The following is a 250,882-nucleotide window of genomic DNA, read 5'->3' on the forward strand; positions in this document are numbered from 1 at the left end:
AACCTGACTCCCTGTGTGCTGGACAAAATGCATGTTTAAACAGATAGCGAGAACTCAAAATATGACCATTTAAGTAAAGCACATACTTGATACCAGAACAGTCTAACAGTCGCAATGGCAATTAAATGTTTAATGATCATCATGTTGAACTTGTGGGAATTTGAAATACCAAACCATAACCAAGCCTGGTGAAGTAAGAAGCAGCTTCAGACACCAGGACGATATTCTGCGTGACTGTTGTGTCGAGCTTAAGGGGAAGTTAAATCAGTGGGATGTGATTGTGTTGCAAGATATGCATTTATTATTTGTTACTTAGTTTGTTCATTCTGGTTTATAATAATTGGATGCATTTTTTAACAATAGCTGCATTAGTTAGAGCACAACTGGAAAAATGGCTGGCTGTAAATCTCTTCAAAATAAGGCAAATAATAATAATAATAACGCTCCACCAGCACTGTCCCACATGCAACTATATGTGGTAGGGAGAACTGGATGAGGCAGTTCTCTTTGCAGCACAAAAACAAAACCAAAGTATAGGCTGATATAAATAACTGACTTCAAAGACCTTGACAAGGCAACTTTGTTTAGTGGAAAATACAAGAGAGGAAATTATAGGCATTTTGTTGTCTCCTTTAGTTAGAGTGAATTAAGAGGAAATGGGCAGCATGCTACCCTAAATGCAGGAGGCACAAAAGCACTGGCAGAACAAATGCTCCATACATTTTAGAAAAGAAAAAAAAAAAAAAAAAAGGTGCAGACACACACAGGTAGATAAACAGCTGTTCCAATTGGTGGTTAGTTTTTGTCTGCATGCCATTTTAAAATCATTCTGAGCCCTGCAGACTGGCATAATCTCATCTAATCTGTTAACCCATCTCTGCTCTAGGCTGGGATTAAATTATCTAATAATACAACCACCCATGCAGTAATTCCTCCCATCATTTACATGTCGTTCAATAGCAACAACTAATTCTGCAATTTCTGCTAGAATTTTGTAGTACACCACCCCGGCCTCTCCCTCCAGGTTTGTGGGGCCCACCTGTCTCCCTTTTGCTCCTCTGCTGCGCCTGCCGCTCCGGGGTCTCATCCTGGACCTTCCCTGGTTCGGGGACCTCCGGGCGAGGTGGCCCATCCATCTGTGGCTCCCTGGCCCCCTGTTGGTTTGCTCCTCCCTGGCCTCCGGTGCTCCTCCGGGGCTGCCCGCCTCCCCCTGTCCCGTGGTTTCCCTGGCACCTCCACCGGATCTGGGGTTGGGCTGGGGGCCCGGCCTCCTCCCCTTGCCGCGCCTCTCCCTCCACCTGCTGCTTGGGGTTGGGCCTCACGTGTCACACCCTTTTAATGCACTTCACCAGGTTAGCACCTGCATGCACATCGTATTGGGTTGTAAATAGCACATTGTAGGATTCACATGATTTGCGATAGGGTGTTGGGGATGGGTTTGCAGGGCAGTCTGTGGCGCAGCTGTGTGCTGCAGCCTTCCACTGCGATCTCCATCTGCCACCCCTGCCTTGCAATTTTAATGCACACCTTACTTCTAGACGTTTAGTAAACGCCTTCACCAATTTAGAGTCGGGGTCACTAGGCGGTGGTGGGTTTGCAGGGCTGGCTGTGGCACAGTGGTGTGCCATGGCCACCCACGGCAGTCTACCACCTGCCGTCTCTTGCCCTGCTTTTAATGCAACACTTTATCTTTGCACACTTAGGGGGTCGTACACAGCAAGGGAGATTAATTTGGCACTGGGGGGTCGGCACCTGCAGGGGGGGATGGGGGGGTCGTGGTCTCCACGGGATGGATCTCGCTCGGGCGGTCTCCTGGTCATGGGCTTTGGTGGCTGGGGTGGGTTCCGGGGTGGGGGATAGGTTGAGTGGTGGGGGGCTTGGGGGCCTGGCTGTCGGGGGGCCTTGTGCTTTTCCTGGCCCCAGGGTTGGGCATCACCTCTTGTCTGGGGGCTGGGCCAGGCCCTCATGTGGCTCCGTGGTCCCTACCTTGTGCTTTGGATTCGGTTACGGTGGCTCCTTTGCTCTCCGTGCTTGCCCCCCGCTTGCTCCCGCCCTCGGTGTCTCACGTCACAGTTATTGTCTTCACTTGTCTCTCGTTCTTGTCTGTCTTTGTCTTGTTTTGGTGGTCAGCCCTTCCTGATAGAAGCTGTCGGTTGGCTTTGAGTAGGATGTTGTAGGCTGATCGGGAAGGGCGGATGGGGGTCACACACACACACCACATTCACTCATGCACTACATACCTTCTATCTTGCAAGAATAAATTGCATATATGCGTATTAATGTTCATAAATGGTTCTGCCAGTGTGGCACTTACCATTACTATATATGCAGACGGGGGGGAGTTTTGTAGTACACCTGACCTTATTTACTGTGTAATTACTTAGACTCAATCCTATCCCACATTTTTTTGATGCATATATGTGTACCTTTTTTCTGGCCAATCATTTTCAGGACGCATTTTGTGCCAAGACTGAGAAATACAACACAAATCCAGAGAGGAGATTAGAGTTTGAGCCCTGTATCTGCTGTCTGAGCTCAGGAGCCATTTATAACTGTTCACTTTCACAGTGGAAAATATTCTTCCCTGCTGAACCAGACAGACTGACGAAGTGGGAGACAGATCTGCTCAGGCCAAGCAACCGTCCATCCTGAATGATAAACAGATATCTGACTTCAGAAACACGGGAAAATGAACACTCAGGTACACAAACATTCACACAACTGCATGTTTGGGTCAGCCTGAGAGAGGTATTTTGTAAGTGGGACATTTGTTACACAAATGTCAGAGGTTGGCATTTGTGAGTGCCATAATTGGGTCCTTTGGAGGGAAATTGTTAACACACAACTCCTTGATCTTTCTTTTGTTGTGATGATAAACTTAAAATGTGATAGCCACTGGTGTGACACATCTCCAACAAAAATTAAAGGACATGTCTCACGTGTTTTAACGTCCCAGTTAGTAAGACATCATAAAAGTACTGATGATTCTAAGTGTCTCTGCACACATGTGCTAATAATTAGTGATCTCTGATGTATTTTTGTATTTTTTTCCTCTCATTCTGAGTGTTAGCAGGTGCATTTTCGGAAAACATTTCACTCTGCAATCCTCTGCATTTTACAGTGTATGATGGCCTAATTAGCAAAACAGAAATCTCTCAATGACTGATAGAGGGAAAAGAACCTTCACTGACCAAAAACAAAAGTTTCTGAGCTGCCGTTTGAAAGTGATGGCTCGGATTTACAAAGGGGAGATGACCTGCTTCACCCTGAAACTCTTAACTTTTTCAGTCGGATTTTGGAACCTAAAGTGTGGTGACGTGCTGTTTGCGTAAATGCTGGTTTACTGAAGTTGTGTACATGGAGGTCAGGACATCTGACACTATTTTTAACAGACTGCCTGGACACAGATGGATTTGTACATTGGAAAAAGTAAGAATACATTATTTCCAGGAATTAATGGACATTATTATCACTTACCGAGGCGTTGCTGGGCCGGTAGCATAGATTTACATTTACGCTACCTAGCTATGCCTGCCCGCAGTAACGGGCGGGTATCCCAATACCCGCTGTACATAAACTGATGACGTCATAGGGTGCACACATGACCAATGATAACATGAGAAGGCGAGAAGTGTGTTGGTCCCAATATGGATATTACAGATGATTTTCTCACGGATAGTCTGACAATGAAGAGCAGCCAAAGCAGCCAGCTTGATGAGTACGCATTGGCAAATTTGGAGAGCAGTGCGGTACCAGCCAACATGACAAAAGTTAAGGTGAGCCAACTTTTTATGTATGCGTTTGCTGGGTGTCGTGCATTTTGAAATGACATTAAATATTGTTAATGTGATTCCACGTGTTGTGTATCTCAGTAAGTGATAATGCAAACAACATGCAGTTGTCGTGCGGTATGCATTTTCTGAGGCCCGACGTCCATGCCCAGTCGCCCAAAATGACTGATATTCGCCCGAGTTAGATGGGGGTGAATATCTGTTAGCATGTTATTACCTTTGCCAGGGAGGTTATGTTTTCGGTCGCGTTCGTTTGTTTGTTGGTTGGTTGGTTTGTTAGCAGGATTACTCAAAAAATCCTCAACGGATTTCAATGAAGTTTTTACTAGGGGTGTATCTTGGCCTAACTTAGACGTCATCAAATTTTGGAAATGATCCGGATCCAGTAGGTTTTTTTTAAGGATTCTTTATCATTGCAGGATAGGGCCAATTTCAACATTTTTGCATTTAACTTCATGAAGACGGGTCACAAAGGCTGAACAAAAATTGAGTTACAACACAACAATAATTTAGTATTTGTTTCTCCTCACTAAATAAACTTATTAGAAAATAAAAAAAAAAAAAACGTGTAGTTTATGCAGTTTCTCTTTATAAATATATTTGCTGAAGATCTAAGGGTTTAACCCTCTGGGGCCGACGCAGTTATATACGACGGCTGAGACCAAGCTTTACTAAATTATAAATAACCTATTAATGATATGAGATAGAAACTTACTTTTTTTGCTGAAAGTTAACTCTGCAGACTTTCGAGGCACTGTCCACCATCTTTGTAATCCTCATAGAAGCTGTGTGATGACGTGAGCAATGTGAGTGTCCATTCAGAATTGGTTCACCGTCACATGGTTTTCAAAAATCCAATCTTAGGGCAGATTCACCTTACTTGACACACCAAAGATCGTTTTTAGGAATGAAGTGTTACGAGTTGAGTGTGAGTGCTGCTGTTGCTCGTTGCTCCTCAGCTCACTGCGAAAAGGAATGTCTCCAAGACAGTTTTTCCACCGGCAGAAGATATACTTTAAGATTTTATTGGTAGCAACACTCAGTCATGCACAAGGCTGAACCTGGAGCAGAGATGGTTATTGACAGGCTGCATTTCTTTTTCTTTTGCCCCTGTCTGCATATATAGTAATAATACAATAACATGCTTTTACAAGGCAGTATGCATTTTCAGAGGCCCGACGTTCATGACCAGTCACATGAGATATTCGCCCGAGTTAGATGCGGGCGAATATCTGTCATTTTGGGCGACTGGTCATGAACGTCGGACCTCTGAAAATGCATACAGCACGACAACAGCATGTTATTTGCATTATTATCACTTTTTACTGAGATACACAACACTTAACACGTACATAAAACGTTGGCTCACTTTAACTTTTGTCGTGTCGGCTGGCGTGCGCTGCTGTCCAAATTCGGCAGTGCATCCTCATCAAGCTGGCTGCTTTGGCTGCTATTCATTGTCGTACTATCCATGAGAAAATCATCTGGAATATCCATATTGGGACCAAAACACACTTCTCGCCTTTTCATCTTTTCCTCTGCGGACAGTTTTTTTTTTTCCCCCCTCTGCGGACAGTTCTTGGGCTGCGTGCTATGATGTCATTTGTTTACGCACTGGTAGAAATCTGATACCGATACTGGCCTAGCAATGCCTTGGTAAAGTGATAATAATGGTAAACGCCACACTGGCAGAACCATTTCTGAACATTAATACTCATATATGCAGTTTATTCTTGTAAGACAGAAGGTATGAGTGAATGTGGTGTGTGTGTGTGAGACCCGCATCTGCCCTTTTCCGATCAGCCTACAACATCCTACTCAAAGCCAACTGACAACTTCTGTCAGGAAGGGCCAACCACCATGACAACACAAAGACAGACAAGAACGAGAAACGAGTGGTGAAGACAATAACTGTGATGTGAGACACAGAGGAGACGGGGTCCCAACCATACAACATACCATGACAAACAACCACACATGAACAGTGACAGCAACAGTCTGTTGTCTAATTAGTGAGCATCCATACCCTAATCGAGAACACCGTAGTGTTAATCCCCTTAAGAGCACCCAAAAACCAAATTGTGGTGACGGCCATAAACACGCGACCATCCACACACAGAGACCCAGATCACAACTAAATATCTGATCACTACTGTGGCTGGTGTGTTGGGCCAAGACAAGAGTACAGAACCTTACCATATGACATGGACCACTCCGGCACGTCAGAAGCCACGCAACCGGCCGCGAGCGACGATGGAAATGGGTCCAGGACGCAGGGCCACTGTGACTGCATCAAAATTAACAGTTTTCACTTAAAAATGAGTCATCATAACAACACACTTATGTAAGCTCTGGAATTAATCTGTGCCTCAGTTCTTAACATGATCAGATACATTCCATTGAAGCGCACGCTGGGACACTTCTAGTTGCGGCGTCAATTGTCAGAAACATTTAAGTATTTTGTTTTCGGATGCCTCCGTAGCTGTTTGCCATGAATACCGTATACTTTGAAACCAGTCACGGGAATTGCACAAAGTAATCCCGGTGGATCGTCGGATGGCCGCTAACAGCCTAAATCTAAATTGTTATGATTTTGGTGCGACATGTCCTTTAAATGACACATGACGGACAATCATGTCAACAAGACTAAAATGGCATGAAATTAAAAAATAAAGCCCTTGAGGCTGGTTCCAGAAAAGATCAGGTTTTCATAGAAGCCCATTTTAACATGTCTGACTTTTAATGCAGAAATAAACATGTTTACATCCATTACAAAAAAAACAAAAAAAAACACCATCTCCATAACTAGTTTCCCCCTCATAAATATACAGTGGGGAGACTGATTTGTTCTAACTACTTAGTTTAAGCCATAAAGTTATGCATAATTAGGAAATTGTCGTTTTGAGTGACAGCTCATTCTCAGAGCATCAGTCGCTCAGACGCGTCTGGTAGCTGCCACGGAGGACTGCGTCTTTCATTTTAAGCATTTTATTACAAATATCTGATAATATTGCTTGTTGTATGGTGAAATATCCTAAGAGATCATCTAAGACATCTGTGCTACAGTATTTGCACCAAATTAAATGATGTATACTCTTTTTTACCTCTGCTAGCGAAGTTGGATGGAAGTCGTGATTGCCTGCGTTTGTTTGTTGGTTAGTTCACAGTCTCACAGGCACAGTTCTGTATCTGTTCTCAAAATCTGGACATATAATCCTAGAATCAATCAATTTTTTTATATAGCACCAAATCACAACAAACAGTTGCCCCAAGGCGCTTTATATTATAAGGCAAGGCCATACAATAATTATGTAAAACCCCAACGGTCAAAACGACCCCCTGTGAGCAAGCACTTGGCTACAGTGGGAAGGAAAAACTCCCTTTTAACAGGAAGAAACCTCCAGCAGAACCAGGCTCAGGGAGGGGCAGTCTTCTGCTGGGACTGGTTGGGGCTGAGGGAGAGAACCAGGAAAAAGACATGCTGTGGAGGGGAGCAGAGATCGATCACTAATGATTAAATGCAGAGTGGTGCATACAGAGCAAAAAGAGAAAGAAACAGTGCATCATGGGAACCCCCCAGCAGTCTACGTCTATAGCAAAAAGGAAAGTTTTAAGCCTAATCTTAAAAGTAGAGAGGGTGTCTGTCTCCCTGATCTGAATTGGGAGCTGGTTCCACAGGAGAGGAGCCTGAAAGCTGAAGGCTCTGCCTCCCATTCTACTCTTACAAACCCTAGGAACTACCAGTAAGCCTGCAGTCTGAGAGCGAAGCGCTCTATTGGGGTGATATGGTACTACGAGGTCCCTAAGATAAGATGGGACCTGATTATTCAAAACCTTATAAGTAAGAAGAAGAATTTTAAATTCTATTCTACAATTAACAGGAAGCCAATGAAGAGAGGCCAATATGGGTGAGATATGCTCTCTCCTTCTAGTCCCCGTCAGTACTCTAGCTGCAGCATTTTGAATTAACTGAAGGCTTTTTAGGGAACTTTTAGGACAACCTGATAATAATGAATTACAATAGCCCAGCCTAGAGGAAATAAATGCATGAATTAGTTTTTCAGCATCACTCTGAGACAAGACCTTTCTGATTTTAGAGATATTGCGTAAATGCAAAAAAGCAGTCCTACATATTTGTTTAATATGCGCTTTGAATGACATATCCTGACCAAAAATTACTCCAAGATTTCTCACAGTATTACTAGAGGTCAGGGTAATGCCATCCAGAGTAAGGATCTGGTTAGACACCATGTTTCTAAGATTTGTCAATGACAATGTAAAACTATTGACGAGATACTCTATCTCACTTACAGAGTTTAGGTAGCTACTCTGCACTGTGTTGGTATATGGCATTAGAGAACATAAAGAAGGAATCATATCCTTAAACCTAGTTACAGCGCTTTCTGAAAGACTTCTAGTGTAATGAAACTTATTCCCCACTGCTGGGTAGTCCATCAGAGTAAATGTAAATGTTATTAAGAAATGATCAGACAGAAGGGAGTTTTCAGGGAATACTGTTAAGTCTTCTATTTCCATACCATAAGTCAGAACAAGATCTAAGATATGATTAAAGTGGTGGGTGGACTCATTTACTTTTTGAGCAAAGCCAATAGAGTCTAATAATAGATTAAATGCAGTGTTGAGGCTGTCATTCTCAGCATCTGTGTGGATGTTAAAATCGCCCACTATAATTATCTTATCTGAGCTAAGCACTAAGTCAGACAAAAGGTCTGAAAATTCACAGAGAAACTCACAGTAACGATCAGGTGGACGATAGATAATAAATAAAACTGGTTTTTGGGACTTCCAATTTGGATGGACAAGACTAAGAGTCAAGCTTTCAAATGAATTAAAGCTCTGTCTGGGTTTTTGATTCATTAATAAGCTGGAATGGAAGATTGCTGCTAATCCTCCGCCCCGGCCCGTGCTACGAGCATTCTGACAGTTAGTGTGACTCGGGGGTGTTGACTCATTTAAACTAACATATTCATCCTGCTGTAACCAGGTTTCTGTAAGGCAGAATAAATCAATATGTTGATCAATTATTATATCATTTACCAACAGGGACTTAGAAGAGAGAGACCTAATGTTTAATAGACCACATTTAACTGTTTTAGTCTGTGGTGCAGTTGAAGGTGCTATATTATTTTTTCTTTTTGAATTTTTATGCTTAAATAGATTTTTGCTGGTTATTGGTGGTCTGGGAGCAGGCACCGTCTCTACGGGGATGGGGTAATGAGGGGATGGCAGGGGGAGAGAAGCTGCAGAGAGGTGTGTAAGACTACAACTCTGCTTCCTGGTCCCAACCCTGGATAGTCACGGTTTGGAGGATTTAAGAAAATTGGCCAGATTTCTAGAAATGAGAGCTGCTCCATCCAAAGTGGGATGGATGCCGTCTCTCCTAACAAGACCAGGTTTTCCCCAGAAGCTTTGCCAATTATCTATGAAGCCCACCTCATTTTTTGGACACCACTCAGACAGCCAGCAATTCAAGGAGAACATGCGGCTAAACATGTCACTCCCGGTCTGATTGGGGAGGGGCCCAGAGAAAACTACAGAGTCCGACAGGCTGCCTTTCTCTGGCGTTCAGCTGAGAGGCGCCTGTTTAGGCCTCTACTGGTGGTTGGCTCTCACTGCGGTATTGTATCACTTCCTGTTCCGGAGCACAGCGGTGTTTTTCTGTATCTGTTAGCTGTTTACTCTGCGCAGTTAGATTGATCTAGTTATCTAGATTACGATTTGTTTCCCAGTGTAATCTTTACGTGCCTTAACTAAAGCACTCCTTCTGCTGAATCACCTATAAATTATTTACACATTATTCACTTTGCGTGTTTTTAGGAATCCGCTAGCTTAGCGTAGCTACTAGCTCTTAGCCGATTTAGCATGGCGGCTTCTCCTGTCTCTCCCGCACTTTTCTGCTCTGGGTGTGAAATGTTTAGTTATTCCTCGGCCTCCTTTAGCAGTAACGGTACTTGTAATAAGTGTAGCTTATTCGTAGCTTTGGAGGCCAGGCTGGGCGAATTGGAGACTCGGCTCCGCACCGTGGAAAATTCTACAGTTAGCCAGGCCCCTGTAGTCGGTGCAGACCAAGGTAGCTTAACCGCCGTTAGTTCCCCCCTGGCAGATCCCGAGCAGTCGGGAAAGCAGGCTGACTGGGTGACTGTGAGGAGGAAGCGTAGCCCTAAACAGAAGCCCCGTGTACACCGTCAACCCGTTCACATCTCTAACCGTTTTTCCCCACTCGGCGACACACCCGCCGAGGATCAAACTCTGGTTATTGGCGACTCTGTTTTGAGAAATGTGAAGTTAGCGACACCAGCAACCATAGTCAATTGTCTTCCGGGGGCCAGAGCAGGCGACATTGAAGGAAATTTGAAACTGCTGGCTAAGGCTAAGCGTAAATTTGGTAAGATTGTAATTCACGTCGGCAGTAATGACACCCGGTTACGCCAATCGGAGGTCACTAAAATTAACATTAAATCGGTGTGTAACTTTGCAAAAACAATGTCGGACTCTGTAGTTTTCTCTGGGCCCCTCCCCAATCGGACCGGGAGTGACATGTTTAGCCGCATGTTCTCCTTGAATTGCTGGCTGTCTGAGTGGTGTCCAAAAAATGAGGTGGGCTTCATAGATAATTGGCAAAGCTTCTGGGGAAAACCTGGTCTTGTTAGGAGAGACGGCATCCATCCCACTTTGGATGGAGCAGCTCTCATTTCTAGAAATCTGGCCAATTTTCTTAAATCCTCCAAACCGTGACTATCCAGGGTTGGGACCAGGAAGCAGAGTTGTAGTCTTACACACCTCTCTGCAGCTTCTCTCCCCCTGCCATCCCCTCATTACCCCATCCCCGTAGAGACGGTGCCTGCTCCCAGACCACCAATAACCAGCAAAAATCTATTTAATCATAAAAATTCCAAAAAAAAAAAGTAATATAGCACCTTCAACTGCACCACAGACTAAAACAGTTAAATGTGGTCTATTAAACATTAGGTCTCTCTCTTCTAAGTCCCTGTTGGTAAATGATATAATAATTGATCAACATATTGATTTATTCTGCCTAACAGAAACCTGGTTACAGCAGGATGAATATGTTAGTTTAAATGAGTCAACACCCCCGAGTCACACTAACTGTCAGAATGCTCGTAGCACGGGCCGGGGCGGAGGATTAGCAGCAATCTTCCATTCCAGCTTATTAATTAATCAAAAACCCAGACAGAGCTTTAATTCATTTGAAAGCTTGTCTCTTAGTCTTGTCCATCCAAATTGGAAGTCCCAAAAACCAGTTTTATTTGTTATTATCTATCGTCCACCTGGTCGTTACTGTGAGTTTCTCTGTGAATTTTCAGACCTTTTGTCTGACTTAGTGCTTAGCTCAGATAAGATAATTATAGTGGGCGATTTTAACATCCACACAGATGCTGAGAATGACAGCCTCAACACTGCATTTAATCTATTATTAGACTCTATTGGCTTTGCTCAAAAAGTAAATGAGTCCACCCACCACTTGAATCATATCTTAGATCTTGTTCTGACTTATGGTATGGAAATAGAAGACTTAACAGTATTCCCTGAAAACTCCCTTCTGTCTGATCATTTCTTAATAACATTTACATTTACTCTGATGGACTACCCAGCAGTAGGGAATAAGTTTCATTACACTAGAAGTCTTTCAGAAAGCGCTGTAACTAGGTTTAAGGATATGATTCCTTCTTTATGTTCTCTAATGCCATATAACAACACAGTGCAGAGTAGCTACCTAAACTCTGTAAGGGAGATAGAGTATCTCGTCAATAGTTTTACATCCTCATTGAAGACAACTTTGGATGCTGTAGCTCCTCTGAAAAAGAGAGCTTTAAATCAGAAGTGTCTGACTCCGTGGTATAACTCACAAACTCGTAGCTTAAAGCAGATAACCCGTAAGTTGGAGAGGAAATGGCGTCTCACTAATTTAGAAGATCTTCACTTAGCCTGGAAAAAGAGTCTGTTGCTCTATAAAAAAGCCCTCCGTAAAGCTAGGACATCTTTCTACTCATCACTAATTGAAGAAAATAAGAACAACCCCAGGTTTCTTTTCAGCACTGTAGCCAGGCTGACAAAGAGTCAGAGCTCTATTGAGCTGAGTATTCCATTAACTTTAACTAGTAATGACTTCATGACTTTCTTTGCTAACAAAATTTTAACTATTAGAGAAAAAATTACTCATAACCATCCCAAAGACGTATCGTTATCTTTGGCTGCTTTCAGTGATGCCGGTATTTGGTTAGACTCTTTCTCTCCGATTGTTCTGTCTGAGTTATTTTCATTAGTTACTTCATCCAAACCATCAACATGTTTATTAGACCCCATTCCTACCAGGCTGCTCAAGGAAGCCCTACCATTATTTAATGCTTCGATCTTAAATATGATCAATCTATCTTTGTTAGTTGGCTATGTACCACAGGCTTTTAAGGTGGCAGTAATTAAACCATTACTTAAAAAGCCATCACTTGACCCAGCTATCTTAGCTAATTATAGGCCAATCTCCAACCTTCCTTTTCTCTCAAAAATTCTTGAAAGGGTAGTTGTAAAACAGCTAACTGATCATCTGCAGAGGAATGGTCTATTTGAAGAGTTTCAGTCAGGTTTTAGAATTCATCATAGTACAGAAACAGCATTAGTGAAGGTTACAAATGATCTTCTTATGGCCTTGGACAGTGGACTCATCTCTGTGCTTGTTCTGTTAGACCTCAGTGCTGCTTTTGATACTGTTGACCATAAAATTTTATTACAGAGATTAGAGCATGCCATAGGTATTAAAGGCACTGCGCTGCGGTGGTTTGAATCATATTTGTCTAATAGATTACAATTTGTTCATGTAAATGGGGAATCTTCTTCACAGACTAAAGTTAATTATGGAGTTCCACAAGGTTCTGTGCTAGGACCAATTTTATTCACTTTATATATGCTTCCCTTAGGCAGTATTATTAGACGGTATTGCTTAAATTTTCATTGTTACGCAGATGATACCCAGCTTTATCTATCCATGAAGCCAGAGGACACACACCAATTAGCTAAACTGCAGGATTGTCTTACAGACATAAAGACATGGATGACCTCTAATTTCCTGCTTTTAAACTCAGATAAAACTGAAGTTATTGTACTTGGCCCCACAAATCTTAGAAACATGGTGTCTAACCAGATCCTTACTCTGGATGGCATTACCCTGACCTCTAGTAATACTGTGAGAAATCTTGGAGTCATTTTTGATCAGGATATGTCATTCAAAGCGCATATTAAACAAATATGTAGGACTGCTTTTTTGCATTTACGCAATATCTCTAAAATCAGAAAGGTCTTGTCTCAGAGTGATGCTGAAAAACTAATTCATGCATTTATTTCCTCTAGGCTGGACTATTGTAATTCATTATTATCAGGTTGTCCTAAAAGTTCCCTAAAAAGCCTTCAGTTAATTCAAAATGCTGCAGCTAGAGTACTGACGGGGACTAGAAGGAGAGAGCATATCTCACCTATATTGGCCTCTCTTCATTGGCTTCCTGTTAATTCTAGAATAGAATTTAAAATTCTTCTTCTTACTTATAAGGTTTTGAATAATCAGGTCCCATCTTATCTTAGGGACCTCGTAGTACCATATCACCCCAATAGAGCGCTTCGCTCTCAGACTGCAGGCTTACTTGTAGTTCCTAGGGTTTGTAAGAGTAGAATGGGAGGCAGAGCCTTCAGCTTTCAGGCTCCTCTCCTGTGGAACCAGCTCCCAATTCAGATCAGGGAGACAGACACCCTCTCTACTTTTAAGATTAGGCTTAAAACTTTCCTTTTTGCTAAAGCTTATAGTTAGGGCTGGATCAGGTGACCCTGAACCATCCCTTAGTTATGCTGCTATAGACGTAGACTGCTGGGGGGTTCCCATGATGCACTGTTTCTTTCTCTTTTTGCTCTGTATGCACCACTCTGCATTTAATCATTAGTGATCGATCTCTGCTCCCCTCCACAGCATGTCTTTTTCCTGGTTCTCTCCCTCAGCCCCAACCAGTCCCAGCAGAAGACTGCCCCTCCCTGAGCCTGGTTCTGCTGGAGGTTTCTTCCTGTTAAAAGGGAGTTTTTCCTTCCCACTGTAGCCAAGTGCTTGCTCACAGGGGGTCGTTTTGACCGTTGGGGTTTTACATAATTATTGTATGGCCTTGCCTTACAATATAAAGCGCCTTGGGGCAACTGTTTGTTGTGATTTGGCGCTATATAAAAAAAATTGATTGATTGATTGATTGATTTCATGTTAATTTTAGTGACCTCCGATTGGCGTAACCGGGTGTCATTACTGCCGACGTGAATTACAATCTTACCAAATTTACGCTTAGCCTTAGCCAGCAGTTTCAAATTTCCTTCAATGTTGCCTGCTCTGGCCCCCGGAAGACAATTGACAATGGTTGCTGGTGTCGCTAACTTCACATTTCTCAAAACAGAGTCGCCAATAACCAGAGTTTGATCCTCGGCGGGTGTGTCGTCGAGTGGGGAAAAACGGTTAGAAATGTGAACGGGTTGGCGGTGTACACGGGGCTTCTGTTTAGAACTACGCTTCCTCCTCACAGTCACCCAGTCGGCCTGCTTTCCCGGCTGCTCGGGATCTGCCAGGGGGTAACTAACGGCGGCTAAGCTACCTTGGTCCGCACCAACTACAGGGGCCTGGCTAGCTGTAGAATTTTCCACGTTGCGTAGCCGAGTCTCCAATTCGCCCAGCCTGGCCTCCAAAGCTATGAATAAGCTACACTTATTACAATTACCGTTACTGCTAAAGGAGGCCGAGGAATAACTAAACATTTCACACCCAGAGCAGAAAAGTGCGGGAGAGACAGGAGAAGCCGCCATGCTAAATCGGCTAAGAGCTAGTAGCTACGCTAAGCTAGCGGATTCCTAAAAACACGCAAAGTGAATAATGTGTAAATAAATTAGAGGTGATTCAGCAGAAGGAGTGCTTTAGTTAAGGCATGTAAAGATTACACTGGGAAACAAATCGTAATCTAGATAACTAGATCAATCTAACTGCGCAGATTAAACAGCTAACAGATACAGAAAAACACCGCTGTGCTCCGGAACAGGAAGTGATACAATACCGCAGAATGGAGTGAGTTAATTTTTCAAGGTCCATAGCTCAAGTTCAAGATCACGCAAAAAGTGAAAAATCGCTTAATCAGCCATAACTTCGGAACCACTCACCTTAGAAACTTCCCATTTAGTTCATATTGTTCCTTTTAGAGCAACGCTTTCTGATCGACCTTGACCTTCAAAAGTTTGCTGAAGGTTGACCTGGAAAATTAATATTTTATTGTGTGGAAGTGGTGTATTGGGTTCTAGAATACAGCAGTTTCACTTTTCAAGATCACAATTCAAATTTCAAGGTCATACATAAGACGAAAAATGCATAATTAATTTAGATTTCACCATTCTGAAGTGTTATGTTGGTAAATGTTTAGTTGGAATGTTCAAGTGGAATCGGTTGCAGGAGATTGTTGGTGTCATGCCAAAACTGTTCAGAAAATGTTTGATCCAACATGAATTTTACCATTTTGAAGTTCAAGTTCGGTCAACGTTTATTTCAGTGTGACATCAAAAGTAACTACTGTTTGTGTAGGTACTTGCACTCTTTGAGCACAGCTCTAGTTTTCGATGTTAATTCCTTTAGCACTTTTGGCAGCTATCAGTAGCTTGACGATGTCAAGTCCAACTAATTTATGATTACTGAGAAAACAAGCGGGTCAGAATTTTTAATGCCCACACTAAAGCAAAGCCTGATGAGAACCACCACATATTCCCCAAAAATAGGATTTAATAAACACATGGAACTGAGGTTAGCCTATTACCTAACACCCTTCTTCCACAGAAGGGTGTTCTATTACTATCTCAGATGATCCAGAAAAAAAAAGTGCAAAAACTGGATGAAATGGCTTACTCTGGCATGCCTCCTGTTGGGCTGCTTAGTTTATGATTGTTGTGTGGGCCGCTGAAGAGGAGGTACTGCTGGCCCACCACCACCAGATGGCGCCCTGCTTGGAGTGCGGGCTTCAAGCACGAGAGGGCACCGGAGCCACTGGGAGTGACAGCTGTCACTCTTCATCAGCACCAGCTGTCACTCAGCCAACTCATCACCATCTCCATAAAGGCCGGACTGCGACTCCACCTCCTCGCCGAGAAATCAGCTACCATTCAGGTAATCTTCTCTGCTGTAATCATTGTTGTCCAAAATATTGTTCTGTGTGCAGCCGTGTTCCTGCGGGCTCTGTCGGAGGCTGGATTGGCGGACAGTGAGAGGACGACGTTCTTCGCCTCTCACTCCATCCAGGAAAGAGACCAACAGGAGCTGCATGGGTGAAATTGTTGCTGGAGGTGGAGGTTCTCCCTCTTAATTGTGTACAGACTGTGGGATTACTGAGTGTGCGACCTCACACTCATCAGGACTGTCTCTGTTCTCTGCCAGCAGTACCGGGTCTGACTGCTGAAGACAACGGCCACCTGGGGCGCAGGGCTTGGCGGCTCCGGTGTTCTTCAGCTCCGTTGGCAGTGGAAGCTGGGTGGGATCCGGCTCTTCTCTCGCCAGGCGTCTTCTATCGTCGAGCCTGCCCACACGTCACCTGGTGTATGATTGACAGTCACCATATTGTTATTGTCTGTACGTCGTTGTGCAATTCACAACACTAAATTGTTACTTTTGGCTTATCCATTGTCCGTTCATTAACGCCCCCTGTTGTGGGTCCGTGTCACGACACTTTCACAACATATGACCTCTTAACCCATAAAGTTAGGCATAATTAGGGGGTGGCCTCATTGAGTGACAACTCATGTGTTGTCGCCGAGTCAAGCCTCAGTGCGTCACTCATTCAGAGGCATCTGTCTTGCATCTAGTCTGTGTTTTTTGGGCACTTTACTTCAAATTTCTGTAATAATATGGCTTGCTGTGTGGTTAAGTCCTCCTAATGGGTCATCTAAGTCATCCTTGTGCCACTATTTCTGTCAAGCGAAATTGTGTGATTTAATTTTGAGCTGTGGCCAGAAGGTTGTTTGTGATTTCCATGGCGGCAACCCAAGAACCAGTTCCCATCAGGCAAAGGCCTCCTTCAGGCTGATGGCTTCCCTTACATGTCTGGTTGACACAGATGTCTCCAGAATCAGTGGACAGATACCAGCAGGCCAGAATGACTGCAGTCTCTGTGCTGGCTGAGATAAAAACTCAGGCATGAGAGACGTTTGGAGAGGCCATGGAAAATGACTTTGGTCAGCCTCAAAGCAGATCTGGTACATTGTAAGGGACCTCCAGAAAGGGAGGCAGTTCTTGGCCCAATCTGTTCAGCAGGGGAGAGCTGCTAAACTAGACTGAGGATATCATCAGGCAGTGGAAAGAACACCATGAGGATCTCCTCAACCCTACCAACATGCCCTCCATCGAGGAGGCAGAGATTGAAGACAGACAGATCTAGTGCTATCACTCTAGAGGATGTCACAGAGGTAGTCAAAAAAACTCCTCAGTGGCAAAGTCGCTGGTGCGGACGAGAGTCGTACTAAATGCTGAAGTCTCTGGATGTTTTTTGGCTGCCATTCCTATACAATGTCGCATGGAAGTCGGGATACCTTTGGATTGCCAAATTGGGGTGGTGGTCCCCATCTTTAAAAATGGGGACAGAGTGTTCCAGTTATAGAGGAATCACACTTCTCAGCCTCCCTGGGAAAGCCTATGCCAGGATACTGGAGAGAGCCTCAGACTGTTAGTCGAACCTCAGGTTCAAGAGGAGCAATGCGGGTTCCACCCTGATCATGGAGCAGCTCTTTACCCTTCCAAGGATATTAGAAGGGTCGGAAATATGATCAACCAGTCGACATTTGTTTTGTGGACTGAGAAAAGGTCCCTCTGAGTATCCTCAGGAGGGGGGGGGTATGGAGTACCAGATTTGCTGCAACATGCGAACCGGTGTCAATATGACTAAAGTAGGATCTGTGTCCACATTCTCATTTCATCGTACCAGTTTGTGCTCGGTGTTGGACTCCGCCAGGGCTGCCCATTGTCACCACTCCTGTTTGTGTCATTATTTAATGCCGGTGTGATGTTTCTGCCATAATGAATTTAAGGATCTGATAATTATGCTGTTGCACTGAAATTAATACTGATGTGTTTCTAAAGTGCACATAATTGCTTTCCAGTTGTGTGAATATCCGACTGTGATTGTGCATGAGCTGAACATGTCCTGTGAGGCTTCATCATGGCGTTTCTTTTCGCCATGAAGCTCCGCTGCGACGCGCGGAATTCCTCCGCCTTTGTTCCTCTTTCCACGACAAAAACTCCTGTAACAGTGAAATGTGCCGTTCATTTCTAAACTGGACGCTGTCTTGATCCGGTATGTCCTCTGACTAGCACAGGAATTGTGAAAAGACGTGGACATCAGCACTTTTTCCGGCACATTAAGACAGACGTGCGGAGGAGTTCAGCGTGTCGTGGTGCAGCCGCTCGGCGCAAAGAAACACCGTGATGAAGCCTCACAGGACATGTTGGGGCTTGTCCAGCTCAAGCTCAATTTCTCGGATATTCACACGAAAGAAAAGAAACCAGAATCCGTCTGAAAGCCATCCTGAGAGACCAACACCGAGGTGGTTTTGTGCCGCCTCAAGAGCGGTACGGTGGCGCGTCCCTCTGCTTCTTTTTCCATGAAAAAAAAAAAAACTCCTGTAACGGTGGAATGTGCCGGAAAAAGTGCTGACGTCCACATCTTCTGCCTTTTTGTGAAAGTCAGACGAGGTCCCGGATCAACAAAGCTTTCACGTTGGAAATGATCTGGTTGTTTGTGCGGGGTGTCAGCCTGTCCATCGGCGCTGGGAGCGCGCTGCACTCTCAGCAGTTGTGGGCTGTCCTTAAAGGGGCAGTAACACCCCGTAATCTGTTTAATCCCCATAAAATTGTCCCTGAAAGCCATATTAATTTTTTGAACGGTGTCCACCTGGAGGTCTCTTACAGTTTCGGGAAAAAAATTGATGCAGCAAAGATCCAAATCGTTCAGACATTTATTCGCAATAAAAAAATAGACGAGAGGGGTAGACCACACCTCACTCAAAGCCTGCTCACAGGCGAATGAAGCAACCGACAGGCATGAAAAAAAACTCATGCAGGCGCACTAGGGTTCAAGCTTGGCTGACGCAATCACACGTGATTCAAATCCATATGGTTTTTGAAAAAAATAATAAGGTCGGATACTTTTCTAACAGACCTCGTATATGGACAGTCAAACAGGTTCAAACTGGTTTTAGGGAGCAGATGTGCTGAAGACATCTGACTGAGCGTGATGTGCTGGAAACCTCTCCGCTTAGATTCCAGAACCAGTTAACCACATAACCGGATGGTTTGAAGAGGACCAATCAACTTGCCCCAAACACCAACATTACACCATTTCCCCGAAGTCCATGCCGCCAAAACTCCCTGTCATGCCCACGCCCCCAACTTGAACTGTATAAAGACTGTGTTTCCGGCATTCAAGGTTCCTTGCTGAACACACTTGCTGACCCGGTTTGTGTCTGAATAAAAGTGTGTGCAACGAACCCACTGGCGCTGGGTGTTTTGTTGTTCTACTGATTTGTTTTTGCTGATTAAACCAGATGAGGTCTGTATAACTTTAACTTTGTGTTGTGTCATCTGTGCCCCTCAGCATCAACGAATACGCAGAGGGGAACAAACGGTGTAAAGGTTGAGTTTATGGGTCCGTGATCACACAGTGGCATATGGTAAAAAAAAGTTCCGCCTCAACAAAACGGATAAACTGCCAAAAAATTTATCGGAAGCTACAGTAACTTTCAGTATTACCTCCAGTACACTCTCAGCTACTAACAAGCCAATTTTGAGTTTAAACACCGCCAACGCTTCTGATAGAAGCGAAGGCGACCACAAACCCAAACACAGCCAGTGATTCAGTGCTTCTGTCTTTGTGCGCCCTGCTCACTGCTGTAGAGAAGCGTCATTTACCTTGACAGCATACAGCAGTCCAGCTGTCGTCGTCGTTGGGTGCTAGCCTGCGCTCCCTTCAGCTCCTCCCTTGCGGGGTGTGGGTGCGCCTCTGTGCCTGAGGGGGGCTGGGCTGTCATAGTCTTGAAAAGTAAAGCCGGTTTTACTCGTGGTTTTGATTTATAAATCAAATTAATCTGGATAGAATAATTACATTAATGTCAACTCTTAAAACATACAAAGTGAAAATATAACATCTGTTAATTTTAAAATACTGCACTAATTCTGAAGATTTGAACATTAAACACACAGATGCCCAAAGGGATTATGGGCAAACTTAGCCTCTGCTCATGCTGATTGGTTGACTAATTCATTCTATGTAAAAACCAACACAAGTGAATGTCACGTGTGTTTGTGATGCCAAAATACATGTGCTTTTGTAAAATGTCATTTTTTTTCCCATTTCTAAAAAAAAATAATAATAATAATAAAAAAAGGCATTTGCAAAACCGAAAACTCAAATTGCGATTCAGGTCGACAACAGTGTGATATAACCGGGCGCCAGTAGATGGCAGTGTTCTATGTATTTTGACCCCAATAATGTAGTTATTCTATTTGGATTAATTTGATTTATAAATCAAATCATAAGTAAAACCTGCTTTCCTTTTCAAGACATCTGTCTCAGGGCTGGACCGCTGTATGTTGTCAAGGGTAATGACCTGTCTTTTTGTGGCAGTCTGGTGGCCAGGCCCCTTCTGCTGAGGTAGAGTTGAGCTCAGCTACCTCACTGCTGCAAAATACATAGCTGACAGGAGCCAACAGGGTTTATTAATGTTTTTCACCATTACTAACTATGTAGAAAAATGTTAGTGGTCTAAAAGTTATCAGAACTAAATTTATCAGAAGCTAATTGGTTCGCTGATGGTTTTTGAAGTTAGCTGAAAAGATAATCTAACAAAAAAGTTAGGTTTGCTAGTTAGCAGTACTGTGCCCACCACTGTATATATATCCACACACACACCAAATTATTAACCTTGCTTGCTCAGTCTGTACATGGAAGTATCAGACCGAGGTGTGAGTATGCTGGCACTCAGTCCGTACTTACACCTTGGTCTGATATTTCCCCGTACAGACCTCGCAGTCTGTTAATAATCCTTTAACACACTGAATTTGTTACGCAACTCTATTTTTTATTTTAGGTTTATTTGAATAGGGACAAGTATGTTCCATGAGTCATGTTACATACTACAACATTTTAGCAAGCGCTAATTCGCAATGTCTGTCCCTAGATGGGTCTTGCATAAAACAAAACTCTAGACACTGCAATGGTTGGATTTTCACATGGGATTTAATTTTTATTTTGGGTGAGAGGATTTTAACCACAGGCTGCTGGTTTTGGCTCCACGTCCACACTGTGAAACACTCCTGCAGGTGAGATTCATGTTTATTAATGGTGTAATGGCCTGGCACTACAGTTCGACGTCATATCTCCTAGAGTTAGAAGGTGATCATATATTACAGCGTGAGATCCGTTCAGCTCCAAGCCTGATGCATTACTGCCTCAGCCTGTTCAGATTTGCGGTGGCGTGCGTGCAGTAGTGCACGGAGCTTTTGGTTTGATAGCTGCTGTTCACATTCACTGTAAATGATCATTCATAGTTACTACCTGATGAAGTGTGCCACATACATTTTAACAGTTACTTTGCGCTCCAGGGGTGGACATTATGTGGCATGTGCAGGTCATACCAGCAGGCATACCATGCCAGATCCATCTCAAGGTTCCCTCGTATGCAGTCAAATCGGTTTGGATCCCGTTTTTCCGCCATCATAATATGTAAATTGCAGTTAGATGGTCCTCTGTTTACACATGGACCGCCGTCAGATAGGTGTCCCATTTCAACAGTGTCTGGAAGGTTCTGAACATGTGCATCACACTCTGGGCTGCTGGCCGATTTTGACCCACTGTGTGGGCTTCTGCAGATGGCTGTCAATGTTTTGGAACTAAAATCCACCACTTTTCGAATGTGCGCCGATTCATAATTCTGACTCCACTCTGAGATTCCAGCTATGTGCGACGGGGTATAAGTTTTGTCTCCAGTACCTTGGCATAGGCTTTCCCAGGGAGGCTGAGAAGTGTGATTCCTCTACAATTGTAACCCACTCTCCAGCCCCCTTTTTTAAAGATGGAAACCACCTCCACAGTTTACCAAGCCAGAGGTACTGTCCACAACCTCCGTGCAACATGGTATGGACATGTCACTTACGATAGCCCAACAACATCCAGAGAATTCAGCATCTCAGACCAAATCTCATTTGTATCCAGTGACTAGCCACTGACTCGTCTGACTACCTCATTGACTTCTGCTATGAGAAGGCACAAAAACCTAAGTCTAAGGAGGGCATGCCATTAGGGTTGAGGAGATCCTGCTTTGAGGCTGAACAAAAGTCATTCTACATGCATCTCCAAACTCCAACACCCGAGTTTTTGCTTCAGCAACCACAGAAACTGTAGTCCTTCTGGATTGCTGGAACCCGCCCACTGGATTCTAGAGACCTCTGTGCCAGCCAGATATGGAAAGGCCTCTTTCTTCAACCTGTTGGCTTCCCTCACAGCAAGTGTCCACAAGTAGTTTTTTTTTTTTTTTTTTTTTTTTTAATCGCTGACGTGATGAGTGAGCAATAACAACAATCTGGCCAGAGCTCAAAGCAGACCCCCTCAATAACAGAGGCCTACCTGGATGTAGGAGAAGTTCTTTTAGAGGTGTGAGTTGAAGGCTGTCTGGACAGGGTCCACCACCAAATGTTTTCAGAAAACCATCAAAACCCGATTAGGTCTTCCAGATTGACTTGATGGCTTACTCCGTCATCTGACCCTCCTCATCACCAGTGATGAGCAGTTGACAACTTTGCTCCTCTCATCAACCAAATGTCCAAGACACATGGTTGCAGGTCTGATGACAATTACAAAGTTGACCATCAGCCTTTGACCTAGGGTGCTCTGGTACCAAATATACTCATGAAAACCCTTGTACTTGAACAAGGTGTTATGGACAATCCATGGCCAACACAAGTCCAACAACACACCAGTCAGATTCAGATTAGTGGAGGCATTCCTCTCAATCATTCCTCAAAGTATCTCCATCATTGCCCATGTGTTATTGAAGTCCCCTAGTATAACTAAGGAGTCCGTAGGAGAAACCTTTTCCAGGATCCCACTAAGAGTTTGCAAGATGCCTAGGTACTATGCGTCCAGGAGGCATCCGGAAAAGATGCCCGAGCCACCTCAGCTGGCTCCTTTCAACGTGGAGGAGCAGTGGCTCAACTCCAAGCTCCTCACCCTATCTCTAAGGGAGTGCCCAGCCACCCTGCAGAGGAAACTCATCTCGGCCGCTTGTACTCGCGATCTCTTTCAGTCATGAGCCAAATCTCATGACCATAGGTGAGGGTCGGAACATAGATCGGTAAATCGAGAGCTGTCATGAGACCACTTTTTCCAGAATTTCAGAGCAAAATGATAGATTTGATATGGGCCTATAGATTACCAGCAGTTATTGGCATATACAACTGAGTATCATGAGCATAGCAATGAAAGACAATCCCAAAACACTGACTGCAGTATATGACCAAGGGAACTATACAGAGGGGAAAAAGCAGGGGGCCCAAGACAGATCCCTGTGGAACCTCAAATTTCATATCGCTAAGGTTAGAAGTAGTGTTATTGTATAAAACACAAAGAGAGCAACTGGATAGATATGACGTTAACCATGCAAGGGCACTTCCAGTAATCTCAAAGTAATGCTCCTACCTATCAAGTAAAACACGATGATCCACGGTATCGAATGCAGCACTAAGATCCAACTGCACCAAAATCAAAGTCGTGTCCGTATCCATTGTGAGCAGAAGATGGTTCACCACTTTAGTAAGAGATGTCTCTGTGAAGTGGGATTTTCTGAAATCAGACTGCAGTGGCTCAAAAAGATTATTCTTGGTAAGATGGTCCACAAGCTGCCATGAGACAACTTTTTCCAGAATTTCAGAGGAAAATGATAGATTTGATATGGGCCTATAATTTTTCAGTTCACTAGGGTCAAGATTAGGTATTTTTAAGTAATGGTTTAATCACTGCAGATTTAAAACATTTAGAAACAGATCCAGAAGTTAATGAAAGATTAACAATTTCCAGCACTGTCGGCCCAAGAATAGGCCAGAGGTCCTTAAACAGATTTGTTGGGATGGGGTCAAGTAAACAGGTTGTGCTTTTTGTAGACATTACAAGTTTCGCCAGCACATCTAGTGAGATACCATCAAACTCTAAATCTAGGTGGCACCACGGCCATAGTACCCACCTCAATAGCAGGGTGCAGTGGGTGAACTGGTGCATGCTGGGATATGTTTAACCTAATATTTTCAATTTTCTTCTCAAAGTAATCCAAGAAGTCCTGTGCTGAAAATGGAGAATGACTTACAGGTGGCTGTCCATGAAGACGTATTGCCACAGTGTCAAACAAGAACTTTGATTTATACTTGTTTTTTTATTGATCAACTCAGAGTAATAGGCCCACTTTGTAGTCAATAGTACATGCTTATAATCTAAAAGGGCATCGCACCACGCAAGATGGAATACTTTTAGTTTTTGGAACTATGCCATTTCCGTTCTAAAGCTCTAGCCTTCTGCCTAAGGTCGCGCAAGGTGACCAATAAACCAAGGCAACTGTGCTTTGGGACAGCATGGTTTTAATAAAGGTGGTGCAATCATATCAAGTGTAGTTTTAAGCAGTGAATTCAAACCATCCACAATACTAGCTACTGACTGGGCATCCTCTAAGATTGAGACTAAGATGTTAGGCAATCTAGCCTCAAGTTCAGTCACAGTTGACTGCCACTCTAAAGGACTTTGGTTCCAGAGCCCATGCAGCGCGTGGAGGTGAGCCCAACCATTTGTAGTTGGATTCACTAAGCCTCCCACAGAAGCTCAAGCTCCTTCCCCACTAGAAAATATTCCAAGACTCAAGTACTGTTGTAACACCCGCAGTTCAATCTGACCAACCAGATTTGAAGAGATGGACAAATGTACAGACCCAGAAAGTTGCAAGTCACAAGTTTTTGAATGAATGAATGATTTATTCAGCACGCACGAACAAAATCTCTCATTTACAAAACAAGTCAAGAGAAAACAAAAATTAAAAAACATATAGAACAAAACTCAAACAATTTACCAATTTAGTGCAGCTGAAACACCCACCCCGTACATCAGTTTCTGTGTACAAAAGAAAAATAAACACCAGTCAGCAATGAAACATAAAAAGTAATATAACAAAAACAAAAAATAGCCACACAGGCAATTTAATTAATTACGCAAAACTATAACATCATATTATTTTTATACAGACTTTTAAAACAAGCCAATGTACTAGATACTTTAATACAATCTAAATCATTCCACACTCTAACACCCTTTATGGAAATGCAATGACTTTTAGCAGTAGTTCAAACCTTTCTTCCTGGACATGTTGAGGCAAGAGTCCATTTTTAACGTTATACATTATCTGTATTGTAAAATAATCAACGAAGTCATAAAATTTCAAAAACTGAAGACGAACAAACAGTGAATTTCTTGGTTCACGATATGGTTTTTTACTTATCACTCATAGCTTTTTTTGGTAACAAAAATATTGGATTAGTATTTGGTTTATATGTATTTCCCCAAACTTCAATGCAGTAAGTCATATAAGGGACAAGTAATGAGTGATATAATGAAACCAACTGATTTTGGGGGAGAAAGTATTGTACTTTGTACAAGATAGCAATACCTTTTGATATTTTGGACTCAATATGTTTTATATGAGTATTCCAACTGAGCTTGTCATCAACAAAAACTCCAAGAAATTTAGTTTGAGATACAATTTCAATACCATTCAACAATAATTTACTGCTTAAATTTCTAGGCTTATTTCCAAATATAATGCACTTAATTTATTAGAGTCAAACCAGTATTTAACTTTTTGCAGTTCCCTCTCCACCAAGTCCAAGAGCTGTCTCAAATCATCTCCACTACCAATCACAGTTGTATCATCAGCAAACAAAATACAACTCAAAGACTTAGAAACCAAACCTATATCATTAATATACAGCAAAAACAATAATGGCCCGAGAACTGACCCCTGGGGCACTCCACATGTAATCCTCAAAAATTCTGATTTTATCCCACCAAGGTGAACACACTGATATCTGTTACATAAATCATTAGCTATCCAGTTAAAGGCCAGTCCTCTAATACATCTGTAATTTTTCCAATAATACGGTATGATCAGTAGTATCAAATGCTTTCTGTAAGTCAAAAAACCCAAGTGTATTGCTTCTTCTCTATTGCATTTGTAACTTGTTCCACAAAGTCTATTAAAGCCAAATAAGTTGTTCGATCTTTTCTGAAACCATACTGCTGTTCGTTAAGTATATGATGTTTTTCTATAAAATTGTTCAACCTCTTTACAAATATTTTTTCCAGAATTTTAGAAAACTGTGGTAAAGAGATTGGCCTATAATTTCAAAAAATGTGTTTATCACCAGATTTAAACAATGGTATCACCTTAGCAATTTTCATTCTGGAGGGAAATTTCCCAGTCATGAGTGACAGGTTACAAATATATGTTAAGGGTTTGATAATACAGTCAATAATGTTCTTAATCAAAACCATATCAAAGCTATCTATGTCAGTGGACTTATTTCCCCTTAATTTTATGAACTATGTTAAAAGTTTATTTGTCATTCATTTCTCTAATAAACATTGAATCCTGAATTTTATTAATTAATTTACAGTTGTCCATAGAACACGTTGCTGTAGGTACAATTGAGTTTGATAAATTTTTACAAACATTAACAAAATAATCATTAAAATAATCAGCAATAATTTTATTTATTTTACAATTTTATCAGAGTCTATATAAAAGTAAGATGGATAATCTTTAACAACTTTTTAAAAAACTGCTTATACAATAAATTTTTCTTTTTACATGCATTCAGAAGTCCCTTTGTTACCCAAGGTTTATCAGTCCTTTGTGTATCTCCACTTTATTTCCAAAGTTAAAAAATGTTCATCCACAAGTCCAAATGGAAGAGGTAGGGTCTGCCTTTTATTTGGCAGGGCTGTGCAGCAGGTAACCACAGCCCAGTGTCCCAGGGTTTTCCTCCTCCTGGGCGATGCCGGAAGCTCTGTTCAGCACCTGGCCTAACCTCAGGTGAACACCGCAAAATGGGGCGTTTCCATTAAAACACAAGCACATATGTCTAAAATTAAAAATCAGTAAAAAGGGGTTTGAGTAAAGGGAAAACCAGTGACTGAAAGTGCATACCTGACCTCAGGTGAACACAGCACAACAGAGTGAGGTGCTGCTTCCTGCTCCATAAAGAGTGTGTTCTCAAGACTAATTGTGCTCACCTGTGTCACTCCACAAACACACCCACTGCAAACCCCACAAACACTGCAAAAATCACAAAAAGTCTACCAGGTTACACTGTCATGATCCTGCCCTTGTTGGGCCGCCTGTCACAAGTTTTGTACTGATTTATGTTTTCTTGTTCCGTACGTCTGTATTTGTATTCTTGTCATGCTCATGTTATCATTGGATTGGTTTTCTGTTCATCATTCATTTATTTGTGGTCTTCTATCAGTGATGGTGTATTTTTGTCTTAGTAACTGTTTTGTCATATTTTAATTTATTGTTCCCTTTTATTTTTTTCACTCTTGTTCCTTAGTTCCTTCAGTCTTAGTTTGGCTCCGTTTCTCTCATTTCTTGTATTATGCATTAGTCACTGATTGCATTGTTTGTTATGCTTTAGTCAGGTCTTTTCTGTGAAGTATACTTTTGTCTCTGGTTTTGTTTTCAGTTTCACTTATTTTTCTGTTCTGTTATTCTGTAATCTGGGATTGTTTTATATTTAGTCTATAGGTTGTTTTGCCATTTTGTTAGTGTTAGTTTTTATACTTGAGCCATGGTCAGTTCCCTTCTAGTTTAGTCTTAGCCTTTTATGCTCTGGCTGGTCTGTTCACCTTAACATTTATTGGTTTTTGGTCATTTCTTTCTGTTGGCATTTTATGTTGTTCACTGTTGGTTTTTCTCTCTGTATTTTGTCCTGTTTTTCTTTCTTTATCAGAATTTTTTTTTTCATTTTGCTGTTCAGTCTTTTTGCACTTAGTCACGCCCACCTGAACTTTCCTATTTCTTCTGTTTGCCATGCCCCCTTCCTGATTCATCCAACACACCTGTTCTCACTTTCATTTCCACCCTTGATATTTAAGCCCTCCGTTTCCACTCAAGCCTCGCCAGTTTGCAGATTTTCACAGTCCTCGTACCAGCCTTTTCATAGTTCTGCCTTGTCTTGCCATGTACTGACCCTGTTCAGTTTTGTGACCTCATCTTGCGCTGCCTGTGTTAAAGATCTGAGCTTACCTTTGACGACACCTTTGACTGCCAACTACCTGTACCTCTGCATCGTTGACCATCTAACTGTGTACTAAATCACAGCTCATTTTGACCCATAAAGCCTTTCTATTTCAACACCACTATCTCAGTTCTTGCATTTGGGTCCCACAACCTTCTGTGCCACATCACCTCAAGTTCATGACAAGTACCATAACAGAGTCTCAGTCCATATGAGCAATTTGTCCCCGTCCACTGCCTGTGAAACAGTACACCACACCCTCTATTTGCAGGTGGTGAGCCGAGATGGAGGTAACACCATTTAATTTTTTTCAGGTTTAGCCCAACTGAGCCTCGTAGCTGCAGACCTGAGCATCAGGTCACCTACTACAAGCTCCCACCCAGGCTTGGCTCCAGGAGAAGGCCCTGGTTTCCCTATTCCAGGCAAAGTGACTCCATCCTTATAAGTGTACATTATAGAGGGCCTTTCCGAATTGCCCCTTGTAAAGGTCAATGCACAAACCCCTCCATGATAACATGGTGAACCAGGGAGGGGATGACAAAAAATCAATACATATTAAAAAGATTTAAAATTGCTTTCTTGTTATGTATATAACCATTTAATTTTTGAGAATAATAAACATTTCTGAATAAGTATTCTATAGCCTCTAATATAGTGTGGTGATAGTTGCAACACTTGCTCACCTTTTTTTCCTCCTAGCATCTCTACATTTGTTGATGCTAATAATGCATGTGCGATGTCTGATCCCTGTTGCAGAGAACAAGGTCGAAATGAAATATAGAAACTTTTGTGCCATTTAAATACTGTGTGTAGCCTTTTTGGATGCATTGTTGTTGGTTTAGTGGAACACTCCACTACTGCATCCCCAATTCAAATCCTCTTCCTACAGCCATGCCAACATGTACACATGGGTTTGATTTCTGGTCATCCTAACTGTCCGTGTCCTTGGATAACACATCTGCATTGTCCCAGTCTACCCCTCTCCAAATGGGTAATAGCCTCAGCTGGGGAAGTAACTTGTGATGGGCTGGGATCCCATCCAGAGAGAGTTGTAGACTCTTGTCCACTTCACGCTACAAAATCTGGGAATAAGCATGGGCACCAAAGGGCCTATACTCTATATTATGTCTTTTCTACATATTGTGTCAATCATAATCAGGAAACTACTTTTCCACACAAAAGTTACAATGCATGACATAACATACATTACTATTACAGATAAAACTATATTTTCACATATCCACTTTGTCAGAGCGAGACACTGGTATTAGCCAAGTAAATAAATGTGCTTAGGCTATTTCCAGTTCAGAAGGTTCCTGGTTTGAGGCCACCCCTGCCCATTCTCCATATAACAGGGAGTTTTGTCAAAGAGGGCTTCAAACTAATGCCAACATGCAGAGCCACTTTGGATCTGCTGTGAAACAAGAGAGAAGCTGAAAAGACTTACACTTTGGCAGAATGAACCAGCACCAGCTATTTTTAAATGGTGTATCTGCAGGAAAATGCTGCGATACCTTACAATGATGTCAACACAATTCTGAGAAAGACAAGAGAACAGGTGGTATTTTTACCACAGTGTAAGAGTAACATAGCTTCTCTGTGCTGTAATAGGTCACCCATTAAGTTCATCAACCAGCATCAGTCCAACTTGCTGTAAAATTAATTCCTAGTGATTGCAAGCATGTACGTCGTATATCACATAAACACAGTTTTAGAACAGGTATTAATAGATTATGAAGTGATGCAGACTCATCTGCAAGGTTCTAGTGCAGATAAGTTCCAGAAGACGAACAGAACTAGGGGCACTCAGAGAGCACATACCCCATACTAAAGGCAAATATGTTCTGGAACGTATGTTCCTGATCAAATCCATCATTTTCTAGAACATTATCCATCTGCTTGCCAAGTTTCATCAACATGCTTTCAACTTTGAGTTAAATCTTGCTACACATTTCCTCTGGATCTGATCACCCTGCAATTCAATTTCAGTTTCAATAGATACTGTCTAATGTTCCATTAAAATAATTTTAATGGAACATTAGACAGTATCTGCTCACCAAATTTCATTACTGAAATCCATTCATTACCTTCAGCAAACTGTTAAATGCTGGTGAAACCATTACCTCTTCGGCAGGTTTAAAAAAAAAAACACACCCCACACACGCAAAACCTTTGAATGTAAGAATGAGTTTTTCAGTAATTTATGAATGCCAGCTGAGAGGTGATTACATAAAAGTTAAGCATGTGTGCTCATGTTGCCAGATATGCATTACATCAGCAGAGAGTTATGCTTGTTAACTGCCTTATTACGATTGTCCAGTTTCAGTTGTTGCTTTGGTTTCACAGTGCAGGCCTGTTGCAGTGTAAGCTGATGTCATTTCTATTTCTCTCCCCCTCTCTGACACACATACAAAAATGTGTCTGCCCCTATGGCTGTCCTTCCATTGTAGGTACAAAATTGTAAATATGGTTTGATTTCTGGCCATAGTGTATTTACAGCCTATCCCAGCAGTCACAGGGCATAAGGCAGGGTACAGGTCCCCAGTCTGTTGCAGCAGGGGCACATATAGACAAACACATTCACTTATGGTCAATTTAAAGTTTCCAATTCACCTAACCTGCATGTCTTTGGATTTGGGAGAAAGCTTGTGCACAAAAAAAAAAGTTACACTTAAGCTCAAGTTAGATTTGAGAAGTGTGAGCCACTACATCCCTCTAGTGTCTGAGGACTGTTACTACAACCAGCATTTCATAACCTTTTGGCATTGATTTTCATGATTGTTCACCATCATCTTACTTATATGGGTAAGAATACAGGTTTGGTTTAAGGGCCACATGTAGAGGGTTATGGCAGAGAATCAGTGCTCTGACAGTTCACAGAAGGTCTCCTGGTTAACTGTGTACCATAAGAACCAACAGTCTGCAGGTTTTTATTCTAACCATCGCTTCAGCAGGTTAATGAGAGGTGAATGTTCATGTGAAAACCTGTAGACTGTGGGCCTTCAAAGCTAGAATGGAGTCCAGTGTTTACTGTGATGGCATATTTAGTCATACAATAGTCTTGACTAAATTTTAATTGTTCATAATTTAATCATCTGAATTTTTCAAATTTTAATGTGATAGTCAAATACAATAAGATTTTAGGCAACTAAACTGTAGATTTAGTTGACTAAGGCCTTGTGATATTCATTCCAATAAAACTAGACAAACTAAAACGTCAGAAGACAAAATTTTAAGAGACGGCATTACGTGAATTTGGTTTTAGCTTATAAAGTCTATTTAGATATTTTATTTTATTAAAAACACCCCCCCCCCCCCCCAACCCCAATACAACTGTCAGTAGTAGTTAGTACAACAGAGAATTGAAGACTAAAATTTGTTGTAATATTGGAGAATTTAGTAGGCCAAATTTGAAGTATTGCTGTCACATTTGTTAACTATTGACATACTGCAGTCGGAGCATGGACTGACAAACACCCAGCGAATGCTCCACTCTGAGCCTCATAATACAGTCACTGACAGGGTAACGTGACACAAATGGAACAACCCGGTCTGCCACAACAACTGTCACTCCCTCAGTGGGTCGACTGCTGGACCCAGTCCAGCACTGGTTAACATAGGGCCCCTAACGTTTGTATGTGAATGTGGTAAGACATAATTTGAAAGTGCTAATTATAAAAAAGTGTTATAGTCTAGTTAAGCAGACAATTATGTCTTCAGTAAAGAAATCCCTGATCAATATGAAAGTATTTTTAAAAACTGCAAAAGAATGAACCTTTCAAACAAGAAAAAAAAACAAAAACAAAGTCTGCATGTCTAATTGATAGTCACATGTATAATACGAGGTCTATTAGAAAAGTATCCAACCTTATTTTTTTCAAAAACCATATGGATTTGAATCACGTATGATTACATCAGACATGATTGAACCCTCGTGGGCATGCAAGAGTTTTTTCACGCCTGTCGGTTACGTCATTCGCCTGTGGGCAGTCTTTGAGTGAGGAGTCGCCCACCCTCTCGTCGTTTTTTCATTGTTTAGGAATGGCTCAGAGACTGCTGCTTTGTTTGATCAAATTTTTTTCAAAACTGTAAGGCACAACTGAGTCGACACCATTTGATAAATTCAGCTGGTTTTCGGTAAAAAATTTTAACGGCTGATGAGAGATTTTGATCTAGTAGTGTCGCCGTAAGGACGGCCCACGGCGCCTGACGGCGATCTGCGCTTCGAGGCGGCAGCGTCTCACCGTTTCAAGTTGAAAGCTTCCACATTTCAGGCTCTGTTGACCCAGTAAGTCGTCAGAGAACTGAGAACTTTCAGAAGAAGTCGGCATGAGGAGTTTATTTGGACATTCCATTGTTAACGGACATTTTGTAATGAAAGAACGTGCAGGCAGAGTCGCATATCGGGCCGGATCCGACCGCGGGGGATTGCGACAGGAAAAACACCTCCGTTGGAAACCTTAACGGGCAAGTTTGAACATGCCCCAGCTGTTAAACAATTTCTCAGTTACTCACTTGTTGAAAGCCATCAAAAGCCACCTGAATTTTACAAATGGTTTTCAACACGGAGGTGTTTTTCCTGTCGCGGCGCACACAGATTTGCCGAGTCGTCACGGAAACGACTCGGCGAATTTGCGTGCACGTCTTTCATTAAAAAATGTCCTTAAACAGTGGAATGTCCGCATAAAGTCCTCATGCCGGCCTCTTCTGAATCTTCTCTGTTCTCTCACGACGTCCTGGGTCAACAGAGCCTTAAATTAGAATGATTTCAGCTCGAAACAGCCAGATGACGGCGCCTGGAAGCGCTGCACGACGTCCCGCTCCGTGGGAAGTCCTTACACTGACAGAAACACCCCATAATCTCTCATCAGCCGTTAAACTTTTCACCAAAAACCATCTTAATTTCTTGAATAGTGTCCACTCGGATATTCCTCACAGGTCCAGAAAACATTCTGATAAAGCAACGCCGTCATCTCAAGCAGCGTGTGAAAAAGGAATTCAGCCGAGAGGGCGGGACCACATCTCACTCAAGGCCTGCCCACAGGGAAATGATGTCACCGACACGAAAAACTCACGCATGCGCACGAGGGTTCAAGCATGATTGGTGTAATCGCACGTCATTCAAATCCATATAGTTAAAAAAAAAAAATAAAAGGGTCGGTTTATTATCTAATAGACCTCGTACTTTAAAATGTCCACAGTGAAAGTTAAAAATGTTAGTTGTTTTTGTATCAGTGGCACATAAGCATCCATCCACACAATAAATAAGACCAAGTCACAATAAAACAAAAATGAATGACTGTGACTGATAAGTGGTATACAATAGAAGATACAGTGCATTCAGGAAGTGATGACATTTTTTCCTCAAAAATTCTACACACAGTACACCATAATGATTGTTGCAAGTTTATTAAAAATAAAACGTGCACATAAGTATTCACAGCCTTTGGCATGAAGGTCAAAATTGAGCTCAGGTGCATCCTATTTCTACTGATCATCCGTGAGATGTTTCTACAGATTAATTGGAGTCCACCTGGGGTAAATTCAGTTGACTGGACATGATTTGGAAAGACACACACCTGTCTACATATAAGGTCCCACAGTTGACAGTGCATGTCAGAGCACAAAGCAAGCATGAAGTCAAAGGAATTGTCTGTAGAACTCCGAGACAGGATTGCCGAGGCGCAAATCTGGGGAAGAATACAGAAACATTTCTGCTGCTTTGAAGGTCCCAGTGAGCACAGTGGCTGACATCACAAATGTAATAAGTTTGGACCCACCAGGACTCTTCCTAGAACTGGCTGTCATCTAAACTGAGCGATCGGGGGAGAAGGGCCTTAGTCAGGGAGGTGACAAGTCTCAGGTTTGATGAGACAGATTGCACTTGCTGGTGTGAATACCAGGTGTCGTGTTTACATGCTGTGGGGATGTTTTTCAGTGGCAGGAACTGGGAGACTAGTCAAGACTGAGGGAAAGATGAATGCAGCAATGTACAGCGACATCATGGATAAAAACCTGCTCTAAAGCACTCGACTTCAGACTGGGGCAGCTATTCATCTCTCAGCAGGACAATGACACAAAGCACACAATATATCAAAGGAGTAGTTATGTTTGTGTGTTCAAAAATACAATACAGCCCCCAAAAATACAAGCAGCCAGACACAAAAGGTAGGTGCAAAAGTCAAGGTGGTTTATTTTCCCCCCAATACCAAAGCCCACAGTGTAACAAGAGTTCCAAAGAAAGTAAGACAGGGCTGGAGGAGCAGAGTCCAAAAAAACAGAAAGAAAAAAAAAAAAAGATACAACCCCCAGCAACCACAGAAACAGACAGTTTGGAAAATCACAAAATACTCACAGAAGGAACAGCTGGAACACAGTGAATCTACAGACAACTGACCTGAGGACAGGTGAGGACTTGAATACAAACCCACTAATGAGCAACAGATGTGTCTAATTAGGGGAAGGAGGAGGAGCAAGAGCATAAAGAGGAACTGACCGAACAAAATGGAGGACAGATGTGTGAAAGGTCAAAGGTCAAGTAACAACTAACAATAAAAGGATGAACAGAAACTAAACAGACATCTGCAGGTGAGTGGAACATAAACATAATGATTACAAACTAGAGTAGGAGAAGTAACAAAACCAAAAGAGTACATAAAGTGCCAGAGTGAGAGAACTAACACAATGACAGCAGGAGGTGGTCAATTCAATTTTCAATTTATTTCAATTTATTTTCATTTATATAGCGCCAAATCACAACAGAGTTGCCTCAAAGCACTTCACACAGGTAAGGTCTAACCTTACCAACCCCCAGAGCAACAGTGGTAAGGAAAAACTCCCTCTGAGGAAGAAACCTCAAGCAGACCAGACTCAAAGGGGTGACCCTCTGCTTACAGAACAGTTCACAGAACAATTCACGCACAAATATACAAGAAATGCTATTGGCGCACAGGACAGGAGGATCGCCAACACGAACACAACTCCCATCTCTGGATGGAGCTGCACCTTAAACAGAGAAAAACAGAATCAGGCATCAGAAAGACAAAAATTACTGTATAATTTGTCAGCATTAAACAACAAGAAAAACAGAGAAATACTAAGGTGATCACCGGCCACTAGTCCTAAACTTCACTAAAAGACCCAGAATTTCGGTAAAGTTGAGGCTGCGGCACGCTCCAATTACTAATAAAATGAATTAAAAGAGTAAAAAGCGTAAAACAAAACTGTACCAGTATGCTAGCCATATGAAAGGGAAAATAAGTGCATCTTAAGTCTGTACTTGAAAGTCTCCACAGAATCTGACTGTTTTATTGACGCAGGGAGATCATTCCACAGAACAGGGGCATGATAAGAGAAAGCTCTGTGACCCGCAGACTTCTTATTCACCTTAGGGACACAAAGTAGTCCTGCACCCTGAGAACGTAAAGCCCGGGCCGGTACGTAAGGTTTAATTAGGTCATCTAGGTAGGAGGGTGCTAGTCCATGAATCATTTTATAGGTTAGTAGCAGAACCTTAAAATCTGATCTCACTGGGACAGGAAGACAGTGAAGGGATGCCAAAATGGGTGTAATGTGGTCGAACTTTCTGCTTCGTGTCAAAAGTCTGGCTGCAGCATTTTGAACCAACTGGAGACCCCTAATGCTAGACTGCGGTAAACCAGAAAATAGAACATTGCAGTAGTCCAATCTAGAAGAGATAAATGCATGGTCAGAATATAAAGACTATAAGAACGAATAAGGACTAAACCTAAAATCCAGAACTAAAGCAGAAAAGCAAAGTAGGACTCAAACACGAGAAGGAGTGCAACAGGAAGACATAACAAGACACACAGGTGAGGATGGAGGGATGGAACACAGGAGACCCAGACCACACACAGGGATCAGACAGGTATTAATGAACCTACAAAGAAAATAACACTAACAAATGAACACGTACCGAAAGTAATACTATTAACAGAGTACATACAGCACAAAATAATACGTAGTGCACAGACAAGCATACCCACAACAGGAGTGGTTTCAGGACAACTCTGTGAATGTCCTTGAGTGGCCCAGCCAGAGACCAGACCGGAATCTGATTGAACATCTCTATAGTGATCTGTAAATGGCTGTGCATCTATGCTCCCATCCAACCTGACTGAGCTTGAGAGGTGCTGCAAAGAGGAATGAGCAAAACTGCACAAAGATAGGTGCGCCAAGCTTGTGGCATCATATTCAAGAAGACCTGAGGCTGTAATTGCTGTCAAAGATGCATCAACAAAGTATTAAGTAAAGGATGTGAATTATGTACATGTGATTTCTTAGTTTTTAATTTTTAATGAATTTGCAAAAATAACAATAAAAAACTTATTAATGTTATGATGGGGTGTTGTGAGCAGAATTTTGAAGGGGAAAATGAAGTTACTGCATTTTAGAATAAGGCTGTAACATAAAATGTGGAAACAGTGAAGCGCTGTGAATACTTTCTGGATGCGCCATATATTTCTGCTTCCAGTGATTGCTTTGAACTTGCTTTTTACAACTCAGCTGTATTCGATGCGTTTGCCAAAGTACCCTTGAGCGAGACACTAAATCTATAACCTGGAATGCTCCAGCTGTGTCTCTGTGCTGCCTTTGTAGATGCTAAATATTACATGTGGGCTTCAGTTCTTTCACCAGCATGGATCACTTTGGAATTTACACCTGTCTCCCAGTCAGAAACAATGTGAGTTCCATGTTCAAGTAACTACTAAATGAAGGCAACACTGAGGCTTTTTTTTTAAAGTTATCAGCTAAATAGATAAATTTGGCTCTGACACTGAAAGTCTTACAGTCTTTTTTATGGTGTTTGATATGACATCAGGAGTTTTTCTTTCATTATTAGACTCAACGCTTGAGTTTTTCCCAGTGAAGACTGGCATTCCTCAGGGATGTGTTCTGGCTCCTGCACTGTTCAGTGCTTGCACGGACTGGGTGGAAGGTGGACGACGTGGTAGGGTTGTGGAAACCAATGACTTTGGTGTGTTTTTTTGGCAAGGAAAGCTTTACTGACCTTGACATGTTCAATGCTGTGATATTTGCAGAATCAGTGGAGTCCTGATTCCAGCACTTGAATAGCTGAGTGAGGACTTGGAGTGTCTAGGTTTGCAAATGCCCTTGATCAAGACTAAGAGCTGTTTTGAAACAAGGTTCGGTCAGATCGGCACACAGAAATGATCACACAGACTGCACTTTGCTAGAACAAACAGGCGTATATTTATTCCCCACAAAAGCAGTTACATCAAGCACAAGTGGTTGCAGCGCATGAAACATCTCTTTCTCTCTTACCGTGACGCCTTTAAGGTGGAGAGCCAACACCTTCGGCAGAGTACGCTTGTCAACCGGCTGGGCGTTCATACGAAACCCGCAGCAGACTCTATCGAAGCATGGCTTTACCCCCTCTTTTCTAGTGTGTGCACGAAGGGAGGGTGAGTGGCCATCTCAAACTCCTTGGCGCACATAATTCCTTTAATCAACAGGCATCTGAAAGTTCTTTCCTCTTGCAAAAACATAATGATCTCAGCTTTCCTCTTGCAAAAACATAATGACCCCAGCTCTTCACTCCCAGTTCAGAATGACCCCAGCATGCTTCACTCCCAGTCGTTAGTGGCTACAAAAACAAATTTGTGCAATTAGTGTAATAATAACAAGTACATCATTAGGGTTACTTTAAGACAGGGGCAAAACAACATAATCTTTTCTCCACACAAGAGCCAAGCTTTCAATGACTTCCTGGACCTGGCCATCAGAAGTGTATGTGTATGACCAGAATGTGTTGAACTTGTTGGGACATTCACTTCAGTCATGTCTATGCTTCCTCAGCCTTTGAGAGGATCCTCCTCCTTGATGTGACAAGACAGGTTTTAATCCATTTTTTTTATGTTAAACTGTTACTACAGTGACAGACTCTGACCCTTGGGTGAGGCGATAATAGCAGCACTCCTTATTTTTCCTGATCACTGACTTCAGCATGTCCCACTTTTTACTGAGTTACCAGTTACAGACAATTAATTTGTCCTTCTCTGACAGCATGACACCAATCACTAATTATGTAAAGTTCCTCCTCTGTGTCTCCAATCTCAGTTTCATTATTGGATGTCTCTGCCATGTACGCAGGGCATGTAGCCTTATTTGGTACTTTTTGGAGTGTTACTCATGCTTATTCACTCTTTTCATGAATGTCCACTGAATTACACAGAGCAGGTACCATTCACCATGAACACACAGGTTATTTACACAATTATCTAGTCTCAAAAGCATTTCCTGAATCGAGGCACACTCATACCAAAAAAGGGAAGACAAAGTTAACAGAAGTTTACAAAAGTGTTTTTTGCATGAGGCACATTCTTTTAATCAATCAATCAATCAATCAATCAATTTTTTTATATAGCGCCAAATCACAACAAACAGTTGCCCCAAGGCGCTTTATATTGTAAGGCAAGGCCATACAATAATTATGTAAAACCCCAACGGTCAAAACGACCCCCTGTGAGCAAGCACTTGGCTACAGTGGGAAGGAAAAACTCCCTTTTAACAGGAAGAAACCTCCAGCAGAACCAGGCTCAGGGAGGGGCAGTCTTCTGCTGGGACTGGTTGGGGCTGAGGGAGAGAACCAGGAAAAAGACATGCTGTGGAGGGGAGCAGAGATCGATCACTAATGATTAAATGCAGAGTGGTGCATACAGAGCAAAAAGAGAAAGAAACAGTGCATCATGGGAACCCCCCAGCAGTCTACGTCTATAGCAGCATAACTAAGGGATGGTTCAGGGTCACCTGATCCAGCCCTAACTATAAGCTTTAGCAAAAAGGAAAGTTTTAAGCCTAATCTTAAAAGTAGAGAGGGTGTCTGTCTCCCTGATCTGAATTGGGAGCTGGTTCCACAGGAGAGGAGCCTGAAAGCTGAAGGCTCTGCCTCCCATTCTACTCTTACAAACCCTAGGAACTACAAGTAAGCCTGCAGTCTGAAAGCGAAGTGCTCTATTGGGGTGATATGGTACTACGAGGTCCCTAAGATAAGAAGGGACCTGATTATTCAAAACCTTATAAGTAAGAAGAAGAATTTTAAATTCTATTCTAGAATTAACAGGAAGCCAATGAAGAGAGGCCAATATGGGTGAGATATGCTCTCTCCTTCTAGTCCCCGTCAGTACTCTAGCTGCAGCATTTTGAATTAACTGAAGGCTTTTTAGGGAACTTTTAGGACAACCTGATAATAATGAATTACAATAGTCCAGCCTAGAGGAAATAAATGCATGAATTAGTTTTTCAGCATCACTCTGAGACAAGACCTTTCTGATTTTAGAGATATTGCGTAAATGCAAAAAAGCAGTCCTACATATTTGTTTAATATGCGCTTTGAATGACATATCCTGATCAAAAATGACTCCAAGATTTCTCACAGTATTACTAGAGGTCAGGGTAATGCCATCCAGAGTAAGGATCTGGTTAGACACCATGTTTCTAAGATTTGTGGGGCCAAGTACAATAACTTCAGTTTTATCTGAGTTTAAAAGCAGGAAATTAGAGGTCATCCATGTCTTTATGTCTGTAAGACAATCCTGCAGTTTAGCTAATTGGTGTGTGTCCTCTGGCTTCATGGATAGATAAAGCTGGGTATCATCTGCGTAACAATGAAAATTTAAGCAATACCGTCTAATAATACTGCCTAAGGGAAGCATGTATAAAGTGAATAAAATTGGTCCTAGCACAGAACCTTGTGGAACTCCATAATTAACTTTAGTCTGTGAAGAAGATTCCCCATTTACATCAACAAATTGTAATCTATTAGACAAATATGATTCAAACCACCGCAGCACAGTGCCTTTAATACCTATGGCATGCTCTAATCTCTGTAATAAAATTTTATGGTCAACAGTATCAAAAGCAGCACTGAGGTCTAACAGAACAAGCACAGAGATGAGTCCACTGTCCGAGGCCATAAGAAGATCATTTGTAACCTTCACTAATGCTGTTTCTGTACTATGATGAATTCTAAAACCTGACTGAAACTCTTCAAATAGACCATTCCTCTGCAGATGATCAGTTAGCTGTTTTACAACTACCCTTTCAAGAATTTTTGAGAGAAAAGGAAGGTTGGAGATTGGCCTATAATTAGCTAAGATAGCTGGGTCAAGTGATGGCTTTTTAAGTAATGGTTTAATTACTGCCACCTTAAAAGCCTGTGGTACATAGCCAACTAACAAAGATAGATTGATCATATTTAAGATCGAAGCATTAAATAATGGTAGGGCTTCCTTGAGCAGCCTGGTAGGAATGGGGTCTAATAAACATGTTGATGGTTTGGATGAAGTAACTAATGAAAATAACTCAGACAGAACAATCGGAGAGAAAGAGTCTAACCAAATACCGGCATCACTGAAAGCAGCCAAAGATAACGATACGTCTTTGGGATGGTTATGAGTAATTTTTTCTCTAATAGTTAAAATTTTCTTAGGAAAGAAAGTCATGAAGTCATTACTAGTTAAAGTTAATGGAATACTCAGCTCAATAGAGCTCTGACTCTTTGTCAGCCTGGCTACAGTGCTGAAAAGAAACCTGGGGTTGTTCTTATTTTCTTCAATTAGTGATGAGTAGAAAGATGTCCTAGCTTTACGGAGGGCTTTTTTATAGAGCAACAGACTCTTTTTCCAGGCTAAGTGAAGATCTTCTAAATTAGTGAGACGCCATTTCCTCTCCAACTTACGGGTTATCTGCTTTAAGCTACGAGTTTGTGAGTTATACCACGGAGTCAGACACTTCTGATTTAAAGCTCTCTTTTTCAGAGGAGCTACAGCATCCAAAGTTGTCTTCAATGAGGATGTAAAACTATTGACGAGATACTCTATCTCCCTTACAGAGTTTAGGTAGCTACTCTGCACTGTGTTGGTATATGGCATTAGAGAACATAAAGAAGGAATCATATCCTTAAACCTAGTTACAGCGCTTTCTGAAAGACTTCTAGTGTAATGAAACTTATTCCCCACTGCTGGGTAGTCCATCAGAGTAAATGTAAATGTTATTAAGAAATGATCAGACAGAAGGGAGTTTTCAGGGAATACTGTTAAGTCTTCTATTTCCATACCATAAGTCAGAACAAGATCTAAGATATGATTAAAGTGGTGGGTGGACTCATTTACTTTTTGAGCAAAGCCAATAGAGTCTAATAATAGATTAAATGCAGTGTTGAGGCTGTCATTCTCAGCATCTGTGTGGATGTTAAAATCGCCCACTATAATTATCTTATCTGAGCTAAGCACTAAGTCAGACAAAAGGTCTGAAAATTCACAGAGAAACTCACAGTAACGACCAGGTGGACGATAGATAATAACAAATAAAACTGGTTTTTGGGACTTCCAATTTGGATGGACAAGACTAAGAGACAAGCTTTCAAATGAATTAAAGCTCTGTCTGGGTTTTTGATTAATTAATAAGCTGGAATGGAAGATTGCTGCTAATCCTCCGCCCCGGCCCGTGCTACGAGCATTCTGACAGTTAGTGTGACTCGGGGGTGTTGACTCATTTAAACTAACATATTCATCCTGCTGTAACCAGGTTTCTGTTAGGCAGAATAAATCAATACGTTGATCAATTATTATATCATTTACTAACAGGGACTTAGAAGAGAGAGACCTAATGTTTAACAGACCACATTTAACTGTTTTAGTCTGTGGTGCAGTTGAAGGTGCTATATTATTTTTTCTTTTTGAATTTTTATGCTTAAATAGATTTTTGCTGGTTATTGGTAGTCTGGGAGCAGGCACCGTCTCTACGGGGATGGGGTAATGAGGGGATGGCAGGGGGAGAGAAGCTGCAGAGAGGTGTGTAAGACTACAACTCTGCTTCCTGGTCCCAACCCTGGATAGTCACAGTTTGGAGGATTTAAGAAAATTGGCCAGATTTCTAGAAATGAGAGCTGCTCCATCCAAAGTGGGATGGATGCCGTCTCTCCTAACAAGACCAGGTTTTCCCCAGAAGCTTTGCCAATTATCTATGAAGCCCACCTCATTTTTTGGACACCACTCAGACAGCCAGCAATTCAAGGAGAACATGCGGCTAAACATGTCACTCCCGGTCCGATTGGGGAGGGGCCCAGAGAAAACTACAGAGTCCGACATTGTTTTTGCAAAGTTACACACCGATTTAATGTTAATTTTAGTGACCTCCGATTGGCGTAACCGGGTGTCATTACTGCCGACGTGAATTACAATCTTACCAAATTTACGCTTAGCCTTAGCCAGCAGTTTCAAATTTCCTTCAATGTCGCCTGCTCTGGCCCCCGGAAGACAATTGACTATGGTTGCTGGTGTCGCTAACTTCACATTTCTCAAAACAGAGTCGCCAATAACCAGAGTTTGATCCTCGGCGGGTGTGTCGTCGAGTGGGGAAAAACGGTTAGAGATGTGAACGGGTTGGCGGTGTACACAGGGCTTCTGTTTAGGGCTACGCTTCCTCCTCACAGTCACCCAGTCGGCCTGCTTTCCCGGCTGTTCGGGATCTGCCAGGGGGGAAGTAACGGCGGCTAAGCTACCTTGGTCCGCACCGACTACAGGGGCCTGGCTAGCTGTAGAATTTTCCACGGTGCGGAGCCGAGTCTCCAATTCGCCCAGCCTGGCCTCCAAAGCTACGAATAAGCTACACTTATTACAAGTACCATTACTGCTAAAGGAGGCCGAGGAATAACTAAACATTTCACACCCAGAGCAGAAAAGTGCGGGAGAGACAGGAGAAGCCGCCATGCTAAATCGGCTAAGAGCTAGTAGCTACGCTAAGCTAGCGGATTCCTAAAAACACGCAAAGTGAATAATGTGTAAATAAATTAGAGGTGATTCAGCAGAAGGAGTGCTTTAGTTAAGGCACGTAAAGATTACACTGGGAAACAAATCGTAATCTAGATAACTAGATCAATCTAACTGCGCAGATTAAACAGCTAACAGATACAGAAAAACACCGCTGTGCTCCGGAACAGGAAGTGATACAATACCGCAGTGAGAGCCAACCACCAGTAGAGGCAGAGTTTATATGGCGAGGGATGAAAATGTGACATACTTTAAGTAAAGTATGTGATAAAGTCCAATGGGTGTTTGAAAGGTTTTGAGCCTGGCCAAGCAGAAACCACTATTACATGAATGTAATGCTTTTTTTTCCCCCAACATAATCTCCATGTAAGTCCACACACTTTTTCCAGCGGCACTGCAGTGCCTTAATACCTTTCTCAAGGAAGTCATCTGCTGCAGATATAACATCATTATCAGTATTATAATGAGTTCCAGAAAGATGCCTTTTCATGTTTGGAAACAGATGGAAGTCAGAAGGTTCCAAAGCAGGGGAATAACGTGAGTTCAAAGCCACATTCATGAATGGCAGCCATTGGGATGACCGACGTGTGATACAGAATCACAACACGCCCACCAGCTTTGGTCATTTTCCCAATCTGACACACCCCTACTCACGTCATTAAAATATTGTGTCTGCAACATTGCACCCAGTCATTCAAAATTTCACACATTCTCAAGAGAAATGTTGGTTTATCAGAATGCAAAAGATGGAGAACCACACCATAAAGCACCAAATTTGGCACATTTGTGAATTTATATACCAGGAAGAAATCTGGATATTGTGCCATTGCACATTTGTCTTGACCATCGATGTTTATATAACGGCTGAGTGGATCCTTGTCATTTGATTGGTGCTTTGTATGTCAAATGACATGGATTAATTCATCCCATTTGTGTTGCATTGCATTCAGAGTGTGGCTTCGTTCCATTTAGAGTGCAAATTTGGTTCCATACGTTTGGTACCATTGCACTATCACGTGCACGCGCACGCGATCACGCATACACAAGCACGTGCATGCGCATGCTTGTGCACGTGCTCATGCACGTATTCTCGCGCGCACACACGCATACTCGCACACGCGCGCGTCGCAAAAACACGCGCACCCACACGTGTGCGCGCGCCCACGCACACACAAAACCAATCCACTGTGCTGCCTGGAGGTTGTTAGCAGGGAGAGAGAACAAAAGCTGGACTCATTTTTGACGTGATTTTTTTATTTATTTTTTTTGCTGCACTGAGGACCTATACAGTCTTATTTTTGTTGTTCACGCACGCACAAGCGCCAACCAGGTTGCGTGTGTGTGTGTGCGCGCGTGCGGGGAACACGACACTCCTGAGACATAATTTGAGCTACTGCTAATTCTTGTAAGATATGCACACACACACAAAACAAATCCACTGTGCTGCCTGTTAGCAGGAAGGGAAAGAAAACCTGGACTCATTTCTGACATGACTTCTTTTTTTTTTGCTGGACTGAAGAGGTACAGCTGGACCGAGCCAGTTGCATGGGCGGGCGCGCATGGGACAGCGACATGATGATTTGATTGAGTTAACTGACGCTGCTACACACACACACACACAAAATCCAGTCCCCTGTAAGCCGTCTGGATGCATGAAGAGCTGCTAACATGAAACGCTGATGTGATTTTTGGCTGAATTGAGGAACTACACAAAGTCTTTTTTTTTTGTCCTTTTTTTTTTATGGAAGTCCGAAGTCAGTGCACAGCATCACTGGACTACACGTCACAGTGGAACACCAAAATGTAAGTCCCTTTTCTGTTGTTTATAAATTAATAAAATATCAAATGACAATGATCTATTTTAGCCGTTATATAAAACAAATAATGAATGTTTTTACATTCTTTCAATGGTATGAATATTTCATGAGGTGAAAGCTGGAACGTTCCAATGAACTCATAAACATTCATTATTTGTATACTATTTACTCACTAGATGGAGGACCGGGCGATTCACTCATTTGCTGGCTGTTGCTAGAGCGCCGCTATCTTGGTTAGCGCCAGACACCCAAACATAAATAGAAATCAATGTGGGCTTGATCAATGTTTTCAAGAGAGTTTCACCATAAATCTGCATTTTCTGTGCTATTACTGTGCTGTTACATTTATTCAAACTCAGTCCCACATTTGTACAGCCAATATTTATCAAAACAAATACAGAAGAGGATCAGACGTTGTTATAATAGACTTAATAGACTGGGACATGTTTGTCTCCGAGTCCAGTTAGAAAATAATACCATCAGTTTGTCAAACACACTATGCCTGCCACGACACCAGATACTAGTCTGATCCTTAATTAATTTCATTATGAAGTTAAGTTAAAGATGGGAAATCAGGGGTCAAAATAAGAGCTGTGCACACTTTTGGCTTTGTCAAATCAGGACCTTCAGCGTGCACTGGGGCGGTTTGCAGCCGAGTGTGAAGCATCCGGGATGAAAATCAGCACCTCCAAATCAGAGGCCATGGTTCTCGACCGGAAAAGGGTGCCTTGTCCTCTTCAGGTCGGTGGAGTGTCCTTGCCTTAAGTGGAGGAGTTTAAGTATCTCTGGGTCTTGTTCACGAGCGAGGGATGGCTGGAGTGTCAGATCGACAGACGGATCGGTGCAGCATCTGCAGTGATGCGATAGCTGTATCAGACTGTCAGGGTGAAGAGAGAGCTGAGCAGGGGGGCAAAGCTCTCAATTTACCAATCGATATACGTTCCGATCCTCACCTATGGTCATGAGATTTGGCTCATGACCAAAAGAACGAGATCACGAGCACAAGTGGCCGAGATGAGTTTCCTCCGCAGGGTGCCTGGGCGCTCCCTTAGAGATAGGGTGAGGAGCTTGGTCACTCAAGAGGAGCTTGGAGTCGAGCCGCTGCTCCTCCACGTCGAAAGGAGCCAGCTGAGGTGGCTCTGGCATCTTTTCCGGATGCCCCCAGGACGCCTCGCTGGAGAAGTGTTCCGGGCACATCCCATTGGGAGGAGGCCCCGGGGAAGACCCAGGACACACTGGAGGTACTACATCTCTCGGCTGGCTTGAGAATGCCTCAGGGTTCTGGGTGGCTTTGCTTGAGCTGCTGCCCCCGTGACCCGAATACGGATCCAATGGAGAAAGAAAATGGATGGATGGATGGATATTAAAGACTGATCTTAACCCACGGCGCCCCTTTTACAGAGCAATTCTCCATGAAAATATCAAATAATATAAATAAAATGAAACCCAACTGGGCTGAAAGTAAGGTCATTCAATGATTTCTGGACCAAGTTGAAAGAAATCTGCACTGCACTGTTTACACAGAGTATATCATAGAGAAATTAATCTCATTCATGTATATTCTTATATTAGCAGAATATACAATGTCAAAGCGACTGTCATGTGACCCACCAAATTGAGAGAAAAAAGCATTTCCAGTCTACAAATTTTCTCTGACAGAGTGTCTCAGGATGGAAAACCTGATGTGAATTAAAAACCTGAGGCTAATTAAAGGGATAAACTGAGATTTATGAAAGTGAGAATTCTAATTTAATCACTAAACGAATGGTGGGATATTTATCACAACAAAGCATTCAGGCAGTAAAACTGAAGTCACTACTTTACAGAATACAAATAGACACAAAAAATAAATCGTTTTCTAACCTTATTCAGCAATTTTAGTAATTTCCCCACATGATTAATATTACATATAATACACACTTATGAAACCTCACTCCACAATTCATTTTTATTTATTTAACCTTCATTTAACCAGCTGATACTCCTTTGTCAGCTTGTCGTAGCACCTGAATGCTGCACAAAACAGCATTCAGATCACTTTAACCCAAATTTAAGTCAACAAATAATCTATTTCTAGTTACTCTAATGACTGACGAAGCATAATAACGCTAAGCAAGATGACCGCTGCAACAGCTCACAGGCTACATCTGTCATCTAGTGGATTAAATAGAAATCGATGGTCTTGACACAGCTGTCGTGGCCATCTTAAAAAATGCATGTGTGCATGATTTTGGCGGAACATTTTCAAACATCTTATCTTATGAGACAAGAATACAGTTTAAAGATTGTAAGAATGTAATTGAAGGCAAGTTCCATTGCTGTGCCCCCGCCCTAGCTGGTGTACAAAAGAGCACCTTCAGAACTGCTCTGTGCGCACACTTATTCAAAATCCTGCTGTATTGATTTTGACTTTGCATGTGTCTTCAAGGCCTCAAATTAAAAGCCTCTATTTATCAACAACCTGTCAATTCTCTGATTTTTTTTTTTTATTATTTTTCCACAGACAGCCTCAGACAGTCAAAGTCCTTTTTTGCCTCCATACTCCACTGCCATCGTTCCTAAACATTTCCATTCCTTCACTGGAATGTCATCTGGACCAGCTGCCTTTCAACTCTTATCCTCTTTCATAGACATCCTCAATTTTTACTAATCCCTTGCACTTCCTGATTTACTCTCTCCTCCATCACCCAGCCTTCTCTCTCTGTCATTTTCTCCATCCATCAACTTCTCAAAATATTCCCTCCACATTCTCAACACTCATTTGTCAGCAATGCCATCTCCATCCTTTATCATCCTAACATGCTGCACATCCTTTCCAGCTTGGTCCCTTTGTCTGGCCAGTTGGTAGATGTCATTTTCTCCTTCCTTAATGTTTTTCTTCTATAGCTTGCTTTATGCCTTTTTCCTTAGCCTTTGCCACTTCTCTTTTCACCTTACACCATAGCTCTTTGTACTCTTGTCTACTTTCTTCATTTCTCTGACTATCCCAATTCTTTTTTACAGACCTCTTTCTCCTTATACTTTCCTGAACATCTTCATTCCACCATCAAGTCTCGTCATCCTTCCATTGCCCAGATGTCACACCTCACACGTTCCTAGCTGTCTCCCACACCACATCTGCAGTAGTTTGACAATTGACCAAAATCGCTTCACCTCCATCCAGTGCCTGTCTCATCTCCTCTTTGAATTGCACAAAAGTCCTTCAGCTTCCACCTTCTGATCCTTTTTTAAAACTCTGTCTCTTCCTCTTTTTCACCTCTAAAGTCATTCTACAAACCACCATGCGATGCCGTCTAGCTACACTCTCCCCTGCCACCACCTTACAATTGCCAATTAATTTTAGGCTGCATCACCTACAAATAATGTAGTCCACCTGTGTGCACCTTCCTCCACTCTTATACAATACCCTGTGCTCCTTCTTTTTCTTAAATAACTATTCAACACAGATATTTCCATCCTTTTTGCAAAATCTACCACCATCTGCCTTCCCACATTCCTCTCCTTGATACTGTATCTCCCCATTACTTCCTCATCACCTCTGTTCCCTTCAAAAACATGTATTTGATCATGTGACCGTTATAAACTATGGTGATGGCTGACTGACAAAAGTGAGTACTAAGTGACTGTGTAAGTGATGTCATTCATAAAAATCATAACAGACCTCAGTGCCTGCTAAATAAATAGCATTTAATATGATTAATGGAAAATTAAGCAATGTATCTGAAGATTGCATGGGAACCTATATCCACTGACTCCACCTGGTACTATGATTCCTGAGTCCCATGTGCACCCCAAACCCAATGCTAATTTTTGGTTTCCTCTTTGGTTTCCTAGGCTAGTAAGTGGGTGGTAGTAGAAGAAGTCTATTAAAAAATTATAGGCCGACATCAAATGAGGTGGGCTTCATAGATAATTGGCCAAGCTTCTGGGGAAAACCTGGTCTTGTTAGGAGAGACAGCATCCATCCCACTTTGGATGGAGCAGCTCTCATTTCTAGAAATCTGGCCAATTTTCTTAAATCCTCCAAACCGTGACTATCCAGGGTTGGGACCAGGAAGCAGAGTTGTAGTCTTACACACCTCTCTGCAGCTTCTCTCCCCCTGCCATCCCCCCAATACCCCATCCCCGTAGAGACGGTGCCTGCTCCCAGACCACCAACAACCAGCAAAAATCTATTTAAGCATAAAAATTAAAAAAGAAAAAATAATATAGCACCTTCAACTGAACCACAGACTAAAACAGTTAAATGTGGTCTATTAAACATTAGGTCTCTCTCTTCTAAGTCCCTGTTAGTAAATGATATAATAATTGATCAACATATTGATTTATTCTGCCTTACAGAAACCTGGTTACAGCAGGATGAATATGTTAGTTTAAATGAGTCAACACCCCCGAGTCACACTAACTGTCAGAATGACCGTAGCACGGGCCTAGAGGGAGGATTAGCAGCAATCTTCCACTCCAGCTTATTAATTAATCAAAAACCCAGACAGAGCTTTAATTCATTTGAAAGCTTGACTCTTAGTCTTGTCCATCCAAATTGGACGTCCCAAAAACCAGTTTTATTTGTTGTTATCTATCGTCCACCTGGTCGTTACTGTGAGTTTCTCTGTGAATTTTCAGACCTTTTGTCTGACTTAGTGCTTGGCTCAGATAAGATAATTATAGTGGGCGATTTTAACATCCACATAGATGCTGAGAATGACAGCCTCAACACTGCATTTAATCTATTATTAGACTCAATTGGCTTCACTCAAAATGTAAATGAGTCCACCCACCACTACTTTGTTCTGACTTATGGTATGGAAATTGAAGACTTAATAGTATTCCCTGAAAACCCCCTTTTGTCTGATCATTTCTTAATAACATTTACATTTACTTTAATGGACTATCCAGCAGTAGAGGTCTTTCGGAAAGTGCTGTAACTAGGTTTAAGAATATGATTCCTTCTTTGTTATGTTCTCCAATGCCATATACCAACACAGTGCAGAGTAGCTACCTAAACTCTGTGAGTGAGATAGATTATCTCGTCAATAGTTTACATCCTCATTGAGCACAACTTTGGATGCTGTAGCTCCTCTGAAAAAGAGAGCCTTAAATCAGAAGTGCCTGACTCCTGACTCACAAACTCGCAGCTTAAAGCAGATAACCCGTACGTTTGAGAGGAAATGGTGTCTCACTAATTTAGAAGATCTTCACTTAGCCTGGAAAAAGAGTCTGTTGCTCTATAAAAAAAACCTCCGTAAAGCTAGGACATCTTACTACTCATCACTAATTGAAGAAAATAAGAACAACCCCAGGTTTCTTTTCAGCACTGTAGCCAGGCTGACAAAGAGTCAGAGCTCTATTGAGCCGAGTATTCCTTTAACTTTAACTAGTAATGACTTCATGACTTTCTTTGCTAATAAAATTTTAACTATTAGAGAAAAAATTACTCATAACCATCCCAAAGACATATCGTTATCTTTGGCTGCTTTCAGTAATGCTGGTATTTGGTTAGACTCTTTCTCTCCGATTGTTCTGTTATTTTCATTAGTCACTTCCTCCAAACCATCAACATGTCTATTAGACCCCATTCCTACCACGCTGCTCAAGGAAGCCCTACCGTTAATTAATGCTTCAATCTTAAATATGATCAATCTATCTTTATTAGTTGGCTATATACCACAGGCTTTTAAGGTGGCAGTAATTAAACCATTACTTAAAAAGCCATCACTTGACCCAGCTATCTTAGCTAATTATAGGCCAATCTCTAACCTTCCTTTTCTCTCAAAAATTCTTGAAAGGGTAGTTGTAAAACAGCTAACTGATCATCTGCAGAGGAATGGTCTATTTGAAGAGTTTCAGTCAGGTTTTAGAATTCATCATAGTACAGAAACAGCATTAGTGAAGGTTACAAATGATCTTCTAATGGCCTCAGACAGTGGATTCATCTCTGTGCTTGTCCTGTTAGAGCTCAGTGCTACTTTTGATACTGTTGACCATAAAATTTTATTACAGAGATTAGAGCATGCCATAGGTATTAAAGGCTCTGCTCTGCAGTGGTTTGAATCATATTTATCTAATAGATTACAATTTGTTCATGTAAATGGGGAGTCTTCTTCACAGACTAAGGTTAATTATGGAGTTCCACAAGGTTCTGTGCTAGGACCAATTTTATTCACTTTATACATGCTTCCCTTAGGCAGTATTATTAGAAAGCATTGCTTAAATTTTCATTGTTACGCAGATGATACCCAGCTTTATCTATCCATGAAGCCAGAGGACACACACCAATTAGTTAAACTGCAAGAATGTCTTACAGACATAAAGACATGGATGACCTCTAATTTCCTGCTTTTAAATTCAGATAAAACTGAAGTTATTGTACTTGGCCCCACAAATCTTAGAAACATGGTGTCTAACCAGATCCTTACTCTGGATGGCATTACCCTGACCTCTAGTAATACTGTGAGAAATCTTAGAGTCATTTTTTATCAGGATATGTCCTTCAATGCGCATATTAAGCAAATATGTAGGACTGCTTTTTTGCATTTGCGCAATATCTCTAAAATTAGAAAGGTCTTGTCTCAGAGTGATGCTGAAAAACTAATTCATGCATTTATTTCCTCTAGGCTGGACTATTGTAATTCATTATTATCAGGTTGTCCTAAAAGTTCCCTGAAAAGCCTTCAGTTAATTCAAAATGCTGCAGCTAGAGTACTGACGGGGACTAGAAGGAGAGAGCATATTTCACCTATATTGGCCTCTCTTCCTTGGCTTCCTGTTAATTCTAGAATAGAATTTAAAATTCTTCTTCTTACTTAAGGTTTTGAATAATCAGGTCCCATCTTATCTTAGGGACCTCGTAGTACCATATCACCCCAATAGAGCACTTCACTCTCAGACTGCAGGCTTACTTGTAGTTCCTAGGGTTTTTAAGAGTAGAATGGGAGGCAGAGCCTTCAGCTTTCAGGCTCCTCTCCTGTGGAATCAGCTCCCAAGTCGGATCAGGGAGACAGACAGCCTCTCTACTTTTAAGATTAGGCTTAAAACTTTCCTTTTTGCTAAAGCTTATAGTTAGGGCTTGCGTGGTTGCCGTCATACCTGTCCAGGCGTTCTCACTGTGTTTTGTATGATGACACTACTTCTAACCTTAGTGACATGAAATTCGGGGTCCCACAGGGATCCGTTTTAGGCCCCCTGTTTTTCTACCTTTATGAAGCACCCCTTGGGCATATACTGCAGCATTTTGGGATTGACTTTCATTGTTATGCTGATGATACTCAATTGTACATGCAGATAACTGCTGGTAATCTTACTCACATAAAATCTTTAGAAGACTGCCTTGCAGCAGTGAGAAGCTGGATGTCTAGTAACTTCCTACTTTTAAACTCTGATAAGACTGAAATGATGGTTCTTGGTCCAGAGAGGCATCAGCATCAATTTGACCAGTTAGCACTTAGTTTAGGTTTGTATGTTACACATCATACAGACAAAGTGAGGAACCTTGTACTTATTGTACTTTGACCTCCACATTAGAGACATTAAGAGGACTGCTTTCTTCCACCTGTGAAATATAGCGAAGATTCGTCCCATCCTGTCTATGGCTGATGCTGAGACTCTGATACATACATTTATCTCTTCTAGACTGGACTATTGCAATGCTGTATTTTCTGGTTTACCACAGTCCAGCCTTAGGGGTCTTCATTTGGTTTAAAATGCTGCTGCCAGACTTTTGGCACGAGGCTGAAGGTTTGACCACATTACACCCCTTTTGGCATCCCTTCATTGGCTTCCTGTCTCTCTGAGATCGGATTTTAAGTTCTTGTTACTGGCCTTTAAAACTGTTCACGGACTGGCACCTCCCTAACCTGGCTGACCTGATTGAGCACTACGTGCCGGCTCAGGCCTTGAGTTCACAGGGTGCAGGACTGCTGTGTGTTCCTAGGGTGAATAAAAAGTCTGCGGGTCACAGAGCCTTTTCTTATTGTGCCCCAGCTCTGTGGAATGATCTCCCGGTGCAAATACAGCAGTCAGACTCGGTGGAGATTTTTAAATCTAGATTGAAGACCCATTTTTCCCCCATTTTATCATTAGTATTTTATGTTATTGTGTGTTTTTTTATTCCTTTTACTTTTGTATGTCTTTATTTTTTTATTGTGCTTTTTAATCTTTTAATTCATTTTGTTCTGTTTTTCAAGTTGTGTTGTGTGAAGTGCCTTGAGGCGACCCCGCCGTGAATTGGCGCTACATGAATTAATAAATTACATTTGATTTTAAGAAGAAGACAAGTACATAATAAACAAATATGTGAATTCAGTGCAATTGATTTCTGTGCATTGGGTTGTGTGCAGAACCTTATAACTTCACTTGCCATACAAGACTTACAAGATTTTAATTTATCAAATTTGATACCTTCACCTCAGATTGTGCTGGAATGGATATTGTGAAGGATGGAAACAACGTCAGTTAAAAATACAGAATGCCAATATTTCATAACAGTAAATCACATCGTCTCAAAGCTCTAATTTAGGTATAAATGCAAACTGCTCACTTTCCCAAATGCATTATAATAAAGAAGAATTACAAACAGCCATAGTGTCTTTCAGTGTGTCCTACTGTGTACAAGGAATAAAGAACAGAACTCTTTTATTTTAAGTGTTGTTCACTTATTTTTTGGTTTATCAGGTCATTATCCAAATAACAAACATCAAACACATACATACTAATAGAACATGTTCCATCATGACATTTGCTGAGCACATTCTTTGTTATATATAAATTTTATGGCATTGGTTTACAAAGCCAAAAAATGGAACATTTCTTTTGCCAGTGCAAATAAAATGATGTAAATGCTGTTTCTGTTGTAACAATGATTTTTAAGCTAACACATTTCTTTTATTTACAAATAGTCAAAACATTATATTGTACCTAGTTTCATTTAGGTCAGTGTCTTCACGGAAACATTTATAATTATTGTTACAATATAAGAATAGTTAGTAAGGGTCCATATCACTCATGTTAATGTTCCAAAATTACAGAATTTACTTCATTTGATATAGTGCCACTGATTTCAAAGGTGGTTAAACCACCTTGTGAAAAAATTGCATCACAAGTCTTTCAGTCTGCTGCAATAATTCTGAAAAGTAAATCTGAATGCAGCTATAACAGATTTGGTATGAATTTGCATTTAAATCAAAATTCAAGCCAAATCAAGATAGGATTACATTAATACTGTTTTGTGTTATGCAGTTAAACCAAAGCAGTTCAATGTATTGCACATTTGCAACAAAAAAAGAATAAACTAACAAAAAAATACATTTAAAAAAACCTTTAAGAAGTTTAAATTTTGGAAAGAAAATCACTGAATTTTCCATTGTGGTTCAATAATAGAAAACATTTTATTTTACTAATTTGAAATGAAAAGCCTATAATGAAACTTGACTGAGCTTTTTGACTAATTTACTGTATCAGTGTCACATTTTTATATGACTAAAGTTTGAAACATCCAAATAATACCAGGTAATAACAAAAATAAGAGATTGTGGGCAACTGATATCTCAACCATCTACAACTAACAATATTTAAAGAAATTACATAAACTGAATGTTTAAAAATACATAGCCCACTGACAGATGATCACGTCACACATGAATACAAACAAAAAATTAAATTTTTAGGATCAAATGTACCAAAATTCCCTACAATGTGTTATCTCTGCTAGCTGCTCTAATTTCAAGAAAACCTACGATGATACTTGATCCCTTGGATCATTTTGTTCTTCCAGCAATAGAATAAGGATTACAGTGGAAACATAATCATTCCATGAAATAAAGACCTTCAAACATTTCTTCTAAGCCATTTCTCACTATGCTAAGCATTTTTTTTTTCGCATGTTGTAGAGTACCTGTGCTTTGTAATATCCTTTGGTCATTTATGATGTCATGTGGCAAACTCTTGAAGCTGTGAAAAGCATTAATGTTTTGTTTTCGCAAACTGTTGTGTTTGACACAGAAGAAAAAAATGTTCTTGGAACACAATGACAACACTGGTGGTCATCTTCCAGTTTGAGCCATGAATTGGCTGCTGTTTCACTGAAAATGTGTGTGTGTTTTTTTTATTTATTTAATGATATGTAGGTGCTCCCCGAGCAACTTAATGATGACGTAGAAGGCACCTGTTGGAAAGAGTGCTGAAAACAGGAGTTGGTCCAGTGGATGAGGTTTTTAATTGGAGCAAGTGTTGATGTTCTTGCCATCAGCAGCGTCCTCCACAAGTGCTAAGTGATAATCAGTAGACAGTGTGAAGTGGGACACGCAGCCCACCAGGCCTCCAATGTACTGTCTGTTTGTGTGCAGTGCAATCTCCTTCATGCCACCTACACAGCAAGAGCAAGAAAACAAACAAATGTTAACATTGTGGGAGACGAGGCATGATCATGAGCTATGACCTTTAACCTACCAACATATAAAGGCCCGTTGATATTGAGTTGTCTCATCTTCCCCGCTGACCTGCCTGTCTTTGCTCCGTAGTCATCAACAGTCAGCTTTCCTGACGGGCCATCCCTGGACACATGAGCCATAACCAAAAAATATCAATATAATTAAGCTTTTTAAACAATTTTGGGCTTGGTCTAAGCATTTGTCGCAAAGCAGATGAGTATCTTTTAATCATTAAGACAATTAGAAATCATGAATAAACATGATCGGTCGGACATCTGACACTACCCTTGGAGTTTCACCCAGGGAACTCTCTCCAATCAAATCATCAAGGCACACAGGTTGATTGCAAATGAGGCAGAGTAGGAGGTTCACTTACAACGTAAAACAACGTACTGAAACTAACTTATTATTAAAACCCCACAAATTGTCCATGCGTTAACATAAATCAGCATTCCCCATCTGCAGGTGTCCACTCTGAACACCAGAGGGCACCATTGCACCACCAACTCCAGTAGGCAGGCATCAGCCTAATCTCCAGGTTGACAACACATCCAGGCAGGTAGCATCGGACATCAGGGCAGAGCAACGGACTCAACTCCAGGCAAAGCAGCAGTGGCGTCTGCAGAGCTCACTCCTTTCCATCATGAACCTGTTACTTCAACAGTATAAACACAAGTGACGCACGAATGTGTAGAGGAGGAAGCCGAGCCACCAATACATACCACTCCATCAGTGCGAGCCAGTAGAGCACAAGCTGAGAAATCAACACCACACCGAAGTGTCCAACAGCCAGCAACCACCCGGCACCACCCATACCAAGCAGCGCACAACCAGTGACAACTCTCACAAAGGTCTCTATTAACGAAACCATTTGCATAAGCACTTTAACAGTGCAGACACTTCAACACACACACAGCCGTGGCCTGCACCTACCTCCCTTCACAGGAACACGGAAGTGGAAACGCCAGACAAACATCTGCAGCAAACCTCCACAAGTCAGAGAGAGAAGAGCACTGTCCGCCCACTTTTATGAGAACACTCTCCTACACTGATTGGCTGAAATCCAACCACCAGCTGAAGACCATTAAGCTCATTCATACTGCTACACACTCTACAGTAAACCATATTTTCAAGACTATAATTCATGTTTTTTTTTTTTGTTGGGGGGGGGGGGGGGGTCCTGGTACTTATATTCTGAAGTGATTTTTCTATGAAAAAATACAGAAATGCCATCTATGGTCACAAGATGACAATTCATGTAATTCATTCTCTGGAGAGGAAGGCGGCAGTAATGCACCATTAAGCTGGACACTAACCACCACAAAACAAGGAGAAGAAATAGAAAATCTGAGTAAATCATTCTTTGAAAGAATGAGTAAATTTAAGAAAACAGGTTCTCAAACTTAAAACTTTCTATAACTGAAATATAATTTCCATACTACTCAGAAGAACACTTGTTTGGACTTTGTTAGATAACAAGAACGTCAGTGGTAGGCTAGAAAGTCAAATCTAAGGTATATTTACCTCATATAATAATCAGTTCAGTGGTAACCAGAAGCACATTACTTGTGTTTTGTGCCTCAAACATTAATTAATTTTTAATTAAAGTTTTCAAACATCTATTTATATTGCACATGTACCTCACCTATGACATGTTTTTTTCCCTCTAGTCTAGTGTTTAAGGTGGTCTAGTGGTTAAGGTGTTGGGCTTGAGACCAGAAGATCCTCGGTTCAAATACCTGCCTGACTGGAAAATCACTAAGGGCCCTTGAGCAAGGTCTTTAATCCCCTATTGCTCCCAGTGTGTAGTGAGCACCTTGTATGGCAGCACCCTCACATCGGGGTGAATGTGAGGCATAATTGGAGAGTGCTTTGAGTGTCTGATGCAGATGGAAAAGCGCTATATAAATGCAGTCCATTTACCTTTTACCATTTTCCCTCTTCATTATGCTTTTTTTTGTACAGATATGACAAATACTTCAATGTGACATATTGTCTGGAAAATACGGTAAGTATGAGTTGTACAGTGCATTAGCTGTAAAGTCATGACAACAGCACTAGAAAACATTACTGTTGGTTAGTTTGACTAAAAACAGGGCATGCTTGAGTTCTTACCTGACAGCTTTGACTCTGTGCCATTTTCCATCACTAAAGGAGCCATTGATGACAATGTTAGCCACACCGCTGCCCAGATTGTAACTACAATATGGAAGTGGACAAACAACAGCAACAGAAAAGTTTGATTAACTGTAAGTCACTAAAGTGGCGAATCCTGGTACTGAAATGAACACCTATTGCATCCATACTGATTGCCCTCCACCATGAAATAACTGAAATAGACTCTGTGTGCATCTGTCCATCCATGTGTGTGTTGCATTTTGAGAGCTCGAGATTTCCCTGTTGCCCTTTTCGGAGACATTACTTACCTGCACAATATTCTAAATTGACACAAATGTGATGTCTGTGTATGTGACCTTGACCCAGATTTCCAAGGTAATGTCTGAGAAAGACACCCACTGTGTCCCCCCAAAATACATATGTCAATTCTAGAGCTTACATTTGTATTGAACACCCATAGCAAATCATGTATCCTGCCTCCCTTTATCACACAACATTTGACCTTGAACCTCAGGTTGGACCTTGGACCTTAGGGTCAAAATGTACTCTTTCCTGTATTATTTGCAGGGTGACCGGATGTCCCACTTTGTGCTCCAAATTGAGATGGTTTCTGGTGTTGTTATATCAGTTTTGAAATGCGTGTTTTAAACACATATTTCAAAACTATAGCCTGGCGGTCAATAACAAACCATCTCAATTTAGGGCACAAAGTGGGACATCTGGTCACCCTGATTATTTGGCCTTTTCCCTCCCATTTTTACTGTCCCCTACCGTGAAATGTGGGGCCAGAATTTTCAGTTTTCAAATTGCCTTTTTTTAACAAATGAAAAAAAATAACATATTTCCAGATACAGCTTTATTTGTAAATCCAACACACAGTAACAGTAACGTGTGTTGGTTTTTACACACACACACACACATATATATATATATATATATATATATATATATATATATATATATATAACTTGTCTTTGGTAACTTTGATAACTTGTCCGGAATTAGTTTGTTTAAAATTTTAACCAGAAGTCAAAACTGCCTTGCTGTGCATCTCTCCTGGAACACGTCTGCAAGAGTTTATGGCTGCGAAAAGAAATGATCTTTTTTTTCTCTCCCCTTTTTATCCTCTCTGGTCACCAAGTCTCTTTTGCTGAGAGAAGGCTGATCTTAGACAGAAGCACTGACTCGTTGTTGTTTGTGATTACCTTTGAATTTACTCAGAAGTCTCAGTAACTGCCAGTGTACTGGAGTCAATACTAAAAGTTATCTGTTTAACTTTTAGCTGTAACTTCCGCTAAAATTTTTTTTTTTTTTTTTTTTTTTTTTTTTTTTTTTTTTTTTTTTTTAGAGGTTTATCGGTTTAGCTTCATAAAAGTTAATTTTCAGTTAGCGGATTAACGGTTATCAAAGCTAACTTTTTGGTTAGTTGTGACCACATCGTGGATTTACGATATTATTTTTCCAATAGTTATGTTTCATATGATACAATACCTGAAAATGAGCGCACCATCCTGAAGCCCCATAGAGAGAAAATCACTGTTGGGTCTCATTGGACTGTCTCCTCGCCACAGCAACAAACCATCTTTAGCTGTGCTTTTAAAACGAATGAAAAGATTGTTCCTGGAGCCAGACATCCTGAAAAGAAAAAAAATTACACATTGACATGACAAAGGATGAAAACCAAGGTCATAATAATACATAATTTCCTGTCTGTCTCTGCACACACAATAGGTACTTCCTACATCTATGTGCGCATGCATGACCCGGAATTTAGTACTTAGAGGCAAAGAGGTGCAACTTGTGGGGTGATGGAAAGGGTAACAGCTTTTAAAGGCATTAAAATCCCTTTGCACTCGTCACACTGACCTTTTAAGAATATCTCTGTTGTCATAGATCAGATAACTTCGGCCAATGAACTGTGGAATCTCGATTGCTTCTGTCACAGCTGTGCAGCAAATAAACAGTGCAATTACTTTATGTCGTCAAAAGGTGGCGACATCAGCAAATCGCTCCTCACCATATGTGCGTTATCAACATTAACCAAGGTTGGGTAGGATTACTTTGAAAGAATACATGTGGATTACATGTATGTATATACATACATTTGGATTACTTGTAATCTGATTACTTTTGGATTACATTTCAAAGTAATCCTACCCAACCCTGACATTAACATACATCTATGTAGTTATTATTTTAATCCATGCAAGAAAACTTACTGTTCAAACAATAATTTCCACATTCTTCACAGGGAAAGCATTCAAACACAGAGACAGCAAAAATAAGATAAAGGATTAACTTTTCCAGTGTTATCTTCCATTACACTACATGATAGCAAAGGGGGTACCCATGGAATCCAACAAAAAGAAAAAAATATATACACTGTGACAACTATAACATATGTTATTGCTATATTGAATTTCTTCATTTTTAAATAAGGACTAACACTTTAGTTGCTTGGTTTGCTCTTTTTTTCAGTATATACACAGACCAAACCACGACAACAGGATAAATAAAGTTTACACACACACACACGTATTTTTTTATATATATATATATATATATATATATATATATATATATATACACACACACACACACACACACACACACACAGAGTGTGTCCAGGAAGCATTCACAGCACTTTATCCACATTTTTTGTATGTTACAGTCAGTGGTAGGCACAGCTAACCAAAAAGTTAGCTTTCATAACTGGTAATCAGCTAACTGAAAAGTTATTCTTTCTAACGCTAAACCGATAAACTGTCTAAAAACTTATCAGAAGCTCCAGATAACCAATAACATTCAATTTTGCCTCCCATATGTTCTCAGCTCCTAAGAAGCTGATTTTGAGTTTAAATGCCACCAAAGCTTCTAACAGAACAAACAGCAAACAGAAACCCAAACAGCCAATGAGCCAGCGCTTCTATTTTGTGCACTCTGCTCCCTGCTGTAGGAACGCATCATTTACCTTGACAGGATACAGTGGTCCAGCGATGAGGCAGAGGTCTTGAAATGGAAAGCAGGTTTGAATTATGGTTTTGCTTTATAAATAAAATTATTACAGATAGAATAACTACATTAATGTAAACTCTTAAAATGTACAAAGTGATATATAACACATCTGTTAATTTTAAAATAATGTACTAATTCTGAAGATTTGAACATTAACACACCAACGGGATTATGGGTAAACTAAGCCTCCACTCATACTGATTGGTTGACTCATTCATTCTATGTAAAAATCAACCCAAGTGAATTAATGGAACGTGTTGGTGTTTACAAATAAATGAGCTTTTGTAAAATATGTCATTTTCTCATTTGTATAAAAAAAAAAGAAAGACATTTTCAAGATCCCACTAGATAGCAGACTTAAGCACACACATGATGACATCACACTCTATCTGGTTAGGGAGACAAGGTTTCTTTCAATAACAAGAACTGTCAAAAAACTTTCTCGTGTGTGGTTGCTGGAGTTGTGTGGTGATAGGAATCGCCGTTTGAATGCATTAATAACAATGTCAGTCGCACAAAGAAATCAAATAATAGTGAAAACATGTTTGGTTCAGTGTCATAACACATCAATCAGTCGCTCCGTGAGGCATCATAACATCTGATCAGTTAGCGGCTCGGTGCTGTGTTATGACAGATCAGTCGCTCCGTGAGGTGTCATAACATCAACCCTGGTTCACATGGCAAGATAATTAGGTCGATATTGGACCCGATCTTCCCCTTCTGACAATCTTAAGGATGCCCCTACAATCGTGATGACACTAAATATAATCTTATCAGATATTCCTGCTGTGTGTGGTGTGTTAAGAAGGACGTGAGGAGCAAAATGTGACATGCAGCCAATCAGAAAGCGAGGTGTCTGACCTGGGAATGTTCGTGTGTGAAATCTGTTCGTGTGTGGTGTTTTTACCGTGTGGCTGACACGGTAAAAACCACTGTACAACTGTACAACTAAACCTGTCAGATCTATGATTTTTTTTATCTCCACGTGTGTGGTCTCTCAGGTTTTGGAAACCTACAGATCATTTTAAAATCCTGCTATCGACAACACTGTGATATAACCGGTCACCAGTAGATGGCAGTGTTCTATGCATTTTGACACCGGTTATATCACACGGCCTGAATCGCAATTTAACAGAATTTTCGGCTTTGAGAAGCAACCTGGGCTTCTTCTGGCATTTTTACATAAAACAAACACAATAACAATGTCTATAAACCCAGAGAATATATTCACGAGAGTTTTAGGCACAATATACAAAGAGTTTAATGCTGTTGTCCCTGTGGAGCCTGATCAGAGCATTTCAAATGCATTTCTTCTGTCGTGAATACCCATAATGCACTGCGCACACACCATGTCCACACTAAAACCTTCAAAATTAGTGCATTACTTTAAAACTAAAACATATATCTGATATTTTCACTTTAGAAAACTTCAGACGTGACGTTAATTTAAATAACTTGTCCGAAATGAGTTTGGTTAAAATTTTAACCATAAGTTAAAACTGTATGCCTCTGGATGACTTGGGTGCTATTGCCAGTGTATCAGTATAGGGTCAAAACAAATGAGCTTTTCTTTCTTTCTCTTTCTTTCTTTCTTTCTTTCTTTCTTTCTTTCTTTCTTTCTTTCTCTCTCTCTCTCTCTCCTATGAGCTTTTTTTTATGACCAGTTGTACTTTGTCTGCAGAGGATAGAGTGGCTTCTTCTAGAACCAACTCTTTGTTTGTAGAGTATAGAACTGTGCATCTACTACAAAAAGCTACATCTGCAAAAATATTAGCGGTCTAAAAATTATCGGACTAAAACTTATCTGAAGATAATTGGTCCGATGATGGTTTTCAAAGTTATCTGAAAAGCTAATCCAATAAAGAAAACATTATCTTCGATAATTAGCGGTTAGCGGATTAGCGGAAATGTGCCCACCACTGGTTACAGCCTTATTCAAAAACAGAGTAAATTCATTTTTCCCCTCAAGATTCTACTCACAACAACCCATAATGACAACATTTTGGTAAAAAAAAACTAAGGAAGCACATGTACATTAGTATTCACACCCTTTGCTCAATACTTTGTCGATACACCTTTAGCAGCAATTACTGCCTCAAGTGTTCTTGAATATGATGCCACAAGCTTGGTGCACCTATCTTTGGGCAGTTTGCCCATTCCTCTTTACAGCACCTCTCAAGATCCATCAGGTTGGAGGGGGAGCATTGGTGCACAGCCATTTTCAGATCTCTAAAGTGATGTTCAATCGGATTTAGGTCTGGGCTCTGGCTGTGGCACTCAAAGACATTCACAGAGTTGTCCTGAAGCCACTCCTTTGATATCTTGGCTGTGTTTGATTGTGTGGGTTGCCATGTGCCTTTTACTAAGGAGTGGCTTCCATCTGGCCACACTACCATACAGGCCTGATTGGTGGATTGCTGCAGAGATTGTTCTTCTAGAAGGTTCTCCTCTCTCCACAGAGGAATGCTGGAGTTCTAAGTGACCACTGAGTTCTTGGTCACCTCCCTGACTAATGCTACGTTTACACATAACGACGACAAGTCACGAATGCCACGAAGTACACATTCTTGGCCGCTGATCACGAATGTGATTATTCGGGGCAGAGGCGTCAGGTGTCCTCAGGAACTGCTGCAACCTGTTACCACACGTTACGATTAATGGCACATGTTGCCGGAGAATTATCGGGAACCATTACGCACGGTCAAGAATAGTGTTCCGCGTTGTTACGTGCTATTGCGCGCTACTGCGCGTAACAGCGCATCGTTAAGTTCTGTCACGTTGTGAACGAGGTGAATTGTCTCCACAAACACACCCATATTCATCCAACTGAATTCAGATCGCTCCAGTTTTTCAGAAGAACTTTGTGACTGCATGCGTAGTTGGGCTCTGTGCCAGAGGAGGAAAAGGACAGCGCCAGATGTGTGGCTTCATGCGGCTCTCGTCTGGCGCATTTTCCCAAACATCAGGCACATGCAGCAGGTGGAACACCTGCAGGAGCGCGCTGAAGAGCACTGAAATTTGACTTTTAGCCGACTTGGTGTCAGCAATCAAGCAATGTTGTGCAGCACAGGGTTTAATTGTGCACGCACTTCTTCCTCCACCGAACTGGGGGAGGTACAGAGATGTCTGGCTGCACGTGAATTTCCTCTCGCTCCTCTGGTTCAGACTCGTTCTCCCGCTCATCGGTTACAGCAGGTGGAACACCTGCAGGAGCTTCCTGAGGAGCTTCAGCAGGAACTGTGGACCGACATTTGAAGCCGAGTTTAATTGTGCGCACATGACAGAAAACTGATCCGTCGTGGCGTGCAGTGAAATGTGACGCCGCGTTACAAGTCGTGTCAAAACTTGACAGTTTCCGTGCCACTTCGTAATAACGCGTGACAGTTTGGGCTCCAAGAACCATCACAGGAACCACTACGAACGTTGTCACGTTCTATTAAGGATCAATACTCATCAAGATGGATCAATGCGCTCAGTTGCGACCTCCACGACATGAGACGAAATGAGGGTGGTGTGTGACATTCGTGGAAGAAAAACATGCTCCACGAATATCAAGAATATCACGCACCAACACGCACTATTAAGAAACCTATTCAGATGCGTTAAGTCACATTAAGAATGTCAGGAATGTGTCACGAATGACAGAAAAATGACATTCGTAACGCGTCTTGCTTATGTGTAAACGCACCTTAAGGTCCTTCTCCCCTGATTGCTCAGTTTAGACGGGCGGCCAGCTCTAGGAAGAGTCCTGGTGGAGCCAAACTTCTTCCATTTATGGATAATGGAGATCACTGTGCTCACTGGGACCTTCAGAGCAGCAGAAATGTTTCTGTACCCTTCCCCAAATTTGCGACTCAAGACAATCCTGTCTTGGAGGTCTATAGACCTTTAACTTCATGATTAGTTTGTGGTCTGACATGCGCTGTCAACTGTGGGACCTTATATGTGGGCAGGTGTGTGCCTTTCCAGAATCAACTGAACTGTCCAATCAACTGAATTTACCCCAGGTGGACTCTAATTAAGCTGCAGAAATATCTCAGGGATGATCGGTGGAAACAGGATGCACCTGAGCTCAATTTTGAGCTTCATATCAAAGGTTGTGAATACTTACGTACATGTGATTTATTAGATTTTATATTAATAAATTTGCAAAAATCAAAAAAAAAAAATTCACATTGTCATTATATGACATCATGTGTAGAACTGTGAGGAAAAAAATGAATTTCATCCATTTTGGAATAAGGCTGTAACATAAAATGTGGAATAAGTGAAGTGCTGTGAATACTTTCCATATTTTATATATATATATACACACACACACACACACACACACACACACACCACACATATGAATGTAATAGTAATGAATACAATTAGGCTCTTCTAAGATTCCTCTGTGGATTCAAATACAAATGTTTTATTTACAGACAGACAGACAGACAGACAGACAGACAGACAGACAGACAGACAGACATAGATAGATAGATAGATAGATAGATAGATAGATAGATAGATAGATAGATAGATAGATAGATAGATAGATAGATAGATAGATAGATAGATAGATAGATAGATAGATAGATAGAGCTCAAAAGTTTACATACTCTGGCAGAATTTTTTATTGTTTTGGCCATTTTTTTTTTAGAGACTATGATTGATAACACAAAAAATATTTTTTCACTCACGGTTAGTGGTTGTGTGAAGCCATTTATTGTGAAAGAACTGTGTTTACTCTTTTAAATCATAGCAACAGAAAGAAATAACATATATCGTAACACCCAAACACACCAAGTAAGCCTCAAATCTTTTTTTTTTAATCTCAATCCAAGTTTTTTTTTCCAAAACCACCCACACGTCATAACATTATTTCTAGGCCAGGTTCAATTTATTCACCAAATTGCATGAAAACTGGTTTGTTACCTTCTAATTAAGCACAAGCAAAGGCACAGATGTGGGTGAAAGTATCAACTTTTTGGTAATAAATGTGATTCCTGATCATCTATAATCAATCCCCTATTATTATTGCTGTTTTTGTTTGTTTTTCTTTTTTAACACAACTGTTTCTACAGTATTTGTTACTGAATGGTCAGCCTCTTCACAACAACAGTTTTATATCTGCATTACCATCTGACAAACATGGTGCACAGGCTAACTCACCTTTCTGGCAGTGCTTTCCATCATACCCTAGGGGGCAGTCACACTCATATCCATCCCACTTTGGCCTACAGGTGCTTCCGTTGGCACAGGGGCTGTTCACACATGGGTGTGCTGCATTTGCCACATTAACACCACCAGCAGAGTCACTTGTTATTGAGATTGGACGGTCATTGAGTACAAGCTAATGAAGGACAAAGAACAGATGAGATATGTGTCACCAATACGGCATCATTATTGTTTGTACTTAGAAGCAGATTAAAAGTGGAGATATTTCTGTTGTTGATCATTTGTGACAGATTCTGTACTAGATTATGAACTCTGGTACTGGTCTCCATATTCAGTTTAGAAAGTTTTTCAGAGATTACCAAATTGCCAAATTGGCTGCCTACTGCAATATGACACAAATTTTACTGCAATTGTCACATTTGACATTGCACATTTCAGTAATAGCATATAGTCTTAAAACAAATAGTAAACACAGTTACCAGTACCTTATTTCATAGATATGCCTACTGTGGCCGCATCATCTATGATTAGTATGACCATATACTAATGCAAACCACAATTAAGCTTTTCTTAACGATAGCGCATCATTATTCAAATGTATGAAGTTGGTGTAGCAGTGTCTACATTATCCTCACTGCATATTCATCACATCACAATAAATGTATCACTAAATAGAACATTGATTATACGGTTTAACTATAGCTATTGGTTAAAAACACTCATAATGTTGTTTGTACCTTTTGAATAGTTCCAGTGAAGGGTTTTAATACAGCAGCTGTCCTCTTGGTTTTATCATATTCTGGAACTCCACCAATATAAAGAGGTGAACTGCATTTAATCTGAGTGAATGCTCCCTGAAAAGTAAATGATATGAAGAACAGATGATTTCATTTCACTTTAATGACACAATTTTTCCCCATTGAGCTACACTTTGAAAAATATATCAATGAAAAATGTCACCTTTTGTCTTTTTAGCCAAATGGGTTAGTCCAAAACAAGTACATTCTTAATACCCCGTCACATAGAGGCCGAATGAGCCGAATGAACACCGTCCAAATGACAATTCGGCCTACATTCTGGCACAGTCGAGGTGCATTCAAAAACCACTGACAGCTTTATCATGTGCTCCATCGAATGAGAGGCCGAATGAGGCCGAATGCTGCATGAATGGACATTTGACCTACATTCGGCCACATTTGCGGCAAACTCGAAATCCTCTTACAGCATTCTTGAGTGCATCCCACACACACGGGCACATTCACGTGGCCAGGCCGAATGTAGAGCACACGCTCACCACTGTCAAGTTGCGATCAAGGTGAGGAAAGCTCGTATGGCAGCCACAGTGCAGTCTGACTGCATTCTAAATGCTCTGGTGGCGTCAAGACAGCACTCGAGACAGTCTCATTGCGTACGAGGGTAAATTGCCATGGTCAAGCACGGCAAATCCTGCCGGCATGTCCCGATTGTGGCATGGATGAGCTGTATGTGCACTTCCACTAGATCCAGTTCAGGGAGCGCAAACAAAATATTGTTATGTGCAATGTCTGTGGCACACATTCATCTTGTGAACCAGACGTGAACATTATGCAATCAAACCAAAGGAACCGTGTGTCACTGCGGGGTCAGCTCATAACGTAATATCCTGGAGAGGGGACAGGCGAGGTGGGGGTGGGGGACCTCTCTCATATGCTCGAACCATTGTGCGTGCATGACCTCCAATCACCTGACCACACTGCAGGTCCTGCGTGAGGCTCCCTCATCTGAACAAACCGCGGCTCGTGCATGAGGCTGGCTGAAATGATCACTCAGCTGCGTGTGTGTGTACTCATAAACAGCTGATCGCTTTGCTGCACATGCGTGAGCCCATCTGGACAGCCGCCACACAGCTGATTCCCTGGTAGGTAAGGGAGAGAGGGCACGTATGCAACAGTGGGTGGGAGGGAGAGTGTGACCGCTGATGCGTTATTTTTAGGACCTGCCTTACTTCTCCTCTGGTATCCGTATTTTATCCAATATATAGACTGATGCGTGTCATACATGGTCCCCTGTTCATGGGTTTACTGCACTGCGGACTGGTGGCTATTACCGGTAAAAACGACTGTGGGTGTGCACATCGGTGATCAGATGTCCAGAATATTGTGATCACACACATCACATGCACTTCAGTGATGCAATAGTCAGGGGACCCTGGATTGGATGCAATGCGAAACCCAGCAGTGAGACACGGCAGGTCTTTGAAAGAGCAGACCACAGCACTTGCTTTGCCACATCCCTCCCCTTGCTTGCCTTCCACCCAGACATCGGGTGGCAATTGGACCACACACGTACAGGTGCATTCTTTATATTCCTGCAGCATTCTGCTGGTATTGTGGAGTTTCATGCTGTGTTGTGGCCGCATCCTGCTTGCACTCTGGGCATCTGTACTGTGTTCCGGCCACAACGACGACATTGAGAGCTGCTGCACTCAGAATGTGAGCGAGTCATTCAAGGTGGCTTCGACACACATTCTGGGTATCCATACAGCATTCATACACGGCTGTCCGAATCTCAGTCCCTCCCAAATTCGGCTCCAACTGTGGCTGTTTGTCCCATTCGGGTTGATTTGGCCTCATTCGCGTGCATTCATGCTAGGTGTGACGGACTCTTTAAGGATGTTAAGGCACATTGTCCAGATGAACAGTTAGTGTAGAAACATCTATTTCTGATAGCCCTGTAGACAGTGTGATTATTGCAATGTTCAAACGTACTGTATCACAAAACCATACACAAGTTTTGTCTGGAATTTGCACTTGCGACCCAATCCTGAGTCATTACCACAACACAACTGCATTTGAAACTAGAAAACAACTGTCTTTGCTTTGACGAAGTGGTGCATCGCTGCCACTAAAATGCACAACTCAGTGCACCATTGTCACCATCACTAATGCACCAACCTTGGTCCTGGTTTTTACCACACGGGCAGACAACCAATCCATCCCCATTTTCCAAAGGTAGCCACCTATCTGTCTCAGTCAGGTGATACATGGCCATCCTGTTGGGTTTTTTTGAGTTTCTGTGGTCATCAACAAAGGCAACCATGTGCTAGACCATCCTCAGAAAAGCATGATACTAAGTAACAGTTTGTCATTCTAAAAGTATCCAAGGATTCTCCAGAGACCTGGTACCAGCGACGTGTGGTCATCTTAAGTTGCTGGTTAGCGTACAAGTCTCACAACCATACAGTTAGACAGGAAGCACTGGGACCCTTAAGACTTGGATCTTTGTTGTTCAGCAATCACCTCTGTCGAGCAAACTCATGACGCCAAAAGCTCTTGCCAGGTATCTCTTAAAATCAAAGGCTAAGGACATAGAGACATGAATGTCACTGCTAAGACAAGTGAATATCTCTACAAGTTTCAAACTTTAACTGCACCTCTGATGACCACATCTAGGAAGTCACTGAAAGCCTGACTCTGAGTCTTGATCCAGAATAACTGCAACCCAAACACTTCAATTCCTCCTCAGTCAGCTTCTCAAGTGCTGAAATAAGAGTATCCACTGATTCTGCAAATTTTATGCATTATCCATTATCTTTAAATCTTTTTTGTTAAATATGTGTGTTACATCTGTTCAAAATGTCAAATGTTAAAAAAATCTTTTGGGCCACTGTTCTTGTTCCACTAATAAAATAAAAGATCTGTCCCAAATTTTATTGTAATCAAACACTGTTTAGGGGTCCCCCACAAGGCAACAATTTTCCCCAAACAACTAATGTAGTAATCCAGTAATTCCAGTAATGTTCTCCTCTGGGTGACCAATCAACCACCACTTTTTGCAATTAGAAGCCATCACATGTACCTGTAAAATAAAAATAATGACATAAGTCTTCTCCTGTTAGAGTGGCGCTGCCTTGCCAGTGGAGGGAGAGGAAGATGTGTCACTCTGTGAGACCTCTAAATCTTATTTGCTTGAGTTCAAATTTGGTCTGCACCTATAAAACCCCAAGTGGAACAAAAGCAACATGTCTCTCACAGCTTTTATTTTTTCACTATATAACATCAACAGCCCTAATGTGTGTGTGCCAAATAAATTAATTAATTCATCCATCCATAAAGTCAAGGCCAGTAAATGTTTCTTTGCCAACAAAGTTGCTGGACTCCACAACCTTACCCAACACCCAGTCCATGCAAACTCTGAACAGTGTAGGAGCTAGAAAACACACACACACCAGAATTCACTGGGAGAAAGTCTCTGAATCCACTCCACACAGTACTCGCAATACCTGTGTACAAGCTGGCATCAATGACTAGCAAATTATTCGGGATCTTGTGAAAAAGCAAAGTACCTCAGCAATTCCCTCCACTGGCCTCTGGCTGTCTACTTGCAGGAGGCCGCTCTTAGCTGTCCGGGACACTTTCAGCTCGTGCCATGTGTTTAGACTGATCTGTTCATCACTCCTACAAGACAAATCAGTTACAAAATGTGAAAGGAATGGGAACAGTGGCGGCGCCAGGAAACTTTTGTTGGGGGGGGCTGAGGGGGAGCTAGGGTAAAATTTGGAGGGGCTCCACAAAATGTCTTCGAAATGAACAATATATAGTAAATTGCTTTATAAATACCAAGGTATATGTTTTAGTCACCCGTGCGCCTCTAAAATTTGGTATCAGTGCACACACACATCACTTATAATGATTGAAAGTTCAGTAAACTTGCACATAGGTATAAATAAAGATAAGTGAAGTTGTAAGGGTGGCCGTAATAAATATTTAGGAAACCTAAATTTTTGGAGTATGGAGTTAAATTCGTCTCATTAATACTTGAAAATGCACAGAGGGTGATTTACAAATATCCTTTGATTTGTACATGTGCTTTGTGATCCACAAACACAAATTTCTGATTTGTAACTTGTGTGTGGGTTTTTACAAATAAATGTTTATTTGCAAAACTGAAAATTCTGTTTGTGAAGAGTGATTCAGCATTGGTGGATCACCGAACACACACATTCATCACTTTGCTCAGTTATGCAATATTGAGACTTTCTTAGTGCAAAACTGCAGTTGAGATCCACAAATATGTCAGTCGCTATTCACATTATTGGCAGAATTATTGGGGGGGGCTGAGGGGGGCCTTGGCTCATTATTGGGTGGGCTTAAGCCCCCCCAAGCCCCCCCTTGGCGCCGCCACTGAATGGGAAAACAAAGGACACACAAAATGAAAAACAACAAACAAAGACAACTCAACATACTTTATTACAGCTCCTCCAGAGCCACAGTCAAATCTGAACTCAACATATCCGTCTACCAGGTTGATAGCAATAAAATCCGTGCTGGCTGCGTCGTCACTGTACAGCAGCGTCCCCTCAGGCTTTGAAGGCCGGAACCTGAGTTCAAACTCCATGAAGGACAGATAACTTTGAAAGGACTGAGGCCACGGGACAGTAGCGTATGAAAACACAGTCTCATTGAAGAGCGGTATGGACAGTAAGAATTCTGGAAAGTTTTAGAAAAGACAGAGAAAAAAAACAAAAGTAAAAATGGGTAGAGAGACAGAGACATTGCAGAAAGTATGAACCCAAGATATTTCATGTCTTGTGTGGTCAACTTCATTTTCTCCGTTTATATTCATCCATTCCTGCATTTCCGGCTTGCGATACATTCCAAAAAAGTTAGGATGGAGGCAATTTATTCTTAACATAAGGATTAAGTCTTTACTTTTACAATCAGTCTTCCTGAAATGAGTCAGGGGACTGATAGATGAACATTTCCAAGTCAATGAACATGTCTTGGACTTCATTTACATCAATCATTAAGAGACACAAACAGTACAATACTGGCTGTAAATCTGTGTCAAGTAGGCAGTTCTCAAAAACAAAAACAAAAACTGAGTGTCCATGTTGAAAGGAGACAAGTGAGGGAAGACACCAAGACACCCAGACAACTCTGATGGAGTTAGAGGCCTCTGTGGTTGTGGTTGGAGAAACTGTGTAATGCAACTTTTGTCTGTTGTATCACTAGTTTCACCTTCATGATGAAGAGGTATACAGGAAGATTTTCTTAAAAATAACATGCAAAATTTCATCTCCAGTTTGGAAGCCTGAGCCTAGATTTGATCATTTTTTTCTGTACTCAAATATGAAGCTGTGAATGGGGATGCAACAGGTAAATGTTGCGCTATTCCCAGTTTTTCCACTCACATCCACAGAAGTACTGTATATAAATCTGGAGATAAGCAACAGCATCAATGAGCCTACTTCAAACAGATTGACCTTACAGCCCTGTACGGTTTGTATTTCTTAGTGATTGATAGTAGAGAAGCTTGAATCTTCGACTGGACTGGGTTGCTTGATGCAAGGACATTTCGCATCTAATTGCAGAAGCTTCCTCAGCTAAATTTCTTGCTCTGGTAATCTGACTTCTGTCTCGACTCTTGTAGAGAAGAATAACAGAAGCCAGCAAAGGCTGGAGTTTTAAACCTAACCAGACCCCTCCTACCGAGATGCAGATTGCTATTGGCTAGTGACTAACAACTGCTCTAATTAGCACCTATTGTGCTCTAGTTAACACCCTCCTAATGACAGGGCAGCTGTGCCTCCTAACGATGGGACTGACGCCTCTCCTGACGACTCTCCTGACAACGTGAATGACTCATTACCATGAACAGAAGACTGAAACTGCTTTGACCTGAGTACACCATTGTAAACAGAGGACAAAGTGTGTCTCAGACCCCCTCCCCAGTTAAGGCTAAGATTTTAACTTCCTTGTCCTCAAACGTGTGGTTAGTGTTTTTAAGGTGGAGATGAACTGCAGACTGAGGTCCACCAGTGCCCTTTCTGCGGTGCTGGTATAGCCTTTTGTGCAATGGCTGCTTAGTCTCACCTATGTAATATTCGTTGCAGTTTTCCTGACATCTGACAGAACACACTACATTGCTCTGTTTGTAACTAGGGATCCTGTCCTTAGGGTGAACTAATTTCTGTGTCAAGGTGTTAACAGGTTTAAAGTAAAATGGGATTTTTTGCTGCCTGAAGATCCTCTGTAGTTTTGCCCTACTCCTGCTAAATCAGGGAGAGACACTCCTCTTCTTCTTGGCTCCATCTCCTGTCTGTCTGGTCTCTTTGTTCTTTGGGACTTCTGCACTTTATCCAGGGACCTACGTGGGTACGCACATACTGTGAGGGCTTTCCAGACATGTTGTTGTTCTTTAGCCCTTCCCTCTGTAGTTGTGGGCACCTGTAGGGCTCTGTGTTGAAGAGTTCTGATCACCCCGAGCTTGTGTTCAAATGGGTGGTTTGAGCCAAAGAGCAGATATTGGTCAGTGTGAGTGGGTTTTCTATAAACCCCTGTCTGTAGCTGCCTGTTCTCTCCAATCATAACATCACAGTCCAAGAAGGCTAAATGGTTGTTTCTGACATCCTCACGTGTGAACTTGATATTGGAGTCCACCGAGTTGATGTGCTCTGTAAAGGCCTCCACTTCCTGTTGCTTTATTTTAACCCATGTGTCATTGACATATCTGAACCAGTGATTGGGAGAGATGCCCCTGAATGATGCCAAGGCTCTCTTCTCCACTAGCTCCATGTACATGATGGCCACAATGGGGGATACCGGAGACCCCATCACACAACCATGGATCTGCCTGTAGTAATTCCTCTTAAACTGGAAATATGTGGTGTTAAGACAGATATTCAAGAGTTGGCAGATGTGGTCTGGTGTAAGTTTGGTCCTTTCAAGTAAAGACGCGTCCTCCAGCAGCCTCTGCCTCACAGCTGTGACGGCCTCAGCAGTGGGGATGCAGGTGAACAACTATGTCCCATCGAATGACACCATAGTTTCATCTGCCTCCAGCTGAATTTCCTTGATCTTGTTCACAAAATTTTGTGTGTTCTCCACATGGTGGTCTGAGTTACCCACTAGAGAAGCCAAAATCCACTTGAGGTGCTTGGCCAAATTATAAGTGATGGAATCTGTGCTACATACAATAGGCCTGAGTGGCACGTGCTGTTTGTGGATTTTGGGCAGCGCATAGATGCACGGAGTGGCATCCCCAGGGTACAGTCTGTACCCTGGGGACTACACTTACCTTGGGGGCTTACTTTCACTGCTCGTGAAAGTAAGCCTTTTCTGCACTAAAAGGTGGTGAAACTTCCTGATTTGCCACTCCTTACTTTTTAAATGCTCAGACATTTGAATTTTAACTATGAACTTCGTGTTCTTATTATGGGCCTCTTCCCACACTAAAGTTTCTAACCTTTTGTGAAGACTATCAAAATAATTTTGGAGGTCTAATATTTTAAAATGAAGCCTTCTAATTCTAAGACCCAAAATCCTCCTAAGGTAACTGCGCTGGATCTTTTCTGCTGTGTGACCTGCTTCTAGTGCCTTTTACGTACTTCATGCATTTGGGAATAACATTGTTTTGTCTGCATCTCAGGTTAAATCTTAAGTGGTTTCTACAGTTTGCTATCTTTTTAGCAGTCTTTTCCAGCTTATGTACCAGTGCCAGGGCCTCATGCCCACAGTTGGTCACAATGTTTCTCCAGCCTTTGCTGGCTTCTGTTATTCTTCTCTACAAGAGTCAAGACAGAAGTCAGACTACCAGAGCAAGAAATTTAGCTCAGGAAGCTTCTGCGATTAGAAGCGAAACGTCCTCGCGTCAAGCAACCCAGTCCAGTCGAAGATTGAAGCTTCTCTGCTATGGAAACCACCTGGACAACTGAGAGCCTACACAGAAACTTAGTGATTCATGTAAATACAATCCAAGAGGTATACACTGACTTGGAAATGTCCATGTTTCTTCCCCTGATTTGTGTCAAGAAAACTAGCTATAAAGGTGATGATTTAATCCTAATATTTAATAATAATATTAATAATAAATTGTCCCATTCCATCTTTTTTTTTTAATTTTCCATAGTGTCCCACATTATTCCTGATTTGGGGTTGTAGAAGGATCTAGGGTGTACGGAAGGAAGAGATATGCCCTGCATATTTTCATTTGCAGAGGTAGTTAGTCCTTGCTGTCAAGAAGACAGCAGTGTATTGTGAAAAAGTAAAACTAACTCTCGTCACAGAGTGTTCCTCTGAAGCCGAGTGGGCACAAGCAGATGTAACCATCAGCATGGTTCGCGAAGCAGACACCTCCATTGGCACAGCTAGCCAGGTCACACACATCATCACTGCATTGCCCTACAACAGATACAAGAGCAAATCAAACACACAGGCCATAAAATTATTAAAAAAAAACAAAAAAAAACAAGAAGATCACCCAAAATTTAAGATGACTGGGATAAAAGAGAACATAATCAAATATGAACACTATTCTACAGCCAGAATGCTTCTGAAATAAATATATAAAACTTTACTAATTTTGAGCCACTGAGAATGAAAATGTCAGCAAATATGACCCTGACTTAAGGCCCCTTTACACATAATACAAATGTGGGCGAAACAGGCCAGTCCAGACCAAAACAGGCCGAATGGGCAAAATCCGAAAAAATCCAACCGCAGTCGGGAGGGACAGACAGTCGGACAGCCACGTACGGAACCCGTATGGCCAACAAGAATATGGCCGATCCAGCGGCGATGGTTTCGTGCATGATCGTGTGTACGCGCACGAACACAGCCTGGACCCGCAGCCTGGATGTGCGCCTGTTAAATCAGACACAAAGGCTGTGATTTGACATAGTTTTTGTAGTGCACACACTGATTACAAATGGATCAGAAAAGTCTGCACATTTACAGCACAAAGTCAGTAAAAGAGGAAAATGTACAGCTTACTTTTGATTTGGAGGTGATAATTGTAGAAAGAAAAGCTTGTTGGGGGTCAAATTAGTCCATAATAAAGCATAATCCAGAGACGGAGAACTTTAAAACTGTAACTCACGTCATTGCATGACACGGAGTTACAGAGCTACAGTTGCATGAATCAGGCTTTGAATTCATTAAATAAATCATCATAAATTGTAAATTTATGTCAATTTGATAGCTTAGCTATTTTTATATTTATTTTGATAGCACCTCTACCTGAATGTGTTGTTGTATGTGGTTAAATGATTTAAAAACATGTTGAAAACATTAAATGTTCATTCAGTAGTTCAGCGCAGTTGGAACCAAAATGGCGCCATGTTCTGAGTTGACGTCACTCTCTCAATTAAGGCACACTAATGACGGTTTGTAGCCATGCTAATGCTCTCCAGAAGCATTTACTGAAAATAAAATGTGAAGGACCTAAATGAGATGGTGAGGACTTTCCAGGCATGTGAGACACAAAGAAAAATGCTTAAAAATGGGGGGTCCATAGTTGGGGGTCTGGGGGGTTTGAAGCTGAAGGTATTTAGCCATGCTAATGCTCCCCAGAAGCATTTACTGAAAAAAGTCTGAAGGACCTAAATGACATGGTGATGCTGAAGAGCTTCGCTCATTCATGTCTGACATATACATATTATATCTACATCTATAATATCTATATTTTGGAACAATATACTTTTGTTTCCAAAATAAATTAAATTATTATAAGCTTAAATATCTTGGAAACAGTAGCCAATCAGCCATTTTGAGTTTCATATTTGAATTCAGCATGCCAAAATCCATAATTAATAGCACATTTTATTTCTGAAGTAGAAAACTTCTAAAAAATTTGTATACCAGTGTGAATAAGCATTGGATCAATTAAGTTTCTTTGGACTTTTCCCCCACAGCAAATGTGATACAGATTTGTACACCTGAAGCCGTTCCTGAACCAACTATAGATATACATGGAGAATGTGCACAGGTGGCCTTGATCCAGGAACCTTCTGCTTTGGAAGCAAGGGAATTAACCACTTGAATCACTATGCTGGCTAGGGATCAAAGATAAGTGATCAGGATCAAGGTCAGCAAAGACAATCAAAGCTCAATCAATCAAGATCCTGTGTCTGTTTATTCTCAGGTCTGCTTCAGTCTAGACCCACATAACCCAAATTGGGAGGGAGGTAGGGGAGGAGGGAGGGGATGTGTTTTCAGATGTATTATGAAGCTGTCCACTGGAGTGGACTAATGACCCCAATTTGATTGGGGACATTGGGATTTTTTTGATATGCTTTCTACTCAATGCCCTTCCAGTTTCCATGTGATATCAATTCAATTACTACATACTGTAACTGTTTATTTGATTTTCTGTCCTCAGAAGTCAACTTCAAGAGTGGCAATAATTGAGTGTTAATGAATTAAACTTTAACACTATCAAAAAATTTGAGAAAAATCTAAAAGTCAAGGGAGTATGCTGCACAGATTTTTTTGGAGTTCATGCTGAAAAAACAGAGAGTTGTTGGACCAACTTTAAAGGTAACAGTGAAATGAATTAGGCTGACCCGAATTAACTTATGCTGCATTTACAACATAACAACAAGTCACGAATGCCACGAAGTATACATTCTTGGCTGCAGATCACAAATGTGATGATTTGGGGCAGAGGCGTCAGGTATCCTCAGGAACTGTTGTGACCTGTTAGCACGTGTTACGATTAATGGCACATGTCTCTGGCGAATTCTGACGAACTATTACGCATGGTCAAGAATATTGTCCGGCATCAGTGGGAGGAAGTCACCATCAAGTCATTCTCAAGTCATGAATCAGCAAGTCCCACATCAAGTCTCAAGTCATAATGACCACCAACTGTTTGCAAGGTGACTTGAGACTTGACTTGGGAGTTGCAGATTGATGACTTGTGAATGACTTGACAGTGATTTCGTCTCACCTCTGTTGTCTGGAGCTATTGCGCATTATTGCGCACAACAGTGCATCGTTACGTTCTGTCACTAATCTGTCAGGAATGTTGTGAATTTGGCAAATTGTCTCCACACACACCCCCATATTCATCCTACCATCAGCTGCTGAACCGTTCACATCTATTGGTGGTTGGCTCTCACTGCGGTATGGTATCACTTCCTGTTCCAGTATGGTATCACTTCCTGTTCCGGAGCACAGCGGTGTTTTGCTGTATCTGTTAGCTGTTTAATCTGCGCCGTTAGATTGATCTAGTTAACTAGATAATTTGTTTCACAGTGTAATCTTCACGTGCCTTAACTAAAGCACTCCCTCTGCTGAATCACCTCTAAATTATTTACACATTATTCACTTCCGCTAGCTTAGCGCAGCTACTAGCTCTTAGCCGGTTTAGCATGGCGGCTTCTCCTGTCTCTCCCGCACTTTTCTGCTCTGGGTATGAAATGTTTAGTTATTCCTCGGCCTCCTTTAGCAGTAATGGCACTTGTAATAAGTGTAGCTTATTCGTAGCTTTGGAGGCCAGGCTGGGCGAATTGGAGACTCGGCTCCGCACCTTGGAAAATTGTACAGCTAGCCAGGCCCCTGTAGTCGGTGCGGACCAAGGTAGCTTAGCCGCCGTTAGTTCCCCTCCAGCAGATCCCAAGCAGCCGGGAAAGCAGGCCGGCTGGGTGACTGTGAGGAGGAAGCGTAGTCCTAAACAGAAGCCCCGTGTACACCGCCAACCCGTTCACATTTATAACCGTTTTTCCCCACTCGGTGACGCACCCGCCGAGGAACAAACTCTGGTTATTGGCGACTCTGTTTTGAGAAATGTGAAGTTAGCGACACCAGCAACCATAGTCAATTGTCTTCCGGGGGCCAGAGCAGGCGACACTGAAGGAAATTTGAAACTGCTGGCTAAGGCTAAGTGTAAATTTGGTAAGATTGCAATTCACGTCGGCAGTAATGACACCCGGTTACGCCAATCGGAGGTCACTAAAATTAACATTGAATCGGTGTGTAACTTTGCAAAAACAATGTCGGACTCTGTAGTTTTCTCTGGGCCCCTCCCCAATCGGACCGGGAGTGACATGTTTAGCTGCATGTTCTCCTTGAATTGCTGGCTGTCTGAGTGGTGTCCAAAAAATGAGGTGGGCTTCATAGATAATTGGCAAAGCTTCTGGGGAAAACCTGGTCTTGTTAGGAGAGACGGCATCCATCCCACTTTGGATGGAGCAGCTCTCATTTCTAGAAATCTGGCCAATTTTCTTAAATCCTCCAAACCGTGACTATCCAGGGTTGGGACCAGGAAGCAGAGTTGTAGTCTTACACACCTCTCTGCAGCTTCTCTCCCCCTGCCATCCCCTCATTACCCCATCCCTGTAGAGACGGTGCCTGCTCCCAGACCACCAATAACCAGCAAAAATCTATTTAAGCATAAAAATTCAAAAATAAAAAATAATATAGCACCTTCAACTGCACCACAGACTAAAACAGTTAAATGTGGTCTATTAAACATTAGGTCTCTCTCTTCTAAGTCCCTGTTAGTAAATGATATAATAATTGATCAACATATTGATTTATTCTGCCTTACAGAAACCTGGTTACAGCAGGATGAATATGTTAGTTTAAATGAGTCAACACCCCGAGTCACACTAACTGCCAGAACGCTCGTAGCACAGGCCGAGGGGGAGGATTAGCAGCAATCTTCCACTCCAGCCTATTAATTAATCAAAAACCCAGACAGAGCTTTAATTCATTTGAAAGCTTGACTCTTAGCCTTGTCCATCCAAATTGTAAGTCCCAAAAACCAGTTTTATTTGTTGTTATCTATCGTCCACCTGGTCGTTACTGTGAGTTCCTCTGTGAATTTTTGGACCTTTTGTCTGACTTAGTGCTTAGCTCAGATAAGATAATAATTAATAACATTTACATTTACTCTGATGGACTACCCAGCAGTGGGGAATAAGTTTCATTACAGTAGAAGTCTTTCAGAAAGCGCTGTAACTAGGTTTAAGGATATGATTCCTTCTTTATGTTCTCCAATGCCATATACACTCAACAAAAATATAAACGCAAGACTTTTGGTTTTGCTCCCATTTTGTATGAGATGAACTCAAAGATCTAAAACTTTTTCCACATACACAATATCACCATTTCCCTCAAATATTGTTCACAAACCAGTCTAAATCTGTGATAGTGAGCACTTCTCCTTTGCTGAGATAATCCATCCCACCTCACAGGTGTGCCATATCAAGATGCTGATTAGACACCATGATTAGTGCACAGGTGTGCCTTAGACTGCCCACAATAAAAGACCACTCTGAAAGGTGCAGTTTTGTTTTATTGGGGGGATACCAGTCAGTATCTGGTGTGACCACCATTTGCCTCATGCAGTGCAACACATCTCCTTCGCATAGAGTTGATCAAAAGGATATAAAATAAAAGGATTAATAAATGTTACTTTTGACTTTGTTGAATGTTTTGTCTCCAAAGTACAGGTCAAGCAAGGTCAATGTACATTGAATTAAATGAGAGGAGGTATATGTTACCCTGTAACATGATAACTAAGCATGACAGATGGTGAAAAGTATTCTTTATTAGAACCCTATTAACCAAAACAATAATTTGCATCATTTGTTACTGAAATTGGAGCAACTTTAACTTTTGATCCCTGTACAAACTGAAATTGACCTTTGTCACCATTTTGGCTGTTTTTACCCCATAACTCCAGAACATTCTGTCATAGATAGTCCAAACTATACCTTTTTGGAATCATTATGATCAGACAAATAATGTAATATAGTTTTCAATGATTGAAGCATTTTTAGATTTTAACTTCTGTGTAATTCTTCATTGACCACTACCTGGCTACAGCTACCACCCTGGGATGGTTATCATACATTTTTATGTAGGCCATGGTACACTGAAGCTGGATTCCAAGTGTCATTTGGTCACCTTCAGTGGTACCGAAAACCTGCTTGGCCCATGGACTATTATCTATGGACATGCCAGTAAAGTGCCAAATTCAGCATTTCAGATGTTAAATTTAAAAAATGATTAAATGTTGCACATAATTTTGTGTTTTTAATTATTTATTGCCCAATGCAAAATTTCATGAAGACAACAAATAGGAAATAATATATGAATAATGAATTGATCAACATGACATTCTTACAGCTTTAAAGGTCAGCAGGAGTGATTATTTATTTTAGATTTTATTTAATTTACCCTGTAATGCTCTCTATCATCATTCATTTGACAATGCTAACATTTTTCAATGTTTTTGCTTTATGATACTTTAAAATTTTTAAATAGTATCCATCATTTTTTGCACAGCACTGCATGCACACACATTCATGCTTATGTATGGCAGCTTCCTCACCTATATCGGCCCCGCTCAGAGCTTTACCCAGAGGCCAGGCTCTGATGTCTGTGGCTTTGTTGTTGATGCTCAGACTCTGAATACAGCCGATGAAGCCGCGATTTGTTCCTGTCACTCTGACCAGCCAATAGGCACTGGGTGATCCACCCACGTACAGAGGAGAACGGAATGTAATCTTACTGTACTGGCCCTGCAAGAAATAAAGTACAGGAAAAAGACAAGGTTTATTATTTACCTCAAGGTAACTAAAACCTCACTATTTTTATATTAAGCTGATTCCTGATTTGACAAGAGACAGCATTTGTGGCACAAGACACTTTGTGAGTTATGTTATAAGGCATCTATGTGTTGGTTCATGTTTGTCAGTCTCAGTCTTTGTATGTTTGTTTGTTTCAGCAGGATATCTCAAAAGGACCTAAAGAGATTTCAATCGTTTGATTTAGAGGTAGGCCGTGGGTCGAAGAATAGAACAAGGGCTTCAATCTTGCCTTTGATCTTAGAACTTAGAAGTCATTTTTGATCATGATTCCGTTGATTCTAATCCTGCTGCTGATCTATGATCCTTTGTCCATAATCAGGATAGCTGATTACTTCAGCATTGAGGATCAAAGGTCATAATTTGCACCTTGATCCTCATTCTTTTGATGACAATTACATGACCAAAGCAAAATAGACACAATAGACAAGACAGACAGATGTTGACAAAACCATTCCTGAGGCTTTGCTGGTCCTGATCTCACTTTTGAATTTTAATATCTCATCAGGGTGGTGGATTAGTTCAGCGATCAGGATGAAAGCATTATATAACAATAATATAAAAATATAACAATATTCATAGTTTGTTCACTAATCTGTTCTGTGCTGCCCTCTTGGCTACGTCACTCTTTAAGAGGTTTTAATCTCAATGAGTTTTTACCTGGTTAAATTATGGACATTGATTGATTGATTGATTGATTGATTGATTGATTGATTGATTGATTGATTGATTGATTGATTGATTGATTGATTGATTGATTGATTGATTGATTGAGATAAAAAGTCAGGATCAAAGATGAATGATCACCATCAAAGATAAGGATCTACTGTACATAGAGGTCAGCAGTCAGAAATAAAGGTGAATGATCAATAGAAATGTCAGCAGAGACATTAACAAAAGCCTGTGGGACCTTGGTGAGGGTAGGTGCTCTCTGAAAGTGCTTCAGCTGTAGTTGGTTATGTGTTGAAGAACATACTGTGATTTATAAATCTGTAAACCAATGTAAAATTTAACAATATTCATAATTTATTCACTAACATATTGTAAACAGTGCAAAACAATGTTTATGTGATTCCTTAGTGATTGTAAAAACATTTTATGCAGGACTTGATGAAGTCGGATTCACCAGACAAAAGTAAGGATTTGAAAAGTCTTAAGTAAGAAAGGTTTGCTAATAATAACCAAAATATAGCAGTGAGTCATGAGTAATCTTTATCTTCTGGACTGGGTTTGAAGTACCTGTGATCGTCCAGATATAGGGGTGTCATTGTCCATACGGAGCCAGCCGCTCATTCCGTCTCTGAAGACTGTTACTGTGTGCCACTGACTAAGGACAATACGACTCTCACTAATGATCTGAGCTGGTCCTGTACCACAGTTAAATCTAAAAGAAACAAATCAAATATTGTAAATACTGTTGGGGGTAACACAAATGATCAAACCATGGGAATTCATTATTATATGTTGTGTGCATGCAACAACATTTGAGGTGCTGTACTTTCTGCGTGTCTGTTTTGTCCTCACCTGTAGTGCAGTTTTCCCCTCACCAGGGCCAAAGAGGTAAAGTCTCCGTGTCCGTGCTCATTCTCTCCGCAGTACAGCAGCAGGCCATCTTCAGCTTCAGCCTGCACCACAGAGAAATCATTTCAAAGACTATTCCAGCCTCATCAGCACAAAAATGTGTTAAAGGCTACAGTGATGTGAAAAACTTTGTGCATCCTTGATCTTCCATGTTTAAATTTTTATGACATAAAAATAAATAATTAAAGGTTTTTATTGTAAAATTTCTGAAATGATGCCATTTAAACTCACAGTGAAAAGTAATCTCTACATCATTAATTGACAGAAATAAAACATAAAAGCCGAAATAGTGTGAATAAGTAAACCATCACTTTTACATCTGGTATTCTGGTAGTCTGGTATTCTTCAGACAAGTCAGGCGATGGATACATGAACATTTCCAAGATACTAATGTCTTGGACCCCATTTACCACATTTATTAAGTAATACAAACAGTATGACACTCTCTGGTAAATCTGTCCAGAGGTGGCAGTTCCCAAACACTGAGTGATTATGCAAGAAGGTGACTAGTGAGGAAAGCCACCAAAATGACAAGACAACCCTGAAGATGTCATCGGGTTCTGTGCCTATCAACATCTGTTTTGTTGAATTTTCTTTCACCAAAACAGATCAAATCTAGGCTAACATCTCTCGTGCTTTATAGTGTTTTTCAATAAGAGCAGCAATTTACCAAAGAAAAAGCATATATTAAGAAATGCAAGCCGATGATTTTTGGTGTATGTGTAGAATGAAGTACTGTTGATGACGCTCACTAGATATTAGAACAAGAAAAGTTCTAAATGCAAACTTTATACTCCTAAAAGTACTGTATGTAAACCATGTGGTTGTGTGAAAAAAAATACAGTCCAAAAGCATAAGATAAAACCAGGTCACACTGCTGTAAGAAGGTAAATGATATGAACTGTTCTCAGTTCTCAATAAGTGGGAGTTTAGACCAGATCAGGTCTCCTCTTGTCTGTGCATCGCCTGAGATTGTCACATAACCACACAGCTGTTAGCCTTGGCTTTCCAGTGAAAAGTGTGCATAACCTTGAACCCCACAGCTGTGAGGTCACCTTGATGCTTTTTACCAGTGAAATATGTGAGATGTTGTCACATAACAGCATCACAAGTGTGCATCCTTTGGGAATTTTGCCCAGCAACTGTGTGCCCCCGGTACAGTACCAAAGATGGGCACACGTTATAATGAGTTGGGAGCAGTTCAGGGCATAACAGAGTTTTTTCTTTGCTGTTTGAATGTTACTCTCGTTACTGTTGACAATAAAGATATATTTGATACTTTGTTACACTGTATTCAATCCATCTAGAAAGTATTCTCAGCGCTTCACTTTTTCCACATTTTGTTGTGTTACAGCCTTATTCCAAAATGGAGCAAATTAATTTTTTCCTTTTTTTTTAATTTTTGTAAATTTATTTAAATTTACCATACAGTACCATAATGTGTAAAGGGCATCATTTTAGAAATTTTAATATAAAAAGCCTGACTGTTTATTTTATTTTATTAATGTCATAAAATATTCAAACATGTAAAAGCTCAAGGCTGCACTAACTTTTTCACAACACTGTACATGGTGCCTTACCTTGAACTCCAATGTGATTTGAAAGGTCTGATAAGAGTTCTTCAAGGGTTCAAAGGTCATGTGTGAGTAGCCATAGAACCTGGGGAAGCTTACTGATACCACTGAAAAAACATGAGAAAATTATGACAGACTTGTAGCAACATACAGACTTGTATGTATCATACACTTATGTGTATGTTTATTGCTGGTGTTCAAAACATCAACAGTTGCAGGAAAAAAGTCTAGGCAAGAGTTTATTGCATTTTTAATCCTATTATTATTATTATTATTGTTATTATTATTGTTGTTGTTGTTGTTGTTAACCATCCATCCATTTTCTATACCTAATTCCTAAAATAAGGGGTCACAGGGGGCTAATGCCTGATTTTATTGTAAAAGTTATTAATTCTTACCATTCACAGTATGATGTGCCATCTATCAGTTGTTAGAGAGACAATATGCGGAGTATCATGGGAAAATGGGATCTATCATGTTGCTATAGGTTCACTGTGTACGAAAGATGTAAATAATTCTCAGTTGCATTTCCAGCAAAATATATCACCATCTTTGATTTTTATTTAGTAAATTTTGCAAAAGATGCAATTGTGAATTGGCTCAGTGTTATCCCCATTCATCACACATTGACACTGTCCACTATCTTTGCAACCAGCTCCAATTCTGATGTTGGACATGAGGAAATTTGTCTCATGAGGGACCACTCGTGGCACACTGCACTGTGAATACTGAGAATTAATTAAATACTTTGTTACTGTTTCCATGACACTTGTGGTACAAACTAACCATAAATCCTCTACAGTTGTGGTCGGACGTTTACATACAATCATCAAGGGGTTGAATTAGTGGCAGCTGCTGGTCTTTCAAAAATGCGACGCTCATTGTCAGCTTGCATCATAAAATTTGTCCATTTATTTATATGTAAATTCTGTCCCCCGTTCCTTTTCAAGAAAATGATGTGTGACCCTATCGTACCAAGTAAACACCTTTTCCATGGATTTGACCAGTGTCCTTTCAATGGCCAGCAGAGCTAGGCTACTTAGATGTCCTTGGCCCATTCTGTTGTAGTGTAAAGGGCCTTTCAGACCTAGCAGGGCAACATGGCATGCATTGCTCTAAAACCCATTACTTTCAATGAGAAGTGTTGCACAAATGGCACGTTGCAGTGCAATGCACAAAAACCGAGCTTACGCAACACTCCACCAGGAGCATGCACAGTCACTTGATGTCAAACTCACAGCAACCAAAGTTCAAATTAATCCAACTTTCATCGCTGCGCGCTGTGACGTAGCTTTGCGCATTCAATAGAAACAAGGCATCAGGCCAAAGCATGAAAGATGACAAAGATGACAGAAACATGTGCCACAGGAACATCAGGACTGCTAATTTATACACAGCAGTTTTCTAAAGAAAATCCTTACAAATTTTTTTATCCTCAAGACTAATTTTGAAATTGAAAAATCTTAAATTAGAAAACTTGCAATTAAAATATTTTTAAGTAAAAAGAAAATAATTTGTAGAAATCTTTGATGTTCATCTGTAAATTTAAACCATAACATGTCCATTGTTGTTATTTCAGATGATTTCTTGATTAACATGATGTTGAACCTTGGACATTTATTTTTAGATCAATAAAATAGCATAAAAAGTAATGTGCCAAGCCAATGACACACATTTTTGTCTAGTAGATTCATTAATTCATATCTGCATTTCAACCAGAAAGAAACACTGTAAATAAATCTAAATATTTATAATAAACACAACAGGAGGTGATGTGACAATGACTGCAGTGTGTCTGTTCATTAGGATTTCTCCATGTGACATAAACATCATGATGAAATCATTTTTGAATTTAGTCATTTCAACATTTAGTTATGTCCTTGTTGACTATGTGATTGCTTTTAATGTTGTAATAAGTACAGAGTAACTACTAAAATATGAATTTGACTAATCTAGTGATTGTGAATGCTTTGAAATTGTGCACAATAGGGATGAGGCTTCTTCTACCTGTGCATGCCTTTTTGACTGAACTTTGACTTCATGAATATGTTTAATATTTCATTCATTTAATGTTACAATATAAAAGGAAACCGCTTTTTCAAATAATAAAACAGTTGCTCTTTAAAGAGTCTTTGTTTTATTTAGAAGCATAGCAGCAGGTCTAGGTTTTCAGAGATGATGGATGCGCTGGACTCTCAGGACATTTAACCAGATGATGGTCTCCTCCACAGGTTCAACCTCTTGCTGGAGTTTTTGGTGACACTTTCCTTGTATTTTTTCCTTCTGGACTTCAGGTTTTGGTGTTCAGCTACTTCACTGGAAGTTTTGAAGCGCATCTGTATTCACAAGGTTCTCTGCACAGCAAATGTTAAAATGTTCCTGATGTGGACAAAATCCTCTATATGTATAAAATGGAAAAATCAGTTACATGTATGTAACGGATTAGTTACAGTCAGGAGGTGACAAACTATCTACAGAGAATCCCCAGCATCAATTAGGCCATTCCTTGATTAATGCCTGATGCCTGACCTTGAATAGGGACCTGCCTCATTTAATGGCCGTGTCAAAACTGAGCCTGAAAAAAAATAAATACCTGATTTAAACAGGCACCAGGCATTATGTGCATTAAAAAGATTACATTTGGTCGAGTCACTCTTTTTTCTAAGTCCGCTGTGGTGTGGTACCTTAAAATCCTAAAGCCTGATTTATGCTTCTACAACTTCCCAACTCTGTGGCCATGCAATGACGCTGACGTGCGTGTGACCCTTTTAAAAAGTTCTCCGTCATGGTGGTGGGTATCTTATTGCAATTTTCTGCAGGAACAGTGGCTTTTTTCTGGATCAATTTCTCCCTCAACAAGCTCCACTTCTTTATACAGTCATCAACCTCCAAACCTACGTTATTCTATGTGCAATTTCTTTCCATGAATTGCAGGTCATTTTGTGCATCTTTTTCCGACTCTGTGTTGTAAAGCTGGTCATATTTGTGGACCTTTCTACCAAATGTATTTGATCTATGATCGAAATGTAATCAGCAGGTGCACTGCAAAAGCTATTAAAATATGAGGAAGGAGTGACAATGTAAAAGTGACAAATCACAGCCCATGCAGTCTCTGTCATCTAGCAGGTGAGTGTCAGGCTATGGAGAGGGTTTGCAGCCACGCATAGAGCTCTGATCTAAAGTGGTTGTCTTTGGTTTGCCACATCTAGGGATATGTGTGAAACTTAACATCATATTACAGTGCAAGCAGCAAGCAGCATTTGGTAATAATCACCGACCTTGAATAAAGGCCTGCCTCGTTTAGGCGCCAGGTCTGAGCACGGTTTGAAAAAAATTTAACTCACAGCTTTTTTTAATCAAGGAAATACAGTACCTGAGTGTTCATGCTAAACTGTATTTCGTACCTCTGTTGCGGCTGGGCACATCCAGACTGATATGTGTGGTATATGCAAGGGATTTTTAATGGAAACACATTGCAATTGGGCGGGATATTTTGTCCGATGTGAATGAAAATCAGTTATACAGAATCCAGTATATATGGTGTTTATTACATGGAAAACCAGACAAAAGCACTAAGAATTTTGCTTTTGTCCAGTGAGTGCAAATATCCAGATTATACGATGATGGTTTAGACGAGTTTTACTGTATATCTCAAAATAACTGTCAAACAAAACAGGATTCAGCCATTCGACTGATCCTCCAAGCATCCGGGCTGGCTGAGGCCAAAGATGGCAAACAAAGATGGCAGCGCCTGTGGTCCAACAACTCTGTTGACAATTAAAACTCCCAAGTTCAATGGTAAGACTGCGTGGGAGGTATTCAAGGCGCAGTTTGGTTATCAGCCGTGGCCACCGGCTGGCCTGATGAACTTTAAGTGCTGTAATTGGGTCTGTGTCTCACTGATGATGCTGCAACCTGCCTGTTACTCCTAAACTCAGGGACAGAGGGGGACTATGAGATGTTATCGGGGCCCTTCAGAGGCGTTTGGGACAGTACAATCAATCTGTGCTCCTGCATTTAGACCTCCAGAGCAGACACAGACAATCTGGTGGGCCTCTCCGCATCCTAGCTCATGACACTGAGTGCCTGTGTAGGCCCGCCTATGCTGACATGCCACCAACTGTGCAGAACAAACTTGTCAGAGACCAGTTCTTACCGGTGTTCACTCCCAAGGAGCTGAGAATTCAGCCTCAGCTGGCCCACCTCTCCACGCTGAGTGACGCACTTGAGCTGGCACTGGAGAGGGAGATTGTGAGTGGGGATACGAGCCTGGTGGAGGACATACCTATAGTCAGATCGGTGACCGTGACAAGCTCAGATCCCAGGGTTCGGGAGAGATGCTGAATGTGGTCCAAGCTGCTGCCCTTCTGTCAACCTCCCCCAGTGTGCAGCCACATTGCCACTGATCTCAGACCTGTTGGGGGTGTGGCCAGTATGGATACCTGCTCAGACAATGCCCCAAACTCACACTCATGCAGGGTAAGCCCAGGGGCCTGTATAGGTGGGATCACGCAGGCCCATGAAGCAAGCACCCAAACAATGTCATCATCAAAACTGCAGCAGTTGTAACAGTGGGCTGGACTTGTGTTGGGGATTTTGCCCATATTCCTGTGACGTGGCGGGAGTCATGTCTACAGCCCTCCAGGAAGCTGGGTCCAATGCAACCTTGGTGCAGTCTGATGTTGCACTGGTGGGAGCTACTGTGGATGTAACCACTGTGTCGCTGATGAGTGGTGACTAAGCCTCGATTAGTGGACGAGGGAAGTTCATGTTTCAGGTTAGGGATTTCTCAGTGCCCTTTGCTGCATGAGTGGCTGAGGTACAAGACCTGTGCATATACCTGTCACCAGCTTCCCCCCAATCAGGCCCCCCAATGCTCAACGTCACCAGTGAGATACATTTTGTCCAGGAACTGTGAGGAGTTAACCCAGCAGCAGTGGGGGAGCTTGTAGCAGGTCTTACAAGATGTCAAAGACATTTTTGCCCTCAGTGAGAGTGAAGTGGGTCTAACATACTTGGTGCAGCATGAAATAAATACTGGTGATGTCAACCCAGTTGGAGCATTCCCACGCAGCCTCCCTTTGGCACACCAGGGAAGGGCAAACAGAGAGCTTGATAAGATGTTGAGGTGTTAACCCCCAAAACGGGAATCAGCTGAAAATCAAGAATTATCCCCAAACCATGAATTGCAAAACATGAATACTGAAAAAATATCTCCCGAAACATGAATGCAGGTCTCGCAAAACATAAGTCGCAAAACGTGAATTATGACGTGCTTGGCTGAGGAGCCAATGATGCGAACATCTGTGGGATTATGACTGCGTGCCTCTCACTATCATTGCACCAGGGGACTTTGTGCCACCTCTCGACTCACGGGCATGGGGCTTGTGGCAACACTTGGTTGCCACAAGCCAATTATCCTTGTGTTAACTTTTCTGACACATGCTTAAAACCCAAAAAGTCAGAAGGATCATGAGGCCCTGCTTTCACGGTCTGTATTCATACTGAAAATCACGATCAAGTGAGCATTTGCCATTCTGCTCCACGGGAGGTTTCTGTTCTCCCTCTTATCATCTGATCGGTCAGCTGCTGCATGCGCCTAGTATCATCCAATCTGTCAGCTATTGCGCAAGCCTTGTATCATCCGATTGCAAAGTGCTGAGTGTCCATTATATATGGGAAGGGAATAGATCACCAGAGCCTACAACCGTTACCCACATCCCCTTGTTACGTACATCTAAGTAAAGTATTAATGTCCTGGAGGGCGAGAGAGAGAGAGAGAGAGAGAGAGAGAGAGAGAGAGAGAGAGAGAGAGAGAGAGAGAGAGAGAGAGAGAGAGCACGTTTTCAATATTCGTACTGCATTCTAACAGCAGTCTAGGTATTTGTACTGTGTTCCAACTACATTTGAACTGCATTCGTAAGCATACAAACAGATTGTGCACGGGATCCGCCCACATTCTAAGTAGTCAAACAACATTCTTACACAGCTGTCAGAATATCTGTTCCTCCTGAATGTGGCTTGAATTTTGGCTTTTTTTCCTGTTGCGGCTGATTCTGCTTGATTCCTGCTCATTCGTACTACGTGTGACGGGGCCTTTAGCAATAATACTAACTATTCATGACTCATCCTGGTGACCCATAAGGAGGCCATTCAGCATTAAATAATTAGTCAATACTTCAGTTTGTAGTATATTATGGTGCTTCTGTGTGAGGTACATTTCAATATTTAATATTAATAAATCCAAATTTATTTATTTATTTATTTATTTATTTTTTACATTTTCTGGGTCCACCATGTCAGGCAAAATTATTAAATATTAAATATATTCAAAGTGTTGCAATACTTGTACGTACTTATACTCACTTATATTCTATTTTTAGGTAATATGCTCACACCAGTATTTATGCATTCACCAGAAGACATTGCAATATACTTTAGTCAACTTTGTTTCATGTAAATATGTTTTCTTTACTACTTTACGACTTTTTCCTGCTGCAACAAGTGATTTTCCCTGTTATGGGATCAATAAAGTTTATCTTATCTCATCTTATCACACCACATTGTTTTACAAATTCTACTGTCCTTTCATACTGAAACTCCAGTTGTTAGTATGCAATAAATATGCAATGCGTCTCACTAATTTAGAAGATCTTCACTTAGCCTGGAAAAAAGAGTCTGTTGCTCTATAAAAAAGCCCTCCGTAAAGCTAGGACATCTTACTACTCATCACTAATTGAAGAAAATAAGAACAACCCCAGGTTTCTTTTCAGCACTGTAGCCAGGCTGACAAAGAGTCAGAGCTCTATTGAGCCGAGTATTCCTTTAACTTTAACTAGTAATGACTTCATGACTTTCTTTGCTAATAAAATTTTAACTATTAGAGAAAAAATTACTCATAACCATCCCAAAGACGTATCGTTATCTTTGGCTGCTTTCAGTGATGCCGGTATTTGGTTAGACTCTTTCTCTCAGATTGTTCTGTCTGAGTTATTTCATTAGTTACTTCATCCAAACCATCAACATGTCTATTAGACCCCATTCCTACCAGGCTGCTCAAGGAAGCCCTACCATTATTTAATGCTTCGATCTTAAATATGATCAGTCTATCTTTATTAGTTGGCTATGTACCACAGGCTTTTAAGGTGGCAGTAATTAAACCATTACTTAAAAAGCCATCACTTGACCCAGCTATCTTAGCTAATTATAGGCCAATCTCCAACCTTCCTTTTCTCTCAAAAATTCTTGAAAGGGTAGTTGTAAAACAGCTAACTGATCATCTGCAGAGGAATGGTCTATTTGAAGAGTTTCAGTCAGGTTTTAGAATTCATCATAGTACAGAAACAGCATTAGTGAAGGTTACAAATGATCTTCTTATGGCCTCAGACAGTGGACTCATCTCTGTGCTTGTTCTGTTAGACCTCAGTGCTGCTTTTGATACTGTTGTCCATAAAATTTTATTACAGAGATTAGAGCATGCCATAGGTATTAAAGGCACTGCGCTGCGGTGGTTTGAATCATATTTATCTAACAGATTACAATTTGTTCATGTAAATGGGGAATCTTCTTCACAGACTAAGGTTAATTATGGAGTTCCACAAGGTTCTGTGCTAGGACCAATTTTATTCACTTTATACATGCTTCCCTTAGGCAGTATTATTAGACGGCATTGCTTAAATTTTCATTGTTACGCAGATGATACCCAGCTTTATCTATCCATGAAGCCAGAGGGCACACACCAATTAGCTAAACTGCAGGATTGTCTTACAGACATAAAGACATGGATGACCTCTAATTTCCTGCTTTTAAACTCAGATAAAACTGAAGTTATTGTACTTGGCCCCACAAATCTTAGAAACATGGTGTCTAACCAGATCCTTACTCTGGGTGGCATTACCCTGACCTCTAGTAATACTGTGAGAAATCTTGGAGTCATTTTTGATCAGGATATGTCATTCAAAGCGCATATTAAAAAAATATGTAGGACTGCTTTTTTGCATTTACGCAATATCTCTAAAATTAGAAAGGTCTTGTCTCAGAGTGATGCTGAAAAACTAATTCATGCATTTATTTCCTCTAGGCTGGACTATTGTAATTCATTATTATCAGGTTGTCCTAAAAGTTCCCTGAAAAGCCTTCAGTTAATTCAAAATGCTGCAGCTAGAGTACTAACGGGGACTAGAAGGAGAGAGCATATCTCACCCATATTGGCCTCTCTTCATTGGCTTCCTGTTAATTCTAGAATAGAATTTAAAATTCTTCTTCTTACTTATAAGGTTTTGAATAATCAGGTCCCATCTTATCTTAGGGACCTCATAGTACCATATCACCCCAATAGAGCGCTTCGCTCTCAGACTGCAGGCTTACTTGTAGTTCCTAGGGTTTGTAAGAGTAGAATGGGAGGCAGAGCCTTCAGCTTTCAGGCTCCTCTCCTGTGGAACCAGCTCCCAATTCAGATCAGGGAGACAGACACCCTCTCTACTTTTAAGATTAGGCTTAAAACTTTCGTTTTTGCTAAAGCTTATCATTAGGGCTGGATCAGGTGACCCTGAACCATCCCTTAGTTATGCTGCTATAGACTTAGACTGCTGGGGGGTTCCCATGATGCACTGTTTCTTTCTCTTTTTGCTCTGTATGCACCACTCTGCATTTAATCATTAGTGATCGATCTCTGCTCCCCTCCACAGCATGTCTTTTTCCTGGTTCTCTCCCTCAGCCCCAACCACTCCCAGCAGAAGACTGCCCCTCCCTGAGCCTGGTTCTGCTGGAGGTTTCTTCCTGTTAAAAGGGAGTTTTTCCTTACCACTGTCGCCAAGTGCTTGCTCACAGGGAGTCGTTTTGACCATTGGGGTTTTTACGTAATTATTGTATGGCCTTGCCTTACAATATAAAGCGCCTTGGGGCAACTGTTTGTTGTGATTTGGCGCTATATAAATAAAATTGATTGAAATTGATTGATTGATAAATATTGTATGTTCAAGAAAAAGTTTTATACCAATCCAGTTTTTGCACTCATAACCAATTTTTGGTTCAAAACTTCGCAGTGGTCTTGACATTAGACTTTCTGACCACAATGCAAATATATGCAAAAACACTTGAGTTAAATGGGCAACACACAATTCCCTTACACCTTGTTGAGGTGAGGGCTCAAAATTTCACATTCTTGACCATGAGTGCATTAACTATAAGACTGCTGTATTGGAGTCCAATGCTGAGAAAGAATCTCAGTGAGCTCATAAATTTAATGATAATTCAGTGAAAACTGAAAGCTACACATCTCTCACCTTCAGAGCAAGTGTCCCCTCTTCGCCCCAGGTTACAGTGGCAACGCGAGCCTCCACTGTCATAGTCAGTGAGACAAAAACTGTCAGGAGGGCACACGGTGTCATCACAGGTCAGGTCGTAAACACGAGCAACCTCACCCTTCCAGGGGGACATGGCTGGTGTGAGAGTGGTGGTGAGCAAAGTGGTGCTTGAGGTGTTTGGAAAGAAGAATGACAAGGGTATAACGTTAGATGTCTCCAATTTTCTGAGAAACCCATGAGTTTATTTTTTATTTATTTTTAAAATCATTTCTTAAGTTGTTTGGTCCATTAGATAATTGCCATTACTGTATTGCCACTCATTTCTACAACAGACCCCTAGTACACTTACCTGTTAGTGGTAAGTATGGTGGTAGTTGTAGTGTCCTGGGTGGTACTTTGACCTGAAGTGGTTGAGAAACCACGATTTGAGAAGTCTGGGGAGACAGATGAGGTGATGGAGGAATCTGTGGTGGTGGTAGTAACATCAGGAGGTACCATTGTGTTCATGCGGAAGACATTATAACTAGATGGGAGACCAGAGTGTGAACGGAGCTGTGCCTTTCTGTTGTTTTGATTGATTCCTGGAAATGGTTTCAACTAGAAAGCAAAACAAGTGGTGAGATGGTTGGGAAAAAAAGCTGAACAAAGATACACACAATGGTGCTGCATTTACATTTTGTTTTCTCAATGCATTCAGGCAGCAGATATATTTATTATTAATTGGAAATGTTCTTGTCTTGCTGTGGTGAATGACCCACCTCTTCAATGAATATGTCATAATCAGAGTCGTCAATGTCAAAGCCATCAACATCTTTGATTCTGGAATCTGTGATGTAACTTCCATAATCACCACTGCCATCATCTGATGCACCTGTACGGGGCATCAGTAATAGTAACAATCACTGTTAAACATATGCAGCAAAGGCTTTATTGATTGAAGCCCTCTTCAGATGGAGTGGAGAGGTGGGGTAATGTAATTTTTTTTCCAAAGGTTCTCTGTGATTTTAATCGTATGCAAATGTACTATTTCAGTCATTTTTATAGACTTTATGGATACTTATGTCAGTAAAGATTCTGGTGAATTGCCAGAAGCTTGTTAATAGCTACCAAAAGTGTTTAGCTGAGGTTATAATAGTTGAGGATAAATATCATTAACAACAGAACAGGTCTCAGTAGGTCAGTTAATGAAGCACAGGGCTAGCTGCCAGCGACCACTTTAGTACAACATCTCTTGGCTTCCCTATTAGTTTACTGCTGGTAAATTACTAATGCCTTAGAAAACGAGCCAAATCAGTCAGCAAGAAATACAGTGGCTTGCAAAAGTATTCAGCCCCTTGGTATTTCACACATTTTAATTTGTTTATGACATATTGCTAAATAATAATGTCTAAAACTGGAATTGTGCAATACTTATGGTGTTTCTCCTGACTTCCTGTCATGTTAATTTGTTATGGATGTGGTTGTGTTTTTACTTGTATCTGTTTGTTTTCCTTTTGTAAAGGCACTTAGCATGAGTCCAAGACAAATTTCCCTGAGGGGACAATAAAGTGTATCGTATCGTATTTCAAACACAAAAAGTAAATCAGGCTTCTCAATATAAGAATTTCTAAAATTATCTTCCTTACACTCAAACTGAAAGTAAATCTCTACAACTTGATATAAATTAATTAAAAATATAAAAGCCAAGATGATGGGTTGCATAAGTAATCGGCCCCTTTGGTATAATACCTGTAAATAATCAGTTTAATTGCCAGTTTTCTTCAGACAAGTCAGGGGATGGATACATGAACATTTCCAAGTCACTGAATATGTCTTGAACTTTATTTACATCACTTATGAAGAAATACAAACAGTATGGCACTCTATGGTAAATCTGTGTGGAGTAGACAGTTCTCAAAAACTGAGTGACTGTGCAAGAAGGATAAGAGTGAGGAAAGCAACCAAGACATCCAGACAACCCAGAAGAAGTTATAGGCTTCTGTGACTGTGATTGGAGAAATTGTGCATAGTGCATATTTTGCATTTTGTATCCCCAGTTATACAGCTTCATGATGAAGGAGGATTTTATTAAAAAGAAGACCTGAAACTTCAGCTACAATTTGCCAGAAGGTACATCTGAGATGTAAGCCTATATTTGATGTTTTGGTGAAAGAAAACCCTCCTCTGCTCCACTTCATCATGAAGCTGTATAATTGGGGATACAAAATGCAAAACATGCACTGTGCACAATTTCTCCAATCACAACAACAGAAGCCTGTAACTTCTTCTGGGTTGTCTGGGTGTCTTGGTGGCTTTGCTCACTGTTCTCCTTCTTGCACAGTCAGTTTTTCAGAACTCTCTACTCCACATAGAATTACATAGAGTGCCATACTCTCTGTATTTCTTCATAATTGATGTAAATAAATTTCAAGACATATTCAGTGACTTGGAAATGTTCATGTATCCATCCCCTGACTTGTCTGAAGAAAACTGGTAATTAAACTGATTTTTTACAGGTATTATACCAAAGGGGCCGATTCCTTATGCAACCCATTATCTTGGCTTTTATATTTTTACTTAATTTATATCAACTTGTAGACATTTACTTTCCAGTTTGAGTCTAAGGAAGATAATTTTTGAATTTTTTATACTGAGAACCCTGATTTACTTTTTGTATCTGAAATGCCATAAACAAATTAAGATGCATGACATATCAAGGGGCTGAATACTTTTGCAAGCCACTGTAACTGCATCTCTGTCCGAGGCACTAATGAGCACTTTAATGGATGCTGGCCCTGCACCCTAGGGCCCTGACTTCAGGATGCCCTACCTGCTCCATAGGCATTTGAGGCCTGGAGACAGACTAGGCACCAAGACAGACCATTTTTTTCTCAATAACTGATTTAGTTTCTCTTTTGTTTTATTTTTTTCTGGCTCTGTTTCTTTTGTCTCTTCTGGTGGGTTTTTTCTTCTTTTTTGTTTGTTTTTGTTTCTTTCTCCCATGTTTTGTAAAAACAAACAAATAAAAAAAACCTTGTACCTGTCAGAATGGTCCAAGCAGTGGGTCACCCCTCCGAGTCTGGTCTGCTTGAGGTTTCTTCCTCAGTAACACTAGAGGGAGTTTTTCCTTACCACTGTCACCTGTGTCCTTGCTCAGGGGGGTTGGTAAGGTTAGACATTACCTGTGTCTAGAGTCTTGAGGCAGTGTTGTGATTTGGCTCTATACAAATAAAATAAATTTAATTGATTTCTACCTTCTGTAAAATGATGTGTACAAATTACCTGTGGCTATACTGATCCCATGTGACAAGACATGTCAGAAAATATTCCATCATGTCCTATGGAAAAGGAGTTTCATTTATCCCAAGTATAGAGGCACTTGAAGTGACATTTTGAAGACAATCAGTCTACTCACTGCAGAGATTTGACATTCACACCTGAATTTTATTTACACACAATTCTTGTATGAATGTGTTCACCTCTTAAGGATACAGTCTATGAAATGACGTGCTCATGTTCATGTCTACACCTCAACTCTATGTTTCCTCACTGAGCATCTTCTGCAGCATGCAGATTGTGAATGAACTGAATTCATTTATTTTTTCGGCACACAAATCAACAGTAACAAAAACTCATAACAAAAACAAATCAACATGTACCCATGTGACTGAAAAGGTGTGGGCAAGATTAAAAAATAAAGTGACACATTAAGTACAAAGTGGATGGGATGGGTTTATTTTATTCTTACATAAGAGATCTTCAGACAACCTCATCTGCTGTGGCACATGCACAGAGCACACCACATAGAGCAGACATATGCAAAGACCATACGTTTGCACAGGGTGCAGTGCTGCACAGAGCGCACCTCTGCAAACAGTCAAAAAGCAAACAAAAAATGTGAAGCAGACAAATAACTCATTTATGGAGATGTCAAAGAGGAATGTGAGGGCGGATCTGTTCAGTCACAGAGTGGAGACCCCAGAAATGAAAAAAGAAAAAGTACTGAAGACTGTTTTGTTTGTTTTTGTTTTTGGTGGGTTTTTTTGGGGGGGGGGGTTGATCGTGACTTTATCGAGTAGCTTCTTCCCTCTCTCTCATTTATAGCAATATGTGTTATACCAATGATTAAGACATATAAACAAAAATAAGAGTGGTGGATGCAGTGAGACACCACATTGAGCAAATTGTTTCATCTGAGTTTGGGAGTCCTTCCTCTGTAGTTACTCTGACAAAGCCTCTCGTATTACGTAACAACATACTCTTGCCTTCCTGTTTTTGCTTCCCCCCATCTGTCTTACGTGTACAGTATTAATGTCTGAAGTTCTCCATGCTGCTTGTAATGCTGCTGTTTATAATCTCTCGTACAGAACTCATATTGGACAACAAACAGTAAGCACTGTGCTGTTTAATTAATATGCACACTTGACTTTTAAGACTTTTGCCAGCATTTAAAGTGATCATTAAAGTTGAACAACATTAACTTCTGGATGCTGAGTACTGCTGTACTGTGAGGGCCCCTCAGCACACTAATCTTCTGTTGTGTAATTAATTCCTCAGGCACAACAAACGTAGACCATAAAAAAATATATGTCAGTCAGTCAAGAGGCCTTCTGCTGTGTACCAAAGCAGCGGTGCACTCAGCCTGAGTGTACGTGTGTGGTGTGGATGGGCACAGAGGGTGTGCCGTGCTGTAGTTAATCCTGGCCACAGTGGTTATGGCTGTGGCTCATCCTGTCTGATGAGCTACAGCCATAACCCACTTGGATCCCCTGCTGAGAAACCTTGCTTCTCCATCTCTCCCAAAGCTGAACGGTTTTGGAGTTCAGCAAAAGTGTGCGGAAAAATATGCAGATATAGAAACATTGTATAAGTGTAATAAATAAGTAATAATATAAGCAGCATAGTGGCTTAGTGTTTAGGACTGTTGCCTTGCAGCAAGAAGGTTGTGTGATTGATTCCCAGCCTCTGGTTGGCTTACCATAAAATTTTACTCACCTTTAGTCAATCACCATCACTTATGCACTTGTCCCACCCCTCCCTCACCCCTCACCAAAGAAAAGAAGAAAAAAAAGCTGAGAGAGGAAAACAGCTTCAATGAGCTTAATTATAGTAACTAGCAGTTGTGGGCACAGCTAACCAAAAAAGGCATTTGCAAAACTGAAAATTCTGTTTCTTAAGTAATGGCAGTGTTCCAAGTGGTTAATGCGCTTGGTTTCAGTTCAGAAAGTTCCGGGTTCAAATCCCACCCCTGCCACATTTCTCCATGTAATGTGGAGTTGCGTCAGGAAGGGCATCTGGCGTAAAACTTGTGCCAATTCAACATGCAGATCCACCTTGGATTTGCTGTGGCGACCCCAAGTGCAAACAAGGGAGCAGCCAAAGGGACTTACTTTTTTAGTGTTCTATGCATTTTGACCCAAAATGCATAGAACACTGCCATCTACTGGATGGGAGTGTGAATAGCAACCAATGATCAATCAATCAATCAATTTTTTTATATAGCGCCAAATCACAACAAACAGTTGCCCCAAGGCGCTTTATATTGTAAGGCAAGGCCATACAATAATTATGTAAAACCCCAACGGTCAAAACGACCCCCTGTGAGCAAGCACTTGGCTACAGTGGGAAGGAAAAACTCCCTTATAACAGGAAGAAACCTCCAGCAGAACCAGGCTCAGGGAGGGGCAGTCTTCTGCTGGGACTGGTTGGGGCTGAGGGAGAGAACCAGGAAAAAGACATGCTGTGGAGGGGAGCAGAGATCGATCACTAATGATTAAATGCAGAGTGGTGCATACAGAGCAAAAAGAGAAAGAAACAGTGCATCATGGGAACCCCCCAGCAGTCTACGTCTATAGCAGCATAACTAAGGGATGGTTCAGGGTCACCTGATCCAGCCCTAACTATAAGCTTTAGCAAAAAGGAAAGTTTTAAGCCTAATCTTAAAAGTAGAGAGGGTGTCTGTCTCCCTGATCTGAATTGGGAGCTGGTTCCACAGGAGAGGAGCCTGAAAGCTGAAGGCTCTGCCTCCCATTCTACTCTTACAAACCCTAGGAACTACAAGTAAGCCTGCAGTCTGAGAGCGAAGCGCTCTATTGGGGTGATATGGTACTATGAGGTCCCTAAGATAAGATGGGACCTGATTATTCAAAACCTTATAAGTAAGAAGAAGAATTTTAAATTCTATTCTAGAATTAACAGGAAGCCAATGAAGAGAGGCCAATATGGGTGAGATATGCTCTCTCCTTCTAGTCCCCGTCAGTACTCTAGCTGCAGCATTTTGAATTAACTGAAGGCTTTTTAGGGAACTTTTAGGACAACCTGATAATAATGAATTACAATAGTCCAGCCTAGAGGAAATAAATGCATGAATTAGTTTTTCAGCATCACTCTGAGACAAGACCTTTCTGATTTTAGAGATATTGCGTAAATGCAAAAAAGCAGTCCTACATATTTGTTTAATACGCGCTTTGAATGACATATCCTGATCAAAAATGACTCCAAGATTTCTCACAGTATTACTAGAGGTCAGGGTAATGCCATCCAGAGTAAGGATCTGGTTAGACACCATGTTTCTAAGATTTGTGGGGCCAAGTACAATAACTTCAGTTTTATCTGAGTTTAAAAGCAGGAAATTAGAGGTCATCCATGTCTTTATGTCTGTAAGACAATCCTGCAGTTTAGCTAATTGGTGTGTGTCCTCTGGCTTCATGGATAGATAAAGCTGGGTATCATCTGCGTAACAATGAAAATTTAAGTAATACCGTCTAATAATACTGCCTAAGGGAAGCATGTATAAAGTGAATAAAATTGGTCCTAGCACAGAACCTTGTGGAACTCCATAATTAACTTTAGTCTGTGAAGAAGATTCCCCATTTACATGAACAAATTGTAATCTATTAGACAAATATGATTCAAACCACCGCAGCGCAGTGCCTTTAATACCTATGGCATGCTCTAATCTCTGTAATAAAATTTTATGGTCAACAGTATCAAAAGCAGCACTGAGGTCTAACAGAACAAGCACAGAGATGAGTCCACTGTCCGAGGCCATAAGAAGATCATTTGTAACCTTCACTAATGCTGTTTCTGTACTATGATGAATTCTAAAACCTGACTGAAACTCTTCAAATAGACCATTCCTCTGCAGATGATCAGTTAGCTGTTTTACAACTACCCTTTCAAGAATTTTTGAGAGAAAAGGAAGGTTGGAGATTGGCCTATAATTAGCTAAGATAGCTGGGTCAAGTGATGGCTTTTTAAGTAATGGTTTAATTACTGCCACCTTAAAAGCCTGTGGTACATAGCCAACTAACAAAGATAGATTGATCATATTTAAGATCGAAGCATTAAATAATGGTAGGGCTTCCTTGAGCAGCCTGGTAGGGATGGGGTCTAATAAACATGTTGATGGTTTGGATGAAGTAACTAATGAAAATAACTCAGAACAATCGGAGAGAAAGAGTCTAACCAAATACCGGCATCACTGAAAGCAGCCAAAGATAACGATACGTCTTTGGGATGGTTATGAGTAATTTTTTCTCTAATAGTTAAAATTTTGTTAGCAAAGAAAGTCATGAAGTCATTACTAGTTAAAGTTAATGGAATACTCAGCTCAATAGAGCTCTGACTCTTTGTCAGCCTGGCTACAGTGCTGAAAAGAAACCTGGGGTTGTTCTTATTTTCTTCAATTAGTGATGAGTAGAAAGATGTCCTAGCTTTACGGAGGGCTTTTTTATAGAGCAACAGACTCTTTTTCCAGGCTAAGTGAAGATCTTCTAAATTAGTGAGACGCCATTTCCTCTCCAACTTACGGGTTATCTGCTTTAAGCTACGAGTTTGTGAGTTATACCACGGAGTCAGGCACTTCTGATTTAAAGCTCTCTTTTTTAGAGGAGCTACAGCATCCAAAGTTGTCTTCAATGAGGATGTAAAACTATTGACGAGATACTCTATCTCACTTACAGAGTTTAGGTAGCTACACTGCACTGTGTTGGTATATGGCATTAGAGAACATAAAGAAGGAATCATATCCTTAAACCTAGTTACAGCGCTTTCTGAAAGACTTCTAGTGTAATGAAACTTATTCCCCACTGCTGGGTAGTCCATCAGAGTAAATGTAAATGTTATTAAGAAATGATCAGACAGAAGGGAGTTTTCAGGGAATACTGTTAAGTCTTCTATTTCCATACCATAAGTCAGAACAAGATCTAAGATATGATTAAAGTGGTGGGTGGACTCATTTACTTTTTGAGCAAAGCCAGTAGAGTCTAATAATAGATTAAATGCAGTGTTGAGGCTGTCATTCTCAGCATCTGTGTGGATGTTAAAATCGCCCACTATAATTATCTTATCTGAGCTAAGCACTAAGTCAGACAAAAGGTCTGAAAATTCACAGAGAAACTCACAGTAACGACCAGGAGGACGATAGATAACAACAAATAAAACTGGTTTTTGGGACTTCCAATTTGGATGGACAAGACTAAGAGTCAAGCTTTCAAATGAATTAAAGCTCTGTCTGGGTTTTTGATTAATTAATAAGCTGGAATGGAAGATTGCTGCTAATTCTCCGCCCCGGCCCGTGCTACGAGCATTCTGACAATTAGTGTGACTCGGGGGTGTTGACTCATTTAAACTAACATATTCATCCTGCTGTAACCAGGTTTCTGTAAGGCAGAATAAATCAATATGTTGATCAATTATTATATCATTTACCAACAGGGACTTAGAAGAGAGAGACCTAATGTTTAATAGACCACATTTAACTGTTTTAGTCTGTGGTGCAGTTGAAGGTGCTATATTATTTTTTCTTTTGAATTTTTATGCTTAAATAGATTTTTGCTGGTTATTGGTAGTCTGGGAGCAGGCACCGTCTCTACGGGGATGGGGTAATGAGGGGATGGCAGGGGGAGAGAAGCTGCAGAGAGGTGTGTAAGACTACAACTCTGCTTCCTGGTCCCAACCCTGGATAGTCACGGTTTGGAGGATTTAAGAAAATTGGCCAGATTTCTAGAAATGAGAGCTGCTCCATCCAAAGTGGGATGGATGCCGTCTCTCCTAACAAGACCAGGTTTTCCCCAGAAGCTTTGCCAATTATCTATGAAGCCCACCTCATTTTTTGGACACCACTCAGACAGACAGCAATTCAAGGAGAACATGCGGCTAAACATGTCACTCCCGGTCTGATTGGGGAGGGGCCCAGAGAAAACTACAGAGTCCGACATTGTTTTTGCAAAGTTACACACCGATTTAATGTTAATTTTAGTGACCTCCGATTGGCGTAACCGGGTGTCATTACTGCCGACGTGAATTACAATCTTACCAAATTTACGCTTAGCCTTAGCCAGCAGTTTCAAATTTCCTTCAATGTCGCCTGCTCTGGCCCCCGGAAGACAATTGACTATGGTTGCTGGTGTCGCTAACTTCACATTTCGCAAAACAGAGTCGCCAATAACCAGAGTTTGATCCTCGGCGGGTGTGTCGTCGAGTGGGGAAAAATGGTTAGAGATGTGAACGGGTTGGCGGTGTACATGGGGCTTCTGTTTAGGGCTACGCTTCCTCCTCACAGTCACCCAGTCAGCCTGCTTTCCCGGCTGCTCGGGATCTGCCAGGGGGTAACTAACGGCGGCTAAGCTACCTTGGTCCGCACCGACTACAGGGGCCTGGCTAGCTGTACAATTTTCCACGGTGCGGAGCCGAGTCTCCAATTCGCCCAGCCTGGCCTCCAAAGCTACGAATAAGCTACACTTATTACAAGTACCGTTACTGCTAAAGGAGGCCGAGGAATAACTAAACATTTCACACCCAGAGCAGAAAAGTGCGGGAGAGACAGGAGAAGCCGCCATGCTAAATCGGCTAAGAGCTAGTAGCTACGCTAAGCTAGCGGATTCCTAAAAACATGCAAAGTGAATAATGTGTAAATAATTTAGAGGTGATTCAGCAGAAGGAGTGCTTTAGTTAAGGCACGTAAAGATTACACTGGGAAACAAATCGTAATCTAGATAACTAGATCAATCTAACTGCGCAGATTAAACAGCTAACAGATACAGAAAAACACCGCTGTGCTCCAGAACAGGAAGTGATACAATACCGCAGTGAGAGCCAACCACCAGTAGAGGCAAGCAATAGTACATACAATGATCACATGGTCACTTTGTGCAGAATCACACTTAAACAGAATTTTCAGTTTTGCAAAAGCCTTTTTTTAACAAATGAAAAAAATGACATTTATAAATACACATTTATTTGTAAAAACCAACACACACATTACAGTAACTTGTGTGTTGGTTTTTACAAATAAATACACCAACCAAACAGTGATGAGAGGAGAAGGAAAAGCAGCCAGGTGCAGACCCTTAGGACCATTGGTGCCAGTGATTATGCCCAGATTCTATCTAAAAAGATATAGTATTAGAACACATGTTCACAAGAGATGGTGAAAATGTTGGATCTCTCATTGGAATAATGATAAATCAATATTATAATAGCCAGTTTGTCAAGGTTTAGTGGGCCATAAGGTGCTGTACACACCCTCATCTGACTGTCATACCTTTCACTGTTAACCCCTCATTAGAGACAGTTTCACACATTTCAAATTCATACACTTTTCACACTTGCTTCACTTTCTCATTGACTGCTCTGCCATTGTCCTTTTCCTGTCATGCACTACTCATTTCCAGGCTGTTATGATGCAACCATACAGGATTACCTTCAGCTGTGATGCAAACCTTGCGTTATGACCAGCAGTGGCATCATACAGCCTCAGCAAGCTCCCACCAGCGATTTCTTAGCTTTATCCATGAAGAGGTAAGTTTTCTCACAGCAAAACATTTTTCTCAGGTTTTGAATACTTATGACCACTCCACCACCTTCCTTTTCTGGTCCTGCATTTTGCACCTCAAGTCTTGCATTTCCACCAAGCTCGCACAAGCTCCACAGCTCTCATTGGATTTGTTACACTTCATAAGTGATTTCTTGGACTTACTGAACATTTTTTTCATGGGCTTTGCAGGAGTTCGTGCTAGCCTTGTTAGATTTTGGAATGTACACAGAATGAAGGTTAAAACCAAGACATTTTAAAAGATGATTGTCCCACCTTGTAAGATATGGTGTTTTGTGCCTTTTTATTTATTTATCTAAACTTAGTTGTCAAGTACCCTCACAAAAAACCCTTAAAAACTATTTACTGAGCAATAGGGTCAAACTAAAAAAAGATTTTGTAATATTTTTATTTTACTATATATTTCATCATATACGTACATGTATTTTGTTTAAATGAACTGTTAGCCTTACCAAGAGTACGCACGGGGTTGTTGATGTGGCTTGGTGGGCTAACTCCATGCTTGTTGACAGCTCTCACAATAAATTGGTACTCAGTGTCAGGTATTAGTCCCTTCAGCACCATGGAGTTTGTCTCAATGGGCTCGCGGATATACGTCCACTCAGTGTCCATTTCTGGCCTAGTAACAATGAGATGACGGAGTAATGTTGTTAAATCTTATTTATAGTTCAACATCTGACATTTAAATAACAAGCATGTTCATGGGTGTTCTCAGGTCACTTCAAATGAGGCAAATCTTTCAAATATTACAACCCATTAAAATATTTTTACCTGATCTTTCAGTTCATGCATTCATTCTGTGGCAGCATGCACAAAATAATAATGTGTTCTTTAAAATGAACAATCTCAAAGTGTTTTGTCTTTTTATATTAATAATTGTGTCCCTGTGTTTATAATTTTATTTTGCCATTTGCACATATCTTACAAGCAAATTAACAAGTGTAATAAATAAGTACATAGGTTCTTGAAATGCTGGGAAAGAGATGCAAAGACAGGAAAATGATAAAGGAAAAATGTTTAAAGTTAAATATGAATTTGCTGCAAAAATGTATTAAATCTTTGTCTAATCCAAGGATCATTACTCCAAAAAAAAAAAATCTTTTCAAAATCCCACTTCTACTTGAGTTATTGATTGCAGTGATTAACAGATAAAGAAATAAACATAACATTCTCCCTACTATTACAGTAAGTAATTAGTCTGTCAAAGGAAAAGTAAATAAGCAGCAATTTTAATGCGTGATAAATCACTGTCAGCCACGTATCAAATAAAAACACCAAAATTTCACCGGGTCAACTCTTTTTTTTTTTAACTGAATACCTTTGAGTTTTAGATGGTGAGCCTCAGTGGAGTGACCACCTGCTGTTGCCATACTAACAAGACAGAACAAACAGCACAAGACTGACAGAACATGCAGTTAAAGAAATGTGGCAGCTAAACAACAGTACAGTTCACAGTTTTAAAAAAGTGGTAAACCCTGGTCCCACTGAATAATTAACGATGAATAATGAGCCACGTAGCACTTTGTTTTTTTGGTACAAGTCCAGTTATTCAACAATCATGGGAGAATAGTGGCTCTGAGAGGCTCTTAGAGACAGAATATTCAGCTAACGAGGCTCATCTCCGAGTGTAGCGCTAATTTCAAGAAGTTCAAAATTTAGCAACAGCATGGGGCAGTTTGTGTATGGGGCACTACGAGGACAAAGGATTTTAGAGGCAGGTTTGCAGTGAGGACGAGGCTGTTTGAAGACCATTATCTGAGTACCTGACTGCTATGAGGACTGGACAGGCTATTTTGGACAGGCTGTTTTGGCTCCACCCTCTTGTGCACTTCGTCATGACAGTCTCACCTACTTTGTGCACTGGATGCTGCATATATAAAATAATTATTTCATAGCAGATTAATCATTTTCTGTCAGAGTTTGGCTGTTGAAAACACCTCTAATCGCTTCCGGAATCACAGAGGACCATTTCATCTGGAGTTTTTTTCCTCTCTCGTGCACTTCATGAGGTGGAGAATGTATTTGGAACAGCCTAAAAGGTAATTATTTGTAATGTTTATATTGTAGTGGCTTGGTCAAACAGTTACATGTTCATCCCTTCTTATGAGCAGCTGTAAAAGTATGTTTATGATAGATTTAACTTCTCGTTATAATCGTTCAGATGAGCTGCACTGTGATGTGGTGCACTGACACAATCACTCACATTCACATGCAGTGTTTTTTTAATTGTTTGCACAATGTTCATATACGTGGTTCATTATTCGATGAATCACTGAAATTTCTGACAAATCCATAGGTGACTCATTATTCATGGCTTTATAATTCAGTGGGACCAAAGCTTTAACCATTAACCATGTTATTAACCAAAAAGTTAATGGACAAAATGAATTACTGAAGCCTTTTCTTTTGTCTGCCACTGAAGCCACCATCTGCACTGCTGACTCTGGTGATGTGGACAGACACCCGGAGGCACAACTATCTGTTGAATGGGGCCATCTTTGCCACCACTCAATGTCTGTCTTCAGAAAAGCTTCTTTTGATGTGTGAGGGAAAAGATTTGCGACTGAAATGGCTCTTTTGTGTGGAAAATGCCTCTGCACGCAAAAACAGACACTGCCTCATGCATCCACTGACAATAAGTGACAGCTTCTCAGCCCTCACGTCTTGTCTCCTTCCTCAGTCACAGAGGTGCACCTCTGCACCATCAGCAACGACAACACTCCAATTTAATCCTTCTTTGTCTTCAGACACTTCTATATTTTTTTGAAGTAGCGTATTTGTAACAACCACGTGTCCTTTTACATTTTGCATTTGGCAAATAATCAAAGCGTAGAAATTACTTCTGGCTTCAGCTTCCTTTGTGTTCCAGCCTGAGGGCTTATCTATTCATGAGGCTCTTTGTGTGGAAGTGTGGGTCCATGAATGTGCGTGAGACTAGCCACCATTCACACTAATAATGTGGAGGGAGAACGATGCTTTGAGACAGATATGAATTCTTTCTCATGTCTCAGCTGACCCTGAAGTTCAAACGCACAGTTACACTAACCAGACTGGCTCACAAAGCACACCTTTGAAGAGAATTTAATATTAAAGTGACACAGAGGATGAAAAGGATCTGAAAACATTTTCAGCTGCACATACAGACCAACAAGGAGTTTGAAAAATTAATGAATAATAAATAAAACAGTAATTATTTCAGTTGATTGAGGCCATTCGATGTAGATTGGTAGACACTAAGGAGGGGTTTCTATCTTTATTTTGCAATTAGTGTTGCATCATTTGAGATTTAAAAAAAAAAAAAAAAACAAGAAAAACAAAATGTCAACAATGCCCTATCTGTTGATGGTAAAGAACCTTTTAAAGGTTTCTGCAGTCCAGCGGTGGATCCAGAAGATCTTGCAGAAGGAATAAGACAGATTAACACATGTTCTCATTCACAAAGGTGAGATGACTGTATTACGACAGGCCCCACTTTGTCTCACTATAGGTATTGGAAGTGGCCCATTAGTTTTTGTGCAGCAATACACAGAATACTGGACTTTCTGTGAAATGATTCACACCTTTTACTAAGATGATGGTTCAGGATTAGCTTTTGTGATGCCTTCAGAATGGGAATGAGCTCAGTGACAAATTATGAAATCAACCACAGTTTTCAAGTTAAGCTGTTGCTGTTAAAACGTTCACTATCCCAAATCTTATCCATTATGAATTTTAGAATGGTTCCCTTCCATGTTATATGATGTTACATATTATACATGTTATAATGGCTGAGTAAATCCTTGCCATTTGATTGATGCTTTGCATGTCACATGACATGGATGATTCGTCCCATTTGTGCCGTGTTGCATTTACCGTACAAATTTGGTTCCATCCATTTTGTACCATTGCACACTGCAACCACTGTGCGCACACACTAGTAGGGATGCCATTTAGCTAAATATGGCGGAGTTTGTTTTGCTGATAGATGATGATTTGAACAAGCCATTTGAGTGTGCTAATTCTTCTAACACAAAAAACAAACACACAACACCATAAGCCGTCTGGAGGCATGAAGAGCTGTTAAGGTGAAAATTTCTGATGTGATTTTTTTGCTGGACTGAGGAAAAGCATACCACAGTCTGTACACGAAGTCAGTGCATGGCATAACTGACTACATTGTCATAATTGTTTTTGAACTATCTGACTGTTTTTGCAAGCCGACTGAGAACAATTTTGGACTTTGTTAGAAATTAATAAAATATCAAATGACAAGGATCTACTTTAGCTGTTATATAAAACTAAATTAACTACTAAATTTTTCCTCATTTTAGGGCAGCACAGTGACTTAGTGGTTAGCACTGTTGCCTCACAGCGAGAAGGTCGTGGGTTCAATTCCCGCCTGTGGCCTTTCTGTGTGGAGTTTGCATGTTCTCCCTGTGTTTGCGTGGGTTTCCTCTGGGTGCTCTGGTTTCCTTCCACATCCAAAGACATGCGGGTTAGGTAGACTGGAATCTTTAAATTGACCGTAGGTGTGCGAGTGGGTGTGAATGTGTTTGTTTGTCTGTTTATGGCCCTGCAACAGACTGGTGTCCTGTCCAGGGTGTACCCCGCCTCGTGCTCTATGACTGCTGGGATAGGCTGGAGCCCCCCACGACCCTTAATTGGACTAAGCGGTTGAAGATGAGTGTGTGTTCCTCATTTTAAGCATTCTAAAATGAATGCACAATTTAGTAAAACAAGGGAACAATTTAGTATAATGACAGCACAATTTCATGAACACCATTATACAGTTGTATGCACAAGGATGGTCACTCCTGATCATTTTCATGACATTCTTTTATAAACCATTGGTTGTCTGATTCAGAAATTTCAGTTAAATATATCATATAGCTGCGACAGATTGGCGTCCTGTCCTGGGTATACCTGCTTCGCGCTCTATGACTGCTGGGATAGGCTCCAGCCCCCCACGACCCTTGATTGGACTAAGTGGTTGGAGATGAGTGTGTGTATATCATATAACAGACAAACACGCTGATATTTGAGAAGTGAAATGAAGTTTCTAGTATTTACAGAAAGTGTGCAATAATTATTTAAACAAAATTAGCCAGGTGCATAAATTTGGGCACCCTTGTCATCTTATTGATTTGAATACATTCAGCACTAATTATTGGAACTGTTGTGTGGGCCGCCAGAAGAGGAGGTACTGCTGGCCCACCACCAGAGGGCGCCCTGCCTGAAGTGCGGGCTTCAGGCACGAGAAGGCGCTGCCGCCACGGACACAGCCGGGGGTGACAGCTGTCACTCATTATCTCTTGACAGCTGTCACCCATCTACTCTACATCATCTCACTCCATAAAGACCGGACGTCATCTCCACCTTGTTGCCGAGATATCATCTACCTACGGAGGTAATATTCTCAGCCGTTGTTGTTCTAAAGAATTCGTAATTCTCTGAGTTGTTGCAGGAGTTCCTGAGGAGCCTACTGACAACGGGACGCTAAGTGTGGGGAGACGTGACGAGTGACGCACGTCCAACCTAAGTAGCCCTCAGTCTCTTCCTGTGTTAGAGGTGGAGGTGGAATAACCACCATAAGTGTTACTGGGTGTTCACACACCCACATCTGATTGTTTCTGTTCTTCGCCAGCAGTACCAGATCCGACACGCGGAGACGGTGGCCACCTGGGGACTCGGAACTTGGCGGCTCCAGTATTTTCCAGGTTCGGTGGCGGAGGAAATCATGTGGTTCCGGTTCTTCTCAGGACAGACGTCTTCTATCCTCGAGCCTGCCCACACGACACCTTTGTTAATTGATTTTTGCACCTATTCTGTAATCTGCTGTGTTGAGTTGTGCTATTCACAACAGTAAAGTGTTCATATTTGACTTCCTCCATTGTCCGTTCATTTACGCCCCCTGTTGTGGGTCCGTGTCACTACACTTTCCCAACAGGAACACAAAATTGGTTTGGTAAGCTAAATGATCCTTGACCTCCTTACACAGATGAATCCAATCATGAGAAAGGGTATTTAAGGTGGCCATTTGCAAATGTTCCCCATCTGTGCATCTCTTCTACTGAGTGGCAACATGGGAGCCTCTAAACAACTCTCAAATGACCTGAAAAGAAAGACTGTTCAACATCATGGTTTAGGGGACGGATACAAAAAGCTATCTCAGAGATTTCAGCTGTCAATTTCCACTGTAAGGAGCATAGTGAGGAAATGGAAGACCGCAGGCACAGTAGTAGTTAAGGCCTGAAGTGGCAGTCCAAGAAAAATCTCAGATAAACTGAAGTGAAGGGTGGTGAAAACAGTCAGTCAATCCACAAACCTGCTCCAAAGACTTACAAGATGATCTTGCTGCAGATAGTGTCTCTGTGCTTCATTCAACTATACAGCGCACTTTGCACAAAGAGCTGCTGTATGATGCTGTAATGCGGAGGAAGCCTTTTCTGCATACACACCACAAACAGAGTCACCTGAGATATGCTAAAGCACATTTGGACAAGCCAGCTTCATCTTTGAATAAGGTGCTGTGGACTGATGAAAGTAAAATTGAGTTATTTGGACATAAATTTTTGACACAGTAGGACCAAGGCTTCTTTTATTTTTCAACAACTGTTTAAGAACTGGGTCTGTTCCGGCTGTTTTCAAACAGGCTGTGGTCAGACCGCTGCTTAAAAAAAACAAACCTTGATCCAGTAGTATTGTCAAACTTCAGACCAGTGTCCCACTTGGCTTTTCTCTCCAAAATTCTAGAGAAGCTTGTTTTTAATCAGTTGCTGTCTTTTCTGGACCAGAATCAGGTTTTTGATAAATTTCAGTCAGGTTTTCGTACACGCCACAGTACTGAGTCCACGCTGTTGAGAGTCCAAAATTTACATCCTGTTGTCCCTGGACTCAAAGAGACCTGTACTGTTGGTAATGCTCGATCTCACTGCAGCATTCGATACAGTGGACCACTCCATCCTCCTGAACCGTCTAGCCCAGCAGGTGGGTTTTCAGGGACCCGTGCTGCAGTGGTTCAGGTCCTGTTTAACAGACAGGCACTTCTCTGTTTTCATCAATGGCCACTCCTCTTCTACAGCCCGACTGTCTTCTGGTGTCCCGCAAGGCTCCATTTTGGGCCCAGTTCTGTTCTCTCTTTACATGCTGCTTCTGGGTTCAATCATCTCCAGCCATAATGTGTCTTTTCATATGTACGCCGATGATCTTCAAAATCTATCTACCAGTCTCACCAGATTCTCCAGATGCATTTCAGGCCATCAACACCTGTATGGTTGACATCAAGCACTGGCTCACACAGAATTTCCTGAGTCTAAATGAATCCAAAATGGAATTCTGTCTTTTTGGCACCACAAGCCCACTCGCCGTTGTCTCAAACGGTCACTCACTTCCTCACCATTAACACCGTAATCAGAAACTTGGGAGTTCACTTGGACACTGACCTAAATCTCCATAAACAAATTGACTCTGTTATTAAGACAAGCTTCTTTCAGCTCCGCATTCTTACAAAAGTGAAACCCTTCCTCAGTTGTTGTGACCTGGAGAAAGCAATCCATGCATTCATTAGCTCACGCTTGGACTACTGCAATGCTCTGTATATTGGACTCAGTCAAACATCCTTACACAGATTACAACTGGCACAGAATGCTGCTGTCCGGCTCCTCACAAATTCTCGTAAACATCACCATATCACACCTGTTTTGCGCTCTCTCCACTGGTTGCCAGTACAATACAGAATCCAATACAAACTTCTCCTGTTCGTTTTCTGCTCCATCCACAGCCTTGCACCTGCGTATCTATGTGAGATTCTGACCTTTCACCAGCCCAGCAGATTTCTACGATCTGCACAGCTCTACTTATTGGAGCAGCCCAGGTCTCGAAGCAAACAGTGGGGCGATCGTGCTTTTGCAGTACTAGGTCCTAAACTTTGGAACTCGCTGCCCCTCGACTTGCGTGCCATCTCGGATCTGCCCCTTTTTAAAACAAAATTCAAAACGTATTTGTTTAGATGTGCTTTTGATACTTAGTCTTGGTTAGACTTGGGAATAAAATGTATATGTGTTCTTCTTAAATACGATTTTTATATGTACAGTGTTTTGGTCAACTTAGGTTGTTCTAAAGCGCTTAACAAATAAAATTTGATTGATTGATTGACTGATTGATAACAAGGGGCGGTATGCATGGCTGAAAAAGAACACAGCATTCCAAAAAAAAAAAACACTTGCTACCTACAGTAAAATTTGGAGGTGTTTCCATCATGCTGTGGGGCTGTGTAGCCAGTGCAGGTACTGGGAATCTTGTTAAAGTTGAGGGTCACATGGATTCCAGTCAATATCAGCAGATTCTTGAGAGCAATGTTCATGAATCAGTGACAGTTGAAGTTGCACCGGGGCTGGATCTTTCAACAAGACAACGACCCTAAACACTGCTCAGAATCTACTAAGGCATTCATGCAAAGAAACAAATACAACATTGAAAATCTGTAGTGTGATTTTAAGCAGGCTGTCCATGCTCAGAAACCAACAAACCTGAGATGTTTTGTAAAGAAGAAAGGTCCAAAATACCTTCAACCAGAATCTAGACTCTCATTGGAAGCTATAGAAAGCGTTTAGAGGCTGTTATTTCTGTAAAAGGAGAATCTACCAGTGGTGGGCACAGATAACCAAAAAATTTACTTTGATAACAGATAATTGAAAAGTTATCTTTGATAAAGATAAAACGATAAACCCCCAAAAAATGTATCAGAAGATACAGATAACCAATAAATTCCAGTATTGTCTCTGGTACACTTACAACTACTAACAAGCTGATTTTGAGTTTTAATACTACAATCACTTTTGGAAGCATCAAAAACAACAACAAACCCAAACAATGAGTCAGCACTTCTGTCTTTGAGTATCCTGCCCCCTGCTGGAAGCTCCTGTTTACTACATTGTTCCAGCACAGACACAACTGAGAGAAGCCACTCAACTCTCTACCCAATCACAGCACTGCTGTCAGGCGGTGGTCTTGGAAAATAAAGCCCTGCTGAGTTATGGTCAGTGTTGCCACAGTTACTTTGAAAAAGTAACTTAGTTACTTTACTGATTACTCAATTGTAAAAGTAACTTAGTTACTTTACTGATTACTCAATTGTAAAAGTAACTAAGTTAGATTACTAGTTACTTTTTTAGTTACTTTTCCCAGCTGCCGACAACAACCCTCTGCCACCTCAACATGACAATGATACCTGTTTTGCCAAAACTCACTTTATAGTTACCCTTTCTTGACTTCAATGAAAATAAATACTTGTTTTATAAAAAGTTAAATAAAGACGTCTTTCTTGACCTCATATTTAACTGTTGACAGCACTGTAACAGTAAAACTTGCAATTTCGAGCCTACATTGTTTATAAAGGTAACTATTAAATTCTAACATTTTCTAACATTTAAATTCTCTCTAAACATTTTACTTGTCGAAATTATTATTATTTTAAGCAATATTAGTTGTAGTAAAAAACGGCTTCAAAATTGCACCTTTAATCTAGGGGTGTTGTGGGGAGGGGGCACATCCCTCCCCCACGCCCCCATTCCATCTGGATTCGCCCCTGCTTTGGCGTTTGAGCACAAAGAATGGCTAACATTTATTTATGCAGAAAACATGACCAGATTTACAGGTAAGAAAGTTTTATTGCGTTTTCACATCATGTGGTCCTCAGAAAGAGAGTTTAGGTGCATTTGAGTGGAAAATAGTGTTAGTTGTTGCCGCGTCGCGGAGGATCAGCTGTTTTTAACGACCAGATACAGAGCGGCTCAGCTCAGAATTCTAAATAAAGGAGGAAAAAAAGTATAAAAATGTCTTTGTAAAGTTCGGTGCAGGTGTGCTGATCACCGCGCTTTAAGAGGTGAGGACGAGTCGAGCAGCTGCAAAAAACCGTGGATTAAAAGCTCACAGCTCGCTTAAAGTGGGCAGTTCAGTCGAACCTCGACCTCCTGCCCACAGACCAAGTTTAATGCTGTTATCGACCCACAATGAAAAATAATAGTAACGCACAGTGACATGGAGAAGTAACTTTAATCTGATTACTGATTTGGAAAGATTAACGCGTTAGATTACTCGTTACTAAAAAAAGTGGTCAGATTCGGCATCACTGGTTATGGTTTGGTGTATAAATAAAATGAATACTGATAGAATAACTCCATTAATGTCAATTCTGTCATTTGTGCAAAGTTAAGATATAACATATCTTTTAATGCTGAATAATGCTCTAATTCTGAAGTTTTGTAACAAACATAGACAGATGGCATTCTGGGTAAAATGTGCCTCTGCTCACACTGATTGGATGATTCATCTATGTAAACCAACACGTTAATGTGAGGTGTGTCGTGTGCTGGTGTTTACAGATAAATGTGCTTTTGTAAAATATGCCATTTTTTATTTGTAAAAAAAGGTATTTTCAAAAAAAAAAAAAAAAGCCAAGTTGTAATTAGATAACCGTCTGATATAATCGGTGTCAAAATAAATAGAACACTACCATTCGCCCTATTGACATATCCCATAATCCCTTTCATGCCAGAGAGTCGCTGCAGTCAAACAACATAGAATCCACATGATGACAATTGTAAATTAATATTATACTACAAAAATGTATTTTTTTATGCTTTTCATCACGTTAATAAGAAACTGCATGCATGAAATCCTGAAAACTTGCTAAAACAATTATAACAAATAATCCGTGTCTGCTACGTTTAATCTGCGTGGAATTTAATAAACGCAAGCCAAATTTCAGACATATTATATATATTAGTCTGGAACAAAGACGACAAACAGTGTTGTAAAGAACGATAATCAAGACGTTAAAGAGCAAATTTCACTTTCCCCCAGAACGACATGATCAGGAAGCGATTGTAGCTCACAGCAGCTCCCATTGAAAATAACGGAGAAACAGCCTGTGATTCTCGCATGTTTACATAAAACAAATGCAATAACAACGTCTAAAAACCCAAAGAATATATTCATGAGAGTTTTAGGCACAATATAAAAATAGTTTTATGTTGCAATGTTAATGGTGTTGTCCATGTGCAGCGGTTAAAGTGCAGTTTTTGTAAATTAAGTATGAAAAAAAAAGCTTCTGTTTACATTTTTTTTCTGGAAACATGAGTCCGACGTGTGGTTTGAAAATATCAGCCCAGCTTCAGTTTGAATACTGCCATGAATATCACTGGCCAGTAGATGGTAGTAGAGACCTTGAAATCTTGCAAACACAAAATTCCAGATAATCTGTGTCACTACTTGCTACGTTTAAGATGCGTGGAATTTAATAAAAGCAAACAAACACAACAACATCTATAAACCCAGAGAATATATTCACGTGAGTTTTAGGCACTAGAGTTTAATGCTGTTGTCCTGATCAGAGTGTCTGAATTGCATTTCTCCTGTCATGAACGTACTGAGATTATCGTAGTGAGATTACCCTATCCCATAATGCACCAGGACACAGCATGCCCCACACTAAAACCTTAAAAATGAGTGCATTACTTTAAAACTAAAACATATATCTGATATTTTCACTTTATAAAACTTCAGAAATGACGTTAATTTAAATAATTTGTCCACAATAAGTTTGGTTAAAATGTGAACCATAAATTAAAAATGTATGCCTCTGGATGACTTGGGTGATATTGGCTGCATATCAGTATAGGGTTAAAAAAAAAAAAAAAAGAGGTTTTTTTTTTGGTGACCAGTTCTCCTTTACCTGCAGAGGATAGAGTGCTTTCTCCTAGAAGCAGCTCTCCACTGTTTGCGGAGGGTAGAACTACACATCTGTTCACTTTTGTTTACCACGTTAACGGTCTAAAAGTTATCGGATAAAAATTTATTGGAAGACAATTAGTCCGATAATGGTTTTCAAAGTTATCTGGAAAGATAATCTGATAATGAAAACTTTATCTTCGATAATTATCGGTTATCGGATTATTGGAACTGTGCCCACTGGAATCTACTAAATATTTAATTTTTTTTCTGTTGGGGTGCCCAAATTTACACACCTGCCTAATTTTGTTTAAAGAATTACTGCACACTTTCTGTAAATCCTATAAACTTCATTTCACTTCTCAAATATCACTGTGTTTGTCTGCTATATCATACAGCCCCAATTCCAGTGAAGTTGGGATGTTGTGTAAAATGTAAATAAAACAGAATACAATAATTTGCAAATCCTCTTCAACTGATATTCAATTAAATATACCAGTAAGACAAGATATTTAATGTTCAAACTAATAAACTTTGTTGTTTTTGTCCAAATATTTGCTCATTTTGAAATGGATGGCTGCAACACGTTTCAAAAAAGTTGGGACGAGGCAAGAAAAGACTGGCAAAGTTGATGAATACTCAAAGAACACCTAATTGGAAACAGGTGAGTGTCATGATTGGGTATAAAAGGAGCATCCCCAAAAAGCTCAGCCGTTCACAAGCAAAGATGGGGTGAGGATCATCACTTTGTGAACAACTGCATGAAAAATAGTCCAACAGTTTAACAGCAATGTTTCTCAACGTTCCACTGCAAGGAATTTAGGGATTCCAGTATCTACAGTCCATAATATAATCAGAAGATTCAGAGAATCTGGAGAACTTTCTACACGTAAGCGGAAGGCCGAAAATCAACATTGAATGCCTGTGACCTTTGATCCCTCAGGCGGCACTGCATTAAAACCGACATCATTGTGTAAAGGATCGTACCGCGTGGGCTCAGGAACACTTCAGAAAACCATTGTCAGTTAACACAGCTTGTCGCTACATCTACAAGTGCAAGTTAAAACTCTACCATGCAAAGCGAACACATCAACAACATTCAGAAACGCTGCTGCCTTCTCTGGGGCTGAGCTCATTTGAAATGGACAGACGTAAAGTGAAAAAGTGTGCTGTGGTCTGATGAGTCCACAATTCAAATTGTTTTTGGAAATCATGGACGTTGTGTCCTCCAGACAAAAGAGGAAAAAGACCATCTAGATTGTTACCAGCGCAAAGTTCAAAAGCCAGCATCTGTGATGGTATGGGGGTGTGTTAGTGCCTATGGCATGGGCAACTTACACATCTGTGATGGCACTGTCCCAACTTTTTTGAAACGTGTTGCAGGCATCCATTTCAAAATGAGCAAATATTTGCACAAAACAAATTTTATCAGTTTGAACATTAAATATCTTGTCTTTGTGGTGTATTCAATTGAATACAGGTTGAAGAGGATTTGCAAATCATTATATTTTGTTTTTATTTATATTTTTCACAACGTCCCAACTTCATTGGAATTGTGGTTGTATATTTAACTGAAATTACTGATCCAAACAACCAATGATTTACAAAGGAAAATTATGGAAATCATCAGGGGTGCCCAAACTTTTACATACAACTGTATATGTACGCACACACACACACACACACACACAATTTGAGCAACAGAGCTTCTGCAAATTTGTCTGAGGTGAGAATAAAACTTGACAGTGTACCACTGAAGATTTATCGGCTAACGTTAGCTTAGCCTTTAGCTGCAGAATCACTCAATCGAGCTGAGTACACATTTTTTTGTAAATTGTTGTAAATCTATTTTTATTTTTACCAAATAAAGCTACACAGTTTTTAATTGTTACTGTTGTGACTACAAGAAAAGTCTCAACTTTAAATAACTTTTTTTTTTTACTATTTACTGTTTCTTTATATTTTAATCAACATATTTCTTCATCTATCCCACATCAGGAACATTTCAACATCTGCTATGCAGAGAGCTTTGCAAATATATGTAGATTCACTTCAAAAACTTCCAGTGATGGAGCTGAATACCAAGACTTGAAGTCCAGAAGAAAGAGAATATCTCTGCTCCTCAAAATGTGATGAAAAAAACTCCACCAAATTCCAAAAACTCCACCAAGAGGATGAAGCTGCAGAGGAGACCTTCATCTGGTTAAATGTCTTGAGAGTCCAGCTCACCTGTCGTCTCTGAAAACCAACACCTGCTTCTGTGCTTATAAATAAAACAAAGGCTCTTTTATGAGCAACTATTTCATTATTTTGAAAAAGCTGTTTCCTTTATATTTTACCATTAAATGAATGAATCACTAAACATGTACATGAAGTCAAAGTTCAATCAAAAAGACACTTAGACAGGTAGAAGAAGCCCCGCCCCTATTGTGTAAATTTCAAAGCATTCACAATCACTAGAATAGTCAAATTCATATTTTAGTAGTTACTCTGTCCTTATTACAACATCAAAAGCAATCACATAGTCAACAAGGACATAATTAAATGTTGAAATGATTAAATTCAAAAATGATTTCATCATGAGGTTTATGTCACATTTCAAAATCCTAATTAACAGACACTGCAGTCATTGTTAGGGCCCTGTCCCACTGGGGAGAGGATTCATTGCGCATGAATTGAGTATGCAAATTGTGGGCATTTGTTGTCGTCCGCAACAAAAATGACCAAATGGACAAATGTCCCAGTATGAATTATGGATATATTAATAATATATAGCAAATATATGATGAACAATCACGGTTATATAACGCATGTAATGAGGAAACTGATCCGACACATTGAAATTATCACGGTAGTATTACGGGTGTATTATGAATGCATCGCGCACATGTTGCATGTGCACGGCATCTGCATTGCGGTCATAAAAGAAGCGCACTCGCTCCTTTCGGCATCACTAGTCATACCAACAATACAGCCTCTGGAGCATTTGCTGGACTTGGACAAGTTGATCACAGAGTGTTGTCATGCGAGGGTTAACTGTTCATGAGTTTGGGGAGCGGGAGGGGGGAAGCCGCTCGGGGTGTGAGATGGTGTTCTTTTTTTTTTTTTTTTTTTTGAAAGTGTCATGTGCTGAACAGCAACTCTTCCTTTTGTTGGTGTTAAATAAAAGTCCTGGATTGCAGCAGCTACGTCTTTGTGGATTTACACAGCCGGACCGACACTGACCGGCAGGTATGTCGCTTTCTGCCACATATAGTACTTTGGGTTTACGTGACGTGTTTGTTATGCATTCACAGATTGTCCGCAAATCAGCTGCAAAGCAAATGTAATAAAAACGCTTTATTCGTGGCCAGTTTGTATGCATTCGCTACAACATATTTTAGTTTGTGATGTGGACATGATGGGCACGCAATATATCTGTTTTACACACTGTCCCAGTCCGCTGCCAAGCCGCAAATCCCCGTCAGTTGCATATATCAGCGGTTAATGGCAGATATACAGTGCATAGAGTGAGTATGTATTGTGTATGAATTCAGTATATATGGAATATGTAAGGCGGATGTCATCCGCATCCAGATTTTTGAACAGCTCAAAAATCCTGGCTGTAGACATGCGTGCCTCTGCGGATGATCACGGCCGTGTTCGGATGACGGCCGACTCATACAGGCATGTTACACGGATATTGCGGATGTATGGCGAATATGGGCCAATTTTGTGCACAATCCATACGCAAATCCTCCTAAACGCCAGTGGGACAGGGCCCTAACATCATCTCCTGTTGTGTTTATAAGTATTAGTATTTATTTATGGTGTCTTTTTGAAATGCAAATATGAATTAAACTACTAGACTTAAATATGTACACATTGCTTTTCATGCTTCCTTATAATGTTAATCAAGAAATTAACTCATCTGAAGCAACAACAACAGATAAATTATGGTTTTAATTGACAGATGAACAAAGACTTGTAAAGAATATTTTTTCCCCCACTTAAAACTATTTTAATTACAAGTTTTCTAATGTAAGAATTTTTTTAACTTCAAAATGTATGGTAATCAAATTAATCTTGAGGTTAAAAAAAATTGTAGCGATGTTCTTCAGAAAACTGCATATACACATTTCTGCACTCTATCATCTTCCTTGTTTTGGCCTGATGCAGCATTTCTATTGGACACGTGAAGCTACGTCACAGCGTGCAGTGTTGAACGTTGGACTGAGTTGAACTTTGACCGCGGTGGCCTGACAACAAGTGGCAATGCGCAATTCCGGCAGAGTGTCACGCTAGCTCGGTTTTTTAAATAATAGGTTTTAGAGCAATGTGCGATACGTTTAGTGTGAAAGCCCCTTTATTTCTCCCCGAAGGTTCATAATAACCAGGGAACACAAGTCTCTCTGCCAGACTCCAATGATTTACTTGTGCACTTTGATGCTTTGTGCACAAATCCCTTTTCCTCAACAGGAAATCACACACTTGAATCTGCCACTTAAACAGCAATGCACCACATCCCAGTGCTTAAAGGTAATGTCAGATAACACTCATTTTCATTTATGTTGGACTGAAAACGCACATATTTATTTAATTAATTAATTAATTAATTAATTAAGAGACTGTGTAAATCCCATTGTGGAGATGGACATGTCTAAAGTCACATGTGCTATCTGCTTTAGACCACATGCAATACATCATCATGATCAGGCCCAAAAACCTAATCAATCACTTTAATTAATTAATCACTTCATCAAGCCTACCTGATATAGGCAACCAGGAAGTGAAGGACAGGTGCACTTCCATCACTTTCTCCTTTTTGCCATGACAATGCCAACTCTGTGTCTGATACTGCCATGACAACAGGCTGAGTCGGGGGTGAAGGGGGCATGCATATGTCTAATAGCAGAGGGAGAAAAAGATATTAACAGTACTACAGGATAAATTATAAAACCAGTTGTAAAATATATTCCAGATACTCACGTACCATGTGTACCAGTGCTGACATCTCTGGGCATACTGGGTCGACCCTCCCCTGCCCAACCATACGCCCCAACACTGACTCTGTACTTAGTGTTGACCTTCAGCTTACCAATCGCCACTTCCTGCAATAGGTAACACAAGGAACTGAGTAAGAGCACAATATACCCCAGTGGAAGGACAAAATTGTACAGATGGCAATAGGGAATATAGAAAGGGCTGGAGGGAGAGCAATAATACCAGATTTGGGTTTTGTTTTGTTTTTGTCCACTCACTAGAAAATATGTCAATGCACATATGAAAGTCAACTAATAAAACAAAGCAGAAGAAAATGTGCTTCACATTGTTAATAAAAGTTAAATTATACTTACAAAACTTGCTTGTCCATCAAACTGGCCCTTTCAGAAAATAAGCACATACATTCATAAAGGTCTAAGTTAAGTAGAAGCTCAAAGAATTTAAATGTCAGCTTCCCAACATGCAGTGGAGACTGTACATAGAAGAAGAAAATAATTGAGTGACTTGATCATAATTGTTTTAATGGTCAATGGCATTAAATGTTAAATATTCCCTGTGATTCTCAGGGAATTAATGGAGTGAGTCAGTCACCGTGTCCACAACAATTCCATCATTCCACAAAAAGCTCACGTGGCTACAGGTGAGGACCAGTGAACCTCCTATTTCGGGCCACATTGACATAATTTTTTAGCAAAAAGATTCAACCAGGCTTAACAACCCTGTTGTATTTTAAATTGTGCAATGACAATTTATTTTCGTCTCATAAGCAAAGTGAAAAAAAAATGGAATGAAGAAATGTCAACTTTCAAATGCAGCTTTCAGGTTTGTTATAAAAAATAGGTTGAAGTCTGAAATAAATGCAGCTGATGTTGTCAGTCTCCAGCATGGATGATGTGAGCACTGTTTTTCAATTACAAGCAAAGCAGAAGAAGTGCTGTATATCGCCACATAAATGTCTGGCGAATGGAACACTGTGGGGTGCAACCATTGGTGGGCACAGATGCACAGACAAATCCTGAGAGCACCCACAAAATCAGCTCTCTACTAATCATAATCATCATTTTTCTTTCAACATTCTGCCCCTGCTGGAAGTGCTTGTTTATTACAGTGCTCCCAACATAGAGACACCCAGGAACAGTGTTGTGGAAAGTAACTTTTTTAGTTGCTTTATACAGGTGCTTTATGCAGTTACTTCATTAGCAGCTTTATGCAATTACTTTATTAGAATCTGTAGAAAACTTGCAACTAATAAGTAATGTAACTAATAAGGTAACGAGTAATCTAACTTGGTTACTCGTAAGATTGAGCAATCAGAAAAGTAACTAATCAGCAAAGTAACTAATAGTTTTCTGAGTACTAAATCTTAAAAATAACCAAATTAGATTATGAGTAACTTTATTAATTACATTCAGCAGCTGCTGACAAGGTGTCCGCAGCTGCTAATGAAGTAAATGTAAGAAGTAACTATAAAATATAACTGTATAGATTAACTAATGAAGTAACTTTCCAAAGTTACTTTCCCCAACACTCCCCAGGAAGCAGCCATAAGGCCAGTTCTCCGGTCAGGCGGAGGTCTTGAAAAATAAAGTCATACTAACTTATGGTTTTGTGAAAATACTGATAGAATAACTCCATTAATGTCAATTCTGTCATTTGTACAAAGTTAAAATATAACATATACCTTTTAATGTTGAATAAGGCACTAATTCTGAGGTTTTGTAACAAACACAGACCGCAAAGCATTCTGGGTAAAAGTGCCTCTGCTAAACACTGATTGGTTCAGTCATTCATTATGCAAACCACCACGTTAATGTGACGTGTGTCGTGTGTTGGTTTAAAGATAAATGTGCTTTTGTAAAATACTCCATTTTATTTGTAAAAACAGGCATTTTTACGGAGCCCTGGAAGTGTCATCGCAAAATGTTTTGCATGTGGAGAGAATGTGCACATGCTTTATTAATGCTGTGCACACGTTTGATGATGTGTGCATGTTTTAAAACTTTTATGATGTTCTAAAACGTGCACTCACTATTAGTAAGTAAGTAAGTAAATTTATTTATATAGTGCCTTTCACAGACATAAGTCACAAAGCACTTCACAGGTTAAAATGCAATAATAAATAATGAAAACAGATAAAACAAAGGACAAGGTTAACAATTGGTCAGTTCTGAAAAGCCTTATCTTGACACATAAATGTTGGCTTTACACTGTGCGTGTTTTGGCCATTTTTCAGATAATTTTTCATTCGTGCGAGAATTTTTTGGACCGAGTTTCAGGTTAATCGCGCGTCCTGCATCGTGTAGTGGAGTAACAAGCTTTAACATCTCACAACCACCTCCTGCTGCTAAAAGCATCCAACCGCAGAGCTGTCTTGTAATGTTTTTTTGTTGTTGTTTTTAAACTTAATTTGTAGGAAAAAAAAAAGTTGATTTGACCACCATCTGATATAACCGGGTTAAAATAAATGCTGCCATCTACTGGTACCCAGACGCTTAGTACTTCTTGGGGCGAATACTGCCATGAACACTACTGGCCAGTAGATGGCAGTAGCGGCCTTGAAAACTTGGCAAACAAAATTCCAGATAATCCGTGTCTGCTACATTTAACTTTTAAGATGCGTGGAATTTAAACACAAATACACTAATGTCTATAAACCCAGAGAATATATTCACGAGAGTTTTAGGCACTAGAGTTTAATGCTGTTATCCGTGGAGCCTGAACAGAGTGTCTGAAATGCATTTGTCCTGTCGTGAACGTCTGAGATTACCCTATGCTACCCATAATGCATTGCTGCCTGGCATGTGCTCACAAAACCTTAAAAATTAGCACATTACTTTAAAACGAAAACATGTATCTGATATTTTCACTTTATAAAGCTTCAGACATGACAGTAATTTTAAATAACTTGTCCAAAATGAGTAGGTTAAAATTTGAACCATAAGTTAAAAATGTATGCCTCTGGATGACTTGGTGATATTGCGATTATATCAGTATGGTGTTAAAGGAAATGATTTTTTTTTTTTTTTTTTTGGTCTCCAGTTCTGGAGCTCTTTGTCGGTATATCCCAGTTCAAATAAATATGGATGGCCATCAAATTCAAATAGCAATAAGACCAGCTTTACTTTGAGGATTTTAGCTTGCCTCACAGGCTTTTATGTTTTAGTTTGTTAACCCCTGACTGTATTAGTGTTCTAAGTCAGTACTGGACAGATTATCACCATTTTGTTCCCACTGAAAATTTTTACCCAAACATTCCCCAAAAATATCAAATAAATTCCCCAGATTAGAAAATCTTGACATTCCCCTTTAAAGTCTGCTTTCACATGTACAGATTTAGTCTTTGCTGTTTCTGTTGAACATACTGCACAACATACTGGGAAAGGAAGAAGCAATGAGACAAGCTTGTTGGCTATCACAGCTAAAATTTCCCGCTTTGTTCATATTAAAAGTTAGAACCAGAGGTATACTGCGTAAGTATTAGAAAGAATAAAAACCATGCCCGCTTTTGTGATATATCTGACAAAACGGAGCAGTCATTGGAGTTAGTCTCCAGGTACTCACAGTGGTCAGCATGTCCAAACTGAGAGGCACCTCCAGCAATGATGTTGCACCCACTGAACGGCTGTTCCTCATTTCTGTGTAGAACACCTGAAACATACACATACAGAAACACAAATTTACACACAAACACAGCAGTAAGAATCAACGTTCCATAAAAACTTCATTATCTCATGTCAACAAGAGAACATGTCGACAAACAGACAAATGGAGAGACAAATAGGGGTGACAACCTCCATCTTCATCTGTTGGTTTTAACAGATAAAGCCCCAGTCACACAGCACTAACGAAGGACACCGAAGCCCAAACAAAACAAGAAATCTGGACTTACGCTGACTTTCAGAGGCATCGTTTAACCGTCGTCCAGCTTTGTTCCTGCAGCTGGCACTTCATCAGAATTTTCAAACTGTTGAAAAATGTGAACGAATACCTTGGTTGTTTCTTGGCCATACGTCTGCCAAGAAACAACATTCTGCCATATCTGGATCTCAAGTCACATCCAAACAAAACATTTGCAAATCAGTCACCCAGTACTCAAGATGTTAATTTATAAATATGCATTTTCCACATTTTTATAAAAAACACACAATGCGAACAAGCATTCAGAGAATCAATAGTCTTGCCTCGAGCCATCTGCTCACACAACCGGTGGTGAGTATTGTAAACACAATACCAGTGATGGAAAATTATTATTGAGTTGTTCACTACAAATCACAGTCAAAAGAAGTGAGTAAATACACATTTAGAAACAGACCTGTAAATGTCATGATCATGCAGACAAGCCATATTGCTCACTAAAAATTATAATAATGTCAAATGATATTCTATTTTCTGATTTATATGCATATCTCTGTCTTCCTAGCTCTCTTTGTTTCAAAGTTATTAGGGAAAATGGGATAAATTATACCATTTAATGTCGCATTACATCATTATTCTATCACTCTTTGTTTAGACGGTGCAATAAATTTCATTTCACACTAATCAGTGACCTTGGCTGACCTTAACTTTTGACCTTCATATTACACCGAGATGTCATCATTAACAATTTACATGTGTAATATGAAACAATCCAGCCAAGCGGTTCCTGAAATATTCATCTGGGTGCGCACATTCATTTTGCTTTATTAATTTCTGAGCAAGCAACCATTAACTTTCATGATGGATTCAATAAAGATACAGTCAGAAATTGGAACATTTGAACTTGATATTCAGATGTCACAAGGATGTCAAAGACTTAATGCTAGTTTCCTCGGATGACTTGATCATGCAGCTACTGTGATTGTAACACATTTGTCAGGCATTCATGAAACTCATGTATGGCACGTAGGAGCACACAAAAAGGTTTTTGGTTGACAATCTTTCAACCCCCACATCATCAAAAATATGACAGTGATAAAGCATCACAAGGACAAATTTGTCTGTTCTGAGACAAGGAATAACAAGGTTATTTGAAAACTTCAAGCGTAATTAGATAAATGAAAGCATGGTTCTCTGTGAGTGGGGGTGCAACTAGGTAACTAATCCTCTTAGTGCAGACATATGGTCAAGATCAGAGCAGACACTGAGAAACTGACCCACACTTTAATGGTTTCTTCAAAACAAACCCCCAACATATAAGAAGGAAGGAAGCAACAAATACACACAGAACAGAATAAACAAAGAAAGACTGAATGTTAGATGGGAAGATATAAGGAAACAAAAAAAAATAACAATGAATGAATTAGAATGAATTTGCATTGCCATGAAGAAAATTTTCCACGTTTTGTGACAATATGATGAACCAATAGATTAATGTATATTTCGTACTGCTGAATCACGACATGCCGTGACTGTGTTGTTTTGACATCTTTTCTTGTAATTTAATTGTTGTTTTTCCTGTCTTAACCTTGGGTTTTTGACACGTTCCTGTTTGTCTGTGAGCTTTGACTTTTGCACACACCTGTCTTAATTTCTCTTCATTTCTTTTGCATTGAAGCCTCACCTCAGTGTCTGTTTGTTTTCCTGTTGTTTCATGCTGTCTCCTGTGTTCTGTGAGTAATTGACTATGCTGCTGTGTGATTCCCTGTGTTTTTGATTCATGTCTTTGTGACTCGGTTTGGACTCTGCTTTATGTGTTCTTGGACCTTTTTCCCAAGCCTCACTTTTTGTCAGTGTTTGGAGTTTTGGCCTGTTGTTTGGACAATAAATCAGCTGGACCATGATGTACAAAGGCTGCATACGCACAAAAACGAGTCATACGTCCGTCTCCACACTAAAGTTCAAATATGTCAAATGTGAAATGACTGTGGAAATATGCGGTGCATCACACAAAAATCCTGGCTGGCGTACGCACATTTCTACAGCTATTGTGCCACCTCCAACACATAGCGGTGATGCTGGGAACCATTACTACTGTGAAAACATGACATCAGAGTGATGTGCACATCAGAAACACAAGTATGAACAATTAACACACTTACATGTTTGCAGTTATATGAGTGGATATTACAGCGTGCGCAAAGCGATGCAGAAAATGGCATTAACAATGGCTGCGTTAGCATTATTAGAGGACCTTGCAAATGGTGCAATCCAACGTGCGTGTATTCAGGGGACGCAAGGATTTACTTGCAAATGACGATAATTGGCCCTTAAGCAGATTTCAATTACCAAGGCCACTGTTACTGGAGTTGGGCACAGAACTGCGGCCAGCCCAAAGCGCAATACGGTGAGGAGCCAGGCACACAGGTGCTGACCACACTGGGCTTCCTGGAACAAGGGCTTTCCAGCGTGACCTCACCGATCGTTCAGGAGTGTGTCAGTGAACCTTGCGCCAAGCCATAACAGCTGTGTGGAACGCAGTCATCCGAATGTCACCCAGGTACATCACATTCCAACATTAAAGCGCAATTTGCAGCGAGAGTCGGTTTCCCTAATTTAATAGGAGCTATTGACTGCACACATATTGTTATGAAGGAACATCACATGAATTTGTTTGTTAATAGGAAGCCTTTTCATTCTGTCAATGTACATATCATTTGTGATGCCCAAATGCATCGGGTTGGGGTGGGAATAGGCAGGCTGATACGGTGTGCAATGGATGGCTGCATGGGTAAATAGTTTATTTGTGCAATTGTTCCAAACGAAAATCAGCGTGGGCACATTTGGGCATGTGCACATTCAAATATGTTCTTTGTTATGATTATTAATGTGTTTTCTTTCCTTGATGGTGACACTAGAGCTGCAGATTCTTAACTGGGCCCCCGCTTGTGAATATCGTGCCATGCTGAAAATCACCACGAGTTGCATGTCACTGAGGGATTTCCCCACATTGTAATAATTAAAACACATATCACATTTGCAACACGGTCACTAGCAGGTCACCAGCAGGTCACTGCGCGCTGGACATGCCATGCCAGCTGATGTGTTCATGACATGGGAGCCGGCTCTTCATGAGATGGGAGCCCGGCTGATGTCTTCATGAGAGGAGAGCATCAGGTAATTCATGTAAAACATAAATGGGAGAGCAATAATCCACACCAATTGGCAAAGCTTCTGGGGAAAACCTGGTCTTGTTAGGAGAGACGGCATCCATCCCACGTTGGATGGAGCAGCTCTCATTTCTAGAAATCTGGCCAATTTTCTTAAATCCTCCAAACCGTGACTATCCAGGGTTGGGACCAGGAAGCAGAGTTGTAGTCTTACACACCTCTCTGCAGCTTCTCTCCCCCTGCCATCCCCTCATTACCCCATCCCTGTAGAGACGGTGCCTGCTCCCAGACCAACAACAACCAGCAAAAATCTATTTATTTAAGCATAAAAATTCAAAAAGAAAAAATAATATAGCACCTTCAACTGCACCACAGACTAAAACAGTTAAATGTGGTCTATTAAACATTAGGTCTCTCTCTTCTAAGTCCCTGTTGGTAAATGATATAATAATTGATCAACATATTGATTTATTCTGCCTTACAGAAACCTGGTTACAGCAGGATGAATATGTTAGTTTAAATGAGTCAACACCCCCGAGTCACACTAACTGTCAGAATGCTCGTAGCATGGGCCGGGGCGGAGGATTAGCAGCAACCTTCCATTCCAGCTTATTAATTAATCAAAAACCCAGACAGAGCTTTAATTCATTTGAAAGCTTGACTCTTAGTCTTGTCCATCCAAATTGGAAGTCCCCAAAACCAGTTTTATTTGTTATTATCTATCGTCCACCTGGTCGTTACTGTGAGTTTCTCTGTGAATTTTCAGACCTTTTGTCTGACTTAGTGCTTAGCTCAGATAAGATAATTATAGTGGGCGATTTTAACATCCACACAGATGCTGAGAATGACAGCCTCAACACTGCATTTAATCTATTATTAGACTCAATTGGCTTTGCTCAAAATGTAAATGAGTCCACCCACCACTTTAATCATATCTTAGATCTTGTTCTGACTTATGGTATGGAAATAGAAGACTTAACAGTATTCCCTGAAAACTCCCTTCTGTCTGATCATTTCTTAATAACATTTACATTTACTCTGATGGACTACCCAGCAGTGGGGAATAAGTTTCATTACACTAGAAGTCTTTCAGAAAGCGCTGTAACTAGGTTTAAGGATATGATTCCTTCTTTATGTTCTCTAATGCCATATAATAACACAGTGCAGAGTAGCTACCTAAACTCTGTAAGTGAGATAGAGTATCCCGTCAATAGTTTTACATCCTCATTGAAGACAACTTTGGATGCTGTAGCTCCTCTGAAAAAGAGAGCTTTAAATCAGAAGTGCCTGACTCCGTGGTATAACTCACAAACTCGTAGCTTAAAGCAGATAACCCGTAAGTTGGAGAGGAAATGGCGTCTCACTAATTTAGAAGATCTTCACTTAGCCTGGAAAAAGAGTCTGTTGCTCTATAAAAAAGCCCTCCGTAAAGCTAGGACATCTTTCTACTCATCACTAATTGAAGAAAATAAGAACAACCCCAGGTTTCTTTTCAGCACTGTAGCCAGGCTGACAAAGAGTCAGAGCTCTATTGAGCTGAGTATTCCATTAACTTTAACTAGTAATGACTTCATGACTTTCTTTGCTAACAAAATTTTAACTATTAGAGAAAAAATTACTCATAACCATCCCAAAGATGTATTGTTATCTTTGGCTGCTTTCAGTGATGCCGGTATTTGGTTAGACTCTTTCTCTCCGATTGTTCTGAGTTATTTTCATTAGTTACTTCATCCAAACCATCAACATGTTTATTAGACCCCATTCCTACCTCAAGGAAGCCCTACCATTATTTAATGCTTCGATCTTAAATATGATCAATCTATCTTTGTTAGTTTGCTATGTACCACAGGCTTTTAAGGTGGCAGTAATTAAACCATTACTTAAAAAGCCATCACTTGACCCAGCTATCTTAGCTAATTATAGGCCAATCTCCAACCTTCCTTTTCTCTCAAAAATTCTTGAAAGGGTAGTTGTAAAACAGCTAACTGATCATCTGCAGAGGAATGGTCTATTTGAAGAGTTTCAGTCAGGTTTTAGAATTCATCATAGTACAGAAACAGCATTAGTGAAGGTTACAAATGATCTTCTTATGGCCTCGGACAGTGGACTCATCTCTGTGCTTGTTCTGTTAGACCTCAGTGCTGCTTTTGATACTGTTGACCATAAAATTTTATTACAGAGATTAGAACATGCCATAGGTATTAAAGGCACTGCGCTGCGGTGGTTTGAATCATATTTGTCTAATAGATTACAATTTGTTCATGTAAATGGGGAATCTTCTTCACAGACTAAAGTTAATTATGGAGTTCCACAAGGTTCTGTGCTAGGACCAATTTTATTCACTTTATACATGCTTCCCTTAGGCAGTATTATTAGACGGTATTGTTTAAATTTTCATTGTTACGCAGATGATACCCAGCTTTATCTATCCATGAAGCCAGAGGACACACACCAATTAGCTAAACTGCAGGATTGTCTTACAGACATAAAGACATGGATGACCTCTAATTTCCTGCTTTTAAACTCAGATAAAACTGAAGTTATTGTACTTGGCCCCACAAATCTTAGAAACATGGTGTCTAATCAGATCCTTACTCTGGATGGCATTACCCTGACCTCTAGTAATACTGTGAGAAATCTTGGAGTCATTTTTGATCAGGATATGTCATTCAAAGTGCATATTAATCAAATATGTAGGACTGCTTTTTTGCATTTACGCAATATCTCTAAAATTAGAAAAGTCTTGTCTCAGAGTGATGCTAAAAAACCAATTCATGCATTTATTTCCTCTAGGCTGGACTACTGTAATTCATTATTATCAGGTTGTCCTAAAAGTTCCCTAAAAAGCCTTCAGTTAATTCAAAATGCTGCAGCTAGAGTACTAACGGGGACTAGAAGGAGAGAGCATATCTCACCCATATTGGCCTCTCTTCATTGGCTTCCTGTTAACTCTAGAATAGAATTTAAAATTCTTCTTACTTATAAGGTTTTGAATAATCAGGTCCCATCTTATCTTAGGGACCTCGTAGTACCATATCACCCCAATAGAGCGCTTCGCTCTCAGACTGCAGGCTTACTTGTAGTTCCTAGGGTTTGTAAGAGTAGAATGGGAGGCAGAGCCTTCAGCTTTCAGGCTCCTCTCCTGTGGAACCAGCTCCCAATTCAGATCAGGGAGACAGACACCCTCTCTACTTTTAAGATTAGGCTTAAAACTTTCCTTTTTGCTAAAGCTTATAGTTAGGGCTGGATCAGGTGACCCTGAACCATCCCTTAGTTATGCTGCTATAGACGTAGACTGCTGGGGGGTTCCCACGATGCAGTTTCTTTCTCTTTTGCTCTGTATGCACCACTCTGCATTTAATCATTAGTGATCGATCTCTGCTCCCCTCCACAGCATGTCTTTTTCTTGGTTCTCTCCCTCAGCCCCAACCAGTCCCAGCAGAAGACTGCCCCTCCCTGAGCCTGGTTCTGCTGGAGGTTTCTTCCTGTTAAAAGGGAGTTTTTCCTTCCCACTGTAGCCAAGTGCTTGCTCACAGGGGGTCGTTTTGACCGTTGGGGTTTTACATAATTATTGTATGGCCTTGCCTTGCAATATGAGGCGCCTTGGGGCAACTGTTTGTTGTGATTTGGCGCTATATTAAAAAAAAATTGATTGATTGATTGATTGATCATTTCATTACTTCCTCATGTACGTCTATGCGGAGGCTCTTTATAACAGGAATAAAGTATTATAAATTATGGTGTTTTTTAAAATTTTTTGCTCTGTTGTGTACATGATTTTTCACGTGCTCGCACTGTGTCCATCTGCACAAACACAAGCGTGCACAAAACTGCCGCCACGGTTGTCCGACTGTGTGTCCCTTACGACAGCAGGTGGAATGCTTTGCGGTTCCCCATTTAATTTTTGATTTGTGGATTTTCAGCCGGTTTCTGCATCTTTCACCCAACGTAGTGTTATGTGTGAAGGGGCCCTAAGAAAGGGAGGGAAAATAATCAAGGAAATAACGAAAGGAACAGCTGAAGAAACAAAGGAAGAACTGTAGGCAGGAATAATGGAAAGAAGGAAGAATAAATGGACAAAGGAAAAACATGAGTAAGGAAGGAATCAATCAAAATATTCAATGATTATTCCAACCAGAACATACGAGGTCTATTAGAAAAGTATCCGACCTTATTATTTTTTTCAAAAACCATATGGATTTGAATCACGTGTGATTACATCAGACATGCTTGAACCCTCGTGGGCATGCGAGAGTTTTTTTCACGCCTGTCGGTTACGTCATTCGCCTGTGGGCAGTCTTTGAGTGAGGAGTCGCCCACCCTCTCGTCGTTTTTTTCATTGTTTAGGAATGGCTCAGAGACTGCTGCTTTGTTTGATCAAAATTTTTTCAAAACTGTAAGGCACAACTCAGTGGACACCATTCGATAAATTCAGCTGGTTTTCGGTAAAAATTTTAACGGCTGATGAGAGATTTTGGTCTGGTAGTGTCGCCGTAAGGACGGCCCACGGTGCCTGACGGCGATCTGCGCTTTGAGGCAGCAGCGTCTCACCGTTTCAAGTTGAAAACTTCCACATTTCAGGCTCTGTTGACCCAGTAAGTCGTCAGAGAACAGAGAACTTTCAGAAGAAGTTGGCATGAGGAGTTTATTCGGACAATCCATTGTTAACGGACATTTTGTAATGAAAGAACGTGCGGGCAGAGTCGCATGTCGCGACAGGAAAAACACCTCCGTTGGAAACCTTAACGGACAAGTTGGAACATGCCCAAGCTGTTAAACAATTTCTCAGTTACTCACTTGTTGAAAGCCATCAAAAGCCGCCTGAATTTTACAAATGGTTTTCAACACGGAGGTGTTTTTCCTGTCGCGGCGCACACAGATTCGCCGAGTCGTCACGGAAACGACTCGGCAAATTTGCGCGCATGTCTTTCATTAAAAAATGTCCTTAAACAGTGGAATGTCCGCATAAAGTCCTCATGCCGGCCCCTTCTGAATCTTCTCTGTTCTCTCATGACGTCCTGAGTGAATTAAGCCTTAAATTAGGATGTTTTCGGGTTGAAACAGGCTGACGACAGCGCCTGGAAGCGCTGCAGGACGTCCCGCTCCGTGGGAAGTCCTTACAGCGACAGAAACACCCCATAATCTCGAAAACCAGCTTAATTTCTTGAATAGTGTCCACTCGGATATTCCTCACAGGTCCAGAAAAAAATTTGAAAAAGCAACGCGCGCCGTCTCAAGCAGCGTGTGAAACAAAGGAATTCAGCCGAGAGGGCTGGACCACATCTCACTCAAGGCCTGCCCACAGGGAAATGACGTCACCGACACGTGAAAAAACTCACGCATGCGCATGAGGGTTCAAGCATGATTGGTGTAATCGCACGTCATTCAAATCCATATAGTTAAAAAAAATAATAAAAGAGTCGGTTTATTATCTAAGAGACCTCGTACAGTGCATCCAGAAAGTATTCACAGCACTTTACATTTTACCTTTTATGTTACAGCCTTCTTCCAAAATAAATTCACTTTTTCCATCAAAATTCTACTCACAACACCCCATAATGACAACATGATTTTTTTCATCCATTTTGGAATAAGACTGTAACCTTAAAAAAATGTGGAAAAAGTTAAATGCTGTGAATACATTACAGAGGCACTGTAAAGCAAACGTTTATTCATTTCATCAACATCAATTTTATTTATATAGCGCCAAATCACAACAAAAAGTTGCCCCAAGGCGCTTTATATTGTAAGGCAAGGCCATACAATAATTACGTAAAAACCCCAACGGTCAAAACGACCCCCTGTGAGCAAGCACTTGGCGACAGTGGGAAAGAAAAACTCCTTTTTAACAGGAAGAAACCTCCAGCAGAACCAGGCTCAGGGAGGGGCAGTCTTCTGCTGGGACTGGTTGGGGCTGAGGGAGAGAACCAAGAAAAAGACATGCTGTGGAGGGGAGCAGAGATCAATCACTAATGATTAAATGCAGAGTGGTGCATACAGAGCAAAAAGAGAAAGAAACACTCAGTGCATCATGGGAACCCCCCAGCAGTCTAAGTCTATAGCAGCATAACTAAGGGATGGTTCAGGGTCACTTGATCCAGCCCTAACTATAAGCTTTAGCAAAAAGGAAAGTTTTAAGCCTAATCTTAAAAGTAGAGAGGGAGTCTGTCTCCCTGATCCGAATTGGGAGCTGGTTCCACAGGAGAGGAGCCTGAAAACTGAAGGCTCTGCCTCCCATTCTACTCTTACAAACCCTAGGAACTACAAGTAAGCCTGCAGTCAAAGAGCGAAGTGCTCTATTGGGGTGATATGGTACTATGACGTCCCTAAGATAAGATGGGACCTGATCATTCAAAACCTTATAAGTAAGAAGAAGAATTTTAAATTCTATTCTAGAATTAACAGGAAGCCAATGAAGAGAGGCCAATATGGGTGAGATATGCTCTCTCCTTCTAGTCTCCGTTAGTACTCTAGCTGCAGCATTTTGAATTAACTGAAGGCTTTTCAGGGAACTTTTAGGACAACCTGATAATAATGAATTACAATAGTCCAGCCTAGAGGAAATAAATGCATGAATTAGTTTTTCAGCATCACTCTGAGACAAGACCTTTCTAATTTTAGAGATATTGCGTAAATGCAAAAAAGCAGTCCTACATATTTGTTTGATATGCGCTTTGAATGAGATATCCTGATCAAAAATGACTCCAAGATTTCTCACAGTATTACTAGAGGTCAGGGTAATGCCATCCAGAGTAAGGATCTGGTTAGACACCATGTTTCTAAGATTTGTGGGGCCAAGTACAATAACTTCAGTTTTATCTGAGTTTAAAAGCAGGAAATTAGAGGTCATCCATGTCTTTATGTCTGTAAGACAATCCTGCAGTTTAGCTAATTGGTGTGTGTCCTCTGGCTTCATGGATAGATAAAGCTGGGTATCATCTGCGTAACAATGAAAATTTAAGCAATGCCGTCTAATAATACTGCCTAAGGGAAGCATGTATAAAGTGAATAAAATTGGTCCTAGCACAGAACCTTGTGGAACTCCATAATTAACCTTAGTCTGTGAAGAAGATTCCCCATTTACATGAACAAATTGTAATCTATTAGATAAATATGATTCAAACCACCGCAGCGCAGTGCCTTTAATACCTATGGCATGCTCTAATCTCTGTAATAAAATTTTATGGTCAACAGTATCAAAAGCAGCACTGAGGTCTAACAGAACAAGCACAGAGATGAGTCCACTGTCTGAGGCCATAAGAAGATCATTTGTAACCTTCACTAATGCTGTTTCTGTACTATGATGAATTCTAAAACCTGACTGAAACTCTTCAAATAGACCATTCCTCTGCAGATGATCAGTTAGCTGTTTTACAACTACCCTTTCAAGAATTTTTGAGAGAAAAGGAAGGTTGGAGATTGGCCTATAATTAGCTAAGATAGCTGGGTTAAGTGATGGCTTTTTAAGTAATGGTTTAATTACTGCCACCTTAAAAGCCTGTGGTACATAGCCAACTAATAAAGATAGATTGATCATATTTAAGATCGAAGCATTAAATAATGGTAGGGCTTCCTTGAGCAGCCTGGTAGGAATGGGGTCTAATAGACATGTTGATGGTTTGGATGAAGTAACTAATGAAAATAACTCAGACAGAACAATCTAAGAGAAAGAGTCTAACCAAATACCGGCATCACTGAAAGCAGCCAAAGATAATGATACGTCTTTGGGATGGTTATGAGTAATTTTTTCTCTAATAGTTAAAATTTTATTAGCAAAGAAAGTCATGAAGTCATTACTAGTTAAAGGAATACTTGGCTCAATAGAGCTCTGACTCTTTGTCAGCCTGGCTACAGTGCTGAAAAGAAACCTGGGGTTGTTCTTATTTTCTTCAATTAGTGATGAGTAGTAAGATGTCCTAGCTTTACGGAGGGCTTTTTTATAGAGCAACAGACTCTTTTTCCAGGCTAAGTGAAGATCTTCTAAATTAGTGAGACGCCATTTCCTCTCCAACTTACGGGCTATCTGCTTTAAGCTGCGAGTTTGTGAGTTATACCACGGAGTCAGGCACTTCTGATTTAAAGCTTTCTTTTTCAGAGGAGCTACAGCATCCAAAGTTGTCTTCAATGAGGATGTAAAACTATTGACAAGATACTCTATCTCACTTACAGAGTTTAGGTAGCTACTCTGCACTGTGTTGTTATATGGCATTAGAGAGCATAAAGAAGGAATCATATCCTTAAACCTAGTTACAGAGCTTTCTGAAAGACTTCTAGTGTAATGAAACTTATTCCCCACTGCTGGGTAGTCCATCAGAGTAAATGTAAATGTTATTAAGAAATGATCAGACAGAAGGGAGTTTTCAGGGAATACTGTTAAGTCTTCAATTTCCATACCATAAGTCAGAACAAGATCTAAGATATGATTAAAGTGGTGGGTGGACTCATTTACATTTTGAGCAAAGCCAATTGAGTCTAATAATAGATTAAATGCAGTGTTGAGGCTGTCATTCTCAGCATCTGTGTGGATGTTAAAATTGCCCGCTATAATTATCTTATCTGAGCTAAGCACTAAGTCAGACAAAAGGTCTGAAAATTCACAGAGAAACTCACAGTAACGACCAGGAGGACGATAGATAATAACAAATAAAACTGGTTTTTGGGACTTCCAATTTGGATGGACAAGACTAAGAGTCAAGCTTTCAAATGAATTAAAGCTCTGTCTGGGTTTTTGATTAATTAATAAGCTGGAATGGAAGATTGCTGCTAATCCTCCACCTCAGCCCGTGCTACGAGCATTCTGGCAGTTAGTGTGACTCGGGGGTGATGACTCATTTAAACTAACATATTCATCCTGCTGTAACCAGGTTTCTGTAAGGCAGAATAAATCAATATGTTGATCAATTATTATATCATTTACTAACTTGGACTTAGAAGAGAGAGACCTAATGTTTAATAGACCACATTTAACTGTTTTAGTCTGTGGTGCAGTTGAAGGTGCTATATTATTTTTTCTTTTTGAATTTTTATGCTTAAATAGATTTTTGCTGGTTATTGGTGGTCTGGGAGCAGGCACCGTCTCTACGGGGATGGGGTAATGAGGGGATGGCAGGGGGAGAGAAGCTGCAGAGAGGTGTGTAAGACTACAACTCTGCTTCCTGGTCCCAACCCTGGATAGTCATGGTTTGGATGATTTAAGAAAATTGGCCAGATTTCTAGAAATGAGAGCTGCTCCATCCAAAGTGGGATGGATGCCGTCTCTCCTAACAAGACCAGGTTTTCCCCAGAAGCTTTGCCAATTATCTATGAAGCCCACCTAATTTTTTGGACACCACTCAGACAGCCAGCAATTCAAGGAGAACATGCGGCTAAACATGTCACTTCCGGTCCGATTGGGGAGGGGCCCAGACAAAACTACAGAGTCCGACATTGTTTTTGCAAAGTTATACACTGATTCAATGTTAATTTTAGTGACCTCCGATTGGCATAACCGGGTGTCATTACTGCCGACGTGAATTACAGTCTTACCAAATTTACGCTTAGCCTTAGCCAGCAGTTTCAAATTTTCTTCAATATCACCTGCTCTGGCCCCCGGAAGACAATTGACTATGGTTGCTGGTGTCGCTAACTTCACATTTCTCAAAACAGAGTCACCAATAACCAGAGTTTGATCCTCGGCGGGTGTGTCGCCGAGTGGGGAAAAACGGTTAGAAATGTGAACAGATTGGCGGTGTACACGGGGCTTCTGTTTAGGGCTACGCTTCCTCCTCACAGTCACCCAGTCGGCCTGCTTTCCCGGCTGCTCGGGATCTGCCAGAGGGAAACTAACGGCGGCTAAGCTACCTTGGTCCGCACCGACTACAGGGGCCTGGCTAGCTGTAGAATTTTCCACGGTGCGGAGCCGAGTCTCCAATTCGCCCAGCCTGGCCTCCAAAGCTACAAATAAGCTACACTTATTACAAGTACCATTACTGCTAAAGGAGGCTGAGGAATAACTAAACATTTCACACCCAGAGCAGAAAAGTGCGGGAGAGACAGGAGAAGCCGCCATGCTAAACTGGCTAAGAGCTAGTAGCTGCGCTAAGCTAGCGGATTCCTAAAAACACACAAAGTGAATAATGTGTAAATAATTTAGAGGTGATTCAGCAGAGGGAGTGCTTTAGTTAAGGCACGTGAAGATTACACTGTGAAGCAAATCGTTATGTAGTTAACTAGAGCAATCTAACTGCGCAGATTAAACAGCTAACAGATGCAGCAAAACACCGCTGTGCTTCGGAACAGGAAGTGATACAATACCGCAGTGAGAGCCAACCACCAGTAGAGGCAAGCAAGAACAAGTCTCAGTCTCATTTAAACAGACAGTTGTGGTAAAATTCACAACGATCTCAAAGATGTCCAGGATTAAAAAGCATCTTTATTACGCTTCAGCAATCAGCCCACTTTAGCCCCCCCCAAAAAAAACCTTCAATACTTTGCAAATGTAACCGGGTGTCCCCTGCGTTGTGTTCTATTGAGTAGTGTGGGAAGGATGACAGAAGCTGGATGTGGTCTGACTGTCTTTACTCTCGCCCAGTCCAAACTGCACTGGGTCTGTTTGGACATTAAAAAAAAACTGCAGTGAGCACAGCGGTCCAAGACACTTCTCTTCATAAAAGAGCACAACTCTCACACAGTCCAAGCTGCACTGAGTACCTGAATAAACCAAATATGTAAAATTATGTAAAATAAAAACAGTCATTCACATTTATGTACAACCATAACAGTAAATAGAACAGAAAATTTAAGACAAAACAATTGTCAAACTCATACCTGTTTGGACATTAAAAAAAAAACTGCAGTGAGCACAGTGGTCCAAGACACTTCTCTTCATAAAAGAGCACAACTAAGAAAATAAAACAGTAAATAAAATTAGTACAGGCCACGTTTGCAGTGTGTGGTGCAAGTAAGTTTACATTGACTCTACAGCAAAGCACCCTCAGCTAGCTTAAACCATGTGCCAGCTAAAGCATTACACTTGGCCCAAAAACTTACATTTAACATTTCACACACACACAAAAGACACCTCTGCACCATTAAAGTTGGAAATAAATCGTGGACAGAACGTGAATTTACAGAAAGTGCTCAATATGAGGACCCAGTTTCATATGTCTTACCTCTCACACAGTCCAAGCTGCACTGAGTTTGCCCCTCCCCGTGCACCAGCTGCGTGCTGTGTGAGGTGCGTTCAAAGACATATGGACTTCTCACTCTTCAATGCCAAACAGGTATATATACATATAATATGAACTTATTGTACCAAAAAAATGAGTAATTTGAGTTAATTTGGCGGAATCGACCCGGATATTATTACCCTGTTACATTCACCCTCCTAGAATTCCACCAAATTCAACAAACATTCGTTACACACCGCAAAATTACAGACCAGACACCACAAGGATCTAATCCCTGAAATCAGACTTGAAATATATCTGACAGACAGATCAAAAGGTATTAACAGGTGATCAGGCCTATTAACCCTCTTGGACTACAGAGGTGCAGCCTACACCCCATAACAAACTGGTCCAATCAAAATAGTGTAACGAGGCACAAAAAAACAGATAATGAAGAGAACCACTTAGACCGTGGTTTCAACCCACGTTGGCAGTAACAACTCCCATACTACAGGTTCTGAACCATCGTCTCGATAAGTCGTGTGAGGGTCTAATAACACGTCCTGCCCTAGTAACTACTCGTCCCGGGGAGAGGTGGGGCCCAAGGGTAGTCCAGGTCCACTGTCAGGGTCAGGATTAGTCTGGTCCAAGTCAGGAGGATGGGCAGTGTCAGTCAGCAGGTCTGTGGGTATGGGGTCAGAAGCTGTAAGATGGTCAAAGACAATATCTGGTGAGCTGCCCACCAAGCAGTCAGAGGTTGGCTGAGGATCAAAGGTAACATCCTCCATCACATCTGCCACAGCACGATAGGATCTTGTGTCGACCAACTCATCAGCATCCACCTCAGAACCTTCAAAGGAGCCTCGACTACATCTTGACATAACCCACGAAGATGCATGTTCCTTGGACATTCCGCTTGTAAGCTGTCTACGTCACTCTGGTCCAGGCTCTCAGAGTCACACTCCCCTGAGGCATCCACTGCATCAAGCTCATCGGGTCCATCGACTGGGAGAAAGTTCACATCCAATAGCAAGTTTTGGTGCACGACTTTGCAATGCCCATTGGAGTTTCTTATTTTGTAGACATGGATCTCTAGTTGTCTATCCACGACTGTGTAGACTGTGGGCTCCCACTTATCTGCCAGTTTCTTTTTTCCACGCTCACCCTGTTGGCTAGCAGCACCCTGTCGCCGATCTGGAGAGCAACACCCTTGACTTTCTTGTTATACTGACTCGCTTGCCGTTTCTGCTGTTGAGAGGCATGTTTGTTGGGCTATTCTGGCAGCATCTGCAAGGTTTGCGAGGAGAGTACTTGAATAGGTGCTGAAATCTGCAACGCTTGAGTCATGGAGGACTGACTGGAACACGACGTCAACTGGAAGCCGAGGAATGCGCCCGAACATCAGGTAAAAAGGAGCGAAGCCTGTGGTCTCATGGGTGGTGGCATTGTAAGCAAAGGTAAGCGTCTGAATTTGCTGGGGCCACTCTTGCTTAGATCTTAGGGGGAGGGCTCTTATCATGCTCCCGAGGGTACGGTTTAAAGCGGTTCGGTACCCCCATTGGCCCATAGGGTGGTAGGCGGTGGTATGTGACTTGGCCACCCCGACAGACGTAGAAGCTCCGACACCAGCTCACTTTCAAAATTGGCGCCCTGATCAGAATGAACTACTCTTCTTGGGAACCCATAAATGCAGAAACACATTGTCCCAAAGCCTCTTGGCCACTTGCTTGGCAGACTGGTTGCGGCAGGGGAAGGCGTGAGCCATCTTAGTGAAGTGGTCCGTCACTACCATACATCCACGGAGTGTTTGTTCTTGTCTTCCGCTGACCAGAAGTCAATGCAAACGAGTTCCATAGAAGGCAGTTGACTTTATGCTCTCCCAATGGGGCACGGGCCGCTGGTTTCCGGTGTCTTGGCGAGGACGCAGCGAGGACAGCGACGGACATACTCAATGATGTCTCGTTCCATGTTCGGCCAGAAGAATCTTTGCCGGGCGAGGTGGAGAGTCCTAGTCTTGGCCCTGGTGACCCGCCAAATCATGGATACCTTCCAAGGCTCTGTCCTTAAGACTCACTGGCAAAATGAACTGTAGTCTCTTAACTTTGGTCAGAGGGTCTTTACACTCACGGTACAGTATACCTTCTCTGATTCTGAGTCGGTCCCAGGACTTTTAAAAGGGTAAGCTGATGGCACCAAATCCGGACCTCTCACGTCTTGATGGGCGTATTTTGCGCATGACAAAAGGCAGCAGCTTAGGACACATTAGGATCCTGACTCTGGGGTTCCTCAAAGCTCGCGCAAAGTTAGAGAAGGCAGGGGTTCAGCGCCTGGAGATTGCAATGACTGCACATGCTGAATGAGATGGACAGCTTGAGTCTCAACGCCACTTTGCCAATCATCATGGTGTTGAAGTATAGCCCTGACTGCTAGAGAGTTGACTGAACTCTGGGTGTAACCAGTCAGCTGGTGGTACCGGATAGCCTGGTTGCACTGTAGGCCCAATCGGAAAGCATCATGCACCACATCCACCTCAGCTCCATCTGCCTCCTGGACCAACCGGCTGTATGGTTCCGTCAAGAGTCTCTCGCCGATAGGTTGATGCAAAGGGTTCACGACTCAAAGCATCAGCCACAACGTTCCTGGGACCTGGGATATACTTCAGGTCAAAATCATAGGCTGAAAGCTTGGCCACCCACCTCTGTTCATAAGCATCCAGCTTAGGCTTGGTCAGCACATGCCTCAAGGGATTGTTATCGGTCCATACTGTGAACCTGTGCCCCTTCAACCAGTGACTGAACTTCTCAGTGATGCTCCACTTCAGGGCCATGAACTCAAGTCGGTGGGCAGGGTATCTCTGTTGCGACTTGCTTAAGGTCTTACTCGCAAACGCAATAGGACGAGCCTTATCTTCACCGATGGGAAGTGCGATAAAGCTGCCCCGAAGGCCGTCTAGGGACGCATCAACTGACAGAATAAAGGGCTTGTCGAAGTCAGGATGGCCATCACAGCACATCCGAGAAGCTCACTCTTCAGCTTCTCGAAGGCCTCCTCACAGGCCGAAGTCCAGTCTGTTGGTGTCAGTTTCCTGAATGTGCCAGACCCTTTCTCGACTGTGGATGCCTGCCCTTTCTCATTGATCCGGATGTTAAGGCAAACAGCGGTTTGGCTATGGCTGAACAATCGGGGAATGAAGCTTTGGTAGAAGAAAACCATGCCCAGGAAGGACTTCACTTTTCTCGCTGAAGGCGTACATCCATCCTCTTCCATCAGGGTCTCTTTGGGCATCCTGGAAATCACTTCCACCCTGGACGGATCAACGGAAACTCCTTTTCGATCTATAAAGTGTCCCAAAAACTTGACTGACTTGCGTAGGAGGCAACATTTCTTTGGGCTCAGCTTAAGATGGTTGTCTCTCAGCCTCTCAAATACAACATGCAATCTCTCGAGGGCTTCCTCCTCGGTTGGCGCAAAGACCAGCAAATCGTCCAGGTAACAGAGTAGGCTGGTGAAGTTAAGGTCACCAAAAATACTCAACATCATGCGCATGAATGATGCAGGGCTGTTACAGAGCCCCTGGGGCATTCTGTTGTATTCGTAGAGTCCAACTGGTGTAGTGAAGGCTGTGAAACGCTTGTCGCCTTCGCACATGGGGATGTTATAGAACCCTGAGGTTAAGTCCATCGTGCTGAAGAATGCATTGCCACTGAGTGATGCGAGACAATCAGCCTGGTGTGGGAGTGGGTGTGCATCTTTCAGTGTTCGTTGCGTTCAGCCATCTGAAGTCAGTGCAAATTCTCAAACTGCCATCCTTCTTCCAAACCATGACTAGGGGAGATGCATACTCACTCACGGACTTGCGTATGATTTCTCTCTCTTCCATATCAGACAGAACTTGACGCAGTTTTGGTAGTGGGCTGGAGGAACTCTGCGATAAGGCATACGGAAGGGTCTCTCGTCAGTCAGATGATACGGTGGACGAAACCCTTAGCCTCCCCACAATCAAGTGGGTGCCGCGAAAAGATGGTCTCGAACTGTTCCACTAGATTCACAAGCTTTTGTTTGGAGTGAAAACTGGCCTGGCAGGAGTCGATGTCGAGGTCGCTTAAGCCCAATTTAGCGAGCCTGGCTTTGAGATCCGCTTCTGAGGCAGCTGGTTCTTTGCATCACTGAGACCATCATTGAACGTGCTGTGGCATTGACTTAGATTCAAGTCCTCAACCGCAAGACATGGTGACACATTTGCAATCTTAGAATTGCGCTTGAGAGTTATTGGTTGGGTTGAGAGGTTTGTGATTTTCATGGGAACCCACTTGTCACCGTACATAGCAGCGATGATGCGCCCCACCAATATGTTCCTTGGGCTGGCTTTGGAAGAACAGGGCTCCACCAGAATGGTACTGCCTGGGGACACTGGGGTGTTGTTGGGCAGCTTGCCCCACACCAGGTGTTCTTGCTGTGGGAGAAGCGTGACAGCCCGGGGCAGCTTCACTGCGCCAATGACATCTGGCGAAGCCTCCCCCTTCCATCTGACTGAACAGGACATGATATCAAGAAAGTGTTCATAATCGGGGAGAGAGTACCTGCTCCCATCTGAGATGTGTCTCCAATAGTCGTCGTCATTCTTCAGAACACTCATTAGCTTTTTCAAGACATTTGAACCAATAATCAGATCATCCCTTTGGCCGGGAACCACCAGGACTGGTACAACACACTTCATTCCATATAAAGAGAGTGTCAGATCATGTACACACTTTGGGTGTGTCTGCTTTCCGCCACATCCAACCAGCAAGATCCGCTCCGCCGACTTGGGCTCTCCAGTCATGGCTCCTTTTTCCAACAGCCTGGCCTCTGCTGCCTCACTTAATGTGCAAGCCATTGACCCCGAGTCGATCATACCCTTTATCTCAACATTGTCATTTACTTGGACCTGGGTGTAGAACAACTCACTGAAGGCTGGGACCACTGCTGTCCCCTGGACCACAACTTGGTATCCCTCCGGAGCAGCAGAGCATGCGTTGACATAGAGAAGCTCCTGATCTGGTACATTAATGAGGGTTGTCTGTGCTTCACCCACACTGCCCCTCTCCGAATGTGGGTGTCCTAGTTTCCCGCAGGCTGGTGCTGGTTCACAGTGTCCTGAATCAGGTTTGGTGCCGGTCTTTGACCCCGCCGAGGGCAGTTCTTTTTCCAGTGGCCTGGGGAGAAGCATGCCAGGCAGAGATTGTTTCTCCTGCAGTGTGACAGTGTCGAGTGGGCTGGGTCATTACAGACTTTGCAAAATCTGGGAGGGCAATCAACTGTTGCATGGTGGGCTAAGATGTATGGTTCTGAGTTATAGCGTGTGACTAGACAGTCCAATAGGCTCATCAGAGAGCGCACACCCTCTAAATCCACTGACGGTGACGTAACAATAGCTGGAGGGTTCGCCGCTGAGCTGACTGCAAACTGAGGCTGAGGTGTGGATGATATCGGTCGCTGCGGGACAGGCGAGACTGTTGGCACCGCAGCATGGGCCACTGATGAGGGCTGGAGCTGCTGGTAGGGGCCCGCCCTCACCGGGGCTTGGGTAACAACAGTGGGTGTTTGGGTGGTCACCTGCATGGAGACAGGACACAATGAAGCTGGAAAACATTGTGTGCATGCGTTCACTTGTTCCCGGTGTGTACCGGGCCGCTCCTGGACCACCGCAGACTGGGAATGGCATGGAACGAGACTATTTGAGGGGAGTTGTTCATGGCTATCAGCTCTGGTTTCCCTCTGGAATGTACTGATACGCTCCTGTACTTCACTTGTTGTCCACTCCTCCGCAGCTTTAAAACTCAGTCTGTTGGCGAGAACTGGATTTGGGCAGTATTTAATGAACATCATCGAGACTTCACGGCCCGGGTCCTCAACACCCCTACCATGTCTCCGTAAGCACTCATGAGCAATGTCAATAGCTTTGTTCAGTCGGATCCAGTACTCCATCACACTTTCATTTGGGAGTGGCCTAGTGTTGTAAAAGTCAGCCATGGGCATGGCGGAGTATGCTAACTCACCGAAGTTCTGTTTTAGTATATCAAATATTACACTAGGTGCCTGGGAGTCATATGGTAAGGACTGGTTGCGTAGAGTAACCTTCACCAATCTCTAGCTTTCCCAAGTAACTTAGCTAATACCTCAGATTGTTGCTGTTGTACTGGTATTGCTCTCTTATGAGGTAAAGCTCTACCATTTCAACCCACTCATTTACAGAACATTTGTCACTTCCATCCCCTCTAAAGACAGGTGGGTCTTAACATCAGACTGCATAATGAGTTTAACACCAGACAGATTCAATTCAGAAGGTTGTGCTGTTCTGAGCTGTTTGAAAGGTATCATTAGGCTGCGAGCGTGAGCCGATATTGCTCTGCAGCTGAGCAGCAATAGACTGACCAATTTGATAGCTAAGTCTGATATTAAAGTGCCAAACTCAAAATCACCAGCAACACGTGGGTTCAAATCAACTTGCGGAGGCTGTACTCGAGTAGAACTGAACCTAGGCGTTCTCAACATGCCCACTCGGGGGGTCTGGGTAACATCTCTAAACCAGCCCCTCCCAATCCCCACATGTGTCTCACCTGTGCCATCAGAAGCACCATCATCTGCCCCAAGAATCAACTTTACTGAACATGGTGAACAAAACACAGATCAAATGTGATGTAAAAAACAGAAGTGTAGCAGATAACCACCAAAACGCTAAATCTGTCTCCAGAGATGAAATTAGACTAAACCACAGTAACCCAAAGTCATCCAACCGCACAATGTCGAGCTAGGAGTAAACTTGTGAATAGCTGAGCACCCCTCGGTGATCGAGTTGGCACCGACGCTTCTGGAATCCGGGTCACGGCACCACTGTAACCAGGTGTCCCCTGCGTTGTGTTCTATTGAGTAGTGCGGGAAGGATGACAGAAGCTGGATGTGGTCTGACTGTCTTTACTCTCGCCCAGTCCAAACTGCACTGGGTCTGTTTGGACATTAAAAAAAACTGCAGTGAGCACAGTGGTCCAAGACACTTCTCTTCATAAAAGAGCACAACTCTCACACAGTCCAAGCTGCACTGAGTACCTGAATAAACCAAATATGTAAAATTATGTAAAATAAAAACAGTCATTCACATTTATGTACAACCATAACAGTAAATAGAACAGAAAATTTAAGACAAAACAATTGTCAAACTCATACCTGTTTGGACATTAAAAAAAAACTGCAGTGAGCACAGTGGTCCCAAGACACTTCTCTTCTTAAAGAGCACAACTAAGAAAATAAAACAGTAAAATAAAATTAGTACAGGCCACGTTTGCAGTGTGTGGTGCAAGTAAGTTTACATTGACTCTACAGCAAAGCACCCCTCAGCTAGCTTAAACCATGTGCCAGCTAAAGCATTACACTTGGCCCAAAAACTTACATTTAACATTTCACACACACACAAAAGACACCTCCTGCACCATTAAAGTTGGAAATAAATCGTGGACAGAACGTGAATTTACAGAAAAAGTGCTCAATATGAGGACCCAGTTTCATATGTCTTACCTCTCACACAGTCCAAGCTGCACTGAGTTTGCCCCTCCCCGTGCACCAGCTGCGTGCTGTGTGAGGTGCGTTCAAAGACATATGGACTTCTCACTCTTCAATGCCAAACAGGTATATATATATACATATAATATGAACTTATTGTACCAAAAAAATGAGTAATTTGAGTTAATTTGGCGGAATTCGACCCGGATATTATTACCCTGTTACACAAACATATCATGACATCCTGTGATATGTTCAACGGGCTTCTGCTGAGAAAAGTAAACATCACTTTGTGTTCAAAGCAACTTCACATTCTGGTTCAAAGAAAAAAAAAAAATCACTTGACAACCACTAAATAAATTTCTGTGAGTACACTTTTCCCCTCTGACAGCCCTTGGAAAAACTTAAATTTGGCAGCAAAGGGGTTCCATCAAACCCACCAGAATTTCAAAACACCAGCCCGTCAATGAATGCTATCTCCTCTGCACATTGTGACAGACACTTTAAATGTTGCAGCCGCTTGCAAAGAAAGTGGTATTCATACATAAAAAAGAGACAGACAGATGAGATTTGATTTATGGCATATTTATAAGCTAGTTTGAAGTTTGCTTGATTAAAAACCTTTCAAAGAGTTTTGTGGGTTCTTAAAATGAAAATGTAACACCCTGATTTTTATCCAGCCCACTCTCACTTTTTTTTTCATGCTCCCGTGATGAAATGTGTAACCATAACCCGTTTCTCTTTTAATTTCGTGCACCCATCACAGAATGAATTAGAGTGAATTTGTGCTGCCGTGACGAAAATGAGGCGCTTTTCGTCACAATATCACGAACCAATAGATTAATGTATATTTCGTGCTGCTGAATCACGACTTGCCGTGAGACCAGGTTGTTTTTATCCTGCTGACTGTAAAGCCAGGTGTTTCCTCTGATCAATATCCACTAAATTCTGACCCCACAAGTCCTTTACTTCACTGACAAATGTTCAACCAAATTCTTTTTACTTCAGATTTAAGCATGAATAATAGAATAGCCCACATGCAAGAACATTTTCATAAACTTCTCTTCAACAAACACCTGTCAATCCAGAGAATTGTGATAACAAAAGAGTAAACTAACATAAATCAGGTCAGGTTTGAAAGTACATGCTAGCGCAATGCCAGGTAGACAACCAGTCCATCTCCACCTCTCAAATATCTGCTGCCGCTCAGTGAAATGTGGGCATCCCCTTGTGATCGTCCAGCCACTGTGGTCCTTAACACTGAAGCTTGTGCGTGCTGAATCATGCCCAGAAAAACATTCCACATGGCTGAAATATACTTATGTCCCAATGCAGGTGGTTTTCCTTTTCTTAGTTTCCTGAAGTAACCATTTATTTGACAAAGTCATTCCTGCAATACTCAAGGATCCTAACAAGAAATCCAGTACCAAAAACATCTATTCGTCACCTAATGTCACTGGGTAGCACCCAACTTTTACAATCACACAGTAAGACAGGAAGCATCAGGACCCTAAAGGCTTAGACCCTTGTTCTCCTGCAAGACATGGGTTTGGACAACAGCAGACTGTTGTTGAATAGCTAGTTGCATAAAATCAGACTTTGTGACTACCTTGTATCCTGTGATGGTGCTGACATGACGACGGGGCATCTTCCATCGTACACCAAAGGCAGTGCAGTTGATTGTCTCCAGCTGAATGTCCAATGGAGGGCTTAGGCGCTCTGACAAAAATCAGAGAGGGATACAAGATCAGAAGAGCAACTTAAATAAAAAAAGAAATCTCAAAGGAATACAAGATCATTTCTCTGTTTAGCAGGTCCATTATTGACTGAGCTGGTTAGTTGATGCTATGGATCATGTTAACCACAAAGACTACAATCCTCCGCAATGCAACTCTGGACATTATCCAGGAGTAGGACACAGTCTATGCTACATTTAGTGGCAGCATCCACAGGCGACTTTGATTATATCACAAATAACCAACATGCACAAAAACAAATAGATGCAGCCAAATGTCGTATTGAATCACTGTGTCCAAAATGTGTTTTATCTGTCTTTTAGTTAAACATTGTTGGTGTGTCATGTGCCAGGGTTCCACTGGCTGATCCAACAGCTGTAAGCCACCAAATATCACTGAGACTGCAAGCTCCAGGAATCTATGGTATGTGAGGTGAAGTGCCTGCTGGTGGAGTTGTTGCTCTGGTCAGTGGTGGGCACAGCTAACCAAAAGGTTAGCTTCGATAACAGATAATCAGCTAACTGAAAAGTTATCTTTTATGAAGCTAAACCGATAAACCACCCAAAAAAATGATCAGAAGCTACAGCTAACCAATAACTTTCAGTATTGTCTCCAGTACACTTACAACTACTAACAAGCTGATTTTGAGTTTTAACATGACGATCACTTCTGGTAGTGTCAAAGATGGCCACAGACCCAAACAATGAGTGAGCACTTCTGTCTTTGTGCACCCTACCCACTGCTGGAAGCTATGTAGCAAACAGCCACTTGCAGCGTGAGCCAATCACAAAGCTCAACTCTCTCTTCAGTAGCAGTGTCACTGCGAGGGCGGAGGTCTTGGAAAATAAAGCAGTGCTGACTTATGGTTTGTGATTTATAAATAAAATTAATACGGATAGAATAACTCCATTAATGTCAATTCTGTCATTTGTACAAAGTAAAATATAACCACATCTTTTAAATTTTACATAATGTACTAATTCTGAAGTTTTGTAACAAACACAGACAGATGCGAAAGGGATTATGGGTAAATGAGCCTTCACTAACACTGATTGGTTGACTCATTCATTCTATGTAAAAACCAACATGATAATGTGACGTGACATGTGTGTTGGTATTTAAATGTGCTTTTGTAAAATATGCCATTTTATTGTATGTAAAAAAAAAAAAAGAAGCTATTTGTAAAAGGGTGGTGGTTGGCTCTCACTGCGGTATTGTATCACTTCCTGTTCCGGAGCACAGCGGTGTTTTGCTGTATCTGTTAGCTGTTTAATCTGCACAGTTAGATTGATCTAGTTAACTAGATAATGATTTGTTTCACAGTGTAATCTTCACGTGCCTTAACTAAAGCACTCCCTGTGCTGAATCACCTCTAAATTATTTACACATTATTCACTTTGTGTGTTTTTAGGAATCCGCTAGCTTAGCGCAGCTACTAGCTCTTAGCCGGTTTAGCATGGTGGCTTCTCCTGTCTCTCCCGCACTTTTCTGCTCTGGGTGTGAAATGTTTAGTTATTCCTCGGCCTCCTTTAGCAGTAACGGTACTTGTAATAAGTGTAGCTTATTCGTAGCTTTGGAGGCCAGGCTGGGCGAATTGGAGACTTGGCTCCACACCGTGGAAAATCCTACAGCTAGCCAGGCCCCTGTAGTCGGTGCGGACCAAGGTAGCTTAGCCGCCATTAGTTCCCCTCCGGCAGATCCCGAGCAGCTGGGAAGCAGGCCGACTGGGTGACTGTGAGGAGGAAGCGTAGTCCTAAACAGAAGCCCCGTGTACACCGCCAACCCCGTTCACATCTCTAACCGTTTTTCCCCACTCGGCGACATACCCGCCGAGGAACAAACTCTGGTTATTGGCGACTCTGTTTTGAGAAATGTGAAGTTAGCGACACCAGCAGCCATAGTCAATTGTCTTCCGGGGGCCAGAGCAGGCGACATTGAAGGAAATTTGAAACTGCTGGCTAAGGCTAAGCGTAAATTTGGTAAGATTGTAATTCACGTCGGCAGTAATGACACCTGGTTACGCCAATCGGAGGTCACTAAAATTAATATTGAATCGGAGTGTAACTTTGCAAAAACAATGTCGGACTCTGTAGTTTTCTCTGAGCCCCTCCCCAATCGGACCGAGAGTGACATGTTTAGCCGCATGTTCTCCCTGAATTGCTGGCTGTCTGAGTGATGTCCAAAAAATGAGGTGGGCTTCATAGATAATTGGCAAAGCTTCTGGGGAAAACCTGGTCTTGTTAGGAGAGACGGCATCCATCCCACTTTGGATGGAGCAGCTCTCATTTCTAGAAATCTGGCCAATTTTCTTAAATCCTCCAAACCGTGACTATCCAGGGTTGGGACCAGGAAGCAGAGTTGTAGTCTTACACACCTCTCTGCAGCTTCTCTCCCCCGCCATCCCCTCATTACCCCATCCCCGTAGAGACGGTGCCTGCTCACAGACCACCAATAACCAGCAAAAATCTATTTAAGCATAAAAAAGAAAAAAGAAAAAATAATATAGCACCTTCAACTGCACCACAGACTAAAACAGTTAAATGTGGTCTATTAAACATTAGATCTCTCTCTCTTCTAAGTCCCTGTTAGTAAAGGATATAATAATTGATCAACATATTGATTTATTCTGCCTTACAGAAACCTGGTTACAGCAGGATGAATATGTTAGTTTAAATGAGGTCAACACCTCCGAGTCACACTAACTGCCAGAACGATCGTAGCATGGGCCGAGGCGGAGGATTAGCAGCAATCTTCCACTCCAGCTTATTAATTAATCAAAAAACCCAGACAGAGCTTTAATTCATTTGAAAGGCTTGTCTCTTAGTCTTGTCCATCCAAATTGGAAGTCCCAAAAAACAGTTTTATTTGTTGTTATCTATCGTCCTCCTGGTCATTACTGTGAGTTTCTCTGTGAATTTGCGGACCTTTTGTCTGACTTAGTGCTTAGCTCAGATAAGATAATTATAGTGGGCGATTTTTAACATCCACACAGATGCTGAGAATGACAGCCTCAACACTGCATTTAATCTATTGTTAGACTCGATTGGCTTTGCTCAAAATGTAATGAGTCCCACCCACCACTTTAATCATACCTTAGATCTTGTTCTGACTTATGGTAAGGAAATTGAAGACTTAACAGTATTCCCTGAAAACCCCCTTCTGTCTGATCATTTCTTAATAACATTTACATTTACTGTGATGGACTACCCAGCAGTGGGGAATAAGTTTCATTACAGTAGAAGTCTTTCAGAAAGCGCTGTAACTAGGTTTAAGGATATGATTCCTTCTTTATGTCTCCAATGCCATATACCAACACAGTGCAGAGTAGCTACCTAAACTCTGAGTGAGATAGATTATCTCGTCAATAGTTTCTATCCTCATTGAGGACAACTTTGGATGCTGTAGCTCCTCTGAAAAAGAGAGCCTTAAATCAGAAGTGCCTGACTCCGTGGTATAACTCACAAACTCGCAGCTTAAAGCAGATAACCCGTAAGTTGGAGAGGAAATGGCATCTCACTAATTAGAAGATCTTCACTTAGCCTGGAAAAAGAGTCTGTTGCTCTATAAAAAAAGCCCTCCGTAAAGCTAGGACATCTTACTACTCATCCAGGCTAAGTGAAGAAAATAAGAACAACCCCAGGTTTCTTTTCAGCACTGTAGCCAGGCTGACAAAGAGTCAGAGCTCTATTGAGCCGAGTATTCCTTTAACTTTAACTAGTAATGACTTCATGACTTTCTTTGCTAATAAAATTTAACTATTAGAGAAAAAATTAATCATAACAATCCCAAAGACATATCGTTCTCTTTGGCTGCTTTCAGTGATGCCGGTATTTGGTTAGACTCTTTCTCTCCAATTGTTCTGAGTTATTTTCATTAGTTACTTCCTCCAAACCATCAACATGTCTATTAGACCCCATTCCTACCAGGCTGCTCAAGGAAGCCCTACCATTAATTAATGGCTTCGATCTTAAATATGATCAATCTGTCTTTATTAGTTGGCTATGTACCACAGGCTTTTAAGGTGGCAGTAATTAAACCATTACTTAAAAAGCCATCACTTGACCCAGCTATCTTAGCTAATTATAGGCCAATCTCCAACCTTCCTTTTCTCTCAAAAATTCTTGAAAGGGTAGTTGTAAAACAGCTAACTGATCATCTGCAGAGGAATGGTCTATTTGAAGAGTTTCAGTCAGGGTTTAGAATTCATCATAGTACAGAACAGCATTAGTGAAGGTTACAAATGATCTTCTTATGGCCTCAGACAATGGACTCATCTCTGTGCTTGGTTCTTGTTAGACTCAGTGCTAGCTTTTGTACTGTTGACCATAAATTTTATTACAGAGATTAGAGCATGCCATAGGTATTAAGGCACTGCGCTGCGGTGGTTTGAATCATATTTATCTAATAGATACCAATTTGTTCATGTAAATGGGGAATCTTCTTCACAGACTAAGGTTAATTATGGAGTTCCACAAGGTTCTGTGCTAGGACCAATTTATTCACTTTATACATACTTCCCTTAGGCAGTATTATTAGACAGCATTGCTTAAATTTTCATTGTTACGCAGATGATACCCAGCTTTATCTATCCATGAAGCCAGAGGACACACACCAATTAGCTAAACTGCAGGATTGTCTTACAGACATAAAGACATGGATGACCTCTAATTTCCTGCTTTTAAACTCAGATAAAACTGAAGTTATTGTACTTGGCCCCACAAATCTTAGAAACATGGTGTCTAACCAGATCCTTACTCTGGATGGCATTACCCTGACCTCTAGTAATACTGTGAGAAATCTTGTCATTTTTGATCAGGATATGTCATTCAAGGCGCATATTAAACAAATATGTGGGACTGCTTTTTTGCATTTGCGCAGTATCTCTAAAATTAGAAAGGTCTTGTCTCAGAGTGATGCTGAAAAACTAATTCATGCATTTATTTCCTCTAGGCTGGACTATTGTAATTCATTATTATCAGGTTGTCCTAAAAGTTCCCTGAAAAGCCTTCAGTTAATTCAAAATGCTGCAGCTAGAGTACTGACAGGGACTAGAAGGAGAGAGCATATCTCACCCATATTGGCCTCTCTTCATTGGCTTCCTGTTAATTCTAGCATAGAATTTAAAATTCTTCTTCTTACTTATAAGGTTTTGAATAATCAGGTCCCATCTTATCTTAGGGACCTCATAGTACCATATCACCCAATAGAGTACTTCACTCTCAGACTGCAGGCTTACTTGTAGTTCCTAGGGTTTGTAAGAGTAGAATGGGAGGCAGAGCCTTCAGCTTTCAGGCTCCTCTCCTCTGGAACCAGCTTCCAATTCGGATCAGGGAGACAGACACCCTCTCTACTTTTAAGATTAGGCTTAAAACTTTCCTTTTTGCTAAACCATCCTTTAGTTATGCTGCTATAGACTTAGACTGCTGGGGGGGGTTCCCATGATGCACTGAGTGTTTCTTTCTCTTTTTGCTCTGTATGCACCACTCTGCATTTAATCATCATTAATTATATTGTATGGCTTTGCCTTACAACATAAAGCACCTTGGGGCAACTGTTTGTTGTGATTTGGCACTATATAAATAAAAAAAAAAAGCCAACTAAGTCAAGTTGTGATTTGAATGTATAGAACACTGCCATCTACTGGCGCCCAGACACTCAGCCCCTTACCCATAATCCTTTGCGTACCATTTTTTTAAAAACAAAATCCACAACGACAATTGTAAATGAACATTATACAACCAAAATGTATACTTTTATTTCTTTAGCTGCAGTAAGAGCTTGCAACAAGTCTCAGGCGAGCAAAGAATTATAATTTATGGGACATTTCAATACTTAGTGCAAATACTGCCATGAACACTACTGGCCAGTAGATGGCAGTAGAGCCTGTACAGCAAACAGGAAAATATTGGAAAAACACCTGAGCTTCTTCTGATGTTTAAAACAAACAATAACAAGTAACAACATCTATAAACACAGAGAATATATTCATGAGAGTTTAAGGCACAATATACGAGTTTAATGCTGTTGTCCATGTGGAGCCTGATCAGAGCGTCTCAAATGCATTTCTCCTGTCGTGACTGTACCCATAATGCACTGGGCAGCAGAGCATGTCCACACTAAAACCTTCAAAATTACTGCAGTACTTTAAAACATACAGCTGATATTTTCATGTTATAAAACTTCAGAAGTGCCGTTAATTTAACTAACATGCCGAAATTAGTTTGGTTAAGATGGGGCCAGTTGGCCCCATCTTACTCAAGAAAACAATTTGCCATACATTTGTTCAAGTGGCACTCTGATTCCACAGTGCAAAGGCATGCAAGTTTAAATGAATGAATGAATGAATTCAAAATATGTTATTTTTTGTTAGGGGGTGTTAGTGGGCACTAATGCTATCACAGATGCTAGCTTTTGAACTTTGCGCTGGTACCAATCTGGATGGTCTTTTTCCTCTTTTGTCCCGAGGACACGACCTCCATGATTTCCAAAACAATTTGAAATGTGGACTCATCAGACCACAGCACACTTTTCCACTTTGCGTCTGTCCATTTCAAATGAACTCGGGCCCAGAGAAGGCAGTGGCGTTTCTGGATGTTGTTGATGTATGGCTTTCACTTTACATGGTAGAGCTTTAACTTGCATTTGTAGATGTAGCGACAAACTGTGTTAACTTAAAATGGTTTTCTGAAATGTTTCTGAGCCCACTGATAAGATTCTTTACACAGTGATGTTGGTTTTTAATGCAGTGTTCAGTGCAAAGTTCAAAAGCCAGCATCTGTGATGGTATGAGGGTGTGCTAGTGCCCATGGTATGGGCAACTTACACATCTCTGATGGCACCATCAATGCTGAAAGGTACATCCAGGTTTTGGAGCAACACATGCTGCCATCCAAGTAACGTCTTTTTCAGGGACGTCCCTGTTTATTTCAGCAAGACAATGCCAAGCCACATTCTGTACGTGTTACAACAACAACAATTAGTGCCCTCAGTTCCCAACGGCTTATTGAGTGTTGTTAGAAGGAAAGGTGATGTAACGCAGTGGTAAACATACCACTGTCCCAGCTTTTTTGAAATGTGTTGCAGGCATCCATTTCAAAATGAGCAAATATTTGCACAAAACAATAAAGTTTATCAGTTGGAACATTAAAAATCTTGTCTTTGTGGTGTATTTAATTGAATATAGGTTGAAGAGGATTTGCAAATCATTGTATTCTCTTTTTATTTTTTTACACAACATCCCAACTTCATTGCAATTGGGGTTGTAGATGTTATTCTGCAGTGCTGACTTTCCTTCTGGCCCTTGTTTCATTGTTACAGTTTCTGGTGAGACTCTGTCCATTTCTGAGACCTTGTGATATTTGTTCCTGAATCTTTGTGTTTCATGTTTGTAAGTGACTGTTATCTGATCTTACAGCAGTCATATCACCAGTGATGACATAGAAAGTAAAATGAAATCAGAAGTGAAGCTGATCTCCAAGCACATACACAAAGGAAGGTAATAGGAAAATATAAAATTAAACTTGACATGTTCAGACAGCTCAAAACAGTAAGAAGCCCAAATCTCACATCAAATAATTTGATTTGGCACACTCACTTAATCTAGTTCGGTAAACCAGTCCAACATAGCTCAGTTGTTTAAATATTAAACAAAATATACTGTAAAATACAAAATAATGAATTACATATTTTGTAATATTAGTTATATGTTTTGTTGACTCCCCCTCTGGCTGCCACCTTATCGACTAAGGGCAGCTCAGAACCTCCATGATCAGTGAAAGATCAAGGACCGAGACGTCGCCCGGGGGTCCCACCCTGGAGCCAGGCCTGGGGTTGGGGCTCGCGCGCGAGCGCCTGGTGGTCAGGCCTTAGCCCATGGGGCCTGGCCGGGCTCAGCCCGAAGGAGCAACGTGGGCCCGCCCTCCTGTGGGTTTACCACCTGCAGAGGGGGCCATGGGGGTCGGGTGCAGAGAGGATTGGGTGGCGGTCGAGGGCGGGTGGCCTGGCGGCCCGGTCCATGCTCACAGCCCCTGGCTGTTGGGACGTGGAATGTCACCTCGCTGGGGTGCAAGGAGCCTGAGCTTGTGCGGGAGGTTGAGAGATACCGACTAGAGATAGTCGGGCTCACCTCCACGCACAGCATGGGCTCTGGTACCCAACTCCTGGAGAGGGGCTGGACGCTTCATTTTTCTGGCATTGCCCACGGGGAGAGGCGGAGAGCTGGGGTTGCATTGCTTATTGCTCCCCAGCTCAGTCGCCATGTGTTGGAGTTCACTCCGGTGAACGAGAGGGTCGCGTCACTACGCCTTCGGGTCGGGGACAGGTCTCTCACCATTGTCTCGGCCTGCGGGCCGAGCAGCAGTGCAGAGTACCCACCTTCCTGGAGTCCCTGGGAGGGGTACTAGATAGCGCTCCGACTGTGGACTCCATTGTTCTCCTGGGGGATTTCAGCGCCCACGTGGGCGGCAACAGTGAGACCTGGAGGGGGGTGATCGGGAAGCACGGCCTCCCCGATCTGAACCCAAGTGGTGTTCAGTTGTTGGACTTCTGTGCTAGTCACAGTTTGTCCATCACGAAGACCATGTTTGAGCACAAGGGTGTCCATAAGTGCATGTGGCACCAGGACACCCTGAGCCGGAGATCAATGATCGACTTTGTAGTCGTATCATCTGACCTTCGGCCACATGTCTCGGACACTTGAGTAAAAAGAGGGGCAGAGCTGTCGACCGATCACCACCTGGTGGTGAGTTGGATCCACTGGGAGGGGAGGAAGCCGGTCAAACCTGGCAGGCCCAAACGTGTCGTGAGGGCTGCTGGGAACGACTGGCGGAACCCTCTGTCAGGGAGGTCTTCAACTCCCACTTCCGGGAGAGCTTCTCCCAGATCCCGGGGGAGGTTGGAGACATGGAGTCCGAGTGGCCCATGTTCTCCACCTCCATTGCTGATGCGGCCGCTCGTAGCTGTGGTCGCAAGGTCTCTGGTGCCTGTCGCGGCAGCAATCCCCGAACCCGGTGGTGGACACCGGAAGTAAGGCATGCCGTCAAGCTGAAGAAGGAGTCATACTTATCTTTGTTGGTAGGTGGGACCCCAGAGGCAGCTGACAGGTACCGGCAGGCCAAGCATGCCGCAGCCCGTGTGGTCACAGAGGCAAAAACTCGGGTCTGGGAGGAATTCGGGGAGGCTATGGAGGAGGACTATCGGTCGGCCTCGAAGAGATTCTGGCAAACCGTCCAACGCCTCAGGAGGCGGAAGCAGCTCTCCACTGGCACTGTTTACGGTGCGGGTGGGGAGCTGTTGACTCTGACTGGGGATATTGTTGGGCGGTGGAAGGAGTACTTCGAGGATCTCCTCAATCCCATCATCACATCTTCCGAAGAGGAGGCAGAGACTGGGGACCCAGAGACGGACTCATCCATTACCCAGGCAGAAGTCACTGAGGTGGTTGGAAAGCTCCTCGGTGGCAAGGCTCCTGGGGTGGATGAAATCTGTCCTGAGTACCTTAAGTCTCTGGATGTTGTGGGACTGTCTTGGCTGACACGCCTCTGCAACATTGCGTGGCGATCGGGGACAGTGCCTCTGGATTGGCAGACCGGGGTGGTGGTCCCTCTGTTTAAGAAGGGGGACCGGAGGGTATGTTCCAACTATAGGGAGATCACACTCCTCAGCCTCCCCGGTAAGGTCTATTCCAGAGTACTGGAGAGGAGAATTCGACCGATGGTCGAACCTTGGATTCAGGAGGAGCAGTGTGGTTTTCGTCCTGGTCGCAGCACACTGGACCAGCTCTACACGCTCCATCGGGAGCTCGAGGGTTCATGGGAGTTCGCCCAACCAGTCCACATGTGTTTTGTGGATCTGGAGAAGGCGTTCGACCGTGTCCCTCGGGGAACCCTGTGGGGAGTGCTCCGGGAGTACGGGGTCCGGGGTCCTTTGCTAAGGGCTATCCGGTCCCTGTACGACCGCAGCAGGAGCTTGGTTCGCATTGCCGGTAGTAAGTCAAACCTGTTTCCAGTGCACGTTGGCCTCCGCCAGGGCTGCCCTTTGTCACCAGTTCTGTTCATTATTTTTATGGACAGAATTTCTAGGCACAGCCAGGGTGTAGAGGGGGTCTGGTTTGGGCACCACAGAATCTCGTCTCTGCTGTTTGCGGACGATGTGGTTCTGTTGGCTTCGTCAAATCAGGACCTTCAGCGTACACTGGGGTGGCGATAGACGCTGCAGCGTCTGCAGTGATGCGGTCGCTGTATCGGACCGTCATGGTAAAGAGAGAGCTGAGTAGGGGGGAAAAGCTCTCGATTTATCGATCGATCTATGTTCCGATCCTCACCTATGGTCATGAGATTTGGCTCATGACCGAAAGAACGAGATCGTGGGTACAAGCGGCCGAGATGAGTTTCCTCCGCAGGGTGGCTGGGCGCTCCCTTAGAGATAGGGTGAGGAGCTCGGTCACTCGGGAGGAGCTCGGAGTCGAGCCGCTGCTCCTCCACGTCGAAAGGAGTCAGTTGAGGTGGCTCGGGCATCTTTTCCAGATGCCCTCTGGACGCCTCGCTGGAGAGGTGTTCCGGGCACGTCCCATTGGGAGGAGGCCCCGGGGAAGACCCAGGACACGCTGGAAGGATTACATCTCTCGGCTGGCTTGGGAATGCCTTGGGGTTCCCCTCGGAGGAGCTGGGGGAGCTGTGTGTGGATCGGGAGGTCTGGGCGGTTTGCTTGAGCTGCTGCCCCCGCGACCCGACTCTGGATAAAGCGGAAGAAAATGGATGGATGGATGGATGTTTTGTTGAACAACCAGGTTATGTGGTGAGGGTTAACAAAAAATTATATTAAGTAAATATATCTTGTAATTTGTTAGTGTACACTGCATGAGATGCAGGCACACACACAAAAAAAACAAGGTCAGATTCAAGTCACTTCAGGTAGTAATGTGAACACAGCTCAATTTCTAAACCCTCTTTACAAACAGGCAGGCTCTCCTTTCTGCAAACATTTTTCTACGAGTGGGCAGTTTGTCCTCTCTGGTGAAATTCGAACCCATTCTTCCACCCTGTCTGTCCGCTTTCAAGCGCCTGTTCAGGGGCGCCTACAGCTGCAGGGAGGGGGCAACAATTTACTAATTCCCCACACAGTGATATGATAACTGCTCTGCAGCGCAGATGATGATTATTTTTTTTTTCTTAAGTGTTTGTGCCGCCCCCTGTGTGTCTTAAAAAAATGCGCCCCAAGCAATTAAAAAAAATCATTTGTAAATGTTTTATAAAGGGGCAGCACGGTGGCTTAGTGGTTAGCACTGTTGCCTCACAGCGAGAAGGTTGTGGGTTCAATTCCCGTGGCCTTTCTGTGTGGAGTTTGCATGTTCTCCTCGTGTTTGCGTGGGTTTCCTCCGGGTGCTCCGGTTTCCTCCCACATCCAAAGACATGCGGGTTAGGTGGATTGGAATCTTTAAAACTGTCCGTAGGCGTGTGTGTGGTGTGTCTGTGTTTGTTTGTCTATTTGTGGCCCTGAGACAGACTAGCGTCCTCTCCTGGGTGTACCCCGCCTCGCGCTCTATGACTGCTGGGATAGGCTCTAGCCCCCGCGACCCTTAATTGGACTAAGAGGTAGAAGATGGATGGATGGATGTTTTATAAAGACATTAGATATTTTGTTATTAATAACTATTAGCCCGTCTATTTATGTTCTTACCAATGAGTAGCTAATAAAAAAGAAAGCTTTGTAAATGTTTTACAAGTAGTTACTTAAGCATTTACTTACACTTTACAAATGCTTTACTAATGCTTTATAGCATGCAGTTAATATAAAGTCATGCTTGAACCCTTGTGCGCATGCGTGAGTTTTTTCATGCGTGTCGGTGACGTCATTTCCCTGTGGGCAGGCCTTGAGTGAGATGTGGTCCCGCCCTCTCGGCTGAATTCCTTTGTTTCACACGCTGCTCGAGATGGCGCGCGTTGCTTTATCAACATTTTTTCTGGACCTGTGAGGAATATCCGAGTGGACACTATTCGAGAAATTAAGCTGGTTTTCGGTGAAAAGTTTAACGGCTGATGAAAGATTAGGGGGTGTTTCTGTCGGTGTAAGGACTTCCCACAGAGCAGGACATCGTGGTTCGCTTCCAGGCGCCGTCGTCGGCCTGTTTCGACCTGAAAACATCCTAATTTAAGGCTTAATTCACCCAGGACGTCGTGAGAGAACAGAGAAGTTTCAGAAGAGGCCGGCATGAGGACTTTATGCAGACATTCCACTGTTTAAGGACATTTTTTTATGAAAGACGTGCGCGCAAATTTGCCAAGTCATTTCCGTGACGACTCGACGAATCTGTGTGCGCCACGACAGGAAAAACACCTCCGTGTTGAAAACCATTTGTAAAATTCAGGCGGCTTTTGATGGCTTTCAACAAGTGAGTAACTGAGAAATTGTTTAACAGCTTGGGCATGTTCCAACTTGCCCGTTAAGGTTTCCAACGGAGGTGTTTTTCCTGTCGCGACCCCCCGCGGTCGGGTCCGGCCCGACATGCGACTCTGCCCGCACGTTCTTTCATTACAAAATGTCCGTTAACAATGGAATGTCCAAATAAACTCCTCATGCCGACTTCTTCTGAAAGTTCTCTGTTCTCTGACGACTTACTGGGTCAACAGAGCCTGAAATGTGGAAGTTTTCAACTTGAAACGGTGAGACGCTGCCGCCTCGAAGCGCAGATTGTCGTCAGGTGCCGTGGGCCGTCCTTACCACTCCTCACTCAAAGACTGCCCACAGACGAATGACGTAACCGGCAGGCGTGAAAAAAACTCTTGCATGCCCACGAGGGTTCAAGCATGTCTGATGTAATCACACGTGATTCAAATCCATATGGTTTTTGAAAAAAATAATAAGGTCGGATACTTTTCTAATAGACCTCGTATTCACGTTTTGTGAAGCCCGCGTTCATGTTTTGCAATAACGGTTTGCAGATAATTCACGATTTGCAGCTGATTCACGTTTTGGGGGTTAACAGGGTGTCTTGTCAGTCTTTAACAATTCTATGACACTGTATTGAAAATCTTCTACAATAAACAAAATTTCAGCACGAAACGAGGGGCTTATTATATTATAACTATAAGCCCATCTATTTATGTTCTTACCAATGAGTAGCTAATAAAAAAGAAAGCTTTGTAAATGTTTTACAAGTAGTTACTTAAGCATTTACTTACACTTTACAAATGCTTTACTAATGCTTTATAGCGTGCAGTTAATATAAAGTGTTACCATTTATATATATATATTCACGTTTTGTGAGACCCGCGTTCACGTTTTGCAATAACGGTTTGCAGATAATTCACGATTTGAAGCTGATTCACGTTTTGGGGGTTAACAGGGTGTCAAGTCAGTCTACAACAATTCTATGACACTGTATTGAAATTCTTCTACAATAAGCAAAATTTCAGCATGAAACATCTCCTTCATGTCTCACAGAAGTGTTTGCTCTGAGTCTCATCCACTGAGATGGTTTGCATTGTGTGCCATGTCTATACAATCTGACGGTCAAAGATGGAAGAAGACCCCTTACTGTAGGGAGAGAGGGGCGTGCAAACAGCAAATCTTTTCCCTTGAAAGCAATAAACCCAAAAAATAAATTGTTTGGCAGAGACCTGTATTTTGTTTAACACACCTCACCACAGTATCCATGTGGCATTTTCAGCAACAAATATTAAGACAAATCAAATCAAATTTATTGATTTATATAGCACCAATTCACGATGAAATCATTCAAGGCGCTTCACACAACATAAAACAAAAAAAACAACAACAAAAAAAACTGAATTAAAAATTTAAAACACAATAAAAAGACGACCATAAAAGAATACAAGAATAAAAACACATAACACTAATGATAAAACAGGGAAAACAAATGAGTCTTTAAACGTGACTGAAAAGTCTCCACAGTATTCGACTTCCAAATGTGTGCCGGGAGATCGTTCCACAGAGCTGGGGCACAGTAGGAGAAAGTTCTGTGACCGGCAGACTTTTTATTCACCCTGGGAACACATAGATGTCCTGCACCCTGAGAATGCAGGGCCCGACCTGGTACATAGGGGCTTACCAGGTCAGCCAGATAGGGAGGTGCAAGTCCATGAACAATTTTATAAACTAATAACAGTACTTTAAAATCTGATCTTGCAGCGACTGGAAGCCAGTGCAGGGACGCCAAAACGGGCATAATGTGGTCAAACTTTCTGCTTTGTGTCAAAAGTCTGGCAGCAGCATTTTGAACCAGATGAACCCCTAATCCTGGATTGCGGTAAACCAGAAAATAGAGCATTACAATAGTCCAATCTAGAAGAGACAAATGCATGAATCAAAGTCTCAGCATCAGCCATAGACAGGATGGGACGAATCTTCACTATATTTCGCAAATGGAAGAAAGCAGTCCTCGTAATGTCTCTAATGTGGAGATCAAAGGACAATGTAGGATCAAAAATTACTCCAAGGTTCCTCACTTTATCCATATGATGTATAACACACGAACCTAAGCTAAGTGCTAGCTGATCAAATTGATGCCGATACCTTGCTGGACCAAAAACCATAACTTCAGTCTTATCAGAATTTAAAAGTAGGAACTTACTAGACATCCAACTTCTTACTGATGCAAGGCAATCTTCCAAAGATTTTAAGTGAATGAGATTACCAGCAGTTATTGGCATGTACAATTGAGTGTCATCAGCACAGCAATGAAAGGGAATCCCAAAGCGCCGCAGTATATTCCCAGGGGGTGCTACATAAAGGGAAAAAAGCAAGGGGCCTAAAATGGATCCCTGCGGAACCCCAAACTTCATGTCACTACGATCAGAGGAGGTGCCATTACACAATACACAGTAAGAACGACTGGACAGGTATGACGTCAACCATGCAAGAGCTGTTCCAGTAATCCCAAAGTGATTATCCAGCCTATTAAGTAAAATATGATGATCCACAGTATCAAAAGCAGCACTAAGATCCCAGCACCAAGACTGTAGTGGTATCTGAGTCCATTGCTCACAAAAGGTCATTCACTACTTTAGTAAGTGCTGTCTCTGAGGAGTGATATTTTCTAAAAGCAGACTGCAGTGGCTCAAAAAGATTATTCTCAGTGAGGTAGTCCACGAGCTGTCTCAAAACCACTTTTTCCAGGATTTTAGAACAAAATGATAGATTTGATTTCGGTCTATAATTTTTCAATACACTAGGGTCGAGATTGGATTTCTTAAACAATGGTTTAATCACTGCAGACTTGAAACATTTAGGAATAGATCCAGAAGTTAATGAGAGATTTATCATTTCCAGAACAGTCGGCCCAAGAATGGGCCACAGGTCCTTAAACAGTTTTGTTGGTATAGGATCAAATAAACAGGCTGTGCTTTTAGTAGACGTTACAAGCTTCATCAGTGCGCCTAGCGAGATACCATCAAAATCTGTAAATCTGGGTAACACCTCAGTGGGCGCACCCACCTCCATAGCAGTATGCGGTGGTTGGACCAAAGCCTGCTGAGATATGCTCAACCTAATATCCTCAATTTTCTTCTCAAAATAGTCCAAGAAGTTCTGTGCTGAAAAGGGACAGTGAATAACAGGCAGCTATCCATGAATGAGAAATGCTACCGTTTCAAACAAAAACTTTGAGTTATGCTTGTTTTTATTGATCAAATCATAGTAATACAAACTTTCTCCAGGAGCCTCTGTGGACGCAGCGAGGTCGGCGGCGCAAACCAAGCCCTCTGATGGTGAGTAGCTCAGCTGCAGAGTAGCTTAGCATCGCGCTAGCCAAGGGAGTGAAGTGCGGCGTCATACAGTGCAAAAAAGGCACTAAACAATCAAAAATGGTTAAAAATACACACTGAAGGACCAAGAACCACGTCAAGTACATACCCAAAGATAAAAAAAATTACATTCAAGCCACTAAAAACCAAGTTACAAACGAGAAACTGGAGAAAAACCAGAGGAGCGGCGAACACACAATGCCAGTCTCCAATCACTAATGCACCGCAGATGTGAGTGCCCAAGACACCTAGTTACCTATAGCAGCTTGTTGTAAAATGTGTATAATTTCAAACTGAAGTCATTCATTTTCTATATACCCACGGATTCCAATTAAGAGACACATTCACTCACACCTCCAGTCAATTTAAAGTTTCCAGTTCACCAAAACTGCATGTTTTTGAGAGTGCGAGGAAACTGAGGAAGAGAACACATAGAAACATGGGGAGAGCATACAAACTCCACACAGAAAGGACATTTGGGGAGCATTCCCACAATCTTCTTGCTGTGATACAACAGTGCTAACCACTAGGCCACTGAGGTCACATTTTGGTATTAAAATAACTTCTACATTATTGAGATTTTCAGTATCTACAATTGAAAAGTTCATGATAAGGAAACTAAGGGCCGTTTCACACATAGCACGAATAAGTGGGAATCAGAGCGAATCATGGTGAAACTGAGATGAAGTGAGCAAATGAAGTGACAGTGACGAACTATGAAAACATCGAGTCGACGCCGGGAGGGACACACGGTCCGGCAGGCGTGAACGATTCAAATTTTCTTCAATATCACCTGCTCTGGCCCCCGGAAGACAATTGACTATGGTTGCTGGTGTCGCTAACTTCACATTTCTCAAAACAGAGTCACCAATAACCAGAGTTTGATCCTCGGCGGGTGTGTCGCCGAGTGGGGAAAAACGGTTAGAAATGTGAACAGATTGGCGGTGTACACGGGGCTTCTGTTTAGGGCTACGCTTCCTCCTCACAGTCACCCAGTCGGCCTGCTTTCCCGGCTGCTCGGGATCTGCCAGAGGGAAACTAACGGCGGCTAAGCTACCTTGGTCCGCACCGACTACAGGGGCCTGGCTAGCTGTAGAATTTTCCACGGTGCGGAGCCGAGTCTCCAATTCGCCCAGCCTGGCCTCCAAAGCTAAATAAGCTACACTTATTACAAGTACCATTACTGCTAAAGGAGGCTGAGGAATAACTAAACATTTCACACCCAGAGCAGAAAAGTGCGGGAGAGACAGGAGAAGCCGCCATGCTAAACTGGCTAAGAGCTAGTAGCTGCGCTAAGCTAGCGGATTCCTAAAAACACACAAAGTGAATAATGTGTAAATAATTTAGAGGTGATTCAGCAGAGGGAGTGCTTTAGTTAAGGCACGTGAAGATTACACTGTGAAGCAAATCGTTATGTAGTTAACTAGAGCAATCTAACTGCGCAGATTAAACAGCTAACAGATGCAGCAAAACACCGCTGTGCTTCGGAACAGGAAGTGATACAATACCGCAGTGAGAGCCAACCACCAGTAGAGGCAAGCAAGAACAAGTCTCAGTCTCATTTAAACAGACAGTTGTGGTAAAATTCACAACGATCTCAAAGATGTCCAGGATTAAAAAGCATCTTTATTACGCTTCAGCAATCAGCCCACTTTAGCCCCCCCCAAAAAACCTTCAATACTTTGCAAATGTAACCGGGTGTCCCCTGCGTTGTGTTCTATTGAGTAGTGTGGGAAGGATGACAGAAGCTGGATGTGGTCTGACTGTCTTTACTCTCGCCCAGTCCAAACTGCACTGGGTCTGTTTGGACATTAAAAAAAAACTGCAGTGAGCACAGCGGTCCAAGACACTTCTCTTCATAAAAGAGCACAACTCTCACACAGTCCAAGCTGCACTGAGTACCTGAATAAACCAAATATGTAAAATTATGTAAAATAAAAACAGTCATTCACATTTATGTACAACCATAACAGTAAATAGAACAGAAAATTTAAGACAAAACAATTGTCAAACTCATACCTGTTTGGACATTAAAAAAAAACTGCAGTGAGCACAGTGGTCCAAGACACTTCTCTTCATAAAAGAGCACAACTAAGAAAAAAACAGAAAATAAAATTAGTACAGGCCACGTTTGCAGTGTGTGGTGCAAGTAAGTTTACATTGACTCTACAGCAAAGCACCCCTCAGCTAGCTTAAACCATGTGCCAGCTAAAGCATTACACTTGGCCCAAAAACTTACATTTAACATTTCACACACACACAAAAGACACCTCTGCACCATTAAAGTTGGAAATAAATCGTGGACAGAACGTGAATTTACAGAAAAAGTGCTCAATATGAGGACCCAGTTTCATATGTCTTACCTCTCACACAGTCCAAGCTGCACTGAGTTTGCCCCTCCCCGTGCACCAGCTGCGTGCTGTGTGAGGTGCGTTCAAAGACATATGGACTTCTCACTCTTCAATGCCAAACAGGTATATATACATATAATATGAACTTATTGTACCAAAAAAATGAGTAATTTGAGTTAATTTGGCGGAATTCGACCCGGATATTATTACCCTGTTACATTCACCCCTCCTAGAATTCCACCAAATTCAACAAACATTCGTTACACACCGCAAAATTACAGACCAGACACCACAAGGATCTAATCCCTGAAATCAGACTTGAAATATATCTGACAGACAGATCAAAAGGTATTAACAGGTTGATCAGGCCTATTAACCCTCTTGGACTACAGAGGTGCAGCCTACACCCCATAACAAACTGGTCCAATCAAAATAGTGTAACGAGGCACAAAAAAACAGATAATGAAGAGAACCACTTAGACCGTGGTTTCAACCCACGTTGGCAGTAACAACTCCCATACTACAGGTTTCTGAACCATCGTCTCGATAAGTCGTGTTGAGGGTCTAATAACACGTCCTGCCCTAGTAACTACTCGTCCCGGGGGAGAGGTGGGGCCCAAGGGTAGTCCAGGTCCACTGTCAGGGTCAGGATTAGTCTGGTCCAAGTCAGGAGGATGGGCAGTGTCAGTCAGCAGGTCTGTGGGTATGGGGTCAGAAGCTGTAAGATGGTCAAAGACAATATCTGGTGAGCTGCCCACCAAGCAGTCAGAGGTTGGCTGAGGATCAAAGGTAACATCCTCCATCACATCTGCCACAGCACGATAGGATCTTGTGTCGACCAACTCATCAGCATCCACCTCAGAACCTTCAAAGGAGCCTCGACTACATCTTGACATAACCCACGAAGATGCATGTTCCCTTGGACATTCCGCTTGTAAGCTGTCTACGTCACTCTGGTCCAGGCTCTCAGAGTCACACTCCCCTGAGGCATCCACTGCATCAAGCTCATCGGGTCCATCGACTGGGAGAAAGTTCACATCCAATAGCAAGTTTGGTGCACGACTTTGCAATGCCCATTGGAGTTTCTTATTTTGTAGACATGGATCTCTAGTTGTCTATCCACGACTGTGTAGACTGTGGGCTCCCACTTATCTGCCAGTTTCTTTTTCCACGCTCACCCCTGTTGGCTAGCAGCACCCTGTCGCCGATCTGGAGAGCAACACCCTTGACTTTCTTGTTATACTGACTCGCTTGCCGTTTCTGCTGTTGAGAGGCATGTTGTTGGGCTATTCTGGCAGCATCTGCAAGGTTTGCGAGGAGAGTACTTGAATAGGTGCTGAAATCTGCAACGCTTGAGTCATGGAGGACTGACTGGAACACGACGTCAACTGGAAGCCGAGGAATGCGCCCGAACATCAGGTAAAAAGGAGCGAAGCCTGTGGTCTCATGGGTGGTGGCATTGTAAGCAAAGGTAAGCGTCTGAATTTGCTGGGGCCACTCTTGCTTAGATCTTAGGGGGAGGGCTCTTATCATGCTCCCGAGGGTACGGTTAAAGCGTTCGGTACCCCCATTGCCCATAGGGTGGTAGGCGGTGGTATGTGACTTGGCCACCCCGGACAGACGTAGAAGCTCCGACACCAGCTCACTTTCAAAATTGGCGCCCTGATCAGAATGAACTCTTCTTGGGAACCCATAAATGCAGAACACATTGTCCCAAAGCCTCTTGGCCACTTGCTTGGCAGACTGGTTGCGGCAGGGAAAGGCGTGAGCCATCTTAGTGAAGTGGTCCGTCACTACCAATACATCCACGGAGTGTTTGTTCTTGTCTTCCGCTGACCAGAAGTCAATGCAAACGAGTTCCATAGAAGCAGTTGACTTTATGCTCTCCAATGGGGCACGGGCCGCTGGTTCCGGTGTCTTGGCGAGGACGCAGCGAGGACAGCGACGGACATACTCAATGATGTCTCGTTCCATGTTCGGCCAGAAGAATCTTTGCCGGGCGAGGTGGAGAGTCCTAGTCTGGCCCTGGTGACCCGCCAAATCATGGATACCTTCCAAGGCTCTGTCCTTAAGACTCACTGGCAAAATGAACTGTAGTCTCTTAACTTTGGTCAGAGGGTCTTTACACTCACGGTACAGTATACCTTCTCTGATTCTGAGTCGGTCCCAGGACTTTAAAAGGGTAAGCTGACTGGCACCAAATCCGGACCTCTCACGTCTTGATGGGCGTATTTTGCGCATGACAAAAGGCAGCAGCTTAGACACATTAGGATCCTGACTCTGGTGTTCCTCAAGCTCGCGCAAAGTTAGAGAAGGCAGGGGTTCAGCGCCTGGAGATTGCAATGACTGCACATGCTGAATGAGATGGACAGCTTGAGTCTCAACGCCACTTTGCCAATCATCATGGTGTTGAAGTATAGCCCTGACTGCTAGAGAGTTGACTGAACTCTGGGTGTAACCAGTCAGCTGGTGGTACCGGATAGCCTGGTTGCACTGTAGGCCCAATCGGAAAGCATCATGCACCACATCCACCTCAGCTCCATCTGCCTCCTGGACCAACCGGCTGTATGGTTCCGTCAAGAGTCTCTCGCCGATAGGTGATGCAAAGGGTTCACGACTCAAAGCATCAGCCACAACGTTCCTGGGACCTGGGATATACTTCAGGTCAAAATCATAGGCTGAAAGCTTGGCCACCCACCTCTGTTCATAAGCATCCAGCTTAGGCTTGGTCAGCACTGCCTCAAGGGATTGTTATCGGTCCATACTGTGAACCTGTGCCCCTTCAACCAGTGACTGAACTTCTCAGTGATGCTCCACTTCAGGGCCATGAACTCAAGTCGGTGGGCAGGGTATCTCTGTTGCGACTTGCTTAAGGTCTTACTCGCAAACGCAATAGGACGAGCCTTATCTTCACCGATGGGAAGTTGCGATAAAGCTGCCCCGAAGCCGTCTAGGGACGCATCAACTGACAGAATAAAGGGCTTGTCGAAGTCAGGATGGGCCATCACAGCACATCCGAGAAGCTCACTCTTCAGCTTCTCGAAGGCCTCCTCACAGGCCGAAGTCCAGTCTGTTGGTGTCAGTTTCCTGAATGTGCCACCCTTTTCTCGACTGTGGATGCCTGCCCTTTCTCATTGATCCGGATGTTAAGGCAAACAGCGGTTTGGCTATGGCTGAACATCGGGGAATGAAGCTTTGGTAGAAGAAAACCATGCCCAGGAAGGACTTCACTTTTCTCGCTGAAGGCGTACATCCATCCTCTTCCATCAGGGTCTCTTTGGGCATCCTGGAAATCACTTCCACCCTGGACGGATCAACGGAAACTCCTTTTCGATCTATAAAGTGTCCCAAAAACTGACTGACTTGCGTAGGAGGCAACATTTCTTTGGGCTCAGCTTAAGATGGTGTCTCTCAGCCTCTCAAATACAACATGCAATCTCTCGAGGGCTTCCTCCTCGGTTGGCGCAAAGACCAGCAAATCGTCCAGGTAACAGAGTAGGCTGGTGAAGTTAAGGTCACCAAAAATACTCAACATCATGCGCATGAATGATGCAGGGCTGTTACAGAGCCCCTGGGGCATTCTGTTGTATTCGTAGAGTCCAACTGGTGTAGTGAAGGCTGTGAAACGCTTGTCGCCTTCGCACATGGGGATGTTATAGAACCCTGAGGTTAAGTCCATCGTGCTGAAGAATGCATTGCCACTGAGTGATGCGAGACAATCAGCCTGGTGTGGGAGTGGGTGTGCATCTTTCAGTGTTCGTGCGTTCAGCCATCTGAAGTCAGTGCAAATTCTCAAACTGCCATCCTTCTTCCAAACCATGACTAGGGGAGATGCATACTCACTCACGGACTTGCGTATGATTTCTCTCTCTTCCATATCAGACAGAACTTGACGCAGTTTTTGGTAGTGGGCTGGAGGAACTCTGCGATAAGGCATACGGAAGGGTCTCTCGTCAGTCAGATGGATACGGTGGACGAAACCCTTAGCCTCCCCACAATCAAGTGGGTGCCGCGAAAAGATGGTCTCGAACTGTTCCACTAGATTCACAAGCTTTTGTTTGGAGTGAAAACTGGCCTGGCAGGAGTCGATGTCGAGGTCGCTTAAGCCCAATTTAGCGAGCCTGGCTTTGAGATCCGCTTCTGAGGCAGCTGGTTTCTTTGCATCACTGAGACCATCATTGAACGTGCTGTGGCATTGACTTAGATTCAAGTCCTCAACCGCAAGACATGGTGACACATTTGCAATCTTAGAATTGCGCTTGAGAGTTATTGGTTGGGTTGAGAGGTTTGTGATTTTCATGGGAACCCACTTGTCACCGTACATAGCAGCGATGATGCCCCACCAATATGTTCCTTGGGCTGGCTTTGGAAGAACAGGGCTCCACCAGAATGGTACTGCCTGGGGACACTGGGGTGTTGTTGGGCAGCTTGCCCCACACCAGGTGTTCTTGCTGTGGGAGAAGCGTGACAGCCCGGGGCGGCTTCACTGCGCCAATGACATCTGGCGAAGCCTCCCCCTTCCATCTGACTGAACAGGACATGATATCAAGAAAGTGTTCATAATCGGGGAGAGAGTACCTGCTCCCATCTGAGATGTGTCTCCAATAGTCGTCGTCATTCTTCAGAACACTCATTAGCTTTTTCAAGACATTTGAACCAATAATCAGATCATCCCTTTGGCCGGGAACCACCAGGACTGGTACAACACACTTCATTCCATAAAGAGAGTGTCAGATCATGTACACACTTTGGGTGTGTCTGCTTTCCGCCACATCCAACCAGCAAGATCCGCTCCGCCGACTTGGGCTCTCCAGTCATGGCTCCTTTTTTCCAACAGCCTGGCCTCTGCTGCCTCACTTAATGTGCAAGCCATTGACCCCGAGTCGATCATACCCTTTATCTAACATTGTCTTACTTGGACCTGGGTGTAGAACAACTCACTGAAGGCTGGGACCACTGCTGTCCCCTGGACCACAACTTGGTATCCCTCCGGAGCAGCAGAGCATGCGTTGACATAGAGAAGCTCCTGATCTGGTACATTAATGAGGGTTGTCTGTGCTTCACCCACACTGCCCCTCTCCGAATGGGGTGTCCTAGTTTCCCGCAGGTGGTGCTGGTTCACAGTGTCCTGAATCAGGTTTGGTGCCGGTCTTTGACCCCGCCGAGGGCAGTTCTTTTTCCAGTGGCCTGGGGAGAAGCATGCCAGGCAGAGATTGTTTCTCCTGCAGTGTGACAGTGTCGAGGGCTGGGTCATTACAGACTTTGCAAAATCTGGGAGGGCAATCAACTGTTGCATGGTGGGCTAAGATGTATGGTTCTGAGTTATAGCGTGTGACTAGACAGTCCAATAGGCTCATCAGAGAGCGCACACCCTCTAAATCCACTGACGGTGACGTAACAATAGCTGGAGGGTTCGCCGCTGAGCTGACTGCAAACTGAGGCTGAGGTGTGGATGATATCGGTCGCTGCGGGACAGGCGAGACTGTTGGCACCGCAGCATGGGCCACTGATGAGGGCTGGAGCTGCTGGTAGGGGCCCGCCCTCACCGGGGCTTGGGTAACAACAGTGGGTGTTTGGGTGGTCACCTGCATGGAGACAGGACACAATGAAGCTGGAAAACATTGTGTGCATGCGTTCACTTGTTCCCGGTGTGTACCGGGCCGCTCCTGGACCACCGCAGACTGGGAATGGCATGGAACGAGACTATTTGAGGGGAGTTGTTCATGGCTATCAGCTCTGGTTTCCCTCTGGAATGTACTGATACGCTCCTGTACTTCACTTGTTGTCCACTCCTCCGCAGCTTTAAAACTCAGTCTGTTGGCGAGAACTGGATTTGGGCAGTATTTAATGAACATCATCGAGACTTCACGGCCCGGGTCCTCAACACCCCTACCATGTCTCCGTAAGCACTCATGAGCAATGTCAATAGCTTTGTTCAGTCGGATCCAGTACTCCATCACACTTTCATTTGGGAGTGGCCTAGTGTTGTAAAAGTCAGCCATGGGCATGGCGGAGTATGCTAACTCACCGAAGTTCTGTTTTAGTATATCAAATATTACACTAGGTGCCTGGGAGTCATATGGTAAGGACTGGTTGCGTAGAGTAACCTTCACCACATCTCTAGCTTTCCCAAGTAACTTAGCTAATACCTCAGATTGTTGCTGTTGTACTGGTATTGCTCTCTTTATGAGGTAAAGCTCTACCATTTCAACCCACTCATTTACAGAACATTTGTCACTTCCATCCCCTCTAAAGACAGGTGGGTCTTTAACATCAGACTGCATAATGAGTTTAACACCAGACAGATTCAATTCAGAAGGTGTGCTGTTCTGAGCTGTTTGAAAGGTATCATTAGGCTGCGAGCGTGAGCCGATATTGCTCTGCAGCTGAGCAGCAATAGACTGACCAATTTGATTAGCTAAGTCTGATATTAAAGTGCCAAACTCAAAATCACCAGCAACACGTGGGTTCAAATCAACTTGCGGAGGCTGTACTCGAGTAGAACTGAACCTAGGCGTTCTCAACATGCCCACTCGGGGGGTCTGGGTAACATCTCTAAACCAGCCCCTCCCAATCCCCACATGTGTCTCACCTGTGCCATCAGAAGCACCATCATCTGCCCCAGAATCAACTTTACTGAACATGGTGAACAAAACACAGATCAAATGTGATGTAAAAAACAGAAGTGTAGCAGATAACCACCAAAACGCTAAATCTGTCTCCAAGAGATGAAATTAGACTAAACCACAGTAACCCAAAGTCATCCAACCGCACAATGTCGAGCTAGGAGTAAACTTGTGAATAGCTGAGCACCCCTCGGTGATCGAGTTGGCACCGACGCTTCTGGAATCCGGGTCACGGCACCACTGTAACCAGGTGTCCCCTGCGTTGTGTTCTATTGAGTAGTGCGGGAAGGATGACAGAAGCTGGATGTGGTCTGACTGTCTTTACTCTCGCCCAGTCCAAACTGCACTGGGTCTGTTTGGACATTAAAAAAACTGCAGTGAGCACAGTGGTCCAAGACACTTCTCTTCATAAAAGAGCACAACTCTCACACAGTCCAAGCTGCACTGAGTACCTGAATAAACCAAATATGTAAAATTATGTAAATAAAAACAGTCATTCACATTTATGTACAACCATACAGTAAATAGAACAGAAAATTAAGACAAAACAATTGTCAACTCATACCTGTTTGGACATTAAAAAAAAAACTGCAGTGAGCACAGTGGTCCAAGACACTTCTCTTCATAAAAGAGCACAACTAAGAAAATAAAACAGTAAAATAAAATTAGTACAGGCCACGTTTGCAGTGTGTGTGCAAGTAAGTTTACATTGACTCTACAGCAAAGCACCCCTCAGCTAGCTTAAACCATGTGCCAGCTAAGCATTACACTTGGCCCAAAACTTACATTTAACATTTCACACACACACAAAAGACACCTCTGCACCATTAAAGTTGGAAATAAATCGTGGACAGAACGTGAATTTACAGAAAAAGTGCTCAATATGAGGACCCAGTTTCATATGTCTTACCTCTCACACAGTCCAAGCTGCACTGAGTTTGCCCCTCCCCGTGCACCAGCTGCGTGCTGTGTGAGGTGCGTTCAAAGACATATGGACTTCTCACTCTTCAATGCCAAACAGGTATATATATATACATATAATATGAACTTATTGTACCAAAAAAATGAGTAATTTGAGTTAATTTGGCGGAATTCGACCCGGATATTATTACCCTGTTACAAACACTATCATGACATCCTGTGATATGTTCAACGGGCTTCTGCTGAGAAAAGTAAACATCACTTTTGTGTTCAAAAGCAACTTCACATTCTGGTTCAAAGAAAAAAAAAAAAATCACTTGACAAACCACTAAATAAATTTCTGTGAGTACACTTTTCCCCTCTGACAGCCCTTGGAAAAACTTAAATTTGGCAGCAAAGGGGTTCCATCAAACCCACCAGAAATTTCAAACACCAGCCCGTCAATGAATGCTATCTCTCTGCACATTGTGACAGACACTTTAAAATGTTGCAGCCGCTTGCAAAGAAAGTTGGTATTCATACATAAAAAAGAGACAGACAGATGAGATTTGATTTATGGCATATTTATAAGCTAGTTTGAAGTTTGCTTGATTAAAAACCTTTCAAAGAGTTTTGTGGGTTCTTAAAATGAAAATGTAACACCCTGATTTTTATCCAGCCCACTCTCACTTTTTTTTTCATGCTCCCGTGATGAAATGTGTAACCATAACCCGTTTCTCTTTTAATTTCGTGCACCCATCACAGAATGAATTAGAGTGAATTTGTGCTGCCGTGACGAAAATGAGGCGCTTTTCGTCACAATATCACGAACCAATAGATTAATGTATATTTCGTGCTGCCGGAATCACGACTTGCCGTGAGACCAGGTTGTTTTATCCTGCTGACTGTAAAGCCAGTGTTTTCCTCTGATCAATATCCACTAAATTCTGACCCCACAAGTCCCTTTACTTCACTGACAAATGTTCAACCAAATTCTTTTTACTTCAGATTTAAGCATGAATAATAGAATAGCCCACATGCAAGAACATTTTCATAAACTTCTCTTCAACAAACACCTGTCAATCCAGAGAATTGTGATAACAAAAGAGTAAACTAACATAAATCAGGTCAGGTTTGAAAGTACATGCTAGCGCAATGCCAGGTAGACAACCAGTCCATCTCCACCTCTCAAATATCTGCTGCCGCTCAGTGAAATGTGGGCATCCCCTTGTGATCGTCCAGCCACTGTGGTCCTTAACACTGAAGCTTGTGCGTGCTGAATCATGCCCAGAAAAACATTCCACATGGCTGAAATATACTTATGTCCCAATGCAGGTGGTTTTCCTTTTCTTAGTTTCCTGAAGTAACCATTTATTTGACAAAGTCATTCCTGCAATACTCAAGGATCCTAACAAGAAATCCAGTACCAAAAACATCTATTCGTCACCTAATGTCACTGGGTAGCACCCAACTTTTACAATCACACAGTAAGACAGGAAGCATCAGGACCCTAAAGGCTTAGACCCTTGTTCTCCTGCAAGACATGGGTTTGGACAACAGCAGACTGTTGTTGAATAGCTAGTTGCATAAAATCAGACTTTGTGACTACCTTGTATCCTGTGATGGTGCTGACATGACGACGGGGCATCTTCCATCGTACACCAAAGGCAGTGCAGTTGATTGTCTCCAGCTGAATGTCCAATGGAGGGCTTAGGCGCTCTGACAAAATCAGAGAGGGATACAAGATCAGAAGAGCAACTTAAATAAAAAAAGAAATCTCAAAGGAATACAAGATCATTTCTCTGTTTAGCAGGTCCATTATTGACTGAGCTGGTTAGTTGATGCTATGGATCATGTTAACCACAAAGACTACAATCCTCCGCAATGCAACTCTGGACATTATCCAGGAGTAGGACACAGTCTATGCTACATTTAGTGGCAGCATCCACAGGCGACTTTGATTTATATCACAAATAACCAAACATGCACAAAAACAAATAGATGCAGCCAAATGTCGTATTGAATCACTGTGTCCAAAATGTGTTTTATCTGTCTTTTAGTTAAACATTGTTGGTGTGTCATGTGCCAGGGTTCCACTGGCTGATCCAACAGCTGTAAGCCACCAAATATCACTGAGACTGCAAGCTCCAGGAATCTATGGTATGTGAGGTGAAGTCCTGCTGGTGGAGTTGTTGCTCTGGTCAGTGGTGGGCACAGCTAACCAAAAGGTTAGCTTCGATAACAGATAATCAGCTAACTGAAAAGTTATCTTTTATGAAGCTAAACCGATAAACCACCCAAAAAATGATCAGAAGCTACAGCTAACCAATAACTTTCAGTATTGTCTCCAGTACACTTACAACTACTAACAAGCTGATTTTGAGTTTTAACATGACGATCACTTCTGGTAGTGTCAAAGATGGCCACAGACCCAAACAATGAGTGAGCACTTCTGTCTTTGTGCACCCTACCCACTGCTGGAAGCTATGTAGCAAACAGCCACTTGCAGCAGTGAGCCAATCACAAAGCTCAACTCTCTCTTCAGTAGCAGTGTCACTGCGAGGCGGAGGTCTTGGAAAATAAAGCAGTGCTGACTTATGGTTTGTGATTTATAAATAAAATTAATACGGATAGAATAACTCCATTAATGTCAATTCTGTCATTTGTACAAAGTTAAAATATAACACATCTTTTAAATTTTACATAATGTACTAATTCTGAAGTTTTGTAACAAACACAGACAGATGCGAAAGGGATTATGGGTAAATGAGCCTTCACTAACACTGATTGGTTGACTCATTCATTCTATGTAAAAACCAACATGATAATGTGACGTGACATGTGTGTTGGTATTTAAATGTGCTTTTGTAAAATATGCCATTTTATTTGTATGTAAAAAAAAAAAGAAGCTATTTGTAAAAGGGTGGTGGTTGGCTCTCACTGCGGTATTGTATCACTTCCTGTTCCGGAGCACAGCGGTGTTTTGCTGTATCTGTTAGCTGTTTAATCTGCACAGTTAGATTGATCTAGTTAACTAGATAATGATTTGTTTCACAGTGTAATCTTCACGTGCCTTAACTAAAGCACTCCCTGTGCTGAATCACCTCTAAATTATTTACACATTATTCACTTTGTGTGTTTTTAGGAATCCGCTAGCTTAGCGCAGCTACTAGCTCTTAGCCGGTTTAGCATGGTGGCTTCTCCTGTCTCTCCCGCACTTTTCTGCTCTGGGTGTGAAATGTTTAGTTATTCCTCGGCCTCCTTTAGCAGTAACGGTACTTGTAATAAGTGTAGCTTATTCGTAGCTTTGGAGGCCAGGCTGGGCGAATTGGAGACTTGGCTCCACACCGTGGAAAATCCTACAGCTAGCCAGGCCCCTGTAGTCGGTGCGGACCAAGGTAGCTTAGCCGCCATTAGTTCCCCTCCGGCAGATCCCGAGCAGCTGGGAAAGCAGGCCGACTGGGTGACTGTGAGGAGGAAGCGTAGTCCTAAACAGAAGCCCCGTGTACACCGCCAACCCGTTCACATCTCTAACCGTTTTTCCCCACTCGGCGACATACCCGCCGAGGAACAAACTCTGGTTATTGGCGACTCTGTTTTGAGAAATGTGAAGTTAGCGACACCAGCAGCCATAGTCAATTGTCTTCCGGGGGCCAGAGCAGGCGACATTGAAGGAAATTTGAAACTGCTGGCTAAGGCTAAGCGTAAATTTGGTAAGATTGTAATTCACGTCGGCAGTAATGACACCTGGTTACGCCAATCGGAGGTCACTAAAATTAATATTGAATCGGAGTGTAACTTTGCAAAAAACAATGTCGGACTCTGTAGTTTCTCTGAGCCCCCTCCCCAATCGGACCGAGAGTGACATGTTTAGCCGCATGTTCTCCCTGAATTGCTGGCTGTCTGAGTGATGTCCAAAAATGAGGTGGGCTTCATAGATAATTGGCAAAGCTTCTGGGGAAAACCTGGTCTTGTTAGGAGAGACGGCATCCATCCCACTTTGGATGGAGCAGCTCTCATTTCTAGAAATCTGGCCAATTTTCTTAAATCCTCCAAACCGTGACTATCCAGGGTTGGGACCAGGAAGCAGAGTTGTAGTCTTACACACCTCTCTGCAGCTTCTCTCCCCCGCCATCCCCTCATTACCCCATCCCCGTAGAGACGGTGCCTGCTCACAGACCACCAATAACCAGCAAAAATCTATTTAAGCATAAAAATTCAAAAAGAAAAAATAATATAGCACCTTCAACTGCACCACAGACTAAAACAGTTAAATGTGGTCTATTAAACATTAGATCTCTCTCTCTTCTAAGTCCCTGTTAGTAAAGGATATAATAATTGATCAACATATTGATTTATTCTGCCTTACAGAAACCTGGTTACAGCAGGATGAATATGTTAGTTTAAATGAGTCAACACCTCCGAGTCACACTAACTGCCAGAACGATCGTAGCATGGGCCGAGGCGGAGGATTAGCAGCAATCTTCCACTCCAGCTTATTAATTAATCAAAAACCCAGACAGAGCTTTAATTCATTTGAAAGCTTGTCTCTTAGTCTTGTCCATCCAAATTGGAAGTCCCAAAAAACAGTTTTATTTGTTGTTATCTATCGTCCTCCTGGTCATTACTGTGAGTTTCTCTGTGAATTTGCGGACCTTTTGTCTGACTTAGTGCTTAGCTCAGATAAGATAATTATAGTGGGCGATTTTAACATCCACACAGATGCTGAGAATGACAGCCTCAACACTGCATTTAATCTATTGTTAGACTCGATTGGCTTTGCTCAAAATGTAAATGAGTCCACCCACCACTTTAATCATACCTTAGATCTTGTTCTGACTTATGGTAAGGAAATTGAAGACTTAACAGTATTCCCTGAAAACCCCCTTCTGTCTGATCATTTCTTAATAACATTTACATTTACTGTGATGGACTACCCAGCAGTGGGGAATAAGTTTCATTACAGTAGAAGTCTTTCAGAAAGCGCTGTAACTAGGTTTAAGGATATGATTCCTTCTTTATGTTCTCCAATGCCATATACCAACACAGTGCAGAGTAGCTACCTAAACTCTGAGTGAGATAGATTATCTCGTCAATAGTTTTCTATCCTCATTGAGGACAACTTTGGATGCTGTAGCTCCTCTGAAAAAGAGAGCCTTAAATCAGAAGTGCCTGACTCCGTGGTATAACTCACAAACTCGCAGCTTAAAGCAGATAACCCGTAAGTTGGAGAGGAAATGGCATCTCACTAATTTAGAAGATCTTCACTTAGCCTGGAAAAAGAGTCTGTTGCTCTATAAAAAAAGCCCTCCGTAAAGCTAGGACATCTTACTACTCATCACTAATTGAAGAAAATAAGAACAACCCCAGGTTTCTTTTCAGCACTGTAGCCAGGCTGACAAAGAGTCAGAGCTCTATTGAGCCGAGTATTCCTTTAACTTTAACTAGTAATGACTTCATGACTTTCTTTGCTAATAAAATTTTAACTATTAGAGAAAAAATTAATCATAACAATCCCAAAGACATATCGTTCTCTTTGGCTGCTTTCAGTGATGCCGGTATTTGGTTAGACTCTTTCTCTCCAATTGTTCTGAGTTATTTTCATTAGTTACTTCCTCCAAACCATCAACATGTCTATTAGACCCCATTCCTACCAGGCTGCTCAAGGAAGCCCTACCATTAATTAATGCTTCGATCTTAAATATGATCAATCTGTCTTTATTAGTTGGCTATGTACCACAGGCTTTTAAGGTGGCAGTAATTAAACCATTACTTAAAAAGCCATCACTTGACCCAGCTATCTTAGCTAATTATAGGCCAATCTCCAACCTTCCTTTTCTCTCAAAAATTCTTGAAAGGGTAGTTGTAAAACAGCTAACTGATCATCTGCAGAGGAATGGTCTATTTGAAGAGTTTCAGTCAGGGTTTAGAATTCATCATAGTACAGAAACAGCATTAGTGAAGGTTACAAATGATCTTCTTATGGCCTCAGACAATGGACTCATCTCTGTGCTTGTTCTGTTAGACCTCAGTGCTGCTTTTGATACTGTTGACCATAAAATTTTATTACAGAGATTAGAGCATGCCATAGGTATTAAAGGCACTGCGCTGCGGTGGTTTGAATCATATTTATCTAATAGATTACAATTTGTTCATGTAAATGGGGAATCTTCTTCACAGACTAAGGTTAATTATGGAGTTCCACAAGGTTCTGTGCTAGGACCAATTTTATTCACTTTATACATACTTCCCTTAGGCAGTATTATTAGACAGCATTGCTTAAATTTTCATTGTTACGCAGATGATACCCAGCTTTATCTATCCATGAAGCCAGAGGACACACACCAATTAGCTAAACTGCAGGATTGTCTTACAGACATAAAGACATGGATGACCTCTAATTTCCTGCTTTTAAACTCAGATAAAACTGAATTTATTGTACTTGGCCCCACAAATCTTAGAAACATGGTGTCTAACCAGATCCTTACTCTGGATGGCATTACCCTGACCTCTAGTAATACTGTGAGAAATCTTGGAGTCATTTTTGATCAGGATATGTCATTCAAGGCGCATATTAAACAAATATGTGGGACTGCTTTTTTGCATTTGCGCAGTATCTCTAAAATTAGAAAGGTCTTGTCTCAGAGTGATGCTGAAAAACTAATTCATGCATTTATTTCCTCTAGGCTGGACTATTGTAATTCATTATTATCAGGTTGTCCTAAAAGTTCCCTGAAAAGCCTTCAGTTAATTCAAAATGCTGCAGCTAGAGTACTGACAGGGACTAGAAGGAGAGAGCATATCTCACCCATATTGGCCTCTCTTCATTGGCTTCCTGTTAATTCTAGCATAGAATTTAAAATTCTTCTTCTTACTTATAAGGTTTTGAATAATCAGGTCCCATCTTATCTTAGGGACCTCATAGTACCATATCACCCCAATAGAGTACTTCACTCTCAGACTGCAGGCTTACTTGTAGTTCCTAGGGTTTGTAAGAGTAGAATGGGAGGCAGAGCCTTCAGCTTTCAGGCTCCTCTCCTCTGGAACCAGCTTCCAATTCGGATCAGGGAGACAGACACCCTCTCTACTTTTAAGATTAGGCTTAAAACTTTCCTTTTTGCTAAACCATCCTTTAGTTATGCTGCTATAGACTTAGACTGCTGGGGGGGGTTCCCATGATGCACTGAGTGTTTCTTTCTCTTTTTGCTCTGTATGCACCACTCTGCATTTAATCATCATTAATTATATTGTATGGCTTTGCCTTACAACATAAAGCACCTTGGGGCAACTGTTTGTTGTGATTTGGCACTATATAAATAAAATAAAAAAAAAAAGCCAACTAAGTCAAGTTGTGATTTGAATGTATAGAACACTGCCATCTACTGGCGCCCAGACACTCAGCCCCTTACCCATAATCCTTTGCGTACCATTTTTTTAAAAACAAAATCCACAACGACAATTGTAAATGAACATTATACAACCAAAATGTATACTTTTATTTCTTTAGCTGCAGTAAGAGCTTGCAACAAGTCTCAGGCGAGCAAAGAATTATAATTTATGGGACATTTCAATACTTAGTGCAAATACTGCCATGAACACTACTGGCCAGTAGATGGCAGTAGAGCCTGTACAGCAAACAGGAAAATATTGGAAAAGCAACCTGAGCTTCTTCTGATGTTTAAAACAAACAATAACAAGTAACAACATCTATAAACACAGAGAATATATTCATGAGAGTTTAAGGCACAATATACGAGTTTAATGCTGTTGTCCATGTGGAGCCTGATCAGAGCGTCTCAAATGCATTTCTCCTGTCGTGACTGTACCCATAATGCACTGGGCAGCAGAGCATGTCCACACTAAAACCTTCAAAATTACTGCAGTACTTTAAAACATACAGCTGATATTTTCATGTTATAAAACTTCAGAAGTGCCGTTAATTTAACTAACATGCCGAAATTAGTTTGGTTAAGATGGGGCCAGTTGGCCCCATCTTACTCAAGAAAACAATTTGCCATACATTTGTTCAAGTGGCACTCTGATTCCACAGTGCAAAGGCATGCAAGTTTAAATGAATGAATGAATGAATTCAAAATATGTTATTTTTTGTTAGGGGGTGTTAGTGGGCACTAATGCTATCACAGATGCTAGCTTTTGAACTTTGCGCTGGTACCAATCTGGATGGTCTTTTTCCTCTTTTGTCCCGAGGACACGACCTCCATGATTTCCAAAAACAATTTGAAATGTGGACTCATCAGACCACAGCACACTTTTCCACTTTGCGTCTGTCCATTTCAAATGAACTCGGGCCCAGAGAAGGCAGTGGCGTTTCTGGATGTTGTTGATGTATGGCTTTCACTTTACATGGTAGAGCTTTAACTTGCATTTGTAGATGTAGCGACAAACTGTGTTAACTTAAAATGGTTTTCTGAAATGTTTCTGAGCCCACATGATAAGATTCTTTACACAGTGATGTTGGTTTTTAATGCAGTGTTCAGTGCAAAGTTCAAAAGCCAGCATCTGTGATGGTATGAGGGTGTGCTAGTGCCCATGGTATGGGCAACTTACACATCTCTGATGGCACCATCAATGCTGAAAGGTACATCCAGGTTTTGGAGCAACACATGCTGCCATCCAAGTAACGTCTTTTTCAGGGACGTCCCTGTTTATTTCAGCAAGACAATGCCAAGCCACATTCTGTACGTGTTACAACAACAACAATTAGTGCCCTCAGTTCCCAACGGCTTATTGAGTGTTGTTAGAAGGAAAGGTGATGTAACGCAGTGGTAAACATACCACTGTCCCAGCTTTTTTGAAATGTGTTGCAGGCATCCATTTCAAAATGAGCAAATATTTGCACAAAACAATAAAGTTTATCAGTTGGAACATTAAAAATCTTGTCTTTGTGGTGTATTTAATTGAATATAGGTTGAAGAGGATTTGCAAATCATTGTATTCTCTTTTTATTTACATTTTACACAACATCCCAACTTCATTGCAATTGGGGTTGTAGATGTTATTCTGCAGTGCTGACTTTCCTTCTGGCCCTTGTTTCATTGTTACAGTTTCTGGTGAGACTCTGTCCATTTCTGAGACCTTGTGATATTTGTTCCTGAATCTTTGTGTTTTCATGTTTGTAAGTGACTGTTATCTGATCTTACAGCAGTCATATCACCAGTGATGACATAGAAAGTAAAATGAAATCAGAAGTGAAGCTGATCTCCAAGCACATACACAAAGGAAGGTAATAGGAAAAATATATAAATTAAACTTGACATGTTCAGACAGCTCAAAACAGTAAGAAGCCCAAATCTCACATCAAATAATTTGATTTGGCACACTCACTTAATCTAGTTCGGTAAACCAGTCCAACATAGCTCAGTTGTTTAAATATTAAACAAAATATACTGTAAAATACAAAATAATGAATTACATATTTTGTAATATTAGTTATATGTTTTGTTGACTCCCCCTCTGGCTGCCACCTTATCGACTAAGGGCAGCTCAGAACCTCCATGATCAGTGAAAGATCAAGGACCGAGACGTCGCCCGGGGGTCCCACCCTGGAGCCAGGCCTGGGGTTGGGGCTCGCGCGCGAGCGCCTGGTGGTCAGGCCTTAGCCCATGGGGCCTGGCCGGGCTCAGCCCGAAGGAGCAACGTGGGCCCGCCCTCCTGTGGGTTTACCACCTGCAGAGGGGGCCATGGGGGTCGGGTGCAGAGAGGATTGGGTGGCGGTCGAGGGCGGGTGGCCTGGCGGCCCGGTCCATGCTCACAGCCCCTGGCTGTTGGGACGTGGAATGTCACCTCGCTGGGGTGCAAGGAGCCTGAGCTTGTGCGGGAGGTTGAGAGATACCGACTAGAGATAGTCGGGCTCACCTCCACGCACAGCATGGGCTCTGGTACCCAACTCCTGGAGAGGGGCTGGACGCTTCATTTTTCTGGCATTGCCCACGGGGAGAGGCGGAGAGCTGGGGTTGCATTGCTTATTGCTCCCCAGCTCAGTCGCCATGTGTTGGAGTTCACTCCGGTGAACGAGAGGGTCGCGTCACTACGCCTTCGGGTCGGGGACAGGTCTCTCACCATTGTCTCGGCCTGCGGGCCGAGCAGCAGTGCAGAGTACCCAACCTTCCTGGAGTCCCTGGGAGGGGTACTAGATAGCGCTCCGACTGTGGACTCCATTGTTCTCCTGGGGGATTTCAGCGCCCACGTGGGCGGCAACAGTGAGACCTGGAGGGGGGTGATCGGGAAGCACGGCCTCCCCGATCTGAACCCAAGTGGTGTTCAGTTGTTGGACTTCTGTGCTAGTCACAGTTTGTCCATCACGAAGACCATGTTTGAGCACAAGGGTGTCCATAAGTGCATGTGGCACCAGGACACCCTGAGCCGGAGATCAATGATCGACTTTGTAGTCGTATCATCTGACCTTCGGCCACATGTCTCGGACACTTGAGTAAAAAGAGGGGCAGAGCTGTCGACCGATCACCACCTGGTGGTGAGTTGGATCCACTGGGAGGGGAGGAAGCCGGTCAAACCTGGCAGGCCCAAACGTGTCGTGAGGGTCTGCTGGGAACGACTGGCGGAACCCTCTGTCAGGGAGGTCTTCAACTCCCACTTCCGGGAGAGCTTCTCCCAGATCCCGGGGGAGGTTGGAGACATGGAGTCCGAGTGGCCCATGTTCTCCACCTCCATTGCTGATGCGGCCGCTCGTAGCTGTGGTCGCAAGGTCTCTGGTGCCTGTCGCGGCAGCAATCCCCGAACCCGGTGGTGGACACCGGAAGTAAGGCATGCCGTCAAGCTGAAGAAGGAGTCATACTTATCTTTGTTGGTAGGTGGGACCCCAGAGGCAGCTGACAGGTACCGGCAGGCCAAGCATGCCGCAGCCCCGTGTGGTCACAGAGGCAAAACTCGGGTCTGGGAGGAATTCGGGAGGCTATGGAGGAGGACTATCGGTCGGCCCTCGAAGAGATTCTGGCAAACCGTCCCAACGCCTCAGGAGGCGGGGAAGCAGCTCTCCACTGGCACTGTTTACGGTGCGGGTGGGGAGCTGTTGCTCTGACTGGGGATATTGTTGGGCGGTTGGAAGGAGTACTTCGAGGATCTCCTCAATCCATCATCACATCTTCCGAAGAGGAGGCAGAGACTGGGGACCCCAGAGACGGACTCATCCATTACCCAGGCAGAAGTCATCTGAGGTGGTTGGAAAGCTCCTCGGTGGCAAGGCTCCTGGGGTGGATGAAATCTGTCCTGAGTACCTTAAGTCTCTGATGTTGTGGGACTGTCTTGGCTGACACGCCTCTGCAAACATTGCGTGGCGATCTGGGGACAGTGCCTCTGGATTGGCAGGACCGGGTGGTGGTCCCTATGTTTAAGAAGGGGGACCGGAGGGTATGTTCCAACTATAGGGAGATCACACTCCTCAGCCTCCCCGGTAGGTCTATTCCAGAGTACTGGAGAGGAGAATCGACCGATGGTCGAACCTTGGATCATGGAGGAGCAGTGTGGTTTTCGTCTGGTCGCAGCACACTGGACCAGCTCTACACGCTCCATCGGGAGCTCGAGGGTTCATGGGGAGTTCGCCCAACCAGTCCACATGTGTTTTGTGGATCTGGAGAGGCGTTTCGACCGTGTCCCTCGGGGAACCTGTGGGGAGTGCTCCGGGAGTACGGGGTCCGGGGTCCTTTGCTAAGGGCTATCCGGTCCCCTGTACGACCGCAGCAGGAGCTGGTTCGCATTGCCGGTAGTCAGTCAAACCTGTTTCCAGTGCACGTTGGCCCTCCGCCAGGGCTGCCCTTTGTCACCAGTTCTGTTCATTATTTTATGGACAGAATTTCTAGGCACAGCCAGGGTGTAGAGGGGGGTCTGGTTTGGGCACCACAGAATCTCGTCTCTGCTGTTTGCGGACGATGTGGTTCTGTTGGCTGTCGTCAAATCAGGACCTTCAGCGTACACTGGGTGGCGATAGACGCTGCAGCGTCTGCAGTGATGCGGTCGCTGTATCGGACCGTCATGGTAAAGAGAGAGCTGAGTAGGGGGGAAAAGCTCTCGATTATCGATCGATCTATGTTCCGATCCCTCACCTATGGTCATGAGATTTGGCTCATGACCGAAAGAACGAGATCGTGGGTACAAGCGGCCGAGATGAGTTTCCTCCGCAGGGTGGCTGGGCGCTCCCTTAGAGATAGGGTGAGGAGCTCGGTCACTCGGGAGGAGCTCGGAGTCGAGCCGCTGCTCCTCCACGCGAAAGGAGTCAGTTGAGGTGGCTCGGGCATCTTTTCCAGATGCCCTCTGGACGCCTCGCTGGAGAGGTGTTCCGGGGCACGTCCCATTGGGGAGGAGGCCCCGGGGAAGACCCAGGACACGCTGGAAGGATTACATCTCTCGGCTGGCTTGGGAATGCCTTGGGGTTCCCCTCGGAGGAGCTGGGGGAGCTGTGTGTGGATCGGGAGGTCTGGGCGGTTTGCTTGAGCTGCTGCCCCCGCGACCGACTCTGGATAAAGCGGAAGAAAATGGATGGATGGATGGATGTTTTGTTGAACAACCAGGTTATGTGGTGAGGGTTAACAAAAAATTATATTAAGTAAATATATCTTGTAATTTGTTAGTGTACACTGCATGAGATGCAGGCACACACACAAAAAAAACAAGGTCAGATTCAAGTCACTTCAGGTAGTAATGTGAACACAGCTCAATTTCTAAACCCTCTTTACAAACAGGCAGGCTCTCCTTTCTGCAAACATTTTTCTACGAGTGGGCAGTTTGTCCTCTCTGGTGAAATTCGAACCCATTCTTCCACCCTGTCTGTCCGCTTCAAGCGCCTGTTCAGGGGCGCCTACAGCTGCAGGGAGGGGGCAACAATTTACTAATTCCCCACACAGTGATATGATAACTGCTCTGCAGCGCAGATGATGATTATTTTTTTTTTCTTAAGTGTTTGTGCCGCCCCCTGTGTGTCTTAAAAAAATGCGCCCCAAGCAATTAAAAAAAAATCATTTGTAAATGTTTTATAAAGGGGCAGCACGGTGGCTTAGTGGTTAGCACTGTTGCCTCACAGCGAGAAGGTTGTGGGTTCAATTCCCGTGGCCTTTCTGTGTGGAGTTTGCATGTTCTCCTCGTGTTTGCGTGGGTTTCCTCCGGGTGCTCCGGTTTCCTCCCACATCCAAAGACATGCGGGTTAGGTGGATTGGAATCTTTAAAACTGTCCGTAGGCGTGTGTGTGGGTGTGTCTGTGTTTGTTTGTCTATTTGTGGCCCTGAGACAGACTAGCGTCCTCTCCTGGGTGTACCCCGCCTCGCGCTCTATGACTGCTGGGATAGGCTCTAGCCCCCGCGACCCTTAATTGGACTAAGAGGTAGAAGATGGATGGATGGATGTTTTATAAAGACATTAGATATTTTGTTATTAATAACTATTAGCCCGTCTATTTATGTTCTTACCAATGAGTAGCTAATAAAAAAGAAAGCTTTGTAAATGTTTTACAAGTAGTTACTTAAGCATTTACTTACACTTTACAAATGCTTTACTAATGCTTTATAGCATGCAGTTAATATAAAGTCATGCTTGAACCCTTGTGCGCATGCGTGAGTTTTTTCATGCGTGTCGGTGACGTCATTTCCCTGTGGGCAGGCCTTGAGTGAGATGTGGTCCCGCCCTCTCGGCTGAATTCCTTTGTTTCACACGCTGCTCGAGATGGCGCGCGTTGCTTTATCAACATTTTTTTCTGGACCTGTGAGGAATATCCGAGTGGACACTATTCGAGAAATTAAGCTGGTTTTCGGTGAAAAGTTTAACGGCTGATGAAAGATTAGGGGGTGTTTCTGTCGGTGTAAGGACTTCCCACAGAGCAGGACATCGTGGTTCGCTTCCAGGCGCCGTCGTCGGCCTGTTTCGACCTGAAAACATCCTAATTTAAGGCTTAATTCCCCAGGACGTCGTGAGAGAACAGAGAAGATTCAGAAGAGGCCGGCATGAGGACTTTATGCAGACATTCCACTGTTTAAGGACATTTTTTTATGAAAGACGTGCGCGCAAATTTGCCAAGTCATTTCCGTGACGACTCGACGAATCTGTGTGCGCCACGACAGGAAAAACACCTCCGTGTTGAAAACCATTTGTAAAATTCAGGCGGCTTTTGATGGCTTTCAACAAGTGAGTAACTGAGAAATTGTTTAACAGCTTGGGCATGTTCCAACTTGCCCGTTAAGGTTTCCAACGGAGGTGTTTTTCCTGTCGCGACCCCCCGCGGTCGGGTCCGGCCCAACATGCGACTCTGTCCGCACGTTCTTTCATTACAAAATGTCCGTTAACAATGGAATGTCCAAATAAACTCCTCATGCCGACTTCTTCTGAAAGTTCTCTGTTCTCTGACGACTTACTGGGTCAACAGAGCCTGAATGTGGAAGTTTTCAAGTTGAAAACGGTGAGACGCTGCCGCCTCGAAGCGCAGATTGTCGTCAGGTGCCGTGGGCCGTCCTTACCACTCCTCACTCAAAGACTGCCCACAGACGAATGACGTAACCGGCAGGCGTGAAAAAAACTCTTGCATGCCCACGAGGGTTCAAGCATGTCTGATGTAATCACACGTGATTCAAATCCATATGGTTTTTGAAAAAAATAATAAGGTCGGATACTTTTCTAATAGACCTCGTATTCACGTTTTGTGAAGCCCGCGTTCATGTTTTGCAATAACGGTTTGCAGATAATTCACGATTTGCAGCTGATTCACGTTTTGGGGGTTAACAGGGTGTCTTGTCAGTCTTTAACAATTCTATGACACTGTATTGAAAATCTTCTACAATAAACAAAATTCAGCACGAAACGAGGGGCTTATTATATTATAACTATAAGCCCATCTATTTATGTTCTTACCAATGAGTAGCTATAAAAAAGAAAGCTTTGTAAATGTTTTACAAGTAGTTACTTAAGCATTTACTTACACTTTACAAATGCTTTACTAATGCTTTATAGCGTGCAGTTAATATAAAGTGTTACCATTTATATATATATATTCACGTTTTGTGAGACCCGCGTTCACGTTTTGCAATAACGGTTTGCAGATAATTCACGATTTGAAGCTGATTCACGTTTTGGGGGTTAACAGGGTGTCAAGTCAGTCTACAACAATTCTATGACACTGTATTGAAATTCTTCTACAATAAGCAAAATTTCAGCATGAAACATCTCCTTCATGTCTCACAGAAGTGTTTGCTCTGAGTCTCATCCACTGAGATGGTTTGCATTGTGTGCCATGTCTATACAATCTGACGGTCAAAGATGGAAGAAGACCCCTTACTGTAGGGAGAGAGGGGCGTGCAAACAGCAAATCTTTTCCCTTGAAAGCAATAAACCCAAAAAATAAATTGTTTGGCAGAGACCTGTATTTTGTTTAACACACCTCACCACAGTATCCATGTGGCATTTTCAGCAACAAATATTAAGACAAATCAAATCAAATTTATTGATTTATATAGCACCAATTCACGATGAAATCATTCAAGGCGCTTCACACAACATAAAACAAAAAAACAACAACAAAAAAAACTGAATTAAAAATTTAAAACACAATAAAAAGACGACCATAAAAGAATACAAGAATAAAAACACATAACACTAATGATAAAACAGGGAAAACAAATGAGTCTTTAAACGTGACTGAAAAGTCTCCACAGTATTCGACTTCCAAATGTGTGCCGGGAGATCGTTCCACAGAGCTGGGGCACAGTAGGAGAAAGTTCTGTGACCGGCAGACTTTTTATTCACCCTGGGAACACATAGATGTCCTGCACCCTGAGAATGCAGGGCCCGACCTGGTACATAGGGGCTTACCAGGTCAGCCAGATAGGGAGGTGCAAGTCCATGAACAATTTTATAAACTAATAACAGTACTTTAAAATCTGATCTTGCAGCGACTGGAAGCCAGTGCAGGGACGCCAAAACGGGCATAATGTGGTCAAACTTTCTGCTTTGTGTCAAAAGTCTGGCAGCAGCATTTTGAACCAGATGAACCCCTAATCCTGGATTGCGGTAAACCAGAAAATAGAGCATTACAATAGTCCAATCTAGAAGAGACAAATGCATGAATCAAAGTCTCAGCATCAGCCATAGACAGGATGGGACGAATCTTCACTATATTTCGCAAATGGAAGAAAGCAGTCCTCGTAATGTCTCTAATGTGGAGATCAAAGGACAATGTAGGATCAAAAATTACTCCAAGGTTCCTCACTTTATCCATATGATGTATAACACACGAACCTAAGCTAAGTGCTAGCTGATCAAATTGATGCCGATACCTTGCTGGACCAAAAACCATAACTTCAGTCTTATCAGAATTTAAAAGTAGGAACTTACTAGACATCCAACTTCTTACTGATGCAAGGCAATCTTCCAAAGATTTTAAGTGAATGAGATTACCAGCAGTTATTGGCATGTACAATTGAGTGTCATCAGCACAGCAATGAAAGGGAATCCAAAGCGCCGCAGTATATTCCCAGGGGGTGCTACATAAAGGGAAAAAAGCAAGGGGCCTAAAATGGATCCCTGCGGAACCCCAAACTTCATGTCACTACGATCAGAGGAGGTGCCATTACACAATACACAGTAAGAACGACTGGACAGGTATGACGTCAACCATGCAAGAGCTGTTCCAGTAATCCCAAAGTGATTATCCAGCCTATTAAGTAAAATATGATGATCCACAGTATCAAAAGCAGCACTAAGATCCAGCAGCACCAAGACTGTAGTGGTATCTGAGTCCATTGCTCACAAAAGGTCATTCACTACTTTAGTAAGTGCTGTCTCTGAGGAGTGATATTTTCTAAAAGCAGACTGCAGTGGCTCAAAAAGATTATTCTCAGTGAGGTAGTCCACGAGCTGTCTCAAAACCACTTTTTCCAGGATTTTAGAACAAAATGATAGATTTGATTTCGGTCTATAATTTTTCAATACACTAGGGTCGAGATTGGATTTCTTAAACAATGGTTTAATCACTGCAGACTTGAAACATTTAGGAATAGATCCAGAAGTTAATGAGAGATTTATCATTTCCAGAACAGTCGGCCCAAGAATGGGCCACAGGTCCTTAAACAGTTTTGTTGGTATAGGATCAAATAAACAGGCTGTGCTTTTAGTAGACGTTACAAGCTTCATCAGTGCGCCTAGCGAGATACCATCAAAATCTGTAAATCTGGGTAACACCTCAGTGGGCGCACCCACCTCCATAGCAGTATGCGGTGGTTGGACCAAAGCCTGCTGAGATATGCTCAACCTAATATCCTCAATTTTCTTCTCAAAATAGTCCAAGAAGTTCTGTGCTGAAAAGGGACAGTGAATAACAGGCAGCTATCCATGAATGAGAAATGCTACCGTTTCAAACAAAAACTTTGAGTTATGCTTGTTTTTATTGATCAAATCATAGTAATACAAACTTTCTCCAGGAGCCTCTGTGGACGCAGCGAGGTCGGCGGCGCAAACCAAGCCCTCTGATGGTGAGTAGCTCAGCTGCAGAGTAGCTTAGCATCGCGCTAGCCGAGGGAGTGAAGTGCGGCGTCATACAGTGCAAAAAAGGCACTAAACAATCAAAAATGGTTAAAAATACACACTGAAGGACCAAGAACCACGTCAAGTACATACCCAAAGATAAAAAAAATTACATTCAAGCCACTAAAAACCAAGTTACAAACGAGAAAACTGGAGAAAAACCAGAGGAGCGGCGAACACACAATGCCAGTCTCCAATCACTAATGCACCGCAGATGTGAGTGCCCAAGACACCTAGTTACCTATAGCAGCTTGTTGTAAAATGTGTATAATTTCAAACTGAAGTCATTCATTTTCTATATACCCACGGATTCCAATTAAGAGACACATTCACTCACACCTCCAGTCAATTTAAAGTTTCCAGTTCACCAAAACTGCATGTTTTTGAGAGTGCGAGGAAACTGAGGAAGAGAACACATAGAAACATGGGGAGAGCATACAAACTCCACACAGAAAGGACATTTGGGGAGCATTCCCACAATCTTCTTGCTGTGATACAACAGTGCTAACCACTAGGCCACTGAGGTCACATTTTGGTATTAAAAATAACTTCTACATTATTGAGATTTTCAGTATCTACAATTGAAAAGTTCATGATAAGGAAACTAAGGGCCGTTTCACACATAGCACGAATAAGTGGGAATCAGAGCGAATCATGGTGAAACTGAGATGAAGTGAGCAAATGAAGTGACAGTGAGCGAACTATGAAAACATCGAGTCGACGCCGGGAGGGACACACGGTCCGGCAGGCGTGAACGATCCCGCTGCAACAGTTTCATGCACGAGCATGCATGAAACTGTCACAATGGGAACACAGTGCAAGCAGCTGGAACATGTGGAATGACACTGCGCAGCTGCTGTGGAAGAAAAAAAATTACATGCCACCCAAGAGATTCGAACCTGCAATTTACAAAAGCTCTGATTAACAGACAGAAACTTTACCATTGCGCTACCATTACTGTCCTATAACCACAGCGTAAAATGCCTAAAATCAACAAGGAGATAAACATATTTTTTTGAAAAAGAGAGATTAGATGATGTAGACCATAGGTGTCAAACTGATTCCAGAAAGGGCCAAGAGGGTGCAGGTTTTCTTTGTAACCACCCACTGCACCAGGTGATTTCACTGCTTAACTGATTCCATCTGCTTAAAGTGATGTTAATCAGTGAAATCACCTGGTGCAGTGGGTGGTTACAAAGAAAACCTGCACCCTCTTGGCCCTTTCTGGAATCAGTTTGACACCTGTGATGTAGACCAAGAGGAAGTCTTTAATTATGGTGAAAAAGCATTGTAATTGCCGCTGTTGTGGAGGAAAGAAAAAAAAAACAGCTGGAAGTGTTGCACCACATCGTGCCTAAAATAAAAAAAAATAAAAATCACACACCTTAAAAAAACATCGCATTTTACTGAATCCCTCTTATAGAGCAGACAATACAAGTATGAACCGCCTGTTTCTCTGTATATGACCCATGGTCACAGACGTACAGTCATGAAATGACATGAACGAAGCAGTGCGCTCTTATCATGCCTACGTCTGCTGGCCCGGCGTGTCTGGCCCGACACACGTGTCCTGTGAACGGTGCAGGGCAGACATCACGTCATGTGGAACACAGCTCACATGGGTGACGTGACATTCGGATCACCCGCTGTGTGTTATGATGTGATGGTCCGTTTCACCTAGGACAGCCTGTCAATGTGCGCGGTGTGCTCTCGCTCGCAGTAGCCAGTCGCAACAGCGATATATGTTTTTATGTATATCCACGTTAGGACTGCAAGCAGACACATGCGCATCACAGTGGACAGTTGTAAGGTCCTGTCCTTTAAAACATAGTACGTGTTTCCTAGCTCCAGAGCGCTCTTGACCTCAGACTGGGGCAACGGTTCATCTTTCAGCAGGACAATGACCCTAAGCACACAGCCAAGATATCAAAGGCGTGGCTTCAGGACAACTCTGTGAATGTCCTTGAGTGGCCCAGCCAGAACCCAGAACTGTTTCTGATTGAACATCTCTGGAGAGATCTGAAAATGGCTGTGCACCGATGCTCATCTTCCAACCTGATGGAGATGGGAGGTGCTGCAATGAGGAATGGGCAAAACTGCTCAAAGATAGGTGTGCCACGCTTGTGGAATCATATTCAAGAAGAATTGAGGCTGTAATTGCTGCCAAAGATGTATCAACAAAATATTGAGCAAAGGCTGTGAATATTTATGTTTATGTGATTTCACACACACACACACACACACACACACACACACACACACACACACACACACACACACACACACACACACTCATCTTCAACTGCTTAGTCCAATTAAGGGTTGCGGGGGGCTGGAGCCTATCCCAGCAGTCATAGAGCACTATGTGATTTCTTAGTTTTTATTTTTAATAAATTTACTAAAATTTCAACAACAAAAAAAAATTTTTCATGTTGTCATTATGGGGTGTTGTGAGTAAAATGTTGAGGAGGAAAAATAATTTACTCCATATTGGAATAAGGCTGTAACATTAAATGTGGAAAAAGTGAAGCGCTATGAATATTTTCCAGATATACTGTACATTATGACACAGAACTGTTTAAGTGCTTTTTTGTAAGACCACTCCAGCTCCCCCATGACCATTAATTGGAGTAAGCAGGTGTAGAAAATGAATGAAGAATAACTTGGGTGCTGTGTTCAATTTATTTATTTATGTTTGAATGTTGGGCTTTCACTCAAAAAACTGTCAATCTTGGTTAATAGGGATAAGACAACATCAAGACCAGAGAGTTGTGTGCAGTTTAAGGTCCGTATCTTGACAGTCTAAAGCACATAGCATAATGCGTGGAGTAGATGGATATGTGGTGTGTCCAAGTTCTTCTTGCTCACAAAAGGACATGTAAACTGAGTATAATGTTGGCCCATGGGAAATAAAGGGCTGTATTTATACATTTCATCTCTCAAGGGTGTGTAGTGGACACAGCATTTCTTCAACCAATCAGTGTCATCTGTCTTTCCCTTTAACCCAGATTGTGCTAGGTGCACTGCACTCTGCTATTGAGAATTTGAAAAAGTCAAAGGTTTTCCAACATGTTATCGATCTGAGCCAACCTGTCAAAGTGCACCAGTGGACAGCCGCCACCAAAGCTCCTTGAGGTGAAATATTGAAGCAGTAAGGTGAGGTTTTGTGTATTTAATCATTACTCCTCTCCTAAAAAAAAAAACCTGGCCTCGACCCTGATGACCCCAATAATTTCAGACCCATCTCCAACCTCACATTCCTCACAAAATTATTGGAAAGAGCTGTCGCAATACAACTAAATAAACATCTTCTCACCGAAAACCAGCTTAATTTCTCGAATAGTGTCCACTCGGATATTCCTCACAGGTCCAGAAAAAAGTTTGATAAAGCAACGCGCGCCGTCTCAAGCAGCGTGTGAAACAAAGGAATTCAGCCGAGAGGGCGGGACCACATCTCACTCGAGGCCTGCCCACAGGGAAATGACGTCACCGACACGCGTGAAAAAACTCACGCATGCGCACGAGGGTTCAAGCATGATTGGTGTAATCGCACGTCATTCAAATCCATATAGTTAAAAAAATAATAAAAGGGTCGGTTTATTATCTAATAGACCTCGTATGAAACATTCCAATCTGGCTTCAAAACCCATCACAACACCGAAACAGCTCTCCTCAAAGTAACAAATGATCTCTTACTATCTTCTGATTCTGGAACCTTCACCATCCTCCTTCTCCTCGACCTCAGCACTGCCTTTGATACAGTCAACCACTCCATTCGCTTCAACCGTCTGAAATCCATTGGCATCACCGACACCGCCCTCTCCTGGTTCAACTCATACCTCTCTGACAGATCCCACTACATTGCCATAAACCACCAAAAATCCTCTACCGCCCCTGTCCTACATGGAGTTCCACAAGGTTCAGTTCTTGGCCCTGTTCTCTTCATCCTCTACATGCTCCCACTTGGCCACATCATCCGCCGCCATGGACTCAACCCATTCCACTGTTACGCCGATGACACTCAACTTTACATAAACACCAAAACCATCATTCCTGCAATCCTTTCCACCCTCACCAACTGCATCACTGACAGTAAAACCTGGATGAGCCAAAACTTCCTCAAACTCAACAGCAATAAAACGGAAATCATCATCTTCGGCCCAAAATCCATCCTCCCCACCTCCCAGAATTTCTCACTCTCCATCGATGGTCACTCTGTTTCCCCCTCCCCCTTGGTCAGAAACCTTGGAATTTACATGGACTCTGCACTCTCATTCAAGTCACACATAAACCACATCACCAAAACATCTTTTTTCCACCTCCGTAACATAGCACGCCTTCGACCCACCCTTTCGCCCTCAGCTGCTGAAAGACTAATTTATGCTTTTATCACCTCCAGACTCAACTACTGCAATAGCATCTTGTATGACCTCCCCTCTAATGTTCTTCAAAAACTGCAATATGTCCAAAACTCTGCTGCCCGGCTGCTTACCCGCTCCCCCTCCAGAGAACACATCACCCCTATCCTCCGTCAGCTCCACTGGCTTCCCATAAAACAGCGTATACATTTCAAGATTCTCCTCATCACTTACAAAGCCCTAAATAACCTCGACCCCCGTATCTCACCGATCTCCTACATCGCCACTCTCCTCCTCGCCGTCTACGCTCCTCGGATGCCAACCTCCTCACCCCCACCATCAAGACGAAGTACCGCACCCTGGGTGACAGAGCTTTCTCCATCGCCACCCCCACCCTCTGGAACTCCCTTCCCCTGGCCATCCGAGAGTCTGACTCACTGCCATCCTTCAAACGCCATCTTAAGACCCACCTTTTCCAGACCACGTATAACATCTTATGCTGCGTTCACACCGGGTGCGACACGAGCGACTGCAACTTCAACTTCAACTTTTTTTTTTATATAGCGCCAAATCACAACAAACAGTTGCCCCAAGGCGCTTTATATTGTAAGGCAAGGCCATACAATAATTATGAAAAACCCCAACGGTCAAAACGACCCCCTGTGAGCAAGCACTTGGCAACAGTGGGAAGGAAAAACTCCCTCGACTGCAGCCACAGGTTGCCATGTAATTCCTATGTAATGAAGCGTTTTGGCGCCAAACAATTTTTTCTTCTTTTTTTTTTCTTTTTCTTTTTATTTTACGTGCGCGCGTGAGGGAATCGTCCATGGAGATTATTTTACTTATTAACTACACAGATGTATAATAAAGCAAATGGTGACTGGTTTCTAAAGACAATTATGACAGAGTTTTTTGGGAAAGAGCGAGGAGCAGCCTCACAGCAAGCAGCGGAGTTTCTTTCTTTTTTTTTCTCTTTACGTGCACGCGCGAGCGAATCATCTGTGGAGAATATTTTATTAATTAATTACACAGATGTATAATAAAACAAATGGTGACTGGTTTCTAAACACAATTATGACAGAGTTTTTTGGGGAAGAGCGAGCTGCAGCAAGCAGCGGAGTTTCTTTTTTTTTTATTGTTTACATGTGTGCGCGTGAACGGGACAGTTGGTCCTCAAAGTGGGTCCCGCAGAGGCGGAAGGACCACTGAAAGCGGCTGTCATCCAGATTTATTTGCTGCTCCTGCAGCAAATAATGATACTCTATGTATTGGGAGCTTTTCACAACAACTCGCTCCGTGTGATCAAGGTCCGTCATGATGACTTGACGCTGAGCGGAATGGAAGCTCCTCCTATTTGATGACACACCGGGGTGAATTTTCACAGCGAAAGTCCACCCAAGCAGAGCGACATACCGGGCGAAGGAGGCGCGTCTGTCGCCACGCGACCCCCGCAAATTTGTAGCATCTGATCGCACCCAGTGTGAACGCGCTTGCTTCTCCAGTTCCATCAACCACCACCATCTCCTCCCTCCAGATCTGTTGTTGTTGTTGTCCTTTGTTGTCTTCCATTGTACTGTTGTTTCTCCCTATCTCTGTCCTGCCTATCCTTATACTGTGTGTTTGTACTGTCTACAAGTTTTTCACGTGTAAAGCGTCTGAGTGTCATGAAAAGCGCTATATAAAATGTATGTATTATTATTAAAAGTGATTACTTTTCTTTTGTTTTATGGTTGTTTTTAATTTTTTTGTGTGATACAGTATATTTTGTCAGCATGCATATATCTACAGTGGTGGCACAGTTTCATTAATCCGATAACAGATAATTTTCAAAGATAATGTTTTCATTATCGGATTATCTTTTTAGATAACTTTAAAAATCATTATCGGACTAATTATCTTCCGATAAATTTTTGTCAGATAACTTTCAGATCGATAATGTAGTAAACAAAGCTAAACAGCAACAAACATGTTTAAAATTTAAAGTCATTAAGCACCTACCTGTTAAAAGTTTCCTAACAGATGTATAGTTCTACCCTCTGCAAACAGAACAGAGCTGCTTCTTTGAGAAATTGCTGTATCCTCTGCAGGCAAAGGACAACCGGTCACAAAAAAAAATCATTTCTTTTAATACCATACTAATATGATAGCTATATCACCCAAGTCATTCAGCGGCATACATTTTAAACTTATGGTTCAAATTTTAACCAAACTAATTTTGGACAAGTTATTTAAAATTACTGTCACAGCATGAAGTTTTATAAAGTGAAAACATCAGATATATGTTTTAGTTTTAAAGTAATGCGTTCATTTTTAAGGTTTTAGTGAGCACATGCTGTGTGCAGCAGTGCATTATGGGTAGGATAGGGTAATCTCAGTACGTTCACGACAGAACAAATGCATTTCAGACACTGTTCAGGCTCCATGGACAACAGCATTAGATTCTAGTGCCTAAAACTCGCGTGAATATATTCTCTGGGTTTATAGACTTTGTTATTGTATTTGCGTTTGTTAAATTCCACGCATCTTAAATGTAGCAGACACGGATTATCTGGAATTTTGTTTTGGCAAGTTTTCACGGTCTCTACTGCCATCTACTGGCCAGTAGTGTTCATGGCAGTATTCGTCCTGAAGCTGGGCAGACACTGTATATTTTTAATCACTGTACTCAGTTTCAGTTCAAACTGGACCACAGAACCGCACGGTGTAAAAGTTCAGAGCGCTCGATTTATGTTCTCTCACACACTGTACGTTCAAAAACCACAGGTCAGACTCATGTTTCCAGAAGCAAAACGTAATCTTTTTTTCAAACTTAATTTACAAAAACTGTCAATGGGAGACATCAAAGTTTAAAAACAAAACAAAAAAAACATTACAAGACAGCTCTGCGGTGTTTGCACATGCACAGTGCAAGCGGTTGGATGCTTGTAGCTCTTCAGCAGCACGATACCCTCACGACGGCCGACCAGAATAATATCAAACAAGTTTGATTTTCATTCGACCATACGATCGGCGATCAGGAGGTGGTCATGAGATGTTAAATGCAGCTTGTTACTCCATGTACACTACACGATGCAGGACGCGTGATTAACCTGAAACTCGGTTCAAAAAAATTCTTGCATGAATGAAAAATCATCTGAAAAAGGGCCAAAACTCACACAGTGTTAAGCCAACATGTCTTTTTCCTGGTTCTCTCCCTCAGCCCCAACCAGTCCCAGCAGAAGACTGCCCCTCCCTGAGCCTGGTTCTGCTGGAGGTTTCTTCCTGTTAAAAGGGAGTTTTTCCTTCCCACTGTCGCCAAGTGCTTGCTCACAGGGAGTCGTTTTGACCGTTGGGGTTTTTACATAATTATTGTATGGCCTTGCCTTACAATATAAAGCGCCTTGGGGCAACTGTTTGTTGTGATTTGGCACTATATAAATAAAATTGATTGATTGATTGATTGATTATGTGTCAAGACAACATGTTTTACAATATAATAAAACGTGTGCACAATTATATAATAAAACGGGCGCACGGCACAATATAATAAAATAAGCACACATTCTCTCCACATGCAAAACATTTTGCGATGACACTCCCAGGGCTCCATAAAAATGCCTGTTTTTATAAATAAAAAATGGAATATTTTACAAAAGCACATTTATCTGTAAACACCAACACACGACACACGTCACATTAACGTGTTGGTTTACATAATGAATGACTGAAGCAATCAGTGTTTAGCAGAGGCACATTTTACCCAGAATCCTTTGCGATCTGTCTGTGTTACAAAACCTCAGAATTAGTGCATTATTCAACATTAAAAGATAGATTTATATTTTAACTTTGTACAAATGACAGAATTGACATTAATGGAGTTATTCTATCTGTATTAATGTTATTTATAAATCAAAACCATAAGTCAGCACTGCTTTATTTTCCAAGACCTCCGCCTGACCAGAGCGTTGTGACTGGGTAGAGAGCTGGGCTTTGGCTGCTTGCTGCGGTGGACTTGCTGTGTAGTAAACAAGAGCTTCCAGCAGGGGGCAAGATGTTTAAAGACAAAAGTGTGGACTCACTGTTTGGGTCTGTTGTTGCTTTTGATGCTACCAGAAGTGATTGTGGTGTTACAACTCAAATTCAGTTTATTAGTAGTTGCAAATGTACCAGAAACAATACTGGAATTTATTGGTTATCTGTAACTTCTGATACATTTTTGGGTGGTTTATCTTTTTATCTTTATCAAAGATAACTTTTCAGTTATCTGATTATCTGTTATTGAAGTTAATTTTTTGGTTCTGTGCCCACCACTGGTCATAAACAATAATATATGTAAAAAAAAAAAAGTGACCACTGTTTTATTTGGGTTTTTGTTTAACCATTTTGCAGCCATGTGCACTTTGTTTAAAGTAATTAGTTTGTCGTCATCTTTAATGATAAATCTGATATATATTTCCATTCAAATATGCTAAAATATAAAAGTTGTTTATGTTGTAATTAAACTGGACAGATAGACAGAAGTGATCCTGACCATATATTTAAATAATGTTAACGTTGTTGTGCATATAGTAGTCTATAAATGGAATTACTAATATCAAATCTGCTTTTAAGGTCAACAGAAAAACTTACCAGGTCTCCGCACATTTGATGATCTTGCGCAAAAACAAACGCTGGCTGTGCACGTCGCAAAGAGAAGCAGGTATAGAAGAATCCTCTCTCTACATGTAGATGCCATCTTTTTCTGCCCCAAAATTTAAAAAGTTCAAAGGTTCATGTTAATCACACACTGAAACGCAACTCGAAATGTGCCTGATCACTTCACCGATGAAAGTTTGTGCTTTCAAAAATAATCGATTTATAGGTTGGCGCAAACGCCATCCACAGACAGATCAAAGTTTTCCCGAGGAAAGCCCGACTCCAGACTGACACTGATAAGATTACAGTCAGGAAAAGATCAGCGGGCTGGACACAGAGCAACAAGCGCGCACACGGACGATGGAGAGGCGCTTGCCCTAAATCCACGCGCGGTGCGTAAAGACAACTGGGATCATTTTTACGCACGAATCTTGTTTATCGTGTCACGCTCCGTTCGTCGACAGCAGCTGAGATGGAAGAAGCAGCGGAGGAACGAGGGGCCATTTAGCGCTAAGAGGATAATAAGCGTCTAATCCGCACACAGATGGAGACCACGTCCTGACGCAGACGCAAGGTGGCCGCTGTAGCAACAGATATAAGCAGCGTGCGTGTGCGCACCAAACGATCATCATGTCCTGGATAAACACAGCAAAGTGTGGGTCATGTGGTCCTTAATAACTAAATAATAAGTAAGTTGAGAAGAAACTATGGAAGAGAGAAAGAACATGCACCTTTGGTTTAAGAGATTCAGAACAGTGATTACCAAAGTGTGGGCCACAGCCCCCTAGTAGGCCACTAAGACACTGCAGGTGGGTCAGGAGTGGTTATTCAAAATGAATGAGTGTCTCTGTTTTTGCAATTTTGGAATGTAGTTTAAAATTAGATTAAAATATTTAAGTGAATGGAGGTATATATTTGAGCCTGTATGTATAATTTTGACCCTGTGTGGATTAGAGAAGATCCAAAATAAATTCAAACAAGCACCAAATTCTTGTTTCTCAGTCATTAATGATGTATGCTGTACAGTCATTACAGGCAGTGAACAGGCAAAACAACAGTTCAAAATCATAAAAAGCCCAAAATTACCACGACATTCATGACGGTGAGTGTATGTAAACCTCTGACCACAAATGTGTGCATCTATATGTAATATATAAATGAATGAATTTATTCGGCATACACACATAATTCAACACAAAAAAACTTGTCAAAAACAAATAATTTTGCAAATATCACATCTTGCTGAAAGGCTGTAGGCAGAAGCAAAAGCTTTTATATAACGGCTGAGTGGATCCTTGTCATTTGATTGGTGTTTTGTATGTCACATGACATGGATTAATTCATCCCATTTGTGTTGCATTGCATTTAGAATTCAGTTTAGTGCCATACTTTTGGTACCATTGCATACACACACACACACACACACACACACACACACACACACACACACACACACACACACACACACACACACACACATATGTATATATACACACAGTGGGGAAAATAAGTATTTGACCTGCTGTCAGTTTTGCAGGTTTTCCCACCTACAAAGAATGGAGAGCTTTCTAATTTTTATTGTAGGTACACTTCAACTGTGAGAGACAAAATCTAAAAAAGAAATCCAGAAAATCACATTGTATGATTTTTAAATAATTATTTTGCATTTTATTGCATAAAATAAGTATTTGACCCCCTACCAACCAGCAAGAATTCTGGCTCTCACAGACCTGTTAATTTTTCTTTAAGAAGCCCTCTTATTCTGCACTCTTTACCTGTATTAATTGCACCTGTTTGAACTTGTTACCTGTATAAAAGACACCTGTTCACACACTTAATCAATCACACTCCAACCTGTCCACCATAGCCAAGACCAAAGAACTGTCTAAGGACACCAGGGACAAAACTGTAGACCTGCACAATGCTGGGATGGACTACAGGACAACAGGCAAGCAGCTTGGTAGAAGACAACAACTGTTATGATTATTTATTAGAACGTGGAAGAAACACAAGATGACTGTCAATCTCCCTCGGTCTGGGATTCCATGCAAGATCTCACTTTGTGGGGTAAGGATGATTCTGAGAAAGCTCAGAACTACACAGGAGGACATGGTGAATGACCTGAAGAGAGCTGGGACCACAGTCACAAAGATTACATTTGTAACACATGATGCTATCATGGTTTAAAATCCTGCAGGGCAGCAAGGTCCCCCTGCTCAAACCAGCACATGTCCAGGCCCGTTTGAAGTTCACCAGTGACCATCTGGATGATCCAGAGGAGGCATGGGAGAAGGTCATGTGGTCAGATGAGACCAAAATAGAGCTTTTTGGAATCAACTCCACTTACCATGTTTAGAGGATGAGAACAACCCCAAGAAAAGCATCCCAACCGTGAAGCATGGGGGTGGAAACATCATAGTCTGGGGGTGCTCTTCTGCAAAGGGGACAGGACGACTGCACCGTATTGAAGGGAGGATGGATGGGGTTATGTATTGCGAGATTTTGGCAAACAACCTCCTTCCCTCAGTAAGAACATTGAAGATGGGTCATGGCTGGATCTTCCAGCATGACAATGACCCCAAACACACAGCCAGGGCAACTAAGGAGGGGCTCTGTAAGAAGCATTTCAAGGTCCTGAGTGGCCTGGCCAGTCTCCAGACCTGAACTCAATAGAAAATCTATGGAGGGAGCTGAAACTCCAAACCTGAAAGATTTGGAGAAGATCTGTATGGAGGAGTGGACCAAACTCCCTGTTGCAGTGTGTGAAAATTTGGTCAAGAACTACAGGAAACGTCTGACCTCTGTAATGGCAGACAAATGTTTCTGTACCAATTGTTAAGCTCTGTTTTTCGAGGGGGTCAAATACTTATCTTATGCAATAAAATGCAAATTAATTATTTAAAAATCATACAATGTGATTTTCTGGATTTCTTTTTTAGATTTTGTCTCTCACAGTTGAAATGTACCTACAATAAAAACTACAGACCTCTCCATTCTTTGTAGGAGGGAAAACCTGCAAAACTGACAGGGGTCAAATACTTATTTTCCCCACTGTACATACAAAAACCTGTACAACAAAAGCCTGGGAAAATGGTTGATGAATGCTCAAAGAACATGATTAGGTATAAAAGGAGCATCCCCAAAAGTCTCAGCCATTCACAAGCAAAGATGGGATGAGGATCACCACTTTGTGAACAACTGCATGAAAAAAAATAGTCCAACAGTTTAAAAACAATGTTTCACAACGTTCAATTGTAAGGAATTTAGGGATTCCGTCATCTACAGTCCATAATATAATCAGAAGATTCAGAAAATCTGTATAACTTTCTACACGTAAGCGGCAAGGTCGAAAACCATGACCTTCGATCCCTCAGGTGGCACTGCATTAAACCTCTGGGGTCTGAGGGCATTTTTTGGACAGTTCACTTGCCTAGCATAAATGTTTTATTATTGCTGTTAACAGCTCTCCCTGTATCCCACAATCAAGTTTTATGTCTCTTTTTTTTTCAGGACAACCTGTACTTTCTGAATATATATGCTATAGTTGTGTTTTATAAGTGTAATAAAGATTTACAATCAGAAATAAGAAAGGAAAAAGTAAAGCGGGAAATATTTTCCACACACATTTATTCAAAACACAGAGTAAACTATAATAAACAGCTGTTTTGACACTTTATAAAGGTCATTTGGGCTCTTGTGTGAAAGACTGTACAACCTAAAGGTTTAAACAATAAACACAAATGCACATTTTGAACAATACAGTGGTCCCTCGCTATAATGCGGTTCACCTTTCATGGCCTCGCAGTTTGGCGGATTTTTTTTAGTGCAATTTTGCATGCATTTTTTTTTTTAAACAGCGCATTGTGTTCTGCGTCCTTATCAGGCGGGCTGGTCGCGGCACCGGTCGCGGCACTGGTCGGCATCACCGCGATTGCTCTCACTGCCTCCGATGCGCTTACTGAGTCTGCGGGCTCGGTAAATGCAGCAGCGGGCCACTCGCACCGCCCCCCTCTCTGCTGTGCGGAGCTGCGCCAAATCTGGCAACAGGTCCAGAGACTACGCTCAGTGTTTTGATGTGGATGTTGACCGCAGCCGCAGAGCTCCATGGCCACCGAGAGAGGACTTGGATTCTTTGCGGGTCCTGCATCCGAACCTCTGGAGGCAGTGAGCGAAGGGAGAGTTCTGCATGTGTCTGTTTATAATCTTCTCGCCCAGAAGAAAAAAAGAGAGTGTTTACACAGGAGAGAAAAGTGAGAAAATATTAATGCCTGTTTGAGAAAAGTGTATAAAGTGTGTAGTGAGGGGTTTTACAGCCTTAAAACATCTATAATTGCAAAAAATAACGCTGACTACTTTGCGGATTTCGCTTATCGCAGGTTATTTTTAGAAAACGGTCAATGCATTTTGTTTGTCTTCATCTCAAAGCAATTTGTGTCTGCTCTTACACAAAGGTTGCATCACAAACTTCTACTGTGTTTTGGAGTGTTCTGTCCTGCTCTGAAAGCAGCCTTGACACTTTGGCCCATTTACACTCTGAGGAGCAGCCCTTCCCCCCTCGCTCCATTGATATGGTAAACAGTGCTTTACGCCGGTGCGAGAGAGCTTGCCACAGGCTTATTCAATAACATTCACAGGTAATGAGGAGTGAAGCATCTCTAAAACTCACACATTCTGTGTTTGAGCACATGAAACGTGAGAACTCTGATGCCTGGTTCTGTTTTTTCTATCTGTTTAAGGTGCAGCTCCATCCAGAGATGGGAATTGTATTTGTGCTGGAAACCCTCCTGTCCTGTGCACCAACAGCATTTCCTGTATATTCGTTTTGTGAATCGTTCTGTAATTTATGTCTGTAGCATGGCCCAAGCAGATGGTCACCCATTTGAGTCTGGTCTGGTTGAGGTTTCTTCCTCATAGGGAGTTTTTCCTTACCACTGTTGCTCTGGGGGTTAGCTAGGTTAGACCTTACTTGTGTAAAGCGCCTTGAGGCAACTCTGTTGTGATTTGGCGCTATATAAATGAAAATAAATTGAAATTGTCATCATAGGACCCATCTGCTCACTTTCACTGAACGCTGTGCGTAATAGCACAGGGCGCATTGGAACAAGCAGCCAGATGGCTATTCAAACAGGCCAACTAGTAACACGTCACTCCTAAAAATGATCTTTGGTTTATCACGTGAAGTATATCTGCCCTACGATTTGATTTTGGAAAACCATGTGACGGTGAACCAATTCTGATTGGACACTCACATTGCTCACGTCATCGCTTCTATGAGGAGTACAAAGATGGCCGACAGCTGGCTCCAAAGTCCACGGAGTTAATAGTAGAGAAGCTTGAATCTTCGACTGGACTGGGTTGCTTGACGCGAGGACGTTTCGCTTCAAATCACAGAAGCTTCCTCAGCTAAAATTCTTGCTCTGGTGGTCTGACTTCTGTCTTGACTCTTGTAGAGAAGAATAATCAAGAAGTCACAAAAGCTGGAGTTTTAAACCTAACCAGACACCTCCTACCGAGAGGCAGACTGCTATAGGCTAGTGACTAAACAATAGCTCTAATTAGCACCTATTGTGCTCTAGTTAGCACCCTCCTAATGACAGGGCAGCTGTCCCTCCTAATGATGGGATGGACCCTCTCCTAATGGCTCCCTTGATGACTCTGCTGATGACGTGAATGACCCATTACCATGAACAAAAGATTAAAACTGCTTTGACCTGAGTACCCCATTGTAAACAGGGGATAAAGCGTGTCTCAGACCCCCTCCCCAGTTAAGGCTGGGTTTCAAACGTTTCACAAAGAATGCCTCCTTGACCCCTCTCTCAAACCATTTCTTCTCTCTGCCTAATATTTTAACTTCCTTGTCCTCAAACGTGTGGTTAGTGTCTTTAAGGTGGAGATGAACTGCAGACTGAGGTCCACTGGCACCCTCTCTGCAGTGCTGGTATAGCCTTTTGTGTAAAGGTTGCTTAGTCTCACCTATGTAGTGTTCGTTACAGTTTTCCTGACATCTGATAGAATACACTACATTGCTCTGTTTGTAACTAGGGATCCTGTCCTTAGGGTGAACTAATTTCTGTCTCAAGGTGTTAACCGGTTTAAAGTAAACTGGGATTTTGTGCTGTCTGAAGATCCTCTGTAGTTTTTCCCCTACTCCTGCTAAATAAGGGAGAGACACTCCTCTTCTTCTTGTCTCCGTCTCCTGTCTATCTGGTCTCTTTGTTCTCTGGGACTTCTGGGTACCCACATACTGCGAGGGCTTTCCGGACAAGTTGTTGTTCTTTAGCCCTATATGAAAAATTGTGGGCTCCAGGCTGTTCACAGTCAAACAAACAGACAGGGGTGATAACATAACCTTCTCCAACTTCACTGGCAGAGGAAATAATATGGACCATTAGTCCAGCCCCTTTGCATCCAATGCTCAGGTTTGCATTCAGAATATGCCTCCTCTATACTACCATGTGCATGTGGACACCCTAAATCAGTGGTGTCCAAACTATTCCAGAAAGGGCCAAGAGAGTGCAGGTTTTCCTTGCAGCCACTGACTCCAGCAGGTGATTTCACTGATGAACTCATCCCACCTGCTCAAGGGGATGTTAATCAGTGAAATCACCTGCTGAAGTCAGTGGCTGCAAAGAAAACCTGCACTCTCTCGGCCCTTTCTGGAATAGTTTGGACACCACTGCCCTAAATGGATTTGCATCATGCATTTTAGACTGTGCACGGGTAGTGGCCAAGTGGTTAAATCACTTGGTTTCAGTTCAGAAGGTTCCGGGTTCAAATCCCACCCCTGCCACATTTCTCCATGTAATGTGGAGTTGCGTCAGGAAGGGCATCCGGCGTAAAACCTGTGCCAATTCAACATGCAGATCCACCTTGGATTTGCTGTGGCAACCCCGAGTGCAAACAAGGGAGCAGCCGAAGGGACTTACTATTTTAGACTGTGCACTAAAGAACCTGAAGATAGCATCTTAAGGCTTCACAGCCCCAGTTACAGAGAAGTAATCAAATGGCTCAGTAAACTTTATTCATGATGACTGCATGCTGAGTGTAAATTGCTGTCAAACAATCCTGCAGCCCACATTTATGTCATGTCAGTAATCATTCGACACCTGCATTAAAGGTACTTTTACTTCAGAATCTTGACAGCAGCCAGAAACACGCATTATCTATTTTCATTTCCACTTTGCTGATGATATATCAAGACTTTTCCAGGAAGCCCATGTTCTTCATTCATAGTAAATGACCCTTAACTGGAATAAGGAGATTTAGAAACTGGATAGATGGATCGAAGTCCTGCAATTACTCGCACTCTCACTTTTCCCCTAAAAAATGCTTTTATCTAATTCTGATCAGTAATTTTAGTGCTGGCAGCACTTACGGTCCTGTCAGAGGTTTGAAATTGTAAGCATTTACTGGACTTTAATTGTGATTGTCTGCATAGATGCTCTACTGTTCTTAGAAACTTTTCTGCAGTTTCGCCGCATGAAGCTGCTGTCAGGTATTACTGTTCACACTCTTTACCAAAATCCTCCCATTAACATTCAGGTTAAGGATTATGCCTGATTAAGGGCCCCTTCACACATAGCGCAAAGTTTTGACGAAGTGCACATGACGCAGGAATTGTGTGTAAACCATGTGAAATCATCCCTGCCTCTAATACCTCGTACACCTGTTGCTCCAACTATTTGCGCACACCAGTGGCTGAATGATAGAATGTGCGCTGTGCGAACCCATCACACCCTCTCCCAGCAGGTGTTGGCCAAATTGTAGGTGACACGCACAAACATCTAACACCGCATGCATGGCACTTAGAAAATGTGTGTCCAGTCGCACTCTTGGCACGATAACAGACTGCAGACAACCATTGTCATACACTGTCGTAAATTTGTCTAAGTTCCCCATGACCGTGGCTTTGGTGTGTGCGCTGAAAACTGACAGGAGGTGTGGCTATGACAGAAGCAGCTGTGGTGATCTGTCATTCTGGACATTCCAGCTAGACAACACCTACTGTGTTTGGACAGACATGGACTAACAACTGTCCACTCTGAGGCGTGTGTGTCTGATTGCTGTACTTACGTGGGCATAAATAAAAACATATTGCCATGGTGACAAGCTGCAGCGAGCGAGTGCACAGAGTGGACACAGCCTGCCAGGTTGAAATGGACCGTCAGATCAGAACACGCAGTGGACATTCTGACCATCACGTCACCCACGTGAGCTCTGTTCCACATGGCGCGGTGTCTGTGCTGCGGTGCGTCATCCACAAGACACGTGTGTCGGGCAGAACACGCGCACGGGGCAACTAGACGCACCGGACCAGTAGATGTGGACATGATCAGAGCACATTGCTTCTCATTCATGTCATTTTATGACTGTATGTCTGTGACCATGGGTCATCACCAGAGGAACAGATGGATCATATTTCTATTGCTCGCATGATAAATGTGGTGTTTTTATATGGTGTGGGATTTAAATTTTTTTTGTAATATTTCCATGTCCTTCCTGATATGAGGCAGCTTCCCACAGCTTTCAAAGAATAGGTCTGTAGCTCAGTGGTAAAGTTGCTGACTGGTAATCAGAGCTTTTGGAAGGCGTGAGTTCGAGTCCCGTGGGTGGTATGTGCTTTTCTTTTATTCCACATAAGCGGCGCGATGTGGTCCCACAGGTACCAGCTGGGTTTTTTTTTTTTAACTGTTCCTGCTCGAAAGACACCGTCACGTACATGAGCTCTCGCACCGGGATCGTGCATGCCTGCCCATTGGCACGACGTTTCGTCATGCTCAAATTCGAACCGTATTTGTCCAAACGTCGCATTGTGTATGAAGGGGTCTTAAAGCATAACCCATTTGAAAGTTTGCATGCAAAGTTCTGGTGGTGTCTTCCTGTAAGACATATACAGCTCTCAAGTAGGAATACAACGACAAACATGTTTCCAAAAATCCAGGTCTTCCCACCAACCATTACACAGTTTAAAGATAAACTTTATTGATCTCACAGAGGAGAAATTCACATGTTACCTCAGCTCTTTTAGAACATTGTATTACATGGGAAGATCCAGAATTGTGTTCACTTCTATGCATCTACATATCCAAACATTCCTGTCACTTTTAAAGATCAACATTCATTGCCGTTTGGCCAGTGAATCTTTGCCTTCTATTACAAGTGGGGGCGGGTGTGTCAAAATTGCAAGAGAGCACAGGGAAGCCACAACCATATTTTAAAGTGAACTGATGCCAGGTGTCACCATATCCACCACAATGTGGAACCCACACAAGTCATGCATGGCAACCATCCAGGCAGATAACTGGTCCATTCCCACCTCTTGAAAGGAACAGTCTATCTGCTGCAGCCAGGTGAAAAGCAGGTGTCCCCTTGACCTTTTGTAGTTTGTGGGGTTCCTAAATGCTGAGGCACCTATGTACGATTCATCCGGAAAGTATTCACAGCACTTCACTTTTTCCACATTTTGTTGTTACAACCTTATTCCAAAATAGAGTAAATTATTTTTTTCCCCCAAATTCTACACACAGTACCCCATAATGACTGTGATTTTTTATTATTATTTTTGCAAATATATGAAAAATAAAAAAGTAAGAAATCACATTTACAGAAGTATTCACAGCCTTTGACATGAAGCTCAAAATTGAGCTGAGCTGAATCCTGTTTCCACTAATCATCCTTGAGATGCATCTACAGCTTATCTGGAGTCCAGCAGGGGTAAATTCAATTGATTGGACATAATTTGGATAGACACACACCTGTCTACATATAAAGGTCCCACAGTTGACACTGCATGTCGGAGTACAAACCAAACATGAAGTCAAAGGAATCGTCTGTAGACCTCTGAGACAGATTTGTGTCTTGAGGCACAAATCTGGGGAAGGGTACAGGAACATTTCTGCTGCTTTGAAGGTCCCAGTGAGCACAATGGCCTCCATCATCTGCAAATGGAAGAAGTTTGGATCCACCAACACTCTTCCTCGAGTGGGTCGCCCATCTAAACTGAGCGATGGGGGAGAAGCGTCTTAGTTAGGGAGGTGACCAAGAACCCAATGTTCACTCTGTCAGAGCTCCAGCATTCCTCTGTGGAGAGAGAATAACCTCCCAGAAGGACAACCATCTCTGCAGCAATCCACCAATCAGGCCTGTATGGTACAGTGGCCAGACAGAAGCCACTCCTTAGTAAACGGCACGACAGCGAACCTGGAGTTTGCCAAAAGGCACCTGAAGGACTCTCAGACCATGAGAAACAAAATTCTCTGGTCTGATGAGATAAAGATTGGACTCTTTGGAGTTAATGTTTGGAGTAAACCAGGCACCATCCCTACAGTGAAGCATGGTGGTGGCAGCATCATGCTGTGGGGATGTTTTTCAGCATCAGGAACTGAGAGACTAGTCAGGATTGAGGGAAAGATGAATACAGCAATGTACAGAGACATCCTAGAAGAAAACCTGCTGCAGAGCACTCTTGATCTCAGACCGGGGTGAAGGTTTATCTTTCAGCAGGACAATGACCCTAAACACACAGCCAAAATATCAAAGGAGTGGCTTCAGGACAACTCTGTGAATGTCCTTGAGTGGCCCAGCCAGAGCCCAGACCTGAATCCGATTGAACATCTCTGGAGAGATCTGAAAATGGCTGTGCTCTGACGCTCCCCATCCAACCTGATGGAGCTTGAGAGGCGCTACAAAGAGGAATGGACCAAAATGCCCAAAAGATAGGTGTGCCAAGCTTGTGCCATCATATTCAAGAAGACTTGAGGCTGTAATTGCTGCCAAAGGTGCATCAACAAACTATTGAGCAAAAGGTGTGAATACTTATGTACTTATGGTTTTAATTTTATATTTTTAATAAATTTGCAAAAATAAAAAACTTTTTCATGTTGTCATTCTGGGATGTTGTGAGCTGCATTTTGAGAGAACAAGAATGAATTTACTCCATTTTGGAATAACACTGCAACATAAAATCTTTGATTTTACTGTAAAGCACTTTGGACACAGTCTGGCTGCTTTAAAGCCCTTTATACTTAAATGTTGATTGACAGGCAGAATATTTGCGCAAGTGTGAAAATGACATACAGAATTAAGAATTTTTTTTTTCTGGGCCATGTTTATTGCCAGTTTATTTCTCTTAATCAAATTTATTTGACTTTTGTTGGGATCACTGGTGTCTCTACCCATTCTAATACAGAAGCTGAAAAGTTTTAGTTTTGTCTGAAGGACACGATGAGATGTGAGGAGCTTTCAGTCATGTGAGAGGCAAATAAAGAAAACTGCTTAAAATGGCAAGGGGGGGGGGATAAGGCCCTGGTTGGAGGGTCTGGGGGCCTTAGTTATATTATTATAAATTGTTGAGTTTTGGGGGGGGGGGTTTTGTTTGTTTTGTTTTTTTGTCTACACAAGCTGCTTGGAATGGACTCCCACTCATCTACATTTTTGCTGTCTGAGCCATTTACTGTTCCCAGCCAGGAAATAGTCAGATTCAAGTTGTATAATATCAGAAGTGTATTTCAAGTGTGCAGTATATTTATTTCAACAGTGAATGCGCTCCTGTCAAATTTGTGTCTTTAAAAGACGGCTCTTTGCAGGACCTCTTCTGTGTCTAAATTAAAGATTTTATACTGTGATGTAAATTCCTGCCTGGGCTGAAAACCACAATGGTTAATACATGTACATCCAATTAAAGGAAATTGCTGTGGGACAGGCTGAGAACAGAGGATGGTAATAAGCAGAGAATAAATAAACAAAAGTGGTGAGATGATGACTAGCAGTCAAGAGGTTGAAGAATGGATTACATGTGGGGAACTCCTTAGGTTCATCTGCTGAGCAAATACAAACATATCATAACACAGAGAAACCAGCAAGAAGAGTGCTGCTTTAACATGTGTGAGTCTGAAACAAATATTTCTATACATTCTTTATTCATTCTCTTTAAACTGTTATCAAAAGCAAATGTGGGAAGAACATTTTATCACCATCACACAAGGTCATTCTCATGATCAAGCAAAAGAAATAGTACATTTTGTAATTAAAAAAAGACAAATAAACCAGACTGGTGGTTTAGAAAATTGCTTCAAAGGAGGAAAAGAGCAGCCTGCAGTCAAAAGAATGTCAAACAATTTGTTAAATATTTAGAGAAGTAATTAGTTCTTCACCAGATCACAATTTTCAGTGAGAATATCAAAATGTGTTTCCTCCAACGAAGAGCCTAATGTTTTTTTTGGCCAGGTTTGCTATCGCACACATCATCCACCTGAATATTTTCTTCTGTGGGCCACATTTTGAACACCTGTAGTGCACAGTTTAATATGCGCAGAGTGAAGCTGCATGTGGGGCATGACTAACTTCCATGTTACTATTTAAACAGTGTGTAATCTGTGTGTAAAGGGCGCAAAGATCTTTTTTAAATAGTCATGGGTGTGTTTGGAGTAACGTGAGTGGTTGAAAATGCTCAGATTGTCATCCGTCAGTGACTTTAAGAACTGTGTGTGCTTTGTAAATTAGATGATGGACTCCAAAGTGAGAGGTTTTCTGGCCAGGAAACTCCTCTGCTGTGTGAACTGTCAAACCATGAGGAGCACCATCCACCACACTTCCCTGAGGTGAATCAGTGGAATACCATGTTACTGCAACAGCTCCTCCTCATCCTCCATTCAACCAATCTTCTCTGCACATCCCACCAGGCACAGACAACTCCCACATTTGGATTGTCCTCTGGCCAATAACTTTTCAATGAGTTTTTACTTTAAATTTTGTTTTTTTGCTTTCTGTTTGGCATTATTTTTGACTAATGATTGATGAGGCAGAATGAGGAGTAATGTATATCCCTGTATATGTTAGGAAAGTGTAGGTACACGGACCCACAACAGGGGGCGCAAATGAACGGACAATGGAGTAGGTCAAATAACAACACTTTACTGTTGTGAATGTGCACAACAAATACAACAGATTACAACAATAGACAAGAGTCAATTCACAAAGGTGTCGTGTGGGCAGGCTCGAAGATAGGAGACGCCTGTCCAAAGCAGAACCGGAACCACACGATTTCCTCCGCCACCAGACCCCGGGAATACTGGAGCCGCCAAGTCCCGAACTCCCAGGTGGCCACTGCCTCCGCGTGTCGGACCTGGTACTGCTGGCGAGGAACAAAAAGCAATTAAATGAGGGCGCATTTGCACCCAGGAATCCGTACGGCAGGAAAGCTACCTCCACCTCTCGTTGGAAAAGTAGTCCACAATACAACGCACAAAGTCACAAAAGAATACTGTCAAACAGTCAGCTGAGGTACGTTACCTTCCAGGTAGAACGATATCTCGGCAAAGAGGTGGAGATGACGTCTTGCTGATATACCGATGCTGATCAGATGAGTGGTGACAGCTGTCATAGGTGATGAGTGTCAGCTGTCACCCCGGCTGCTCCTGTGAGGCAGCAGCGCCCTCTGGTGCCTGGAGCAGGACCCCCCCCCTCAACGGGCACCTCCTGGCGCCCGACCAGGCTTGTCCGGGTGGCGGCGGTAGAAATCGGCCAGGAGGGCCGGGTCCAGGATGAAGCTCCTCTTCACCCAGGAGCGTTCTTCAGGTCCGTACCCCTCCCAGTCCACCAAATACTGGAAGCCCCGGCCCATCCTACGGACATCTAAGAGCCGGCGCACAGTCCAAGCCGGCTCGCCATCGATGATCCGGGCAGGAGGTGGTGCCGGACCCGGAGTACAGAGGGGTGAGGTGTGATGGGGCTTGATCCGGGACACGTGGAAAACGGGATGGATCCGCAGTGAGGCCGGAAGCTGAAGCCTCACTGCGGCTGGACTGAGTACCTTGATGATCTTAAACGGACCGATATACCAGTCCTGCAGTTTAGGGGAGTCCACTTGAAGGGGAATGTCCTTAGTAGACAACCACACTGCCTGCCCTGGCCGGTACGTAGGGGCTGGGGTCCGCCGACGGTCTGCATGGGCCTTCGTCCTCATCCGGGCCCTCAGCAAGGCAGAACGGGCGGCACGCCACACCCGACGGCACTTCCGTAGGTGGGCCTGGACCGAGGGCACACCGACCTCTCCCTCAACCACCGGAAACAAAGGAGGTTGGTACCCCAGACACACCTCGAAAGGGGAGAGGCCGGTGGCTGACGACACCTGGCTGTTATGGGCATACTCGATCCAGGCCAGATGGGTACTCCAGGCCGCCGGGTGCGCGGCTGTCACGCAACGCAGGGCCTGCTCCACCTCCTGATTGGCCCGTTCTGCTTGCCCGTTGGTCTGGGGATGATACCCAGATGAGAGACTCACCGTGGCCCCCAGTTCCCGGCAGAAGCTCCTCCAGACTTGCGAGGAGAACTGGGGACCGCAATCGGAGACGATGTCTGTTGGGATCCCATGCAGCCGGACGACGTGGTGGACCAGGAGGTCCGCTGTCTCCTGGGCCGTTGGGAGCTTCGGGAGGGCCACGAAGTGGGCCACCTTGGAGAATCGGTCCACTATCGTGAGGATGGTGGTGTTGCCCTGGGATGGCGGGAGGCCCGTGACAAAATCCAGGCCGATGTGGGACCAGGGGCAATGGGGCACGGGCAGCGGCTGGAGCAGTCCCGAAGCCCTGCGATGGTCAGCCTTGCCCCTGGCGCAGGTGGTGCAGGCCTGGATATAATCCCGGACGTCGGCCTCTAGGGACGCCCACCAGAAGCGCTGCCGGACAACTGCCATGGTTCTTCGCACCCCTGGATGACAGGAGAGCTTAGAGCCGTGACAGAAGTCCAGGACTGCAGCCCTAGCTTCTGGTGGGACGTAGAGTCTGTTCTTCGGCCCAGTTCCGGGGTCCGGGCTTCGTGCCAGGGCCTCCCGGACGGTTCTCTCTACGTCCCAGGTAAGGGTGGCCACGATAGTGGACTCCGGGATGATGGGTTCCGGTGGATCCGACAACTCCGCTTTGACTTCATCTTCATGTACCCGGGACAAGGCATCCGATCTCTGGTTTTTGGTCCCGGGACGGTAGGTGATCCGGAAGTCAAAACGGCCGAAGAACAGTGACCAGCGGGCTTGCCTGGGGTTCAGCCGCTTGGCGGTCCTGATATACTCCAGGTTCCGGTGGTCAGTGAAAACCGTGAATGGCACGGACGTTCCCTCCAACAGATGTCTCCACTCTTCAAGAGCCTCTTTCACCGCAAGGAGTTCTCGATTGCTGACGTCATAGTTCCGTTCGGCCGGGGTCAACCTGCGGGAAAAATAGGCACACGGGTGAAGGACCTTATCGGTCTTCCCGCTCTGCGAAAGCACAGCTCCTATCCCTGAGTCCGAGGCGTCCACTTCAACCACTAACTGGCGACTAGGATCGGGCTGCACCAGAACGGGTGCAGACGAGAAGCGCCGTTTCAACTCCTTGAACGCGGCATCGCAACGATCCGACCAGGTGAAGGGGACTTTTGGTGAGGTCAGGGCTGTCAGGGGGCTAACTACCTGACTGTAGCCCTTAATGAACCTCCTGTAAAAATTAGCAAAGCTGAGGAACTGCTGCAGCTTCCTACGGCTGGTGGGTTGGGGCCAGTCTCTCACCGCCGCGACCTTGGCCAGATCAGGAGCGACGGAGTTAGGGGAGATGATAAACCCCAGGAAGGACAAAGAAGTGCGGTGAAACTCGCACTTCTCGCCCTTCACAAACAGCCGGTTCTCTAATAACCGCTGCAGGACCTGACGTACATGCCAGACATGGGTCTCAGGATCCGGAGAAAAGATGAGTATATCGTCCAGATATACGAAGACGAATCGGTGCAGGAAATCCCGCAAGACATCATTAACCAATGCTTGGAACGTCGCGGGGGCGTTTGTAAGACCGAACGGCATGACCAGGTACTCAAAGTGACCTAACAGGGTGTTAAATGCCGTCTTCCACTCGTCTCCGTTCCGGATCCGAACCAGGTGATACGCATTCCTAAGATCGAGCTTGGTGAACATTTGGGCTCCATGCAGGGGCGTGAACACTGAATCCAACAAGGGCAATGGGTATCGGTTACGAACCGTGATTTCGTTCAGCCCCCTGTAATCAATGCATGGACGTAGTCCGCCATCCTTTTTTCCCACAAAAAAGAAACCTGCACCCATCGGGGAAGTGGAATTCCAGATCAACCCGGCAGCTAAAGAGTCCCGGATGTAGGTCTCCATTGATTCGCGCTCAGGTCGTGAGAGGTTGTACAGCCTGCTGGACGGGAACTCAACGCCTGGAACCAAATCAATGGCACAATCGTACGGACGGTGGGGGGGAAGGGTGAGCGCCAGATCCTTACTGAACACATCCACAAGGTCATGGTACTCCACCGGCACCGTCCCTAGATTGGGCGGGACTCTGACCTCCTCCTTAGCCTGGGAACCGGGAGGAACCGAGGAACCTAAACATACCCGATGGCAGGTCTCGCGCCACTGAACCACTACCCCGGACGGCCAATCGATCCGGGGATTGTGTTTTAACATCCAGGGGAACCCTAAAATCACACGGGAGGTAGCAGGAGTCACAAAAAACTTGATCTCCTCCCGGTGATTTACTGACACCACCAGAGTTACTGGTGGTGTCTTATGTGTGATTGGAGGGAGTAGGGAGCCATCTAGTGCCCGCACCTGCACAGGCGAGGTAAGCGCCACCAGAGGGAGCCCTATCTCCCTGGCCCATCTGCTGTCTAACAGATTCCCTTCAGAGCCCGTGTCCACCAGTGCTGGGGCCTTCAGGGTTAAATCCTCATAAAGGATTGTTACTGGGAATCGTGTGGCAATATGGGTGTGTCCCACGTGAATGTCTTGGCCCACCCCTAGCCCAGTTTCTAGGGGCGGGCGTTGGTGTTTAACCGCTCGGGGCAGTCTCTTACCTGATGCTCTATCGAGCCACAAACAAAACACGCTCCGCGGGCCAGCCTCCTCTGTCTATCTGGTGCCCTAAATGTGGCCCTGCTCGTGTCCATAGCTTCGTCAGCAGGGGGAGCTGTAACCACACGGAGCGTAGGGGCCGTGGAGCGTGGGGAGGGCGGAACGCGGTCGGAACCGGAAGGGAGAGGGACGGCGCGTGCCCGGCCACGCCCTTCGTCTCGTTCCCGACGGCGTTCTTCTAACCGATTGTCTAATCGTATAACGAGATCAATAAGCCCATCTAAATCCCGCGGTTCGTCCTTAGCCACCAGGTGCTCCTTTAGGACCAACGACAGTCCGTTTACAAAGGCGGCGCGGAGGGCAGTGCTATTCCAGCCGGACCTCGCAGCCGCGATGCGGAAGCATAGGCAGCTGCGCTCCGGTGCCCCTGTCTCATTGACAGCAGCACTGCTGAAGCGGTCTCTCCTCTATTTGAGTGATCGAACACTGTTCTGAACTCCCTCACAAACCCATCATATGTCTGAAGGAGCCGTGAATTCTGCTCCCAGAGCGCTGTAGCCCAAGCGCGTGCCTCACCGCGAAGCAGGTTTATTACATAAGCTATTTTGCTGGCATCAGTCGCGTACATGACAGGACGTTGTGCGAAGACGAGCGAACACTGCATAAGGAAGTCCGCGCACGTCTCCACACAACCTCCGTACGGCTCTGGAGGGCTTATGTATGCTTCCGGGGAAGGTGGGAGGGGTCGTTGAACGACCTGTGGAACGTCACTGTTACGCACAGGGTCGACAGGAGGGAGAGCCGCAGCAGCGCCCTGAGGGCGCGCTTCCACCTGCGCGGCGAGAGCCTCCACCCTGCGGTTAAGGAGGACGTTCTGCTCGGTCATTAAATCCAACCGAGCCATGAAAGCGGTGAGGATCCGCTGCAACTCACCGATCATTCCTCCTGCGGACGCCTGTGCACCCTGTTCTTCCATTGGCCGTTCAACAGCCGGTTGACGCCCCTCGGGATCCATGACGATGGCCGAGATATCCTGTTGGGAAAGTGTAGGTACACGGACCCACAACAGGGGGCGCAAATGAACGGACAATGGAGTAGGTCAAATAACAACACTTTACTGTTGTGAATGTGCACAACAAATACAACAGATTACAACAATAGACAAGAGTCAATTCACAAAGGTGTTGTGTGGGCAGGCTCGAAGATAGGAGACGCCTGTCCAAAGCAGAACCGGAACCACACGATTTCCTCCCCCACCAGACCCCGGGAATACTGGAGCCGCCAAGTCCCGAACTCCCAGGTGGCCACTGCCTCCGCGTGTCGGACCTGGTACTGCTGGCGAGGAACAAAAAGCAATTAAATGAGGGCGCGTTTGCACCCAGGAATCCGTACGGCAGGAAAGCTACCTCCACCTCTCGTTGGAAAAGTAGTCCACAATACAACACACAAAGTCACAAAAGAATACTGTCAAACAGTCAGCTGAGGTACGTTACCTTCCAGGTAGAACAATATCTCGGCAAAGAGGTGGAGATGACGTCTTGCTGATATACCGATGCTGATCAGATGAGTGGTGACAGCTGTCATAGGTGATGAGTGTCAGCTGTCACCCCGGCTGCTCCTGTGAGGCGGCAGCGCCCTCTGGTGCCTGGAGCCCGCACTCCAGGCAGGGTGCCCTCTGGTGGTGGTGGGCCAGCAGTACCTCCTCTTCAGCGGCCCACACAACAGTATATACATGTAGCTTGTGTGTGTGTGTGTGTGTGTGTGTGTGTGTGTGTGTGTGTGTGTGTGTGTGTGTGTGTGTGTGTGTGTGTGTGTGTGTGTGTGTGTGTGTGTGTGTGTTCAAAACAGTGTTTTAAAAAGTGAGTGAAGCTCAAAATCATAAAAATAAGCCCCTCCACACACACACACGCGTGCAAACATAAATGCATTGGGAACTCTACACATTCTGATCCAAATAAAAACATGAAGCAAAGTTATCAAATGTGTTATTACTTTACAGAATATGAAGAAAAAGGAATATTAAGCCGTTTAAAAAATTGTGTGCATTTTTCTTTTCAGTGACCCTTTTTACACCCTTACAGGTGGCCCTTATTTAAGGATTAAAGCAGCAAATGTAAATGCTGGTTACAGGGCATTTCTCTCTGAAAATCTGAGTATAATGTGTCATTCCCGACACTGTTCAGAAGAACAGCATACTTCGATTAAAAAGTTGAGTGGAGAGGGGAAAACAAAGTAGTGCATAAAATGATCAGCTGCTCAGCTAAAATGATCTTAAATGCTTTAAAATGGCAACAAAAGCAGAAAAACATGGAAGAAAACCACCGTTCAAATGGACTGAAGAACAGTAAGAATGGTAAAGACTCAGCCAATGATCAGCTCCAGGGTGATCAAAGAATGTCTAAAGTTACCTGTGAATACTGTAACAATTAGAAGACGCCTATGTGAAGCCAAACTACAAGCCCCCGCAAAGTCCCACTGCCAAAAAAACAATGTGCTGAAGAGGTTACAATTTGCTAAAGAACACACTGACGAGCCTAAAGAGAAATGGAGCAACATTTTGTGGACTGATGAAAGCAAGACTGTTCTTTAGGGCTGTTCATGTTATATAGTGAAAAAATAAAAGTTGTGAGACACTTCGGGCCACATGTTTTTGTTCCATTTGGGGTTTTATAGGTGTAAAATAAATTTGAACTCAATCAAATAAGATTTAGAGGTCCCCCAGGGTGACACACTTTCACCCAGAGGAGAACATTACTGGAACTACTGGAATTACTAAATTGCTTGTTTGGGGAAAATTGTTGTTTTGTGGGGAATGCCTAAACAATGTCTGATTACAATAAAATTTGGCACAGATCTTTTATTTTATTAGTGAAAAAGAACATGTGGCCCAAAGGATTTTGTAACATTTGACATTTTGAACAGGTCTGCTGTTATAGGGTCCACAGACAGTTTGTCACACGACCCCCAAAAACTGAATTCAAGTCACAGCACACTGTGAAGACAGTGAAGCTTGGTGGAACAAGCATCATGATATGGGGTGTTTGTCATACTATGGTGTCGGGCTTAATTTATCACATATCAGGGCTCATTGATCAGTTTGAAAACACTGAAATACTTGAAGAGGTCATGTTGCCTTATGCTGAAGAGGAAATGCCCAAAATACATAAGCTTACCAAATGTTAGCTCTTCCCAGTTTCTCTGTGATCGACTCTGTGATTGCCATACACACACTCAACGTAAGCATTCACCTACAAAGAGGCCACTTGGCTTTTGATATATTGATTGTACTTCTATATCATATTGCCATATTAGTAATTTTTTTACTGTATTTGTAAGAAGTATGTTAATGAGGAATTCTGAAAAAAATATGTCTGTTTAGAACTGAGTGGGCTTTAACAATATGATAAAATGAATTCTGTACCATTTGGCAGAACAGTGGAACAAGCAGTTAGTGTGGTTCTTAAACAGAATACAAGTTTCCCTTTACTCTATTCTAAATTAATTGATTGTATATTCAAATTACAATGGTTTTGTACTGCAAAATTTACAGTATTTTCTGAAAAGGTTTTAACATGTTTCTACTGTATTTTATTTTATTTTGTTGGGGGGTTTTTTTGTTTGTTTGCTTTACGACCGGTTGGTCGTACACTGCTGCTGGGTTTTTGATGTTTGTTTCACCATTAAAAACAATTTTATCAGTGCACAATGCAAGTGATACACCTCATTTTGGAATGCTTCAGGACTGATCTTTTGTTGACTTTCACTTTTTTGCATAAAAAGAAAAATCACAAACACATGGTTTAAAGTTTTCATATGCAGTGATGATTGTTGCAAAAGAAAAAAGAATACGAAATGCAGCAGTGTAGAAAAGGTGATTATAACACTGAAAGATATAACTTGCTGTCATGTGGAGACGTTCAGTTTATGGCTGTTTAACAGATTCGTAGTAACGGCAGGAAACACTGCCCACTAGTGGCGACACATCAGTCCTACATGCACATCAGACAGGGGGTGTCCGTCGATCTCTACGTTCCTGACCCCAAACACTACAAAATTCTTTGCTCCAAATTTTTCCACCATGATATTTAAAAAAAAAAAAACACTTCTGTGTGAACTGCTGTTGCTCCATAAGTGTGTGATATGTGCTGCATATTTGTGCATATTTGTGCAAATATGCATATTTGCATATTTGTGCTGCATATTTCCCATCTCTGTTTTCCCAATAGAAACCACCTATATTTACTTTTTGTGCAGTCATTGCAGGCGATAATACTCCACATTACAATTCTAAACCTGAAGAAAAATACTGAGCAGACATGCCAGTATAAGTGATACTGACCCCAAACATTTCTGAACCCACTCCGAGCGGTCGAGAGCCGACTCCCTCACAGCTCCTACAGTCTGATCGCTCACCCTGGGGCTCCATGTGGTGTGGATTACTTACTGCATAAGATGCTTCATATCATGTATTCACTGATCCTTCCACTGCCCAAATCCACCAACAGCTAGAAATCAAAGTGAGTTTGACGGACCGGAATGCTGCATGTTTCCTCTCAGATGAAGTTAAACTCATTGTTATCATTGCTACAAGTATTAACACATGGTACATCTTACGCAAGTGACATTAAAAAAGGTACAAGCCCATACGAGGATTTGTTGTTCCAACCTGAAAAAAAAAAACAAAAAAAAACAAATAGGGCAGCGCAGTCTCATTTGAACCCCTGCGTGATATCGTGGGGTTTGACCACTTCCGGGGACGGTCTATACAAACAGCATCACTTCTAATGGAAAAATGGTGTACTGCTTTGTTTTCGGCTGCAATCACTGAAGTAGTTGCGAAAGTGAACTTTTTTTCAGTTCCCAGTAGAGAAAGGAAGACAAGGCAAATGGGAGAGATTGTGTCGGTAAGTGTTAGCCAACAAACTTGGATAGAGTGGCTGCGTTCTCTCACCTGCACAACCACGTTGTCATGTTTGAGCTCCGGGTCATAAACAAACCATAACACATGTCCAATTTCCACCACAGTCACTTTTCTTTGCATTTTCACTTTGTTTGCCATGTAATTTGCCCAAAATCTCAGAAAGTACCATGTTTCTGATGGGGACAGATGAGGGCTGTCCCCAGATGTAGGATTATAGCGTCATATGTTAACCCTTTAGCGCCCGCCTACAAATGAGACTGCGCTGCCCAAATATAATAAGAAAAAGGTTACTCAAGGAGCACTCAGATTAAGTTAACAAGCAATTATCACACACCACATTTTAACTTAATTTTGCTGAAATAATTTATTTTTGCGTTACCAGTTAATGCCAGTATCTTTACAGGAAAAAGGTCCAAGTCTTTCAGGTCCTAGTGCTGCCTGGCTTACAGAGTTGTTGACCAGTGACCGAAGGTGACGATTGGTGACTCTGGACTTTGTGTGAAACAGCGGGTACTTGGGGAGCCTAAAGTGAGGAGTATCCCTTGCATTATGAGGGAGTGTCAGCCTCAACATTTTGGCATATTTCTCTGTGCATAATCTAGCATATACGCAAGTGCCTGAGTGCTGAGAACCCCGATGACTGGAGAAGGCCAAGGAGCCTCCCACACTTCACCTGACTACGGCAGATAGCTGGTTAGTGCAGAGATGTGGGGATGGACTGGTTGCCTACCTGGGTGGTAGCCATTGAGTACCCAAGGTGGTTCCATGGTGCAGTATTTGTGATGGAGCACCAGCACATGCTCCCAGACTTGACCTATCGATTAAAGCTGCAGTATGTAGAATTTAATGTCATCTCATGGTGAGGATGCATATTGTATTATGCAGTCACAACCTTGGTTCCCTTCAGGTTTTGGCTTCTTTGGTGACAGGAAGTCATGCTCGCTTGCCTTCTCTTGTGATAAGCAGTATGTATGATCCTACATTTCCAAAACTGAGGATTCTCAAACTTCTGCACTATCAACCAGTAGACAGTGTATAAAGTAAAAGCAATTACTGATTCCTCTGCTTTTTTTTTCCCTCTTAAGTCTTCTGGTTGTGCTGCAAAATGCAGAACACAGTAAGTACCGTGCATCTGTAAAGTATTCCACAATTTCTTATGTTACAGTCTTATTCCAAAATCGACTAAAATTCATTTCTTCCCCTCATAATACTACACACAATATCCTATGATCACAATGTGATTTTTTTTTTTAATTTTTGCAAATTTATTAAAAATAAAAACTAAGTAATCACCTGTACATAAGTATTCACAACCTTTGGCATGAAGCTCAAAATTGAGCTCAGGTGCATCCTGTTTACACTGATCATTCTTGAGATGTTTCTACAGTTTAACTGGAGTCCACCTGGGGTAAATTCAGTTTATTGGACATGATTTGGAAAGACACACACCTGTCTACATATAAGATCCAACAGTTGACAGTGCATGTCAGAGCACAAACCAAACATGAAGTCAAAGGAACTGTCTGCAGAACTGCAAGACAGGATTGTCTCGAGGCACAAATCTGGGGAAGAATACAGAAACAGTTCTGCTTTGAAGGTCCCAGTGAGCACAGTAGCCTCAAACATCTGTGAATGGAATTTGGATCCACCAGGACTCATCCTAGAGCTGGCCACCTGTCTAAACTGAGTGATCAGGGAGAACGGCTTTAGTTAAGGAGGTGACCAAGAACCCGATGGTCATTCTGTCAGAGCTCCAGCATTCCTCTGTGGACAGAGGAGAACCTTCCAGAAGGAGAACCATCTCTCCACCAATCAGGCCTGTATGGTAGAGTGGCCAGATGCAAGCCACTCCTTAATAAAAAGGCACATGGCAGCCCACCTGGAGTTTGCCAAAAGGCACCTGAAGGACTCTCAAACAGGGGTGATGGTTCATCTTTCAGCAGGATAGTGACCATAAGCACACAGCCAAGATATCAAAGGAGTGGCTTCAGGACAACTCTGTGAATGTCTGAGTGGCCCAGCCAGAGCCCAGACCTGAATCCGAATGAACATCTCTGGAGATAATTGCTGTGCACTGATGCTTCCCATCCAACCTGATGGAGCTTGTGAGGTGCTGCAAAGAGGAATGGGCAAAACTGCCCAAAGATAGGTGCACCAAGCTTGTGGCATCATATTCAAGAAGACTTCAGGCTGTAATTGCTGCCAAAGGTCCATCAACAAAGTATTGAGCAAAGGATGTGAATACTTATGTACATGTGATTTCTTAGTTTTTATTTTTAGCAAATTTGTAAAAAAAAAAAAAAAAAAAAAAAAATTATGTCATCATGGGGTGTTGTGAGAATTTTTTTTTGGGGGGGGGTGAATTTACTCCATTTTAGAATTGGGCTGTAACATAACAAAATATGGAAAAAGTGAAGTGCCGTGAATACTTTCCAGATGCACTGTATGTTTCTTTTTGGGCTACTGTATCAACATGGCAGTACAACATGGTGAGGTCCATTAGGGAGCCCACTCATGTAGATGTGAAGGGCTCATTCTGAGATTATAAAACATCAATTCATTATTGGGGGAAATTATACACTCAGATGGTTATGAATGCTATGTTCCATTTCTGCTAATAAACTCCCCTAAATCCTACACGATGTAGCTTTAAAGCATTTTTTTTTTTAGGATGAACATTTTATTTGTGTGCTACCAATTAAAGCAATTTTTCAGGTTGGTTCGACAGTTCTCTATGGCCTCCGTTTGTGCTGAAGTCACTGGTGATGTCACTGGCAGTTGACCTGGCATTTTATTTTTGTTGTTGTTGCAGCTCTGAAATAAACAAATTGACCATCCCCACTTCTTGAAGGTACCTGATCATGACCAAAACAAAAAACACTATGGTTACTGGGTAAGATACTGATAATTAAGACATTGCAATAATCTAAAATCTGTTCAGTGGGTCTTGGCAAAAGTTTCTAAAATTCAAAGTCGACCACAATACATTCATTTAGGATGTCTAGTTCAAATTAGATAAAAATCAGATCCACAGGAAAGTATGATGCATGGACGGCATACAATTCTGTATCCCCATTCTGGGCTTTACAGCAAGTGAGGCATAATAATTAGAGCAAAATCAAATTCTAATTATGTTGTACATCATCCAGTCTTGCTGTCGAGGTTCCACATGTTGCAGACAAATGGCTTCCAGCCACTTGTCTGTTAATTACAGCACCAGATATCCTGAATCAGATGTCCATCCAGCTGTAAACTCCTCGTTCTACCATCTGATGTCCTACAGTTAAATGTTGTTCAGTTCCAACTTGTTAGCCCATTACATGCAAGTAAAACTAAGCCCCAAAATGTCTCAGAGCCAGTAGTCGGTCAGCACACACATTTTGGAAGAGTGGTTCTGACATCTGTTTGGTGTATCTGCTACTTGGAAGGGATGTAATTGCCTGAGGATGAGGTATTTTCATAAGGTTAAGTGAGTAATTTCACAGGAATGGGAAGTATTTTAGTCAACTGCCAGGTAGAAACAAGGATAAAAAGAATATCCACTGGGCTTTGTTTGGTTATCATGCAATTCTACACACACACACACACGTGTGTGTTTGCATAGTGTCCATGTCAAGCCTAGCAACGTGTCATAACCATTCTTCTGCTGCAGCCAGTTGAACAATGAGTGTACCCTTGGCCTTCTCCAGCTGCTGGGGTCTTCAAAACTGTATTTTGGTGTTTTGCTTTGACCACTGCCTTGTTCTGTTTTCTGGTTTTGTTCCCTACATTATTCTGTCTCTGGCATTATTCTCCATGTTATTATTATTCTCCTTTATATCTGGCTAATTTTCCCCTATTGTTAATGTTATCTGGTGCTTTTACTTTGACGGTTCTTTCATGTATGGTTCATGAAGCTTAACTTCCCATTTCTGGTGTTCTGGTTTCACAGGTCCCTGTACTTCCATGTTTGTTTACTCACCTTTATGAACACTGTTCAAGCCTTCCATCATTGCCAGATAGTATAGGTTTGTCCTGCTCTTTTGCATTACAGTGTGTATTTCCAGTGTTATTGCCTTCCTGTTACAAACCTTTGCTGCCAACCCATGTTCCTGATTTTTGCCTACTGTTTGGTTTGATCACTTGGTGTGAACACTTTCTTAGTGAACTTCAACTGTTTTTGAATAACCCTCTGCTGCCACCTTCAGGAACACTGTTGGCCTGATCACAAGCATGCCTGTTTTTGACCAATCCTGTTGTCTGCTATTTTTGTACTGAGCACTTTTTGAAACAATAATCCAGTTTTTACCTGCCTTTTGTTGTGGGGGCTTTTTTTTCCCAGCACAGTCTCACATTTTTTTTTTTTCCTCCTCGTGACATGTTTTTTTGTTTGTTTTCTTTTTACTACTTCTAATCCTACCCCTTCTAACCATAATGTAACTGCCTCCCTTCCCTTAACCCTAAACATACACCCCCCCGTCACCCCACATTTCATACCCCATCACAAAATCATTTTTGGTACCATGATTTTTATGACAGTATCATGAACCAAAGATTAATTAACTTTTCGTAATGCCATCCCAAACTCCCGTGAGATTGGGTTTGGTTTTCTGCAGTAAATGGGCTGCATTTATAGCACTTTTCCGTCTGCATCAGATGCTCAAAGTGCTTTACAATGATGCCTCACATTCACCCATTCACACCAATGTCAGGGTGCTGCCATGCAAGGCGCTCAATACACACCGGGAGCAACTTGGGGATTAAGGACTTTCCCCAAGGGCCCATAGTGATTTTTCCAGTCAGGCTGGGATTTGAACAGAGGATTCTCTGGTCTCAAGCCCAATGCTTAACCAGTAGACCATCACCTCTATAGTGGGGGTGCAGTGGGGTCTTTTGCCAAAAAAAAAAAAATTCACAGACACATGCCACATGGCCAAAATACTCGTATTGTTGCTGATGTTCCCACTCAATGCAAGTCATACTCAGAGCCATTCTATCATTCTGGCAGTACCCAGGGACTTTTTTGAAGAGACTTGGACCTTTGTTCTCCTGCAGACATATCGGCATCGCCTAACACTTCTATCCAGTGACAGTGTGGAATAGATTGTCAAGATAGGGCTCATAGCGTTCTCCCTCACGGGCCATATCCTGCCCTGAGGCCACTGGTTGACCTCCACTATTATGCCGTATCCATTTAGCAAATCTTATCACATCTGATGTCAGAACAGATCAGATTTTACAATCAACAGGGTCTGAAAACACAGCTGTCAGCAGTGTTTAAATGGTCTCTGTTGTGGGTGTGTCCTTCCTGGACCCCTTTTCTGTCTGGACTTTAAAATATGATAATGTGGTTTACATTTGTTCAGTGTACCCTGAACCAGGAATCTTAAATCATTTCAGCTGTGTGTTTGAACAGTTCTAGCAGCATAGACATAATGTAGAGCAGATGAAAGTCAAATAAACAAGTTTCAACTCTTGGACACAGAACAAATGACATGCATGCAAACCCACTGGGTCTCTGCAATTTTTGTTTCCTGCAGCCCCAAACAGAAGCATTCATATCTGTGACCCTCTTACAGATTCTCATAAAAATCTATTTGTAGCTGGTGTATAGTCAGAGGAGTTTTAAATGAAAAATTATTCAGTTATTGTTAACTGCCAGCAACATTATACCATTTATACAAATTGACCAAAACTCAAACCTGCCAATATTTCTCAGCAAAATTGAGGAAAAATAAAATTACAGAGTGCATGAAGTCATTCTACAAATTTGATTACTGTTCCCAGACTTTCAAACATCCTTTTGAGCCAAATATCTTAAATTGAAAAAGGAAAATGTCAGTAGAAATGTAATAAAATTACACATTAAAGGGGCCTCCAAGTGAGAAGCTGCCGGAATCAAATGGACCTCAGCCCATATCCACAAAGTATCTCAAAGACCTCCCAACTTCGCCTAAAAATTCCTGGCAAGAATTCTTACCCTAACACTGATCCAGGAGGTGTCTGGGGGCAACTCTGAGCAAGGAGGGGTCAGAAACTTATGTGAGGAGGCGGGGTGACCCCAATGCTAGGTATGACACAGCCCTCTAAGAGCTGTGATTGGTTGTCACAAAAAGCGAAGGTGGACAAAAAAAAAAAACAAAAAAAACAAATGCACTACTAGTTATGAATGGACAGTGAAATCAACCAATCATATTACCTGAACTGCATTAAGAAATGTATAATCTTGAAAATAATTCAGTGTCATAATGACAATAACCTTTATTTAAGAGCCCATTGAGATTGAAACCTCTTTTACAAGGGTGACCTGGCCAAGCAAGGCAGCAGCACACATCATAATATCTCGAGAACATTGATAATAAATAAAATACAATCATCTTGGTCATTGTAAATTGTAACAATGTATAGGATAAAACAAGTTGGACTGTAGAACACAGGTACTGTGCAAAAGAATTCTGATGAAACTCAGCAAAAGTGAATTGTTACCAGTGGTGGGCACACTTCCGATAACAGATAATTATTGAAGATAATGTTTTCATTATCGGATTATCTTTTTAGATAACTTTAAAACCCATTATCGGACCAATTATCTTACAATTAATTTTTGTCTGATAAATTTTAGACTGATAAACAAAGTAAACAAAGCTGAACAGCAACAAGCATTTTCAAAATTTAAAGTCAGTTCAGCACCTACCTGTTAAAAGTTTTGTAACAGGTGGACAGTTATAGCCTCTGCTAACAGAAAAGAGCAGCTTTTATGAAAAGCATCTCTATCCTCTATAGACAAAGGAGAAATGGTGGGTGGGGGGATCATTTCTTTTAACATCACACCAATAGGCTGGCAGTATCACCTAAGTCATCCAGAGGCATACATTTTTAACTTATGGTTCAAATTTTAACCAAACTAATTTTGGACATTTAAAATTACTGTCATGTCTGAAGTTTTATAAAGTGAAAATAGATATGTTTTAGTTTTAAAGTAATGTGCTAATTTTTAAGGTTTTGTGAGCACATGCTGTGCCCGGCAGTGCATTATGGGTAGGATGATGTAATCTCAGTACGTTCACAACATGACAGATGCATTTCAGACACTCTGTTCAGGCTCCACGGATAACAGCATTAAACTCTAGTGCCTAAAACTCTCCTGAATATATTCTCTGGGTTTATAGACGTTGTTATTGTATTTGCGTTTGTTAAATGCCACGCATTTTAAATGTAGCAGACAGGGATTATCTGGAATTTTGTTTTCAAGGCCTCTACTGCCATCTACTGGCCAGTACTAAGCATCTGGGCACCAGTAGATGGCAGTGTTCTATTTATTTTGACCCCTGTAATATTAGATGATTGTCAAATCAACTTTTTGGCTTTGCAAATAGCTTTTTTTTTTTTTTTTTACAAATGAAGTTTAAAAACAAAACAACAGCAAAAAAAAAAATAAAACAACATTACAAGACAGCTCTGCAGTGTTTGCACAGGCACAGTGCGAGCAGTTAGATGCTTGTAGCTTTTCAGAAGGTGGTCCTGAGATGTTAAACGCAGCTTGTTACTCCATGTACACTACACGATGCAGGACGCACGATTAACCTGTAACTCAGTCCAAAAAATTCCTGCATGAAAAATCATTGCGCACAGTGTAAAGTATGTTTTACAACATCATAAAATGTGCGCACATTCTCAAAACATTTTGCGATGACACTTCCAGGGCTCCGAAAAAATGCCTGTTTTTACAAATAAAAAAAATGGAATATTTTACAAAAGCACATTTATCTTTAAACACCAACACACGACAGACGTCACATTAACGTGTTGGTTTACATAATGATGACTGCACCAATCAGTGTTTAGCAGAGGCACTTTTACCCAGAATCCTTTGCGATCTGTCTGTTTGTTACAAAACCTCAGAATTAGTGCATTATTCAACATTAAAAGATATATGCTATATTTTAACTTTGTACAAATGACAGAATTGACATTAATGGAGTTATTCTATTGGTATTAATGTTATTTATAAGTTTATTTATAAATCAAAACCACCAAATCAAAACCAACCAAAAGTCAGCATGACTATTTTTCAAGACCTCCGCCTGACTGGAGCACTGAGATTGATAGAGAGTTTTCTTTATGGCTGCTCTCAGAGTGCCTGTGCTGGGAGCTCTGTAGTAAACAAGTGCTTCCAGCAGGGGCAGAATGTTCAAAGACAAAAGTGTGGTCTCATTGATTGGGTCTGTTGTTACTTTTTATATTACTAGAAGCTATTGTGGCATTAAAACTTAAATTTGTTTTATTAGTAGTTGTAAATGTACCAGAGACAGTATTGGAATTAATCTGTTATCTGTAACTTCCGATACATTTTTGGGTGGTTTATTGTTTTATCTTTATTGAAGATAACTTTTCAGTTATCTGATTACACTATAACACAGTTTTTGTTCCTGGCTTCTAAGTGTTATATTTCAACTGCTTATGTCTAAAGTCTATGGAAAAATGACTACATTCAGCACAAATTTGATTTTATTTATTTATTTATTTATTTTTCGTTCTAGAAAATTCCAAAAGTTTCTTGAAATTTCTAGATAATTCTCAAAACTTCTAGAAAATTCTGGACAGTTCTAGCAGTTAAAGAATGTTCTAGAAGACTACTCAGTAGTAGTGAAGGCGAATCGAGAATATTCTTGAAAACAGACAATTTCTAAATATTGTCCTGATCACAGAAGCAAAGTTTCTGTGGAATAACAGCTATTTTCTATTTATTTAAGGCATAACAGGTTAGGAAAACACACTGTGTACCCAGGAATAAAACAAAAATAAAAATTTGTTACATAGTGTTATCTGTTATCGAAGTTAATTTTTTGGTTATCTGTGCCCACCACTGATTGTTACACAGCTTGAAAATGTTTGAACGTACCTCATTCATATGCTGATCTATATATTAAAAGCGTGCATGAGTGAGTTTATTTAGTAAGTTCAATGTAAGTACATAATTGTAAATACATTAAAAATACATGGATGACAAGAAAGTGAAAACACTTATTTTCATTGTGGGCTATTTAAAAATCAAATGACAAAATAGAAGTAAGAATAAAAACAATAAAATAAGAATCTAAACAATTCATAAATACACTAAGAGAGTAAATTAACATATGTTTGTTATGTCTCTCCTTCCTCTCTGTCTCAGATCAGAAGCACACTTCTGCTCAGAGAATGGTAGGTCCTCCATATTGTAAACGATTTGATACGTGCACCTGCTTTTATACGAGTACCCCCAAACTGCACCAGGTATAATTATTCGAACTGTGTGCAACGCAATTTCTCTCTCAACAGCACAATTTTTTTTTAACATCTTTAAAGCCCACTGAGCCCTAATAATGCCCTCTTGCATCCTGGTCAACTTTTCATCATATTTCTATTACTATAGCATGTATTTTGCACAGTGTTCTAGAATATATCACATTCGGAAAGGACAGATTTTTTTTCTGAACATTTTGATATGCAAGACAAGGGGAATTTCTTAAGGTGCTGTAAGATAAAAATGCCCTTGGGGCTCTGCCAAAAACATTGGGATACTGCCCAAAACCATCTGATTTTGTGCCTGATGCTTCAGGTGGATAACGGCTGCTGGTTATGCCACGCCCCCTCCCACTTCAGATAGAAGTCTGTACATGTTCTTCCCAGAAACTGCGTGGACGTGTCAAACAGATTTCAGACCGGTTCTTTGGGTGTGTCTCGGCAAGCAGCACCCAAAATATGAACTTCTGATACCTAGATCGAAAGTAAGTCCCTTCGGCTGCTCCCTTGTTTGCACTCGGGGTCGCCACAGCAAATCCAAGGTGGATCTGCATGTTGAAATGGCACAGGTTTTACGCCGGATGCCCTTCCTGACACAACTCCACATTACATGGAGAAATGTGGCAGGGGTGGGACTTGAACCCGGAGCCTTCTGAACTGAAACCAAGCGCATTAACCACTTGGTCACCACCCCCTTATCAAAATATAAAACAAGCCATTTCACCATTAGCTTTGTTACATCAGGGGTATATTTGCATGCACAATCCTATAATTATGAGACTTTTGTGACGTTTAACATGATGCCCCAAACTGTAAAATGCAGATTTAAAAATTTGCACAGTATGGCACCTTAATTTCACTCTTATTTTCAGTATTTTACGCCATCTCTCACAAGCACTCCAGTACAAAACGTTTGTTTTCTTTTAAAATGTGAGTTTTACGTAATACGAGGAGTGAAGCAAAGATTAGTGGCAGATTTCTCTTTTGCTACACCAGCCAGTCGCTGTAATGTATATCAGCTCCAACCTTTTCATAATATCATCTGCTCCTCGAGCGTAAAAGAAAACCTGCGAGAGTCTGTGGGTGAGTTCAAGTGTTTATAAGTAGCAACACAATCTATCCGGCGTGTTTGGATGGTCTGACTGGAAACACATTTCTCATCCAACATCAACCCCACGCGAAAAGCGTGATGAGGAGTCACATGAGTTGTTGGTGGAAAGTGTGAAGTTTGATTCCCTCTTAGCCATCTGAGTCCACACTCTGAGCCCCTTTCATAACATCTGCTCAGCGCCGGCAGACCTCCCGGATTATCAGATCCCTTTTGTTGGGAGAGTGTAGTGACACGGACCCACAACAGGGGGCGCAAATGAACGGTCAATAGATGAGCCAAAATATAACAATTTAATGTTGTGAATGTGCACAACGAACATACAGACAATCTCAGAATATCATAACAGTCAATACACAAAGGTGACGTGTGGGCAGGCTCGAGGATAGAAGACGTCTGTCCTGAGAAGAGCCGGAACCACACGATTTCCACCGCCCCAGAACCTGGTGAATACTGGAGCCGCCAAGTCCCGAATTCCCAGGTGATCACCGTCCCCGACTGTCGGATCTGGTACTGCTGGCGAAGAACAAAGACAGTCAAGTGTGGGTGTGTGTACACCCAGTAACAACAACGGTGGGAATGCCACCTCCACCTCTCACTCAGAATGCTGAGGTATTTACAGTGATCCCTCAGAGGAAAAGAGTGCCGTCCTGCACTCTCAGCCTCCACAAGAAGAGGGACCAGTACTCCTGCAAACACTCACAATATACAGCTTATTAGAAACACAAACGGCTGAGGATATTACCTCCTATGAAGTATGATATCTCGGCAACGAGGTGGAGATGACGTCTGGTCTTTATGGAGTGAGATGATGTTGAGTAGATGGGTGACAGCTGTCAAGAGGTAATGAGCGACAGCTGTCACCCCTGGCTGTGTCCATGGCGGCAGCGCCCTCTCGTGCCTGAAGCCCGCACTTCAGGCAGGGCGCCCTCTGGTGGTGGGCCAGCAGTACCTCCTCTTCTGGCGGCCCACACAACACCTTTGTGCACGCGGCACCGCTCCTCCTCAGCGCGCTAAAATATGTAATCCAGGATGGGCAGGAGTCCCCAGAACTCAGTTTTCCATTCGGAAGCCGCGAACCTGAACCCTGCTGCAGGACCGTAAGGTGGACTCATTTTTACGCACGGCCACAGAGGGACGGCTTCGCCTTTTACGCGCGCCTCGGATGCTGCGGCACAACGCAAAAACGTTAAGCAGTTGTCATGTGAGTGCGTTTGTTTGATTTGAAGCGAAAAGTCTGCGCAATGCTGCCGCTGGCCGTTAGATGATAGCTGGGGATTTTGCGCCGCGCCATGTCCTTCTGTCGGACTAAAGTGGACCATGAAGTTATGGGATAGTCTCATCGCGTGTTTGGTACTGCTGAGCGCCGTGCACCAGGCTGTGCACGCTGGCCCTCTGCTGCCGAACCGACGCCAGTCCGCCTGCCCCGAGAGGAGAAGGCGCGCCGAGAGCCCGCTGGAACTCCCGCCGATCCAGATCCGCCAGGCTGGAACCAGCGGCCCGGAGACCGACAGGGGACCGATCAGAGGAGACAAACGTAAGAACCTGGGTTCCCAAAGTGCCGCATCTGCATGCGTCAGTTACACTGTAAATCTGAAATGGCAAATTGAACACCCTCAGAGTTAAATTAACACTCTCCTCACCCCGAGTGTAAAAATGAGCACTTTTCGAAAGTGTTAACACTCTTATAGTGTTATGTGGCTCATTCTTACATTGTAAAATTCTGATACTGTAAGATGCTTTTTTGCCTAAAGTGTTTCCATGGATAACTGTTAAAAATTTACTCATAAAGGTGCCACTTAATGGAATTAATCTAAATAATGCTTATGAGTTGAATTTACACAATGTGATGGGGATATGGGTTCTACCTCGGGGGTCTTTGCATGTCCTACTAGAAGGCACTCAGGTCATTTTTCTGGCCACATAAAATATCTTAAAACGTCTTCTGGATCTTAGATCCAAAATATGTTCCAGATCACAAATAAAATCCCTCATTTTCTAGGACATTATTCATACGCTCACCAAATTTCATCAGCATTTTTTACAGGTTAAATATCTTGTGTGCCAACCATTCTCCTGGACCTCAGTTCCAGAATGTATTCTGGATCTCCCCCAATTCTGAATCACTTATTTGTAAGTAAGTAAATTTTATTTATATAGTGCTTTTTACAGACAGATGTCACAAAGTGATTTACAAGATAAAATATCACAATACAAAAAATAAAACGTCAGGGTGCCAACAGTCTAAAAACTTTGGAAATCCTGTTTAAAAAGTCCTCCTCCCTATTCTTAACAGTTTGGCACCATGCCTGAAAATTATTTATCTGCTCACCAAATTTCATTGAAAGCTATTGGTTATTTGACTTGTTCTGTCAACAACACATCAGTGAAAACATTACCTCCTTGGCTGAGGTAAAAAAAAAAAAAATATATATATATATATATATATAATTTCTCTGCTCAGGGACAGCACTACATACTCCTATTAAAGAATAATACTGCCCCAAACCCTCGACCTACACACAATTTTCATTCACCACCTGTCTCCATTTAATAATTCACTATGCACCAGAAGAGGCCATGCTTGGATGTATGAATGAAACATTAATGGAGAAGTCCAGCAGCTTTAACTTGACAAAAAGGTGTCACTTGGAGAGATGACTAAGTCGTCTCCAATGCAACACCTTAGTGAGACACACTGGACTCTGGTCTCATGTGGTTTCATGGGTGAATGTGGGAATCGTGCCACCACAGTGAACCTAACCTTCAGAGAACTTGAACTGGCTTTGAATGATTAACTCCTCTTCCTGTCAGTCGGAACTACTCCCATTTCTCCACTCACCTGTAGAGGTCACAGCAGGGCAACAACTGTGGAGGGGAGGATGCACAGATTTGTCTTCCAACATGACAATTAAAATCTTTTTGAGCCACTGCAGTCTGCCTTTAGAAAATATCACTCCTCAGAGACAGCACTCAATAAAGTGGTGAATGACCTTCTACTTGCAGTGGACTAGGACACCACTATGGTTCTGGTGCTGTTAGATCTCTGTGTTTGATACCATGGATCATCATATTTTACTTGACAGGCTGAAGAATCATTTTGGGATTACTGGAAGTGCCCTTGCATGGTTGACATCATACCTGTCCAGTCATTCTCACTGTTTTGTACAACAACACTACCCCATCCTTAGTGACATGAAATTTGGGGTTCCACAGGGATCTGTCTTTGGCCCCCTGCTTTTCTCCCTTTATATAGTACCCCTTGGGCATATACTGCAGCATTTTGGGATTACCTTTCACTGCTATACTGATGATACTCAGTTATACATGCCAATAACTGCTTGTAATCTCATCCACATAAAAGCCTTAGAAGATTGCCTTACATCAGTGAGAAACTGGATGTCTAGTAACTTCCTACTTTTAAACTCTGCTAAGACTGAAATGATGGTTCTTGGTCCAGTGAGACATTGCATAAATTTGACCAGCTAGTGCTTAGCCTGGGCTTGTGTGTCAAGCATCCTACTGAAAGTGAGGAACCTTGGGGTAATTTTTGATCCTACATTGCCCTTTGACCTCCACATTAGAAATATTATAAAGACTGCTTTCATCCACCTGCGAAATATAGTGAAGACTCGTCCCATCCTGTCTATGGCTGATGCTGAAACCCTGATCCATGTGTTTATCTCTTCAAGATTGGACTACTGCAGTGTTCTATTTTCTGGTTTACCACAGTCCAGCATTTGGGGTCTCCAATCGGTTCAAAAAGCTGCTGCCAGACTTTTGACATGAAGCAGAAAGTTCAACCACATTACAACCATTTTGGCATCCCTTCACTGGCTTCCTGTCCCAGTGAGATCAGAGTTTATGGTTCTGCTACTAGTCAATCAATCAATCAACTTTTTTATATATAGCGCCAAATCACAACAAACAGTTGCCCCAAGGCGCTTTATATTGTAAGGCAAGGCCCCCTGTGAGCAAGCACTTGGCTACAGTGGGAAGGAAAAACTCCCTTTTAACAGGAAGAAACCTCCAGCAGAACCAGGCTCAGGGAGGGGCAGTCTTCTGCTGGGACTGGTTGGGGCTGAGGGAGAGAACCAGGAAAAAGACATGCTGTGGAGGGGAGCAGAGATCGATCACTAATGATTAAATGCAGAGTGGTGCATACAGAGCCAAAAAGAGAAAGAAACAGTGCATCATGGGAACCCCCCAGCAGTCTACGTCTATAGCAGCATAACTAAGGGATGGTTCAGGGTCACCCGATCCAGCCCTAACTATAAGCTTTAGCAAAAAGGAAAGTTTTAAGCCTAATCTTAAAAGTAGAGAGGGTGTCTGTCTCCCTGATCTGAATTGGGAGCTGGTTCCACAGGAGAGGAGCCTGAAAGCTGAAGGCTCTGCCTACCAATCTACTCTTACAAACCCTAGGAACTACAAGTAAGCCTGCAGTCTGAGAGTGAAGCGCTCTATTGGGGTGATATGGTACTACGAGGTCCCTAAGATAAGATGGGACCTGATTATTCAAAACCTTATAAGTAAGAAGAAGAATTTTAAATTCTATTCTAGAATTAACAGGAAGCCAATGAAGAGAGGCCAATATGGGTGAGATATGCTCTCTCCTTCTAGTCCCCGTCAGTACTCTAGCTGCAGCATTTTGAATTAACTGAAGGCTTTTTAGGGAACTTTTAGGACAACCTGATAATAATTAATTACAATAGTCCAGCCTAGAGGAAATAAATGCATGAATTAGTTTTTCAGCATCACTCTGAGACAAGACCTTTCTGATTTTAGAGATATTGCGTAAATGCAAAAAAGCAGTCCTACATATTTGTTTAATATGCGCTTTGAATGACATATCCTGATCAAAAATGACTCCAAGATTTCTCACAGTATTACTAGAGGCCAGGGCAATGCCATCCAGAGTAAGGATCTGGTTAGACACCATGTTTCTAAGATTTGTGGGGCCAAGTACAATAACTTCAGTTTTATCTGAGTTTAAAAGCAGGAAATTAGAGGTCATCCATGTCTTTATGTCTGTAAGACAATCCTGCAGTTTAGCTAATTGGTGTGTGTCCTCTGGCTTCATGGATAGATAAAGCTGGGTATCATCTGCGTAACAATGAAAATTTAAGCAATACCGTCTAATAATACTACCTAAGGGAAGCATGTATAAAGTGAATAAAATTGGTCCTAGCACAGAACCTTGTGGAACTCCATAATTAACCCTAGTCTGTGAAGAAGATTCCCCATGTACATGAACAAATTGTAATCTATTAGACAAATATGATTCAAACCACCGCAGCGCAGTGCCTTTAATACCTATGGCATGCTCTAATCTCTGTAATAAAATTTTATGGTCAACAGTATCAAAAGCAGCACTGAGGTCTAACAGAACAAGCACATAGATGAGTCCACTGTCCGAGGCCATAAGAAGATCATTTGTAACCTTTACTAATGCTGTTTCTGTACTATGATGAATTCTAAAACCTGACTGAAACTCTTCAAATAGACCATTCCTCTGCAGATGATCAGTTAGCTGTTTTACAACTACCCTTTCAAGAATTTTTGAGAGAAAAGGAAGGTTGGAGATTGGCCTATAATTAGCTAAGATAGCTGGGTCAAGTGATGGCTTTTTAAGTAATGGTTTAATTACTGCCACCTTAAAAGCCTGTGGTACATAGCCAACTAACAAAGATAGATTGATCATATTTAAGATCGAAGCATTAAATAATGGTAGGGCTTCTGATTTAAAGCTCTCTTTTTCAGAGGAGCTACAGCATCCAAAGTTGTCTTCAATGAGGATGTAAAACTATTGACGAGATACTCTATCTCCCTTACAGAGTTTAGGTAGCTACTCTGCACTGTGTTGGTATATGACATTAGAGAACATAAAGAAGGAATCATATCCTTAAACCTAGTTACAGCGCTTACTGAAAGACTTCTAGTGTAATGAAACTTATTCCCCACTGCTGGGTAGTCCATCAGAGTAAATGTAAATGTTATTAAGAAATGATCAGACAGCAGGGAGTTTTCAGGGAATACTGTTAAGTCTTCTATTTCCATACCATAAGTCAGAACAAGATCTAAGATATGATTAAAGTGGTGGGTGGACTCATTTACTTTTTGAGCAAAGCCAATAGAGTCTAATAATAGATTAAATGCAGTGTTGAGGCTGTCATTCTCAGCATCTGTGTGGATGTTAAAATCGCCCACTATAATTATCTTATCTGAGCTAAGCACTAAGTCAGACAAAAGGTCTGAAAATTCACAGAGAAACTCACAGTAACGACCAGGTGGACGATAGATAATAACAAATAAAACTGGTTTTTGGGACTTCCAATTTGGATGGACAAGACTAAGAGTCAAGCTTCCAAATGACTTAAAGCTCTGTCTGGGTTTTTGATTAATTAATAAGCTGGAATGGAAGATTGCTGATAATCCTCCGCCTCGGCCCGTGCTACGAGCATTCTGACAGTTAGTGTGACTCGGGGGTGTTGACTCATTTAAACTAACATATTCATCCTGCTGTAACCAGGTTTCTGTAAGGCAGAATAAATCAATATGTTGATCAATTATTATATCATTTACTAACAGGGACTTAGAAGAGAGACACCTAATGTTTAATAGACCACATTTAACTGTTTTAGTCTGTGGTGCAGTTGAAGGTGCTATATTATTTTTTCTTTTTGAATTTTTATGCTTAAATAGATTTTTGCTGGTTATTGGTAGTCTGGGAGCAGACACCGTCTCTACGGGGATGGGGTAGTGAGGGGATGGCAGGGGGAGAGAAGCTGCAGAGAGGAGTGTAAGACTACAACTCTGCTTCCTGGTCCCAACCCTGGATAGTCACGGTTTGGAGGATTTAAGAAAATTGGCCAGATTTCTAGAAATGAGAGCTGCTCCATCCAAAGTGGGATGGATGCCGTCTCTCCTAACAAGACCAGGTTTTCCCCAGAAGCTTTGCAAATTATCTATGAAGCCCACCTCATTTTTTGGACACCACTCAGACAGCCAGCAATTCAGGGAGAACATGCGGCTAAACATGTCACTCCCGGTCCGGTTGGGGAGGGGCCCAGAGAAAACTACAGAGTCCGACATTGTTTTTGCAAAGTTACACACCGATTTAATGTTAATTTTAGTGACCTCCGATTGGCGTAACCGGGTGTCATTACTGCCGACGTGAATTACAATCTTACCAAATTTACGCTTAGCCTTAGCCAGCAGTTTCAAATTTCCTTCAATGTCGCCTGCTCTGGCCCCCGGAAGACAATTGACTATGGTTGCTGGTGTTGCTAACTTCACATTTCTCAAAACAGAGTCGCCAATAACCAGAGTTTGATCCTCGCGGGTGTGTCACCGAGTGGGGAAAAACGGTTAGAAATGTGAACGGGTTGGCGGTGTACACGGGGCTTCTGTTTAGAACTACGCTTCCTCCTCACAGTCACCCAGTCGGCCTGCTTTCCTGGCTGCTCGGGATCTGCCAGGGGGGAACTAACGGCGGCTAAGCTATCTTGGTCCGCACCGACTACAGGGGCCTGGCTAGCTGTAGAATTTTCCACGGTGCGGAGCCGAGTCTCCAATTCGCCCAGCCTGGCCTCCAAAGCTACGAATAAGCTACACTTATTACAAGTACCATTACTGCTAAAGGAGGCCGAGGAATAACTAAACATTTCACACCCAGAGCAGAAAAGTGCAGGAGAGACAGGAGAAGCCGCCATGCTAAATCGGCTAAGAGCTAGTAGCTGCGCTAAGCTAGCGGATTCCTAAAAACACGCAAAGTGAATAATGTGTAAATAATTTAGAGGTGATTCAGCAGAAGGAGTGCTTTAGTTAAGGCACGTAAAGATTACACTGGGAAACAAATCGTAATCTAGATAACTAGATCAATCTAACTGCGCAGATTAAACAGCTAACAGATACAGAAAAACACCGCTGTGCTCCGGAACAGGAAGTGATACAATACCGCAGTGAGAGACAACAACCAGAGTCTAGTCTATAAAATTATTCATGGACTGGCACCTCCCTACCTAGCTGACCTAATTAAACCTTACGTACCCTCCCGGGCTTTACGTTCTCAGGGTGCAGGACTACTTTGTGTCCCTAGGGTGAATAAGAAGTCTGCGGGTCATAGAGCTTTCTCTTAGCGTGCCCCTGTTCTGTGGAATGATCTCCCCGTGTCAATAAAACAGTCAGATTCTGTGGAGACTTTCAAGTCCAGACTTAAGACGCTCTTATTTTCCCTTTCGTATGGCTAGCATACTGGCATACAAGTAGTATAGTTCTACACTTTTTACTCTTAATTCATTTTATTAGGAAACGGAGTGTGCCGCGGCCTCAACTTTACCTAAATTCTGGGCCTTTTAGTGAAGCTTAGGGCTAGTGGCCGGCGATCACCTTAGTACGTATTTCCTGTTTTTCTTGTTGTTTAATGCTGACAAATTATACTGTATTTCTTGTCTTTCTGGTGCCTGATTCTGTTTTTCCTCTTTGTTTAAGGTGCAGCTCCATCCAGAGATGGGTGTGGTATTTTTGATGGTGATCCTCCGGTCCTGTGCACCAACAGCATTTCCTGTATATTTGTTTTATAAATTGTTCTGTAATTTATGTCTGTAGCATGGCCCAAGCAGAGGGTCACCCCTTTGAGTCTGGTCTGCTTGAGGTTTCTTCCTCAGAGGGAGTTTTTTTCCTCACCACTGCTGCTCTGGGGGTTAGTAAGGTTAGACCTTACTTGTGTGAAGCGCCTTGAGGCAACTCTGTTGTGATTTGGTGCTATATAAATGAAAATAAATTGAAATTGAAAATAAAGTATTGTATCATGTGGCCCAATATATATCTATGGTGCAAATTTGGCGAGAATCTGAAGTAGTTTTGGTGTAATCCTTCAAAGCGTATACAAAGTGAAATCTTGATCCAGAATCTGGATTCTGATCACCTCCAAAATTTAATGGAGTCTTCCATGGCCTAATATGTATCCATGGAGAAAATTCGGTGAGAATCCGTGAAGTCGTTTTGACGTAATCCTTCAAAGACTATATAAAGTGAAACTTCATCCAGAATCCGGATCACCGCCAAAATTTAATGGAGTTTTCCATGGCCTAATATGTTTTGGTGTTGAAAACTTTGTCAAAATCTGTGAAGCAGTTTTGATTTAATCCTTCAAAGCATATAAAGTGAAATCTTGATCCAGAATCTGGATCTAGATCACCTCCAAAATTTAATGGTGTCTTCTATATTGTCAGTTTTTTCCTTTTAACCATATGTGGGAGATGGCTGTTCAATAGGGGTATGTGTATTAGGGATATGTGCAATATGTATGAATCATCTGTGCGAGACTGCTGTGCATTAGGGTTATGTGCAATTTGGAAATGTGTATTAGGGATATGTGCAATATGCATGAACCATCTGTGCAAGACTGTTGTACAAAAGGGGTATGTGCAATATTGGTGTGTGTATTAAGTTATGTGCAGTATGCACGAGTTATGTAATTATGCCATGGCAGTTTTATCTGTGCAGCTCTGAGTCCAAGACAAGTTTCCCAGAAGGGACAATAAAGTGTATCGTATCGTATGGCCTAATATATACGTATATATCCATGGTGCAAATTTGGTGATAATCTGAAGTAGTTTTGGTGTAATCCTTCAAAGCATATATAAAGTGAAATCTTGATCCAGAATCTGGATTTGGATCACCTCCAAAATTTTATGGAGTCTTCCATGGCCTAATATCTATCTGTGGTGCAAATTTGGTGAGAATCTGTGCAGTAGTTTTGACGTAATCCTTCAAGGAGTATATAAAGTGAAATCTTTATCCAGAATCCAGATCACCTCCAAAATTTAATGGAGTCTTCCATGGCCTAATATCTATTGGTCGTGAAAATTTTGTCAAAATCCGTTCAGTAGTTTTGACATAATCCTGCCAACAGACAAAAACGCAGGTGATTTTTATTACGTCCTTGGCAGATGTAATTAAACAGATTCCAGCTAAGGTGCTGGACATTGTGCTTGTATATCTGACACATGGACAATGACTAATAGTAATACTCCAGGGCTAGTAAAAGCACATCAAAATCAATTAAACTTGTATCAAAGCTGCTCCTCACTTCAAAATAAAGTCTGTCTGCTTTTCTTTATAAACATTTCAGTAACATGTCATTCAGCACACAGCTGCCCAATAAATCCACCAACAGATTTGTTTCTTCTCACCCAGCCACTGGTGCATTAAACAGGAGACCTCAGTAAAAACCTGTCAAAAAAATACCATTACTTTGAAAATTTTAATGCTAAGGAAGAGTTTACATTAATTATAGCATGAACATATAGGCTACATTATGTGTTAGTCTCATTTCAGTTAGTTGACTTAAAAAAAACAGCCACAGACACTACTGATACTGATATGGGTGTAAGTCAGGTGATGGCCACAAAGTGTTCAAAGACCACCATCCAACACATCAAAATCAAAATCTGATTGTCTAAAGAACACGACCGTCCACAATATTAATCCTCATTTGTTTTAACATTAGGGGGAATTGAAATTATTAAGGCCTGACAGAAGATTTTTCACCCAGAGACAGCAGGAGGAAGTCTGATTGAGTAAAAATGGAGCTTGATGGCCCACCTCTGCTATCAATCCATTCATTGCATTTTACAGGGTCCATGCACAGCTAAGCTTGGTTCAGTTTATTGCAAATCCTCTGAAACAATATTGCTGCACAGTTGTTTTTCCATAGTTCCCAAAATTAATGTCCCATTTACACTAAGTCCACAACCAGTGTGCAATCAAAAAATGGCCTCTGCTCACTATCACTCTCACCAGGGATGCAGGCTGGTCACAGTAGGGTCTCCATGGTCAAAACAAAGATCGCTCCTGGTCGCCATCACTCTCCAACAGGTGCAGGAGTGTATTGAACTGTTTAACACTCAAAGCAGTTGTACAACTGGTTAAAGAATACATGAGTCTCAATTGGTCTTGTTAACTCCCACAGGCCCCAACCTGATCCTATTGGTTGTAATAAACTCAGTTGACTCTGCACGAGGTTGCACCACTGATTGTGGATATTAACATATATTTCAGTCACAATTCAGTCGCAATGCAAGCTTGATGTAAATGCAAATAACAGATCAAACTGGGGACCAGCCAAAACGTGTGAGAGGTGACAACATGTCATAGTCTTGTGTCTTATATGGGTCTCAGTCCGGTGTAAACGGGGCATAAAGTGTCCTCCTGCATCATTAAAAACCAGTTTGTTTCACAATCCAGCTTTAGACAACCAATTCAGTCACTGATGTCCTGAGGTTTGTGCAGCAGTCACAGTAGTAGGAAGCAAGTGATGTCGGTGCTGGAGGTGGCAGCGTTTCTGAGGTGTAGTTTGCATTATCTGATTTGAGTGCATTAGTCTTGTTCCAGATCATTGATGTTTTTGTTGTTCCAGAACCATCATTTCAATTGGCCAATCACAGCTTGCAAAATTAGATTTTCTGGTCCCCTCACCACGAGAAGGTCTTGGGATCACTTCCCACCCAGTCCTTTCTGTGTGGAGTTTGCATGTTCTTCCCATGTTTGTGTGGGTTCCCTCCAGGTGCGCCAGCTTCCTAACACTCCTAAAGCTATGCAGGTTAGGTGAATTTGACTAAATTGATTGTAGGTGTGTGTGTGTATGAATGAATGTGTTTTTCTGTCTATACGAGGTCTGTTAGAAAAGTATCCGACCTTTTTATTTTTTTCAAAAACCATATGGATTTGAATCACATGTGATTGCATCAGCCAAGCTTGAACCTTCGTGTGCATGCGTGAGTTTTTTCATGCCTGTTGGTTGCGTCATTCGCCTGTGAGCAGGCTTTGTGTGAGCAGTGGTGCGGTGCCGCATGGCGCAAAGCAACGCTGTGATGAAGCCTCACAGGACGTGTTCTGGCATGTCCAGGCTCATCCACAATTTCTCGGTTAGTCACACGACTGCAAACCCAGCGACAGCCGTCTGAAAGCCATCTGAAAGCCGTCCTGTGAGACCAACACGGAGGTGGTTTTGTGCCGCACCATGAGCTGCACGGTGGCGCATCCCTCCACTTCTCTTTCCATGAAAAAAAACTCTTGTAACAGTGGAATGTGCCAAAAAAGTACTGATGTCCATGTCTGCCATTTTTGTGTAAGTCAGACAACGTCCCGGATCAACAAAGCCTTCATGTTGGAAATGATCTGGTTGTTTCAGCGGGGTTTCAGCCTGTCGATCGGCGCTCGGAGCGCGGCGCGCTCTCAGCAGCTGTGGGCGGTCTTTAAACCGGTTGGAGCACTCCTTAATCTGTGTAATCCCCATAAAATCGTCCCTCAAAGCCATTTGAATTTTCCGAATGGTGTCCACCTGGAGGTCTCTCACAGTTTCCGGAAATAATTGATGCAGCAAAGCTCCAAATCCTTCAGACATTTATTCGCAATAAAAATCCGACGAGAGGGGTGGACCAGTGCTCACACAAAGCCTGCTCACAGGCGAATGACGCAACCGACAGGCGTGAAAAAACTCACGCATGCGCACGAAGGTTCAAGCTTGGCTGATGCAATCACACGTGATTCAAATCCATATGGTTTTTGAAAAAAAAAAAAGGTCAGATACTTTTCTAACAGACCTCGTATGTGGCCCAGCGATAGAATGGTATCCTGTCCAAGGTGTACCCTGACTCATGCCCTATGATTGTCAATATTTGTGTTTTTGATCACTGACCAATCCTTTTGATATTTGACAGTCTATCCCAGCAAAGTAACACATTGCAAATTCTGCAGGAAGGAATGCTTTACTTGGCAGAAAAAGAAAAGTGGCAGAAGGGATGTCTTGTGAGCTTTTCTGTAGTAATCTCTCCATGTAAGATCAATGTACAAAGTTTCCATTATAAATATGTCAACAGAGATGCACATACTTTGCAAGCATGTCATGTTGTGAAACTGAAGTTTGTTTTACTCAAGGGCCCCTTCACAAATGGTACAAATCAGGGAGAATCACAGCGGAACAGCTCGTATGAGCGAACCACGAAAACATTGAGCCAACGGGTAGGCATGAAGATGCCACTGTGACGGTTTCATGCATATGGGAACACAGTGCGAACAGCTGCACGGTGTAACCACATCGTGCAGCTGCTGTGAAAATAAAAACAATGCCACTCACAGGATTCAAACCTCCAATTCCCAAAGCTCTGATTGTGAGTCAGAAACTGTACCACTGAGCTACCATCGCTGTCCTGTAAAAGGTGCGGGAAAAATGCCTGATCTTAATAAGGACATGGACATATTTAAAAAAAAAAATCACCTCGGGTAGCCTGTCAATGTGCGTGGTGTGCGCTCGCTCGCTGCAGCCCATTGCAACAGCGATATGTTTTATGCATGTCCACGTGAGGACAGCAAGTAGACACACACGCATCATGGTGGGCAGTTGTTAGTTCATATCTGTCCAAACATGAGATGCGTTCTCCAGCTGGGACGTCCAGAACCAGAGATCTCCACAGCTGCTCCTGTGGGCTGACACATCCCCTGTCATTTCACAGCACACACACCAATGTGTCACTGTGTCTTTGTTATGTGAGCTGTCAGTGAGTCTCTGTTCAGCAGAGCTGCCACAAATTACCATTTTGATAATTGATTTCTGCGATTAGTCGGATCATACGTAAATTGCAGCATATTGCATTTTATTGATATCATTATCGATTCCGCTTATGAAGCCGATTCCTTATAGATTCCCTTATCGATATCTCCTGTGATTTTTCTGTGTGCTACAAGTAGGCTTTACAGGTTTTCTACATCAACAACATTTTCTTGAGTCTTAAAGTAAATATGAAATTGGTCACTGGATCCTTAAACTCCGGACATAAACTCTACATGGTGGATCCTTGATTTTTGGACATAGAAAAAAACATTGTAGTTTTGTCAAAACATTTCCTTTCAGACATTAACGGCATGTCTCTCCATACATCTGAGCTGAGCTCAGCTGGCTGCTGGAGTCTGCAGGCATATAGTCTTGGTTGCTGCACGTCAGCCAGAAGGTCTCATTTTGGGAGGGAAAAAAACATTTTGATCTATTACAGTTTATTGTTTGTATTACAATGTTTGGAAAGAGGTGTCATTTGATTTAAACTGCGATTAGCTTTGAAGTTTTTAATTATGAGCGGACTCTATCTTTCTAACTTGACTCGGCGGTGCAGCATTTGGAGCAACGGAATGGAGGACGATTCTCTTTTCTTTCTCACAACAAGCCAGGAGTCCCAGTCACTTTAATCCGCACAAAAGTGACTCACGATTGACATCAAGCAAAGATCCAACGAAGCAACGGCTTGAAGCACTGCTTCATTGGTTCAAGATTCAAAGCAAATGACTCGTCGACTACTAAATTAGTTGTCAACAGTTTCAATAGTCAACGTAGTCGTGACTAGTTGAGGCAGCCCTAGGTGACAGGCACCTCGCTGTGGGTGCTCAGACCTGCCTGTCCGGCACCCATGTGATCATGTCTGTGCAGCATATATATCAGCATTTTATGTGAGTGTGCTCCTCCCCCGGCACGTCATATGTGTTGGGGAGCATGAACCACACGTATGTCACATGTTTTGCGGGGGGGGGGGGGGGCACAGCACACCTGCAGACCACATGTGTGTTGGTGTTTGCAAAGCCACACTCATGGGGGCACTTAGACAAATTTCACATCCAGCTCAACAGTGATCGTCTGCTGACTCTTTTTGTGCTAATAGCGGAAATAACCACACATTTTCTAAGTGCCAAGCAAGCAGTGTTAGATGTGCGTGCGTGTCACCTGGAATTTGGCCGATACTTGTCGTGAAAAGGATCGAATGGGCTCTCACAGCATACACTGTCTTTCAGCCGCTGGTGTACGCAAATAGCTGTAGCAACAGGTGCATGAGGCATTGGAGGCAGCTACGATTTTACATGTACTGCATACGATTCTTGCTTCATGTGCAATTCGACCACATTCATACTATGTGTGAAGGGGCGCTTAGCGGCAACAATCCATGATGTGTAAATAATGCAATTTATAGTTCTTATGGAATTCCCCTGCAGTTCCAAGTGGCGCCGTTTTTGTGTTTGCATGTGTAGTTTGACAGGTTGCACCATCTGGTCAGTAAGATAAGTCAAACAAGATGTGCTGTCCACTGTGATGTATCCTTTGTAAGACTGCCATATCTCTTAATGTGTTTCAGACACCATGGAGGAGCCCCTGCCAATGGAGTTTGCAGACATGGTGGACTTCATCAAAGTGACCATCAGTGGAATGCACCACACCTCCTTGTCCACTCAGCCTTCATCGATCTTTTCCTCCACCGCTTCCCTCTCCATGCAGAACCTGAGGAGCAGGACTAAACACAGAAGAGAGAAGAAGGAGGAGGTGGCAAGCCATCAGAGAGGTGAAGGAAAAAGAGGATCGCCAAGCGGCGTACAGACAGGGAGGAAGGCTAGAGCGAGAGGAGGCAGCGGTCGAGAACAGGGTTGCATGTTGAAACAGATCCACCTCAACGTCTCAGACTTAGGCCTGGGCTACCTCTCGAGTGAGGAAATGATATTCAGATACTGCTCGGGACCCTGCAAGAAGTCTGAGACTAACTATGATAAAATCCTGTACAACCTTGTTAACAGCAGGAGGCTTCCTGTGAGAGACACGTCCTCCCATGCTTGCTGTCGACCAGTTGCGTTTGATGATGATCTGTCATTCCTGGATGACAACCTCCTCTACCACACTGTGAGGAAACACTCCGCCAGGAAATGTGGTTGCGTGTAAGAAGAAACAGCTTCACTTGTGTTGGTTTTTAGTGATTATTTGGAGGAAATATTTGGGTTTTTCTGGGCCACCACAAAGCCCAAAGTCATTTACAAGCTAACCTCATATGTACGTACTGTATCATCACTATAATTATTCATGGATATCCAAGCTAAAGGACTAACAGTGAAACACATTAAGACACATTTTGTACATATGCTACATTGACATATGAACTGTATTTATTAAATTTTAATTTTATTAACTTATTGATATTTAATTTTTATAAAATGAATAAAAGTAATTTATTTCTGTTGTGCTATCTTAGTGTGCAGTTGGGATAATATAAATGTGTCATTTCCACACAGAAAACTGATGCATCAGTTACTTTACTTCAAACTTGCCCTTGGGTGATTGCTCATGAATTTCTTACCACAAATAACACTAGGAAAATTTTCTTCAATGATATTCCCAGTATTAAGACAGATATCCAAGATGGCAGCCCAGATATGATGTTATATATTTATAACACAGCAAACTTAACAATGGAGTTGAAATAAAACAAGACACTACTGTAGTGTAGAGTTGAAGCTTTAGTTCACTGTTTCTATTTTTAGACAGCACAATTAATTGGACAAATGAAATCTAAGGATTTTTTTTAAGACATGTTAGGAAATGGATACATGAATATTTACAAGTCTCTGAATGTATTGGGCTTCATTTACATCAGTCATTAAGAAATATAAACAGTATGTTACATCTGGTTGGGATAGGCACTTCTAAAAACAAACAGTGACTGTGCAAGAAGGAAACGAGTAAAGAAAGCCACCAAAGACACCCAGACAACTCTGTAGGCGTTATAGACTTTGGTGGCTGTGACTGGAGAAACTGTACACAGTGCAACATTTGTCTGTTGAGGCTTTTCAGGTTTCAAATCCCGTAAAACCTTGGAGAGTTCACCGCGCTGCGAGATCTCAGTAACATTGAGAACTGCATTGAGCCGCTTTGATCAGGCTTCACTTTAACCGCTGCACACGGACAACACCATTAACATCGCAACATAAAACTATTTTTATATTGTGCCTAAAACTCTCATGAATATATTCTTTGGGTTTATAGACGTTGTTATTGTGTTTATTTTATGTAAATGTGAGAATCACAGTCTGTCTCTCCGTTATTTTCAATGGGAGCTGCTGTGAGCTCCGCTCGCTTCCTGATCATGTCGTTCTGGGGAAAGTGAAGTTTGCTCTTTAACGTCTTGATTATTGTTCTTTACAACACTGTTTGTCCTCTTTGTTCCAGACTAATATATATAAGATGTCTGAAATTCGGTTTGCGTTTATTAAATTCCACACAGATTAAACGTAGCAGACACGGATTATTTGTTATAATTGTTTTAGCAAGTTTTCAGGGTATCATGCACCAGTCTCTTATTAACGTGACGAAAAGCATAAAAAAATTACATTTTTGTAGTATAATATTAATTTACAATTGTCATTGTGTGGATTCTCTACTTGTTTTGACTGCAGCGACTCTCTGGCGCGCAAGGGATTATGGGATACATGAAAAACCGAATTGCATCACCAGTTACACAGTGGCAAAGAGAACAACTTTCTTACAAAGAATAATTGAAATTTCAGGTATGCTTATGTATTTTTGGGTCAAGTATGAATGCTGTGAAAACAGAAAGTTCGTAGGACTAATATTTTTGGAGGAATTACTGATATTATCAAACAATATTGAAAAATTGAGGTTGTGCTGCAATGCACCATGGGAGTTCAGGGTTTTATTTTTCATTTATATAGCACCAAATCACAGCAAAGCTGCCTCAAGGCGCTTCACACAAGATCTAACCGTACAAACCCCTAGATCAAGTACACAGATGACAGTAAAACTCCCTTTGATAATTTTGAGGAAGAAAACTCAAGTAGTCCATACTCAAAAGCAGTTGCGGCTGGCCCATAGGGGGCACTCGGGCGCTGCCCTCCTAGATGTGGAGGGGAAAAGTCATAATATATATATATATATTTAAAAAGTATTATCAATGTCAGTTTTACTTAAGAGTATTTGCCTACATGTAATATGAATGATTAAAACAACACTTCCTCCAACTGACTCTCATTCAACAGTGCATTTCCACCGACAGAAGCAGAGAACGTTATCATTCCTCGTCTTGGGCGATCATTCAAAGCGCCCTTGAAGTGCAGCGGAATAACCAATTGTATGTAGTTGCTAGGGAAAATTAATAAATATTTGGCAAATCAACATTGCCAAAACTAATGGCTTTGGGGCGCCGGAATTTTAGCCCTTGCTACAAAAATGCGAGAACGTTAGATTGCTACAGTCTGATATACGTGACGCTGCAGTCAGGCAGGAAGAGATGATGGTGACGACGACGTTTGGGTTATATTTATTTATTTTTATTTTGTCTCGTGTGTTTTGCTGGGGTAAGTTGAAGAACTCTTCGGAGGTTTAAATTGGGACAAAACTAATCAAATCAATGACACCAAAGTTTCACGGGGATCCTTTTGGAGGCACATGGAGGTGCGCACATCAGATCGTT

The 250,882-nt window shown here is 42.3% G+C and overlaps 2 protein-coding genes and 1 long non-coding RNA gene across 6 annotated transcripts; 1 reads left to right on the forward strand and 2 right to left on the reverse strand.

Annotated features, from left to right (window-relative positions):
* Positions 1-8,181: 8,181 nt before the first annotated feature.
* LOC117509802 lies at positions 8,182-21,056 on the reverse strand. Its single transcript, XR_004560531.1, has 3 exons — positions 20,941-21,056; positions 11,232-11,241; positions 8,182-8,194 (listed from the first exon to the last, which is right to left on the reverse strand). It is a non-coding gene; the product is annotated as an uncharacterized LOC117509802 (long non-coding RNA).
* A 32,436-nt stretch (positions 21,057-53,492) lies between these two features.
* On the reverse strand, positions 53,493-201,138 carry LOC117510634 (pikachurin). 4 transcript variants are annotated; one of them, XM_034170430.1, is made up of 25 exons: positions 200,454-201,138; positions 175,565-175,674; positions 124,435-124,521; positions 121,227-121,253; positions 120,863-120,980; positions 120,639-120,774; positions 104,634-104,800; positions 94,124-94,236; positions 93,715-93,962; positions 93,345-93,532; positions 84,067-84,167; positions 82,430-82,530; positions 82,145-82,289; positions 80,650-80,839; positions 74,583-74,708; positions 70,772-71,015; positions 69,872-69,983; positions 66,285-66,401; positions 65,542-65,722; positions 59,589-59,612; positions 59,236-59,314; positions 58,861-59,004; positions 57,367-57,450; positions 55,271-55,374; positions 53,493-55,187 (listed from the first exon to the last, which is right to left on the reverse strand). In XM_034170430.1, the coding sequence occupies exons 1-25, from the start codon at positions 200,557-200,559 to the stop codon at positions 55,036-55,038; spliced, it is 3,204 nt and encodes a 1,067-aa protein (XP_034026321.1). In that variant the 5' UTR covers positions 200,560-201,138; the 3' UTR covers positions 53,493-55,035. The 4 variants fall into 4 exon arrangements, with proteins under 4 accessions (XP_034026321.1, XP_034026318.1, XP_034026319.1 ...); XM_034170427.1 differs by lacking the exons at positions 175,565-175,674; positions 200,454-201,138 and adding an exon at positions 148,191-148,301; XM_034170428.1 differs by lacking the exons at positions 175,565-175,674; positions 200,454-201,138 and adding an exon at positions 148,191-148,301 and having other exon boundaries at positions 94,124-94,228; positions 104,632-104,800.
* Positions 201,139-233,612: 32,474 nt separating this feature from the next.
* On the forward strand, positions 233,613-248,347 carry LOC117509963 (glial cell line-derived neurotrophic factor-like). Its single transcript, XM_034169572.1, has 2 exons — positions 233,613-234,123; positions 247,766-248,347. Exons 1-2 carry the CDS (start codon positions 233,907-233,909, stop codon positions 248,338-248,340), a joined length of 792 nt encoding a protein of 263 aa, XP_034025463.1. The 5' UTR covers positions 233,613-233,906; the 3' UTR covers positions 248,341-248,347.
* Positions 248,348-250,882: the final 2,535 nt, after the last annotated feature.

This window comes from Thalassophryne amazonica, chromosome 5 (assembly GCF_902500255.1).
Source record: "Thalassophryne amazonica chromosome 5, fThaAma1.1, whole genome shotgun sequence".
NCBI classification, from domain to species: domain Eukaryota; kingdom Metazoa; phylum Chordata; class Actinopteri; order Batrachoidiformes; family Batrachoididae; genus Thalassophryne; species Thalassophryne amazonica.

Coding starts and splice junctions, on each gene's coding strand:
- LOC117510634 (XM_034170430.1), bottom strand. CDS start 200,559: ATGGCATCTACATGTAGAGAGAGGATTCTTCTATACCTGCTTCTCTTT. Junction 175,675..200,453: donor ATCAAATGTGCGGAGACCTG/GTAAGTTTTTCT, acceptor TGATTTTGTCAG/AGCGCCTAAGCCCTCCATTG. Junction 124,522..175,564: donor GCACCATCACAGGATACAAG/GTAGTCACAAAG, acceptor TGTATGTTTCAG/GTGTTCTACACAGAAATGAG.
- LOC117509963 (XM_034169572.1), top strand. CDS start 233,907: ATGAAGTTATGGGATAGTCTCATCGCGTGTTTGGTACTGCTGAGCGCC. Junction 234,124..247,765: donor ACCGATCAGAGGAGACAAAC/GTAAGAACCTGG, acceptor AATGTGTTTCAG/ACACCATGGAGGAGCCCCTG.